The sequence below is a fragment of the Nelusetta ayraudi genome, unplaced genomic scaffold (genome assembly GCF_046127955.1).
Source record: "Nelusetta ayraudi isolate G7.1 ecotype Tasmania unplaced genomic scaffold, CSIRO-AGI_Nayr_v1 ptg000050l, whole genome shotgun sequence".
NCBI classification, from domain to species: Eukaryota; Metazoa; Chordata; class Actinopteri; order Tetraodontiformes; family Monacanthidae; genus Nelusetta; species Nelusetta ayraudi.
In genome coordinates this window covers 1,771,794-2,052,794 of record NW_027466100.1, presented here as the reverse complement: position 1 = coordinate 2,052,794, position 281,001 = coordinate 1,771,794, and the positions used below count along the sequence as shown (strand labels likewise).

General features: G+C 42.7%; 17 protein-coding genes and 1 long non-coding RNA gene across 35 annotated transcripts in view; 11 read left to right on the top strand and 7 right to left on the bottom strand.

The window, feature by feature from the left end:
• The window catches only part of LOC142895893 (inter-alpha-trypsin inhibitor heavy chain H3-like), a 6,970-nt gene extending 2,374 nt beyond the window's left edge, over positions 1-4,596 (top strand). The window contains exons 5-13 of one of the 2 annotated variants that reach the window (XM_076037235.1): positions 1-8; positions 83-211; positions 334-450; positions 632-800; positions 891-1,001; positions 1,123-1,304; positions 1,410-1,589; positions 2,097-2,215; positions 4,086-4,596. The exon at positions 1-8 is cut by the window's left edge and continues 103 nt beyond it. In XM_076037235.1, coding sequence (XP_075893350.1) covers positions 1-8; positions 83-211; positions 334-450; positions 632-800; positions 891-1,001; positions 1,123-1,304; positions 1,410-1,589; positions 2,097-2,215; positions 4,086-4,581 — 1,511 coding nt within the window. In that variant the 3' untranslated portion in view covers positions 4,582-4,596. Of the gene's footprint in view, positions 9-82; positions 212-333; positions 451-631; positions 801-890; positions 1,002-1,122; positions 1,305-1,409; positions 1,590-2,096; positions 2,220-4,085 lie in introns of those variants that run through there. The other variant, XM_076037236.1, reaches the window with a different exon arrangement.
• A 2,740-nt stretch (positions 4,597-7,336) lies between these two features.
• On the top strand, positions 7,337-9,003 carry LOC142895687 (uncharacterized). Its single transcript, XM_076036905.1, has 5 exons — positions 7,337-7,517; positions 7,722-7,890; positions 8,225-8,373; positions 8,481-8,565; positions 8,659-9,003. Exons 1-5 carry the CDS (start codon positions 7,337-7,339, stop codon positions 8,771-8,773), a joined length of 699 nt encoding a protein of 232 aa, XP_075893020.1. The 3' UTR covers positions 8,774-9,003.
• A 1,944-nt stretch (positions 9,004-10,947) lies between these two features.
• LOC142895847 (interleukin-17 receptor C-like) lies at positions 10,948-18,802 on the top strand. Its single transcript, XM_076037159.1, has 15 exons — positions 10,948-11,101; positions 11,671-11,926; positions 12,406-12,640; positions 13,415-13,521; positions 13,617-13,731; positions 13,828-13,869; positions 13,980-14,098; positions 14,788-14,844; positions 15,072-15,132; positions 15,209-15,408; positions 15,744-15,797; positions 15,883-15,934; positions 16,046-16,141; positions 16,368-16,406; positions 16,998-18,802. The coding sequence occupies exons 2-15, from the start codon at positions 11,822-11,824 to the stop codon at positions 17,615-17,617; spliced, it is 1,902 nt and encodes a 633-aa protein (XP_075893274.1). The 5' UTR covers positions 10,948-11,101; positions 11,671-11,821; the 3' UTR covers positions 17,618-18,802.
• Positions 18,803-18,915: 113 nt separating this feature from the next.
• Positions 18,916-23,423, top strand: LOC142895848 (protein disulfide isomerase CRELD1-like). Of its 2 annotated transcripts, none has more exons than XM_076037161.1 (6): positions 18,916-19,035; positions 19,544-19,700; positions 19,884-19,921; positions 20,729-20,824; positions 20,979-21,119; positions 23,005-23,423. In XM_076037161.1, exons 2-6 carry the CDS (start codon positions 19,693-19,695, stop codon positions 23,223-23,225), a joined length of 504 nt encoding a protein of 167 aa, XP_075893276.1. In that variant the 5' UTR covers positions 18,916-19,035; positions 19,544-19,692; the 3' UTR covers positions 23,226-23,423. The 2 variants fall into 2 exon arrangements, with proteins under 2 accessions (XP_075893276.1, XP_075893275.1); XM_076037160.1 differs by having other exon boundaries at positions 18,917-19,035; positions 19,838-19,921.
• Positions 23,424-26,791: 3,368 nt separating this feature from the next.
• erc2 (ELKS/RAB6-interacting/CAST family member 2) lies at positions 26,792-68,825 on the bottom strand. 3 transcript variants are annotated; one of them, XM_076037224.1, is made up of 20 exons: positions 68,708-68,825; positions 63,587-64,436; positions 53,084-53,518; positions 52,410-52,484; positions 47,500-47,655; positions 45,948-46,115; positions 44,863-45,030; positions 43,462-43,599; positions 42,508-42,648; positions 42,219-42,359; positions 41,158-41,193; positions 38,655-38,857; positions 34,393-34,516; positions 34,075-34,235; positions 32,818-32,965; positions 32,467-32,547; positions 30,835-31,527; positions 29,403-29,469; positions 29,109-29,276; positions 26,792-28,535 (listed from the first exon to the last, which is right to left on the bottom strand). In XM_076037224.1, exons 2-18 carry the CDS (start codon positions 64,262-64,264, stop codon positions 29,443-29,445), a joined length of 3,573 nt encoding a protein of 1,190 aa, XP_075893339.1. In that variant the 5' UTR covers positions 64,265-64,436; positions 68,708-68,825; the 3' UTR covers positions 26,792-28,535; positions 29,109-29,276; positions 29,403-29,442. The 3 variants fall into 3 exon arrangements, with proteins under 3 accessions (XP_075893339.1, XP_075893341.1, XP_075893340.1); XM_076037226.1 differs by lacking the exon at positions 32,467-32,547; XM_076037225.1 differs by lacking the exon at positions 41,158-41,193.
• A 7,868-nt stretch (positions 68,826-76,693) lies between these two features.
• bsnb (bassoon (presynaptic cytomatrix protein) b) lies at positions 76,694-142,893 on the bottom strand. Of its 2 annotated transcripts, none has more exons than XM_076037214.1 (13): positions 142,380-142,893; positions 135,213-135,597; positions 117,491-118,363; positions 95,805-96,593; positions 88,392-94,634; positions 84,167-86,234; positions 82,919-83,751; positions 82,694-82,805; positions 82,469-82,615; positions 82,243-82,297; positions 82,012-82,112; positions 81,468-81,681; positions 76,694-80,107 (listed from the first exon to the last, which is right to left on the bottom strand). In XM_076037214.1, exons 1-10 carry the CDS (start codon positions 142,550-142,552, stop codon positions 82,257-82,259), a joined length of 11,664 nt encoding a protein of 3,887 aa, XP_075893329.1. In that variant the 5' UTR covers positions 142,553-142,893; the 3' UTR covers positions 76,694-80,107; positions 81,468-81,681; positions 82,012-82,112; positions 82,243-82,256. The 2 variants fall into 2 exon arrangements, with proteins under 2 accessions (XP_075893329.1, XP_075893330.1); XM_076037215.1 differs by having other exon boundaries at positions 82,012-82,107.
• Positions 142,894-144,054: 1,161 nt separating this feature from the next.
• On the bottom strand, positions 144,055-152,616 carry bap1 (BRCA1 associated deubiquitinase 1). Its single transcript, XM_076037234.1, has 17 exons — positions 152,403-152,616; positions 152,092-152,121; positions 151,910-151,964; positions 151,595-151,727; positions 151,366-151,485; positions 151,172-151,233; positions 150,885-151,027; positions 150,431-150,509; positions 150,198-150,321; positions 149,793-149,934; positions 149,228-149,400; positions 148,397-148,533; positions 147,810-148,309; positions 145,778-146,013; positions 145,464-145,556; positions 145,303-145,375; positions 144,055-145,035 (listed from the first exon to the last, which is right to left on the bottom strand). Exons 1-17 carry the CDS (start codon positions 152,437-152,439, stop codon positions 144,902-144,904), a joined length of 2,271 nt encoding a protein of 756 aa, XP_075893349.1. The 5' UTR covers positions 152,440-152,616; the 3' UTR covers positions 144,055-144,901.
• A 71-nt stretch (positions 152,617-152,687) lies between these two features.
• Positions 152,688-165,441, top strand: rad54l2 (RAD54 like 2). The gene is made up of 22 exons (XM_076037219.1): positions 152,688-153,176; positions 154,116-154,320; positions 154,506-154,815; positions 154,900-155,036; positions 155,140-155,280; positions 155,371-155,597; positions 155,736-155,918; positions 156,014-156,147; positions 156,230-156,426; positions 157,045-157,387; positions 158,292-158,469; positions 158,588-158,815; positions 158,941-159,059; positions 159,465-159,583; positions 159,808-159,907; positions 159,992-160,197; positions 160,336-160,505; positions 161,107-161,303; positions 161,411-161,595; positions 161,724-161,813; positions 161,903-161,995; positions 162,840-165,441. Exons 2-22 carry the CDS (start codon positions 154,167-154,169, stop codon positions 163,874-163,876), a joined length of 4,548 nt encoding a protein of 1,515 aa, XP_075893334.1. The 5' UTR covers positions 152,688-153,176; positions 154,116-154,166; the 3' UTR covers positions 163,877-165,441.
• Positions 165,442-166,129: 688 nt separating this feature from the next.
• cyb561d2 (cytochrome b561 family, member D2) lies at positions 166,130-168,155 on the bottom strand. The gene is made up of 3 exons (XM_076037255.1): positions 167,894-168,155; positions 167,766-167,803; positions 166,130-167,368 (listed from the first exon to the last, which is right to left on the bottom strand). Exons 1-3 carry the CDS (start codon positions 168,045-168,047, stop codon positions 166,865-166,867), a joined length of 696 nt encoding a protein of 231 aa, XP_075893370.1. The 5' UTR covers positions 168,048-168,155; the 3' UTR covers positions 166,130-166,864.
• Positions 168,156-169,861: 1,706 nt separating this feature from the next.
• Positions 169,862-175,375, top strand: rassf1 (Ras association domain family member 1). Of its 4 annotated transcripts, none has more exons than XM_076037250.1 (8): positions 169,862-170,056; positions 171,468-171,554; positions 172,144-172,427; positions 173,416-173,540; positions 174,124-174,228; positions 174,328-174,616; positions 174,695-174,810; positions 174,899-175,374. In XM_076037250.1, exons 2-8 carry the CDS (start codon positions 171,502-171,504, stop codon positions 175,046-175,048), a joined length of 1,122 nt encoding a protein of 373 aa, XP_075893365.1. In that variant the 5' UTR covers positions 169,862-170,056; positions 171,468-171,501; the 3' UTR covers positions 175,049-175,374. The 4 variants fall into 4 exon arrangements, with proteins under 4 accessions (XP_075893365.1, XP_075893363.1, XP_075893364.1 ...); XM_076037248.1 differs by having other exon boundaries at positions 172,139-172,427; XM_076037249.1 differs by lacking the exon at positions 169,862-170,056 and having other exon boundaries at positions 172,126-172,427; positions 174,899-175,375.
• A 967-nt stretch (positions 175,376-176,342) lies between these two features.
• Positions 176,343-178,851, top strand: tusc2b (tumor suppressor 2, mitochondrial calcium regulator b). 2 transcript variants are annotated; one of them, XM_076037257.1, is made up of 4 exons: positions 176,343-176,500; positions 177,419-177,633; positions 177,867-177,987; positions 178,080-178,851. In XM_076037257.1, the coding sequence occupies exons 2-4, from the start codon at positions 177,485-177,487 to the stop codon at positions 178,143-178,145; spliced, it is 336 nt and encodes a 111-aa protein (XP_075893372.1). In that variant the 5' UTR covers positions 176,343-176,500; positions 177,419-177,484; the 3' UTR covers positions 178,146-178,851. The 2 variants fall into 2 exon arrangements, with proteins under 2 accessions (XP_075893372.1, XP_075893373.1); XM_076037258.1 differs by having other exon boundaries at positions 176,344-176,500; positions 177,404-177,633.
• Positions 178,852-180,112: 1,261 nt separating this feature from the next.
• On the top strand, positions 180,113-186,106 carry hyal2b (hyaluronidase 2b). 3 transcript variants are annotated; one of them, XM_076037241.1, is made up of 4 exons: positions 180,113-180,291; positions 182,806-183,785; positions 183,902-183,991; positions 184,105-186,106. In XM_076037241.1, exons 2-4 carry the CDS (start codon positions 182,835-182,837, stop codon positions 184,501-184,503), a joined length of 1,440 nt encoding a protein of 479 aa, XP_075893356.1. In that variant the 5' UTR covers positions 180,113-180,291; positions 182,806-182,834; the 3' UTR covers positions 184,504-186,106. The 3 variants fall into 3 exon arrangements, with proteins under 3 accessions (XP_075893356.1, XP_075893354.1, XP_075893355.1); XM_076037239.1 differs by lacking the exon at positions 180,113-180,291 and adding an exon at positions 182,174-182,389; XM_076037240.1 differs by lacking the exon at positions 180,113-180,291 and adding an exon at positions 182,405-182,568.
• A 1,733-nt stretch (positions 186,107-187,839) lies between these two features.
• On the top strand, positions 187,840-192,812 carry abhd14a (abhydrolase domain containing 14A). 2 transcript variants are annotated; one of them, XM_076037252.1, is made up of 5 exons: positions 187,840-188,257; positions 189,859-190,135; positions 190,341-190,456; positions 191,217-191,452; positions 191,953-192,812. In XM_076037252.1, exons 2-5 carry the CDS (start codon positions 189,873-189,875, stop codon positions 192,133-192,135), a joined length of 798 nt encoding a protein of 265 aa, XP_075893367.1. In that variant the 5' UTR covers positions 187,840-188,257; positions 189,859-189,872; the 3' UTR covers positions 192,136-192,812. The 2 variants fall into 2 exon arrangements, with proteins under 2 accessions (XP_075893367.1, XP_075893369.1); XM_076037254.1 differs by lacking the exon at positions 187,840-188,257 and adding an exon at positions 188,301-188,435.
• Positions 192,813-193,244: 432 nt separating this feature from the next.
• Positions 193,245-203,742, top strand: LOC142895899 (aminoacylase-1A-like). Of its 4 annotated transcripts, none has more exons than XM_076037245.1 (15): positions 193,245-193,411; positions 194,383-194,531; positions 196,856-196,920; positions 197,010-197,114; positions 197,207-197,301; positions 197,473-197,549; positions 198,750-198,839; positions 199,840-199,896; positions 199,976-200,049; positions 200,874-200,923; positions 201,855-201,999; positions 202,122-202,190; positions 202,266-202,345; positions 203,015-203,075; positions 203,192-203,742. In XM_076037245.1, exons 2-15 carry the CDS (start codon positions 194,408-194,410, stop codon positions 203,354-203,356), a joined length of 1,257 nt encoding a protein of 418 aa, XP_075893360.1. In that variant the 5' UTR covers positions 193,245-193,411; positions 194,383-194,407; the 3' UTR covers positions 203,357-203,742. The 4 variants fall into 4 exon arrangements, with proteins under 4 accessions (XP_075893360.1, XP_075893362.1, XP_075893361.1 ...); XM_076037247.1 differs by having other exon boundaries at positions 193,382-193,411; positions 194,386-194,531; XM_076037246.1 differs by lacking the exon at positions 193,245-193,411 and adding an exon at positions 193,998-194,159 and having other exon boundaries at positions 194,386-194,531.
• A 1,692-nt stretch (positions 203,743-205,434) lies between these two features.
• Positions 205,435-241,774, top strand: cacna2d2b (calcium channel, voltage-dependent, alpha 2/delta subunit 2b). Of its 3 annotated transcripts, XM_076037228.1 has the most exons (39): positions 208,382-208,815; positions 216,275-216,356; positions 221,611-221,727; positions 222,581-222,640; positions 226,092-226,136; positions 226,673-226,808; positions 226,893-227,024; positions 228,152-228,209; positions 228,286-228,336; positions 228,850-228,949; positions 229,047-229,208; positions 229,298-229,408; positions 229,497-229,575; positions 230,642-230,691; positions 230,897-230,986; positions 231,077-231,142; positions 231,272-231,346; positions 231,453-231,527; positions 232,156-232,227; positions 232,449-232,520; positions 233,339-233,400; positions 233,493-233,569; positions 233,690-233,750; positions 233,835-233,932; positions 234,008-234,098; positions 234,213-234,275; positions 234,361-234,464; positions 234,817-234,915; positions 235,035-235,126; positions 235,215-235,262; positions 235,505-235,576; positions 235,763-235,915; positions 236,754-236,806; positions 237,393-237,448; positions 237,677-237,800; positions 237,893-238,002; positions 238,115-238,197; positions 238,851-238,993; positions 240,228-241,774. In XM_076037228.1, the coding sequence occupies exons 1-38, from the start codon at positions 208,697-208,699 to the stop codon at positions 238,944-238,946; spliced, it is 3,294 nt and encodes a 1,097-aa protein (XP_075893343.1). In that variant the 5' UTR covers positions 208,382-208,696; the 3' UTR covers positions 238,947-238,993; positions 240,228-241,774. The 3 variants fall into 3 exon arrangements, with proteins under 3 accessions (XP_075893344.1, XP_075893343.1, XP_075893342.1); XM_076037229.1 differs by lacking the exons at positions 208,382-208,815; positions 240,228-241,774 and adding an exon at positions 205,435-205,736 and having other exon boundaries at positions 238,851-239,664; XM_076037227.1 differs by lacking the exon at positions 240,228-241,774 and having other exon boundaries at positions 238,851-239,664.
• A 15-nt stretch (positions 241,775-241,789) lies between these two features.
• LOC142895906 (uncharacterized) lies at positions 241,790-242,125 on the bottom strand. Its single transcript, XR_012928273.1, has 2 exons — positions 241,984-242,125; positions 241,790-241,913 (listed from the first exon to the last, which is right to left on the bottom strand). It is a non-coding gene; the product is annotated as an uncharacterized LOC142895906 (long non-coding RNA).
• Positions 242,126-246,158: 4,033 nt separating this feature from the next.
• Positions 246,159-257,577, bottom strand: LOC142895905 (myosin heavy chain, fast skeletal muscle-like). The gene is made up of 40 exons (XM_076037259.1): positions 257,197-257,577; positions 256,626-256,841; positions 256,195-256,338; positions 255,966-256,122; positions 255,818-255,845; positions 255,567-255,678; positions 255,395-255,487; positions 255,234-255,297; positions 255,036-255,134; positions 254,849-254,952; positions 254,609-254,747; positions 254,399-254,517; positions 254,149-254,298; positions 253,869-254,039; positions 253,482-253,788; positions 253,299-253,378; positions 253,131-253,218; positions 252,900-253,017; positions 252,694-252,817; positions 252,473-252,609; positions 252,095-252,350; positions 251,767-252,009; positions 251,505-251,681; positions 251,277-251,422; positions 251,088-251,178; positions 250,622-251,011; positions 250,419-250,545; positions 249,928-250,046; positions 249,637-249,833; positions 249,376-249,559; positions 249,124-249,289; positions 248,879-249,003; positions 248,429-248,737; positions 247,683-247,886; positions 247,459-247,584; positions 247,180-247,350; positions 246,978-247,082; positions 246,771-246,866; positions 246,409-246,540; positions 246,159-246,292 (listed from the first exon to the last, which is right to left on the bottom strand). The coding sequence occupies exons 2-40, from the start codon at positions 256,827-256,829 to the stop codon at positions 246,272-246,274; spliced, it is 5,823 nt and encodes a 1,940-aa protein (XP_075893374.1). The 5' UTR covers positions 256,830-256,841; positions 257,197-257,577; the 3' UTR covers positions 246,159-246,271.
• Positions 257,578-262,645: 5,068 nt separating this feature from the next.
• Positions 262,646-274,645, bottom strand: LOC142895883 (myosin heavy chain, fast skeletal muscle-like). Its single transcript, XM_076037216.1, has 40 exons — positions 274,613-274,645; positions 274,287-274,499; positions 274,025-274,168; positions 273,779-273,935; positions 273,638-273,665; positions 273,410-273,521; positions 273,238-273,330; positions 273,079-273,142; positions 272,900-272,998; positions 272,716-272,819; positions 272,326-272,464; positions 271,828-271,946; positions 271,582-271,731; positions 271,326-271,496; positions 270,921-271,227; positions 270,655-270,737; positions 270,198-270,285; positions 269,964-270,081; positions 269,763-269,886; positions 269,546-269,682; positions 269,165-269,420; positions 268,833-269,075; positions 268,513-268,689; positions 268,285-268,430; positions 268,102-268,192; positions 267,607-267,996; positions 267,375-267,501; positions 267,160-267,278; positions 266,877-267,073; positions 266,616-266,799; positions 266,370-266,535; positions 266,107-266,231; positions 265,694-266,002; positions 265,408-265,611; positions 265,193-265,318; positions 264,502-264,672; positions 263,964-264,068; positions 263,141-263,236; positions 262,873-263,004; positions 262,646-262,766 (listed from the first exon to the last, which is right to left on the bottom strand). The coding sequence occupies exons 2-40, from the start codon at positions 274,488-274,490 to the stop codon at positions 262,746-262,748; spliced, it is 5,826 nt and encodes a 1,941-aa protein (XP_075893331.1). The 5' UTR covers positions 274,491-274,499; positions 274,613-274,645; the 3' UTR covers positions 262,646-262,745.
• Between the last annotated feature and the right edge of the window lie 6,356 nt (positions 274,646-281,001).

The following is a 281,001-nucleotide window of genomic DNA, read 5'->3' as shown; positions in this document are numbered from 1 at the left end:
ACAAAGAGGTAGTGTTGGCGGTGCAGGTTTACAAAATCCTTAGCAGTACCATCTTCAAAGCTAAAGTGTTTCTGTTGTTCAGGCATGGGTGTACTTCTACCCAACCGAGGACCAACAGAAGATGTGTGACAGCTGCGGAGATGAGGGTCTGAACGGTGATCTGGTTATTTTGTACGATGTGAACAGAAACAATAGCCTGGGAGACATCAAGGTATGTTTAGACAAAATATGAAGCACAAATTAGGTTTTAGTGCTTTAAAAAAAAAACGTGTATTAGTATTCTCCCAGAATTATTTCTGTCCTGTATCACAAATGTTTTTGTATCTTCTGCAGATATCCAATGGATACTTTGTTCATCATTTTGCTCCATCTAATCTCGTCCGCTTATCAAAAAATGTTGTCTTTGTCATCGATCAAAGTGGCTCAATGCACGGCAGGAAAATAGAACAGGTGCACTCTTCATATGGCTTATGCATGATAGGTTATAAACTTTCAAATAAAGAATAAATCACTTTTCTGTCATGGGATTCAATATGATGATACATTACAAGTTCTGGAAGCTCACATCAACAAATAGTACAATGAAAGATCTTGGGATCGTTGAGAAAACAATGTCTTTGATTTCTTCTAGACCCGTATTGCTCTAATCCACATCTTGAACGACTTGGCGGAAGACGACTACTTTGGTGTGATCTCTTTCGATAGCAACCTGTTTCACTGGAAGCGAGAACTTGTTCAGGCCACCAGCGCAAATGTGGACAGCGCCAAAATATTTGCACAGAATATCAAGGACAGAGGAGGTGAGGTCTTTGCGGCACTTCTCCAGACTCTTTGCAGACAGGACAAAAAAAGCAGACTTGCCCCATTTACTGCCCTCTCATCCATTGCAGCCACCAACATCAACAGCGCGGTGCTGGAGGGAGCGCGAATGCTGAACGCAAATCCCAGAGAGGGTTCAGCGTCCATCCTGATCCTTCTGACTGATGGAGACCCAACCACCGGTTACTATCAAGCAGACAAGCTGGATGAACAACAATCCATATCCTCAACGCGCATCATTTATCGTGGTAGTGATGATATGTATCATACTAGCCCAGTTGTATGCCACTTGTCTCTTTTCAGGGGTGATAAACCTGGACAAAATACAATCAAATGTGAAAAGGGCCATAGCAGGGAAATTTCCACTCTATTGTCTCGGTTTTGGCTTTGACGTCAACTTTGAGTTCCTGGAAAGCATGGCACTTCAGAACGATGGCGCAGCGCGGCGGATTTATGAAGACGCAGATGCCAATTTACAGCTGCAGGTATTTCAAACCATTGTTGATCATTTCAAATCAATAATGAAACGATAAAACACTGATAGCAGCAGCAAACTTGAAGTTACATCCACTCCCATTGTATGCCTGCAGGGTTTCTATGAAGAGGTGGCCACCCCACTGCTGACAGACGTGATGATGGTTTATGTCGGTGGGACAAATCTAACCCAGACTAACTTCAGCCAATATTACAATGGGTCTGAGATTGTTGTGGCCGGAGAGATCACTAACAATGACATTGAAACCTTCACTCCCCAAGTTGTTGCCATTTCGGTGAGACCCGGTCAACACTGCACCCTTGGCTGTATCACTCAGATTTCATCCCCCATACCAAGCTTTAGCAGAGAGCATTTCCATCCCATTGTAGCATTTATTGTATTCCATTACCATGCAGTTTCCTTATTCTTAAAATGAAAGTAGGGAGACACTGCAGCAAGCCAACCACTAAAGGTAACAGATAAAGAAATGAAACGGAAGGACAGGAAGTGTTAAACTGTTTACATGATTGTATTGTTCACATTTAAAGCTCAGTGAAACCTGAATTGAAGACTTTCTCAGTGGGCAGCACAACCTTGCTTTCACCAAAGTTCAGTGATTTGCTCAGCACACTGCAGTTAAACATACTGGAATGTCTTACACTGATGCAAACGACGAGTAGTAAAAACTGCGATTAGTTCACCTGAATGTGACCTGCCATCCTCCTTCTTCTTCTTCTTTCTTCTTTTTTTTAACGCCTTATTGTGAATGTACTCACTTGACATTTTGTTTTGGCTGTCACAGAGTAATACAAGAATGGTGTTTAACAACCCAAATATATCCCTGGAGCCCCCTGAAACAAAGTTTGATCGCATCCAGAGAGTCTGGGCTTATCTCACGGTGAAACAGCTCATGGAGAAAGAGTGAGTAACATCTCAACTTCAGTGTCTCTTTCTTTTGGAATACTAAAACCAAACTTTTTGAGATGTGCAAAACTTGAAAAAGTTATAAGTTATAAAAGGTCATAGAACGATACGTCTTGAAAAGAACCTGTTGCCTGAGCAGTTCTATATCATCACCATCACTTCCTTCATCCAATGCTTCATCCATGTGATTTTTGTGCTGAGAAAGTTTGCTGAAAGAACCATCCAACAGCAACAGGATCTGTATCTTGTCTTTATTGACTACTAGAAAGAGTTTGATAAGGTCAGACATGCTGAGCTCTTTAAAATGCTTGAAAATATTAAGATTGATGACAAGGACTTGCGAGTCATCAGATCAGTTGACTGCGACCAACGTGCAGCAGTACGCCTATCAGAGGGAAAAACCAACTGGTTCCCGATCAAGAGAGGTGTGAGACAAGGGTGTGTCATGTCACCAGATCTCTTCAATCTGTACTCGGAGATAATCCTGCGACAATTAGAAGGTCGGCCGGAGGGAGTCTTAATCAATGGCAGTAAAATCAATAATCTTCGATATGCTGATGACACTGTGCTCCTCGCTTCTTCGACTGAGGACCTACAGTCACTCTTTGATGATGTCACTGTACAGCAAGCGTTTTGGTCTACAAATCAATAGTAAGAAGACAAAGGTCATGGTCATATCAAAGTCAGAGACCCCTCCAGTTTACCAGATGCAGCATAGGAACACACCAATAGAGCAAGACAACTCATATAACTACCTTGGAGCTCTGGTAACAACGGACGCACGCTGCAAAAATGAGATCAGACGCAGAATAGGCATCTCTAAAGATGCATTCTGGCGATTAGACCACTTCTCCTCGATCGGAAGCTGTCCATCAAGATAAAAGTCCGGTTGCTTAAAGCATATGTTTGGTCAACTCTTATATATGGCTGTGAGTCCTGGACACTAACAGCAGAGACGCAACGGAATCTAGAAGCTGTTGAGATGCTTTGGATCTCTTACATGGACCACGTCTCCAATGAAGAAGTTTTACAAAAGATCAGCAAGCAGAGAGCGCAACTGCAAACAATTGAGACACATCAGACAAAATTCCTGGGGAAGGAGGCATTGGAAGATTCTCAGTCTCAGCGGGAAAATTCCAGGCAAGCGTGCCAGAGGGGTGTCAGCGGAGGACTTTCCTTGATAGCTTTGGCATGAAGACAAGACACCTCTGGGATTTAGCTAGAAAAAAGGTAGAGTGATGGTTCGTCAAGCACCAAATGGGTGATGGCACTTATGACGACGACGACGATGACTTCATCCAAACCTTTTTCATCCATTTCTTTTCATGGACAGAGAGAAGAATATTTGGTGCATGTACACATTGGGATGGCCACACCTCCAATATAAAAACAGACCATAACATGTCTCGATACTTCTATTGTGATGTCATCCAAGTGTCCTAAAAAAGAATGAGTCCAATTTGACTCAAAATGTCCTTGTGAAAAAAACCCATACATACATACTTTCATTTGCCTGAGATGTAAATGTATGTTTATCAGAGATGATGTATATTTGCTTTTTCAAAACAAATTGGGTTCATGTGTCTTGGATTCCACCACACATGAACCACACCAATTGAAGAACTCTTATGGAAAAACATGACGTGAAAGAACTGTAGAACTGTTAGGATTTTTTTTTACAAACGTTGATTCATGAGCTTCCCAACCTTCAAACTGATCAGTGGAATTTCAAAATATGTTTTAGGTATTATGTTTTGGGTAATTGTGCGCAATTCATCAAGAGGCGTGCTGTGAATGTTTTAATTCTCATGCATGCATGCTTATGTTGTATTAAGTGTTGTTATAAGCAGGCTGTTTTGTCATACAGGCTTCAGTTATCCGGGCCTGAGAAAGACAATGTCAAGGAAGAGGCTTTGAGGCTGTCACTCAAGTACAGCTTTGTGACCCCACTCACATCCATGGTGGTCACCAAGCCAACGGGCGACATCACAGATGTTCACCACAAACCAAAAGAAGGACAAGCATCCCAGAGACAGGATAGTTCTTTGGGGTTTCATTATACTTCTCATCTAGCTGTTTCTGGTGGTGCGGGTGGTTCTGTATCTGCTCGAGTTCGCCCTACTATAACTAATCGTCATGGTACTGGCAATCATCATTTACCTGGTCTACCTGGTCTACCTGGTCTACCTGGTCATCGTGGTCCACCTGTTCCACCTAGTTTTGGTTTTGGCCATGCTCCACCCATGATGTTGCCTGGCTCTTCATTCCATAGGGTCTTCAGCTCTAATCCAGGTATGATAAGTAATTTATTTAATTGTGATTACATGTGTTTTATTTATTTTCATCAAACTCTAACTTTGTAAATCATGCAACCTTTCAAGGTATCAAATTATTTTATTTGTTGTGTGTCATTGAATGTGTTTTTGTGGTTTTAACAGTTCCCCTGATAAAGGAGAAATGTTGAATTCATCTAAATTAGTCACATTCAGAAAGTTTTACTGAATAGTTGCTAAAACACCAACAAAAAAAAAACATTGTTGTAAGCTAACGGATAGATTCAGAATTGGATCCATTGTGTGAGAACCCATCAGAATGGCTAATCTGAACTGTGAACACAAATGCATCTCTTGGAATGTAATGCTTAACAAACAGAATGATTTATTTTTAAATTCACAAACGCGAGACGTGGCCAAAAAATATCTGGACAGACAAACCCTCATTCCATTACTTATTGTCTCCATAAGAAAGTTTGTAAACAGCTTGAAATGTCATTTTGGTGCAAGGGGTGGCAGAAGTTGCCTTCAGTGCCATTCTTTGGTTCTTTGCTCATTCTTTGCTCTTCTTGTCTTGGTTGTCCCTGCTGAATGCATGCCACAGGAACTCACAGAAGGCTCCTGTTTTGTTACAACAAAGACCTGGCTGTAGCTATTGCATTTTCATAGTCTGACTGACTGAAAACAATTGAGAGTGGAGCTTTTCAAGATGGATTTGTAAGAAAACAAGCGATAATTCTCAGCAATCAGCTGCACTGAAGTCGAAAAGCTACCCAGTTGTGATGTGACTTCCATTCCAATCCGATGCCAACTCAAACCAAAGATATACACAGTTGTAGTGCACCGCCTTATAGCAAGAAGTACTGTAGATGTAACTTAGTCCACAACAAGTAGTGGATTTATCCTGCAAATAGCAAAGTAACTGTATATTATGTTGAAATACTTGTTAATACTTCATTATGAGAGCAGATCCTAAAACAGACATGACGATACAATATCAATCCACACAACACCAGTATTGAGTTCATAGTCAGCAAGAGTATGTTCACTAATGTTGGAGTGGTGACCATGTTCTATTGTTGTTGTTTTTTTGGTTTTGTTTTTTTCTTCTTTTTTTTTTACCATGCAGTAGCAGAATCAAGCTGGGATTTGCCTCGGCTCTGTTTACCAAATTTAGAGTAAAAAGAGTAAATTAAAAAAAAAAAAAAAAAAAACCTAGAGGATCGTAACTTAATAGCACCTTAAGTCAAAAAAAAGAATTGCATTCAAGTCAGACTAGTGCAAAACAAGGCATTATAGCTAGCACTGGCAATGGACAGCAGCACAAATATGTAGCCAAGGAAAAACAAGCCTAAACCTTTCAAGATCTGAGTGGGACATTGGGCTGTTTATCCTGCTTAATACAACTATAAGGTATTCAAATACTACATTTAGGCATATTATTTCCTTTTTTTTTCTTTGCATGAATAACATGTCAAGAGGTTTAGTTAAGTTTTTTTTTTTTTTTTTTTTTTTTTCAAAAAAGGAACATTTTTAAATGCTTTTTACATTTTTAGAAACATGTGATCATACAGATGTGAAGATGTAGAAGCAATTTTTAGCGTCATTTGGAACTCAAGCGGCGCAATGCATCACACATACTGTGCATCTGCAGACTTGTAAGGTTAAAAATATGAAGTGTGAAAATTATCCAACAGTAGTAACATAATTTGAATTCACAGGGTGATGGACCTCCTCTATTGGGTTTGCAACAATACAGAAATGGACTCAGATGTCAATCAATGTTGTGACATTGAAACTACATTTTCTAAAATCCTGCAAATTCCATTCTTGCTTTTATTATAAACATCCAGTCAATGTGGACCACACTCCACTTCACTTGATAAAGCTGCAATTTAAGCCACAACAGTGGGCTTTGGCTCGGGCGATAGAGGGAAAGACATTTTAATTTTTTAAAACACATTAACCGTTGTGTTATTTTCCTTTCTCTTCTTTGTAGTATTGGCTAACCCTTACCTTAGGCACTTTGGATGTAGCTGCTGCATTGGGTTTTCAACTCTTCTCTTAGTCATAACAAAGATAATGTCAAATTTAAAAACAAATTTATCATAACAAAACAAGATGCTGCTGTACTGGCCATTCACCTACAGGTTCCATGCAAACAGAACACTGATCAACCCCCCCCTTCCCCTTTTTTCTAGTTTTTCACATGGTGCCAGATGCAGGTAATATTCTTTCATGTGTTTCTTTTTCTTCATTCTTATCTTTATATCTAAGCTATATTCTTTATCTGACGAGTTAGTTAATGTATCATTACCTAATCTATCTATCTATCTATCTGTCTATCTATCTATCTATCTATCTATCTATCTATTATCAAGTTGCAGGTCAGATTCCATCTGTTACCGTCTTAGGTAAATTTTGTTTATTGATCATATCATTTTGAATTAGAAACTCTAAATTGACCGTAGGTGTATGTGTGTGAGTGCAAATGGTTGTCTGTCTCTATGTGGCCCTGCGATGAACTGGCGACTTGTCCATGGTGCCCTATGACAGCTGGGATAGGCTCCAGCAGACCCCTGTCACCCTGAGTGCAGGAAGAAGTGGGTATTGAAAACGGATGGATGGATGGATAGATTATAGTTTGTGTTATGATTTCAATAATTTGCTGTGTTGCGAAAGAAACTACAAAGACTCAGTTTGGCATGTTTAGTGTTTAAAACTGTTTGAATTGTCCTCCTGTCTAAAGGACTAAATAACTTAATGCATGTAAGCTTGCAGATCTAACTAAAAATTACTGTTTCATAAGTTTCACATCAAAGAAATAGAAATTACAGATCTTTGAATGATATTCAGGCATGCACCAACAAACAGTTCTAGATGCTTGGGTTTCTGTGTGATTCAGTTTCCCTTTGCAGATTCTGTCCGTTTCAGGATTCTTCTAAAAACAGACAGTCAGAATGATCCACTTTGCTTGGACGTGACTGGGGGTTTACGCCTTAAACTACTCCACCATCCCAGCAGAGGTCAGTACAGGTCTTCTTTGTGCACATACTTTTTTCTTTCAAATTCTTCAAACATTAGCCTAATAAAACCCTATTACTCTGCATATGCCACTGTGTTTTTTGACTTTGAGATATTTGTGTCTGTTACAAAGTCAGCGTAGACTGAATGAAATATTTTGTTTATTAAATCAAGTGTCCCACATTTGTCGGTTTATCTCTTTATAGGGCTGTCAGTGAATGGCGAACTCGATTCGGGAGCGGGTGAATACTTCTCAAGAATCAAAATTCACCTTGGGCCTGAGGATCATGTTGAGATTGACACCACAGGAGTCACTGTGAGACAGGACCAGGCTACAACACACCACAATGGACAGGACACCATCACAATTGGAAGGTGACTTGGCACAGACATAGTATTCAAGGTCCTTGCAGCCTAAAATACCCAAGTTGACGCAATTATCATATTTTATTTAATCTCAATATTTCAGTCTATTTGTGACACATAAATAAAGGGACTGAACACACACACATTTCATGTTGCATGTCTATGACATGTCTATGTCTTCTGCATTCTCTGCCTTTTTGGCACACATCACGTTACATAAGCTGGACTTTGATAAAACCTGGCTCGGATTTGCACCTGAGGCACCATGTCAGAGTAGTTATCTGTGTGAAAAATGTCCCTGCTTAACTGAAAGAAAGAACTTGAAATGTGATTTCTCTTCCAGTGTGACAGTGATTTTCCGAGACAAGGAAATAGATGTCGATGCTGGAGATACACGCCTGGTCATCTTAATTCATGAGAGAAATGGAAAGAAAATATTTTGGCCAGCTTTAAGACAGAGGTCACAGGACCCCAATATTGAAGGAATATTGGGTGAGTGAGAAAGGGGGGAAAAAAATCTGCATTTGTTTGTATTATTTATACTCAGATCAATACTAAGTCTGTTTTACTTTTGTTCTGCATTTCTGTCCTCATCCCAGTGTTCCAGCCAGTTTACAGGCTGGTGCAGATCATTCCCACCACAACCACACTGGAGATCGATGGCCAGTATGCTGATGTAACAAGGTTTGCTACCACAATGGCTCGAACAAAATAAGGGCACTGTAACAGTAATGAACATTAATCACATTTAAAATGTCTTTCTTACCTTCGTTGTAGAGCTGAAGCTGTTGACTACAGTATAGTCTCCACGCCGACTCTGAGCTGTTGGCTCGTGTCTTCCGGTTCTGGCCTGCATAGAAGACTGGAGAATTTTATTGTCACAGAGCTGTAATTTGAAAACATTGATCACTGCAAGACTTCAACTAACCTGTCATCCTTGATTTGAGAGTCTGCTTGAGGTTTCTGCTTTTTAAAAGGCTGAGCATGGTCATACTTTTAAACTGCACTTAGCAAACAGAGTTAACACAACAGAGTTGACTCTGTTATGATATGCCGCCTTACAAATAAAGCTGAATTGAAGTGAAATACTTTTCCCTCACAAAATAAACAAGTAGCCAATCTGAGAGTTTTGATTGCTGTGTTTCGACTATCAGAATCCGAGTCAGAATGTGTTGCCAGGTATGGGTAACGAAGTACCTAGTAATTTAACCCTGGTGTTTCTGTCCCGGACTGCAAAGGACAGGCAAGGAATTAGAATGCAATGGGAATTAAATTGTGGAAGTCATCCTTGGGAAAGAAACAGTTTTTAAATTGCAAACAATCGGCATTTGAGGGCAGTGAGAAGGGCACTGAAAACAAGCTAAAATATACTAGCTTAGATCTCTAATTAACAATAACCTAATACAGTGACTATCAGTGAAGGACAGGCAACTGACACATAACTCTGCAAGTGGCTTAGTGGTTAAATGTATTTTTTTTAAATTCTTTTTAAACTGACTTTGGAAAAGTAATACTAAACCTGTGTTGGAGGCAGGTCCATCACCATTATTGGTCCCCTGGAACAGGGGTTCCAAACTTTTCCACTCCATGGTCCTCTAAACAGCATTAGCATTTGGACCCCCTTTGCGAACCAAAAGACAATGTTATAAAATTTGCAAAAATAACTATCCATCCATCCATCTTCCATACCCGCTTATTCCCAAGCTCAGGGTCACGGGGGTCTGCTGGAGCCTATCCCAGCTGTCATAGGGCGAAGGCAGGGTGACACCCTGGACAAGTCGCCAGTTCATCGCAGGGCCACATAGAGACAAACAACCATTCACACTCACATGCACACCAAAGACAATTCATAATAATAATGATAATAATAATAATAATAATAATAATAACAATAATAATAATAATAATAATAATAAAAATAAAATTGAATGCTTTTTCTTATTTTTATTTTCTATCCAGAGATTGATTTATTTGTTTAGAATAAGAATATTATCAGCTAACATTTTTCTGTATGGCTGTAAAGCCATACTTAATAGGCTGCGTCTCATATTCCTACTTCAGTTTGCCAACAAAAGTTTTTTTTTGCAGCACATCGGTTTGGGTTGCGGTTGGGCTTGGGCTTAGAGTCGGGGTTAGGGTTAGCGTTTGCTTTGAAAATGACTGCTCTAGGAAACATGACATGGTAACACTTCTGGTAACAGGAGGTGGCTCTCCGGATTCAGGGTTGTTTCCAGTATATATTTAGGTAACACAAGCATGTCCAGCTTGTTGACGTTGACATTATACACATTGTATACTTCCGTTGTTACTCAGAATGGTCCTTGCTTGATCCAGTCTTATTTCTCCTCATGTAAGACTAGAGATCAGAGAGCGTCTTTGTTTTGTTTTCCATACTGTGCTCAGCTGTGCTCTCCATGGTGAACGATCCTGCTTTGCCGCTTGATTGAACAATCTAAAAACAAAAATATTCTAATTTAGGTTGTGTGTCGTAAAGCAAATAGTTTGTTTGAAAAGCAGTGACAAGCTGTCACGGTTTTGAATATAGTTTTGGTGTCAGACCAGTTCCTAAGTACCGTATTGTGTGGGACTGTCTTCTTAAGCACAGGTTGAAGGTATGTGTGGCAACAAGCTTAGAAAACTTTGGCCTTTGTTACAGCAGCACGACTGTAAAGCAGATTGTTGCTTCCCACTGTGACCAGACCAACCCTGTCAGCTATGTTTGAAATGCAGGTTAGGTTGTAGAACAGCTTTGCTCCTGTTTTCGGGGAAGAGTCATGTATTGATTTTTGTAAGTTTCATTGTCCTCAACCCAGTGACAGTGTGTGGAGTGAAGTGGGAATCGAATTGCAAACAGAAATACTGCAAGAGGGAAGAAAGAAAGGCTAAGAAAACCAATGACTATGAGGAGGTTGAGAGAGATAAGGAAGGGAATACATCTGGAAGTTACATTTCTGAAAACTAAAGAATAAAAGCACAAAAGTAAAGTCAGAAATAGACACAGAATTGGGTAAGAGACTGAGAGGCAAAGGAAAAAAAGAGAGGTTGGTAGGTAGAGGGTGGGAGGGTGGGCGGGTGGATGTATGTTACGACTCCAGACAGGACGGTTCAACCCACTTGCGTTCATTCCCGCATGACTCACACTCACTTCCTGGTAACTCGACAAGGTGTGAATCAGTGGCGAGGAGCAGCACAACTCGTCGCGAACTGTCGACTGAACGCTGTAAGTGTCCTTTGAGAGGATTTTACTTGAAGTTCTTTTTAAAAAGTTGTTACGCTAAACCACCAATGTTGGTTTAAAGTATATTTAGTTCACGTTTTTACACAACAGTAAGTTCATGTCGTTTGTGTAAAAAGGGGGGATTTGATCTCACTCAGAGGCTGCACGTTCGAAGACAGACTAAGGAATGTAGACAGACTTTTCTTTTACTGGCAAACAGATTGTAAGTGCTTTGTGACTTAAAGTGGAGATCAACTGAAAACGTTTTACCTGTTTTATTGAAGTATGCCTGCCTTCAGGACATACCTATGGTATAAACAGTCCTGGCTAAGTGTGCTCCTATTGGTGTTTCACCTTTGGAAAAACATCTTTACCTGTGTCAAACATAAAGAAAGTGATCACTTATTACGTATTTTTTTTTGTATTTATAGATCTTTAATTATTGAATAATGAGACATTTCTGTGCAGACTTGGGTGTGCAGACTTTCATATTGTTTTCTGTCTGTGTTGAGCACAAAAAGTAAAGAGCAACAATGAACTTTGGCTCACCATTGCTTGTGCATGTGTTTCAGTTCGATCCTGGACTGAGAAAAGAAAAAGTCAGAGCTCCCAGAGGTGAAAGACACTTTTTTTTTTTTTTTTTTCGTGCTGCTGTGGAAGAAAACTATTTGGAGAAAAATGTCACGAAGGTCACATATTTCTGTGCCAGCGTTGTAAAACAAGATGCTACTGTCCAGATGCTCCATTTGGTGCATTTTCTTCCTCTGCCTGGCTGCCTGCGACTTGGAGATATCTGATTTTGTCAGCGATAAACTCACTTGTTCGGAGGTAGGATTCACTGCTTGGTTAACCTGAAGCACTCATTTCCTGCTGTATAACACCGAATGCAGACGTTTGTTGACATGTTGGACATGTAATTTCCTTCTGCTGCTGCTTTGACGTTCCAATTTCACTTTTTACTAAATAGCCTTTCTTCCTCAGACATTTCATTTGAAGCAGTTGGCTGTGTGTTGAACACAGTGTCAAAATGCAAAAATTAAACATTCAGATAAATCTGTCTGTTTTTTTTTGTTTTTTTTACTAAGTCCACACTTTTAGCAGCTATACAGTTACTTGATTTCTATTACTTCAAAAATGATTAATCCATCAAGCATGAATCAATAATAGATGTGCTAAATCAAGTAACAAAACTGTAGCTGTGTTGCACAATTATTATTTACTGTACTAAAGATACTTTACTAAAACATTACACTAAATTCTGAAAGTGAGCGGCTATTATAAAACAGAACCCTTTTTTGTCGTTCAAGGGTCTTTCTGACTGCGGGATGACAGATGTCTCGTGTCTCTTGCAAGATGAAGACACGTTGCACGTCCAAAATCTAACCGCCTATTTTAAGCTGTGCTGTGAGAGCACAGCACCGTGTACATTGTGCATGGGGATAGACATAGAGGTCAACATTAATCTGGAGAAAGACATGCTGGACGAGGATCACTCTGGGCAACCGGGGGAGGATTATAATGAAGAGGCGAGGACTCCAAAAGGTATAACAGAGATTAATGAAGCCTAGGGGGAGTTTTCTTTAGTCATTGCTATTGAATGATGTCATTTATATTCTTGTTGCCTTTGTTTGTCTTTGTGGTGCTGGTTGACAGCCCTCAAAATAAGTAAGAATGAAGTATGCAAGAGATGGATGGTCCACTTCCTCTCACCAATGACATGTGACTGCAAAATGTTTTCTGTGAACTCCTGAAGTAGTTTGCTCTGCCCCTGGAAGATGACTTCACTTTTGAGGAGTTTAGTCCACTCCACCTGGTCCATTGTAGATAAAATAGGTGAACTCACATTAAACAATTTCTTTCTTTTCATACCCAAGGCCCTGCAAAGAGGCAAACTGAAAACAATTGGCATTCTTTATCAATAATAAACTAGTGCTGCTTTATCTTTTGATAAATGCCGATGGACTTTGATGACGCTCTCAAAACTGACAACATGCTATTAGATTTATCAGGATAATATAAAAACCCAGGCGTTTTGGAAGGCAGCAATTCAACATATAAAATTACCAAAGAAAATTGATGGTCAAGTACCATTTAGTGTGAGAAGCCTTTCCAGTACGACTCAACAGGTACCACTTAAAATAATGACGACAAAAAAGCTAAACAGGTCCATGAAATAAATTGGTAATATAACAGACAAACAGACTGACTTGGTGTGTTGTCATTGCTCTGACCACTTTTATGATTGAGTGTCACGTGCTGTTGAATTGCTGACATTACGCTGTCTTCGCCCAACCCTTGCTGTTCCTTCTGTTGCAGAGGAGTTTGTGACGACGTGCTACCATGCAGTAAATTCCATGCCTGTGTGTAAGAGGGTGGAGTTTGCAATAAATCCCATAACTGATCCCCAGCAACAACATGCAGAGGTACTGCTGACTCCAACGGCTGCTTTACATCAACATGCGGTGACAGTGTTAACCAGTCTGCTCACGTGTGCCTGTGTGTGCGTGTGTGTGTTTAGATTTCTCTGGTGATCACAAGGCCATCCGGGGTCTCTTTCGGCAGTCAACTGTTTGTTTACCCGAAGGAAGCATCACATTTGCGTCAAAAAATCACTGCTCCCTCTTTGGAAGAAGGTAATTCCCGATTTTCTGTGCAGCTGTTAAAATCGTTGCTGTTTGGCACGACTGCACTCCTGCCTGACACAGTTTGCTCTGCCTGTCTGTCTTCAGTGTGCTCCCAGACCCTGCAGGAACATGTGCAGGAGTGCCAGGGTAAGGAAATTCATGCATGGTGGTCTACTGCTGGGTTTTCTTGCATTGTTGAAGCATCTTTAAGGGGATAAAGCATGTTTTTTTTGTTTTTTTTTATTCCTACCTTTTAGTGCCGACGCTAAGCAGTATCATCAACCCAGAGATGAATAGGGTTGAGCTACGTCCCATTGAGCGCAACGACAATCACCTGTCCGTGTGTGTCCAGTATGAGCGCAACGGAAGGTGTCAGGTCAGTGTGCACGCTGGGCAAAACAACAACAACAACAACAACAACAACAACAACAACAACAACAACAACAACCATAAAAATACAAAAACAACAATAACAGGTGTCAGTTTACTTGGGTCATTCCCATTAAACAACAGTTTTAGGTACAGTGGCTAAAAAATACTCAATAAAAAAAGAAAAGAACAAAGAAGTAATTGAAGCTGTAATATCAGCTTCAATGCTAAGACTTCAGTTATGAACCCTTGCTCAACTATCCCGCTTTGCGCCAACAGGAGGCATCCTCTTGGATTTCAAGAAGTCTCCTTTTCAGATCCCTTTTAATTGCAATAAAAGCAGGAAATGGGTTAAGAAAATGAAAACACAGCTCTTTTGTTGGCGTCCAGACAACCGAATGGCATTTGCCAGAGTTTACCAATAGGAACCCACAGAACATTTGCTACCTTAAACCAGCTGTAAAAAATAAAAATAAAAATAGAACACTTAAAAAACTAGCTGGTTCACTTCATTGTGATTGAAAGTTTTTTTTGTTTTGTTTTTTTTACCAAGGTGCTTATGTTGTGGTTTTTAATAGAAAAAGTATTAGCAATGCAGTACTTTTTAAGCACTTTTTAAAACTGTGCTCTGTCGACTCTATTGTTCTTTAAAAAAAAAAAAAAAAGCCTTGACATTTCAATGTTTCTTTACAACAGAAATGGAACGAGATGAGCATCCCACTGTATTCTGTCACTCCCTGCATGTGTTTCCAGGTATTGGGTGGTTGTCTTTTTCATCCACAGTACGGGTGGGGCTCACAGGGTACCTTACGATAAAGTTAAAGTGCAAGACTTCATTGACCCTTTAATTGTCCTAATAATTGCTTTAAAGCCAAGTCTTCTCTGGGTAGTCAGTGTCCCTCATTTATGTGTCAAGTCTAAAATTCTGACATTGTGCAAAGTACGATGATAGTACATTGCCATATTGATATTTTTTCCAGGCTTGGAGAGAGAACGATCAGAGGTCAACGCGCTCCCAGAGTTGTCCCTTTGAGACCTCAGGTCAGAGGTCACCACTCACTCTTACTGGCGTACATCTGACCGACGATTTGCTGATTTTTGATCGTGTCCATTCCAGACTTCAAGAGCCAAAAGAACGTGTGGGACAACATCTCTGTGTCCTTAGCCAAGGGTCGAATCAACAACTATGGCACAATGCTCTGGTGGAACCTGTCTGCCCCCTGCAGGCTGTCAGGTGAAGTGTGGCTCTGTCACGGACAGGGTATCAGGCAGCAGCTGTCAATTGGGACATGGAGACAAAATAAAGAAGGGCTGTGGGTAAGAGCTTGTTTGTTTGTGCTTGTTTCTATAACTTGTTATTGTTAAAGAGGAAGACTAGGTAAACTGAACTGAAGCAGCTTATACAACAAAAACTGAGATTTACCATGTGAATGTATATAAAAGAATCAGCAACTTTTGATATCATATGAGATTCAGTTCACGCGACACTGAAATGAGGCTTAAACTTGGAAAGACTTTCAAAACACCATTCTTTCGGCCAATCCTACAAATATTAAATTGTAAATCATTTGTAAAGTCTGACATTTCTACATTTAAGATAGAGTAGGTGTCCCTGTTGTGACTGACTCCAAATGTGTTAATGTGTGAATTAGGAGAGACCCGGGGTGTTTGAAGACATCAACACTCAGCTCCCACCATGTGTGATGGTAAAGAAAAGGCCATTTTCCGTAACGTATGTGTACATGCAGAAGGACTTTGAATAAGTGCTAACACAATGATCCATCTGTCCAGGTTAAAGTGGAGGGGATGACAAGTGAGCTGGGCCCATACTATTTAAAGAACTGTGAGTGTGACGCCACAAATTCTGCCGGTGCTGAGGTACAGTGTGTGTTCTGCTAAATAAAGACAACTTTAGCCACATTCTAATGAGTCGTTTTGTTTTTGCAACCTGCAGCCAACAGACAGCGCTGGATCCTCCTGCTCGTTTGCTTGATGATGCTGGCCTGCCTGACAGTGCTCGTCTTCTATCTTCTACAAGGCTCCATCAAAAGTGAGTCATATGCATTTTATCATTCACCTTCATAAGACTCAGTGAGACAAGGAAAGTTTTTAGTGTAAAAAAAAAAAAAAAAAAAAAGTGTACGTTATCTGCCACCTCAGCCTCTATGGACCAAGCCTCGCTAATGCTAGGATGATGTGTGTGTGTGTGTGTGTGTAACTGTGTATCTGCCACCTGGATGTTTAATGACTATTCTTCATTTCTTTACTCTCCACAGAATGGGCATGGAGCTGCCGCCATGGTGGCGTTGTGAAGAGTATGTGTTTTCTGTTATTTCCTTTGCAAAAGATAAAACATGCAAAAAAAACAACAACAAACAAATGCTGATGTGTCAAGACAGCAGCTGTGTCTCCATTACCCCTAGAATTGCACTAAACGCACTCATGAGGTGGTTTTCCAGACGTATGGATATATAGCTATATCGCAAAAGCGTAATGGAAACATTTTTTTTGCGTTTACGCATCACCAGATGTGACGTACGCGGGTCACGTGACCAGTTCACTTCCAGTAAAAATGGCGCGTTCTGTTTGGACGGAGGAGGAGAGGAATCATTTTTTACAAGTAATCAGAGGGAAAAATATAACAACCATTCTTGTCGGCAAATAAACGTAAACAATCGATTGCAAACGCAACTGTCATACATCTCGCCGGACGAGATTTTACGAGAATTAAGGTTTATGCGCTTCACATCATTCAATGGAAACACCTGCAAATCGCAATTGCAATTTGTCGGAATTTTAGAAATATTGTTTTTATTTTGCTAAAAACTGTAATGGAAACGTAGCTAGTATTACATTTGTGATATAATAACAACTATATATCCGTCCTGTCGTTTGTCTCTCTGAAGTTGAAGGGAGGAGTCATGTGGTTTTGGTGAGCCCCCCAGATGTGGACGAGGGCGTTTCGGAGTCGGTGTCTCAGCTGGGCTCCCTGCTTGGCAGCCACGGCTTCAGCGTGTGCGTGGACCAGTGGAACAGGGAGAAGCAGTGCATCATGGGACCCGTGCCCTGGCTTCACTCGCAGCTGCTGGAAATGAAACAGCGGGGTGGCCGAGTCGTGCTGGTCTTGACCCGCAAAGCCTCGGAGACGGCGGCGGAGTGGACGCGCCAAGAGGCTGCGAGGACAAAAGCAGGCGACGGGAGCGTCCCCCAGACCGAGTCGCCTTACTCAGACGTGTTTGTGGCCTGCCTGCGCCTGATCCACGGTGTGAAGCAGGCGGGGGAAGCCAGGGAGCTCTTTGTCTTGGTGAGGTTTGACTCAAAAGAGCGCAAGGACAGGAGCCTGCCTGAGCTTTTCCAGGGGCTGCCCTTGTTCCACCTGCCCTCTCAGACTCAGGCCCTTTTGACTGGGCTGAGTGTAAGCGGGTCCAGGAGGAGGCTGTGGACAAAGCGGCGACGGGGCTCCTCGGACGAGTTCAGAGCAAAGAACGCAGAGGAAGAGAAGCTGCAGAGTGTCTTGCTCAGTTAACGCAAAAGCAACTGCGGACATTTTGACATTTTGACGGGGTCAGGAACAAGTGGAGCTTGTTCAAGTGAAGACAGGACGGCCAGGACAGCTCAGCGGTTCATCACAGGACTCGAGAAGAGAACCTGCAGACCTCTGTGTTGTCTCATTAGAACACATAGACTTCAGATCATAATATCCCAGCTGAGCGATGCAACTGCGAGTTGTTCCTCCAAACTGGACGGGATGAATGGAATATCAGTGAATGAATGTCAACCCTTATTATGTCCCGTGGACAAGACAACAAGAACCTGGTGATTTTAAATTCTTAAACAGCGAAATTTGCTTGAGATCATGGTAGCCAGTGAATAGTGATTTCCTCACCCAGTGATTGGTTGCTATTTGACTTGTTTCGACCAGAGTTATATGGTATTTTATGAGGTGGATGAAGGTTGGTAGGCACTAGATTTTGAAGCATGGTGACAATGTGCTGCAAAATTTAGATAAAGGTGCAAGTTAATGAACAGCCTGAACAACAAAACCTGTGTCATGTTGTTATGACATAAGCAGGAGTAAAAACTTAACTATGTAAAGGTTTGTCCAAATCAAACACACACCTTCTCACGTTTATTCTCTCCATAGTGAATTTTATGAAGTATATATTTATAAATGATTAAATTAATCCTAAATTGACAAAGAAAATTACATTTCTGCAAATAATGCATCCATCAATTTTCTATCACTGCTGGAGCTTACCACATGGTGCAAAGGCAGGGTGACAACACGGACAAGTCAGCAATTCATCGCAGTCTGCATACATTATTGTACATTAGTTGACAACAGGCATAATAATAATGATAACAATAATTATGATAATAATAATACATAAACAAGTTTGTTTTCCACTCATTTTATGCATTTTAGAACCTTGGATTTTTCCTCAGCAGCAAAACAAGCCAATTGTAAATGATACACAATATAATGTGAAATAACTGCAAAAAAATCAACAGTGTTATTGCCTTGTGATAGCCTGTATTTTTATTTTTATATGAAAATAAATGAATTGTTGATTGTTTCCCTCATTAAGTAAGAGAAACACATACTGTGCATCCTAACTGTCTGTAAAGTTCTTTTGTTTTTTCAACATGTGCTCAAAGTCCGTAAATATGTCTATAAATAAAATTGCTATTTTTGTATTTTCAGAATTCATGATGTGATTGGCCTGTTGTCTGTGTGCAGCCGTGAATCTGATTGGAGCAACCAAGTGCCACAGAGGTCACTGTTATATATAAGGTCCCTCTCTTGTTATAAATACTCAGACATTCCAGTGCAGTGGAGCTGTGAGGCTGTGGGTCCCTCACTGACAGTACTGTAATCAAGCCTTATCATGAAACAGAGAAGCAGCTGAAGACGTGACGGGCTCACACTGCTCGAGTTTGAAGGTATGGCAGAACTTTCAACAACTCTTTTTACGTCAATGGTAGAAGTACTGTTGGTTTTAACTCCTTGAATCATAATTCTAATATGTCACCTCAAAAAAAAACAAATTAAACTTGCAAGCAGCGTTGAAGCGCCCGAGACACTGTATGTATGGAAAAAACACTTTAATCAGCACTAAACTCACAGAAATGTCCGTCCTACCATAGTTTACAATGAGACTAAACAGATTTCAAAATAAAACAGGAAACACAGAACATGACCTCTTTAAACTCTATGTTAGAAAGAAAGCAGGAGATGCAACTTATTAGGGTTCAAGAATATATGGAATATTTGACTTAATATTTTTTTTAACATATATATAAAACGAGATGCGTGTATCAACGTGCAATTACTCAGCTAAAGTGTCACAATGATCCTATGTTGCATTATTTCACTGGCAAGCATCACTTAGCAAAATGGACTGTAAACATTGACACAATCCACAACTTTCTCTCCTTCCGGGCCTGACAGGGTCTGTGGAGGGAAAATATGAAGCTACTTGCCTGGTTCTGTGTGTTGTTGGCTTCTCTGGTGCACAGTTGCCCGGATGTATGCACTGTGTGTTCAGTCCAGCACTTGTGTACGGAGTGTAGGGCAGGATGGGCACTACATAACCACACATGCGTAGGTGAGTAGAGTGTTTTTTTTTTTTATTATTATTATGATTATTATTATTATTATTATTATTATTATTGTTATTATTATTATTATTATTATGTGTCACACTGGACAGGCGACAATGTAATGCAAATGTGTTTGTCTTAGATATTGATGAGTGTGGCACTGAGCGGGATATCTGTCCTCCCAACAGCTACTGCCTCAATACAGAGGGTTCCTTCAAGTGCAGAGGTAAGCAGCTGAGAACAGCCTGTGTACCACACAGTTCAGGGGGGAAAAGGCTTTGAACTCTCTTATATTTAATTTTTGTTTATTGTTGAGGGAAATAACATGAAAAAATTTGGAAGGTGGTTTCATGAGGCTTCCGCCAATCAGGCTCAAGCTTATAACAAACCATAAGCCACAATTGCTGAACTTCACTTTTGTTAGTGTGTTTTTAGATTAAAACAGAACAGTTTTGTCCTCCGATAAAGCGGTCTTGCGAGCTGTTATTTTGTCCTTCACGGATTGTGGAATTACCGTCCAGTCCTGATGAAACTGGTTCTACAGTATTATTCATGTAGTCGCTGGCCTGGAAGTCCCTCACTCTTTATATTTTCTTGTCTTCTGTAGTTTTAAGAATATCCACTGCAACAAACTAATTGTAACGCAACTGAAAAAGTAACAGAACTGAACTGCAACTCAACGACTGAACTGTAAACTGTAGCCACACCCACAACCTTGGCTTGAAATTGGAGATTAGTTTACTATTTGCAGTTTTTCTTGTAGTTTTTTTTATGATCAGCAATTTAGACCAGTCCAAAAAAAATTTAAGATTTGTCATTCTTTCCATATTGACAGGATGCCATTTTTAGTCTTTTTGCAAGCAACTATAGCTGTATATGGGGGGGTTTGTTTTGGGGTTTTGTTTTGTTTTTGTTTTTTTTGGGGGGGGGGGGTTCTTTCTTTTCTTACAGTGTGTTTAGGTAAGCAGCCCTGTTTAAAAATAAAAATGAAAATAAAAATGAAAATGAAAAAAAAAAGTCAATATTTCCCCAGACTGTGATCAAGCCTGTGTGGGATGTATGGGAAGTGGAGCAGCTCGTTGCAGGAAGTGTGCCCCAGGTTACACATTCATGGGATCCAAGTGTTTAGGTAATTGCAGAACTTTTATTGATTATATTTATATATATTTGTTATTATGCATGCAATTTGTGTTCCTGAGCAGCAGCAGCAGCAGCAGCAATCCCCATTTTTGGAAGGTGGTGCTGGGATTTAATCACGTCTCTCTTTCTCCCTCCTGGCTCAGACGTGGACGAATGTAGCGAGCGGGTGCTGGCCTGTCACGGTCCGAATGACATTTGCACCAACACAGAGGGTTCCTTCCGATGTGACTGTGCAGACGGATTCACCCGACGGGAGAGCGTTTGTGTGAGGAAGCAGAAACCTGGTGAGTCTCATCCCACCCACGCACAAGAACACACGCACTTTGGTCCCCTGTTGATGAATATGTAACGACATCAATGACCCCTGTTGGATAGGTAGGCAGGTACATGGACACACACACACACACGCACACACTCCGGTCGCCTTTTGGTGAATGAGTAACGACATCAATGTCCACTGCTGGATAGGTAGGCAAGTACATACACACACACATGCACATGTTACAGGTCTCACTGTTAGATCCCGTTGAGAGATTTTATGTCCACTGTTGGAAAAGGAACGGTTGAGACACTGGTGACCGTTTCTGTACTCCAAGCCTCCTCAGCGGAATCTTTCATTCCATTCCATGAATGTATACTTTTTAAACAATATCATTTTACTTTCTCATTTTTGACAATCAACTTTTCACACAGAAATAAACTTCTGGTCCCATCTTTTCTCGTCACAGTAAGACACTTTCATTATGTTTGTACAACTGTGCTTGAAACAAACAAATCAATTATGTACATTTGTGGCTGAATATGTGCACAAAGTACAAGGCTTAGAGAAAAAAAATATTTTCCCTCTTAAAGAACGTAGAAAGAACATGGACTCGGTAGAAAACGGAGCATTTTGTTAACACCATCTTATAATTAGCCTTTTTACACATATGGTGTAAATTATCTGGAACCTTAGAAGTAAGCATCTTATCTTTTTCAGTGAGCAACACGAACGGGACGAGCTCGCCATTTTACCAGGCACAGAGAAACCCGGAAATGTTGTACAGTTTTGAATATGACCACTTACTCGAAAAGTCTAGCTAGCATCTCAAAATTAAATCGTAGCCATACACAACAATATTAATCATCGATACATGTAATTTAGTAGACTTGAAATTGGCACCAACCTGTTGAAAGAGGAATTAACGGTTGAGATATTTTCTGTACTCCAACAAGGGCCAATCCTCAATCTCAACCCTCGCCCTTAACCCTCAATCTTGGCCCTCAAAAATAAGTGCAAGGGGTTAGAAATGGGACACCCCTTAAGTGCAGTTACGTCTTCAGACGGTGGGGGGCGGCCTTACGCCAAAGCTACGTCCAGTCTGTCAAGAAGACGACAACGACGAAGAAGAAGGAGGGAAAAAGAGAAAGACGGCGAAAAAGGAAGAAGTCCTCCTTCGCTACACAACGAGGTATACAAGTAACGTGAAGCCGGGACCGCCGGTCCGGTTGACAAACCTCGTAAAGTTAAAAAAAAAAAAAAAAAATGTTACGCAACAACGATGTCAATAATCCATAAAAAAAGTCTTAAACTAAGACAATAAAAGGGTTTCGTAATATTTATATCTTTATTAACTAAGAAAATACTTCCATTTGTAGCTCGCTTTTACAGCGCGATCTTTTTCGAAGATGTCTTGGCGAAAATACGCAATGCCTTCTGGGTAGCCCTTACTGCCAAGGGTGGCGCCGGAGAATCTCAATATTGAGGGCGATACAGCCCTTAAACTCCTCCCTCAACTTGACGTTCTTAGAATCGGGACAGCACTTGCACCTCGCGGGAGCGCGCATTTTTGAGATTGAGGGTTGAGATTGAGGGTTAAGGGAGGAATTGGAATTCACTGCAAGCCTCCTCAGCGCGGAATGAGGGACTAGTTTCACTCCGCTCTTTAGTGGCTCAGAGATGTCGCTACACTGCCGCCTAGTGACCAACCAAAGGAAGTGAACTAACTATAGTTGAGTTTACACATTAAAAGAATGCTTTATATATATATATATCAAACATTCAATGAAATAAAAAATAAAAATAAAAAACATAGCTATATCACACACACACACACATGCACACACACACACACACACACACACACGGCTACATCACCTCAGAGCAAACAGGTGAATCTCTCCGTGCAGGTGTTCAGGAGCGGGGTCTCTTTGAGGATATCCAAGACGACGAGGTTGAAGTGCTGCAGCAGATGTTCTTCGGCGTCGTGCTCTGCGCTCTGGCCACACTGGCTGCCAAGGGGGATATGGTTTACACATCAGTGTTCATAGGCGCGGCGGCAGCCATGACAGGGTACTGGCTCTCTGACCGGGGAGACCGACTATTGAACAACTTCTTCAAGGGTCGCTGAAATTTGAAAGTGCCGCACATGCATGTATATTTGAAAATGTTGGGATTTTACATCCATTGCCCATTTGTTCTTCTAAAAATGACCCATTAGTACTTGAAGCCCATTTAACATAACAAGTGCTTTCATGTTTTTGAGTTTCTTTTTTCCATGTTATCTTTAATGTTTCTTTCTTAATAATAAAATTTGGTTAGTTCTAAATTATGTTGGTTGTTTTCATTTTAGGCCTGCCTTTGGTGACCTAGTTTTTATACATCCGCACAATGGGTGATTCTCCTAAGCTTTACAGTCTGTAGTTCTACAAAGGAATCTTGATGGACCATTATTTACAGAAGGATTTGTCGCAGGCACCACTCCTAAATCTTCCTGGATTTACTGGGAACATTCCTCAAAGTATTTGAGTCTGTTTGGATGAACACAAATTTCAGCTTTTGTTGCCACTTTCTGAACTGAAAAAAAACAAAATACTTACAAATTAATCTTACAGGGACCACATTCTCACGTCTTCTATCTCCGTCTGCCTATGGAGTTTGGGATCAGAGGGACAGCATCCTGAATTGATTCACTGTTTTGTCATTTTATTTGAAACATTTCTCACTGAGCTTTTTCACCATTTCTCTGGGACTGTGGGTGGAGGGATGCTGAGGCTGAAACTGGCTGGCAGGAGTCCAAGAGGAGGAAGACCATAGAGGACGTAGCTAACAAGGACAGACAGAGCAGACAGAGGACGGTCAGATGGAGACAGATAACTGGCTGTGGCCACCTCTGGAGAAAATCACCCAAAGAGGAAGAGTCAGCTAATGATAATAATGTTTTAACTGTTTATCCTTCTCCGGTCAATTTTTTTTTTAATATACATGTCACAAAAAGTAAGGAAATTTGTGTTTGGTAGATCACTTCTTTGTTGTATTTACAACGCTTCTTGCAAATAAATCTTATATCGTTGGAAAGCCTGTTTGTTTCCCTTTTAAATGGTGCCACACTTGTAAGGAACATGTGTTTGTGGGGTGTGGGGTGAGTTGCGCCCATGAAAAATGTGACAAATCTTCTTTGCCCAGTCAAATAGCTTATTGTTTGGTCGATTGGATGATTGAAATTTGAAGAAACAACACATCTTGACAATTTAACAACATCGAGAGGTCATCCTATTGTGGCTTTGTATGGTTACAACAAAGAAATAATATACCAAACTCAAATTTCCTTACTTTTTGTGTGATGTTTATTTAAAAAAAAGGACTGGCTGCACGCTTCACTGCAAGCACTAAAGTGAAAGGAAACCACTCCGACAGAAAGAAAGTCACCTTTATTTGATGGATATAAACAAGCTGGCAAACACTCAATAGTAATATTCTGACACAGCACATACAATAGCAAACTGGGGCACTGAGGATGGTCTCCTATAAAACAGAAAACAGTACAGAGTATCCATGCTTCATCCAAAACTCTGACTCTCGCTCTCGCTTTTTTTCTCTTCTCCTGGGAATTTCCTCCGATAAAACTTTTTAATAAATAGATTTTTCTTTAATGCATTCATACAGACACGCGCGCACGCATATCCAGAAAATTAGCTACACACACATGCGCACGCACACATCCACCCACACACATACATACATACACACACACACACACACACACACACACACACACACACACACACACACACACACACACACACACACACACATCTCCCTCTTTTCTGAATACACAGGCAACCCCAGAAACATGCGTCACTCTCACAGAACTGCACAGGCTGTCTACTAATGGGACACAGTAAGTGAGACACACATCACTCTCAAACACAACATCACACCGTCACAATGCACGATGCAGATGCGATTAATGAGTGAGGGATGATGCATCGTGGGAGAGATAAGCTTACGTTCACACAAGTTATCATTCGGCATGCTGGACACTCACATTAAACTTGTTCCTTAGTTTTGTTTGTTTTAGTCGTGTTTTTTTTTTTTTCTCATTACTGTACAGCTCAAAACATTGACTTATACAAAGAGTTCAGTCTCAAACTGGAATCTTCAAGAAGCTGAAACAATAGAAAAAATAAAGCTAACTTAAAAAGTAAAAAGTAATAGAAAAGTAAACACGATTTGTTTGGTCAAACGGCAAAAAAACAAAACTGGCATTGGTCACAGTGATTTGTTACTTCAATGGTTTCAACAATGTACAAGAGCAGAAAATCAATCCGCATGTTAAAAAAATCAAGTTAAAATGAACGCTAGGCTTTTCATACTTTTCTTCAAAGGCCTTTTGGACGTCACTGGCAAAACCTGCAGGTCTCTCAACTCAAGTATTTCCACGTGGCTGCTTCCAGGCACAGACGCAGACTTGATTGGACATCTGGTGTGGTCCCACTTAAGACCAGGATTTAGTCTGAGCCCAGGAAACCAGCCCCAGCCTCTGTCTGTGTCTCCTAAACCTTGTTTTTTTTTGTTTTGTTTTGTTTGACACAACGGTTGAGAAATCACTCTGCATAGAGAACAGGAGATTATCCTTGCGTCATCATTTTCAGTTGGCACAATATAGATATACACACACACACACACACACACATATTTAAAAAAAATAAAATAATAAATGAATAAAAAGATCAGCATGCATGGGCACGATTGAGATGGTTCATGTTTTCCACCAACGTAAATCACACGCATGGTATCTCATGGTAGGACGACCCCCTACTTCAAGTATTCAGTGGATAAGGACCTGAAAATGGAGGCTTCACACTTCCACCATCCTGATGGTGAAGTGAGAGGATTTTTATTAATCCTCTGTCTGTTTGCATTGTCTTCCCTCTTAACAAAAAACAAAATAAAAACATAAAAAACTGGGTCTTTCTCGCGACATCTACAAACACCAACAGTTTCATAAGATTTGTTTCCTCTTTTTTTCTCTCTCTCAGTGAAAAGAGGATGAGTGCATGGAAACAGGGGGTGCAATGGGGCAATTATACATACACAATATTGGCCGGACATGGGTGACAAACAGGCACCATGGGGGAGATGGTGGTGATGAGAAGGGGGATGCTTTGTTTTAACAGTCTAGTTCTCCCACGATATTGGAACAACGTGTGTTGGTGTTTCTACTTCATCACCTGGTCAAACGGTATCACACACACACACACACACACACACACACACACACACACACACACACACATTCACACACACACACGCACACACACCCACATCACCACCACTTTTCGGTCACGAGACGACGACGACGACGACAAACGAGTGAAAGAAACACGTCCCGACAGAGTCCCTGAACCCTCCGCTGCCTGTGGCGCCAGCCAGCCACAACTCACCAGTGCAAGTTTGCACCTGCAGACCTGCAGTCGCGCCGTCGCTACTCGACCCACGAGTCGGTGGTGTCTTGTCTGAAAAGCCCAGTGCTCCTCAACGCAACCAAAGAAATGTGATAAAAGTCATCTTCTCCAGATTCTTTGTTGTTGTTTTTTTCTTCCATGAACTGCTCTAAAGCTTGAATTGTGTGTTGCTTTTTTTCAGACAGGAAAAGTCACTTGCTGCAGAGGGATCTTTTTTTCTTCTTCTTCGTTTTTTTTTTTTTTTTTTTTTTTAATACTCACAACGCACACACGGGAGGAAAAAGAAATCACACCACTCAACACTTTGAATAGGACATCTAGCCGACCTCCAACCAGTTAGAAAAATAACCATGAAGAAAAAAAAAACTATTAAATATTATTATCTCGTCGTTTGGAAAAACGATTTTCTGACCACGTATAGACACACTCAATAGATTTCTCTTTATATGTATAATATATGCATATCTATCATATATGTGTACAGATTTTTACGAGGCACAGGCCACCTTTTCGAGGAAACAGGTCACTATGTTTGGTCACACAAACTACTCGCTGGAGGAGGAGACTGGGGAGGGGTGGGGTGAGGGTGGGGGGTTGCTGGAGGATTAAAGGTACAAATTTACCTGCAGGGAAAAAAACATCTAGTGTGTGTATTGTCTCCGGTGGTATTTATAGTAGTAGGTGTTCACACAAGGAAATGACCTCAGTGTGGAATCTTAAAGCGGTCATCCTTCTGAAAGCCCCCATGGTCAGGCTCTGTGTAGAAAGTTGTGGGTTGTTGTTTTTGTTTTTGTTTTTATGCAGTCTGTTGTGGGTTCAAGCCGTTCCGCTGCAGAGGGACTTGGCTCTTGACCCGGACTTTTGACACCATTGATTTTTCAGCACCGGCAGAAGCACCATTAGTAAAAAAAAAAAAGAAGAAAAAAAATAAAGAAAGAAAAGAAAAGAAAAGAAAAGAAAAGAAAAGAATCCTGCAAAAGGAGGCGGTGCATAGGTGCAAAGTCCCAGAATCTTTGAATGAATCATGAGATGAATGAATGAATGGATGACGACTTCCTGACCACTCTGTCGGCTGTCCTAGCTGGATGGATCATGACTTCTCTGCTTTGATAAGAATAGGAAAATAAATAGTCAGTCACCCTACCCTGACACCTGCATAGATTCTTATAGATATATAGATATAGATTTTTTTTTTTGACTACTTAAAATGAGGTAACATGAAGAGAAATCAATGACGCTAGCCACAACTTTAAGGCCAAAACAGGCAGAAGAAACAGATGGTTCTGCTCATGTAGCCCGAGGCTCATTTGCAGCTCTGGTTCCTCTCTTTTGGAATCAAGAAGTGGCAACAACACCAAAAAAAAAAAAAAAAAAAAAAAAAAAGGCTTAAATCGCTCAGATCTGCTGCCCGAATTGTGTGAGTTTCAAAAATAAATAAATAAATAAAGTGTGGCACTAAAGTTATTAACGGGGAAAATGTGACGAACTGAGCAGAGGACACAGCACGGCAAAGAGCGTGAGAGCCGGGCAGAGGGGTCGGCTGTCACCAGGTGGGCCGGCAGGGCAGTGAGGATCAGGGGGGAAACCTTGACAGAGTCCATGGGGGTCGAGCCAACCAGAGCCAGAGGAGTCAGTCAGGCAGGTGAAACATACAGCAACCATGATCTTGAAGCAGCTGGAGGGTGGAGAGGGGGTGGAGAACGGAGGCAGTGAAGCAGGGAGAGGGGAGCTGTGCCGCCTGGACGGGGGAGGGCGCGGTTGGCCCGAGGAGGCACAGAGTCCGGGCAGGTGACCGACAGGTGAGAGGTGACCTCCGCAGTGATCCCAGGAGGAACCCGTACGCACAGAGAGTTCCTTCCGCCGTGAGCAGCAGTTGTCGGCATCCGGCTCGTTCCTTCCTGTGCAGGTTCTCGTGTCGGAGATTCTGTGCGAAGGAAATCAGACGGCTCCTGTCGGTACGCGGAGGAGGTCACCTGGAATGGAGAGCGAAGGGAGGTCAGCATTCAGAGAAGGAGCAGGTCTGGCTTTCTGCCACGTGAGCAAGTCCTGGGCAAAGTGTGTGGTTGTGTTAAGAGTGTTTCTCTATTAAAGGATTGGTGTGTATGATTTAGTGGCATCTAGTGGTAAGGAAGCACATTACAGAGAATGCTAGTGCAGGCCTTTGAGCTGTGATGTCATAGGGAAATCATGGAACCCTGAGTTGATCCATGGGCTGCGAATTCTTGGAGGTGCAAGATTGCCACTTCAAGACAAGTGGACCTGCTCTCTATGTTCATATAAATGTTGTTGTTTTTACTATGGAATAAAAAAATATGAATACTTGAAATGCAAAAGTTCTTAAAACATGCTACACCTTTCATGAGAATACATAAAGTGTTAAAGCGAACTAACCCAAATAGCACCAGCATCACTCTTTCTTGCTTGATTCATTTTCTCTCATTTCATCAGTATTGTAATATAATTTTTTTTTAATGTGTCCCTGGCTGAAGCAACAGTTTGGATACTTTGAAAAACAAAAAGGATCAGACCATTTACACACGAATCACCTGCTCAACTGTCAGTCCTGCAGCATGACCTGCACCCCCGAGTGCCCTCTCCTCTTCCCAGGAAAACTAACAGAGGTGCCATTGGTGAGGTTGACTGAGTGGAGGTAATAAATGTCTGGTCGCGTGGTGTTTCAACATCATGGCATGGCTGTGCTCCTCCAGTGGTGACTGAATGGTCAGGATGTGAGAACGGCAATATTAATGATAATGAAATTGATAAAAATGTCACTACAGCCGTCGAGTTTCTTAATAACAAAGTTACAGTGAAACTTAAAACGTTATTTCTGAACTCACCCCTCAAAACAACAGCGGAGCTTTGGTTGTCACGTTGAGATTACGCCCAAATGCCCTCGTCATCATCCTGACAGAAGAAAAAAAAAAGGTTGAGGCGAGCAGGAGTTACTGCTGCTCCAATAACAGCAGAAGCAGATGCAGTGTGATGAAGAAATGTTGCTTAACAAGTGAATTAGAAAGATATCAGAAGGAACATTTCCTACATCATTTTTTTTTAATGTTAGGTTTCCATCTGGTTCCAGAGCCCATCAAAAGTATGTGTCCATATGATTGGATAAAACTTTTCCCAATCTTATTCAAGTGGATGGACCAGTTTTGTTCCTCCTGGCCAAGGAGGTGAAGCTCGGTGTCCTACTGGTGTCAGAATTACAAATAAGACCTCAGAGAAAAGTTTCTAGAGCTGTTTGTTATACGCTTAATTTTTAAAATGTGACACAGTTATGATCAACTATATTACCTTGCTGCTTAGAACTTAAGCAGCACCCACGTTAATCCTTTTAGCAGTCCTTGTTTTCAACTGATAGTAGTTCTGCTCTTTTGCGCTTTTTTTCAAAGGAGCTTTGAGCCGCCAGTTCTTGCTCGCACAGCTTCAGCTTCTTTATCCGCAAAGCCGAGAGTGGAATCAGGTTATTTCTGGTTATGGAATCTCTGGAAAATTAGGTCACATTAAAAACACTCTCTTTCTCGGTTGGCGAGGCGGATGAGCAGGCTGCTGGATGTTGGATTTGAAATCCGCAGCTGCTGCGCAAAGTTGACTTTCAGTGAAAAAGCCAGCAGCATCTTTGGCTGTGTTCAGACTGCAGGCGAATCTGATTCGAATCAGATTCCTTCTCAAATCAGATTTTCAGGGCTGACTGTCCACACTGTTTTTAGCAAGTGTCCAAATGGGATCTGGTTCTGTACAGACTGGGCCACATTATTGACCCATCTGACAGGTTGCTGTAGCAACGACGTCGGAGCGGAGGCGTCGTCCAGCGTAGCGTGTAGTGTGTGACGTCATATAATAGCGAAAGCAGCACTTGTTGCTATACAAGCCCTGGAGTTCCGCTTGAATGGAGCTACCTCCCCACACACTGATGAGGCAATGAGTTTCCTCCTCTGTCCAGACTGACTGCTGGTTTCTAATTCTTCTGTCTGCTCTATTATGTTACAGCTCCGCACCTGGAATGGCGCTCTCTGCTGGCGCATCGGTGTGTTTGGAGCTGTTCAGACTGAGACGCATCTGTCCAAATGCGATTTGAAACGACCTCCCGAAGGTGGTTCCAATCCGTTTTACCAAAATCGGATTTCATGTGATTTTTTACCGTTCAGACTACAAAAGAGCCATCCGGTTTCAATGTGGATGGTCTGAAAATCTGATTTTGGCTGGCAGTCTGAACAAGGCTTTTATGTCTTAACATGATCGGGAGAAACAGGTATCAATGCGTCTAACCTGGTCTTGGGAGGGCCGGTGACCAGGGTGTGGCGGCCCCCGGGGTGGCCCGCCACGATGATGAGGCGATGGGTGACGTGGATGCTGGCCGTGGTGCGGGTGCTGAGGGTGCTGAGGGTGCTGGGGATGCTGAGGGTGCTGGGGATGCTGAGGGTGCTGGGAATGCTGAGGGTGCTGTGGGTGCTGTGGGTGCTGCGGGTGCTGATGCTGGGGATGCGATCCTTGTTGGAGGGGCCCATGAGGGTGCTGCGGGTGAGGGTGCTGCGGAGGGGGGTGTCCGTGTGGGTGCTGCGGGTGCTGTTGGTGAGGGTGCTGCGGCTGCGGGGGTCGTGGGTGCTGTTGGTGCTGGGGAGGCAGGTGCTGCTGCTGCGGGTGCTGCTGCTGCTGCGGGTGCTGCTGCTGAGGGTGCTGCTGCGGGTGGGCGTACTGGGGCTGCGGCTGCTGCTGCGGGTGAGCGTGCTGCTGGGGCACCTGCGGGTGCTGCGGGTGCTGCAGGTGCTGCGGGTGCTGCGGGTGCATGCCGTGCTGATAGGCAGTCTGCTGCTGGGGGTGGGGGGCGTGGGGGTCGTGGGGGTACTGGGGCTGGGCCTGAGGCTGGGCGTGCGACGCCTGACCCTGGGGGCGGTGGGGGCCGTGTGGGTGGTACTGCTCGTCGTCGTAGTTGTCGGCAATCAGTTTCATCCGGCTTTGCGTCTGTGGGAGGAAAGGTCAAAGGTCAGTGTTGCTGCTAAAACGGAGAGCAAACGGCCTGTGGGTGACCACTGCTAGATTTACAATACAAGTCTGATCTGTTTCCTTGACTTATTTTCTATTCCTATTTTTAATCAGTTCAGCCTGGATGAAGCCGTGACTGAATAAGCCTTTAAGAAGCAGCAGAATTTGAGCAGTTTTTTTTTTTTTTTTTTTAAGTCAAATGCCATCTGAACAGAATTAAAGAACATTTTGCATGAAGAATATTTTTAACAACATACAACATCTTAAACATCTTAAAAATGTTGAGCATTTGATAACCATTTTTAAAGGGATATTAGGCTGCGTTCAGACTGCAGGTGAATCTGATTCAAACCAGATTCCTTCTCAAATACGACTGTCCACACTGTTTTTAGAATGTGTCCAAATGGGATCCGGCTCTGTTCAGACTGGGCGATATTATTAACCCATCTGACAGGTTGCTGCAGCAACGACATCGGGGTGGAGGCGTTGTCCAGCGTAGCGTGTAGTGTGTGACGTCATATCATTGCAACAGCGACACTTGTACTTGTACTGATACAAGCCCTGGAGCTTGGCTTGAATGGAGCTAGTATCTCCCCACACACTGATGAACCAATGAATTTCCTCCTCTGTCCAGGGACGGCTGTTTTCTACTTCTACTGTCCGCTCCATTACGTTACAGCTCCACACCTGGAATGGCTTTCTGACGTCACGGACAGTCAAAACCGATCGGTGTGTTCTGTCCAAATGCGATTAGAAACTATTTGTGACCGTTCAGACTACAAAAGAGCGATCCGGTTTCAATCTGGATGGGCTAAAAATCTGATTTTGGCTGGCAGTCTGAACGCGGCTTCATTATCACTGCAAGGGAAGCCTTGCTAATGGCTGGACGTACAGAATGTATCACATGACGTGACTCACAATCAGGGGAACATCTGATCTATCAGCTTTGACTGCAGCCACACTGGCAGATATCTGATTCATTCCAAATGTGAAGGTGGGCTGCAAAAATAGATTGATTCACTTGAAATAAGCGTAAACCCAGACTTAATATCAATAAAAGGAACAACATATCAGAAACAGGAAAAACTACACCAATTCACCACAATGTCTGTGCATTGAAATAGAAGTGTGTATTGAGCACAAGACTGCGTTAGAGAGGTTCTTCATAAATGCATTTATTTCTAGTTACCGCTGCTTCGCTAATTCCTCCGTTTCATCATGAAGTCGCATTGTGTGTTTTGTGTTTTGTGCCCGTGTGTCTCTACTCACATGTTGTTTTAGCTGCAGCATCAGTTTGTCCCGATCCCTCTTGAGTCCCAGCACCTCATCCTGGGTCTTCTTTTTGTTGGAGGCAGACAGTTCCAGCAGTGCAATGTTTGCATCTTTCTCACTGATGGCTGCCAAAAGAGCTTGTTGCCTGGAGACAAAATAAGTATCATGCCAAAGAATTAACATTTCATAAAATGTTTCATTTATTGTTCTCCATTGTTATTATTCATGCTCATTTCACTTAGTATTTCAATTTTTATAGGCTCTTGTTCACTTATTTCTATTTTTATAGGCTCTTGTTTATTTACTTTTTTACTTTATACTGTTTTGCACTATTTTAGGTTATTTTTATATGCTCTGTTCACTTTATTCTTGTTTGCCCGATCTTCTTTGCTGTTGTAACACCTAAATTTCCCTGTCGTGGGACGAATAAAGGTTTATCTTATCTTATCTTATTCGAGTTTATTTGTGTCTGTTTTGGGTTATTTATTTTTAGGAGGGGGAGTTATATAGAGGGGTAATATTGACATATTAAATTGTGTTTCATGAGAAACAAAATCCTGATAATCAGTAAAAACAAATAAAGTCAATAAAAAATGTGAAATCTAATTTCTTTTACGTCCCGCAGAATATTTCTCAGTGAAGGTTTAAAAATCATGGCAAAGATCTTCTATTCTATTCTCTTCAAAACCTTCTAATTCTCCTATTTGTCAATTTTACTTGTTGCTGTTTAACTCACCGTAGGAGTAGCACTTTTTTATATTCTTTACAAATCAGGCACAGATATGGAAAACACATTTCCATCAGTCATAGGTCCGAACTATGTCCTTCCATGCAAAATAGAGAAAAAGCTGAAGCGCAACAGTACTTCCTGGTGTCCAACTTGGTTGCTTAGCAAATGGCAACATGACATTGTCAGTGATGCGCAAGTAAAACATGCGTCTTGACTGAAAAAGGCCTTAGGTAATAAACAAATTCAACATGACCATATGATTAAAATGTATGCCACACTTAATGGAATGCAGTGTAAAGCAGCACAAACTCTACCAAGAATCTAAAGATTAAATCAGGTGCAGAACTGACAGACTGAGGGAGAGCAAACGCGGATGAATATTGTGCCTTTGTGTTCTACCGCAACAAATTCAAAGCTTATTTTACTTGATTTTGTTTGTCTCTCCGTCAAACCAACGAACGCCCTGCAGCCGGAGGCAATGGCACATTAAGCTGGCAAATCCTGCGAGTCGCGGCTGCACTCACTTCATCTCCAGGATCTCCTCCAGCTGCTTCCTCCGCTCCTGCCTCATGTTGGTGAGGTGGGTGTCCCTCTCCGACAGCGACTGCTGGGTGGACGACAGGCGCTGCTTGGTGGAATCCAGCTCCTGCCTCGTCCTCTCCAGCGTGTTCATCAGCTCTTCCAGCTGACAGTGCGGAGGGGACGCACGTGGGAATATTTTAATGTATTCTGTGCCCCTCAGTTCAGTGCAGTATAGTTTCCTTTAGAGTTTTTTTTTTTTTTTTTTTTAATCCTATCACATTAACGTGTTAGACAAATGACGTCTGTCAGGATGAACTGACCTTCAGGTGGTGTCCACTGTCCATAGAGCCGTCCTTACGCATGTCCTGGCCTAAGCCTTTTTTATCCCCTTGTGGTCCCAGTTTCATGTTTGGACCCTTCTTCGTCTGGTCTTTGCCTCCTTGTCTGCAAAACCACGTCAACAAGTCAGTCTGAGACCTGCTTTGAATGGTGATGGCTTTTCTAAATCTGGGATCAGGGCATTGTTTATCTGTCGTATAGATAAAAAATGTGTAGCAAACGTATGTGTGTCCACATACAACAACAAGGAAAACTCAAACAAGAACATTATTATCAACCACTGGCCCAGCTGTATAATCAATGTATCTTGTGGTGCAAAATCACCAGAACAAAACACGGCGAGCGGACACGTGGTCGCGCACACATGACACTGCTCAGGTGACTCAGTGTAGGAGAGTAAAGGGGGCGGGGCAGGCCGTACCTACCTTGGAGCTAGACTGCAGATGAGAATGAAAAAGGAGGGGTGATACAACAAGTGGACGACACATTGGTAGCAGGAGACGGGAGCACGCGGAAGAAAAACAAAAAGAAAAGCAAAAAAAGAAAGAATTACATGAGGACAGTGACAGAGGAGTCAGAGGACATCACACTGTATCAAGCAAACATGTGAGTTTACAGTGTTGCCTTCTCACGGCTGCACTTGTGCAGCCTGACAGCTTATGCAGGATGCACCTTCTCTGAAAAAAACAAAAAACAAAAGACAAAGCATATAACCGTGTGCATCTGCTGCCAAGCCTGGGGGGTGGCAGTCATGCAGTCAGACAGGCAAAAAAAAATAAAATAAACATATAACATTAGCTGGGCAAAGGAAGAAGGGGAGGAGGAGAGGTCAGAGTGCAGAGCAGAAGTAGGGAAAAGCCAACAGGAGTGAGAAAATCCGTCACGGGTGTTGGGACAGAGGGGACTGGACGTCAGGACGGCTTGCTGGGGCCACACCCACCCACACTACCGAGGTGCCTCACTTACTGTGTAGACCTGGAGCACGGCAGCCTTACGCATGCACACCACCCTACAAGGCTGATCATTTGCCCTTAGGTGTTCTGGAAAAACTCAATGGCTAAGCGAGGATGGGGGGTAGGGAGGAGGGTGAGGGGTTGGTTAGTTGGTCAGTAGAGCAGGAACACAGGTAGGCAGATCAGTGGGGGGGGGGGGTTCAGGTGTTACTGGGCCTCTCTGAAGACCGTGGGTAGGAGGACTGGGGGCTAGCTGGGGGTTCGCAGGGTGAGGCGGGCAGGGTGGATGGAAGGAGCAGGGGAAGCGTGCTCATGGCAGGAGGAGGCCTCAGCTCCAAGAACAGAAGCTCCCTGTGTGAGCTAACACAAAACAGCCAACGGCACAAAGAGACACAAAATACGTCTAAGTGTGTGTGTGTGTGTGTGTGTGTGTGCGCGTGCAAGTGTGTTTTTTGTGCATGTATCTTTCAACAAAGGACCATTAAGGACAACAAAATAAAGCACATGTAAATAATATGAATACAGAATGACGCTGCAGGGCTGCAGGGGAAACTCACACCAAGCTGACAAACAAACCAGAATGAGCTTTTATGCACTGCTGCTGTTTAAAGGTCCCATTTTACACAGAATGAATGTTCAACAAATGTGTTCTATATGTCTCTAACCCCATTGACATCATCCATCCATCCCATTTTCCCTTAATCCATCTTTCAAATAGGGTTGTGATATGGGACCTTTAATGGCTGAACACGTGCACCTGCAGTTATGTCACAAAAAAAACTTTCACCTGAAAGTGTGTTAATTTCACACTATGCTTTTTAAAATGTGTAGGTTTTGTTTTTTTGCTGAGTATGCTGAATCTTCTTGTGACATGCACATGCACGTGCACTTTGACAAAGACTGGGAGCAACATGAGCAAAAGGAAAAAAACAGTGTATCAAACCCTCACTTGCCAGGGAATCAAAGCAAAGGCACCAGGTTATGTGTATAAACCTGAGTGGACGAGTACTTATTAGTTAAGATTAGTTGTTCATGACTGTCTACTTTCGCATTGACATTTAACTGGCCAACAGACACCAGCACGGAGGTACGTTTAACTCATTTCTTCTTCTCCTGTCACACATTTATGCAGCTCAGCTTCAGTGAGGCCACATTAGGCCATATAAACACTCAGCTTACTTGTGTATTTGAGTGCGTTAAATGAATTTTGAGTGGATTTGGATTTTAATCAAATTAGCGTATTAATTAGATTATCTTCAATTGTCAAACATACTGACTGTTGGAGGAAATATGGCACATACACAATTATTTGTTTGGCAAAAGATGTCAAAAACAATGAACCTTTGTTCTCTTGATTCCCGTTCTGTCAGTGCAGAAAAAGACAGATATTAGTGCTGCAACATGCAGAGTAACAAAAAAAGAACCTCTAAACACTAACTCGCTTAGATGCATGCTGTCATGACCAAATTGTGGTGGGGAAACACAGTCAAGCACAGCACATTTGCAAGCTGAAAAAGCAACAAAAAAAACATCAGAACAGCCAAAAAGCTAACAGTGATCCAGAGATCTTTGTATAATGCGTTCTGGCTCAGCCACCACACCGACCGCAGACCACTGTCATACAAAGATGTGTGACTCTTGGAGACAGCAGGCAGACCCAGGTGAACACGGAGGGTGGGGGGGGACCAGGTGCAGCAGTCGCAGTCGCAGGACTTAAACCACGCAGCCGAGCTGAAGTGCCAGGGCAGAGCACTCACTTTCCCAGGAAATCCCACACCATGCCCCCTATCTGCTGGGGAGCAGCGGACACAGAAGGGAGCGGGTCAGGGGGAGCTCTGCCACCGGGACGAGGGGCGGGGCGAGGAGCAGAGGAGGGGGGGCTGGTGTTGGGGGGGGGAGAGTGAGGAGGTGAGGCCACAGTGGAGAAAGAGTTTTGTGGGGGATTGGAGGGGGAGACGGAAAAGCGGAGTCAGATTTGAGGAAAAAAGGGCCAAAAGAAGGAAGTTGGAAGTGATGAGTGGCAGAAGAGGAGGAGAGGAGGGAGGTGAAGAGAGAAGAAAGGAAGAGGATGGGGACAGAAAAGAGTGGGTAAAAATGGCAAAAGAAAAAAGGACAAGAAGACTCAATTAATTGAACACGACACAGAGAGACACTGACAGTAATGACAGTGACACAAATGGCTCCTGCAACCATCTGGAAGGTAAAAGACCAGGTGACTTTAAGAATGACGACTGAAACCTCTGCTAGCATCACACACACTCAGACCAACGTCTGCTTTTTTCCTGCATACCCCCTGGATCAAGCCAGAGACCAGAGCTGTCCGTGTGTCCCAAAAACTAATGTCACTTTGACCTCTTTGACCCATGCAGCCACTGAGTCTAACTTGAGAATCTACCACCGTCAGTCACCCTTCAAGGGAAGGTGGCCCGGTGGGAAGAGAAAGGTGAGGTGAGGTTCCTCTGATGAGTTCAAGTGTTTGGAGTAATTACAATAAAGGCTCCCCCAGAAAAATAAATAAGGATTCATCTTTCAACAAAGCTGAAAAAACACCAAAACGAAGAACCAAACTGATAAAAGCAAAACATAACAGCAGTGAGTGGCAGAAAAAAAGGACAAAAGAGGAAAAAGCGCCGTACTGCATTTTTTCTGGACTGAGTTTCTAAAAAATATTTGGTTTGTTGTGACTGCTTTTTAATCAATGAAAAAAAACATTGAAACCGGGAAACCTGAAAGCAGAACAACAAACAGTCTAGAAAGTATTCAGTGTATATTCTGAATGCTTAGACAAACAAAAGCCAAATTAGCTTCAATGCCAATGAAGTAACTCGCAAGAACATTTCCACTATTGCACAGTGGCGGCTGTGCATTTCCCACCTAGGCCATCAGTGACGTCATATTTCGTCACACCTCATAATACCCTCAATATGATACCACCATTTAGTTTCCAGAGCATTTAAATCATTATTAAGAGGAAAGTAAGGCCACTGATACTGTCAAAACTTACAAATAAGCAATTTTAGGAGATTCCTCAACAAGGTTTTAATCAGTCCAACAGAAAACAGTGAGCTCAAACTCTTGTCCAAACTTGTCCATTAAAGTGCTCACAAACAAATTACTGAACTATTAAATGATTAAACAATCGAGCATGTTGGCGCAGCTGCTGCTTTACGGGAAATGAACTCAGTCTCAGTATGAGTAGGCCAGCAGAGAGAGGCCTTCCTGGCCCTGACGGCCCACCACTGCTATTGCATAGTGTGCATCGGTGTTGAGAGCGCGGGGGGGTGGATTACCTCTCCAACTCAGCAATCTTCTTGTCCTTGTCGTTCTTCTCGGTCTCCACCTCTCGCAGGATGTCCAGGAGCCTCTCCACCTCCGTCTGGGACTTGGCCGCCTCGTCCTTGTAGTAGCCCATCTCCTTCTCCAGCAGCTTCACTCGGTCCACGTACTCCGGGTTCCCCCTGGGGACCGACTGGTGCTCCACCTCGTGCACCTTCTGCGCTCGGGGGACAAAAAAAAAAGCAAACGGACACGCACAAGAGGCGGTCGGGCGCTCAGCTGACAGGCACACAAGAGCTGCGGACACAAGGTGTTTTTTTTTTGTTTTTGTTTTTGTTTTTACTGCCATTGGAGGAGACACACACACACACACACACTGTCGACCATGGGTCCACCAGCGTCTTCAAATTAACTCGTCCCTTTGCTCTCTAAGTTGTGAATGGCCGGAGCCCAGTAAATCGTTTGCGTGGACGAGGGCCGTCATTACTGGCGCCGCCTCGTTAGCTGAGCGGAGCTATTATTTTTGCTCCATTTAACGGCCCTCGGAGACTCGTGCACGCTCGGTGAGTGCGCGGATTGCTGTTGTGTGTGCGGTTGGGTGCGCTTGACGAGATTTAAAAAAAAAAAAAAAAAAAAATCAGCAAAAAGACAAAAAAAAAAAAAAAACAAAAACCCTGAGAAATCAATGGCAGTAAAAGGCTAAATCATGACTGTGTCCCGCTGGTCAAGTGACACAAAAATAATCAGGTCTCCGTGTGGATTCATCCGGTCATTACAGCAACACGTTGTTTCTCCCAAGTGCCACGTCGCAGCCGCACACGCGCGCACACCCACACCCACATCACCCTGCCGGCGACACGCAACACGCAGCCACACGAGTGCAACGAGTCACACAGCGGCGGAAGACTGCAGTGACCTCCCACCACGGCCCACACCTCAGCTACTGGCACCACACTGTGACGGAGCAGAAGCAGAAGGCGACAGCTACGGTGACGACAACGACATGCAACGACAAGGTGGACCGCGTCATGCAAAACCAAACCAAGCCACACACTTTAAGGCTGGAGGCGCGACTGGGACCCAGGGAGGCCGTCGCTTCACGCTTCATGTTTTTAGGACAGGGATGTCATGTCAGGTTCATTTTTTTTAAATTATTATTTAAACAGCTACATGTGTATAAAGACCATTCTTTTTAATTTTAATTAGTTTTCATTTGTTTTGTTTTTGTGAAGGAAAACCTCTAGAAAAGCAACTTCTTACCAACTTGACAAATGTGTTTTACAGATATGCAGGGAGGTAAATGTAATAAATACAAAGTGCTCTTATCAGCTTTTTAACATTTAAGAGTGATTTTCAATTGAATGATCTATATTAGGTGATAATTCATAGTTGAGTGCTAAAGTGAAAGAAATGGGGGAAAAAGAACAATGGGCCTGTTTTCAGAGCCAGTCTGCTTCAGCGATGGGAATTTTTTTACAACTTTACAGCTTCGTTAGTGTTTATTTACTGAGCACTTTTTATTTTTGCCTCCTTTTCTTACATTTTATCGCACGTATCTGTACTCAGTAGTCAAAACAGAAATGTTGCTTTCTTACTTGTTGAATGTGTTTGAGGAGAATTACTGAATTTCTCTCTTCAAGACTGAGCTCAATATTTGCTCGGCAAGAAAGACGGACAAGTTCTGATGTAATATAAATAGATTAATGTAAAGACATTCAAAAGAAATGGTTGACATTAATGGTTTGAAGAGAAATTATTGGAATTTTCTTTAATGTCGGCTCTCATTCATTTCATTATACTAATCTCAACAAATGTTCATCAGGTTTGTTTTGCACAGCTTAGTAAGAAACTTCTACTCACATCCTGCCATTAAGGAGTACTGATTATTTTTCTTACTAAAGAAAAACAATGGCTAATGGCTGTGAAAGTATGTACTTTTGCAATGACAGCTGAGTTGTTATGTCGATTGATTGATTGATATTATCTATATGTGCAATGTGTGTCTGCAAGAATATAAGAGGAAATCTTAAAAAGAATCGCTGAAACCAACTGTGGAGGCACAGTCTTGGCAACTTACAAAATACACACACTCACACACTCACACACTCACACACACACACACACACACACACACACACACACACACACACACACACACACACACACACACGCACACTCACACACACCCTACCATACACTTCATACTTGAAAATTCTACCCCGGCCAAATAAAGTGAACTTAAAAACACTGCAGCACCAGTTTCACCACAAGTGTCACAAACACAAACTGTCGAAAAGAATAATAATGGACACAAGAATCCATCTGGATCTCAAAGCTCATCATATCGACACAGTGCGATGACCAACATGCATCTGGGCGGGCCGGTGGGGTGAAAGCAGAACCTGTGCTTTGGGGGGAAGGGACTGGCATGACCACCATCTAGCAAGTCTGAAAAAAACGCCATCAGTGTCCTCATGCTTTGAGTTGTGCCTCAGAGAGCTGCAGAGGGGAACTTACAGGATTGTTCATGTGACTGAATAGCTGCTCAGCTTGCTACAGAGCAAGCGCAGGGTTGGTTGCGGAGGAGCGGGTCGGACGGGAGAGTAAGCGTTAGGATTTAGGTCATACAGCAAGATCAGACATGTATATGACAGTACAAGTGTGACACAACAGAAACATGTCGTTACAGGTCAGGTGCACTTGCAAGGGAACAGACACGAGGTAGACAGAGGACTCAGGGGGCGGGGTGGAGTCAGCCGGGTCACGCTGACTGACTTCTCTGAACTTACAGTGTCGCCTGAAAACATGGCCATCGTTCTTACTTGCTGTGGTAATTAGGAAGACCAACTGAACTGACTGAATTTTCATTTTCTTAATTCGTTAGCCTAATAACATAATGGCCTTAGTCATTTTTTTTTTGGCCAAATTGTGATATCTGCCTAACTTCACCAATGTGCTTGAAAAGTGTGTTTTTTTTCTTGTTTGTCCGAAAATGTTCAAATATAACTTAGGCAACTATGCTATTAGGCTAACAAATTATTCTTACATTTTTCTTAAATTCAATTATTTAGATTTGGTGGGGGGCAAATAACTATTCTGGGAAATGAGTGTTTAGCAGGATAGAACATTAATCATCTATCAATCATCAGCAAATTTTGTCAAAGTGACCAAATTATATAGCCATCACAAAGCCAAATACTGAACTAGACACATTCATTGGAAAATAAAAAAAATTGTAAAATATTTTGGAAAATCAAAATCATTACATTTAGATTGCCAATAACCATCTACAACTCCAGCACAGCTGCTACACCAGTGTGTATTTTATACACTGCTGTGATAATATGTTTCAGGAAGCATTCACAAAACTGAAGATCCTTCAATTTATCATTTTCCATTTACACATCAGCCCCTGCGCTCCGTCTTTAAGGCCCAACATGACAAACAAACAGCTCTGCAAATCTGCTCAATCTGTCATCAGCTGTTATCACTCATTCGTGTCAATAAAATAACAAATCCAAGCGCTTTGCAATGAACTGAACGGCAAACTTTGCGCGGTTGAGTTTGCACAAACCCACCTTCTGCAACTGCGTCTCCAACTTACTACACTCCTCTTTTTTCTGCTCGATGGCGATCTCCAGCGATTTGAGCTTGGAATCCCTCTTCAGGCCGGACGACGCCAGCGACGACGCGTGCTCCTTCAAGTCGATGAGGCTGGACTGCGGACGGACGCACAACACAGGTGATTAGCACAGTGGCTGTGTGGAGCACACACACAGCACAGCAGGCTAGAGGAACACACAGCACGTGTTCTAATGTAAAGTCACGTGCTGCACTCTGACACTGTCCACATGCATTCCCACTGACCTCCTTCTCCGTCAGTTCTATCTGCAGGCTGTTGACCTTCTCCTTCAGGTCCTTGTTTTCCTTCTTGTAGGAATCAACCTCTTCCAGACGTTCTCTGTCTTCCCGCTCCCTTTGGTCCTTCAAGCGCTCTATGATCCTCTCCTGCGTGCGCGCCCGCATACACACACACACAAACATACTGAGGTGTGAATTCACAAGCTTTAAAGGTGAGATTTGAAAGAATCGTACGGTTCTTGCGCTGCCGGCTACAATCGCGACATTTTTCTTGCAGGCACGTACAAGGTCAGCGTGATTATCCAAAGAATTTAATATCAAGAATTTCATTCAAGCAGAGCTCAACATTAAACTTTAACACATTAAATACCTAATTACCCACTAGCTTTATGAGGATTCCATGTCATGGACAAAGCCTAAAAATCTTCATTGAAATCTATGTCAGTGAATGCACCAGTGGCCTCAGAGAGCTCGTACGTCTCCTTTGAAATATCACAAACTAAAGTGAGATGGCTCTTAAACCAAGTACCCAAATTACACAGGCAACATGGTTCTTTCATCCCAAAGGTATTGAGCCTTATTTTTTTTCTGTATTTGTTAACGGCATAAACATTCTGAAAGGGTAAGTTCATCTAAAAATAGAACGCTCAGTTCTGTTTCACACTTCTTCAACTCTATTTAATCCTCTACTCGACTGAAATGGACTTCCTTTCTATCAATGAACTGAATTGAAATGTTATATTGATGTTGGAAAAAAGAGCCACTAAATCTAAAATGGCTAACAACAATAGTAATGCTAGTTGTTTTTCACATTGAGGAAAAAAGTAGGTGACAAAGGTTTTTTTATTTATTTATTTTTACAAATATCAAATTTACAAATATCGTCTTTCAGTGTTACAGAATCCGACTAAGATTGTGCTGGCAAAATGACCGTGCAAGCCATGAATATTTATTGCCCACCTTCTCTGACAGCGCCTCCTCCAGGGTGGCCAGGGCAGTGTCTGTGTTACTGGAGTCGGTCTGCAGAGACTTGACCCTGTCCTTGAGGTTTCCGAGCTGCTTGTCTTTGTCCCGCAGCTGCTCCTGCAGATTCTCAATCTGACACGCGGAGTAGGAGGAGGAGGAGGAGGAGGTGGTGGAGGGTGGAGGTGCGGAGAAGGTAGGAAGGAAGAGGAGAATGAGAACGAATGGCAGAGTCGATGAACTTAAGTGCTGTTTAAAGATGATGGCATAGCAGCCAGCCTAAGAAAAGTCTTTGAAGAGTCAGTCACATGCAAAACAAGGTCACTCTCATTTTCTTTTTTCAAAAAACAAAACACACATAAAAAAAAACCCTCAGACATTAGAACTAGCACAGGAGCTTATTGATTAACACATAAAGAAGAAAAAAAGAGTGAAATCAGGCAACAAATGAGGCAAAAAAGTTTAAACAGTTTAAACCAGGGTATCAAACTTAAATACACAGCGTCAAATTTGGACATTGTAGAGGGCCAACATTGATATTTACTGAAAAAAAAATATCCCTTAAGAAAAAACAGTGAACCATTTTATACGAACCCAAACAAGTTTTGCTTCAACTTGAACATGGAACAAGCAAAGCTTAATACTACACAATAAATAACTTAATATTGCGCGATGCCAAATTGAATTTCAGATTGAAAAAACTCATCAAAATAAATAAAATGTAAATAAAAATCCTATGCCTCTTTTTAATTTGCAGTCTTCTGATTGAAATTTCATAAGTAACCTTTCTCCAATAAATGAAAATGCCAAGTAACAACAATACACCAAATAAGTCATAATAATATCCTTCAATGAACGTCCTGACCTGATCGAGCAGAGCATTCTGAGATTTGTAGTATCTGCAGTACATAATAGCTGGAGTAGTGATTCTGTATTGCCTCGCGGTGGGTAGAGTATAATTGCACTGTGGACCAGGAGTTTGACACTTATGGTTTGTATATGTGAAGTAATCCAGGATTCTAAACAACTAATTAAATGACAGGTTCAGGAAGAGAATGCAGATTTTAAAAAATGAGTTGAGTTGAAACAGCTGCGATCCCCTCGCACCCCACCCCCACCCCTTTCCCTCAATTCTCTCTCTCTCACACACACACACACACACCTGCACACAGAGAGTGACTCGGTGAAGCAGAAACATCTTGCTCATCCTTGTATGGACACCTTCCTTCCCCTTGAGAGCGACAGAGACTGTGTGAAGCCTTCCACTTTACACTCTCACGTACTTACTGGTTTAGCTGAGGACACAAACGTAACTACCTTCATCTGGACTAATCGCACGCTGAACTAACTGACTGAACACCCCCCCCCCCCACTGTCCTGCAGGTGGTGCTTCCTCACCTTCTTCTGAAGGACGTTGATCTTCCTCTCTTTGACCTCCAGCATGTCTTTCATGTCCCTGATTTCTCCGGCTAGCGTGCCCTTCTCCTCGGTCAGGTCCTGCAGCTGCTTCGTCTTCTTGTTCAGGAAGGACTCCTTCTCTTCCAGCCGTAGACGCAGAGCGTCCACCTGAAGCGGGCAAACAGAATTAACGACGCACGGGGAAAAAAACTAAAGAGCAACAACAGCTGCGCGTACAGTTCAGTTAAAGGTCCGGTGTGTGAGATGCACACATTGCAGCGTCCGTGGAAATGTTGTCTCTTCAAAGCCAGGCAGACTGGGAGGCTAATTGACCCCACCCCTGCAGCTCACAGCGCTCTTTCAGAATCATTCTGCAAAAAAAAATTCTCTCTCATTTGCTAATTCCGCCTGGAGAGAGGACACCGTTGATGATAATCCCTGCGTTCCGTCGTCCTGTTTGATCTCACATTTTTCTTATAGCAACTGTGACATCCCAAAAATACCAAGCAGACGCTCAGACTCTCCTTTCAAGAGAGAGTCTGTAGATGTGCGGCAGATCAGCAGAGTTTACAGGTGGACCCTCTTCTTAACAAAGGAATCTACAAGCTGGGAATTTAAGAGTAGAATCAAGCCATGCATCTTTGTTGATTGTATGCCAATAGATGTGCGCATGCTGGTCTAAATCAGTCTAAAGACGTGTCAGTCCGCCTGGCAGGTATTTATTAGTGTCCTCTGTCACCACAGCAAGCTAAACAGTGTATTTATTTATTCATCAGTGACGCGTTCAGATGTTATTTTCTTTATCCAATGTGCTGCGACAGCGAATCACGCGTTACCGTTTTTCCATGTGGTGCCCTGGGTCACAGTGCAGTTGCTTTCAAACCCCGGAGTAAATAAAGTGCTGAAATTATTTTCTGTAATAGACCTCAAGCTCGGGGAGTGTGTGTGTGTGTGTGTGGGGGGGGTTATGATTTGTTCTGTGGTGCTCCGAGTCGGGGGGGATGCCAGGCTGACTGACTTGAGTGCGTGCTGACATTTATGTGCGGGAAGCAAAGGGAGGCTGGGGGGGGTTGTTTTGCCGTTACCTCTGTTTGCAGGATGGCAGCGCGTTGCTCTTTGGCAGTGAGCGACTCTTTGAGCACCTCAATATGCTGTTTGCAGTCCGAGTTCTGGTTGTTCAGAGTCTCCAGCTTCGTCTGCAGAGCCAAAAGCTCCGACTCCTTCTTGGACAGCTCCTGCTTCAGCTGGTCGATCTGCAGACGGAAGGAGCGAGAGCGGCAGATCACGTAAACAACGTCATGTTGTTGCTAGTGTGCCGTGTGTGTGTGTGTGTGTGTGTGTGTGTGTGTGTGTGTGTGTGTGTGTCTGTGTGTGACACAGACACACACAGAGAGAAAGCTTTTTTGTTTTGTTTTTTTTTCTTACAAAAGCAGCAGCTACTCGGTACGGCTTTTGCACTATTTTCATCAATGCGCTATTCTCTCATTAAAAATGCATTTGGGACTGACTCCCCTGCATTCATCATATATTATACATAATCTCTATTCATGATTGATGAAAGGAGAACTAAAAATAGGAGAACAAAACTGTGGCTGGCCTGTGCTTGGTCAAATAACATGTGGATGAGTCAAAATGATCCAAAGAGAGTAGGAGCCACACACCAACACACACACACACACACACAACACACAAACACACACAGAGAGCCGCTGCAACAAAAACAAGGCCAGCAGGGGCAGCGAAGCCACACTGGAAAACAATGAATGGATACAGACAGAAAGCATCTGTGCTGCAAGAAATACCATCAACTACCATCAACTACTATCATTTTTTCAAGTTTTTCTTTGTTTGTCAAACTTGGTGCAACTGTCACGGCGCAGACTAACACAGCACTGTGGGAGGAAGAAAGTTGTGTGATGTGTTCTATGAAAAGATGAATCACTTCATTCATCTTTTTTTTTTTTTTTTGCTCTCCGAGCAAAAATAGGCCGAGGCTGGACAACTGTCATGCAAACACGTGACGGTTTTGGTGAGAAGTTGTGAAAAAAAAAAAAAAACACAAAAAGACTAAGAAACACAGGTAGAGAAAAAAAACAAAACCTCAAACAACAACAGAAATGCATCCGCAGGTGCGAGCTGCACAGTGCGGCGCTCTCTTCTCATTAGCAAAAGATACAAAATCAATTCGAGCTGGACACAAACATTGTGGGAGGAGGTGGAACCACAAAACCACGAAACACCTCAAGTCAAGTCGCAGGAGCTTTTTATCAAAGCGATACGCAGTCAAATAACACGACAACGCCACTTACTTTCTGTCTGGTTGCGAAAAACAAGTTTTTAGGGTGAAAAACTAGACAGGAAATGAGGATAACTGATGGTTTCATGATAGCGAGCAATAAATAAAAAAAACCCTCCCTGCTTCACTGAGGATTTCATTGCAGAAAGTATTCTGCTGATTTTGCCTCTTTCGCTGCTCCTGACGCTGAGCCTTTTGCCAAGAGGATACTTTTACTAATGACGCGAGATGTTAAAGCCAGCAATTTAAATGAGACATCGGCTTGTGCGTCTGTCCACACTGTGGCAACAACACAGTCAGGTGTGTTTTTCCAGCCGCATCGCCGGCACACGCGGTCTTACCTTGGTCTTCATAAACTTGGAGTGGTTCTTGTAGACCTCCATCTGTTTGATCTCCTCTTCGCGGTCCTCTGTGTTCAACAAGCCGTTGGCTTTCAGCATCTGAATCTCATCCTCCAGGTCTCGAATGTTGCGCTCCAGAGAGGCGATTTTGGTGTCCTGCGCACAAAAACGCAGAGCAGACACACCTCAAAACCCGCACGGAGAGGTCCACAAGTTGCATGTTGTCAAATGACGCTCAACCGGGGAGACGGGGTGGGGGGGAAAAGAAGCAAAAAAAAAACAAGGCCGGGGACAGACAGAGAGAGAGACTGACAAACGGAAAAGGTAAAGAAGGAGCCTGAGAGACGTAGGTGCAGCCAGATAAAGCAGCAGCAGCAGCAGCTCGCGGCACGGCTGAGAGTTCTGCAGCATCTGCCGGCGCAAAACATAGCCTCTCGCAGCGGCACCGAGGTCTAATCACCATTGGGAAATGTTGAGAGCACATCCGGCGCCAGGCGATCAGCTGGGAGCCCGGAGAGAGAGAGAGAGAGGAACGCGCAGGGCTGCGAAGGCTCGGGGAGGGGGGCGGCGGCAGAATCACAAGCTTCGGCAGCTCGCCGACCACCGCGGGATCCAGACCTCGGCTTGCAGCGCCAACGCAGCTCTGGCTCTGGCGAGCTTTTTAAATAAATAATACAACGTCTTTAAGATTATCCATGGTCCATCTCCCTCTCCAGCAGAGCATGGAGCGAACCTGGTCCCTCCCCCTTTCCTCTCTCTCTCTCTCTCTCTCTCTCGCGCTGTCTTGGAGCTCCCGAGCGGATCTGGACTTGTGAACTTGTGGCCGCTGGCCGGGTCAGTCGCAGCTCGCCGCTAAACACGGGAACGCGGGTAAATGGAACGTAATGAGGAAGGAGAGACGAGGAAGGAAGGAAGGAAGGGAAGGGGGGTGGGGAGGGCGGGGGGGCATCGGTGTCCTCCTCACAATGCATGAGCGTCCGCACATGCACATGCACATGCACATGCACATGCACATGCACATGCACATGCACTTGGCCCCGCTGTTGCGTCTCACCTGAGCCTCCGCCTGGCGTCAACGAGCTAAAGTCGCCGTAGCGGACGCGCGGCGCCGTACCTTCAGGAGGAGGCGGATGATGTTTTTTTTTTCTTTTTTTTTTTAAATTCCGTCCAAATGCACAGCACTGCTGGTGCAGTTTGGGTGCCAGCTGATCCCCCCGGCCGGCCGGTCGGTCAATCTCCCTCTTTATCTCTCCCTCTCGCCTGCCTCGGCGCGTCTCCCTTTCCTATCTGTCTTCCTGCACACTGGCCTCTCGCTGTCATAAACAACCACACCTGTTTCCATGGTAGCGGCGGTGCAGGCTGGCAGGCAGGCAGGCAGGCAGGCTATATGCTGCGTGCACCGTCTCTGGTGAGGGAGGCGGCGGGAGCGGGGCGGGAGGGATGTAAGGGAGAAGGGAGGGATGGAGGGATGGAGGGAGGCAGAGCAGGGAGAGCAGGGAGAGCAGGGAGGATTATTTGTGCTTCCATCAGCATCAGCGCGAACGCGGCCCGGGGTGGTGGTGGTGGTGGTGGGGTGGGGAGATGTGGGGGGAGGGGGGGTGCGCGGGTCTGCCGGTAAACAGAGGGAGGGGAGAAAAAAACAGAAAGAAAAAAGAAGGAAGGAGAAGGAGGCGAGTCTTCCCTCGCCCTGTATGTAAATCGAGAGGATCTTAGAGCACCGATGTCACATGACTAGGACTGGGGGGGGGACTGCACTCCGTCGACACAGAGGGGCTGTGTCAGCTCAGCGATGATGTCATGATTTATTTTGAGGAAGTGATGTCAGGCTTCTGCAGTGAGGCAGCGGTGGGCGATGCTCGCACGCATCGGCCGTACGGACGTGTTGCACGTCTGAAATCAGACGAATCGGGTTTTGGTTTTGTTTTTTTGCAATGATGGAAGATGGGGGGCGGGAGAGAGACAACATGTGTGAATTGCTCAGCAGCATGTGAACGCAGTCAAACAGCCGGGTGGGGCGAGGAACAAGGTATTCCACTCCGGAGGACATCTAATAAAACAGTATCGCTGTTGGCATCAGCTGAGATCATTTGCTGCCACTGAGTCAATATTGCATTCGGAATCACTCTGTCGTCTCCAAGCACAAGTTCATCCGTCCACCTGTTTCAAAACTGTCCGTTTCAGGAACGATGATGCCCCCTGGCCACACATCCAGGGGTCTCTATGAAAACTTTAACCTACATACGTCATACATACGGAGGCTGTATGTAAGGATGTGCCTTACAAAGAGCAATGAACTCCTGTAAAAAAGTCTTATTCTAGAATCAAGCACGAAAACTGCAACTTTTAAAACGCAAGCCTCTCGCTCTCTTTGTCACTGTTACTTTGTATTCTCTTCAAAGTTGTTTTCTTATCAGTAGTTAAATAAAAGTAAACCATCACCAATGTATTTCAGCCTCTTAAGAAAAAAAAATACACTTCAATGCATACTGGCAACTCAGCACTTGGGAATGGAGTAACGTCTCTTTGTCATATAATTCCAATCTTACATTCTGGTTAGTCATCGTATATTTCAGTGGAAAGATCACACGAGGTTAACAATGGAAAGAACTTGTCAAGTTCTGTGTATTTCCTGTTTAGTCTGTCGTCAGCATCTTTAGTTTTACTTCCTGTGTTGATTTCTTGATGTCCGTCACCTGTGTCTCCTTGTCAGGCCTGCCCTTGATTGTTCTCACCTGTGTTCCTCTGGCCCAGTGTATAAATAGTCCTTGTCTCCCTTTGTGGGATCGTTGCTTTCTGTCCAGGTTCTTGTTATGTGGTTTTTGCCAAAGTGTTCAGTTGCGCTCAGGTCTGTTCTTGGGGGTTCTCAGTTACTGGTTATTTCCTTTTTTTGTATCCACTTTGTATTTTTGTTAAGTCTCCCAGTGTGTGGTTTTTTTAATAGTTTCCCTCACGGACACCATTAGTTTAGTTTTGTTTATGGTTTAAAATAAACCCTTTTGTCTGAAAAAACCTGAGTCAATCTGGGTCTTTACCCCTTTGCGCTCCCGTCCAGAACAGCATATTTATCCCGCTGTCATGCTTTGTTGCACCTTCTACATATTAAAAAAATGTTTGCTAAGTGAAGGTGCGACATGGTGGTGCAGTGGTTTGCACTGTCGTCTCACAGCAAGATGGTTGTGGGTTTGAATGCAGAGCCTTTCTTTGTGGGATCAAATAAGTTCCTCCTGTGTCTCTCCAGCCGGGTCTCTGTGGCTTCCTTCCACAGTCCAAAAACATCCATGTGAGAGACAAATTAGGAACTCTCAACTGGCCGTAGGAGCGAGTGTGAGTACAAATGGTTGTTGGTCTCTTTATGCGATCCTGCGATTAACAGGCAACAACTGAAAGACAGCTGAGACAGGGCCCAGCACCCACCATGACCCTGAGGGCAGCAGAATCAGTAACAGATACTGAATAGATGGGTAAGTGAATTTTGACAGGACTGCTACCATACTTCCAAAACAATTTTTCAATTACTAAGACTGGAATGAAAATGCCTAAGTAACTTGAAATTAACTTAATTCTGAGTAGCAACACAACATGTTGCAAATTTATCTTGCACTCTGAGAAAAGAGAAACAGACAGCAAAATCTGTCGGCCATATTTGGGTGTTCTTACAATAAAAAGAGAAAAAGAAATCCACCAGCTGATCTCCAAAGGAAAAAACATTCTGCAAATGGTTTATAATCTGTATTTTTCTAGTTTGACACTGTCACGTCTACATAAAAAGAGAAACTTAAAGCAGCTTGTGCACACCGTCCCAGGTTCGCCATGGTGGATGTTTTGAATAGTAATGCTGTTCTGTGTTGATGTTTACCCAACTGCTTTGCGAGCAGATGCACAGTGAGTCTGCAGGTCTGTGTGTGAGACAAGAGGGGGCGAGATGTGTTCACTGTTGACTCAGCTGCTGGTGATCACAGCGACAACAACCGCGGCGCGTGCAAATACACACACACACACACACACACACTCACAACTAGGGTCTCTATCAAAACAGAGCCGCCATTATAACACAGGTCTAATAAAAGTCCTTTCAAGTGACTAATAGAAAAGTAAATGAATTGCCTTTGAATATATTACTGGGCCTTGTTAGTTTTATGGTTGCGTGCGGGCTGAATTGCAGCATTCATAAGAACGTTACAAACAGAAAAACAAAACTCCAACTGGATATGAACCCTTGTCATTTATATTCAAGGGGTAAAGCAGCACTGTTGGCTGAGCCCACGGAGCTTTGGGAGTTGGAGGAAGCCCATGAAAGCAAAAGGGCAAAATATATGGACCTGGTAGAGGAAGTGGGTGGAGTTTAAGGCACTACCTGGTGAACGTGCAGGGCAGAAGCTTAGTCGAATACTCAATGACATGTCTGCTGAAAGACTTATAGGGCTAATAGGAGCCAAACTGCACAAAACAACTAGAGAGACATGGGAGGAGACGAGGAACACAAATTTAAGGAATTAACAGGACAACAGGTGAGGGGCAGAGAGAGCAAACAGCTCCTGAAGTCGGGGTCTGGATTAAGTGGTGAAACATGAGCGGTGGTCCCCAGCCGGTGCCCTGCAGCTTAGCAGCAGGCACCAGAGGAGGTGTGGGAGACTCTGAGTCTAACAGGAAGGACAGCAGCAAAATTGTTTTTCAGTTTGCAAAACTGAGCAAATGTAGATTATATGTAGATTAAAAAGGTAAGAAGGCATAATTTCATCAGGTCTAGTTACAAAATGCCTTTATACGTGAGATGTAGAGATGCATTCAGAAGAATGGGAAAGCTGAAGTAATATGTTCTGGATGAAGCTTTCCATGATCTTAACAAGAATTAAGAATAGATTTTAACTCCTTCCATGTTAGTGCAATGTGATTGTCTCACATGATCTTACCTTCATCTCTATGATGGTCTGCAGAGCCTTGGTTTTGCTTGGATCCTGGTGCAGCTGATTTCTTCTGTGCAGTTCCTTTGAGAAAACACATAATATCTTGTGTCACCAGAACAGCGCAAGCTGTGGATGGCTTGACGATACAGCACGCACACAAATACATTTTATGTCAATGATCTATGACAGCAACAACAACATTAATTATTTACTTTGACAAAAATGATATTTCTGATTTGGGATGCTCTTCATGAAGTTGCGACCTCTGGACTTGAAAATATGATTTAGGTCATTTTTTAAACATCCAGTGTGTCAGATTTGGCTTTATTCATGATTTTTATGTTGGTAAATGTTTAACATACTGCCCATAAACACATTAATAAAAGTGTTTACTCGCAGTACAATAATTAAAACTAAAGTAACTTGGTTTTTCTACCCTTAGAATAAGAATATCCACAGTTAGCTTCCGTCTTGCGTCACCATGTTTTAAGGAAGCCCGTGTGACAGTGGCCTAAATTTGAAACCCGCTTTCAGGCGGGCTTCCTTAAAAATCTTATATCCGGAAAATATTTGATACTCAGCTCTGCCCTCTACTGGCGTTAGGGTAAAACAGCAGTCAAACCAAAGCCTAGCACACAGGTGGACGTGACACAGTAGCATCAGCGTGGTCACACTGGTACCTCTCGCAGGTGAATGTTCTCCTTCTCCTTTTGGTCCAGAATGACTTCCAGGTGCCCCAGCTGGGCCTCTGCCTCGGCGATGCGCCTGGCCCTCTCCTGCTCCTCCTCCTCGGACGCCCTGCTCGGCCCCGACGGCAGCCCTTTGCTCTGCAGCATCTCCAGCAGCTTCTTGATGGACTCGTCCCTGGCGCCCAGCGTCTGCTTCTGGGTCTCGATCCTCAGCTCCATCTCCTCCAGAGTCTTTCTCAGCAGGAAGAGCTCCTTGGCCTGGCGGTCGTGCTCGGCCTGCAGCCGACGGAAGTTCTCCTCCGTCAGCTCGATGGTGGTGAAGTGGTCCGAGGCGGAGCGGTTGCCGCCCTCCTGCTGCAGCAGGTGGTTCAGGTCTCGCTGTGTTCGCAGCTCGTCCTGCAGAGCCTGGATGGTCATCTGGAGGTGCTGGTGGCCGTCACACACAAGTAACACACACTTACTGAAAGAGACTTGACACAGAACACTCTTATCAAGGATGCTCCAAGTGAAGAATTTTTAGTATTTATATCTAACAGAACTTGGAGAGCCAACTTAACGCAATCTTGCCACACAACTGCATGGCCTGTTGAAGGAAAACTTCAACTTCTTTTCTTTATTCTGGAACGTGGATTATCTTCCTTATTTGCAACAAGGCAGAGCTGCCGCAGCTGTCACACAGTGCTAGTTTTGCAGCATACCACAGCAGAGGCGTTTGGCCAAGGTCACGTTACATATACGTATTTCAACTGAGGGCAAATACTGTTACCAGTATAAAAAAAGAGTAGGAAAGTAATGGAGAATCTGTAAGAGGAAAAAAGAATTTGTTCTCACTTGTCCAACATGAGCTGCTGCCATCGTTGTAAATGGACGAGCGTGTTTACCTCGGCCTGTCTCAGTATCCAGAATATAATACTACAAAACACACATTATTAAGACTTTGATGAGCCAAATAATATCTTATTGTGTATTTGGTATTTGTGTTTCCGTCTCAAATTAAATACAGATTAAAATTTTCCCTGTCCAGAAAACGGGCCCAATCAGTGCTCAGAGCAAAGGAGACACGCGCTGCAATTAACCCAATGGCACAGGCAGGTGCACTGGTACAATAGAAACATCACAAATCACTCTTTATAGTTCAGGGGTGCCTTACAGGGAAAATACGAAAGTTGGCAGGAAAAGGAGAGTGGACTGGAAATAACTCTTAGGAGGATCAGAAGTTGCAAAGGTGCAAAGGGACAGCCAGGTGTCTGGAAAAACACAGCACACAGGTGACTCTATGTTGTGCACACGGCATGTGTTGCAAACATAGGGACAAACCTTGGTTCTCCTGGCGTCCAGCAGCTGCAGAGCATGGGCAGAATGAACAGAAAAACAAACGCATGGTAAAAACAGGGCGTCAGAGCATGAGCCAACAGAAAAGGATGGTCAACACAAACCAGCCACACAGTCAAAATGAGATCCGGCCTTCAGTTTGTCCAGCTGTCTGTTCATTAGCCTCCCGCCGGCCAGTGTATCAGATTTTATGGGCATGGGCAAAGTTTAGTGAGAGGGATTACAGCTGAAAATGGACATTATCGCTGGTGTGTGATCTTATCTTTGACATACGCAGGAAGATTAATAGATAATCAGGCTTCATTAGATGTACTTACATTACCCTTCGCTTGTTATTAGACTTCTACTTGTTGTGTAATGGAGTGTGCATGTACTTGCAAGTAATAGCGTTCAATCAGAAAATTATCTGATGAATTTCCCTTTTATTACGTTTATCTCTGAATCAATAAGATAAATGGGCCAACAAGCTATTTTTTTTAAATGGTTGACACACAAATAACAAAGCAAAGATACTAAAGAATAATAAATAAATTGCTAAATGATAAAGCGCACAGCAGTTGAGAGCTAGTTTCAAAATTTCTGAACAAAAAACACCATATTCCTAGAGGTTTCTCTCTCTGGCAGTTGCTTACGTTGAAGAACTGACAGGATTGTGCGAGCATGAGGCTTTCCGACCACTGGGTGGCACTGTTGGCGTGCTTTCTGACTTTTTTGCAGACTGCAGGACTGCTGCCACCTTCAGTTTGAGTCACGCTCCTCTGTGTGAGTCAGTGCTTTTGTGGCCAGAAAAAAATAAAAACCCAATACATTTCAAATTTGTAGTCCTACACTGGGTGTGGCCCAGTACTGCACACAATAAATATATTGATTGTCTGTGCAATCTAGCGGAGCGTTACTTTGTTCTTCTTTGATTTTTTTTTTTTTTTAATTAAGCAGGGACATTGAACGTGTTCTATTTGTTATTTGTTCCTTTATTTGGTTAACATATGGGAGACACATTAATGAACATGATACATAACCTAATACTGTTCAAGAGTTTGCTGCTTGGCAAGAAATTTGTATTGTTTTCACTTGTTGCCTGTCTTGAGTAGACAACTATAGTGAGAACATTAGTAAACTAAACATTATTATTATTATTATTATTATTATTATTATTATTATTATTATTATTATTATTATTATTATTATTATCAGTATTATTATTATTGTTGTTGTTATTATATAAGTTATTTAGCTGATGAATAAAAACACCCTCACCCTTCTTATTAAACCTCTTAAGTCTGCCTTCTTCCTGTTCTGCTCGACAATCTTCTGACTTGAAACCAAACTGCTGTCTGACGATTCCACCAGCATAATTTCTGCTTTAGCGTCAAAATCACGGTTGCCCTCGCCGTATCCCCGGGGCATAGGCAGCAGAGCTGTACCAGTGTCTTGTGAGTCAGTCATGACTCAGCGGTGTTTTGGCCGACCTGCCTCAAGACAAAGACCGTCTTCTTCTGCGTATCCTGAAAACGAGCTGCAGGTTCGACAAATGCAAAGTGATCATTTGAGCTAAAACAATCCGCACCTCCACCTCTCATCAACAGCCGGTTGCAGGTAGATAATAGGACAGCGGTCGCTGCTGCAGTGGACTACCAACCGTGGGAAGTTTAACTACGTTGCTCCTGAGACACAATTCCCTCAAAATGCAATGTGATGCAAGGTTAGTTTTGTTTGTCTAACATTATTCTATTAAGACAGACATTTACATAGATAGTCTAGAGTTATATATATATATATATTTTTTGCCTTGGCTGGACTGTGAAGTGGGTTTGATTGTTTTTATTGGCAGGCTAGCATAAACAGCTAACTTGCGCCAGCCTAGCACCAGCGACCTCTACTAAACTGTTAATAGTCTCCAACGAGGTCCTATGTTCAAAATTCTGAACCACACCTTTAAGACTCCTTTAAGAAAATCACAGGAGGAAAAAAAATCAAAGACACAACCACTACCACTAAACGAAAGAAATGAAAAATAATTACTCAAGTCAACAAAATCCAACTGGCAGCAAACGACACGTCTCACACAGGAAGCGTCTTCATCGTGGCAGCACTCGAGGGAAAGTCAAGAGCTGCATGAAGTCGGAGGGTTGCATCCTTTAGAGGCGAGAGATATTTACACATCTGTTGGTGTCATCTGTTGAAAAAACTCCACTTTCAACCAGCGCGGCGGAGAAACCGAGCCAACCTATGTTCTTTGACCTGAATTTCCATCCCTGCTGATAATAGTAAGTCGTGTTATCCGTGCAGACATTAGCCAGAGCCGGTGCCGTTCACAGGATGCCACCAACACCTCGTAAGAAAAAGAGTGCAAAAATCTGCGCGGCCGACTGCACGTGTGTATAAGTTAAGAGAGGCCGAGCGCGTGCACCTGACAGATGGACGACGGCTCCGAGCGCTGAGTCAGAGCAGCCTCCTCTCACTTCATCCTTAAGCTCTGCAGTGTGTGTGTGTGTCTGCCATGATGACTGACAATATACAATTACACCCACATCCTTTGCGGCATTCATGTGTTTAGCTCGGCTCAGCTGGGCTCAGCTGGGCTCAGCTCAGCTACACTCGGGGAAGGTCGCAGGCTGCACGGCCGCAGAAACGTCATGCAGTTGGACTGGAAACTGGACGGTTATCCGTTCACAGCATTTTTACGATCCTGCAGCAGCGTTTGCATTCCTCTTTTCCTTTGTTGGTTGTTAAAAATTCAAGATGCACAGACAGATCTGTGTAATGAAAAGCAGCTAGAAGTTAAATCACTCCTACCAGAGAATACTCAGTGACAGACAGCCTCTGTGCATTGTGCTAATTTAGCATAAAAAACAGTCCCTGCAAGAGAGGGGAGTCAATAAACTGCTCAAACAAATACAAAATCTAAACAATGCAATGTCATAAAAATCCTAAAAAATATATCTTGCTAAAGACATAAAGGTCCAGCGAGTAAAAAGGGAAAACATTAGGATGGTGTCCACAACATTTTGTTGCTAATGTCCGATTAGCTTCATGTCTTCTTGGTCTAAGCTATGATCATTCAGACCGAGAGTGTGAGTTGGTTTAGCTGCATACATATTATCTGCATGGAGGTTATATATTTCAGTCGGCACAGTGTTTGTGACGAATACGCAGAAAAGATAACATTGCTCAGTGGGAGCGATGTTGAATATAATTTGTTACAGCATTTGATTTATCTGATGCTTTATTAGAGCCTGAGCGGTTGCTCTCAGGCACGACTGTCCATTCCAGCTGCTCCCTTGTAGGGATGCACCGATCCGATACAGGGATCGGTATCGGATCCGATATTGAATAAAATTCTAGATCGGGTATCAGTGACAATGAGCCGATCCAATGGCCCGATCCATAGGAGCAGATCCGTTCTGTGTATTTCTATGCTGTGCGAAGCGAGTGACGTCGTTCTGAGGGACAATGCCGGCAACATGAGAAAGGCGATGGACAACATGGGAGCGCGTGGTGTGGGCTGCGTCGCACATATAATGCAGCCGGTAGTCAACGAGGGACTTCTCTCACAGCGCGCAGTGAGTGATGCCGTTTGCATGTGGGGAAAAAACACGCTACCGCTGACTTTATTTTTTATTTTATTTTTTACCAAGCTATTGAAGCTATTCTGTTATTCAGCTGGTTTTGTAATGGGTGTTAAAGTTCTCTTTGCACAATTGCACTACGCTATAGGTGATTGCTGTTTACTTGAATATCTGCCATTCAAGCTAGTGAAGCTATTTGTTTATTTTGAATTACTGTACTGGTACACAGTATTAAATACGTTTTTCAGTACATCTGGATCATTTTATTTGTTTTTAGAAAATGAGGGAGGTCTGACATTGCCTTGCACAAAAAGACAGGGTTTTTTTTCTAAACAACAAGACATAATTTGTTAGGTGATTCAATGCTGTTTTTCTGTATCGGTATCGGATCGGTATCGGCCGATACTAAACTTCAGACGTCGGTATCGGTATCGGAAGTGAAAAAAGTGTATCGGTGCATCTCTACTCCCTTGCAATAACTGCCTTTACAGCAAGTGAGCTATGCCCATAGCATGATTAAAGAATCGTTCCAATGATCGTAAAACTAAACTACTCTTATTTTACAAGAATTATGCACTCAGGCAAACATATTTATGGGTAGTAAATTAAACTTTTGCCAATAAATCTTTGAACATTTTACACATTGCACCTTTAAGTATCTTTATGAGTTAAAAAAAAAAAAAAGAAAGAAAGAAAGAAAAGAAAAAGATGGCATAAATCCCCTTTGATTTTATTATGAGTACTCCTGTGAGAGGATGTTTCAGTGGGAATCTGAAGTTGGAGCTCAAAACCACTCAGGCACGCTGATCATTAATGAGTTGCAGTGTACGTTTTTGTGGATTTTCATACCACCCAAATCACATTGACAGGGAGAAAATACACACAAGTGACGCCTTGGCCTGCTAACTGTACTTTCACTGATATACGTACGTCCTTTATGGCTTGCCGACATAAATACATGGTGTGTAAGAATTATCGCACAGGTAAAAAGGTGCAGGGAAACAGTTTGGAACCACCGGCGTTGAGCTGAAATTAGAGGCCAGGGCTGGACATTTTCGCCGGGAAAATACCAGGAAGTCATCGTTTGCCATTTCTTTAGCAGAACACATCTTCACTGACATCCCCTCCCTCCCTTTTCCGCCTCTACATGGACTCTCCAGGCCCTGCGGCTCTAATCTAATATGAAACACTGCCGTCCCGCAGAAATACGCCGGCAGACCGTTCCGCGTCTTATCCCCTTCTCTTTGTTCTTCCATCCTACACTCCCACCTTAATCTTCGCAGCCTCACACTGACACAACCGTCCGCTGTTTCTCTGCAATTCCTCCCGCCTTGTTAAGAGGATGAGGCAGCAGCCATCTTGCGCTCGCAAAAGGAGGAGGAGGAGAAAGTGGCGACGATTGCCAGCGGAAATGTCTGAGGGTCCCCGAGTCTGGAGACCCTCACCACCTTTCACTGCGGGGGTGTTCATTTGTCCAGTGGTGCAACACCTGCTGATCCATCCTGGCAAACAGTGAGTGTGACAAAAACCTCTCTCACAGGAACATAAAGACTGGAGCCGAGTGCGAAATACAGTGAAGTCGGCAGGTCCCCCTGGAGGCCTCACAGCAAAATTTTAAGATGGTCTCATAGTTTTTAAAAAAGCTAAAAAAAAAAAAAAAAAATTATATATTATTGTCACCAATGGTCCAGAAAATGTCTTTCAGATCTAATATTCAATTTTTAAAAATATTATTCACAAAAGGGAAAAGGGACCAGGTTTCCAACTGCAGAAGAAAGAATAAATGTGATGTTATACTAACCCTGATGCAAAGAAGCTATGAAGTTGCATCCATGGAATGTCAGGTTATTAAAGGAAATTTAGATTGGTACTGACTAGGGCCCCCCACATACACCCACACATACATACACCATGCCCCAATGACTTGTTAGCACAGAAAATGTGAAACATTCGCAATGTGAGACACTGCAGGTGGATTTAAGATCTTCTGTTCGCCTCTATTTAAGATTTAAGTTACTTAAATTATTTTACTCACTCAATTTTTATTCCGACAGTACGGGTAGTGGGGGACGTTTCTGCCATCCATGTTTTTGAGTAGCATAGATGTTTTATATTGAAATGCTCTGTGTAAGTGATTGAGAATGTTGTTGCCGTGCACCTAGCAGCTGCTGCCAGGTGCAGTTCTTTCAACAGAAACATCTTGTTGCAAAGGAAACATTGCATATTGGCTTTTTCAGCGTCTGCATTGGCTGCTCATTGTCTGCAGTCTATGTCACCAGCAAATCCAAAGCAGAAAGACATGAATGCTGCATACTAAAGTATTTGTTTATTTATTGCGGCATTATCGCATATCGCATGTTTTCCTAATATCGTGCAGTCCTGGTACTGAGTAACAATCAGGATGACGGGGACCCCTCCGAATATTGACGGGTATTTCCAACACTGCACTGGAGGGAACGCTAAGCTAAGCGTGTATCTAGCCCAGCACTTGAAATTCAAAACGCCCCGAGTCCACATACATACTCAATTTCTAGTTCACTCCCGATGTCCTAAATTTGCCTCGACACAACAGTCCTCTTCGCGCAGCTGAAGCCGGGCTGAGACAAATTCAACCCGCTTCCTCCGTGCACCCGCGGAGCAGCGCAGCACAAGAGGGCCTCCATTTTGGGGATTGATGAGGGCCAAGCTGGGTGGCTGAGCAGCAGCGGTCGTGACTCAGTCAGATATGGTACGCTCCAGCTCACACGCTTCCCTCCAGCTTCAGAACCGACGGAACAGTCGGCTGAATTTGAAGTCGTACGTACGTACATACGGTGCATTTCAAATGCGCCGCGTTAGCGCCCCTCCTCGGCCAATCGTTACCTCCGGTCATGGGCTGTCCAGATTAAAAATCTCAAGGCTGCGATTGGTATTTCAGTCACAGTCTGTGTTTTATAGAGCAAATTAAAGACTCATGCCTGAGCGGTTTCCCTCTTTCACTTCAATGAGGTGATAAAGGAGCGCTCACGCCCCCTCCACCCCACCCAAAGTAAATAATGCACGGTTTTTGCTAACGCTAATAGACGCCAGGCACCTGATGGAAGTGCGAAAGGTGCAACAAGACAGATGTAACGACTGGCCTGACATGACTCCATTATTAATGAGGCAATTTGCTTCTCGGCTAGCCTCTGGAAAGCGCCATGCCATGAGTACACACTTATGTAAGAATGCCTCGCATGCCTCCAAATCAGAATTAGAGATGACCAATTATAATGGCAGGGCACATCTGCCTTTTACAAGCTGACATAGTTCAATAATGAACCCCACCAGGAGGGCTAAAAATATAGCCCGCTTCTATGTCACAGCCAACATTGATGGCCAAAGCTGAGGGGGGGAAAAAGAAAAAGTCCTTTCTTTTCTTTGTATGTTGCACAAAGCCATGAAAGGCTGCACTGTCCTGCTCCTCTGCACACTCTACGGAGCCAAGCTAAAAATATTACAAGGATTCACACTTGGTATTTAATCGGCCGGAACACGAGGTGTACAGTTAACCGATGAATGGCTTATAGGCCCAGTGTGTAAAGAAGGTGCAGCATATAGCATTGAGGATGTAGATTGCAGCAATTTGAAGTCCGTGGGCCAACTTCAGTTTGCCTTGGGGTCTGGGTTTTTTTTTTCATTATTTGAATAATAGATCAGAATTATTTATTTAATAGCAGTGAGTGTAAGTAAGGCCATTTTATCTCAGCAAGGCCAGCCAGTGAGTGTGAACCTTGCATAAGCTAATGTTGGGTGGAAGAGGTAGCATCAGTCACCTGACCTGAGTCCATCCTGCTTCTAAAATAGGATCAACATGCTGTCGCTTCTCCTTGTCTTGAAGAACATGTCAGCGATATTATTTGAGATGGGTCAGATTTTGCACAAAAGATAATCACCAACAAACTTTTGCACCTTCCTCCTGCCCTCCTGCATGGCTGCTTTAGCACTTTGATGAGTCACACCAGTAGAGAGCAGAGGCCATGCCTGGTGCATGTAAATGGCTTATTTCAAGCCAACATTCACCATATAAAAGTGATTATACAGTCAACTACACATAAGAGAAATATACAGATTTATTGTACTTCATATATTATATTCCATCTCCTTGAAATGTTCGCAGCTGCCTTGCTTCCACTGTCCGTTCTAATTAAGAGTCGCCTGACACCCTGCATGGATTCTCCATCGGCTAAACCTCAGATTTTGATCCTGAATACGTGCCACTTCATGGGCAGGATGGCCTTTTGAATCCAGCTGTTCCAAAAAGGCAGACAGACACCAACAGACGCACACACATTCAAAGGTCAGGCTAATGCTATCGCGCCGTGACCTTGAAGGCTTGTTTGACAGTGTTTGCGCTTTGAGTAATGAGCAGTCTATTGGCTGCTCGCCGCGTGGCAGCCTCAGTCAGCCGGTCACACAAACGCAGACTGACACCGCCACAGAGGCCACGGCCAGCGGCGGAAATCCACCGGACGAGCTGCTAGGAGCGCCGCTAGAACGAGCGGCGTCAGTTTGAATTATCAGGTGAGGCAGCTGAGCAATGAAGGGACGTTTCTCACCAGCCACACTGAGGTGCTGTGATTTTCTTGTCCGAATCGGGCCGCTTGTGTGCATTAAAAAAATAATCTTTCCTCATAGCTAGCATCGTATTAGCCGTCGCTCGTTGTATTTATGCATTCCTGTAGCGACAGGCAATTGGATTTAGAAACTAATGAGATAAGATAAGAGATAAGAAATGAATGTTTATGCAAGATTTTGAAGAGATACGTGTTTTTTGTTACAGCGATTTAAATTCCTTGTTTTCAGCTTCAGATAAAAAAAAAAAAAAAATCATCCTGTAATTCTTGAAGAGAGTGACAGGCAGATGAACAGACAGGGAAATGTGTTAAAGTCAATGTCAGCGACAGAGAGACAGTGAGAGCGTGTGTGAGGCAGAGATTGTTTGAGCGTCTGTGACTCTCGTCTCGGTGTCTTGTGCCTCCTCTTGTCAGTTGGTGATATAACTGGGCCATGTCTACTGCCCAAGCGCAAAAAAAAAAATAAAAAAAATGACTGAAAAGTTTTGAAAACTGCTGTCTCACACTCCAGAGATCACACTTCACAAACCTCCGTCTCTTACAGTCAAGTGGCTGACGGCTAGCAGGGCACATCTCAGTGCGCCATCACGCTTCTTCGTAACTACCATCGATCTTTACATATATGATTATGAAAGTCATGGGTTGTTTCATGATATGATGCGATGCTCTAAGGTGAGTGAACATGGGCTCAGGTTTCAAAAAGGCGAATCACAGGCGGCTAAAAATTGAAGGGTTTCCTATTTCCTGCTCTCTCCCACATTGATTCCGTCCCAGAGTGCCACGCACGCAGATCGAGCGTTAAATATTTATGCGCACTCTTTCCTCTTGCCAGAGAGGTCGCCGTGACTATTGGAATCATGACTTGACTATTGCTGTTCTCCCAGTTCTTGGGCTGCGGGTGACAGTGGTGAAAGCGCGCAGACACACAAGAAGGACGGAAACCTGAATTGGTTGCAGCGGTGAGAGGGTGACGGCGAGCCGAGGGCTCTGCGCCCTACCTGGTTTTCCTCGTGAGTGACTCTCATCTGCTCTTTCAGGATGGACGTGCGGGCCGCCTCCTCCTTCCTCATGATCCGCTCCTTCTTCAGCTCGGGGCTCCAGAAGCTCTTGATGCTGTTGGTGGACGATCCCAGCTTGCTGTCCTTTAAGTCAAGCTCTCTGCGCAGCAGCTCATTCTCCCTCTGCATATCCCTGAGCTGGGCCTGCATCTCCAGCAGCTCACCCCCACTGCCCCGCACTGCCTGCCTCAGCAGGGCAGAGGGCACCCCCTGGTGGTGGTGGTGGTGGTGCAGCATGGAGAGGGAGCCCAGGTCACTGTAAGACAGAAGGTCAGCGTGATGAGGCAGCCCCACCGAAGCGATGTTGGGACTGCTGCCCATGGCTGTGACGCGGCCCCCGTACATGGCCCGGCTGGTGGCGCGACCCAGGGTCATAGTGCCCCGCGGGTAGGTCGCAGTGGAGCCCACGCCCTCGTGGTCACTCAGGTACATGGGCCCTGAAGTGGCATAGGCAGCATTGAGGGACTGGATGTTCTCCATGGAGAGCGTCTTGCCCCCTGCACCGCCCCCGCCCCCACTGTTGGCCCTCCGATGGCCCAATCTGGGGGACCTTGGCAGGCGTGGGGACCGTGCAGGGCTGCTCTCTATGTGGCCTACAGCTCTGGCACTGCCGTACATGTCCTGTGAGTGGGCGGGCGCGGCCACCAGAGGGTCCTTAACAGGAGAGCGCTAAAATGAGTCTGCTTTGACTGCGCATGGGAGGGTGGGGGGGGAGAGGGGGTGGGGGGGTGGGGGAGAGAGAGGGGATCTGATTTGGTTCCTTAACAAGCCGAGCACATCGCGGCGAGATCTGAGGAGACAAGAGGAGAGAGGACCCCCGTTAGACCAGCAGCAACTGCTTTTCAGGGCGGCGGATGAAAAGGCGCGGGGAGGAATGCATTCACAAACAGACTTCAGCAGCGCTTCACAGAAGGCAGACGGACTCGGTCTCCAGCCGAGTTTAGCTTTCGGAAAACAGATGATTGATGCAAAAGTGTACGCTTTGAAATTTCAAAATTCAATGACACATTCCTGGAGGAAACAAGGACAAAGATTTTGTGATTTCTCTTTTTTTACGCTATCAGTTCATTTTAAAAAGTCAAGTGAGGCACAAAATACCCTGCTGAAGGCTGACAGAGAGAAAAGGGGTCTGGAAACCTGAATTTTTAATGCTTTAATAATAGCCCCGCAATTTATCACATTCTTGTGCATATTTAAAACCTTGATGACAGCAGATGGGTCATTAATACATAATAGTAGGTATAAATATATTGAAAGATGAAAGCTGTTTAATGCAACAAACGCTAAAGATGGATGTTGTTCATGTTGCAAAATGTGTGGTGTCGAATAATGAAGAATCATCTGAGAGAGAGAGAGAGAGAGAGAGAGAGAGAGAGAGAGAGAGACAGAGACAGAGAGACAGCGAGAGAGAGACAGAGAGACAGAGAGAGAGAGACAGAGAGAGAGAGAGAGAGAGAGACACACACACACACACACAGAGACAGACAGAAAGAGAAAAAGACTTGACCGTCAAAATGAACTACGCTACTTTCCTTTCTTCGCTGGCACTCTGGCTGCTCAGACCCAGTTCCCATGGTGACCATGCCAGGCAGACGGTAGCGTACTTTTTTCCAAAGGTGAGAAAAACGATTTGCGACCAATCGAAGACGGGCGATTGTTGCAACAAATTGGGGACGACCCCAACTCCCGCCTGCTCTGTGGGGGCCACTGTCTGTTTTCAACAGCCCAAAGTTCTCGTTGTTGTTCGTCTCTCCCTCGCCTCCCCCCCGTCCTGCATGTTCATTTGAAGGACAGACGAAATGACAATTGGTGGCACAGGGAACTATCTGTCAACAGGTCTCGCCTGAGATTCCGGCTGACAGGAACCCTCAGCTGCGCTTGTTAACGCATCATCTGTGAGGAAACGCTGGGGCCAGAAAGCTACGGCAGCGTTCTGGCAGAGAGGATCAGACAGGGGCGCCTCTTCGAAACGTAGAGGGAGAAACTGACAGAGCAGATCAACTGCAATCTGCTCAGGCGCTTACAGGGCGCGTGTGCTTAAGAGTTTGCTTTTATAGTCAGCCAGCGCAGTAAAATAAGATCTCGTTTGTTTGTTTGCTCGCTTTTTCCTCTCTGGTCCCTCAGCGAGACATTGGCAAATTAAAGCTAAATCCTAAAGGCGCAGACATATGCAGCAACAAACAGTGCAGCTCTTATCTGCAGCGGTCAGCTTGCCACAGGAAGTCTGTGCAGTTTGGCGGGCGAACGCTCTCGGACCAAAGGCGGCCCTCGAGCGGTGGGCGGACAGAGCCGGCCGCACTGGCTCCTGCAGGCCCAAAGTCAATTAAATCCAAGTGAAGCGTAATTAAAGCAGCATTTATTAGGATGAGCTTGTTACAACTGCACGTGCTAATGTTTATCTCTATTTGTTGAGACAGGCAAACTGTACGAGCTCGTCTTTGTTTCTCCCTCTCACTCTCTCTCTCTCTCTCTCTGTTTGTTTTTTGGCATTTCCCACTTGACCAGTGATGTATCTATCTGTGAATCCGTGAGTCAGCCAGTGACTCTTTCAATACTTTGCCCAATTTGGGTTTGTCTCGTCGTCCTGCTTTCCAAACCCATGTGCCAAAATGAGTCAGCTTTTTTTCTCTCTCCCTCCCCAGACAGCCGGCTGAGGCAGCTTCAAGTCAATTAACCCGTTTGGTCAGAGTGGGGGGAAAAAATGAATTTGCTGCTCTCAATTTTTTTTGCTTAAATGCTACAATGCAGCACTTCTATTTGATTTAATTTGATCCAGCACTTGCAAAAACAATTCAATGAGGAGCAGAAAAGATGTCAATGACGTTGGCTACAGAACAGCGTCTGCTTTTCTGTCTGCCCAGAGGAATACGACTCTGTTGCAGCAGTTTTCACAGAGCAAAGGGAGGCTAGTAAGGAACAACCTAAATCAATTGTATTTTTTTTAAATTTATTTTTTTAAAGAGAACAGATTTGGACAGTTGTGCATCAAATTGAAATCTAAATACAACTGTATATAATATAGTGTCATCTTAATAATAACTAGTGATAAAATCTAAATTACAAAGATGGCACTATTACTTCCTAGCAATTACACACCTAACCGGACATATTGTAAAAGTAGAAAACTGGAGACTTGAGCAAATGTGTTCGTCCTCGAGGCAGAAATCAATGAGCATCATTGTATATTTACAGCGTCTGAATGTGTTGACAGTAGAGGCTCTGTGTTATTTAGCAAATTAGAGAAGAAGATTAAACACGGTGTCATATCAATATTCGCTTAGAGTCTATTTTGCATCCAAACACCACATTGATCATCAATTTCCAATTCCAACTCCAACTGCCAAATTTCCTTTTTCACTCTGATGGATTTTTATCCACGCAGAGTCACTGCGCTCATGCATTTCCCTGCGAAGAGAGGAGCCTTCCACGGCGCTACAGGACTGAACGCTATTGGCCAAACTGGGATAATATTAGAGCACTCAAGGGATGCCAGCAGAGAATGCCAATTGTAATCCACCAACCCACTCCCACTCTCGCGCTAACAGTACAGAGGGTGCTGCAAAGACTGGGTAAGGATGCATTAAAAAAACAAATAAATAAATAAAAAGCGATTAGCGATTCGTTTCAAAAGGAAGCCTGAACGAGTGCAGGACGCAGCTCAGCGGCCACAGCTTTTAACCTGGCTCCCTTATGGAGGCGGCGGGGGAGGCCCAAAGCCGTCACGGGCACAAGGACCCCAACACCTTCCAGCGAATGACGGCACTTCCCGACAGGCAGCTGGGCAGCAAAAAAAAAAAAAAAAAGAAAGATCGCTGGTGATTCAGGGAGCAGCGGTGCGTTAACAGCGTGGAGGATACAGATGTTGGAAAACAGACATTTCACCACAGGCGATGCTAAGTGTGGGCCTGTCAGTGGCTTTGGGTGGGGGAGTAGGAGAGGAGGAAATGATGAGGAAGAGGAGGAGAGAAGGAGGAGGAGAGGAGCAGAGGACTGCTTTCTATAAGGCCATGGTGACATTTTGAAAGCATGCAAGCATCATCGACCCCAACCACCCCCCCCCCCCAAACACACACACACACACACACACACACACACACACACACACACACACACACACACACACACACACACAACACACACACACCTCCACCACCACCAATAATAATATAATAGTGCCAGTTCAGATGTGTGCGTGTGTGTAAGGAGTGGCATTCTAAATGTAAAAGCACCCCTGCGTACAGCGGTCCGCACGGCTTCAACTTGAGCACCAGTGCAACGCACGCGGCCGCCCCGCACACGTCACGTCTCCTACTACGGCGCCCCCGTGGCTTCCCGCACGGCACGCACGACGACGCCTCCATTGGATCTGAGAGCGGTTGTAAAAAACGTGCTAATCCATACGGCCTGCGTGACCATCCGACGAGCGGCGATCAATGACGGACAGACGTGACACCCTCGAATGGCTGAAAGACCCAGCAAAGACTCACCCAACGGCCTGAGCCGCGGATGGAGTGCTGAAAATGTATTGGTCTATTTTTACTCAGAACCTCGTGCTGAAACGTTCGATTTTAGTTTTTTTTTTTTTTTCCTAAACTAACGTTGCGTTGAGGCTGGATTTTGAAGTGCGGTATGCATGAAGCCGGACCGGCCGGCGGACACTCGAATGCCTCACCGGGCCGGGCCTACGTGCTCGACGCCTTCCGCTTGCCGCGCGCGATGAGCACCTGACTATACGAGATATCAGTCCGTGCCGCCCCGGGAAGCCGCCGGTTCAAAACCTTTATTTTGAAATACACGCCATTGCACTGATACTATCGCGGGTCGCGAGCACCGGCAGTGTCCGTGCGAACAACGAGCACCGACAGCGAAGCTGCTTCGTTGGAAATATACAGTAGAGCTGCCTTTCCCCACGGCCGGCTCGCTCACGGAACGTGGTTTATTTTTGAAAGAAAAAAAAAAAATTCCACGAAACGAAGGGCACGTTCACGCGATTATCGCGCTACCATCATCTTTTGTCGAATTCTGCCCAAAGTCCGGTTGAATAAGGTGACGGATACGCACCTGAATCGACGTTAAAACCTCTCCTTGGCCGCTCGAGACGGCATCTTGTCGCCTTCATTCACCCCCAGCAGCCTCTCGCAGCATCCTGCGCTGTCATTGGGCAGCGGACACGCTCGCGCTCTCTCTCTCCTCCTCCTCCTATTCCTCCTCCTCCTCCACTCGCCAGAGAGCAGCATCACTGCTACCGCTAGTGGCAGCTGGCAGGAGGGGTTGGGCGGGATGACGGCGAGCTGCGCCTGCCCAGCGGCCTGCGCTCTATTTCACGTCGCCTGCATGGGCGCTTTAAGCGGCGGTGATTGGCAGCGACCACTTACCTTAGTTAGAAGAGGGAGATGGCTTTTATTTGTGCCGTGGCAATCCGTCATCTGGCAGCGAGGCTGTGCAGCAACGGGATAGAGGAGAGGAGTGGGCGTTTCTGATCTAAATCTGTGATTCCTGTTAATTAATATATAAATAGATTTTACATGTATATATACATATATATATATATATATATATATGTGTGTGTGTGTGTGTGTGTGTATATGTATATACATATATATATATATATATATATATATATATATATATATATATATATATATATATATATATATATATATATATATATATATATATATACATATATATATATATATATATATATATATATACATACATATATATATATATATATATATGTGTGTGTGTGTGTGTGTGTGTGTGTGTGTGTGTGTATGGATGAATGTGTATTTGTGTCTAATGTCCAATTTTTTAATGTCAAAATAACATTTGTTCTTAAATTATCTGGTACGTTGTCTTTTTAGAATTATGTTTCATGTTTCAAAAGTTATAATTGCAGGAGTGAGTATGAAGAGTCTGACAAACTGTTTCTTAACACAACAAGTAACTTAAAAGTCTTTTTTTTAAAATCTATATGTCCAAAAATTACAACTTACTTGTTTTATCGCAATTGTCTTTTTTTTTTTTATAAAGTGATGTAGTATGAAGTATGAACAAAAAGCAAAAGCCTCACATTTTGCCTGATCAGCCTTGTTGTTTTAGCGGCACAGTTAGCTTAAATTTAATGCAGCACGCTTTGAATAAGATGGGACTGGGGTCAATAAAACCCTGGAAATATGTAGTATATTCTAAAACTACCAGTCATACTACTACATTCCACAGGTATTCAGATTTGTAGGTGACAGTATAAACAAAGGAAATTAAAAGGGTCTTGACTGGCTTGATCATTAACAATCCACTGTGCAGCACTCACAGGGAAACAATTAGCTAAAGTCCTGCAGCTGAGCCATCTATCATGTCATCCTTCGGAGCTGACTCGACCACTCCTTTGACTTGGCTGCCTTCCCACCCATGTCAGCTTAAAGTCTTCCTTGGCGCAGGAAGAGGTTCAGGTTCAGAATATGTCAGCTAGGCAGATACCTTCCCAAAATCCAGGACATCATTTTAAGATAAAGACCAGCAGTATAGAGTTCAATACAGCCTCCAAAGAGCAATCCCAGCCAGTCGAAGGCAAGTGTCTGTGTCCTGCTTGGCCCACTACCTACACCACATGGGTCCTCTCATTGGTTGTCTGTCTGTCCATTTACATAGGACATACAAACAAACTAGGTAACATTAGTTAGTTAGCAGACTAACTGAAAATTTTTGATCAAGGATTTAATAAACTATATTTTTTTATTATTAATTCTACAGTCATTTAAGAACAGAAACATGAACATATGGGGAAAAGAAGCATGAAAAGTACACAGAAATAATGTTGTTTTTTCCAGACCCAATAGCAGAAGGATGTGTTCCTATTCAACTTTGATGGTTCAGCTATGCATGTGGTCTTCCACACTGTGTTGTCCATATTCAACATCTCTCTTCCTCGCTACTCAGGCTTTCAGAAAGAGCAAAAATTCAACATGACTCTCTTTACGTTCTTTATATTTGGGTATTATCTGCACACTGCTTTAGAATATTAGTATCGGCTGAAAGATTGGCAGGCCTGCAAGTGCAGTAGTTGAGTTTTTTAATATGGCTGTTCTCAGGAGGGCCATAGCAAGGAATCCATTATGAATTAGTCTGGCTGTGTCAGGTACAGGTAAGTAAAGACAATCAAAATGTCATCGCTGGGGCCAGGGGTGTTTTTTTTTTTTTTTGTAATGTTATTTACCATTTATTACAAAAATGTTGCTTTTCTGGTGTGTTTTCAAACAAAAAACATTTTCTATCATACAGGAGCATGAGAGGAGGGCAGACGTATCTCCTGTGCCAACAGCAGCAACAAGAGACAGCGAACAGCTTTGATGCCGGAACTCAGTGAGTCAGTCTAAATTTATGACATTACAAACGGTGACTTCACCATGAGGTGACTTTGCCCTCCACAACTGTTTGAATTTTAAAAGACGTCCCGAAAGGCTTTCCCAAATCCAACCAATATATAGGCCCTCAGCTCCTGCCATGCAGTGCAGTGCTTGCCTCTGGGCCTCCTGCAATTGTAGGGACTTTCCCCTTATTACAATGTAAACACTGATGCTAAGTTTGCTTGACAGGGCCCAAAGGAGAGGCATCAGCAATTCTGTGGCCTAAAAACAACGTCACACTCTATTTTTCTTTTATCCTTTCATCCACACATCCAAAGGTTCAGAAGCAGGATGAAGAGGAAACTGACACAGTAGGAAGCTCTCTGTGCTTTAATTCATAAAAATGTATTTAATTTGATTTCTGCAACATTTTCACAGATAGGATGAGATCCCAGAAACAGCTGAACTCTTGCACACATCAAAGGGCACACAGACTCTTGGTTCTGTTGTAAAATGTTTGACTTTTGATGTTTACCTATTTATTAGAGCTAACATATCATCAGCCAAATCTTTTTTTTTTCTTATAAAATAAAAATGTCAACAACCAAATAGAAATGACATAATAAGATATAATATTAATATAACAAAACAATAATGATATTCAGCCCTGCGATGAACTGGCGACTTGTCCAGGGTGTCCCCTGCCTTCGCCCTAAGACACCTGGGATAGGCTCCAGCAGACCCTTGTGACCCTGAATAGGAATAAGTGGGTATAGAAGATGAATGAATGAATAATGATATTCAAGTTTCTATAGATAATAGCTGAATTATTATGGTGGTAGTGAGCTGATACTATCCTTTTTTCCTTTTTTTTTTCTTTTCTTTACAAATGCTGAAAGTCACACTTCTATAAGAAATTATATTTCCATTAGGAGATTCACAAGCTTAAGCTACCAGTACATGCATCAGAAAAACAGTCTAATACTGTCAAAAACTTCCAAGTAGATTGGAGTATAGGAATCTTGACAATAATGTGTTTGTTTTTTTTTTTTCATTAGTAGTGGGTCTGTGCTATTTGCATCTTCAAACCAAAGGGACTTCATGCTCCTGTATAACTTGCAGGCAATTTGATGCTACAGATGTCTGCGTAATACAATAGATTCAAATTAATGTGCAATTAAAATGGCTTGACAATGAGCAACGACTGCGTAAGTATACAAGAAAGAAGCTTATGCATCATGTTGCCTGTAGCTGAGTCTTTGAAGCTCCTTTGTGTTTCATCGCATCCACTGCAGAAATCTGCATTCACTCTAGAAGCTCATTCACTCTGTACATGCAGAGAGACTTTTTCTACTCTATATACAGTCCATCGTCCTTGCATCGAGTGCACTGTATGTGGGTGTATGCCTATTGCTGCTGTTAAAAAAAAGTGTAAATGTTATTTTTGTATTTGACTTAGCATTCACTTCTGTTACTATGCAGTCACTAGAGTCTGTATGGCCATGTAATCACTTGTATAGCAGTTTGATTGCACCCTCCCCCTTTCTCCTGCCTGTTCTGGATTAGTCCCTAATCAGGGAAGTCACTTAAGAGTATGAAGTCTCTGAGATTCAAGTGGTGCTGAGGCTTTGTTGTTGTTGTTGTTGGATTCATTGTACTCAATTGTACTTTTGCATGTTTCTGAAGTTTGCTCCAAAAATAATCCTGATTCACATATCACAGATATGAATGATGATGCAACACTGCTTTTAATCCTTAGATTAGGTCTTAAATTGTATACATGAAACTATATAGTCAGCATTATCTAAAGTGAAAATGGATTAACCATAAATGAATTAACCCACAAACATAAATATGCTGCCAAATGATAAGTGACCTTGGAGCAATTAGTAAATGTACAATAACACACCTGACACTATTATATTCCATAAATGTTATTTACTTCTGCAATTTCCACATCGCCATAACTTAAATTTCCTTTTCAGTACAGAATAACCATTGTAACCCCTGAAGCAGCTGACAGATACTGACAAGCCAAGCATGTTGCTGCCCTGCCGGTAGTGGAGGCAAAAACTCGGGTTCTGGAGGAGTTTGGGGAGGCCATGAAGGAGGACTATTGGTCTGCCTTTGGTGCCCCCGCTACCTCACTCGGAATAAGTGACAGAAGATGGATGGATGGTTGGCTGGCTGGTTGGCTGACTGGCTGGCTGGATGGATGGATTTCCACAAAATAACTGGAGATAATCTTAAAAGTTATGATCAAGGGCGACGCTGACCCTACTTTGGGGCTGCTTCATCACTCCCAAAATTAAACTCAGCATCCCCGAAAGTTGAGTTGAAAAGCTTTTGTTTTACGCTTTTAATTCGTTTTTGACAAGGTCAAACAATTTTCAAGAAAGAGTGAACTTGTACTGTAGTTCAAACAAAATATATTCATATAATTAAAATGAAAAAGCCCATCCTCCTCCTTTCACCGGTTCTCCTGGCACCTGCACTGAAGCAGCTAGTCGGCGAGTGCAACCTGCGCAGTGCGCACAGGCAGGGAGGGTTGTCCAGCTGTCAACTGTCTGTGGATCCAGTGAGTAGCTCAACCAAAGTGTCTCACACGTTAACGTTATCTCTCAGTACCCACATATTATAATTATTTGCAGGCCCCATTTTGCCTCACAAAAAAAAACAAAAACATATATTACTTTTAATATTGTTAGAATAGACTCCTCTGCTAACTTGCTAACTAGCTAACAGGAGACAATTAGCAAGTTCGCGATTTATTTTTATATTGTGGGCTATTGTAAACCAAGTGTGCGCTGTTTAAAGTGGAGAGAAAAAGGCTGCTGTTGTTTTGGCCTATGCAAAATATGTAACCCCAAGTATCATTACATCCCAGTTGGCTAACTAGAAGCCAGGCATGTGATGTGACAATGATGATCTCTGAGTGTGAATGTATTGTAACTAATAACACATTGGCCTCAACTCTGCAGTCCTGATTTTTACTTATTTTATCCTCTTACTTGACAACAATATATTTGCGTATGATTGTCAGTGCCAAGTGAAAGGATGAAAGCTGGAGCGAGTGAGAGAGTGCTGGAAAAAACAGGTGAGGTATCAACATCATCATTAAGAAAAATAATATTAAGAATAAACATATAATAGAATATAGTGTAGTATTTAAGAAATGTGCATTCTTCTTTTTGGTACATGTATTTATGGTGAATCACATCGTTGCATATAGAGGAAGAAGTCAGTGAGACACTCCAGGCAATCCAGAAGCAGAGGCCATCAAGGCAAACCAGCAGGGGAGGATTTAGGGGGTAAAGTTACTGGTCCTAACAATTAAAGTTGGCTCAGTATACCTATTCACTTAGTTTGGCACACACAAAAAATATATATAATTTCACGAACACTGGTTCAAAAGTTTTGATAGCTGGAATACTCAACCAGAAAAATGCTACTTTCTGCTTTTGTCTGTTTAACTAACTTTAAATTAAAGAAAAGTTTAAAGAAAGTAATACAATATTTATTTTTCTCTTTTTTGTCAGCCCCCCCCCCTCTTTGTTTTTTATGTTGCTGTAAGAAAAGACGGGTGAGTGGACTGTTCTGTTGGTGGTGGTGGTAGGGCTCATTGGGTGCTCAGCACCCCTAAAGCGCTCATCCTACAATCGCCCGGTTACGATGATGAATTACAGTTGTTCAATGCTGCCCTCCTGTGGCTGGTACACCAACGTTGTCAAAATGTCTCAATAATACAACCTATAAACTGTTGTTGCCGGAATAAATGGCTTGGGGCGAAAGAAAGACACATTGCAGCTGCATCATTAAATAGCCCAAATAGCCCACAAATGATTCAGCTTCCCGGAAATAAGCTCAAATAGGGCGACGTGTGCAATTTACCAGCGACATTTAACTTGATTTAGTGAGCCATCACCGACATCTCTCACTTCCCGGCACTTGAGGATGAGTCACAAACCAGTTCTTCTGGGATCACCGTATAACTGCCAAATCCATAGGCACTGAGGTCACGTCAGAGCTTCAAATAAAACCAGTGTGATCATCTTAATGATTATTCAATAAATCATGTTAACGTGTATCGTACAATTTTATTAATACAATTAATACAATCTAGGATGGACAGTGCTATGAGTGAAATGTCTCAATACCATGGACTGACTCATTGTGAGAGTCTGTGACCCACACCCAGCTGTCTTCACAGTTTGATATATCTGAAAGTAACAACTAGTGCCCCAGTACCCCAGATATGTCTGATCATGATATGTCATCATGATATAAATTTCATAGGTACTTTCAAGGTCCAGTGTGTAAAATTTTTTAAGGAAGCCAAACTGACAGCGTGTTTTGGATTTAGGGCACTGTCAGGTGGGCTTCCATAAATACCAGGCTTCCTTCAGAAATGACGCAAGGCAGCAACTAATCACGAGCAAGACACTTGCTCTCCGTATATTCTTACATTTATGAGAACCGTTCTAAGAGTAGGAAAACCAAATTACTTTAATTGTACTGCAAGTATGCACATTTATTAATGTATTTATGGGCAGTATGATATGCTTTTACCAACATAAAAATCATAAATGAAGCCAAATTTTACACACTGAACCTTTAAACTCATTCAATATGCTTTGCCTTCGCTAGTCTTATCTTAACCACATGAGGGCAGCCAAGACTTAAACTGAAACAATCAACAATCAGAAGACAAGCAATTATATGCGGAATTCCTCAGGTGCTTTTGAGGAAAGGCTTTCATATGGCTAATCTGTCATAAGGCCCAGACTGGTAAAGGGCTAAGGTGATGATTGTCCTTGTGGAACTTTTTCCCATGCCAACACAAAGACTCTGGAGCACCATCAGAGTGAACACTGGGTTACAGCTCACCACTCTTGGCAAGGCCATTCTCTATTCAGTGGTCACTTTTGCTTTGTAACTGGATTTGGTAGGGTCCTGGTTGTGCCAAACCTATCTCTGTTTAATAATCACGAAGGAAACCGTTTTTTTTTGTTGTTGTTGTTTTTTTGTTATTGGGGAACTTATCTATCTTCCAATACCTGAAGCCAACTTGAAATGTAATTTTCTCAGTGTCTATGCTGGTCACCTTTTGGCAATTCAGGGGCAGACCTATTAGGGACGCATATAGTTGAAAACTGTTGAAATCAATGTTACATATGGCAAGCTACACGTAACTTACATGTAGTTAAAAGTAACTTACAATTTATGATATCGTGACTCGAACGCTAAACGTTACTTGCCGTAAATATCTGGTTCATTCACAATAAAAAATAAAAAAATAAAAAATAAAAAATAAGTAAGTACAAAAACCACAGAATCCCTGACTGATGTCAGTAAAATTAGAACGAGTGACAAGATGCTTTTTGATGCTTCAACACAAAACAAGTGCGTTAACATGGATTTTAAAATCTTGAATGTGGTTCTACCAACTAACTGTTATCACCAAAAACAGAAAATAAAAGTAAAAACAATCAGCTGCATATCTGGTCAGTCTAATCTCTACAGGTTCAGTGCACAAGGCTTCGAGCTGTCAATACTAGTCAATACTTCAGCACATAAATCCTGGTTTTAGACTGTTGTGCTTAATTCCCTTCCTTTCTGCAAACCATCACACAACTTCTTGAACAGTGCAGACACAATGGTGACTCATACAGACTGAGACCACAATAACCACAATGCGTTCCTTTACTTTTTTTTATTCTCTCTGTTTGGAAATCCCAGGATCAATATTTTCATTTATCACATTACTTGACATGATGCACCAAAATTTACTCTACCTGTATACAGGAATACACTGAATAGAACACAAGGTTTCACGATGGATACACGACTGACGTTTTGCCCATTGCACTTACAACAGTGAATGACGGGTTTCAGATTTTTTGTTTTGTTTTCTTTTTTTAATCAGCCCCTTTCCTTTTCCCCACATTACTCTGCAGATCACATCCACCGGCTTGGAAGCCTCCGCACAGTCTGACAATGTCACATTCTGTTTTGCAAACTACTGTGGAAGGTTGTTTTTTTTTTCCTCTTTGTAATTTGTTTTACAAGCACAATATGTATAGAAACTATACACAAACTAGATACGGTTCCGATTAGGACTTTTGTTCCACTGTTGTTAACAGCCAATACAGATCAGCCACGTACACTATGCTTATGCAATAACAATGCAAGATTAATCCTCATCATTAGATTCATAATGACCCTCATTACTGTGGTAATAAATTTTTACTTTGTATACACAAAAGTTGGCAACAGATACGGCATGGGGATGCACATGACAGCCGTACTCGAAACTCAAAAGCTGTACAGAAGCATGAGCTTGTATTTACATTAAGAATGAGTGTCTATCTGCATTTCTGTCCATTGAATGCCTGCATTGGGAGGCTTTTTTTTTGTCTCATGCACCTCATATCAACCATTTGTTGTTTTGATCCATGCTCTTAGACTTTTTAGTTGGAGGCGCTGCTACGCAACCCCCGCGTTTTGCGCTTGTTTGAGTCGCAGGTGCTCACGGTCGTTTGTGTGCTTTCAGACTGACATGCTCTGATTCGTCAATGACCGGCTGAACATTTACCGCTGGCCTGCTCAAGTCAAGATTTTTCAGGCAGACCTTGGCGGCGCTGTGCCCTTTACACCATCATCAATCCAGTTAGGCTGTTACATATATTCATGCACTTTTTGAGTGGCTTGGCTGTCAGGTGGTTTAATTAACAATGAAATATCCAATAGAAGCATTCCATTCGTCCCACGCGTTGTACGAACACCCAATATGTACACTGACAAGTATTAATGAGGAGTGCTGACCATGTACGTGTGTCACGGGTGTATAGCGCCATGGACAGTCACTGCAAGCCAAACACTGAGGAGCCCAGGTCAGCCAAAAACACACCGAAGTTGAATGAGGTTCTTACAACAGCCAGACAAAGCCGAGCAAACCCATGCTTCCAAGCAACATGATGGTGGACATTCAAAAGAAACGGACACTCTACAGTCTATCGACAGTTTACCCTTTGGCAACAAATCCCCCATGTGGGGAGTGAGGGGGTCAAAACATGCCACAAAGAATAAAAACAATTGTAGTTCAATATTCAAATTCATACACTTAAGTTGCTAAGTAAAAACATTTGCGCCAACTCTTTTTTTTTTTTTCTTCATTTTACGGTTTCAGTGAATCATTTTGTCGTTTTCTTGTGAATAAACACGATGATAATAAACTGCCACTTCCAGGTTTAAAATGAGTCATTGCATAGAACATTTGAATTGATAATTGCTTTTATCTTTTAACCTTCTCATATACTTTTATGTGTATGCATGTACATGTGTGTGCCTGTGTGTGTGTTTGTGTGTGTGTGTGTGTGTGTGTGGGCGTGTAGGCAGTGGGCCCAGCTTGTTATTGAGATTATCTTCTTGGTGTATCTGTAACCTCATTCATCAGCTGGAAGGTGACAGGTCATATTTGGTGGAGAAAGTAACAAGAACCTTGGCTCGGATGCGTCATCAGGATGCAAAGTGTTTCATGTAAAAAGTATATGAGTGCATCTGTGTGTGTGTGTGTGTGTGTGTGTGTTTGTGTGTTGCTTGCATGGATGAGTGTGAGAGTCTGTGTTGATACCGGTTTGCATGCTCTTATGCAAAAACATGCACGTCCGGACACTGTTACTGTGTTGTAAACCCTCCGACAAATTGTGTTAAACGGCTATTTATTGACAGATGTGTTGGTACGTTTCGTCACTGATTAAAACAATATCTATACGATTGTGCTATCATACCATTTCGCGCATGCTATTGCTTTTTTTTTTTTTTTTTTAAAAAAACAAACAAAAATCAACAAGCAAATCCGATGCAAGAAAACATATTTACACAAATAAAAAGTGAAAAAACACAATGTCTCCAAAAAGAAAAACACAGAAACAAAGAGTGAAAGTCACTGAGGAGTGGTACCATAAATACACAGTTATTCGATTTTTATATTTAGATCTCTGATTTGTATTATATACATACAATACTATACATTTGTGTAAAAAGAAACGCATGGTGACATAAACATTTGAAAACGTGTGAGGTATACAATAAAAAACATGTACCGAGTAAGGCTCTTCCATCCAGTAAATATCAGGCAAAAAATGAAAAGAAACTAAAAGATGAAACAAATTAAAAAAAAAAAAAGAAGACAAAGTCCTCGTGGACTTCATTTGATGACAGTTAGCTCTAGAGCAGTCTAGTCAGCTCTAGGGCTGACTGTACAGATGGCTTTGCAATGGCTAATAAAGAGCCGTGGCCACTCTCATTTGGTCCTCTCATTAATGTGATTTTCACACTCGTGGGCACACTGGTAGTAATTCCATTCCCTAAAAACGTACAACTAATGACTAGTGGCATCTCAGGTGGTGAAAAAGTATGAGCTTGTTTTTGTCTGTTTTTATTGTTTGTGTTTTTGTTTGTTTGTTTGTTTTTTTTTGTGGTTGTTGTATTTTTGTGAGTGCGTTCTCATGTCCACATCTACACAATGCATTATGTAGACAATATACCTGGAAGAGGGAAAAAAACAAAAATAAAAACACATTCAAAGAAGGGGTCAAATTCCCTAAATTGGAATGTACTGTAGAGATCAGAACTGAGCTTTTGGGGATTGTGTTGAAGCCGTCAGGTTGGTTGTCACTGCTGTGATATGCGTCTTTTCCAAGTGTGTGGTGTCGTTGATGGCTCATGCTGGTAACTTTGGTACGAGAAAAACCTGTGAAAATTCATCTCTTTTTTTTTTTTGTTTTGACTTTTCAAAAAACCTCTGAAGGCATCGATGCAGATTTGATCTTTGCCAGATGTGCAATTCCCCAGACACGAGTGGCATTTTATTAAAAAGCCCTCTAGAGGGCACTGTGAAGCTTCTTTTATTGATCTCTCTAAAAAGACGGGACATGCGCAGCTGAACACGATGAATTTCCGCCATGATATCCAGGTGCTTCAGTTAGGAGCCTTTTAGTGCCACACGGGTCCCCAGAGGGTTTCTGCAAGAGAGGATGGGGAGCTCCAGAGTCCCTTTACCTTTTCCTTCTGCTTCACTGCATCTGCATAATTGACCAGCGTTGGTCTCCTGAGACAGAGAGAGAGGGAGAGAGAGAGAGAGAGAGAGAGAGAGAGGGAGGGAGAGAGAGAGAGAGAGAGAGGGAGAGAGAGAGAGGGAGAGAGAGAGAGAGAGAGAGAGAGAGAGTGAGAGAGAGAGAGAGAGAGAGAGAGAGATTCAGATTCAGATTCAGGAAAATCGTATTTATCCCGGCGGGGCAATTAGGAAGATGTGAGGGAGGGAGATGCGAATGTTAGTCGGGATATTTCAGATTGCCAAATATCTCATAATACGCTGAAGATCACATGCAAACGCGCAGCAAATGCTCCAGTACTGCTGTATCAGTAAAAGAAGCCAGTGGGACACAAATGGCAAGCACAAAAAATATTTAATATTTAACCTCTTGTAATGTCTGTAGCAGAGTACGCTTATGTAAGAGAAAACCTGCTATGTTTATGTTACAGCTTTGCCAGCCCACACTCTCCTTACTCCAGATCACCCAGCCAATCACAGGCCTGCTCTCCCTGCCGGCAGTAATCCACTGGGCTGAGCAGGCAGCCCTGCCGCTCAAAGAAGATCTGAGTTGGGTTTATCTCCACACTCAACTTGTGACTCCCGAGGCTGCCCCCAAAAGTCACACAGAGATCAACCACTGATATTAATCCGGGTGTCAAATTCAATCAAACAGCAGCTCGTCACTCACACGCCACGACTGCATCCTGTGCAAGTCAAAGCATGTATTTTGACAGCTCCTAAACAAAGCGCAGCGGAATCTGGTTTATTCACGCTTCTGCAATTCTGCTTCATTGAGCAGAATTATTTTATTAGCCCATTCTACCGTCTAATGAGTGACGCTTAGCATGAGTCATGATTCGGTGTGGCTGCATGCTGCTCTCGTCTCTGTGTGCTTCTTGCATGTGTGACATTAAAGCAGCGCCATGGTTGGTCCTCTGCGTCTAAATATAGGCCAGTGTGCTAGGGCCAGATTATTGGATGTGAGGGAGGTTTGAAGATGTCACAAGACGAACTAGGCGGGTGCTAACCCCTGCTCTTGGCGTTGAGCGCTCGTCTCATCATCCCTCAGGTGAAGTGACTGCACGCAGAGCCGGACCGTAAGCGACCTCATCTGACACAGCACAGAACCAATGAAACGAAGAACCAGACAAACGCTAAACGCAAAACTGCATTCACACGTCCATCTGTTCATCTGCTATGGCCGCATTACTGGGGACTCAGGGATGCAGAGGTGCCAGAACCTCAAATCTCCGCCATTTAGATAAAATATAAAAATAAATTATCATAGGTGTCCAAAATACAGCAATACGTTGACGCATCACCACACACACTCAGACACACACAGGGTAACTATGTCATTTGCTTGAAAACTTACGGCCAGTGTCGGAAGGCTTTAGACATCTTCATAACCTTCTTTGTGAAAAAGCAGTTTCGTCTAGGTATCCTTTAAATTTTTAATTTCCAGGCCTCCTCAGTCTGCTGCACAGGAAACGCCATGTTGAAGAAGCGTTCTGCCAGGATGAATTCACATTAATGTGTGTCCATGTCTGGGGAATTCACAGCTGACAAGGTATCCTTTGGTTCCAGTTCTGTTGAGTAACATTAGAATATAGAAGTTAGCATAAATGCATTTAATTAGCAATCCATCAAGTCTCAGTATAGAGAAACACAGTACGCTGTTTTTCTTTAAGGCTCAGTGTTTTAATGTATATTATTATTTTTTAAAGTAACACAGTAAAACATGCAGTATTACCAGTAAAAGACCATTTAATACATTCTGATGTAGAACTTAGCAAAAATATTCATATTTATGAATTTCTGATGTTTTCACTAAGCTGATCAAGCAAGATGACACTGTGTTTCTCACAAGACAATGGTCCCCTACTATATTAAACAAATAGAGTTAAGGAAAAACTCACCGATGCGTTCAGGTTTTTACTCTTTTATGCCAAATGTTTCAGGTTTCAGAGGTTTTTCAAGTTCAAAGCTACCAATCCATCTTGTTTTACCACCAACTACCCTAAGAAAAGGCATATTTGAAGTATGAATTATTGAAATATAAGGGAGCCTTTACATTATCATTGTGTTCCTCCTCTTCATGAGGAAAAAATGCATCCATGTTCATACAGTGATCGCTATTTCTCTCTTACCTTTATTTTCTGTTTCACCAAAATGATGTAAACTTCTTTCCAAGGCCAGACAAAGCTGCGTAATTACAAGGACATTTTTGTCAGAAACGTCAACCATTTAAAAAAGTACATGCAAAACATTTCATAATTACATTTAAAATGTTCAAATTTCACCAATGCACTGAGAATATTGTGTATTTTCTATTTCTAAATCACTTCTTAATCTATCATCCATTCATAAATTTACCATCTCCCAGTTTTCCCGCCTGCTCTGCTGCCCCTCCTTGCAAGATCTTTGTGAGAACATTATCCCCTTCAGCCGGTGGCTGTTGTGCTGCAGCACTGCCGATGCCTCCCGCTTTGCTTCCAATTCCAACAGCGGGAGCCTTGGAACCTTTAGTGAAAACCACAAAAAACATCATCTATGCCGTCCTTTGCCACAGAGGGAATCATTTATATGACTCGGACTTACCAATGCCTGTTAGTGGCGGTGCAGTGATCTTAGTGGACTGAGGTGCTATAGGGACTCCTGCCATTGGCTTCATACCTGTGGCTGCTGCTGCGGGGGTAGAATCCACTTTAGCCTGATGGGAAATTAAGAGGACAAACATGGAATTAGTGGAGTGGGGGAAGCAGGACATTACTGGCCACAATAAATGAGGGATGTTTAGGTGAATCACAGTCAGGCCATACTTACAGCTGCTGTTGCTGGTTGACCTGCTGCAGATCCTATTCCTGACTGCCGCATCTGTGGCGGAGCTTGACTGGTTTTGGGCTGCTGCTGCTGCTGCACTGCTCCAGCTCCTACTGCAGCGGTCGAGGGCTGGCTGTGCGGAGGGGTCTGGCTACGTTGCTGTGACTGCTGCTGTTGTGCACTCTGGTGATGCTGCTGCTGAGCCTGCTTGTTGCCATCAGGTTGTTCGGAGCCTGGATGTCGCCCAGAATGGCTCTGACCTCCTGACCGCTGTTGCCCACTATGGCTCTGAGGTGTCGGCTGCTGCTGTTGCTGTGCTTTAGGCCCCGCTCCAGATGGGTCCTGTCTTCTGGAGGATGTGCGATCTCCTTGTGGTCTCTGGCCACGCCCCCCGGTGCCATGGTGACGAGCAGAGTCAGACTCTCGAGAGAAATCGCCTGAGTTCCTAGGACTTGCCTGAGCAGAACGCATGTCAGGTCCGCTTCTCCTCTGCGCAGACGAAGAATTTCTGCCATCAGAGCGAGCAGATGGATCTCTAGGGTGTGTCCTGGAGGTACGGGAGGATCTATGGTCCTCTGATGAGTGGCGTGAAGAGCTGTGTCTGCCAGAGCCGCTGCCATGGTGACGGTGGTCTCGCGATGAAGACGTGTGCCGCTGTTGGTTGTACTCATCCGCAGGATAATACTCCTCCGGAGGTTCATCGTAATCATGGTAGGTGTGCTTACCACGCCTACCTGTAGACGAATGACTTCCACTGCCATGATGCCTTGAGCGATCAGAACGGGCCTCCCGCGGCTTCTCAAACCAGTCAGTCTCCTCTTGGCTCAAATGATAGGCTTTTTAAAAAACCAAAACAAACATTGTCAGTCAGTGCAGGCTGTTTCTTTACAGGAAGATGAGAGAAGCATGCAGAATAAAGCCATGCAAAAAAAATATATATATAAATGGAAAAATGGAAAATCCCCAAAATATTCCACAGATCAAAAATCCAGGCAAAAAGTTGACAAAAACCAAAACTGAAAACAAAGACTGATGTAAAAAAAACAAAAACAAAAAGAAAAAAAGGTGCGTGCAAAACAGATGTAGAACAGGCATTTTTGGCTTGGTGTATCACACATAAAAATCTATTTAAAAAAGACAAGCAAAGCAAAGATGACTTCACAATTCCACACCACGCATGCAGTTCCCTCTCAGCACAGTATGACGGTGGAGACCAATGTCAGGCAGCACAAAATATTCAGCACCAGTTACCTTCACTGTCAGAAACAGCACAGTGCATGTCATCTACGAGGTAGGGGTCATCTGGTTTATAGACATGACTCCTGGGTATGTCCTTCTTGTGATGATCCTGTACATCTGGCAAGGAATGGCTGGAACCATACTGACCCCTCACATCATGCGGATCCGGGATTACAGTGCCTCTTCCCATGCCAACTGGCTTCCCAACAGGACTGAGTGGGCTCTCCTCCTCTGAATTCTGGTTGCGCATGGGTGGTCTTCCTGCACGACTGCTCCTCTGGGACCGCTCCACGTTATCTCTTTCGTAAGATTTACTTCTGTGGCCTGCAGCATCTCTGGAGGATATTTTGTCAATACCATAACCGGTCGACCTGGACCTACCAGAGTTGTACATGCGATCCTCCTCCTCAAGACCCTCATGACTGGTACTGTAGTATTTTTGGTCATAGGCATTTTTCTTTCCATAAGCAATATCTTCTTGGAGCTTCTTGGATCTTGACACAACAGTACAGCTTCCTCCAGTTGATGTAGTGATTGTGTAAGAGGCAAGGTCAGACTCCACGTCCCGTGCTTCCTCAATAGGGGAGAATTTTGATATCTTCTGCTCCATTCCCTGCTTCCGGTGCTTACTACGTTTTGAGGAGACTACAGCAGGAGCAAGATTCTTGGTTGTGAGCTTGTGGCCACTGGAACTGCTTCGTGATGTGTGTTTATAATCATCGTAGTAATATGAGGAGCCACCACCCCCTGTTGTACTAGTGCTCTGGTAACCAGCTGAGCCAATAGGTCTGCCATAAGCATCAACAGTCTCATCCTCAGGCCTGGTATAGGGATCTCCACGTGCCGGACCGTTCTCAGTGCGATATCGTCCTAAAGGATGGCCTAAGGCATCCGTCTGTTGGTTAGTGTTATCTTTTGTTAGCTCACTAATGTCGTCAATCATGACGTAGTTCCGCGGAATGTTTTGCTCCAGGTTAGAGGTGTAGTGTCCATCAGAAGCATAAGCTGAGGTGGGGCTCTCCCCTGTATGGGTCAAGCCAGGCTCAGGGGGACGATATTGTCCATATGCGTTGCTGTACATGGAACCATAATTGGCCTCTGGTGCAGATGTGGCCACTGACACTGCTGGGTTGTTAATTATCTCATAGTTGGTTGGGACTTTTTGCTCTAGGTCAGCTAAAGAAGTTTGTCGTGGTCTTTGGTGGACTGTAAGAATCTCGGCCTGGGGCGGGTAGGAGATGCCAGGCTGATAGGAACTGTGGGTAGGATAAGGAAGGCTCTGGCCTGGCATTGGCTGAGTGGGAGGATGGAAACCCTGGTGACCATGTTGCTGCATGCCAAGGTCAGTCTGGTAGGAGGATTGGGGATACATGCGAGAGGAATAGGCTCCCTGACTTTGGTAGCCAGGTCCTGGTGGAGGATGGGGCTGGAATGTACCCGGCTGCGGTGCAGGCGAAGAGTGGTACTGCGGAGGTTGGAATCCTATCTGCTGGTAGGTAGAGCTTGGTTGTTGTGTTGATGGTTGACTTTGGGAGTATGGATAAGACATGTAAGATGAGGTTTGGGGATACTGGGAGGCTGCACTGAGATCACTAAATTGACTCATAGGTGCAGTGCTGGGTCTTGTCAGTAAACCATTCGCATCAAAGGTTGCTGGTCCAGTGGCCATTCGGAGATTGTTGAGCTCACTATCTGACATGTAGTCACGGGCATCCCCCATACACCTCAGGTAAGCCAGATCTCTCCTCTCCTTCTCCTTCACCATAGTCTCTTTACGTTGAGTGATACCAAGTTCTAAGTAACGCAGCTTAGCATCAATCTCTTTTTCCTCCTCTTCCAGTTCAGCCTGTTGTTTACGGAGCTTTGATGATTCTTGTTCCACAGCTTTTAATTCACTAAGCAGGCCAGCCTTGGTGACTCCTTGGGCAGGTCTTGGTAAGACCCTCTGTGGCATGCCAGGAGAGCTGTGCATTTGAGCTGGAGTAACAATGGGGAGTGGAGTCTCCTCTGGAGGGGGGCTGGGGAGAGTCCTCTTTATTTTCCTCATCAGAGAGTTCTGCTGCTGCTGTAGGGAGGCCATCTGCCAAGAGAGGCAGAAAGTGAGCTGTAACACTGTGCTATAAACAGACTGTGTTTATGTAAATTAAGTCATTATTGCACTCTGGTTTTCTCAAAGGGAATCTACACATTTCTTTATCCTAAGACATCAGTGACGAGCCATGTCGTATTATTTGCTGTTCTGGATATTAAGCAATTTATTACATTCCATAACGTAAAATGTTTTAGACATTTGCCATTTAAATGCCAGCTCAAAGATAAATAAAATGTGTTGTGGTAGCCATTTGTGTTCGACTTTAGTGAAATGGCAATCCTGCAAACTGCATCAAATAGTAAAATCAAGGCAACACTTGTACAAATAAGGAAAAAAACGTTTGTTATCTAGCAAATTTGAATAATCTCAATCAGCAGGACTACCACAATGCTTTGTCAGTTGAATCAGATGTTGGACAATCTGTTTCTATTGATGTCTAAATATTTGTTTGAATAAATATAGAGCTAAAATGTTTTGGTGGGTTAGGTAAATTGAAACAAATTTTACAGTTTTACCCAAAATTATTCTAATGTTCTGATTCTATCTAAAAAAAAACAAACAAACATAAAACATGGTTTGCCCTTTCATATTTTACTCTCATGAACCAATTAGTCACTTAAGTTCACTCTCTCAAACTCATCACATTATCATATTCCTTAATTTGGTATTAAAAAAGCATCGTAAGAAAGAAGCACAATATAAGTAAGATAACTATTCTTATCCAATACTTACAAAATACTTGTGTTGTGTGGATAGATCCATGATAAAGTTTGATAAAATCCACAAGAAAAATACATGCAAACTTAGCATTAAAAAATCTTCAAAAATTGGACCATAAACATCTAAAACAGCTGGACACTGACTCCTATGGTTGCTTCTGTGACTGTTTTGGTCTAAACAAAGAACCGTGGTAATTTACTTTGACCAGCTGCTAACAATACGGAAGACAGCAATGCATCACGGCAATCTGTGTGTGCCCCTGGCAACTGTTCACTCCAACATCATGACAGAAAGTGAGAGAATGAAAGTGTGCGCGTGTGTGTGTGTGTGTGTGTGTGTATCATTGAAGCTACATAGCAGCTGCTCTCATGAGAACATTCTGTCACTTTTCTAATGACAAATTTAGTGACGTACTCTTTATATAAAACATTCTGCATAAAAATATATATTCAAACACACATTTCTTTACTTTTCCTTTCACTCAACAGAAATAAATGTCAGTCTTGTAACATTATGTGGCTGGTAATGAATTTAGCGCTTTTAAATGGCAAATGAGCTCCAAAGGTTTTTGTTGTTGGCAAATATTAAATAGTGTCAAGATCACAGAACAAGTCCAGTTGCCCTAACTCAACCCTTCTACCTCATTAAATAGTGTGAAAGAATGTGACTTATTTAATTAGTTATGTTTAAATAATGTAACATTTTAACAATGTATGAAACATTAAGAAATACACCAATATTATATACCATAATGTAATGTGCAACAATAAAGTTTCCATTTCCATTCCCATTTCAAATACAAATTCAATATTAGCAACAACAAATGTTGCAATACTCATGACTGACAACTTAATGCAGTATTTATGGTACCAGAACAAATGAGAGAATTTTGAATAGTCATATATTTATATTCTGCTCCTACACCTCAAAAGGAATTTAATAATACTAAGTCCTGGCATGCATTTTTCTATACCAGTGTTTGCAATATTGGTTGTAGAACCTATGCAACATCCCTTTTATTCTGCCCATTGGCCAGTGGTACAGGTTAATTCATACATAGGACTGAGTGGGTCATGTCACAATTTATTTCCATATTCATTGGATTTATGAACGTTGGACTCAATTATTCTAACGTCATTCTTCTTGTACTGCCTGAGAATAGCTACTTTTGCAATATTAATTTCAACTTTTTTTTTTCTTTTTAAATATTTAAAATTCTAAGGTCATGGTCATTGTATTTGTATTTGGCTTGGTTTGCATGGTGATCAATCCAAAACTGAATTGTTTATGTATTGGTGAGCATGTGGGTTACTTTGGCTTTGTTTTATTCATAATCTCAAATTCCAAACTAATAAGGTTTTGCTAAATTGAAGTGAATTAAATTAGTAATGTACAACGTGCAAAGACAAGTGAAAAGTACTGTACCTGACTGTTCGACAGAGCTTGCTGATGATATGGCGAGAACCTGTTCTTGGCAGGGTCCTCTGATGTGGGGCTGAGAGGCTTTGGATCCGACATGGAACGCTGCACACTTTTTATGGGTCTTGGTAAACTCTGGTGGCGTTGAGGTGATTCAGCAGTAAAAGCCTTCTGCTGAGGGGTCACATGAGCCTTGTTGAGTTTCTCTTGAGAGGCAAAAGTTGTCTCCAGCATGCGATGGGGAGACAGTGGCGACACAGGAGAGTAAAGCACCTGTGGAGATTTGGGGGCCTGGCGAGATGAGGACTCATTTTGTTGCTGTTGATAGCCAATTTCAAGAGGATCAGGTTTTCTTCTCTCAAATTTTGCAACTGCTTGAAGTCTAGATGAGGCTTGGTCAGATGTGTTCGCACCAACTATATGTAGACTTGTAGAGTATGGGCTTATAGTTGTTGGAACGCTTAGCTGAGGGGCCACAACACCTTGTGATTGAGACTCTGGTTCTGTTTGGCAGGCAAGACTTTCTCCTTTATGAGTCCTCTCAGGGGCTGCTATATAATGTAATAGGTCAACCTTCGTGGTTTCAGCCATGGTGATGTGAATGGCTGGGGAAACCCTCCCAAGTTGCTCTGACTCTGTTTGGCATGAAGAGTCATTGGTGGTCTGAATAGCTATACTTGCAGAAGCTACTTTAGATAACGCATCTGATTTAGCCTCACCACTGGATTCAGAGTGTTTGGAAACACGTGATTTTCTGCGCCTTGCTGGCTGTGGATCCCATTCTCCCTGGTCCTCCTCATCAGTCTGCACACTGCAGTCAGCAATACGCCTTGTTCTTCTGCGCCTGTTCATGAATCTCTCCTCTCCATCTTCATCATCTGTTTGCACACAGCTATCTGTAATCCTTCTCACAGAGTCCTCCTCTGATCCATCTCTCAGTCGAGGCATGGAATTCTGTTTTTTCATGATCTTGGAATCAGTCTGCTTCTCACTGCTTCTCAAAGACATTTCAGAGACAGAGCTATGAATAGGCCGAGCAACCACAGCTTGGACAACTTGCCCGTCCTGCCAAAATTGAACACTTTGTCCTTCTTGTTGAATGACTCGACCACTTTGATCACAAATAATGAACCCTTGAGGTGGTCCTCCTCCAACAACTACCCCTTGTAAATTACCTTGAGCAGATGTGGCTGCTGCTGCTGCCACTGCACTAGCAGCAGCTGCCTCAGCAGCAGCCACTGCTGCCGCTGCTTCCACTGCTGCTGTCTTCTGCCTTTTTTGTTCTTCTAGCTGCTGCTGGAGCTGCTGCTGCAAGGACTGGATTTGCTCAAGTTGCATTCTCTGTTGGGCAAGTTGTTCTCTTTGCATTATAAGCTGTGTTTCCCGCTCTGCCTGCTGCTGGTGTAAAACCTGCTGTTTGATTGTTTGTAGTTCCTGAATCTCACGTTGCACAAGCAATTGTTCTTTTTCTCTGTGTCTCTGAAGTTCCATGCGATCTCTCTCAAGTTCCTCATGTAGTCGCAATTGCCTCATTTTCTCCAGTTCAACACGCTCTCGCTCTAACTGCAGCACGTGTTCTTGTTGCTGACTCAGTCTCTCATCTTCTTTATCTTTCTGGGCATCTGATGGAGGTGAGGTTTTCGAACTCGGTGTTACAGCAGCCTGGCCTTGTGAAAGCACTAAAGGTTGAGGTTGACTGATAGATTGAACTTGAGACTGGGTTTGAGTCAAAGACAAAGGCTCGGTTTGAGCAGGTAATGGCTGCTGCATTTGGGCCTGCACTGGCTGCATGACTGCAGGTTGGGTATGGGCTTGAGACAAGGAAGTAACACTCTGTGAGGTAAATTGTGTTTGGTTTGAAGGTTGGCCAACTGTGGTTTGGATGGTAGTTGCTGGTGTGGACTGGGTTGGAGTGACAGTTGCAGCTGTTTGTGAAGAAACTGTTGTTACAGGTTTTCCTAGATACACAGGGGTTTCCTGGTGTAAGCTGGTTGGATCTGGCACCCCTCCTGAACAAGTATCTGAAGTAGGAAACTGATTTGGAGGAGGATAGTATGGTCCTTGTGTTGACAGAGGCATTCTGGGTGTAACTTGGGGCAACCTGGTAAGACTGGCCAATGGTACAGCAGTTACACCTGTGGGGTATGGTCTGTATATTCCTCGAGGCATAGGACGTATGACAGGAGCAGGTTGGGTTGTTATTGGCAAGGTTGAGGCTATGGGAGCATTAATAGTGGAATATATCATACCATCACCCCCTCTCATTGCAGATGGGTACAAGGCGCGTAAACTTGCTTGTCTAGCATTGATTAGGTTTGTTAAGGTTTGACCATTAGCTGTTGGTCTCCCATCTGGGCCATACAGTAGGTTTGCCCTTATTGATGCCAAGCTTTGATGAAGATTTAGCCTAGCTAAAGGTCCTCCTCTTCCTGCTCCATATGGTACTAGTTCAGGATTATTTACATACCTCCCATAGTGATCCACAGAGTTAAGAGCAGCACACATGCGACTGATCTCTCTGGCAGTGGTTGCACTATACTGAGCCAAATTGGAGTCTTGTGAACCAGTAAGGTCACGAGAACCATGGGCGTGTTCGGAATTAATATTTGACATGGATCCATAGCGACGGAGTGGTAATGAGGGGCTTGCAAAATCTCCTTGGTGGCGAAGGTCCGTGTAGGATCCATACTGTGCTCCCATACCAATATATCCACCATCATAAGCCTGATTCATGTTACTAAGATCTACAGCTAGGCCTCCCTGACCATTCATTTGATAGTGACTAGCATCAGTCATAGAAGGTAAATTTGTTTCAGACATTGAGGGTTGCATTCTTCCTGGGGGGATCATGTTTGGTTGATATGGTTTATGTTCTTCTGCCACTGTGGTGTGAGCCTGATGCTGTTGTTGTTGGCTGACACTATATTGTGGTGTGTGGAGTGGCTGGCCTACTGGAGGGGTTTCAGAGGTTGGGTTGTTTTCAGAGGTTGTAGGCTTTTGAACAAATGACCCTGAACAGGAGCTCGCAAAGGGTAATTTGTATACTACATCACAACAAGCAACTTGGTTTTCTGGTTTGATCTGCCCTGTGAGATCCAAGACCTGAGGAGAAGGAGGTTCCTCACGTTTCACCAGCTGAGTAACTGTACTACTCTGTGATGTATTACTCTCATCAAGTTGTACCATCATAGTGTGATGTTTACCTGTTGACAAGTTCATGACTATTGGCTTGTTTTTTAGTTCTAAGGCAACTCCTCCATAGATTTCATGAGCAACATTAGAGGCTGCACCCCCAGACACCGATGGAAGGGCCATGGGGGATACCCTTGAAATGGCACTAGCAGTCACTGCAGCCTGAACACTGGTTGTTTGAGTTACAACAAGGTCTTTTTTCACCAATAATGGCTGGACCTGATTGGCTAAATTGTAACGAGCAAAAGAAGACTGTTGTTGGTGCTGCTGGAGCTGCTGCTCAAGAAGCTGTTGCTGCTGTAGGAGTTTCTGCTGTTGTAATTGGAGTTGTTGTTGTTGAATACCCAGGTTCTCCAAACATGCATCAATTTTTGGAATTGATGGGTCATTAACTACTGGCTTAGTCTGAGTTAGACAAACGGCAGATCCAACACCCTGACCCAAATCCACACGGTTTTGTAAAGGGTCCCCATACACTATCGGTTGCTTGTGTTGGGACATAAACATAGAACCTGCAACTGTGATACTAACAGTTGTTGGTGTTGATAACGATACATGTGGTTGCTCTTGTGCATTCAGATTAATAATGAGAGGTTGCACTGCTGTGTGCCGACCTGATGGCTGTTCTGTTCCTACTGAGTACCTTCTTGTGTCAGACGCAAGTGATGTGAGGTCCATCCCTTGGTCTGTCATGATAATTGGAGCTGGTCTCATTGGGGCTCTTAGATCCACCACATTAGTGCTTGAATATACTTGGCCCTGATCCACTACCATTGAGGAACCCAATATATTTGAAATTTTACCAGGGGATACATTTTCCCTCAGTCCACAATTTTTTTCAATTGTGGTCATTGTGCTAATACCAACATTTACCTTTTCAATATTTTGGGACTTTTTAGGGGATGTTGGGGAGGTTGCTAAAGGGGGATGGGCGCTATACAAGGTTTTACCACTAACTTGTGTGGGTGACGATAAAGGGGAAGTGGAAGAATTTACAGTAATTGGTTTGGCAGGACTTGTCTTATCAGAGCTCAGTGTTATCACCATCACTGGTGATTCTTGAGAGGACTGTTGCCTTGCAAGACGTGGTGTTATTGTCCTTTGAGGTGCCTGGGATCCTTGTGAAGCTGCAGTCGATGAGGGAGTACCTGGCAAGGATGGTAACTGTCGGCCACTACTACTCGGTGGTCTCACAGATGGCACATGTGTTGGGCTCTGCGCTGGAGAAGTCGCTGGGGACACTGGGGGACTTGAACCTTTGAAAAGTGAGAAGACTTTGGAGGTTAGGGACGATGCACCAGGGTCATTTGATTGCTGTACTGGCCTTTGGGGGAGGGTTCTGTTATTGGCAGGCACAGTGCTGCCCGCCTGTCGGGTTGTAGCTGTTTGACTGACTTGGGCTTTGGTTGAAGTTCCAACAACACCTTCAATTTTGGCACTCTGTGTCATCATCCTGTTTTGTGTTTCTTTTGACAGATGTTGTGCAGCACGAATACTTGGAATTCTAGGGTCACTTCCTGTTGTTGAAAAAGACATAGGTGCAGTGATCTGGGTTGGGCTTGAGCCAGGAGTTAGCGCAGTTGCTGCTTCAAGGTTATGTTTACTGTCAGTTTGAGAATCCCTTTGAGGTTGACCCGCTGCTTGCACTTGCCTCTGCATGAGCTGGGCTTTCTTCATCATTTCTTCATAGACCTCCTCTGCACTTTTTAGTGTTTTATCAGTAAGTGGTATTTCTGAAGACTTTTCGGTGGGTGAATAAAGGGATGTGAATGTCGGTAAATTAAATTCATTTCCTGATTTATAAAGCTTTCCACCGATCATCTCAAAGCCCTCTGCCTCTGAATCCATAGATGGTGAATATTCTGAACATGATGATCTGTGAAGCTCCTCCATCTCTGCAGCCTGTCTTAGCTCTTCTGTTGGTGATGCATCCTCAATAGGGGAGAGGTTACTGGGTGGAGTTTTAGATCTTTCCCTGCGCCTTTGTGCCCGTAACTCTTCTTTGTCTCTCTTTGTTTTTCGAGCAGTACTTCTGATCCTCTGCTGTTCCAAATCTCTCATTTGTTCCTGTTCACGCAATAGTTCCTCCTCTTCTCTAAGCTCATCCTCTTCAGATGAGTCCTCAATGGTTGGCAACAATGGCCCATGAGACCTATGTCTGGCTTTTCTTTGCTGCTTTGCTTCTTCTAATCTTGCCCTCCGACTGGGACTGCTGTCACTGTCATCCTCCATGGATGACACAGATGTGGGAGAAGTTCCAGAGGTGTAGCTAGGAGTGGTAGCAGGTAGGGTGGAGGAATATTCTCCCTTGGACCGCTCCTCAGGTGAACCAGTCAAGCTCTCCATCTCTAGCTCAGGCTCTCGAAGATCATGGTCAGCACTGAGTTCCATGTCTCGGCTATAGCTGTTGGTGTTATTTAATTCAATGGTTTTAAAACGTCGTAGACCTCCAGCCATTCCAACATCTTCCTCTTCATTTGTTTTGTAAGCCCCCTCTGATGTTTTTGTGTCTTCCTCAAAACTACTGGAATGTTGAGAGAGTCTTCTTCTCTCTTTACTCAAATCCCCACTAGGTTTATGTACCCTTTTATTTTTCTGGTTTCCATGTTCTTCCATTTCTTCTTCATCAGCACTCATCTCCATAATTTGCCTCCTCATAAATTCTTCATCCGTTAACTCTTTATGTGACTTTTTCTGTCTCACTGGCAATGGCGAGAGGCCACTTTCACTGCTGTCTTCCACATAATCATGGCGAAGTTTACAACTGAGGTCATCCTCTGACTCATCCCTTGCTGCATCATCAGGAATGTAGTCTTGTTCATGTCGAACTGACAGCGAGTGCGGACGAGACTTTTGATCAGAGGCAGTCTTTAAGTCTAGTAGAGGTTTCATTGAGCTCTCAAGCATGGTGATATCTGATGGGATTGAAGCCCCTTGCTCATTGAGCTTGATACCCTCTTCATGAATCTGGCCTGTAATCTCTCCATGAGAGCTGGAGATCCCATCTGAGGAGTATCCTGTATCACTTAAACTTTGTGAGCTGGATTTGTTGGAATCCTGAAAAAGAGACAAAGACAAGGATAGAGGTCAGACAAATTATGGTGTGGAACTAAGTCATGTCAAGTTCTATTACAAGCCTCAATGAAAACATTTTAGCCAACTACTTCATCCAACATACCAGCATACTTTTATGACCATTATTTTTGATTTTTGATTTTTGATTTTTGATTTTTTTTTTTTTTTTTTGGGGGGGGGGGTAAACAATACAATGCTCAGGCATTATCAAGTAATTACAGCACAAATAACAAATTCTCAAACCATTAGATGTATGGGAAAATCAACTCAAAAGTTAAATTTTGGTTAAACAATTTAGTCATTATATTTTTTCCTAAGAACAACAAGACAAATGGCATTGAAACAATTTGAATGAATATTGCTGATGCATTAATGATGCATGTGCATTATTTGGAACGTAATTTTTTTGCATAAAATTGAGAAATCTGATCAACATTTTTAGGGGGTTGATTTTCCCTTTAAAATGTACATACAGATGGACAAATACACTGACGCACGGGATAAAAAAAGACAGTAACAGACAGTTGAACATACATATGTCACAAACAAACAGTATTTTGTCACATGCTTAACTGTCATCGTTAATGCATTCTCCAATGCATTCTTCGTACCGTTGAAGAATACCGTACATGCTTAGAATGCTTGTATCATCATGTGTTGGGTGAGAAAAAAAAATTAAACTTGATGTAAATAAGCCATTAAAAAACACATTTGACAAATTGAATGTTTCAAGATGAGAAATGGCCACAGAGACAATGGCAATAACAATGATTATGTGGACAAGTAGTGTTATAATTATGATAGTTTCTGTTAACTTTACTAGTGATATAAAAGTGAGTTAGACAAAAGCATAATGTTTTTATAACAGAAGATTTGACCAATAAAACAAATACTAACAAATACTAACAGTGTGAAAAAAAAATGAAACAATAAAAAATGATGATTCAATACAAATGTAACACAATAATATGGCTATGGTAAAACAAATAAATGAATAAATAATAAATGTAAGAGTAATGAAAAAAACGATGATCAAAAGGTGATTTCAGGTGACTTAAAAGTAATTACAATTGTAAAATGGGAAGAGAAAAACAACAAATTGAATGGTAAATCAGGAATAACGTGAAGGCGATGAAGTTGCAGGTGGCTCACTTCATGGTGTCTTGACTTCTGGGTTTCTTCTGATATCTTCATGTCTTTTGGTGAAGTGACAGTCTCTGACACTGCCTTCTTTGGTGAAGCCTTGACATCTTCTTTGAGAGACTTTGCTGTGACTTTAGTCTTCTCCTGGCTCTGTGTCTGTTTGCGTGCTTGGTTGTTACCTGTGGGTTTAGACTGAGTATTTGCTGCTTTTGATTGGCTGGGAGCAGGCTTTGCATTGTTAGGAGGTGCTTTACCAGTAGCAGTAGATGACTTGGCACCAGTAGGGTGAGAGGTGCCCTTAGTCTGAGCAGAGGGTTGGGCAAGTCCCTTTGTCTGCCCTTTGGCCTGACTTGGTCCCTTGGTTTGGTTAGCGGACACAACTGGCCCCTTACTTTGAGCATTTGACTGATTAGGACCTTTTATTTGTGGGGCCTTACTCTGAACGGAGGGCTGTGTTGAACCCTTTGTTTGTGTTTGAGGTTGAGCTGAACCTTTGGGTTGAGGAGAACCCTTGATATGAGGGGACGCTTGACTGAGGCCCTTGGTGTGAGCAGCAGGCCCAGCCTGTTTTACAGGAGAGACAGGGCCACTTACTTGAGGACCCGTTGTTTTCTGTTGCTGTTGAGCACCTGGAGGCCTAGGCCCTGAATGTTGATTTGGCCCTTTCAGCTGAGGGGATTGTTGACCGGCTGTAGCAGGTGGCTGGGGGGATCCCGTAGGCTGTGCAACAGGAATATCTCCCAAGCTTCCTGATAGAGCCCTCTGCGTCTGGCAGTTTAAGCACAGCCATTCTTTCTTCTGAAAAACAAGCAGAGATAAAGAATTAGAATGAGCGATGCTGCACAAGCTGTGTTTATTTTCAACATTCAGTGACACAAACAATAAACAGGAAAAAAAAAAAGCTGACAAAGGACAGCAATTAGAGTAAATTGGTGTAAATTAGGGCTAACAGAATGGATTTGGGCTTCTTGATTGACTCGTTAGCTAAAAGCTAAATAAGGAAAAGCAATGAATTGCTGTTTTATTGATGGTCAGAAATAGCCAAGGAGGGAATTTGACGCCTTCGAACAACTGAATATGTCAAAGTTTGTCCAAACTATATCTTTCATCTCTTGATGAAGACTTAATTATTTGACAACAGCACTCGAGCAAAGTAAACACGAGAAGCGGGCTATGTGAATACAAATTAGCACCTCTGTTATTAGACTGAAGAGGGGGAGGTATTATGAAGGGGTTGTATTTAGATATTCTATATATTGCATGCAGCCAAGCTTCTCTCAGCCAGAGGAGGATTCATCCATCCTCTTACCCTTAATTGAGCGCTATGTTTGGAGGTTGTTATAGATCAGACACTGCAAAGCACCTCGGACGGAGGAGATAACATTACAGATTCAATTTCAGGTCAATGCAGCAGATTGATGGAACAGCTCAATGCAAAGAAATTACTATCCTTTGGCCACAAATGCAGAAACGAGAGGTGACGCAAACGCCCCATCATACCCAGTGTATTATCTAGCCCTGCAGCCTGACGAGATTCATGTGACTCATTCAACAGAACAAATAACCTCATAAACACTTGTACTGCCAATTACCGTCTGACCAATAAATCTTTTTGCATTACAATTTTCTCTAACGAAAACAAATTATGTGATATTCAGTGTGATAGGCAGACACTTTCTTCCTATTTGCCAAAGATTCGTCCATTTGAAGATTATAGCAATTCATTTTACTGTGAGCCATGCATATTCAGTAAAATAAAGAGTGCCTCTCAAGTTTTCACATACTGAGATCTGCCATGAAGTTGCTTTCCAAACCAACCTAAAGGATAGATTAAAACGTGTAATACAGCAGAAAGAGAAAACCAGACAATGCGGATCTGAGAGCACAAAAGGGACGTCAATCTGGAGACCCACAAGCCGCATGGGTGTAGGACAAAGGCAGCTTCTTTGTTCAGATGTTTTTCAAAGTGGTGCGAACGTGTGGGGTTTTCATGATTGGAATTGATTACTTTTTCCTTCCTAGGTCCCTTGTGCATATGTTCAATTCCTGTTTAACTCACTGGCTAGAATGGGAAGACGCAACACAGGCCCAATTTGCCATTTCACCAGTCAAACTGATGTGTGAAGTCACAATTTTCTCCAGGCCAGTGGTTCAGTTGTTCACCGAGGGCCAAACAGCAGGAGGAGAAACAAGAATTCATTCGGAATGAGTTGAAAAATTCTGCAGGGAAAGGTTAAATTCACACTAATTCCCATATACCTAAAGGTGTGAAATTTGTTCTGCGCTTTCATCCCATCCCTTTTAGGGAGCAGTGAGCTGCGGTGCTACACTCGGGTTTCGTGTGGTCATCTTGTTTAAAAGGTTAACCCTTAATGCTGAGTTCCAAGCATGGAGACGATGGTTGCCGTCTTTTGTATATGACCCCTGAAATCCCACGACCCTCCTGTCCACAGTGTCTGAGCTGGTCGAAGACAGCCGTCAAACAGTGAGATGAAATAAGAACCAAAAACAACGCTTTTTCTATTTCTGTAATTCTAACATTGTGTAGGTAGAGCCACAGACAAAGCGGCACAAGATAGCATGCTCATCCATTGCGAAACAAAATTGGGAAACAACTATCTACCCCTAAAATGTTTTCAGAGCATTTTATTTTATCTGTGAAGATGAACAGGAAAAGAACAACAGTCATTTTTTACCTACAGCAATTTTCGCTGCACATGTTTCTATTTGGAACGCCTGTGCCTTTTGGCTCACTAAAAGGCCTCTGCCACCCTGAGGAAACACCTTAAAATTCTATTGAAGCATCTCTGTCCACTGGCATTTTTTCCCCCCAATATGGTCATAATGTAATCATGAAACATGACCATTTCCTTTTACCATTCTGTAATTAATTTGATTACAATGAAATGGATGAAAAGGATTAAAAGAGCAGGAAGTATGTATTCCATCAGCTGTTTACAACAGTGTCAAAAACCAAGTCAGCCAACGGTCGCTCTGTTCAGTTTTTATCACCTTCAACTGTGCCGATGTTCATGTTCAGTCAATTAGTCACCTTATGCCACATGGATTTGAAATGATGTAACTGTCTTGTTTTCAGAGCTGACACCATGTGGCTCATGGCCACTGTGAAAATGCGGAAAGGACAATGCTGCAATAGTGTGGGCAGCCACTAAGATCTTCAGCTTAAAAGAGACTGTCAGAAGAAGGAGGGTGTGGGTGAATATCACAGCAGTGATTAGTGCCTCAAAAAAAAAGAAGCAAGATTCCCAAACACATATAACACAATACACGCATACAACCCTGTATTAGATGTGACACAAATACCAATATTTTTGAATGCAGTTCAAATAAGACTGAGATGCTCTATTTTTTTTAATGATAATGTGCTTTGGCTAACAGAACTTTCCAAGCATGTCTGAATTCTGCAGGGATCTGCTGTGTGGACGGAAGCACAGGAATGCCAAGCAGACGGGCTTGCTTTGTTTTCATCTCTGTCAAGTGCTCTACTGAGAAGCTATATATAAACAGGTGCGGTACTCCAAGCTAGCCATCTGCGCGAGTTGTTCCACATTTAAAATTAATAAATAAATGGGCAGAAATGTGCTGGTGGACAACAGGGCAGACGAGGGGAGGGGATTGGGGGGGTGGGGTGGGGTAGCACTGCTGATGATATGTCGAAAATGTGCTGCTAAAAACACCTGCAACCCCAGAGGCTACGTGTAGAAGCCAACGTGCTAGAACCACCCTGTCAATATGTTTCAAAGAGTATCACTTGACAGGGCACTAATTCCCTTTTTTGTCTTCCATCAAAGCTTTCCCTGCCATTTTTGGCACCATCAAACTTCCCTGAATCAGCAGAACATTGCTGTGTGGGAGAGAGGAGCACAGCCAACCAGGAGCTGGGGGTAGCAAATTATTTATGTAGAGTGCTTTAGCTGGTACAGCAGTGAGCGCTGTGGGCTCCGCTTCCCACCTCTACCTACACGGCGAGGAGAAAATCAAGTCCATAAAGATTCAGGCTGTGCACTTGCGAAACGGGCTTTTAAAGTGCAAACTGAAAACAGAGCAGCCGTTTCACTGAGCCAATCCCCTCCGACCGCCCTCCGGAGAGCAGTGCTTCAACAGCGCAACACAAACACCTGAGACATTAAAGTTCTCCCTTTAATTGTTCACTCTGAGTATAAAAAAAGGGACATAAATGACAGCGGGTTTGTTTTGTTCAGTGGCACTGCCTCCCGATTTGTGCGCGCATGTGTGCACGCACTTGTGTGTGATTGTCAGGGAGATCATCTCGTTAACGAGCCGCTAACCTGATTAAATGGCAGCAGGTTAGCTCGTTTGCTCACTTGAAAGTGCACTTGGCTCTGAACTGTAACTCAGAAGTGAGACAAGACTAAACCCTGCCTGTAATCTATCAATTCAAGTCGAGGCGGTTGATTGCTGCTCTCGCCCAACATCCAGCTTTTTGATTTTGGTCTTGGACGTTGGATCAGTAAGACAACAAATGGACCCTTTTTGAACTTCCTGGAAAATATGTTACTGTTATCTGAACTTCAATATCTTACTGTGCATCTAAGAAATTTTAGAGAGCTTTTTTTTAAAACTTTTTTTTTTAAGAAATTAGAAATTACATTAAAAACCTAAATAATAAAAAATAAGATAATATAATAAAATAATTACTCTAAATGACAATTGTGATTTACATTGCCTCTGAGTGTGTTAAACGTGTGTACTGTCAACATGTTCATCATCATCTTCTGTCCCCTTGAAACAAGGTATCAACTTAGACAACTTGCAGACAACTGCCTGCAATTGTGAATAAATCAATTCAGTCAATTGGGTGGAATGACAGTTTTGGTGGGGTTCACCTCCATCACTGGCAAAACGAAGGCTTGTCACAACTGAAGGTCATCAATGCTGTGACATACAGCCACACAACCCCATGTGTCCCTGATTTGGGACCTAACTGCATCGTCTACAGTACCTAACGGACTGAGGCTTTTTTTTTTAATTATTATTGTGTTCAATAAATAAAACATCAAATTCCAAAATATGTCTTGTTTGTTCCTAAACAAACAAACATAAAATAATAAAACTAGAACCAACAGGAGCCTAAGCCATTCAATGGGAGCTCAACTACTTCTCAGACATCCTGGTCGACCCATTAAGGCATATTTTTCACTGACGCTGATGGAAAGCTAACAGCTTAATAAGTGTATAAATGATGAACTGAAATCAAGCACAGCATTTTATAGCTTTAACTTTTTTTTTTTTAATGCTGTTCTGTGGTGCTCCTACAGAACCTGTTTGTTTGGAGGTTTTTTTGCATCCCATCTTGTAAATATTAAGACGAGTTCAAAGAGAGCGTAATTGGGTGGGCTGCAACTCAGATGGAGCGCCGCCATCGACAGTCGGCTCAGAAGCGGAAATCTGCCCTTTCCCTGTCAAAAATAATGAGAGATTGAATACTGCCGGTTATTACAAGGTTAGTTATGAGGAAAAGGTCAGAGGGATTGATCCTCCTCTCAGATTGATTCTTCGCTCTGAGACGCCACCTGAGACATCGCAGCCACAGCCGGATCGCTTACACAAAGTGTTTGGGTACATGCATGTGAGCACGCGTGTAAATCCATTGCTGTGGGCATGTGCATCAGTCCATGTGCATTGAAATGTTGTCAGGGATGGGCTAAATGAGATGCAACAAGGAAAGCATTAATTATCCAGACGGCATGTCACTAATGACGGCTGAGACCAAATGCTACGTGGAGGAATCGTAAATGCTGGGGAGCTGCCGACTTTGATCGTGAAATGAGGCAACCTCCAATTATTCTATTGATATTTTTGACGTCTCATTGATTTAATAAAATAAAAAAATAAAAAAGACTTAATGAGAAAGGAGCGAAGTTCCCAGAAAACCTGAAGAATGAACGTTCAGCCGGTCCAGAGCTGCTCTGAACGGCATTTCAGACTGCAGTGATTTTTGTTTTCATTGTTAATGTTTAATCACTCGTGGCTCAGCCGGATCGCTCCAACCAGAGGAAAACAAAACTCAGCAGCTGCAACAACAGCGGCCGAGGATGAACACTGTCTAAATCTTTGAGTTGAGGGACCATCTCGCACACTGGCATTTCAATGACTTACAGACTTCTGAACTGAAATCAATACATGCTGATTTATGTTTCGTTGTCAATATGCTGTTTGGATGAATGTGTTCTTGAGTGCTCTTTTTTTTTTTTTTTTTTTTTTTTTTTAGTGACCCAGCTTTTATTCTAACACCAGGTAGATATTTTCTACTGTCCCACTTTATATAGAGTAGAGAGCACTATTTTCAGATTAAAAAGAAAACCTCCAGCGGATGTGATCCGCCTTAAAATACAATGCTTGCTTCTTTTTTTTTGTTTTTTCCCAGTGTAGGCCTTGACTAAAAGGTCACATTGCTCAGCTGCTCCACTGAGAGCTCTGGCCATAAATCACAGGCCTCCCTTTTTTTTTTGGTCCCCAACCCTGGAATAAAGGACAAAATGCACAAAAGTAAAGGCTGCGAGACTTGAAACGTGCACAGACAACACGACCACCAGGACTTTAACGCCTCCTTCCCATGGAGGGAGCCAGAGAGCGCACAATTTCACAGCGCGATATGGGGCCCCGTGGGAGCGCACACACCCACACGGCAACGTGAGCGCAGAGAGCCGAAAACAAACACTCTCTCCGAGTCGGATTCGAGCATCCTGCTAAATATTGCACTTGGAACGGGCCGCGTGTTCGACACCAACATCTGAGCCCTTGTTCCGCCGATGACAGCTGCACCCACCTGTCCCTTTTTCTTCTTTCTGCTGGCCCCCGAATGTCCTCCTCTTTATGCGCACGCACGGCAATGTTTTTTTTTGTTTTTGTTTTTTTTTTTTATATGCCGATCAGCAAAGCCCACGTACGCACGCGCTCGCGCGCACGCGGACGCACTGCCTACACAACAAGAGCATTCGGCGTCTCTCCCCTCTCGCGCTGTCAGTCAAGTCGCAGCGAGAGTCCCTCTCCGGAGGAAGCAGGAGGCTGCCGCTGCTGCTGCCGCTGCCGCTGCTGCTGCTGCAGGCTGCGACCGACAAATGTCAGCTGCCATTTAACGTCGTCACACGCACCTCACACTGCCGCGCTGCCGATGAGGAAACACGGAATTAGGAGCTAACTTCTCGTCTCTCGTCCTTTCTTCGTGCTCTGAAATCTATCTATCTATCTATCTATCTATCTATCTATCTATCTATCTATCAGCCTTTATTCATTTCAACAGCGCTAAATCACAACCAAAGGCGCCTCAAAGCGCTTTGTTTCAGTCAGAGAAAACCCAACTGGGCCCCCAGGGCGAGCTAGGAGCGACAGAGGCCAGGAAAAACTCCCCCGTGGAAAGAAACCCAGAGCAGATCCAGACTCCAGAGGGCGCTCATCTGCTCTGGCCAGTTGGGGTGAAAAGGAAATACGAAAAATGGAGAGAAAGAGAGAGAGAGAGGGAGAGAGAGAGAGAGAGAGAGAGAGAGAGAGAGAGAGAGAGAGGAGCCTGTGTGAGTTGCAGGGTGAACAACAAAGCTCTCACAATTTAGATGTAAATACAAATTCAAATATCGAGATACAGGACATGCATAAGTGTAAAACGTATATAAATGTGAACATGTAGATGTATATAAATAGTAATATTGTGTCGATATACATTTTGTTACACATTGAAACTGACCTAAATGTACAGCAGCAGGCTGCTTTAAATCGATTCTCAAATCAAAATATCGATACTTCAGTCATTTATGGTAATGTATAATATGAATAGGAAAAAAGTGGAAAGTAACTAAACAATTGAGATCTTGAAGTGATACATAGTTGATGGAAACTACTTTCTTACTTCCGCTTGCTTGCATAATGCAAAATAACTGAGGCAAGACAGACGTCTCCGGTGGACTCCTTCGGTACTGCAGGCAGGAAATACCCAGGTAGAACAGCTGTTGCTGTTGGGGTTGTTCAAATGAATGCATTAATATTAATTAAACTTCAATTTGAGTCACCTCATATTCTGAAGTAGCAAGTGTTTGTATCCCTATAGCGTTAACTATGTGGAGTGATTCATCATAGTTTAATCTAAATAAAATGAAGCATTTGGTGCAGTAGCCCCATCACTTGTCTCTGTGATTTTGCACACACACACACACACACACACACACACACACACACACACAAACAAACAAACACACAGGTATTTGCACAAAGCATCAGTACCAGACTGGTATTGCTGATACCAGCCTGAATTGTACCCAGTATCGGATCAGAAAGAAACTCGGCCCTAGTCGCAGGTGTGGAGGGAGACTGAGGCGGTACAACGACTGAGCCCTCCCTGCCAGGAAAGCAGCCACTGTCACGCACCAAGTGCTATCCACCCTCGGAGTGTTACATATATGAATGTCTGCAGAGGTTTCCAAAAAATAATTCAACAGCAGCTTTTAACTGGAAAGGGATATATTGGTTATTCTCCGGATGTAGGCTAACCGCTGCAGCGAAAGCAAAAACTGTTGAAAAAAAGACAAGGCTGGAGGAAAGCAGAACAATAGAGAGGTTTTTTTTTCAACCCCAGTAATCAAGAATTACTAAATGCAATCTTAAAAGAGAATAGTAGAAATAAAGAAATATTACATGTGGGATCTTTTCAATTTTGGTTTCTCTATGATATCTCACTGCTGCAGGGTGGTAGGCTCTCTACTGGGTGGTGCCCTGGTCAACAAGACGTGTGGACGTCAGACCTGCTTGAAACCTTATGTACTTTTGGCATTCAGCGGTGCTGCCAGAGACTTCTATTTCCAAGAAGAAAATAATGTGAAATGTGAAATCATCTGACACAAATGCCATGAAACATCTCTATTTCTCTCTATTTAAGATGAGCTCAGATTGCTCAGATTTGACGCCTTTCACAAAACATTTCATGACCTTCTGAGCTTCAGAGAGTAAAAGCCTCCACTGTTAAATGTATTTGCAAGCTAAGTAAAGGTTCTTTTCACAGCTGCCAGAACCTCATACCACAAGCCTATTGTGAGAGAATGCAGCTGTCAAACCCATTCAGGATATTATATCCTGGCAAAGTTAAGGCATAGCTAATATATTTTTCCACAAGTACAGATTGGTGTTTATATTCACACATTTTTAACTGTGTCACAGTATAGCAGAGTTATTAGAGTGTAATAACAAAAGGATTTTTTTTTTATAATTTTTTTTTTACTGTAGTTGCCTGATTAAATCATGAAATAGGGCATTTTAATTATCGACTCTGGACTGTTTTTCACCTTCTGCCGTGGTCTTTTCTAACAGTTTTCATGTCATAACAATAGAAGTCCAGGGGAGCGGAGGGGTCAGCGTGAATTATTAAACAACATACATGAGGAGCACTCTGCCAAGCAGGTGTTAATGAGGTGAGTTTAAGGTGAGTAGAGAAATATGTTGCGCACAGTTTGGTGCCTGGAAACATGAAAACTCACACACACACTCATGCACGTACAGACAGTCAAATACTCAAGCAACCACAGAGCACAGAATGGAAAATGAACAAAGGTGGAACAAAATACAGAAGAAGCGAATGTGTTTTACTTTGAGACTTGGAGCCCTGCTGACTGTTTTAATCTGGTTAAGAGATAAATCCACATGCAGGCTGATTGTTTCCTTTTTGTGGCACTGATCTGAATGAATGGGCGCTTTGCGGACTATGCCGAGTGAGCAGTGCCAAGCGTGAGCGAGCCCATGCGGGCGAGCCGTGCCAGGTTGTGCCACGCTGTGCCGCAGCTGTGACAGGTCAGTAAGAGTCAGCAGGTATGTGGGTCAATCCCCTGGGACTCCTTCAATGGGGACACGTGGTGGGGCCTTTGGATTAGAGAGGAAATGAAGGATCATCCACTGAGCAAGCGACACTTCCACTGAAGTCACACTCGCTAATGTGCAGCGACCGCCTCCGCCCAGCACGTTCAGAGCGAATCTATCAAACATCAGGTCGTAATGAGCGTGGCTCATGCAGGGCCAAATATAGAATATGTGCATTGCTTGTAGAGTCCCCTCTGCCTCATGGTCACATGGTGAGTGTCACATTTATTGTGCCTAGAGGCCAAGTGTAATCTGTTTTTAGCCAACAAAAAACAGCTAATAATAAAAATAACAATTACAGAATGTATTCTTACCAAAAAATCCCTTTGAATTTAGCACTGTAGGCCTTTAATGATTAGTCCTCACAATAAAACAATATCATCCTTAATAATGTCACATTTAAAGCACAGAAAGCTAAAATAAAAAGCTAAAATTCCAAATCAGAACTGAGGTAATGAAGAAAAAAAATTCCCAGAATCTTAAACAAATATACTGTGCATGTGAAATTTTAGCAAATTTGAAACATCTGAATATGAAGTGTTTTTTTTCTCAGAAATGAACAAAATATAACTATTGTGAGAAAATATCTCTCGACTGAAGAAATAACAATAGAGGGTTGAAGGGTTTTCAAGGATATAGAAAAAAATTTGGACCAAAATCTTTTTGAAAATGTGTAATTTAAATCCAGTTATGCTCATGAAAAACTAGATAATTGTTGAGCTTTTTCAGGACGGTGGAGAGCAGCACAATAATGGAATCCAGAAATGTGTTCATTGATTGATTGATTGATTGATTGAATCAATTGTTTGATTCATTCACTTAGATTCTCTCTCCCTCTCTCTCTCTCTCTCTCTCTCTCTCTCTCCCTCTCTCCCTCTCTCTCTCCCTCTTGCGCACACACACACACACACACTTGCTGCCAGCAGCTCAGGCGGTGCTGGATTTGAATGCAGCTAATTAGCACAAATAAGATCAACACTTGTGTGTTTACAGAAGATAAATGTTCTTTTATACTGGTTGATGTTTACACGTCAAATTCCTTGTTTCCTCATCCTTTTCTGTCAGGGTGTCTTACTGCAGGACAAGCATCATCTTCCATTACTGTGTGTTTCTCCTCTGTCCCTCTGGGCTCTGGCTAGAACAGGGCAGCTCACGTTGTCTCCACTTTATTTACTCCGTGTGTCATTTTCTGTTTGTTTCAACCGGGGCAACAGGTGCCCCCTTTTAGCCCGGGCGCAACGGCAGGACCGCCAGGCCCGGCTCAGCAGGAGAGCCGGATGGTTAAACACACAATGAGAACCGGGGGATCCCGAAAGATCATTTTGCCTTAACGCAAGTGGTTAACCTCTGACCTTTTAAGCCTCTTTTGCTGTGACAAACACTGCAGGAAAATGCTGCAGTCTCACTTTGTCACAAATTCTGTAGCCTTTTTTTTCTCTCCCACCCCACCCCCCACATGTTTCTCCAACTGTTTGTGCATCTCCAAAAATGTTTTTTACCCTGACTTTGGGAAAAGACAAACTCATCTCTGCGCATGTTTAGGACTGCTTCAAAGAAATTTAATTTATCCCCAAAAATGATTCTCCTCTCTAAATCTGACTGTTGAGTTGTCACTATCCAGAATCATCTGCATTACATTTCCTAATCCACAAACAGGTTTCATCTGTAGAAAACCAAAAAGTTTTATTGGTAAATTAAAGGCCCAATGGTTAAAATATAATAATCTACCATATAATGCTATATAATTACCATTCCTCAGACAGTCTGATTGCAGTTTTTTGTTTGATAACAACACTGTTAGCCAAAGTTGAAAATATACGTGTTTCCAGAGAGATAGATAGAAATATGGAAATATAGATAGATAGATAGATCGATAGATAGATAGATAGATTCCTTTTCATATGAAAACAAATGTTCATATTGAAGAACAATTATGATGAATAATATGTTAAAATGTTAAGATATCTACATGTTATCTGAATCTACACCAGATACCATATATGTAACACCATATAAGGTATCTGCAATACCATATAGCAAATCTGCACCATACATGATGTGACTAAACTTCTACACTTCTGAAGAAGGAACATGTTCATCCTAAAGCATCGCCTGCACTTTGCTTAATTGTGAGAGAATCTTTAGGGGAGCTTCTGCGGATCACCTCCTCCATTCATCAGAGTGAAATCTCACCTTGGGGATGGCAACCATCCCATACTGCACTCTGAATGTTAAACACCATACATTGTGGAAACTGAGGCTGTTCTCAAGTGAGAGGAAAGGAAGAGAGTTTTTATCTAGGTCTGTTCTTGCCACTTTCAGAATGTATGTACTAGATTATTACCACTGCAACCTCACTTCAGAAACACCCAGACAGGCAGCACATGACCTGTTCATTACATTGATTGTCATAACTTCTTTTCAAGAGTCCGCAACAACCACACAGCCTTCCAAGATGTGTCAAGGTCGGCTTTACCAAAGTGCTCAACTGTGGCTTTAATTCACGGTGGAAGGCATTTTCTTTTACAAATAGCTACTCACGTTTTTAATGCACTTTGGCTTAATGTCGGTATAATGACGGAGCTGCAGTGTGGCTGAATGAAATGAGGTGAAACACAAGCGCTCCTCCAAAAACGTGACTCCTGATTTGTCTTCGGCAGCATCATGCGATGCCACGGGTGATAACAGAGAAACACTCTTTGCTTTGTGAAGCTCCTCCGAGGCAAAACTTTGATGAAAAGCAGAAAAAACAAAACAAAGCCACAGCATACAACATACATCTATTATCCATGGCAGTAATAAAGCTGCAGCAAAAGTGCCAAAACAAGTGATGTGTAGTCGCACAGGTTTGTCCTCAGGACGAATGAATAAGTCTGTGTCCAAATCTACAATTAGCATCCAAACAAATGCAATTGGTATATCATATTTATCTTTCAGACATATTACTACAGCAGCAGTAGCACGCCCAGTGAAAAGTGTCACACTAGAAGCCGGCTCTGTTGTTGCCCTTGAACGCACACAGCATTACACTGTGAACATTTCTACAGTTTACTTACAGAACTGCACAGGCCAATTTATCACTTGGACTTTTACGCTTGCCAGCGCAGTGATTTTGTTGACTGTCAGAGAGTTTCTGCCTCCTAAATAGGTGACGTAATCAGGTGCTACATGGCAATTATTATTGAGCTGAATTTGAGACGTCAACAACTCGCTGATTACAGTTGATTCTCCTGACATTTTCCCAGAGCAAGAGGCAGTTTCACAGTGTAGGTTGTGTCCATACACCGATGAATTGATGAGATGTTTACATGCTTCAGCCTTTGGCTTGCCTCTGGGGTGCAATTTCAACCATTTTGAAGGTGTCACGTTCAAAATGTGTCCTCTCAAACGTCAGGAAGAAGAAGGCGCGCGGGCGTTTGGGCTGAAACATGATGTCACTGACTCTGTTTGTGTTGCCGTTGTTTTTTTCCTCGCTGCTCTGGCCGCACCATCATTACAGTGCATCCGAGTCTCCTCCTACTCCCTGGATGCGGAAGGGTTGGCCCACTTTCACTCCCCTCCCTGTGTCGATAAACGACGGCAAACGGACGAAAAAAAACGAAACGGACGCCGCTCGACGCTGACCTCAACCTCGCCACCGTGGGACGTCCTCTCACTTGAAAAAAAAAAAATGATCTGCTTGTTTCTGCTCTTGACATTGTCCACAGGACAGAGATGATCCTGTTACATCCTCATTTACTCAGTGGAAATTCAGTGCTCACTCCACCGGAGGCTGGAGTGAATGTGCTGGTAACTGTTTGTTTTTTTTCTTTGGGTGTGTGTGTGTGTGTGTGTGTGTGTGTGTGTGTGAGTGTGTGTTGCGGGGGGTGTTATCCAATACAAAACCCACACAACTAGCGATGAAATCATTTTCAATTTCTCTTTTTAAATGAGACGTACAGGGGAGGTTAGTGGAGGTGACATCATCGCAGTCACAGGAAATGATTCGGATGATTCGCCTCATTGGCACTGGGCTGGTGCGGTTTAGCTCGGCGATGTGCAGTTGCTTACAAGGCAACAAGGAAATCAAATGAGGACGTGTGCGGGGGTAAATCTTTACGCTGACCTATCGGGAACTGCTTGTAATCTTCATCTGTTGTGTCGTGGCCGTGCAGACCGCACCGCCACAGGCGAACCGTCGTTCCTCGCCGAGGAGAAACTCAACTTCAACCGAGTGCGGCGACGACCCTGTGTGTCTGTTGCTTTTGTCTATTGCTGAAAATAAATGTGCCCAGTGGCGATCGAGGCCGGGACCCCCTCCTCACTGATCTGGTCATCACAACTGCCGCCTGACAGCTGCGGCACTGAGAAGATTAGCAAGGAGTTAAATGTAATATCTGTGCGATCAGTGAGCTTTATCTCTTTCATTTTGTGTCTGAATCTCCTGCCCCCCTTTCAGTACAGCTCACCCACTGTCTTCCTGTCTGTGTGTGTGTGTGTTTTTGTTGTTTTTTTTTTTCACGGAAGGGGTGGGGGTGGGGGGGGGGTCCTGTTTGCTGTTGTTTTCTTTCCCCTTTTTCGCCCTGACATACAAGTGCACGTCTGTGCTCCGTAATCTCACATTCTGGCCTTTTGAGTACTTGCAGCCTCAGAGCGTATAGCACTCAGCCAACCCCGTCCCTGCTCTTCTAATGCCGACATTAGGCAGCACCGGCGTGCCCGAGGTAGTGCCGGGAAGGGAAGGGAGAGCAGGAGCATCGATGGAGGCGGGTGAAGTGATGTGTTGAGACAGGAGCGGCCAGTGGCAGCGGTGGGAGGACTGATCGGCCCCACCTCTGTGACTCTGGATGGGGGGGTACATCGCTGACAGGGGGCCCCTGCAGCATCGCTATAAGCTCGCCAGCATAGCCACCAGGTCTTGAAGATGATGAGTTCTGAAGAGGTGATTAAGCCGATGCCGCCGCCCCTTACAGGCTTCAAAGCACATCGGCTCATGAGGCGGGAGAGGACGGGGCCGTTCGGAGACGCAGCCAGAGGGAAAAGGGGGAGACCGGACGGAGGAGCCGTTCAGGTTCAGTATGGTAACGGCGCGCTGCTAAATAGCTGGGCTGATCGGTGCAGGTGGAGGTTGACCCCAGAGCCGCCTTGTGAGAAATGAGCACAGGGAGCTCGGCGGAATAAAACGCTTGCGGTGCAGATCCCGGCCTCGGACGTGACGGCCATGAAGATTCCACTTTGACTTTTCTTCCTAAAAGTCAAGTTTTGAGTCAGGGGACAAAAACATAGTGGAGAGAAACTAAGAGGAAAAATGCACTCCTTAGCAATGCACTCCTCATCGGGATCCCTGGCCAGAGCCTAAAAAGGCTTCCATGCATTCAGAACAGCGTGGCCAGGATCCTGATGAGGGTGCGAAAGTTCGACCACATCACCCCCATCCTCAATCACTGGCTCCCGATCCCACTCAGGATTGAGTACGAGGTCTCCCTCCTCACTCACCACTGCATTCATGGAAATGCCCCAACCGACCTCAAAAAACTCCCCACAGACCTCCTCACGGACCCTGCGCTTTGCCAGGCACCTACCTCCTAGAAGCCCACAGGACCAAGCTCTGCACCATGAGGGCTTTCTGCTCTGCTGCTCCCAGTGTGTGGAACGTCTTCCCAGACTACTTGAGGGCGACTACTTTTTTTTTTTACCCTTGTGGTTGTTTTTATGTAGCACTTTGAGATTTCTTTCAATGTAAAGTGCATTACAAATAAAACATATTATTATTATTATTATTATTCATTCATTCATCTTCCATACCCGCTTATTCCTATTCAGGGTCACGGGGGTCTGCTGGAGCCTCTCCCAGCTGTCATAGGGCGAAGGCAGGGTGACACCCTGGACAAGTCGCCAGTTCATCGCATTATCATCATTATTATTATTATTATTATTATTATGGGAAGAAACAAATGATGGGAATCTGAGGCGGAGCAGAGCTCATCAACTAATTAGTGACGTCATCTTCCAGGACATGTTTGGCTCGTCACCAGTTTTTGAGTCTATTTGGGTTTATTTTTGCGCCTGGTATCCTTCCATCCCACAACTCCCTCCTGTCACCTTCTGGGGCTGGTTAAGTGAGCCGTGCACTGAATGATGGTCCCATCAGTCAAAGTGACGTGACAGTGCTGTTCGCTGTCACCTTGCAGGCATCCTTGTTTAAATACCACCACCAACAGCGGCGGGACTTCACGGAGAGACTCCTCCTGACGTCTCTTTGTCACAAAATAAGCCAAAGGGAGATGGTGGAACTTCCTCCGGGGCGCTTGATCATCAGCGGGCTAAAAACAAACCGCATCGAATTCATTCGTTCTCACCTTCCCAGTGTATGTGCACGCGCAAAGTTTAAAGTGAACAGGACTCCACCCCAGCGTTGAGCCCGCAGCACTCTGTCAGACGCAAAGAGCGGCAGAGAGATGAAAGCGAGTGGCGCTAAAGCCTCCGAACCGGGGGGGAGCCATCTGTGCCGGGTGCCACCACGTAATCTCAACAGGAAGGAGTCGCTGCTTCGCATCGCACATCATCCTCCTGTCTAACACGCCGCTGAATCTAATCAGCGGGCGCGCGGCAGTCCCACCTCGTCGAAAAACGGGATTTGGCGGCAAAAAAAAGAGGAAAAAAAAGCAACTCTTGTTGGGCCATTAAACGCCTATTGAGTGTTTGTGAATGCGAGTTGTTGTTTATCGGGCGAAGTCGAGGGGGGCATTGTCTCCGTTTAATTATCGCAACGTCGCTCACTATTCTCGAACGGCATTTATTTGTGTGGGTGGATCGTAACGACGGTGTGTCGGAGTTAAGCACTATACTCGGGGGGGATCGCTACACTCCCCCAGCACGGCTTAGAAACACTCGGCTATTAGCTGCGGCACGCACACGCACACATCCACACACACACTTTGCCTGTCTGTCGCTTTCGCCTTTGTCTCACGTTCACCTTCTCCAAATGCTCAGTCTTATTACAAGGGGGCGGGGGGCGCGGCTAAATCAACAGGCAGAAACAAGAGGGGCCGAGCGCCCGCGTTGTAATGTCAACCATAAACGTTTGAACCGGGAGTAATTGCCAATTCAATCAATGTGTCAGCGGCAGGCGGCCTCCGACTGAGTCCTCTCAGGCGAGGGAGGCGAGGGAGGCGCGGGAAGCGTGCGCCAGAGGATGAGGGCTCACGTAGAAAAAACGTCCAGGGTGGAAGTTGAAGCGCAGATAAGATTGGAGTCGAGATTTATCTTCTCAATATGCTTGTGAGATCTTGCAAAAGAGTGGCAATGGGCTGAGACAGGACAAGAAGATAGTGGTGTGCCGGGTCGGGTTTTTATTTTTTTTTTTATAGCTTAAATAGTTTTTCAGCAAATCCGAAAGCCGTGCTGATGTGCAACAGAGACATCACATAAAACCCGTCACGACTTGTCAAACACCCACATCATACAAAGCGATAAACTGTTTCATAGCTCATAAAATCAGTATGACTGATTTAGGCCTCCCCACAGTTTCAGCACAAAGTGAAAACATCCAATTAATGTGTTTGAACGCAAAAAGGTTGAGTCCACGGACTTGTGGGTGTGTGTCTGATCTGCATGAATGTGCTTCAAAGAGTTTGGGAAACTTCTCAACTTTAAAAAAAAAAAAAAAAAAAAAAGTACCAATGTGATTACACTAATAAGTCCGAAGGCAAAACTTTCTCTCAAATCCAAAACGTCAATGAATAAATGTGAATAAAACCCCAATTAATCAAGTTCCAATTCTACAAAACAGTGGATTGCGGATTCTATGTATTGATTGATTTAACCAGATGAAACATCTCGCTGGGAATGAAAAATATCTTTGGCAAGGGAGACCCTGGCCAACACAGGCAGCGAATTATTACTGTTACTTATAATGACTCAACATAGCATCGTGTACATTCTTACAGCAGTATTGTAGTACAGAATATTCAGTTTAGTCACCATTAGGTACAAACGGAACGGATATTTATTATCATAGTCATTCAGGTGCGTCGATTGCCCACCTCCTTCACAGTCACGTAAGGGGAGAAATTAGTGAGTAATGCAGGTCTGTTCATTTTAGCCTTCAAAAACAGCTCATACGTGTTCACTCGCCACTCTGACACACATCCTGAAAACATAAGTGTGCACCGTCTCTCAGCAGACGCACATTGATCCGTGCAGATTTCCACGAGGCACGGCAGCCTTGCTGCCGGTGGCCTCCGCACCCACAAAGGCTTCTTTTTGCGGGCACATGAAGGTATTGAAAAAGGGAGGCGAGCAGCTGATTAGGGCCTAGTGGGTGTTTGAATCTGCGACGGCGGAGCGGCCGTCGCTCTGGGAGCAGCCAGGCTGAGCGCGCGGCGGGATTGTGGACGCGTGACGCCTGCAGCCATCTGGCTTTGGACGGGGCTCCTGTGGGAGACGCGGGGCCGGTGCCAACCTCCACGAAAACACTTCCAGCGTGTCTGAGAGTGAGAGTGACATGTTCATCTATACTGTTTCTCCGAGCGGGAGAGCGGCAGAGGTCCTGCGGCGCTTGGATCACTTTGGCCGCTGCGCTCGTTTTGGACGCATATGTTTGCAGTGTGAAAAGGGGGAGGGGGGGGGGGGGGGCTGCTGAGGGCCGGTGAAGCCGTAAAAGCAACTCACAGACCTGAGTGTAATTTTTTTCTATTGCAAGAAGTCAGTCAGCGCAGTCGCCGCTCGTCCAGGCTGAATGTGGCACGTATTAATCTGCACTAGGGATGCAAACCCTGCTGCAGCTACTACATCCCCATCAGTGACACATACCATACAGCAAGCACTTCAAAGACAGGCTGCTTATGCACCTACACCCAAATATATTAAAGACCTCAGTGCAGCCCTCTTATATTTTATTGCAAAGGACAAGATGCAATTTTAAATCTAACCTGCACAGTCACAGACTTGTCAATTCAGGTTTGTTGCAGAGCATGCAGAAAAATGACACGAAGAATGCAGCTCATGGCGTGCGTGCATGCGTGCGCACGTGCACGTGTGAGTGTTCAGTTTCACGTCCCATTATATAGAGTGCAATGGATTTGCAGGTAAATGTGTTTACTGTACAGTTGCCCTCTGAAACGTGATCGTCGAGCGTTCATTAGGTTGCCTGAAGACTTCGTTGCTGTGGAGCCATTATTGACTTGTGCGTTAGCCGTAATTGCTGATATTACAGTTGCTTTTGCCTGTTTTGCGTTGCGATTCAGAGGACAGTGGAGCCTCCACGTGCCTCATTGGCCGTGTATAATAGCAAAGTAAGCTAACAACATGGCCGGCAGTAGGGTGACAAAGTGAGACAGATTGTGCATCGGACAAAACACACCTGCGTACGGTATGCGCCTTATTTACCTCGACACACACAACACGCCGGGCCATTAAAACACAGTGACCTGATGCCACATGGAGAATCAAACACAGCCCCCTCAACGCGCCGCACTGCATGAACTATTTATAATGTTCTCTCATTCTGAATAATGAATGAGCTATGTTTTCTGTCATCTCTTTCTCTCTACAGCGTCATGAGGAATTCAGCCCCTTCCTGAAAACGAATCGCATCGCATTATAATAACCGCCAAGCAGAGGCGCATCAGGAACCCTGTAAAAAAAAACAACAAAGGGACACGGGGGAAAAAAATCTATTCCCCGTCATGAGTGAATGACGATACTTACCGCGGCTAATTGACGAGAAGACATAAAACATGAGATTCAGAAATCGGGCTGGTGATTCAGATAACCAATCAGAATGAGTAGCATTCACTCCAACGAAAACACGTTCTATTTAAATCCAAACTCTGGGGAGGCGACATTGACACATGGCTGCTTCTAATCTTCTCAAGAAGCCCAATGGGGGGAGAGAACAAGTCCCAGAGCAAGGACGTCTTATTTACTCGCAGCCGCGTACGACTCTTCCGCACTAATTGATGTGAAATATTGTGCAATTTAAACAGTTGGCGTCCCTTCACTCATTATCCCTCGTTCTCGCTCTCTCCCCCTCAATCCATCACCTCTTGTCTTCCTCTCATCCTCCGCTCCGCCACTCGCTCTCGCGCAAATGGCGACACTCGTCATCTCGACGTAGATTACAAAGGGGGTGAAGATTTTTCCGTCCGTGACGCAGCTCCGCCTAATTTGTTTCCAATTAATTATTGTTATTTGCTACTTTGTCGCCGGGGCGGCGGAAAATGCCCATTTTCTGAGGATATTTTCCCCAAAATTTCTGACTCAAACAACTCTGAGGTGGTTTTATCACAATCCCCCACAATGCACAGGGATTTAAGAAGTTCTTATTTGCCTCAATTATTTCAGTACATGAAGATGTAGTTAATGTCATAATCTAAATAAATGTGCCTTAGCATTTTCCTCTGTGTTCTGCTGAGACGTAAACTATTGAGAACTAGTTAAGTGTTAACTTGTCATGTCTAATCTAGAAACGAGCTGAACCAGAAGGAGAAATGCGGTGCATCTTGGACGAAGGCCTCCAACCTGGCACCAGCGAGCAGAGTTTTAGCATAAACCATTTGCCTTCATTGATTATTTACACGTTTCTCACCCCCTGATCTGCTTGAGCTGTGACGGAAATATAACAGAAGCAAAAGTGAATCTGAAGAATCCGGAAAAAGATATTTTTAGAAACGACAAGGACGAGAAACATGCCATGAAGTTTTCTGATGCCATGCTGAGCAGCCTAGACCCTAAATACAAAGACTTCCCACCATGTCCAAATAGTTCTTCTCACCCACTTTGGAGCTTAAAAAAAAAAAAAAAAAAACTGTCAGCTTGCATGGAAGGACAACAGAAAAGTCCTTTCCTGGTTTGGATTGCGTGGACCTCAGCCAGCGGAGCAGGAACACACCGCACCTAATGGCGGCACTCACTCACAAAAATCCCTGTAACAACAATCTGGAAGTTTTCGCAGGCTCCCTTTGTCTTCGCAGCCAGCTTGGAAGGGAAGCCTGGCTGGCAAACCAAAGATCTCTGTTTCCATAGTGATCAGTGAGCGGCCCGCTCTCGTGCCAATGGCCTCCAGATGCTTGTTAGAAATCCGTATTTGCTATCAGTCACTTGACTGGAATATTTAAAGAGTGTTGATGGGCTCGCTTAAAGCTACTACTCAAGCGTTGGAGTACGGCGGCAGTGCGAACACGCCCTCCGCTGACCCACAGATGTGACTAATCAATAGATTATGCACTACATTGAACTTGATGGAGCTCAGTTTTCCCGTAGATTGGTCATATATATTTCCTTGCAGCTTCAGGGCAGAGTGACCCCTCGATGAGTCACACATCAGACTTCACTCTGAGAACTACGTGAAAGGCACCGACGGAGCGGAATAAAGACGGATCACAAAATGGGCGAGAGAGGGACCTCGCAGGCTCACGAGGCGTTTTGCATAAAAGCAATAAGATGAATCAAAAGAAACGCCGGCCGTTCTTCGCCGGGAATTCTGTTCCGTCTCATTAGCATGAAACCTCCGGTACTTCTCGGCCCTTTGTTTTCAAAGAATGGCAGAAGTACCGCGCAAAAAGTAGGAGCGGCACAAATTAATAGAAAAGGAGCCGTGAAGTTACCTAAGAGAAGGAACAAACGGCACCTGAAGCCAAACATCGTGATTCATGCGCACTCTGAGACGCCAGATGGTCGCAAAACGGATGAAAACAACCCATTAGAGTGAACCATGACACAGCATTTTTCCGCAGACGGGCGGCTCGATAAATCGTTCAGTCGCTGGAAAAATCAACAAGTGGAGGAGGCGAAGAAGAGGAAGAAAAGGGCCGGAAATCTGGTCAGAGTCTTACCTCGACAAGGTGCGGGGTGGGGTTGAAGCCACACATGTTGCACACTTGTTGGTGACACTGTGTGCACTTGTTGTAGTTGGGCGGCTCCGCGGTGCTGCCCACGTTGAGGCCCGTCTTGCAGAGGGGACAACAAGGTTTGGGTTTAGAGTCTGGGGGAGGCTGTTTCTGCTGCTGCTGCTGCTGCTGCTGCTGCTGCTGCTGCTGCTGCTGCTGCGGCTGCTGCGGCTGCGGCTGCTGCGGCTGCTGCTGCTGCTGCTGCGGACCAGGGGCTCGGGGTCCCTGCTGGCCAGGCTGGGGACCGAAGGATTTACCTGCCCCGGGCCCCGGGCCCGGCTGCCCACCTGGTCTGGGTGTCTGTTTTGCAGGCTGTTGCTGAGGTTGGGTGGTCTCAGAGATAAGAGTACTGGCTTGGTTGAGAAGGGAGGCGCCGAAACCAAACAGCTTCCCGAACGTCTGCTCCGGAGGCGGCGGCTGCCGCGAGGGCGAGCTCCCGGCGCTGCGGGTCTGGTCCTGGCGAGGGTGAGGCGGCTGGTGGGCTGGAGAGCCGCGGGACAGGTCGGGCTGCGACGGAGCCTTGGCCATGCCTGGCAGGGCCACCGCCCCCGGGGGGATCTTGGCCTGCTGCTGACCTGGGCCAGCCGGTCCAGTCTGTCTGGGGGCGCCTGGCGCCGGGTGGGCCTGTGCCGGGGGCTGCAGCTGAGGAGGGGTCTGCATCTGGGGCACGGGCTGAGGCGAGGGTGGGTGAGACTGGAGCTCTGGTTTGGCCGGTTGAGAAGGAGAGTGGATCTGCTGTTGACTCTTTGAGCGCGGCGTGGTCATGTCCATCCCCAGCGCCCTCTGCATCTGGCAGTTCAGACACAGCCACTCTTGAACCTGTGAAGACAGGGAAAAGACAAAGCAGAGTGACAACAAGATCAATAATCATTGTTATTCATTATCGAATCAATTATTATTATTATTATTAGTAGTAGTAGTAGTAGTAGTAGTAGTAGTAGTAGTAGTAGCAGCAGCAGTAGTAATAATAATAGTATTATTATTAATATCATTGTGATTATCAATAATAAGAATAATCATCATCATCATCATCATCAACATCATCATCATCATCATCATCATCATCATCATCATCATCTTCATACTCAACATACCAAAAATACATACATAAAAATAGAAATAATAAAACAATACATTAAATTTAAAAAAAATTATAAAATAATACTAATAGTGCAAAAATCTCACACATTACAACACATTTTTCCCTCCGGATTTGTGGATAGGAGACGAAAAACAAGGTGGCTGAGGTTGTTGTTGCTAACTCGGAGGGAGGTATCAATGCCTTTTATGACATCATGAAAAGCATATTTGTGTTTCAGCGCACACAGTTTCACATGTGGAGGGAGAAAAAAAATGAACTGCTCCCATGCATGACTTTCCAGCAAACCAACTGACAGGCTTGAGATGCAAGACTCTGGAACAGTGAGTTTGCTACAATATGAGGCCTTTCATTTCAATTCAATTCATTTTCATTTTCATTTGGAACTTCATGTTGAATGTGAAGATACCAATATAAATGTGTCTCTGCGTCAAAGCAGTCTGGGATCTAAATTTGAAATTCATGGATTCATTTTTCCAAAGAAATAAAATAAAGTTATATCAGTCCAGCTTGAAACCTTTAAATCAGAGTTGATGTATTCTGCATGACTTTCCTCTTTTGCTGAGCTAAGCTAACCAGCTCGAGGCAGCTTTAGATTTAATGTGCCTCGTCTCAACGTGGCAGAGAGGCATTGTTGTCAAAATGCCAAACTGCGACTTTGAACACGGGAAAAATATTTTGCAAAGAAAATGTCTGAACGATTGAAGTAGGCCTCCGTATGTCTCGGAAAGCCACAGTAACTCGACTGTGGCGGTTGCATCATCTCACTGCGCTTCCTCTGACATGCAGGGAGGCAACGTGTGGACTTTTTATGCTCCACATATCTGGAACAAACTGCCAGAAAGCTGTGACTCTCCGTGCTTATAAATTCAGCCTGAAGACTTCTCCATTTTGCCTCTGCCTTTTCTTCTTCCCTTCTTTGTCATAGTCACTGTTATTCTCTACTCGCTCTCGCACATTTCCTTTGTCAAACAAATGAACATTTTGCGTCCGATATTGTACCCTAAATGCCTTCCTTTGCCCTTTGAATTTTTATGTTTCGGGAGGTGGGGGGGTCGTTGACATGTGCGAGAGTCCTGCATTGTCCTGAGTTGCCTAATGCCAGATTCTCCACATTTGACAGCTGATGGTCAAGCGGCAGCAATATTAACCAAAATACCGAGATTAGCATTATGATTGTGTTGGCGTGTGCATGAAATGGACTGGTGGCATTTTAGACGGCCTAATCCAATGCATGCTGGAATAGCCTCCAGCCCTCTTGGAGAATGAGATACACGGCAAAGAAAATGAGTGAATGGAGGAATAAATGTGAATTATGTAAATGGTCTTATTGAGAAAGGATTAACGCCCGCTTGTGCCTCCGCACGGGAAGAGACTGCAAGCATAAATACACGCGTTGGTAACAAATGATGGCAGATGGAGTGACCTCTGGACATCATTAATAAACCATAACTGACCCTGATCTTGTTTCTCATGCTGCGCCTTCTTTTTTTTTTTTTGCGCCTCCCTACTTTTTGCTTTCGATCTCAGCACTCGTTACACAACGTGCTCCCGTCCTCTATGAGTCCCCCCTCCTGCCGCCGCTCTTCTCATGTTTCAGCCCGCCGGAGTCATTTCCTTTCTGTGTTTGCTTCACCTCTTTTCCTTCCCGTCAGCTCTCAAGCGCCATATAAGCACATTAGATGGAGAAAGTCGTGATGGCGTAGGGCCAGAAGCGTTAATTGGCATCCTGGTGCTTTGACAGCTGCCACACTATTGTGGCTGTCATGGCTTTGTGGTCATTACATAATAGCTTAATGCATTATAGATGCATTCAGAAGAAGAAAAAACAAGGTGATGTGGGTTGGGTCTCGTTTTGAAGTCCAGTGTGCGAAGAGTAAGTCGGGAGTGCAGGTCATCGGCTTCTCTCTTGGCACGGCTCTGGCTGAAAATTCCCTCCTGGCCTATGACGGAAGGTCCATTAAGATTGTGGTCTGTTTTTTTTCAGGACTCCACCAAGGTCTGGACTGGACTGAGAATGAAGAAAGCATCTTTTCACTTGTGCTGCAGAATCAAATGTCTCGACAAGCCCATGGCCATGGGAGATTGATTTTTCAGAAAAGCTCGCGCACAAACAAGAAATGCATGCACTTCCACGCGGATTGCTTCAGCATGACATGCATAATATAATTCCAGCAACGCTATTGATTATTCCTGCAACACATTGTTTTTTTGGTTGTTCACTTGAAAGGCTGAAAACATCACCAGCAGCATCAAAAATAGTGCATATTGATGTCATGATAGCTATAATGCAGCTATGTCTATGTAGTATATAACTGAAGATTTAAAGAGTTCATTAATGAATCCAGCATCATTTAGACAAATCACTATTTTATCACTAATAACTGTGATTATTTGGGGAAAGTGCTACAAGTTATTTAAAAATCCTTGCAAATTTTCACTCCTGGTCCACAAAACTGAAGGCGCTTGACTGCACTTCAGTTTAGCTGCAGCACTGGGAGTCACTGATCGTACAGAGTAGTATTGCTGGGCGTGTTCCAAAGCGCTGACTCATGGTTGTGCTTTGACAAGACGACAGTTGCTAAAAGAGTGACCTAGTTCCAGCCGATGGCATTGGCGCTTCACTGTAATCTGATAAACAGATTAAAATACTACTAGTTTTCGACGTTATACTCATTGTTTATTTTTTCATGAGCGCAGCAAAGCGTTGTTTCAGAGCACATCATGATTCCTACTGCAACTTGACGTCGCATTTTTGGCAACTCAGCGCGTCACAGTGCACGCGGTGCGATTTTAACAATCTGCTTGGGGAGCTACACTGCGCAACACTTATCGTGGGTACTTCCTGTATGCAGGCTGCACGACGGCATGAAGGTGAAAACTCAGAGCAGGAGCTGCGCCGCCGGAATGAAAAAAATCACTTTAAGCATCGCTGCTATTGGCTGGACGACACGGTGAGGACTGTCGTCCAAAAATTTCTGACGGCGTCATAATTTCTTTGACCATGACATTGGCCATCCTTAAAAACCTGTCCAGGAGTGTGACGTCGGACCACCGTTTTAGTGCCGGGACCAAAAATATCATCTGCTTTGGGACTGTGCCAAGCACTGTTAACAGCTTGTACGTATCGACAGAACACCACGCGGGGAGGAAAGGAACAGAGCGCCGCACACCGTCACGCTGAAGGACAGCCGGTTGCACGGTGGCTTCAGTCGCCGGCAAAGACGTCTCTTGCTCCTCATTGCCGCTGCATCCACTGATTCCGGCGACAAAGACTAATTATTTTGAATGTGAATGCAGCAAATGGGCTGAAGCAGAGGGAAACTTAGTCCATCCGTCCATCCATTCATCCATTCTCAATACCCGCTTCTTCCTAAGCTCAGGGTCACGGGGGTCTGCTGGAATCTATCCCAGCTGTCATAGGGCGAAGGCAGGGTGACAGCCTGGATAAGTCGCCAGTTCATTGCAGGGCCACATAGCAACAAAAAACCATTTGGAGTTTCCAATTCATCTCACATGGATGTTTTTGGACTGTGGGTGGAAGCCGGAGAACCAGGAGAGAACCCACACAGACACAGGGAGAAGAGGCTGACCAAGGTGAGCAAATGGGATACTTGGACTTGTTCCTGAAGGAAGCGGCAGTCATTCGCTTGTGGAAGTGGCATACCCGCGGTATGTGGGTGGGCGTGGTCATGTACGTCCTCAAACAGACGTGTTTGTCAGTAAAACTGAATCTGGGATCGTTTCCTTCACTCTCGCTTCCGACTGAAAATGTTCCACGGCAGCCGTTTACGGCTCCACCCTACCTTCTTCCACCGTCTAAATCTTGAAGTCAGCGGGTGGAAACGTGATGACACCGAGGTTTTCTCCCAGCCGAGGCCAAACCCCGGGGACACTCCGAGTAACGCCGACGCTCAAACAACCACATCCAGCGCGGGACCCTCAACCAATCGCAGAGCCACACGCAGGAACTCCTCTTTCCATGATTATCACTCACCTCTTTTTTCATCTACTTTGCAAATTACAGTGAGGCTAATTCTATTAAACCCATTGAGGAAAGAAGAAAAGAAGAAGACAAAACAAAAGAAAGAAAGCAGCCGGCGGGCGCCCGAGCGGCTATTTATCAGTTTTACCGTGTCTCCCTCTGCCTCCGTCTCATCCCTCGCTCTCATCCCTCCCTGCGTTCCCCTTGTTATGAGGCAATCATGTGGATCTTTATGAAATCTGATCTGTATCAGCGAAAAACAAGGGCAGTGCAAAATCCGTCTCCTGTCCTCCCTCTCTATCAGCTCCCTGCTGCAACACTCCATCTTGTTTTACTTCACCCATCTTTATTTCTCCTCCTTATCTGCATTTCACACATCACATCACTCCCTCCAACCCTCCTCCTCCATCTTCATCTACAGCACTTTTTTTTTCCCTGCACACAGGGATCAAATTTCAGCCTCGGCTTCCTTAGATGGAGGGGCATGCGTTTGTGTGTGTGTGTCTTACACGCGTGTGTGCACGTTTGTGTGTGTGTGTCTTACACACGTGTGTGCACGTTTGTGTGTGTGTGTGTGTGTGTGTGTGTGTCCAAAGGTAAGTTGCACATCAAAGGTCATAAACTGGGACTAAGCCTGCAGGTCTGTGAGAATGAAGCATGTGCCAACAGGATGCTCCTGGTGGTTTCATCAGGGAGCTACAACTTGCAGCCAGAAATAGAATTTTTAGCAGCAAGGGGCCCACACAGAGTTGGATATAGATCAAATAATGAGAGGAAAGCTTGGCAACACAAACACACACTCGCATACAGTCACAGCTGCACACGTGTCTCCATTTTCAAGGGAAGGATTTGATGTAAGAACTCAACTATCAGCATAACAACTGCCGGTAGTCGGCGGCTGAGGCTGCGATTGGCAGACAGGTGGAGATTTATGGATGGAGCGAAAGAGGGCGTGAAGTTAGCTGGTGTGAGAGAAGAGGATGCAAAGAAGACGGTGAGGTGGAGGCAGATGTTTGGCTGTGGCCAATAATGACGATGATGATGATGACAACTAGGGCTACAACTGAAACTTGGTTCAAATAGCATGGAAGGAATGGGATTGAGATCTTCGTAGTCTGAAAATCAGAGCGTCAACAAAAACCCAACGTGACTTTTCCAAGTGTAAAAGGGACACAACAACATTGAATATTCATCCAATATATAAAATGAATACCCACTGACAGCCAATAATGTTCTTATGTGTAAAAAAAAAAAATTAAATAAATGGTTGGTTGTTGGTTTCACCCAAAATCAAGAAAGTCACTAAAATACATTTTTCAGAAATAATATCTGAATTGGCACTTGTTTGATGCAACTGCAAAAAGTTAAACAAAAAAACCTATTAATTAAATATTTGTTTACGTTAATTAAAAAAAAAAAAAAAAAGATTCCAGTAGTACTTAAGGTCAGCAAAGATGGCATTCTAGTTTTCTAATATTGATTTGACATTATTGGTCACTCTGGAGATCTTTGTTCTTTGTCTCTGTATCCAGTTGAACAATATCGCAAGCTGAATTCAATGATCCGAAATACAAGATAAAAAACATGATATGCACCAATTACCATACTAGTAGAGCAAACAAAGGAAATCAAGTAGTAGGGAATATTTTCTTTGCAGTTAATTGATCAGCCGTGAAGTGAAAGACCTGCTCCCTATTTTCGTGTCAGTTTCTGAATTGACAAGTATCAGACATGGGCTCCGTCACTCCCAGGGAAGCTGTGCAAGAACCGCACACAGACACAAAATCAAACTTGAGCGGAATCAGGATCTGACAGGAAGGAGCTCCATCTCCTCAGACATCACAGCACAGTGTCACTGCACAGCCCATACAGCGGCTGAGCTCTGCAGTTTGGGGATCAGGGTGCTCAGAATGCAGCGGTTCATCAATTCTCCTCAAATTGGGCCAAAGGTATTTGAAATTCCTTCCGATGCTTCTCACTTTCTTCCTTCCTCTAACTCTCTCCGTGTTCCTCCCTCGGTTTATTCCCTCCTCTGCTTAACTTACACCCAGAGTCTGTCCTACAAGCAAGTGCAGTCTCTGCAAAACAGCTCGGCTCCTGCTGAAAACTGAAGATGACCATTATTGCTTTCACTAAAACAGACATGACTGTGTCGATAATCTCTGCCAGCCAGGTGTGTCTCATCGAGTGAACATCATGGTGCTTCTTATAGTGTTGCGCCATGGCGCCGTATTCTGTCTGTATCTCATTGGCAGCATATAGAGACTGGCATCGTGAAATGAGCAGACAGTGGATTGTGTCGCGACAGAAGCTATGCTGATACCTTAATGCAGGTGTGTCAAACGTACGGCCCGCAGGCCAGATCAGGCCCGTTTTTTCTGGCCCATGAGATGATTTTGCAGACGATAAAAACAAGTTGCAATTTTTCAATTGACGAAACTGCTGTTTTAAATGTGTCCACTGGATGTTGCAAAAGCATTTCTGCTTCGCAAACCAACTGAGCAAGAAGGCCAGGGGTGGGCAAACTTTTGGATGGATGGAGTGTTTTGGTGATCTACCTCATTAGAGAAAAAAATATATAATGGGATATGCAGAAAACATGCACTTTAATGTTAATATTGAAAATGAAGAAAAGCAACGTTACAACAAAATGTGTCTTTAAAGCCCCTCGGCCTGAAGTAGGCTGAAATACAGCCACACCAAAGCTACATTGTCTTTCTACCTGCCCGTCTACGTCTCCTATTGGCCGCCCTCATTGCCCCAAAATGTCTCTGTCGATAAAAAGAGAAAAGTGGATGCAGAGCGCAGAGTGCTCCAAGAACACAACCAATGAAAAACAAAGAAAACAACCTAAAGTTGTTGTTATTTTTAAGTTATTATTACCATACAATGATTTTACCGGTTCGGCCCGATTGGGATTAGATTTTCCTCTATGTGGCCCGTCACCTGGTTAAATATTGTGAAATTGTGTCCTAGATCTTTAAAGGATAATTTATTTACCAGTGGTTATACGTTTTTTGTTGTAGAGTGAGGCTATGATTGTAATAAATAACCACCTAATACCATAATCATGCCTGTCGGAAAAAGTTCCGATAACAAAGACTCAAAAAGCAGTTAACAGCCAGCAGTATTTTTTTTCCTTATTCTTTTGCATGGTGTTGGACATTTTACATGATAGAATTATCTTTTTATGTTCATAGAAAATACGCAATTAATTGACAAAAAAAAAACGTTAAAAGAAAGAAAGTGTGGCACAATTTCTGTCTTGAAAATAATAATAATACACATGGCAAATTAAATAAGAACACTTTGACCAATGTTGCACAGAGAAGAAAATAAGGAATATATTGACTAATATACATTTATTATGACTGATATGAGCAATAACTGGAATGTCAACACTTTTGACACTGTTTGAACCTGTTGTGTCCCTACAAAAATAGTTAAAAGGTTGAAAAAAGTAACTATAACTATTCAGTTGAATCTAAAAATAGAAAAACAGTACCTACAGATCTCTTCAACGATTTTAGCTGAGAAAGAAAGCGGCATTTATCATTAGTGAGTTAGGGCATTAGGTGCAGTGAGTTACACTGTAATAATTAAGCCGTCGTCCCAGATTTAGTCTCCAGCAGCTCTCGTTGAATAATATTTTGGTATATGCAAAATTCAGCATGTAATGTCTCAGCAGGATTCCTGACCCACTTCGCACTATTTGTCCAGTCAGAGCCCGAAGCCTTGGTGCAGTCTGACTGGAGCTTCGAGCTACACAGAAACACTCAACAAAATGGCGTTGTTTTCCATGTGAGGATTAGTGACATGTTCCTCATGTTGGCTGTCTCTGGACAATAACTACGAACCTCGAAGTCAACAAGATTTCGAGACACTTCCCGGAGCAAATATGTCTTAAAAGACACAATATGGGGGATTTTTGCTAAAGAATATATGCTGATCAATATCAGTAATTATGTACAATCTAGGATTTAGCAATACATGAACTAAATCTGAGAAACAGTTTCACATCAAACATAAAAACAACACTGCATCCATCACCACCTGCAGGAAGACAGAGATACTAACTGACTCATTTCATTACAGACAAATACCTTATTGGAAGGGAGTAGGAAGGAAATGATGCATTTCCTGGAAAACATTTTTTTTTTTAAATCTGTTTATACTAACATTTTTCCTCTGATCTCTGTTAAAAATCACTTTCACATCACCCTACTGTTTATCTCACGTGAGAATCGGGGCACATGCGCAGCAGCCTCCTCGCGGCTCGGGCAGAATCTGTTGTGCCACACAATGCAAAGTTAGAGGGGGATTAGAGATGTCTGATGTTGAATATTTGAATTAATTTGGGGGGGGATTAGGCAGCCAGCTCCGGCTCCCTCGAGGTATAATGGACTTATCCCTCAATGATATGACCGCATCATCTTGTTTCGCTATTTATTTTTCACTTGGCCATTATTTGTAGAAGCTTTCAGAGATCCAAATTATATTTGAGGTTCACAGTTGAGCCCGAAATACAAGATCTGGGAAGTGATGGGGTGAATTAAGAAGATACAAATAGCAACCCGCAAATTAATTCACAAATAAACAATTACAATGTGGCAATAACAGCTGCGAAAGTCAACTCCCAGCAAATTACAAACACATCAGATGGGATCAGAGATCAAATGCTGGGCTACCTCAGAGTTGAGGTTCACCCAAATATCCCCATGTCTACCTAACATCTTCCTGCGTTGGTGGGCAGGAGAGAGGCGGGGGGAAGGGGGGGGGGGGTTAAAAACTAGAAGTGAAGAAACAAAAGAGTGACTCATACTACCCAAGTAGGGAAAGCTCTTGGAAATAAAGTGCTGGTCGAAAGCTTTTCATGGGCTACGCTGAAAGTTCTATATTTACTTCTTAAGGAGAGCAGTGTTGACTGAATCAGCAGGCGTTTGTTGACTGATGCGATAAGTGGGCGGTGGGGGAGGATGTGACAGTTTGTGTTTTACTTCCAATATCATACAGAGACATGTTTTGATGCTAAATGCAGCTGTGCAGAGCTTAACAGTAAAATATTTTTTCCTCAGTGTAAAACGGCAAGTATACACATACAGTATGTTAGAGTATGCATATGCAGTCTACAGTATGTTGGAGGAAAAAAAAAACATTGATCTGCTTTATCTCATCGTTATTGAAAAAGGAAATGAATGAAGTCCATAATTAAACACAGTGGGCCGGATTCACAAAGCCGCTGCCCGGCTTCAGCGGCAGAAAACCAAAATACAGTAGTCGTAGTAGTAGTAGTAACTGATGCATTTATCATGACTGACACGACTGACTAAGACCAATTGCGCCTCGCGTGTTTCCACGGAAAGGGTATTTCGGGCGCGAGCTGGGCAGTTTTCGTGAAATCTCATCTCACGAGACTCCACTGCAAGAAAGATGGACCCTCGAAATCTGCTGCGTGTTGTTTACATCAACAGCGGCTGCCTCCACAATGTAGAATAAAAGACAAAGGCAGCGGCTGAGAGTTCATTGGCAAAGTCCATGTGAGGCACAAGGAATTTCTGTTGTCGTGGAACCCTCCACGGCCCTGGCAACTGAAATGCAATTTATGTAGATATCGAAACATTTGAGTCGAAGAGATATTTGAAAGGTTTTTTCAGAATTCAGGAGTTTCCATTACTAGTTTGCACTACTTAGGTTTTGCTGCAGTTTAGTCTATTATAGTACTGTATGCTTCCTTAGTTGTATTTGATTTTAATATTTCTTCTTTTGCTTAAAAATTACGGTAAGAGCTCAAATGAGATTTGCATGTGTCCCCGGTGTCGTGAAGGTTCTTTGCAACACCTGGAACCTGCAACGTGTGCGTTCCAGCCGCAAGGCCGTGAAAAAGCCGCTCACGCCCTCCGAACACCGGCAGCAACACCGCATTTATTACTATTCACTGCTCGACTGACTAGAAAACTGTTCAAAGCGATCGTCTTCATCCATCACCAGCCCGTGCCGCTCAGTCTCCTCGAGCGCTTGCGAGGAGGCAGCATGCAGGTCTGCTGCTTCTTCCCCCGCCCAGCCTCTTCCCGACAATCCAAAATGCCGGCGTTTGTGAACCAAAAAGCAAAAAATGACTTATCGCGGCTGTGCCGCGAGGGGGTAAATATGGAGAGAATTAATTATGATTGAAAATTTCCATGAGGGGCGAAGCAGAGAAATCTTCACCTCGTCAAGGTCAAAAATAGAGGAGGCGTCTCTCAGTGAATGAGCCATTTGTTGTTGTAGCGCTGGAGCCGCAATAGGCCACAGTACTCTCCTTTTCCTCTAAGCTGCCTCGGCGGCACGCTAAACATCACAGGCGTAATAATAACACGCATAAATCAGAATGCGGCGCTGTAATATTGTTATGTATACGGAGGTGAGGCATCTCTGCGTGCATGCGAACCCTGTAGCGCAAAGGTGATCCAGAGCCAGGGCTCCTCACCGAGACACGCGAGTCCATGTCAACACAGGTGTCAGCTGTTGTTTTGCGGGGGGGTTTTTCTAACTTTTTGAGGATTTTTATGTGTCTCTGTATTGGCTTAAATGCTCCAAACAAGTCACCAACAGTCACTCTCTCTGTCTCTCTCTGTCGCTCTCTCTCCCTCTCCCTTGTGTGTTTGTCTGCAGGCAAAAGCTCATCAGGTTCATCTGAGGTTCCTCCACTCCGCGCTGCAACTGGATATAAAACGGTTGTAGAGGGCCGTTAAAGATGTGAGCCAATAAAACCAGCACAATCGGCTGCAGGGAGCTAAAATGGCAGAGCTGAGAGGAGCGGGCGTTGAGCTCAAGAAAACTCAAAAACAAGTGCAGGGTTCAGTTGTTGGTGTTGTGACCATAAAAAACATCATTATTCAAATTCCTGAATTAATTCATTGGTTATTTTAAGAAGTAAATCATGGTGTGAAAAAAACATATAAGGGGTCAATAGGCGGATGCTACACGTTCTGGATTCATTTGTTTGCAAATCACACTTTTAGTCCCTTAGGGTCAGTTTCACAAAGAATGGAACGCGGCCACACCGACCTGCATTTCTTGCTGCGACATTCCGCTCGTAATGTTTCGCCATTGCAGTGGTGTATCCACAAAGGGTTTTTATACACTAAAGAAGTTCAGGTGCAAAAGCAGGTGTTAGCAGTGCGCCAAGAGCAGTCTCACAGAAAAGAGAAAAAGAAAACATGAAAAGAGCTGGTTATTCTCACTACTAAAGTTCAGAGACAAAACTTTTGTCAATAATGGGGCGTTGTATCTGAAACTGCAAGTGCCAGCACTGCCACAAAGTCCAGGCGTGTCAGTGCATTTTACATTTACAATACGCCCAGATTTTAGGTCGATGTGGATATGGTATATACATATATGTATATACATATATACATACACACACACACACATATGTATGTATATATATATATATATATATATATATATACATATATACATACACACACACACACACATATATATATATATATATATATATATATATATATATATATATATATATATATATATATATATATATATATATATATATATTTGTCAGCACTCTTATTTATTAAACCTAAAAAACTATGATGATGTAGCTTGGCCCTTCACATTATATAATTCAATATCATTCACACCTTATAAGCTCTGCGGTGAGATAGAGTCAGCAGCTGGTTTTTGCAGGCAGTGTTAATGTCTGTCAAAGTGTCTGTGCAAAGTCTTTGTGGATAAGGCACCACAGTATTTCTAATATATTTGCATAGAAGAGGGTATGATTTTGCACAAAATGTATGCAAAAGATCAATGAAAACATATTTAAATGAGTCCGGCGCAGCCCAGCCACTACCTGCGCTTCGCTGCACATTTCATTGCATCCATTTGTTGTTTTTTTTTTTTTGTCCTATTTGCACTGGTTTTCTGCTGGTGAAGCCAGGGAATCACTTTGAGGATCTGGCCCACAGTGTTCCTCTGCGAAGCCCTTTGAATGGAAGCGTTTGTTAAAACCCTCCATCGGCTCAGGAACGACTGGTGTTTAAAAAGGGAAAACGAGGTTTCAAGTGGCGCCTTTCGCAAAAGACACTTCCACGGCGTGTTGAGAGAACATCTCACAGTGAGCAGTGTGGGAATGCTGAGGCCTCCCTCTGGAGCGGCACGCCGCCGCGCCTCCTGGGGAGCTCGTCTTCGCTGCGAGGCTGACCGAGAATGACTTTTTCTTCATGCGATTCTCCTTTTGTGTGTTTTTTTTTTTTCTTTTTGCGCTGCAGCGCTCGGAGCTGTGGCGTCGCAGAGACAGAACACTCTGACTATTATGGTTAATTTATGATGATGCTTTCCTCCCCTGTTCCCCTTTTTTCTTCTCTCTCGCCCTGTGCTACAACCTCACTCTCTCTCTCAGCTCACTCCCCCCCCCCTCCACCGTGGCTCCTCAGGACCGGACCGTCGTTCCAGACAGAAGGAGGGTACAATCTATAAATAGAAATTAGACCAATTATAAAGCAGATGTTCCCCAGAATCATATTGGGAGAACACGGTCCTGGGGTTTTGTCGCTCCCCGGGTCGGTCTCGTTCTCGTTTCTCCGACTCCATCTGGCTTTTTCACTTCTCCTCCGACATCTCCCTTTCTCATCAAACGTGTTTTCCATTACTCCCTTTAAATGCAATGCGGCGTTATCTCATCGTCGTCGGTCACAGTCCAGGAAAGAAAAAAAAAAAAAAAAAACTGGCATCCTCAGCCGAGCTGACAGCCTTACAACAGATGGTGGCCGACAACACCCCGTTTATATCTCTGCATCAGCCCGTCAGCAGGTTGTTCAGCACAGCTCCAGTTTGCTTTCCAAACACTGATTGTCCCTCTGAGAAAACAGCCTTACAAGATGGCTCCTCGCTCACATTTAAACAAAAAAAAGTTCAAATTCACACTTTTGATTCAGGGCTTTTTCTGCGGCAGAAGCGTGAATGGAAATTTCCCAGTGTGAAATTGCCTCCAGCTATTAGGCCTTTAATCAGTGTCATCTTCTCTTTCTGTGTTTTTTCCTTATGTGAAGGAAAATCCTTTTCAATAACAGATTTCGCTCATTTTATCCCACAATCTCGGACCGTTTAGTCAGTGTCGGGGTGCGGGGGGGATTTAAAGAGAAAGAGGTAAAATAGCCTAGTGTGAAAAAAGAAGAAGTACTCCAAGAGGGACAATCACAGTCATTTCACAGGGGGAAAAACTCCCGGCGACGTTTTGATTGAAAGAATATACGATGCCCCATCGAAAAAAATGTCCTCGTGATGCAAATTACAGTTGCTCCACGGGAGTTTGCCTCGTGGGCAAGTAGTTTGAGGAGAAAGGAAGGAAGGAGATTAAGGGAAGGTGATAAAAAAATAAAAATAAAAAAAACAAGTGAGGGATTCGTGTGTTGAGCCGTCAACACAACGCCTAATTTCAGCGTTCGGGCATTTTAATCTGACTCAGCCACTCCTAAAATCCACAACCTTTGCTTTCTCGTTGAGCTACAACATGGTGCTGCGAGTTGTCGGGAATAATGAGGTGGCCTCACACTTAGTAATGACTAATGCAGAAAGTCTCTGTCAGCAGAACGACCCAGACCATAATGATTTCTACAATGTTTTTTGAGGTTTATTTATTTATTTATTTTTTGCAAATGATATCTTTGCTCCAGACTAATTCCTGATCCAATTAGCAAACCGCCCTGCGTGTTTCACACAGTCCTGTGTTGTATTTCCAGGGCGTATTATGTAACCTCTGATACTGAGGTGTGATGGGGGCTACAGGTGTTACATCTTCTCACTGCTTTATTTTGTGGCGACAGAGGCATAATGACTTTGACCCCTCCTCCCCCTTGATTGTTGGCTGTTGGCGGTATTGATGGGCCGTCACGGACCACGCAACCATCATTTACACAGTGCCTTGTGCAACTGAGCGCAGAAATATAATGGCAAAAATAACTGGGCGATGCAAACTCTGTGCTTCGTCTCACAACGGTTCCGCTTCAGTTTTTGGAATTTGAACGGAGGGAGACACGCGGCCCGAGCTGCACTTGAAATGGCAGCGGGAGGTCAGGCTATTATGACGCGGGGAGGGGGGGGGCAATTAATAGAAAGAAAAATTGAAAAAATTTCACCAGCTGATTGAGGAAACAGATCCGGGAGCAGACGATGAAAATTCAATTAATCCGAGATCTAAAAATAGGGACGGCAACAAGGACCTGCGCGTACAGTATGAAGCAGCTCCGGAAGCAAAGACGAGCGCAAGTACTGTCGTGCCTGATGCGCATGGGGGTACATCACACGAGGCGCCCGTCACCATCTGGCTCCGGCAGAGAGGAGTTATCCCACCTGTGGTCTCGTGGAGGCGCCACACAACACAACAACAAACAAAATGCCTCGTTTTTGTTTCTGCGCACCTGATCTGACACAAGAAGCTTCAGCCGGCTGCACCGCGTGCAACAAGAAGACACCTGCGCCTCTGTCAGCGATCTCTCGCTCCGTCGCCGCGGCCGTTATCGTCGCTCCGAACTGCACCATCGCGCCCGTCATCAATTTCCACTCAGGTGCGATAAGGCAAACGCTAGATGGGCTGCAGCGAGGCTCCGGCCCGATCCATGCTAAGTGGGTTAGGGGGGTAAATCTCCGGTGTCTCCAGAGGCTGAGACCCTTTCCCTCTGTGTCTCTTTCCCTGTCAGCGTCTGACAGGCTCGCCGAGGCCCAGCTGAGAAAAGCCAATAACATCCAGCGCTGCTGCTCTCTTTACTGCCGTCGCCCCCCCCCCCCCCCCCCCCCCCAACCCGTCTTTGCGTTACACGTTTCTTTCTTGTTCCTGCGTCTCCCGCGAGCTCCTTCTTCTTCTTCTTTTTCTGTTTCCAGGAACGTCCATCTCGCAGGTGCGCGGAAGAAATCGAGCACCCGACGTACTTCGCCATACGTGTTCGAAATTTTTTTTTGGGGGGGGGGGGGGGGGGACATGTGTTGGTTCAGACTCCAGTCGATCGCTGACAGTCTGCGGGGCCAGCTTGACTGACATTGCATCTTGGCTGCGGTTCGCAACGTGACTCACTAGATGTGATTTGAAAGTTTGTGACAGATGACGCAGCCACACTTGACTCACAGTCACAATCAAGCGTAGCCTAATTCAAATTAAGCATGTTATTTATTTTGGGAGGAAGGCAATTGGCTTCTTTGGCTACCTGTTCACACTAATAACTGTTTGAGCGCATGCTAAGGATTGTGGGCGATGGGGAAATGTGTTGCGGTACATGCAGTGGTGTTATTCAAAGGAAAGAAATACACACACAGTTTCGGAGAGGCTTGAGGACATGGACTGTCAAAAACTGTAAATGTAGGTTTCCTTCCAGTTCATTTACTTTGTAACAGTGAACTGAATATACAGTTCAAAAAATGCTTGTCTTGCTGTGGCAGCCAGAATCATATGAAAGCAGCATGACAGGCAACTTACTTTGTCAGTCATTTGGCTCGAAAGCAACTGGATAAAACTGCCGAAATGAATCGCAAATATCAACCAGGACCAATAACCAAAGAAACAATTAAGGCTAAATGTTACTACCAAATTATCAAAGACCACACATGGGATCTCCAACTAAACAACTTCAAGGCGCCACATATTTAAGATATGCACTGATTTTTCTCCAGATACCACCTCTCACCATAACCTGCTTTGAATAAATAAAGGTCACAGTTGGGTAAAATTAAAATCTAAAAAAAATTAAACATCACACATCCTTGAAATTGCCTGTTTTTTGTGCTTTCCTTCTGGCTGTTATCAGATTTGTTTGTTGCTTCCTTTAAAATCATTGAAGTTTTGTTGTACTGCTGCCAGTAGTATGACACTAACGTTTACCAGTGTAACTGTTCCTTCTCTTTTCGTTGTTGTGTCAGTTACGTTTCTCAATAACCAAAAGGCAAACAGACACTGTTCTTCTCTCAAAGCAGTAATTCAGTATTTGTCGGCCTCATCGTGAATATACTGGTGGGCAAGAACCCAGCAGATTTCATTCCATTCAACAAAAAAAAAACCCTGTGCTGAATAAGTCAGTGTGACACGGTCACGACATCCCAGCTCTCTTCCTCAAGCCCCAAGCGGTCAATAATAATGTCTGCCTGAACGCATTGCGAGTCTGTTCATTCAGTTGATTACGCTTTCTTTCTTTTTTTTCATTTGCCATTTTTGAACTTGGCCAACATTTAGGTTTTTTTCATTCTGTACCTAAGCAAAACTACATATATTAAAGTACAGAGATATAACATTTTTCTCTGTACATACTGAACAGTGACCCCAAAGCCAAGGGACTCTAAAATAATCTCCCTCTAAAATATGATTCACTTTTATATTTAACTACACAACAGCATAGTTGAAATATCTCCACTTCAAGCAACAAAAACTACAAAATAATAGTTGAATTACCTTTAACAGAATTTGTATCTCGTAAATACTTTTAAACACAAAAGTAACAAGCTTGGTCCCCCTAATCCAGCAGCTGTACACGCACACAGTCTTTTTACATATTTGGTCAGTTGTCACAAAAAAAAAACGCGAGCGGAGTGGTGTCACCTACCTCCGTCAAGTGGGGGTTGGGGTTGAATCCGCACTGGTTGCAAGCCTTGCAGCGGCACTGCGTGCAGGTGTTGAAGTTGGGCTTGCCGTCGCCCATCAGGTCGGTGGTTTTGCAGACGGCGCACAGTTGGCTGCTGGGCATGGGCGCGATCTGTGGCACAGAGTAGGGGGACGTGGGGACACTGCGGTCCGGGGAGGCGGCGGGGGACCTCCCCGTCCGGCCGCCTCCTACGTCCACCTGCAGATTCTTCCGGGCCGCGTGGCCGCCGGGGCCCTGCTCTGCTTGGGGCGCAGCGTGCTGGTGAGCGTCGTGGGAGGCTAGTCTGTCTCCGGTCCCGTGTCCGCTCTGGACGCCGGGCTTAGGACCCGCCTCTGACACGGGCGGTCTGGTGGAGACAGAAAAGAGGCGGGGGAGTTGGTGGCTATTATTATCATTATTTTACTGACTCATCACAGAGATTTCATTCTTTACATGCTGAACAACACTGAACTTTCATCAAAACATCCTTGAGCGAGGAAAGAATATGTTGCATTTGTTAGTGTGACAGGAAAATGTCCTTCATTTGAGAGGTTTTCCCAGCCTCGTTTTTCTTTTGTCCCTGCCTATAACCACAGCAACTTTTTGCAGAGGCTGAGGGAAAGACTGAAGGCCGTGGGCGCGCAAGAAAATCACAGAACAGTGACAGAAAACGATGTCATTAGCACATTATCATCAGAATGTTTAAAAGAGTCCCTTCATGCTGTTATTAGAGACGCATCGCTTTCGAGCCTCATAAAGTTTTAGTGCTAAAACCCTGATAAATGTAGCCCGTACAGTTTATTCTTTTGATTTCATTCAGATTTAAATGTTGAGCATTTAGGCTGCATTGTTTGTACAGTGACTGAGTTCTCCACTTAATTTTAAAATGGGGGTATTTTGCTGTTGGGTAGAAAAAAAATTGTATCTCTTCAGGCCTTGAGACACAGCAAGCAAATGGTTTTATTGCTGATCGTTCACATCAAGGTCCTCAAAGCTTTGGGCAACAGAGAAGCATATGTTAAATGTTTCATTTCATTTCGTTTCATACGTCTTTCATTTCAGCAATGGGCTGCTTTTGGCTTTTTCTTTTACTTTTTGAGGAAGCAATTTTCTGGCCTCTGTGATGTGTTCGGGGGGAGTCAAGGTGGAGAAAGCACTAATGTAAACCTTTGTTTTTCGTGCATTTTGGCCCTGGGGCGTCCATGCCAACGGCTAAATGGGAGCCGTGGTTCTTCACTGTCACAACAACTTAGTTATAATTCTGCTGCACATCACGCCCTCAAACACAAATACAGCCTCAGCAGCAGCTCCGCACCCACAGTGAGAGAATAGTGGGACTCGAAGGGGGAAAAAACTGAATTAAAATCGAGCATGTGAGCAATTATGAGTCACAGCCAGCTGTACAGCTCTTATCCCACCATTCTCCCCAGGACCTGAGTGTTGTGTTCTTTCAACAAATGGTCACTTGTGGCACTGAACAGAATTTTAAAATTCATACGTTAAAGAATATTTCAAATATTTCACTGCTTAACAAACATTGATCAGGCTCAATTTAATTGATGGTTTGCATAATGCACGAAAGAGCCTGGATAGGGCTGTTCATAGTTCATACCTTTTGAACATACTTTTTTTCAAAAAAAAAAAAAGTTTATGGTTCCAAAAATGAGGAAATTCATTCATAGTTATTTTCTTTCTTTCTTTTTAATATGTTTTTGTTAATTGTTGTTGTTAAATTTTGTGAATTAATTTCAATAAATGCTGTTAATAAAAAAAAAATGCCATGGCCTATTTTTATCAGTTTGAACATAAACACTATGCGTCAGATTTCATCTTTGTATCCAATTTCGAAGCACATTTATTATCATTATCAGGGTTTATTTTAGCTTTGAGGGGCCTTCATTTGTTCTTGCCTCCACGTTCTCAGTTTGATGGCGCAGCGGCGGTGCGACTGTGGTGGCAGGTGTCGCCAAATTGAGTGTTGTTTCCGCTACATACGAACGCCTGTTTGCAGTGTGATTTAGCGGGGTTTTCTACCGAAGTCTGGCACTCTCTTGACCGAAGTTAAGCTGTGAGAGAGCGGCATTTACAAACACCCGAATGAACGCGTTCACTACAGCGTTCACCAAACTAAAATACAGTGAGTTCAGTTCACGTTCACCCAAAGTATGAACGCGTTCATGAACAATCGTTAATTGCATTGACGCACAACACTGCCGATTGGCCAGTTGGTGGTCAACCTTTTCAGAGGGTGCTTGAGTACCGGGGCATCCTTGGGATCAGAGATATGCTGTCCAGGGTGGGGTCTGTCCTTTTAAGATTAGGGACTTCCAATTCAGTATGTTGGCTGTTCTGTTTAGAGGGAGCAGGACCTGTCCCCGGCAGTGTTTCGAGAGTTACAGCTCGGAAATAAAAGAGTAGATTAAACACCACAGGTCGCTGTCCTGTCTACAAACTCCCCAGAAGTGCCAAAAATCTATCCTTTACTTCGTTTACTTGCCCACCTTTTCAGAGATTGATAAAAAACACACAAAGTTGAGTGAATTAGCCCTTTATGATGTCCCAAAAGGACACTGTAACCTCAGTTACATTTATTTGTCAGGTTAGTGACAATACGCCCACCCGACTTGGGGGTTGACTCCTCGCTCAGGGACGCTCTCACTGTCACTTTGATTTTAGTCCGTTTTAATGTGAAAGGTAAAACAAACCTTGTTTTTGCAGGAAGCTAAAATCAAGGTTTTTGCTCCTCCAAGTCAAAGATGAAAGATGATGAACATTTTTAAACAACTAATTTTGGAACAGTTTTGTTGTGGACTGTAGTGCAACTATATATGCAGGATTAGCAACAGACCAGGTGCTAATTCGCCCGTAAACATTCTAGAGGAATCCCAGTGCATTATTTTAAAGGGCCCTCTATGTACAAATTTTCATGGAGATGGGTACTTCAGAGTACGGATTACTGTATGCATACAACTCGTACAAAATAGTTTTTTTATTGCCTTATAATGCCAGCTGACATCTTAACGGTGGTAAATGATCTGATGCGCTAATAATTCGATTTAGCCTGACACAGCATATTTGCGTCCGTATCCTACTAATTGAGTTTAATGTTGCATATGAAATGTTGTGGCAGGCTTAGGAGTAAACACCGGGTATGCTGAGAATCAGACCAAAACCTGCGCTGTGCCATGTCATTATTGGAAACAGTTGAAGGTAAAACTGGGAGGACAAGTGAAACTATCCACACTGAGCACCTGCTTGAAAGTTATGTCTGTTTGCAGCGGCTAAAATTAAATTACAGGCATCAGGTGAGGGAGTAATCCACCATGAAGAGTCTGCACCCCAACATTGGGCTTCAAAGTTTCAGGAGCTGGAGTCACCACTCAGTGTTGGAACGTATCGAGCAGAGTGGATTTAATTTTTTTTTCCTTTTGTGGCTGCTGCGCACATTGGATTTTAAAATAAGAAATTTGAACATCTGGCTGATTGATTAGTCAAATAAATTTGCCTGCAAAGATTACACAGAATGCAATATTTGAAAAATTGGTCGAAGCATCATTTGATACATAGTACCGACCATCACAGTGAAGCTACTTTCAGCCATTTTCACATGAAATTCTAAGGAAGAGCGCAAAACGTTGCTTAGGCCCAAACTATAACAAGAACTGCAACAGATTTGAAGATGGGATGACAGAATGACAGGTTGGTGCGCTAACGACAACCACATAGCTTGACGCAAAGATTTGATATTTTATTTAAAAGAGAAAACACGAAAGATAATGACTGAAACGTAGACAAAAAGCAGTGCTACTCTCACTGTGTTGTGTTAAATTTGACTTTGACTTTGTGTGACTCAAATGTTTCCACCTGCAGTGCACAAAAAAAAAAACATCTTGACAGATAAGGTATTAAAATTACAGCTGGACCTGAAGCAATGAACCCACAACAGGAACACATTTGGTTCTCGCAGGTACGTGACGTGGTCATTCTGATTGAGCAGCAAGGTGCAAAAAGGCTTTAGTCTGCGCCTCCCATTGCCTGATCAACAAACTTTTGCAATGTGGAGACCTCTATTGTGATTGTTGTTCAACGCTTGCCACTGTATTGTTAGATTTACCTAGATATAAAGTTTTATACACAGAAAATTCAAGATCAAACGTGTTTTTTATCTTATTCATCTTTCTTGAGTTTTACAAAAAAAAATTGGACAAAAGTGATTTCTGCAGATGACACAACATAAATGTATTGTTTATTCCTGATGGTTAAAGGTTTCCTCAAGGGTTGCATAAAACATGACGCTATAAATGTGTGTTGTCTGACATTCAGAGAGACTTTTACATAAACCCACCACTCTGTCCATCCTGACTAAAGACACATAAATGGCTGAGTGCTGAGCAGAGCATCAGCTTCAGAAATGCTTCAGACTCTGTGCTGTTCAGATGGACTGGTCTCCTTTGCAAATGCACCGGGGATGATGAGAATGCGCTGATCCCACCTACGTAGGAAAAATGTACAAACATTCCAACTTTTTTCTCCCTGGGCTCTGACTAAACATTTAAAAGGTCAAGCAACCTGATATTTATATCCGTTGGACGACTGTACAAAGTTACACGGACAATGTCAGCCTTTCTGTATCCTCCGCTATTCACGGCGTCATTAATAATGCCTGCTTTTGCATCATTTCTTTGACTTGTCAAAGCTGTTTGTTACGCTCTCAATGCTGTGAACCACACTTTGCGTTACCTAAATTCCTTATGAGGGGAAACTGTTTGCAAACGGTGGGTTGGAATATTATTGAACAGATTACTTTCAAGGACTGCAGCTTTGTAGTAGTATTGATATTTAAAGATGACGATATTCATAATATTGAAAGAAAAATGGCATTTAAGACCAAATCACTATTTTGTGTGGTGTTAAATGTGTTATTACTGAAAAAGCCATCACAGTATAACACATATTTTGTTGTAATGGCAAAGAGAAATGGTCAAAACGTACTAAACACATTGCAGTAAATATCTGGCCCTTACATTTAGCATTTTGTATTTTTTTGTAATCTAAGTGCTAGTGTGATTTGGTCCTCAACTGAAGTTGAAGTCCCACTGATTTGACCTCTGCATTTGACCCTGAAGGAGCAGTGAGCAGCAGCAGCCCCACGCTTGGGAATCAGTGGATGATCTAACCCGCCGAGTCCGACGCTAAACACTGAGTGCAAGTGGGAAGGAAATGGGTCTGAGTATCGAACCTACGAGGCTGTTATGATTTAGATTTTAGACCGATAAAAGAACAACCGCTGGAGTGCTGTGTAAAGCAGATTCTTCACAGATACGTATAGAGTCGCTCAGGCTTTTCTCCTTTTCTCTCTTTACAGTGGATAAAACCTAATATTATCTCAGCATATAGGCCTGTATGCAAATCACTGACATGAAGCACATTAGGTTCTTGTTCACGTTACACAACAAACCCGGCCACGGCAGTCTCATGTGCAGACTCAACATGGTGAACGTGCCATCGCTTCGATGACTTCACGAGTCATTTGTAAAACAGCGTTCTAAGGCAACGGCTCCATATGAATGTAGTGGCATAATCTGGGGCAGAGCTGTTCTACCAAGACCATGACAGACCCTGTACACCCACACACAAAAGTCCCTTCTTCTTCTATTCCCTAACAATAATAGCATGACATGGCCACTATGAGTATTTCTTTTTATCTTTTGTTTAAAATCTGCCCTGCACTTACATGAAGTTGTCGCTGTTTTGGGTTTTTTTTGTGAATGTAAGATTATAGTCATTTCACTGTAATCACATATAAGCACATGCAACAAGCACAACAAGCTGAGCTGAAATAACAGTCATTTCATGCATGTACATACATGCGCTATTTATTCATCATTATTTTTTGCTTTGTTTGGCTGCCTGATTTTCAGGAAGCTGCGCGGCCTCCGACATCGCAGGGTCCAGAGACTTGAGCCCTTTAAGCCAGTGCATTACTGTGGCGATCGTCATCATCATATGCGGGTCTGCTTGCACATATTCTGGCCAATAACTGTTGCGCTGTGTAATGAAGACAATACGAGACACTGTCGGAAGTGTAATCCCACCCAGCTACCCACACAGCAGACACGCGGGCTACTACAGATGACTAAATGCTGATGCTGTCGTGAAAATTGGATATTTTACTGATGTGTCCTGCTTTGTTGTGGTGCAACACTGTTGCCATTGCATATTAAAGCCCAGAAATATTATCATGAGAGCTTTTTTATGTGTCTAGCTTAGTGTCTGGGCGCACTGTTCCAGGGGAAATGGCTTGTTTATGTGTATTTTAGACGTGTGTGGGGACAATTTCCATTTGGGTGTGTATTGATTCCGCTGTTGATGAGTGTAGTACGGCTGTGGCATTATGGTCCTGCGCTGCCAGTGGCTCTGGTGCTAACTGTGGACTCCATACATGCGGGTACTGCGTGTTCCTCCTATATACAGACCGTCTCCTTCTCAAGCAGAGGGTGATTTCTCGGCTCACTCGCTGTTCACTGACGCGCACGTCGAGAGGCATGTTCGGGAAATCAGCCCCGTAATGGAGCCCCTTCAACGTGAGATCCCGAACACTTTGCATCATTTAGCTACATCACTAATTTATTCATCACCCGACCGCCACGTATGTATGTTTGTACGTGGACATGTCATATTTGCGCAACCGACTATTTCTGATTCTTTGACACAGCCTCGCCGTGACAGGAGGAGGAAAAAAAATGTCGCTCTTTCATTCATGATACTTAGCTCCTGGTGCCCGAGGACAGGCATCGACAAAACGGCCGTACGAATGCTCGCTGAAGCGTGGGAAAGCCACATTTTACGTGTTATCGAATCAACGCCAAAAAAAAATCGATCCACGGTTCAAAACTGGACTTCGAGCCATCGCCAGCGCCGTTTGATAGGGAGCAGGGTGTTGCTGGCAAGCGTCTCGGAGGAGGGCGGTGAATTGTGTTGACAATGCTATGAAATAAATAATTAAGCACCCATTCAAGTCTATCTGCGCGCAGTCAGTTGATCCTGTACCTCCACGCATCGACGGGACGTACGCGATCTACACAGCGAGTAGCCGTTGCCATTTCCACCCACTATTCGCCGGAGAGGCGTCCTAGCTACCGCGGCTACCTGTTAATCCCCGGCCCGGGACCAGCCCCACTTCCTCCGGCAGGCGCTCCATTGCTGGGCTTGATGAGCTGTCCAGTGTCCGGTGGTGCTGAAACGGAACCCGGAGCCCCTGCGGCCGGGACGGCGCCGCCGCCGGGCTGCCCCTCGCCCTCCATGCTGGCCTCGTTGCCCATCGCCGCGGGATGAGGTCTCGACGGAGAGGGGACGGTGTTGTAGATGGTTCCACAGCTGTGCTAGAAACTCGGGATGTAACTCAGCGCTGCTCCCCTTCCGCCATCATCGCCTACAATTCAGCATCCCGCACGGAGCACGCGCACTGGCGGCCAGGGTGGAATGAGGGAGCGCGCTGACGCAATGGGTGGGAACGCGAGTGGCTCGTACGTGCGCGTTCGCGGCGCACGGATGCCACCGGGATTTACTTGGTTCATTACATTTGTTCTCCTTTTGGACATTTTTTAAGGCTACAATCCTCTTTGATTAATGTACTTGTGGTCCAGGGGGGCAACAACAGTTTTTTTTTATCCCCAATGTGACAAACGACACATACAACTCTCTGCAGGGATAAATTAATGCACTAATCGAACCAAAACTCTAATTATAAAGGAATCAATCAGTCTTTTTTATTATTATTTTATTTATTTATTTATTTATTTATTTATTTATTTATTTTTATTTTTTTAAATTTGACTAACAAAAGCCTGTATGCTCCTAAATTCGGTCAGGAAGAGTATTTGTTTTATTTTACCAATGCCTACTACTTATTGGACAAATTAACCACTTGTAAATACGGACAGGTTTAAAACTTTTCCTGACGCAAAGCTAAGTGGATAACCAGAATCAAATGATGAGTAATCAAATGTCGCATCCATGGCCAGTTCTCCTAATTCACTTTGGACAGCATATACACCTATCATCATATCTTGCATAGGCCAGCTGTAGATATAGGTCGGCTTGAGCTAAACCAAAATAGAAAAGCCGTGATAAAAAAAAAAAAGAAAGAAAAAAAGAAAAAAGAGTGGTTATACTCTAACACCTGCTCCACTGAAGTAGAACAGCGGGGGAGTTGTTTCTTCTTTACTTTTCATTCCCACGCAGGCTATCTGCCAGAAGAGCTCCAACATGCACTGACGTCAGTAAAACAGTATGATATATATTGTTTATAAAATCCATTTAGTTGTTGTTTTTTTTGTTTGTTTTTACCAATTTCACGCTCAGCATTTGTTTAAAATTCAAAAATATTATTTATGAAAATTTCTTGCTAAAAGGAACACCCTTTTGGAAAATGCACACATACATACAAACGTGAATCACAGGCCATCTGCAATCACAGCGCACTCCTGCAGAGGTGCATATTATTGTGAATGGCTCTCCTAATGGCTTGTTAAAGGAGTTCGTGAGATGGTCCTTAGTGAGTGACTGCACACCCTAGTGTACAGCAACTTGCACTACACTTGATGCGTCAGTAGCAAAACAAATGATGTGCTTCCATTGATAAACATTCGTGAACACGAATTTTATCATAACAATGAAAAATCTTACTCCCTTATTTTAAGCATTCACGTTAATGCATGTGAATCTCTGCAATCAGAACAGTGATCTTACAGAAGAAGAAGAAGAAGAAGAAGAAGAAGAAGAAGAAGAAGAAGAAGAAGGCTACTTTAACACAAGGCCCACGTAATCTTGAGAAATTATTTCAACAAACTTTATTGTGGTATGAGTCAGCAAGCACAAAAGAACAACTGAGCTCAGAGTTCATGCGAGCAAATTAACAGATAAATATGTACAAAAGATACAAGTCCACACTTTGACGTAACAATGACTCACTTCAAAATTAGTTTCAGTTGCAAAAGAAATATAACATTAGCGCTTGTTTTTCATTTCATCGGAGACATATGGTACATATGCCGCAACAGTTTTGGTTGAAATAACATTTTAAAGAACGGGGGGGAAAAACATGGCAAGGAGTTAAAAATTGTTTTCTTATAGAATGATTTTTTTTTTTTTCAAACTGAAGAAAAGTTCGAAATTACAAAATTACAACTGAAGAATAAAATACATGACCTTATAATGTGAACATTAAATACTTCATTGGCACAGTAAAAATGTAAGAAATGAGCACAGTAGAGGAAATATTCACTTGGTTCTAAATTGTGTATTACATTTTGCATCATAGTAAACTGCACGGACCACACGACTTTTGAGCTCATTCAAGATTAATTCATATGATGAAAAAGCACCACAGCCATGCCAGTAGTATATATTTACAGTCTAATTCTATAGCAGTGGCACAAGAAAGAAGCAAATATACATGGAGGCTAAAATGGCAATACATACAGTATCTACATGTGGTTAAAAAATGAACTAGACGCATGGTTGATATCGTGAAGATGAGGAGGCTCTGACTAAAACACTTTGCTTAACGGACTACGGGAGACAGTTTCAGGAGTGCATTCATCGATTACTTTTTCTCTATGGTGTCTGGAGCAAACAGGAAGTTACAAAACGTTTCCCATGGTAGGAAATCACTGGCGCTTGGCCTTGTAAGGTCTGGAGCGTTTCCGGCGGTCAGGCTTCCTCTGTTTATGCAGGCGGCCAATGCTGACCCCCTGGCGACGGCGCACAGAAATGTTTTGCTCCACCAGGCTGGCTAACATTCCTGCAAAAAAGACAAGTAACGTTATACATCCATGCATGGGCCAATGACAATAGCATTTTTCAAGCGCTTGTTAAAATATATAATTTTAAAATTTCTGTTTCTCATTATTTTTAAATTACAATTATTTGGATCTAGTCCAATTGTATTAACCAAGGCAATATGACGTGATCGGAGTTGTTAGTGGCGATTTCCTAGAGCACATTAAGAGGCAATTAAGCAGAAGGCTCCAGTGGAAGGGTAAGGGAAAGAAAAAGGACAAACATTTACCTTCTTGGGCCAACATTGATATAAAAGTGCAGATGAACTCATCGTAATTATGGGTCCTCCTCTGATCATCAATCTGGAGAAGTGAAAACAAAAAAGACAGCGGTTAAAAGCAAAAAACGTCGCCAGCAGACGCGTCACGAGTTCACGCCGAGTTCTCATACTTTGTATTTCTTTCTCTTCTCCACTTCCTCCTTCAGGTACACCTCATAATTGGCTATGTCGGCCTCGACACACTTGAGCAGTGCCAGCAGCTCCTGCAAGGAGCGGAATATGATTAACGGTTGTCTGCGTATTATACATTTGTATTACCATGCGGCTTGAAAAAAGAAAAAAAAAGGGGGGGGGAAACAGCCTCCTAATTGACAGCTCGAGCCGAACAACACAAGAGGGCTGCAAGTAGGGGTAAAATGGAGAGTGATTTGCATAGCAAGGAAAGTACAATAGAACATTTCACCAGCCATTTCCTCACACTTACTTTGGGAGAGTACTTGTCCCCTGGGGGCTTGTTGTCTGCAGTCGTTTCCATATCAGCAGCCGCTTCCTTGCTAGCACTCTCTGCTCCGTCTTTGCTCTCCTCTTCCTTCACCACTGCAGAAGGCCCCTCGTCGCCATCGTTCCCCGCTTCTTTGTCCCTCGCTTGGCTTGCTTTCTCACCGTCTTTGGCCTTTTCGGGGTTACAAGGCAACTTTGTGCCGTCGGCAGCCGAATCGACTGCAGAAAGAGGGGCGCGATTAAATAAGACTGTCTGGACGGCGCATTGTTTGGATATGACAGCACGGCTCTCTTGAATAGTCACTCAGCAATAAGTGAATCCACACATTGCCATCTCATACACAATGGCAAAAATGTAAAAAAAAAATTCTAATTAGACATATTTGGAGAAGATAAACCACTGAATTCATTGCTTAAGAATGAATCGACCCTTACAAAGAAGAAGAATATGACTGCACTGGATACAGACATGAACAAACATTGAGCACTGAGAGGAAGACAGCATGGGTCATGAACATGTTGACAGAAAATGGTAAATTTTGTCAGCTATGCCGAGAGCCTAAATCAGGTGCTGCGTTTTATGTAGTCGGCAGCTACATTCAAATCTCGGGTCTTGAATGTCCCGTCACTTTCCCACTTTTGTCATCATGATGGTTCCTCCATCTCATTTCGGAACAGGGAGTCTGTCGGTTTTATAATAAGCAAGTATTTAAGTGAGGTATAATTATACAATAACATTTATTCATATACATTTTTATATTTATATATGTACACTAGCGTGCAAAAGGTTGGGCTCACTGACTCATTTCTGCATTGAGCTCATCACCGGTTTTATGAAAGAATGATCTCGAATGCGCTGCAATCATTATGAGTGCATAAAAACCAGCCAAGATGTGCTTAACAAGTGTGGGAACATTTTACGGTTACATGAAAACCATTTCCAATGTTGTGTTAAAAGTGACTAAGCAAATTCAGGGTGTGCAAACACACTAAAAGTGGGCTGTTCTAGAGGCTGCGTTCAGACTGCAGGCGAATCTGATTCAAATCAGATTCCTTCTCAAATCTGATTTTCAGGGCTGACTGTCCACACTGCTTTTAGCAAGTGTCCAAATGGGATCTGGTTCTGTTCAGACTGGGCCACATTATTGACCCATCTGACAGGTTGCTGTAGCAACGACGTCAGAGCGGAGGCGTCGTCCAGCGTAGCGTGTAGTGTGTGACGTCATATAATAGTGAAAGCGGCACTTGTTGCGATACAAGCCCTGGAGCTTGGCTTGAATGGAGCTACCTACCCACACATTGATGAGCCAATTGCTGTGTCTCAATTCAGGGTCTGCACCCTTGAGACCGAGTGTCCTCCGTCTGAAAGGAAGCGTTCTGAGAGTTCCCAGCCTAGAAGGACGGACCAAACCCCGCCTCCCCGGTCACCACTCGGGACGGTCTAGCCTTCGGCGTATTTCCTGGTTGCATCACCGCCGTTCCCTCCGGCTGGCCAACCCCGGAAGTGACGTTTTTATAGTATCAAGCTAACCATTGGTTCGCCATCTAACAATGCCGTTGGATGATCAAATAAGTAAAATCCTACAAGTCTATGAGTTTCCTCCTCTGTCCAGGCACTGCTGTTTTCAACTTCTTCTGTCTGCTCCATTACGTTACAGCTCCGCACATGGAATGGCGCTCTCTGGTGGCGCATTGGATCTTAGCGTTGCGTAGAGCGACGGCACGGACAGTCAGAACCCATCGGTGTGTTTGGAGCTGTTCAGACTGAGACGCATCCGTCCAAATGCCATTTGAAACGACCTCCCGAAGGTGGTTTCAATCCATTTTGCAAAAATTGGATTTCATGTGATTTTTTTTTTACTGTTCAGACTACATAAGAGCCATCCGGTTTCAATCTGGATGGGCTAAAAATCGGATTTTGGCTGGCAGTCTGAACGCAGCTAAAGAGCCCAAAATATAAAGCAAGATGCTTTGCTGACGGATTGGCCCCCGGGTGAACAGTGTCTGGCACTCACCGGGCGGAGGCAGGGCGAGCATGACTCCGTCCTCCTGCAGGTGCAGCAGGGACACGGTGACGGAGGGGCCCAGCTCCCTCACGGCCCTGTTGTGCCTCGAGTCGAGCCGCAGCATCTCGTCCTCGCCAAACAGCACGCGGGACAGATGGGACGCCACCGGGCTGGAGGGCCGCGTGGCGGCCTGGGAGCGTGCGGGCGAGCGCAGCGGAGAGTTGAAGGCACTGCCGATCTCCGAGGCGGTGTCGGTGCTCTCGTTGCTGGGCGTCGGGGAGGGCTGCGACGCCGACGTGATGCAGATGCCCCCCGTGCGGCCCTCCGTGCGCACCGACAGAGGGGTGTTCAGGGCGTCCTTCCTCTGCGCCTCCTTCTTCAGCTTCTCCGCCAGCACGTTGAGGGCGATCTGGCTCTCCGACCCGGCCGTCACCGCTGCCGCAGCAGCAGCAGCCGCCGCCGCCGCCGCCCGGCCCGACCTCGTCCGCAGGCTTGCCTTCCGAGGAAATCTGAGAGACAGAGACTCTGAGCTCAGAGACCCTTCGAGTATGTTTGAAGGAGGGAAAAAAACAAACAAACAGCGATTCGATGTGAACCTGCTAGTCGTGGCCGTGGGAGCAGTTACGACCTCCTCCTCCTCGTCTTCATAGTCATCTTCATCGTCAGAGTACGGAGGTTGCAGTTGCCCTGGCCTTCGCGTGCGACCAACTCCGGCAGCCAGATCTTCTTCTTCCTGGAAGCACAAAGAACCTTTAACATCATCTCATAGATTTCAAATGAATAAAGTTTGAGTTGAAGGCGAGAAACAGGGTTCACCCCCTCCCCCTGAATCATGGCACTGATCAATTTACATTTACAGACGGCAATTTTGAAGCTGAGAGATTTTGGTTTCCTTGGGTGAAAACAATCAGCACGATTGCTCATGATGATGACACACAGGCAGGGTTTCCATCTCAGGGATTTACTGCCTAATAAAAGGGTGATAACATTTCATTTCAAAAGAACACCCAATATGGAAAAGGTTTAAATAGCAGTGAGATTAAGCCTTATTTCTGTTTTCCCCATAAAGCTTGTCAGAATGGGAGGAGAAATGACAGCAATAGACACGTGGGTGGATCCATGAGAAGACAAAACTATCCTCCAGTCTCAGCCATGGGGGGGGGGGGTAGAGAAAAACATACATAATCATAGCCCTTACATGCCAGGTACTATGTACGTTTGTAACATGTACTTCTTCGACTGTTGATTACAGGCAGATTATACCTGTTATTCCTTATGCTGCCATTAATCCACCAAACCAGGCTTGTCTACAACTAGTTTATGTACTCCAACCACTCACTCAGCTCACTAGGCTTCCTAAATCAGCCCACGTACAAACAGAAATCCCTTTTTGTCCAATCCAGAGCCCAGCAACCCTCCCGTCTGACCTGCATTGGAGATTTGGCGTAGTTGTGATTGTCCAGGAAGGCGGGCAGACGCTGAACGATGGGGCTGGGACTGGTGACCTGCTGGCCAGCTGAGGGGACGACAGGCTTGCCCATGACTTTAGTGTTTCCTGACGGGCTGGAGGCATCCTTGGACTGAACGCCTGACTCGTCCACTGGATTGGAAAATCAGAGTTGGTGTTTTTCTAGAACAGCATTTGTTTCGTTTTTTATTCTGTTTTATTTTATTTCTCCCACTCTACCAAATGACTTCTCAAAATGATTGTCCTCTACTCAGAGGTTATTTCTTTTCTTTACAACATACATATTAAAGTCCCCCAGATCTGAGCTACAGTCACACTGGTCCCTGTGCAAGACATCATTTACACGTCCATGCAATAGACAAAATAGCAGTTCTCTTAAAATACATGGACATTTGAAATCACTTCTTATTATAGTATTAACAAGATGAATTTAAGAAGTATTTAATTGAGTATTTAAGTATTCATTTTCATCGAAGGACAAGGAAGACCATCTGTTACAGTATTTCTATTTGATTTTTTTTTACCTGAAGTAGCCTGGTCAGTTCCTTGAGGTGTAACTAGCTCTGTGTCTGCCTCTTTCTTAATTGTAGTAGTACTGTCATCTTGTGAGGAGGAGTCCTTCTCCTTCTTGTCATGAGCTGACTCAGACTGGGTAAGTCGGATCATCTGAAGAAAAATCCACTCATATTTAGCAAATCATAAAACAAACTAAATGTCTTTGATTATTAATTCAGTTAACTATTTCTAAATCTTTTTAAAAAAAAACTATTTGGTCACCGACCACCACACATTTGTATGCATTTTATGACAACAGCACTATTTGAAGTTTTACTCCGCAGGTCATGAAAAACCTCAACACACGACTGTCACAAAGAGAGCTGAGGGATTGGAAACCAGCTTTGATGACAAACTCGTGAGCAATTCCTAACCTTCTGCAGGCCCTCTAGAACGGTCTGTCGATTCCTCTTCAGAATTTCCAGCTTGGACTCGTATTTTATTCTGCGGTCGGGCACCACTGCCATCAGGTTGAAGCGAATGTCATGGTATGGCTCACTGAAAAATAAAGTACAGGAGCAGGCTGAAAAGGGAGCCCTGAGAATTTGATTGTGTGCGTGGAGAAAGTGAACAATCCCTTTTCCGGCAGGGCTGGACCTGCACTCACCCAGCAGTGGCCAGACCAATCCTCTCCATGATTACCCGCCGAGCTTTATCTGTCCATTCCTCCTCCTCCCCCCAAGGCCCTAAAACATACATAACAACTTTAAACATGCATTTTATTTTTTAATTTAAGCAGCATTGATCTGTGTTCAAATTTTCATCGACAGATTTAGTAAACAAAACATCAAAGCATTGTTAAACCTCACAGCAAATGTGCAACAACATTGTGGCTCAATGAGTATGTTTATTTTAAGAGGAATTCATTGACAATGTTAAGGACAGTTTGTCTACTTTTTATCCACACCAGTGGCAACAATCGTGTTAACTTTTAGGCTACGCTTCTGGCTTCAAATATCAAAGATACAAACAAAAACCTTTCACTGATTCTTGTTTATTTAGTTAGTTGCCAACCAAAACTGTCATTATTGCGCGGGGCCTATTTTGTGAAAGTGTCATACCATGATCAATGGGGTAAGCCTTAAGTCCGTCAAGCTCGAAGAGACGGTCTTTGATGGGCACATAGCTGACAAAATGGAATGCTTCCATGGTCCGCACTGCACTAATCCCATTGAGTTTCTCTGGCAGGTGCCGTGGCTCCGGTCTGTGGCGAATTGCAGAAGAAAAGCTTGAGAAGGGGACATGTGCACGGGGCATATATCTGCCACAGTACCGTGGACAAATCATACGGGGACACAGAGACAGGGGATGGTGAAAATTGAAATAGAAAACATGCACTGGAAACTACCTGGCATGGCTGTTATGTGCTCTGGCAAGTTCCGGGGCATTTCCAATAGCATAACCCTTACTCTGAAAAAACAAATACAACAAAACACTATAGTAAAAAATGACTGTGAAAATTAGCTAATGCCGAGGATCCACTTATACAGACTTAGAATGTGACTGAACACTGACTGACATGAGTAAATATGATAGACATACCTCTGGACTAAAGCCTTTAGTAAAAGCCTTCATGCGACTCAGGGTAGTGCCGAGCTCCACACCGCTGCAGTTTAGCAGCACACTCAACAAGGCATGGGTGGCACATGAATTTGGTATGAGCTAGATTAAGATAGACAAAGGGCATTAAAATAAATAATTTTCTGAATAAAACACACATGCTTGTACGTGTCACATTACAAACGGAGAAACTGGTCACAGGAACGCTCACCTGATGGGCAAAAAACATATCATTTACAATTTCCTCATCAATGACAGAGGTCTCATCCACCAGAGTGTTAACTTTCCGCCTGGATCGACGCTCCTCAATCCATTTGAATAGAAAGATGAAGCCATAGACAGGGCTACAAAATAAACATAATCACTTTCAACACTTTTTTAATATGAAACAAAGAAAAAATAAATCAAGGCTGTGGTAACATGAGTTTACATGTCATCACTACCTTGTTTCATGCGTTAAAAATTTGACACAGTAACAATTATTGTTACAATTCAGTGGACATGATTAATCCTTTGAGTCACATACCTCTGAACCTTGCTTTGAAGATCATATATTTCCTCGACTTGTACGCCTTTAACGCCTAAAGAATAACCAGACACAAAGATATAACGTGTCCATAAAAACGGACACCAGAACACCATCTCCAGCCTTTATGGGTTGGCACTTCACATTTCTACACCTTGACCGACAAGGTTCAAACGACTCACCGAAATCTTCAACCAGCAACGTGAACAGTCCTGGAACACATGGGTAAATAATACGTTTACATATAATATACGTTTTTGTTGCTGTTGTTTTTAAATCACAACTCTTTTTGTGCTACAAGTAAACATTAATTAATGGTATCTAAATTATTCAATTTTACTTCACAGTATGCGTTGGTTCGTTGACGTTTAATTCTTATGATGCATAAAGGTTGCTTTCCTAGTATCTTTATCAAAGCTATACAAAAGCTAGACTGGTTGGTTGATGCATACGCTAACGTAAGTTAGCTCTGTTGTCTATCGACATTTCTCACCTGGATCGCTCTCAAGTTCCAGCCACCCTTTGTTCATTTTTGCATTTGTGCAGCTATTACTTGTATTCAAGATGTTTTCCAATCCATGACATAAACGGCAACAAGGGATTTTAATGGTAATCCTCTATCCATTCACAAAAAGCTTGGAGGGAGCTTCAAATAAACACAATAGACAAAGTTAGCCGCCTACAGATTGCGTCATCAACAGTCGACGGTGGGTCGGGAAAAGAAGAGTCCCCCCCCTTCAACTTATGTTCCTGCTGCGCTGCAGAAGGCAAAACAAGAACACAGTTGAGTCTACATCAATACTTTGATAAACTTTTTTTTTCCCCCCAGTGACTGCACGTATGAAATGTGCAATCCATAAAAGTTTGTTGTTAAATCACATTACACAGAGACAATTTCAATATAAAACCACAGATTGTCTAAAACATTCTCATAGTGCACGTTTAATGTGTTATGAAAACCTTCAAAACAAAAGAAATGTATCGTTACTAAATATAAGGCAAATTAGCCGTTATTTTTCTGTTGAGGAATTATCGAGGATGAGCGTTACAATACCGCAGGACATTTGTCTTACATTTGCTAATTACGCTGTGGTGTTTTCTGAGCGGAACCTTTGCCAGGTAGCTTTCCTGGGGACTATATTAGTGTTCACACTGGGAAAAATTGGAATTATCAACGCTCATTTATACACGTACTGTACTTTTTAATTAATTGCTGGTCGTTTGTATATTGAGGATTCTTGAAGAGTGCAGCATAACCGTTTACAAGGTAGGCGTAAATGTATGCCAAATATTTGATCCAAATGCGCTTTACCCAGCCGAGTGTTAGCCTTGTTCTAATTCAGGTTAGCATTAGCTAGGTAAACGTAACGCCAACTATATCAGATATTTTTTCTCGCGCGAAAGCCAACTAAATTTTGAGCTCAGCAAGATAAGTTGCCTTCCCTCTTACGAAAGTCAAAACCATTCGACCCGTTTTGCTGCCACTTGTGCATGAGAATAAGTTGACTATCGCGTTGTTGTTTAGCATTTGAGTTGCTTGTATTGTTGTGTAATTAGCATCAATTTGGTTTGCAGACTCAAATAATGAAAATATTATATTCGTACGCCTTTAAATATATATACACTTAAGACAACTATTATCGAAATATTTATGTTTTCGCAAAGGTCCATTATTAACTAATAAGGTTCACAAGTTGATTCAGGCTTTTCATCTGGCATCCTTCAGCGTTGGCTTCGAAAACCATTTCTAAAACAGAACACATTCACACTGAAATGAAAATAAGTGTTTCAGAGTTATATTTACGATATCATTTTGAGTAGTTTTCGGTATTTAACATCTTTATTACTTAGCATTTCTGCTTGTATGTCAACAGCTTCTTCTTTCTTTGTTTATGTTTTCGAACTGGCTATTGTGACCTGTAGTTTCTGCCGATCTCGTGAATATTTTTAAAAGATCAGTCCAATGGTTTTGCATGTTTTATGCATCAAAATTCCAACCCCCAAGAATTATTATTATTATTATTATTATTACTATTTTTTTTTTTCAGTATATACTCTCTACCTGTCCTGTTGTTGTTTTTCTCTTTTTCTTCTGTAGAATTGAAAATACCAGCGTCATATTATTATCATATTAGCATTATAGCGTAAATGGTATTATCAGATTAAAAGTTGCCCTGATTTAAAATGTATTGTTTTGTGATTACAGAGCTCCTGATGAAGGTGTGTAGGTAATACTTTGAGAGCCTTGAAAGACGCCATGTCTGAAGAGGCCATTTCAGAAAGTGAACTGGATCCTAGCCTTAACAGTGAGGAGGAGTATTTGGAAAATGAGGAGGAAGAGGAGGAGGAGGAGGTGGACACAGAGGACGACGAAGATGAAAATGATGGCGATGATGAAGACGACAGTGTGGGTGAGGGACATCTGTGATCATTTGCCTTTCATTGCCTAAATATTTCAGCTAAAAATAGTATCTATTTACTTCATGTTGGTTTCCATCATAGTCTTCTTCCTGGTGTGAAAATTAGACTAATAAAAACAAATAAGTAAAACTCAAATGTAAATGATTGCTTTGTTTTCCTCATGTCTACTTTCAAGAACGGCCTGCCAGCGCCCAGAGTGGGACAGAAAATGCCCGGGACGGCAGGGACTCTACCTCAGCTACCTCCAGAGAGCCTTCATCAGAGCCTCCATCTCGCCCTGCCTCTCGCCCGTCATCCAGGTCTCCCTCCAGACCTGACTCTCGTTCCCAACTTCCAGCCAGTCCGGAGAACACAAACCAGCGAAAACCGCCATCGAGTAAAACGAAGAAACAAAAAGCCTCCAAATCAAACAAATCATCAAAGTCTTCGAAAGGATCCAAAACGTCGAAGCTATCGAAGCCCACACACATGAGAAAGAACATCAGGTACAATAACTTGTTAAAAAATGTCCGTCATATCATACAAGCCGTTTCTTGGCTAAAACTTTTTTTAATACACTTTTCTCACAGAAAACTCTTGAAAGATGATCAGCTGGAGGCTGGCACTAAGGCTGCGCAACAGGAGGAGATGGAGAGGCGGAAACGTCTGGAGCAGCAGAGAAAGGACTTCCCCGCTCCCGCCCCAGCTGTACCAGACCCTCACTTAGGTGACTGTCCTTCAAAGTACAAGCCCTCCAACATTGTGTGACTTCCTTTTCATACCAATTTCTCTGTTTTTGTCTCAAATCTCTTATCCGATCTCTCCTACAGTGGATGCTGCTTCACTTTTAGGAGAAGTTTCTCACTTGGTTCCAGGTCTCTTGGGCAAACAAGATGTGATCTGCTTAGACAGCAGCGGGGACGAAGATGAAAAAGCAGACTTCAACCGGCCTGCCCTTGCTATTAGAGATGGTGAGATATTTACCACTGTTGCTGTAAATTCCAGTTTACATGTATATTTGATAAGTCCTCACTCAGCATTTGTTCTTAATGACGCTGCAGATGTGATAGAGCTCAGTTCTGGGGACGAGGACGCTCTCCAGATTAGCAGCGAGTCTGCCGACGAGGATTCTGTTGGTGGTTCAGAGGAGAGCAGTGGGGCACACATCAATGACGCCCTGAATCTACCTGATGCCCAGGGGCGAGTTCTCATTAATATCAATCACCCTGCAGAGGAAAATGACATTTACCTCGCTCCGCAGCTAGCAAGAGCGGTCAAACCTCACCAGGTGTGCCCCTGAACTCCTTGATTCTTTCTTTCTTTCTTTCTTTCTTTCTTTCTTTCTTTCTTTCTTTCTTTGCCTCTGAAATCACTGAAACACAGCCCCGTTTGAGTTCTCTCAAACATTTGTCTTCTCTTTTCTAAGATCGGGGGAATCCGGTTCCTTTACGACAACCTCATCGAATCCCTGGAACGATACAAGACCAGCGGAGGCTTCGGCTGCATCCTGGCACACAGCATGGGACTTGGCAAGACACTACAAGTCATTTCCTTCATCGACATCCTGCTGAAAAACACAGAGGCTCACACCGTGCTGGCTATTGTTCCCGTGAGCGATTTACGCTAAAGTCAATACCGTAGTCATTAATTGTCCAAGCATATTTAGTTTGATGCGCTGACATGGTTGCGTTTCCCTCATTGAAGGTGAACACACTTCAGAATTGGCTGACAGAGTTTAACCTCTGGCTCCCACCTCAGGAAGCTCTATCCCCAGACACCGACCCTTCGCTCGTGATGGGCCGTTCTTTCAAAGTCCATATCCTCAACGACGAGCACAAGTGCGTTGCCCACCCTGTTCTGCCAGAGTTTGTTTTTTGCTCGCGTTTGAGCTGCTAAGTGCATTTCTGTGTGATTGTGCAGAACAACAGTGGCCAGGGCCAAGGTCGTGGAGGAGTGGTCCAAAGATGGGGGAGTTCTGCTGATGGGCTACGAGATGTACCGCCTCCTGTCCATGAAGAAGAGCTTTGTCATGGGCAAGAAGAGAAAATCCAAGAAGCCAATGGGGCCTGTCATCATTGACCTGGATGAGGAGGACCGACAGCAGGAGCTCATGAAAGGTCAGCATTGGGGAACGTAAATTATCCATTCATTCATTGTGAGATGATTGACCTCATCGATCGATTAACAATTAATTGATAGGCTGCAATTTTTCTTGAGGACCTAAATTTCACAATGAAGAATGTGTAAGGAAGATATTAATTAATCCTTAGATAATGTTGTGACGCATTTTTACATTGGAGAACAGTAAAAGCACACTTTACATTTATCCTCTGACTTCAAGTTGACTTCTAATGGCTCACATTTCAACTTAAAAAAAAAAAAAAAAGTTGTTTAAAAGTAACTTGTTCTAGATATATTGGGACCATCACAGTATCTACAGGTGAATTGCTCTTTGCTGCCACTACACTGTTATAATGCTATTAACTGCCCATGTAAAAAATATTCAACTCATTGCGACAAATTTAATTTCATTGATTAAATTTTTAATCGACAATTAATCGATAATCAATGAATTGTTAACCTCCTTTGTCAGCATAATTTTACCCCAATTAATGGCAGAATAAAGTCATTTATGGGAAATTGTTCCACCACCACCACCACCAGGGATAAGAAAAGCATGAAAGTCCTTAAGTGTCATTTTATTTTTTTCTGCCCTGGTTACTTTGTGTCCCAAGGTATTGAGCGGGCCATAGCCCGACCTGGCCCAGACGTGGTGATCTGTGACGAGGGCCATCGCATTAAGAACTACCACGCCAGCACGTCGCAGGCCCTGAAGAACATCCGCTCGCGCCGCCGGGTCGTCCTCACCGGCTACCCTCTGCAGAACAACCTCATCGAGTACTGGTGCATGGTGGACTTTGTCAGGCCCGACTTCCTCGGCACGCGTCAGGAGTTCAGCAATATGTTCGAGCGGCCCATTCTGAACGGGCAGTGCATGGACAGCACGCCTCAAGACGTCCGCCTGATGCGCTACCGCAGCCACGTGCTGCACAGCCTGCTGGAGGGCTTCGTCCAAAGGTACATTTTTGCCCCTGCTTTATTCTTCAGAAGTAGAGACACACTTTGTCGCCTTTTACTGTTAAATTCTGTTGAAGCATGAGTAAATATTTAATACAAAGTATTTACTCAAAACAATGTCAGTGGTTTTCGGTGGTCACATGTAAGTCAATGAATTCTGTTTTTATATTTACTTTTTAAGCAAAAGTTAAATGGACTGTCAATTTTGCACCCACTGATCATGATTGACTGTGTTAACTGATGTTAGGGCTGTGAGATTAATCAATTTTAAATCAAAATCAGATTTTTTTTTAGTCAAGACGATGTTGTAAATAAAGTAAAATCTTAAAATAGATTTTCCTCCCCCATGCTTCCGGTCTGTGCACCTCTTTTTACAAAATGTGAAAGATTTGCACTTTATTCATTGTTGTTCAAGTTGATAGAAAAACCTTTTATTTTTAAAGTGATGTTTGGTGAAAGACAGTTACAGTTGTCACTTTATCCACAGGGGGGTTCATTTGTGTAGTTTTGCCAAAAAATCAAATTCAAAATCGAGTTTTCAGAGAAAGAAATCAGGATTTTATTTTTTCCCGAAATCGCCGAGCCCGAACTGATGTTTTAGCTGGTAATACTACAATTCATTATTTGTTTAAATAATGAATGGTTTTAAAAATATACAACTGTGATGAGCCTACATAACTGACATTTAACCAACTTCCCCCTGTTACAATCCATAACTTATAAGTGCTGTTCATTAGTTAATGCAGCTCTTTGACTGTGATGTGCTAAATTTGGAAAAAATAAACATTATACTGTTAACAGTGAGGTCACAAACATTTGCAGACTTGCTTCCAGAGTCTAATCTGTTGTTGTTGTTGTTGTTGTTGCTGCTGCTGTTATGGCTGATGCCTCTTGTGGCGTCCAGACGGGGCCACGATGTCCTGAGAGACCAGCTTCCTGCCAAGGAGGAGCACGTCATCTTGGTGCGACTCTCTCCCGTTCAGCGAGCGCTGTACACCGAGTTCATGAAACGCTTTCGGGAAGCGGGGAACAACGGCTGGCTGGGTCTAAATCCACTCAAAGCCTTTTGCGTTTGCTGCAAGGTACAGCTGTTTTCCTGTCTGTTCAGCCCACCCGCGTTGTATCGGACTTTAATTCCTATCAGTTGGCAAAATGTCGTTTCTATTCACCAACAACCCTCTTTTGTGCTGACCCTTCCAGATCTGGAATCACCCAGACGTGCTGTACGAAGCTCTACAGAAGGAGAATCAGGCAAACGAGCAGGACCTGGACCTCGATGACATCACCTCAGCCGGTAACCCCCGGTGTCCTGCGCCAGGTGCAGGCCTCAAAACCAAAGTGGCCGATGCAAGCAACAGCAAAAACAACATCGTGCCAGCAATCAACCCCTCCCAGGAAAGAGCCAATCAAGTCATCACATACGAATGGGTAACGTTGTGAAAGCAATTCTTGCAATTCTGTAGTTTTCTCTGCAGAATTTCATTTAATTTTTTTCAATTTCAAATTTTATTAACGTCACATTCTGTTCTAACATAACTGTTATTATGTCTCAGGCAAAGGACATAATGTCGGACTACCAGACAGGAGTTCTGGAGAACTCGGCAAAGATGGTCCTGCTCTTCCATATGATTGATGAAAGTGTTAAAAGACGAGACAAGATCTTGATATTTAGGTACAAACCGTTCCCAGTTTCCACCACTGTGAATCCAGATCCACTGCTAATCAGCTGAGGTTGACTGAATTTGAATTTCAACCACTTTGTTGAATGTTACTGTTAATTGAGCACAAGGGGCTTCAGCGAATGGGTGCATTTAAATCCTTAGACATGTCACTAGGTTGTGATCTGAATCGTGCATTTGAACAAATATATGGTCATCAGTTGATATATTGTGGCTTTTTTTATGAACATACTGTGATTACTGTATCTTTACTGTATAAGTAATTGTCACTATTACTTAGTATATTATAGATCTGTCAAAAAATAAATAAACAGTGAACTAAATATTTTCTTACATAAACGGACCTGCCGCTAACTTTATCTCCCCTGTTCATGTGTTTTTGTGTTTTAATCCACCAGTCAAAGTCTGTCCACCTTGAGTGTAATTGAGGACTTCCTATCCAAACGGCCCATGCCAACTGGAATCGCCTCCCCTGAATCCAAGAGTCCAAACTGGATTCGCAACCTCAATTACTACAGTGAGTCATGATTCAGTCTGTGCTTTGGTTTGCTGGAAAATTAAATCACGGCCACAGCGTTTTTCCTGTGTGAACATCAGGCCATGTATATATTCGTCCAAGAATTTTGAAATGATTATTTTCCTGTGCACATGCTCCGAGGGCTATTGTGCTAATAATAGCACAGCGATTCCTGTAATAATCTTGCAGTTGACCGGTATGAAATGATTCATCTGTGTCTTCAGGACTGGACGGGAGCACTTCTGCCTCAGAGAGGGAGCGACTCATTAATCAGTTTAACGACCCGCAGAATAACGCAACTTGGGTCTTCCTGCTCTCTACAAGGTGCACATCTCTGCTCTCTCCTCTCCATTTTCCCCTCCACCGGCCATCGCGTCACGTCTTGACCTCGCTGTGCGTCTCCTTCAGGGCGGGCTGCCTGGGGGTGAACCTCATCGGTGCTAACCGCGTGGTCGTGTTCGACGCCTCCTGGAACCCCTGCCACGACGCCCAGGCGGTGTGCAGGGTCTACCGCTACGGCCAGAGGAAACTCTGCCACATCTACCGCTTCGTCTGCGATTACACCTTGGAGAAGAAGATCTACGACAGACAAGTGTCAAAGCAGGGCATGTCGGGTGAGACGTCTGATGCTCACACGGAAATCCCGTTTTCCGTTTTGCGGACACGTCAAGTCGTGTTGCTTTCGAACAAAACAAGTTGATGGTGTAAAGCATTCAGGGGTGTAATGGTACTTTCTGACCCTCTGTTCAAAGACCGTGTGGTGGATGACCTAAATCCAGTGCTCAACTTCACCCGCAAGGAAGTGGAGTCACTGCTGCACTTTGTGGAAGAGGAGCCGGGACAAATCTCTGCGACACCCCCAGAGGGCGCAGAGGAAGTGATATACAACGCCTGTCAGCTGCACCCGCACCTCATCACCAAGGTACAGCTGCTGCAGGCTTCAGCCTTCGCCTTCACTTCAGACCAGGCAGCAATTGTTTGAGACTTACTGCAAGAGTTTGTTCACTTAGTCTAAGAGGATTGAGGTGTTTGCATTCTGCTTAGTGCTGATCTGACGGCAGTGCGATGATGGTGTGTACCGTGTGTGTGTGTGTGTGTGTGTGTGTGTGTGTGTGTGTGTGTGTGTGTGTGTGTGTGTGTGTGTGTGTGTGTGTGTGTGTGTGTGTGTGTGTGTGTGTGTGTGTATGTAAACAGTCAGTTAATGCCCAGATAAGCCAGCGACATTCAAGCTTAAAACTCCTGCAAATTCAGCTCTTGCTGTAAAAAAAGAACAGTCAAGAGATGCTTATCATCAAATTATTAATTGTTAAATTTTGTTGCACAGTTTTGTTTTATGTTTGTTTTTGATTTCACATTTGGTGAATTTTGTATCATTAGTGTGAAAAAATCTGTTCATAAATGAATATAAGTAACAGTCAACGTTCTGCTTGAAAAAAAATACAAGAATACATTTCGGAAAATACAAGGCCAGTGCTCTGTAACACGATATTCCTTCTGCTTCTTCTCTTTTTTCTCTTTTTTAGCATCCGTTTCACCATGAGTCTCTGCTGGTGGACCGCAAGGAGTCCAAACTGACCAAAGCTGAGAAGAGAGCAGCCAAAAAGAGCTACGAGGACGAGAAGCGAGCCTCGGTGCCCTACTCTCGGCCGTCGTACGCCCCGTACTACCCCACCAGCGGCCAGGCGCTCGCCAACATCCCCGCGTTCAACCAACGAGGCTGGTGGGTCTCCGTCTTTTCCCAGCAGAGCAAAAAGTCTTTCTGAAAAGTGTGCCTGCGGAGTGAAGACGACTCTTCACGAGCTCTGGGTGGGTTTGTGTTTGTTCCAGGCGTCCCATGGTCCGGGCAGATGACAAGCCAGTGGCCAGTGTCCGGCCCATCCAGTCGACCCCCATCCCTATGATGCCCCGCCAGGTGGCGATGGGTATGGCGGGCTCCAGCGCTTCTGGCGGCCTGCCCGTCAACTCTCTGCAGAAAGCCGGAGTCCAAGTGCAACGAATCGTCACGACGACAGGTAATGAGAACCCGCAGCGTCGGAAAGCCGCCGCCTCCGCCTGCGTCATGTTCAATGATTGGAGACTTTTGATCTGATTTGATTTGATTTAATAGATTTTTTTTCTTATTTTCTCCTGAAAACTGCAGATATTGTGATCCCCGGAGCCAACAGTAGTGGAGATGTTCAAGCTCGAATAAGCGCTGGAGAAAGCATCCATATTATCAGAGGATCTAAAGGTACTACAGAGTGGCAACAAGTTTCTTTTTAATTTTATGATGCTTTACATCACTGCTTTCATCATCATGCGACCGTTTCTCCATCTCAGGCACCTACATCAGGACGAATGATGGAAGAATCTTTGCTATACGATCTGGGAAAATCAGCAGGCAGGCGGTTGAAGATCCCACTGCTTCCAGAGGTGAACATCTCCATTTCTTTTGGTTGTTAGATTCTGTTGCAGTCGTTACTTTCTGGAAGTGGCGCCATAGCCCTCATGAAATCCATCTAATGCTCCACGTCCGCACTAAGATCAATCATCAAAGTGGCTGAAACAGAAGCACTATTTTTCTGCCTTTACTTTCTATGCTGTTCTCTATATGGGTACCTGAAGCAACTCCGGCGACGCCGTGGTTTGTAAAAAATCACTACTTTTTATTCACAACCTCAAAATCCTAACAAAGGTGGTAATACACAAATAATTAATGGATAAATAAATAAATGAACACATTTATATGTATTTCTGTTCCAAGTGCTTTTATACTAAAGTGCCTTCCCACATTAAGCTCTTCTCACCTTCTTTACGTTTGGCAGTGCAATGCATGATGGGATATATTGCCTGGTTGGCGACCATCATTTGGACACCGCTTTCAGCGATGCATTGTGGGATACAGTGTGGACTATCTAGTGAATACTGATGTTCACTCGCCCCCAATTTGCACCAGAAGCTTTTGCGGCGCAGTTGCGGCTCCACTGCAGACCGCAGCCATTAAAGTCAGCGTGCAGGTTCACACCAGCGGCGTAGCTCGAGTGAAAAAAAAACCTGGCTGTTTAATTTTTCCACGCTTCATTCGTCGTCACCATGTCACGCGCAGCGGGCAGAATGGATCGACACTGGTTCAGTTCGGCTGTCAAATAATGAATCACATTTTCTTCAAATCGAAAAGTATAATGAACAAAATGCAGGTATACTTTAAATACCTGCAGTTCGTATAGTGAGTAGGAGGCGAGATCTGCGTCCCCTGACCTCTCCTGCTCGTCCACAGACACCCAGGCATCCCTCGTTCACCCGCTCAGCAACGGGTGCTCGTCTCCAGTGAGTCAGCAGCAGCATCATCAGCAGCAGCAGCAACTGCTGCCCGCCAACGGGGAGCAGCGGCCGCCCTCCCCGCTGGGCTCCGAGATCCTCCGCGAGATCAGCCGCTACACCTCAGGCGACGCCGCCTCCAACGACCCAGAGTCGCCGCCGGACCCGATGGCCGCGCCGGCGAGGGACGAGGCCGCTTCGCGGAACGACGTGGCCGACGTCCTGAGCTCCGCCTTGGAGATGCGCGGCAGCAAGCGGCGGAACAGCGAAGGCCTGGGCAACGCGCAGATGGGGGCCAAGCGCACTTCCTCCGCCAAGGCCTTCCCGGGACTGGCGGTGGGCGGCGGGGGCGGGCTTGGCTTCCCACCCGCGGGCCTGAACTCCTCCTCCATGCTCGGCGCCCTGGGTCACATGGGTCACTCGCTGCTGATGGGCCACGGTGGCGGCGGAGGCGGAGGAGGAGGCGGCCCGTCGTTCCTTCAGACGCCGCCGGGTCAAGGTCTCGCCGACCTGCAGAGCATTTTCTCCTCTGCCGGTTCGGACATGCTGAGACAGTCGGCCACCAGGAACGGAGCCCTGAACACGCCGTCCTCGTCCTCGCTGCCCGCCGTTTTCTCCCCCGCCCCCCCCACCACCTTCTCCATGTCGCCCTCCCTGTCGGCAGCGCCCTGCTCCTCCTCCTCCTCCTCGGCTTCCTCCTCCCTGCCGCCGTACCTGCTCAACACTAACATGGCCAACCTGCTCACGCCAGGCTTCCCCCTCGGCTACGGCCAGTCGGTGCTCTCGGAACCCAGGATGTTTCACAACCCCCTGCTCCCAGGCTCGGGGGGATTCCCCCTGTCCAACTCGGGCGGTGCGTCCAGTTTCCTCTCCCATTTCAACAACCCCACTTCCAGCCTGTTGGGGGCAGCGCTCACTCAGCCGGACCAACTTCACGGAGCGGAGAACGGCGACAGTAGCTCCGACGACGACGTCATCGAGGTGATCGGACAGTAGGCGGGCAACACGCACTTATGTTCCTAAGTTGACATGAAGTACAGGAGGGACTGGAATCTGAAGTTAACTGACAACATGAACCACTCGAGTCACAGAATCTTCCCCAGTAGTAGTTTTGACATGTTATAAAACCAGAATAAAAAGCAAATGAAGCTCATTGGAATTCGGCAATTAAAAACTAAACTCCTCAAACCACAGTGTCATGGAGGCCATTTTCAATCAAAGCGTTTTCCCGCTACACTTTCAGACAAGGCCTTGAAGTCTGTGTCATTTCCGCGGTATTTGGATGGAATCATGCTAAAGGGTCGTTGATAAAGTTGTGAAAAACGTAGAGTGCAAACTTTTCCTCAGCACATATCCAAACAAAACTGGAAAGCAGTGCACCACAAGAAACTTCCTGAATTCGTCATGGTATTTAGAGAAAATCCTTCGAGGCTTATGAGCCTTAAAGAAGAGAAATGTTAGACTTTCAGTTGATATTTTAGTCCTTAGAAATTTGTTAGATATCGTAGCATCCCCCTGTTGGAAAGATATACCGCGTGATACTATAGCTAAAATTGTTGATACTCTGTAAATAGTCATTATCAATGTTTATATTGCAAGTTAATACTGTGCAGTGTGTAGATTTTGTTGTAGCGAAATGGTTCATTATGACAGCGACTATCATGATGAGAATTACGCCCCCTTGCTTTGGTGCCGGGGACACAAACCTAGATTTAACTTTTCTAATTTAGCCTTTTTTTCTCCCCTCAAAATGAAATGAATGTACTTTCATGATAGCCTTTCATAACAACAGGGCTGGGACAAGGATTTGGACTGTGCATTTTCCTGTTTTTGTATTATTATTGTTTTTTTAGCCTTAATAATAATACCAAGGGTTCTGAGTCAAAGATCACCAAACTTTTTTTTATTTTCAACTGGTGAGTGAGACCATTCCGAGTCAAAACATGAGTGTCGAGCAGATCCAGCGTAGTGGACGAGAGGCACCTGTTGTAACAGCTGGACAAGCACAAAGCGATTCATGTTGCTAGCTTATCTGTGAAAACCCGTCTTTTGTATCTGTTTTTACTTTTACCCCCTTCCACAACCCAAACAAAGTCTATATATTATCATTCCCACATTTTCTCACTTTCACTTTCGGAACAACCCCAAATTGTGTAAAAAAAAAACAAACAAACAAACAAAAAAACGACACTGCGTTCATGTAGCCGGAGTGTACGAAAACCTTCACATCAACGTAGCCGCCAACCATCCGACCAGATCACGACAACGTTGCATCCGCCTGTCCGGGGGGGGGGGGGCAGGTCGTGTGACGTGGTGGCCTTACCGAGCTGACGGTGCCATTGTGTGGTAGCTGTTTGCAGAGGTGCGTCTTAATGGGCAGTGCAGTGTCAGTAGTCTCTGTCAGTCAGTCAGTCTCTGCGGTGCTTTAGGGAGTTTTAGTCTCTGCTGTGCTCTTGTAGCCTTGTGTTTCCATGTTGTGATGACACCTCAAGGTATGTACTATAGATGTAGATGGAGAGTCCCTTTAGTCTGTTGGTTTGATGGGCTGGTCAGGCCGACAGCCTCCAGAAAACACTGGATAATGTGAGACAACAGCTCATCCTCTATGAAGAATTTTTTTTCTTTCTTTTTTGCTTCTCTCTCGTGGGAACTTTTTGCTTCTGCAGTCCTTCGTACTGCACACTCTGATTTGCACCTGCCGACTTCACAATTGTTTTGTTGCTACTGGATGCTTTGTTTATACCCAAGAGCGTCGCCCGTTTCCTTCAGCGTGTTTTTTTTTTTTTTTGGCAACTCATGAATACTTCAGAGAGCTGAAAGTGAGCTGAGCACATTGAAAAGGACCATATCTGCTTGTGAATTGTACACCGTACTGACGCCGTGTCTTTACTCTTTAGACCTCTTTGTCCGTGGTAAACGCCGTCATTTCAGAAAGCGAGACATCTGCCACATCCAACCATGTGTATGTATTTTTATGTTTTATGGGATTTTTTAATTTTTAAAACTATTTTTATAACTTCTTTTTAGTGTTTACTCTCTTGTCTGATGTTCCCCTCATTTCTGTGTGTCTGAACCTTATTTATTTATGATGGAATATATATGTTTCTTGGTATTTTTTTTTTTAACCTTCTGTTCACTTTGACCCATTGACGGCTGACCGGGGTAAGAATTTCGTACATGCAGCCTAGATCAAAGCAAAATATGACTGTGTTATCAATGTTATTTTAACAATAAAACACTGCTGCAGTGTCAGTTTTGTACATATTCCTTTTATTTACAATGTATCTCCAAGGTGATTATCTTTTGTGGCTGAAATGGTCAACATGGAAGAATAAATAAAGAGTCAAAGGACAAGACAGTGGAGAACCTGAGATTAAAAAAGAGACATCTTTCTTCATTTCAGAAATATTTAGGTCACAAATCCTCTTTCCTATGCAGGGAATGTTTATCTCTCTTCTCTATAGCTGGTGAAGAAAACAAAGGTGGAATCCAGTTTAATCAACGTTAATCCTGCATGCTCGCACCGTAGGGATGCTGGAATCTGGATCTCTGGAAATCTGGAATGTTTTTTTGGTTGATAAGTTCAGTAAAAAATATTCATCATGAGCCAGAGTTAACATGGCAAAACCATTTACAAAGAAGAATTCTATGGTCGTAAATCCCCATTCGCAAGACACAAATTGATGGGACTGTCCCCAGTCGTTACATATTCACTGCTTGGATGGCGCAAATGTGATCAACCCCAAACGACGGCTGGTAAGCTGCAAAAAACAGCAAATGGGTTCTGGCTGAACCCTGAAGACTTGGAAATGTCAGTAGAAAAGTGTTTTGCAAACCCCTGTGTTCTCATTTTGCTCATTTACAATACATAAATATTCTCTCATTTTCAATTTCACAAGAAATTATTGCATTTGAGCAACTCAAGCTTTTGCGTTCAGTCAGTGTAGCAGCGTCATTGACGTCAAGTCTCTCTCTTTAGCATAATCAAGATCGCAATCTCTTTTTAGCCATGTAGGCGTTCGTGACTTGGTTCATCAGAACCAGGGCAGCGACCGTGGGGCAGAGCGCCGCCAGGTACCAGGCGTACTTCCCCACCGATGCGGTGAACCAGCCCGTGCAGAGGCCGAGCAGCAGGCTGACGCTGCCCAGCAGGTGCGTGACCAGTCCGGTAGCTGCATGGTAGCGCTTGAGCTTCGCCAGGGACCAGCCTTTGGCCAGAGAGTGGTAGATGAGAGGCACCGCAGCCAAAGACTGCAAACAGGCCACGCACACGGTGAGCACGCCCAACAGGCCGTGCCAGGAGGTGAAGTGGGCTTTGCCGCTCAGGTGCTTGTTGTAAGTGATGGCTGCCAAACCCAGGGCTGCACAGCACACGCAGAGGCACTGGAGAGTCAAGTGAATTCGAACTTTGGACTTGTGCGACAACGTCTTGATAGGGGAGCCGTGCGGAGAGAAGAGCAGGATGGCTTCCGTCATGAAGAAGGCAAACTGGTGGGAAGGTTTAAAAAAAAAAAAAAATGATGTAAATATACATGCCCAGGTGTTTTCTATCCAATGTGATTAATAACAATTTAAAAGTCACACATTGGTCAAAAACAACTTCTTCCCATCTAGTCTGTGTCTTCTCCGTCAGTGAATAATCCCATCAATAAGAAAAGATAATCCTGAACTCAAATTACAAACAAGCTGTACTGAAAATCAGCCCTTTGTGACCTCACTTGGTACCAGTCCAGGGTGACACACACGAGTAGAGGTAGCTTAGCATCAGTCTTAGAGGGAAGAAGTTATTTATTTATTTTAAGTACTATTTTTCTGTAAAATCATCTACCATCTCAGGTGAGCCAAACAATTCGACTTGCAAAACACTTTCAAAGCTTCGACCTACCGACAGTGTCATAAAGAAGGGGTGCCAGGAGAAGAAACCTAAAATGGAGAAGAAGAAAAAAAAAACGTTAACAGCTTTATGACAACTGTGTCACGGAAACTCAACAGTACAACAATAGTTGCACTCACTGGTGCCGGGTCGAGAGAGGACCGCTATGAACAAAGTGAAGACGACACAGGCGACGTGTGCCAGCACTGCGGAAGCTGTTTTGGCGTAGCCGTAGATCCGAGACTCGGATTCGGACTCCTTGATGTGAACCATGGCTGAGCCGACAACGGTCATACGCAGCTAGCGCTCATGCCAGGTTGTCACCCGAACCGGCGGTGTCCAACAAACCGGAAGTGATGCGGTGTTGTTTCAGGAAGACAACTGTCAGTGCAGACCAGACTGTCATATGATTTCAAAGGTTTTGAGGCTAACTCCGCCTACTTTCGGACAACGTCATTTCCCCTTGACGACGGACGCCGATGTGGAGAGAGATGTGGATGATAAATGTAATATACGGTTAAAATTTTCCATACGAGGGAATATGTATGTAGGAAAGGATTACTCTTGAAATATTATGAACATTGAGATTGAGATTTATATATGTTATAAATTAATAAAATTACAACAATTGACTTATTGACTTATTGACTTGAATTATCACATTTAACTGTGAATTGAAAATCCTAAAAATGTACTTGTATTTTTAAAATTAACTAACCTCTCACAATACATCCATGGTCTGTACTACAACAACAACGACAACAGAACATCAAATTTGCAGATATGTTACGTAACAGTTTGTTTTTTGTTTTTGTTTTTACAAAAACAGAAGTCAGACTATGCATGAAAAAAGTCAGACTGTCTATGAGTTGAAAGTCAAGAGTGCCACCCATTGTTTCATACAGCAAACTCGCATTATTATGTCTATAGGCATAGATTCGGCGAAACATGCGTCTTTTTGCCATGAAATAAAATGTTTCATAGATATACATAGGTATTACTTTTTATTTCAGTTCAGATTTATAAACATGTTTAACCTCCTCATGCTTTCAGCCACTTGGTCATCTCACAAAATGCGGACTGCAATAAAAACTAATCTGATGTCAAATCCAAATAGATTTAATAAAAACACATATTCACGATTAATACATGACCAAAGAAACATATGTTTGATGTGTTTCAAACATCTGTATATGTGAATACGATACTCAGTCAGGTGTTGTAAAGATTAGTTGACCTGCATGTTGTTCAGGTTGAGCAAGGTGGTTGAGGATGTGATGTCATAGTCTAACTACTCCACATTCGACTGTGGACTGTTCGCAGATAATTGTGCTCTAATGACGTTGTATTAAACTTGTGACTGTGCAAGGCCTCTGTGCATAGGGCCTCGGCAAGCAAGGGAAAACAACAAGACAGTCATTCAGGACATTCCTCCTTCTCTGGCTACCACTGTGAATGCCAGGCGACATTCACAACTACTGTACATTGACACTCTTTGTTTTCGTTTCCTCACAGGGAAGCAGACAAAATCAATAGCACTGTCTCTGCAGGGTTATCTTCTGAATTTAATTGGAAATGTCTTTCTCTTTTCTGCTATACTTTTTAAAATATCGTTGAGATGACTCGACATTAAAAATTCAACTGGTGTGAATGCAAAAATTACATGATCTGTATTTTACTTTCAGTGTAAAAAAAAAAAAAGAAGAAGAAGAAAGAAAGCAAACAACATTGTCAGGAAGTGTCAATCATGATTAAAATATCTCCACGAAACAACATTATGAAGTTGAGTTTGAAATAAACATAAAATCAAAGAACACCAATACCAGTCCAAGAATGTAATGTTGCGTTTCAACTAAATCGTTACCTCACAACAACTCCTGCCGTTATAGTTTAAATTTGAAAACAATTTCATAACGCATGGTTGAAACATGCTGGCTGTCAATCAAAATAACGTTCACTTTAATTGATTAGAGCATGGGTTCGTGGAAAGAAAGGCGCTGTTAAATTGTAAAATGAAGCGGACCATAAATCAATAGAGCTCGGCCATCGTGTCTCCATCACATCCTGTGTCAGTGCTGCCTGAGTGATCGTGAGAGCGCAGGAGATCCCTCCTGCGGTGCCCCACTCAGGATAGTTCAGCGCACTCGGGATTACACAATAATCCCGCGCGGACATTGTGCATGCGCAAATTGACGTGCGTGTTGTTCGAGCGAGCGAGGAACGCTTCGGTGTTTGCTATGAACAAAAAACTGCGTTGACTCCAAATCTCTCCCGGGACAAGTGGAAAGGATGAAGTGAACGAGGTAAAAAATCCGTTTTCATACTTTTCTGTCACAGCCAGAGACACAACCACACGCGCTCCGGGTGTCGCCGAGTTTCCGGCAGGATTACAGCGATTCTTCGCTCCGATCGCCGGTGTTTGTGACAAAATCAATCAAGAGTCGTTAAAAAAAAAAAAAAAAACCCAAATGTTGTTCTTAAAGGCAAAGACGATTTTTCGAAACTTCCTCTTGCGGATAACTGCTGGCATGGCCATTGTATGCATGGATGCTCCTGGTTACAATGTGTTCTTGTTGCCCAACGCGGATAATTGCACCGTGTGGTGACCCACTTGGCAGATAGATAGAGCCCCGGGTTGTTCATATTCTGGTCACTGTGTGCACTCTGTGCCTCAGGGCAACTCATGAAACTCGTTTCCTTATTGTGCATAAGAGAAAAGATTTCTTCTGGGCAATGTGTAAACTGACTTGCTCACACTTTACCAAGTGTCCTGTAATCTGGAATCCGTCCAGTTCGCTGCTTAACCTTCCGGTTTACCTGCCAGCCTGGGTGTTTTATAGACACGCCCCTCATACTTTTGCATCAGGGCTCTTTCACCTGTCATCAGCAAACCAGTTTCCCCAGAGAAGAAACCAAGCGTGTTTTTTTTCTCCATCAGAGATGGTTTAGAGATTATCGCCAGATGTTGGAAGTAACAAAGTACAAATTCTTTCTTACTGCACTGAGCTTAATTGTACTTTAGTTGAGTTGTTGTTGTTTTTTTGACGACTTTTTACTTTTACTCCCTACATTTGTGTACTTTATACTCTTTGGAAAACCACACAAACGCTTTTGTGTTCAAAAGCTACAGATTCCGTTCAAAGTAATTCACTTATGATTTATTATTGTTGTTATTGCTGGAAGTGGAGCTATTTTAAGTCAGATGTGTAGTTCAGTATAGAAGTAGATATTTTAGAGGGAGATCATTTCAGAGTACCTCGACATGGGGTCACTGTTCAGAGTATAGAGAAAAACAAACATGGAGAAAATAACATTGGTTATTGCTATTGAACGTATAATGTAACAACAATGGTGTTGTTACATTAATTGTATTTTCTTTTAACGTTTTACATCAGTACATTTCAGAACCTGTACTTTCTTAGTTTTAATTGAGTAAAGGAATTGAATAATACTTTTACTTTAACAAAGTATTTCCTTTATACAATTATACCTACTTTTACTTAAGTACATAATGTGAATACTTTTGCCACCGCTGCTTATCTCTTATTATCTTCACCATGCTTGGTTTACATTGCCAGCCAGTCTGTTAATCAAGGTGTATTGTGGACGATGCATTATCATGTTGAAACTGCAGAACTCAATTACTGCTAACTGTTTTTTCTTCTTCTTCTATGAGCCCCTAAACAAATTGTGTTTGTTTTTTTTAAATTGCAGTGTAGTTTGATGATGAACTGGCGACTTATCCAGGATGTACCATACCTCTCGACCAATGGCGGCTGGCTCCAGCCTGGACATATTCAAGTAATTTACAAATACCGTCATGCTTTGCCATTCATTTTATCTATATTTAAAGATTCATTATATTTTTTATTAAAATGGGGAAGAGGGTCATACTGCAGTCCTTTCTATTTTGGTGACATTGAGTCTACTGTTACTCCAAATATATTCTTTGTCTTTGTTTTTATTACTGTTTATTTTTGTTATAACTTAAATCTGTTTTTTGGTGTCACACACACATGCAAAACAGCGTGAGTTAGTTCACCGATTGCACAGGATTATGTTGCCATTTTGACCCACATTTCCTTATAATCACGTGAATCCTAGCATCAGATTACAAATGTTAATCGTTTTTCCCCCATTTGCTCCCGACAAATAGAACATTGGACATCATTTTTTGGAATAGATGTAAACATTGTTCACTGTGTCGGATTCTTTCCTTCCTTTCTGATTTGGCTTAATGAAAGGACCTGATGTACCAAACAATAGTTTTCATCAGAACCTGGGTGTATCCTTTTTCCTCCCACTCAAGACTGTATAAATGTATTCCACACCATCGAGCTGATGGACTGGAAGCTCTCACCTGACATTTCAGTGTGTCTACAAAGAACAGGATGTCCAAGTGTGAGCTGATTGAGCTGAAGGACCTCAGCGTGAATGATCCAATTGAGCTGGCTGCACCTGCGTCCCGAGCAGCACCGCCCGTCGGTCAGCCTGGCCACTTCCATGTCGTCCGTTTGGTCGGCGACAACGTCAGCATTGACTCGCCGCAGCCCCACACTCAAGACGTGGTGACAGGCCATGACTTTCAGCCCTCCAGTAACACCCAGCTGACATGGTGTGACCTGTGCGGAGAATTCATCTGGGGTCTCTATAAGCAAAGTCTGCGCTGTCAAAGTAGGTACCTTCTGAACAAAATCGTTTTTCAAATTGTGCTATAGTCCACATCAAAAGGGAAGACCAAAACCATAATTGAGTGAAAAACAATGCTGAAAAAATTAGACCTGTTAACAACAACAAAATATTTAAAGCATGTTGGCTAATGCTGTTTGTGTTACTTTGATAACACATTTGTTTAATTGTGTGATTTATAAACCTGTAATCAAAGGTACTAACTAGTGGGAGCTGATCTTATCAATATGATGTTTCTTAAACACTTTGGTGCACTGTTATGACTTTAAAACAGATTTGGTTTGATCTCTTTTACTCACGCCTTTGTGGGGGAAAAAAAAAAGCTAGCGCCAAGAGTCCCAGACAGGCTCAGAGAAGGAGACTACATTGTTGATTTTAACTAAGAGGAAATTATATAATACAGCCCGTCTTGTTTGTTGAATCACCACATGTGTAGTCAGATGGCTCCCCTTTTTAATATGAGACTCTCCCAGCCACCTTACGTAAGACACGATAGAGATCTGTATAAAAGACTGCTTTGAATTTTCATTCATGTTTGAGTTTTGTTGTATGTAAAAGAGTTCATTAGAAATTGTCTAATCTCAATCAGAAACAGGAAAAAATGTGAAGCCAATGAATGTTAATCCAATACCTGCTAGCACAGTGGTGACACATCGTAGTCTCTAAATTTTCATCATTGCTGACTTGCTGGGGTCTTGAGTCATTTTTCACTTTTTGAGAAAACTTGTTTTCTTCATCATATTGTACTTATCAACAGGAAGTTCTTGAAAACCTTACATTTGTAAATAGCACCAACTTTTTGTCTTTAAATGATTTTGCTTTTGCATCTGAGCTCTGGCTTTATCTCTATTATCTATATATCTGAAACTTAAACGGTTTTATACATACATTTTTCAGCGCAGAATGCAAAAACAGAATTGACTCTAATTTTCTGACTCTGAATTCTTCCTTGCACATTGTTTGTCTTCCTCAGACTGCAACTATACCTGCCACTATCGCTGCCAGTCCCTCATCCAGCTGGACTGCAGCACAGATGGAAAGTTATCAACAGAACAGGGGGATTTGTTGGATGACTCCATTGAGACGGACACAAATGTGGTGAGAAGCAATTCATTGTTTACACAAAGTGTACGTGACCATATTTTTGTTTTGTTAGTTTGAAGACCCATTAAGAAAGGTGATTTTGCTGCAGTTTGTGGTAGCATAACATAAAGCTAACTTTATGTTAAGGATTTTCCAACACTAAGTAATAAACCACTCAGTAATCAAACACTTCAGTTGTCTGTTATTGTCACAATTTACAGCTTTTTGTTTATGCCAGAATAGAAAGTTCCTTTACAAAAGTTTTGTTGAGAGGGCAACCACTAATGTTGATGTCTGATGGTTTTTGTCATCCCTTATGTTTTTGCCTCAACAAACAAATGGTGATACAACTTGCAATTTCATTCTGCTACCTGCTTCACCCTGAAGTTCTGAGTAACCTTTCAATTCAAATGCCACCCTTAAAACCAACACTATAGTTTATTAACATTCTGACAGATTTATGTTTTACGACTCCACGTTATCAAGGATGAAGACAAAAATTCTGCTGTTTTTGTTTTTTAAAGAAGCCATTGTTGACGCGCATGTTGACTGTTTACTGTCTGCTTAACTGCTCTATTTTATTTTTTTCTGTTTGCAGGATGAACCTATACATTCCAATAAAAGCGTGCTAACTCATAGTGAGATTCAACACAAAGTCAAGGAGTACAATGCACTGACTAACAGCAATCTATACATGGTGGTTGTAAGTTTGATCAATTTAATCCCTTTCATAAAATGATTTTAAAAACTAAAGCAATTAGACATTTAATTCATTTCCATGTACACATTTCTTCTTTCGTAGAATAAAGATGGGATCTACACGGGTTTCATCAAAGTTCACTTTCAGTTAGTTCGTCCTATATCGCTCCCTCCTAGTGAGAGCCTGAGCTCTGCACAGGAGGAGGATCATCCCGGCAGGCGGTTGAGACGGCGGACATCATTCTACCTCCCCAAAGACACTGCCAAGCACCTGCACATAAGCTCCCAAACACAAGCACGAGAAGTAATCGAGGCGCTGCTCAACAAGTTCACTGTAGTGGACAACCCCGCCAAGTTTGCCCTGTTTGAGCGTACGGAGAGGCAAAGCCAAGGTAGAATGATGAAGAAATATGATGAAGGAAATGGAGGCCAGTAACTGATGTATAAGTTTATGGTCTGATTTCTTTTAGTGTGCATGCGTAAACTGTCTGACGATGAGCGCCCCCTCCTCCTGCGCTTGTGTGCTGGCCCGAGTGAAAAAGTCTTGAGTCTTGTGCTTAAAGAAAATGAAACGGGCGATGTCAATGTAGGTTTTCCTTTGATACTGGTTTTCCTTTTAGTAATGAATTGCACACGCGACCAAGTACCTAAATGTAAAATGTCTCTATTTACAGTGGGATGCTTTTAGTTTTCCTGAGTTGTGCAACTTCCTGCGAATCCTGAAGCGTGAGGAGGAAGCGCACGTACTGCAAATTGTGAAGCGTTACGCTCTTGCAAGAGACATGATGAAGAAGGCCATGGCGAGGATCTCAACTCCCGGATGACTTGGATCAATGTAACTAATGGCCATTTTAAAATGTGACCTTTAACTCTCTCCCATTCTGAATTCAGCAACAGAAAAAAGGTGAAAAGAAGTTGCGGAAATCCATTGCTGGGACTGAAAAAATGTTTTGCTTTTTTCTCTGAAAACCCATGCTGCTATACTGGACAACTCAGAATAATATTAAAAACCTAGTCTTTTACTGTATGTATTGTGCAATGTTTAGTTTGTTTATATTATATAAATTATGACACTCAAGGTAAACCTATTAAATGTATTGGACAAATCTGAATATTGAACAAGTTTACACTCAAGTATCATAGCACCTAATAAATTGATTAAAATAAAAACAGGAATGATTCCGTGCAATTATTCTATATTTTAAATTAAGTCATAATTACAAAACATTTGACTTAAACCTGGACGTTGATTTTTCTGCTCAAGCTATACGGTACCTGGTTGTCCTCTGTGCACTAGGTGGCGCATGTATAGGCCAATTCGGGCCGCAGATCTCCTAATTGTGAGTCGGGAGAAGCCTGTTCTTGGTCGTGTTTGTGGTAAATATATGGGAGTAATTGATAAATGGGCAAATAAAACACACACACACGCACGAATTAGCTATTGGTTGATAATGAATATTTTTATATTCAGTACAGGACTTTGCCACTACAACACCCTGGGCCTAAACAACGACTGCGGTCACGCCAGCTGCGCTTTGGAAAAGCTCAGTCGCGCTATCTACGCTTCACAATCGTGTGTGCGTTTCATATCGGCTTGGTGGTGCATTCAGGCACACCTCGTAAACTCTTTAATCAAAAGGGTTAAATTCTTTCACTGTACCATTTTGGGATAATCTGATGCTAAAGTTATACACAGCATACAGTACGAAACTTTCTTTCATGAGCAAATTCAAATATTTCTTAAAAAAATAAAATCAAATTGTTTTCTACAAATTCCACCAGATTCTTGTTCTACATGTCCCCAACTACCTCTGTGGTGGTTTTCAACTTGTTTCACTGTAGTATGTTTTGATAATCTGGTGCTGAAGTTAAACACTGCACACAGTACAAAACCTGCTTTCATAGGCAAGTTCAAATGTTTATTTGAAAAAAAAAAAAAAAAAAACTCAACTCACTGCAAACTCGTGTGGAAATACGTGGTTACTTGTGTGTCTAGTCAACCTGGGAAGGTTTTTTTCGAAGGAAGAGGCTCTGAGTTTCCTCAGCTGCAAAGTAAATTACGTTTGTTACGTTTCAGTAACACTTCCAGCCATGCGGTGGCAGTAGCTTGCAGTCGACTCGGAATCTGCTGCCCGAGAAGAAGACGGATAAGAGGAAAACGTTAGCATGACAAAGAGCGTATCTGTGTTTCGTAAGGTTTTTCTTTTAGATATTTTGAAACACACAGCAAAAAATATAACCAAGCGATTTCTGTGAGGCTACAACGTCAAAAGCAGGTATGTCGTCAACTAATTCAGTGAAATCGGCAGACTTAGGGAATCAAACCAGCTAAGGAGAGTCGATGGTAGTGTTTGCTAAAAAAAGGAATTTTATGAACCAGGCTGAAACATGTTGACATGATCAACAGCACATCCACGGCGTTAGTTTTATGTATGTACCTGTAGTGTTAGCAGCCAGGTGTCAAAGTGACACCCACTGACACTGCTACTATCACGAGCATGTCCCGTGTGCGTGTCTGTGTGAGAGAGAGTGTGGCTCGCCTTGTCGGGCACAGCTAGCATGGCTAGCTTCACTGGCCCTCGCAGATGACCTAGCGGACGTTACTGAGCCATTTAGTGCAACTGTCTACCGTTATTCAGCATTTTAGAATTCTGCCCATGAATTTGTCGGAAAGCAGCACGGACGGTTACTTATTATTAAGTCAGTTTGACATTTTCAGGCCTTGCATTCGACGTGATCATAGGTCACAGGACGTCACAGAAATAATAATCTAAACTCGTCTAGATTTTTCTGGAGTGGTCCACACGATCATAGTCAGAAGTTATCAACAATATCTTAACCCACATGACGAATTAACTTACTGGTATGTTGTACATTAGCGGTTTGTGTTCTTTTATTTTCTAGATATCCATGATGTTTATTTCCAGAAACTTCAGCTTAACACCAATGTCATGTGATAAGCTATTTTCAGCATTGCAAATATTGTACAAAAGGTTAAAAATTCACATTCTTCTTTTTTCTCCTCGCCCTTTTTTAAAAAAAATATTTGGACTTGTTTTTTTGTTTTTGTTTGTTTCTACTTTCTTTTCTATTTTTAACTTAACAATAGAACAATATATAATTTTTTTCCCCTTTTTTTTTAATCTTTTGCTACTTTTGATGCCTTTCTCATTCTGAAGGTCATTTCTCTCCAGGTACAGTTCCACTGTAGCATCGCTGGCTGTCCTGTGACCTAAGGAAATAATGTGCTGTAGCTGAAGATGGGTGGTAGCGGCTCCAAATCCAAAGGATTTTGGCCTTTTTCTGGCTCAGGAAGTACTGATGATGCAACCAAAGATGGAAATGAGCAGTCACTTGCGAGAGCCCGAAGTTTCCCGGGAGCAACACCCTTTGTGTTTACCAGGCGAGGGTAAATATTACCTTTTTTTTATTGTTTCATGCATTGTTGTTGCACTTTCTTTTTTACTGGTTTGACTGTGGCACTCAGTTGAAGGTAACCAAAATGTATTTAAATATTTTACCAATATGACATCAATGTAAAATCATTAATCTTCTTTTTAAAATCATGTTGCGACACAGCTTTTTAAAAAACAAAAAACCTTCATATGTTTTGATACTTGACGCTATGTCTACATTCTGCAGCTCGATGTTCTTTGATGAGGACGGTGACTTGGCCCACGAGTTTTATGAAGAGACAATTGTGACAAAAAATGGAAAGAAAAAAGCCAAGCTGAGAAGGATTCAGAAAAACTTATCACCTCAGGTGAGGTCATTTTACTACCTGCAATTTGATACTCGACACTGTCGGCAAGGAGTCTGAATGACAGTATGTGTGTTTTCTTTCTGTCCATGCAGGGAATTATAAAGCTGGATCACCCTTGCATCCATGTAGATTTCCCAGTTGTGCTCTGTGAAGTCTGATGTCTGACTGGGACTGTCCACTATGTCGACTCCGTCCAGTAATATCATACACAGCTGGAACCCTGAACCACATTTTAAAATAAAGTGATCTATTGCTATATTGATAATACCCTTATGTGGACAGGCCAGCGTTCAATGTGCGCTGAGCCTCTGCATGTAATCCGTTCTTGGCTTGTGTGCAGTTAGACACAGATTAGGTCACCAGAAGAGACCTAGAAGGATCCAAGTTAGCGAAAACTGACTCAGTTTTACAGATTGTGGTTTTTGTATGCATGTCAGTGTGAATGGTTTGTATGCATGCACGTGTGAATGTGTTGGCAGACACACTATGAAATAACTTGAGTCCTGAATTTATTGCTGCAGGTTGTTTCCTGGGAGGAGAACGTGAGCAGTTCTGTCACACCATGTCTTGTCTAGAGCAGGAAGTTTGCAGCGCACATTTTAGTTCTTTTGACACCATCTCGTCTAGCTTCGTTATGCATGGAACCGGATCAGCTCACAAGTAACAGTCTAGAGTTGACAATCAGTGGCCCACAAATTCTATAGTGGATGAAAGTTGTTTTGTTGGATGGACTGGCTTCAATGAGCCACACATGTAAACAGCAGCCGCAAACATACGGGAGAGACAATGTTTCCTTTGCTGCTTTGCATACCATTTCACTTTTAATTTATTATGTTTTATAAATTACAACTTCAAATGTTAAAACTGTGTCATGGCTTTTTTTCATGTTGGTGCGCAACAACATCCATTATTCTCATTAGTCGTGTTTAGTTTTGTAAGTGATTTGTAGTTGAATTAGACTGAAATATCATCTGGACTGTTTTATCAAAGGGTTATGTTTTCCGTGCACGCTGATATTAAAATATAGATGCCCAATTATAAGTACAAACTGTGCATCACAGCATCTAAATTGGGCTGGAAAAAGAAAGACTGTTTTGGTAAATTTGTTAGTGTATCCAGTGAAGAATTCAGCAGCGGCCTTGAACAACAAAATGAGCTGACAGTCAATCTTAATATGTGTCATGGAAGTATTGATGTTCGGTATTAGTGCATGATTAAACTGGCCAACCAAAAAGGAAATTGCCAGTGTGCCTGCTATTAGGAGATGGATGAAGTTAAGACGAAAGCTAAAGCCACAAATGTTTTCCATGGGAAAGGGTTTAAAATCAAACTGGCTCTGATATTGCTCTGCTTAGAGGATAAAGCCCGCTGTGGCAAAAATCCACTCTACTTTATTGCTTCTATAAAATGGCTTTATTGAGCAAAAGATTTTTTTATTTTTTTTACTTCTTGGTAAATATCTTTATCTTTCTTGCGGGGGTGGCAATAACATTTTGTTTACCTATACAAAGCCATGATTACAATTCCAGGCTCGAGGTGAATTGGAGCTTGTATGGATTACAGGAAAGATGGAGTCAAGAAAAAAACATTTATCTGCTGAATATTGAAGCCATCCTTAAGAGATGAGAACGAAAGGGTTTTATTTACGGCTACTGTCACTGCACAAAATATTTACGATATTAGAAAATAAGGGTGGAAGAAAATGCAATACAATTTCTGAAAGGGGGAATTCAGACGCTTGATTGTAAATACTCTCATTGCGTAGGGAGGTAAGAGTGGCATCTCTTTACAGCAGTTACCAGATATATTGTTACCCAATCTGGCTATGTTGGCCTGTGTTGACCTTTGAATGAAGCTCAGCCTAATGAAAGGTTCATGCAGTGATTATTTAATGCAGTGCTAAAGAACTATGGTCTTTAGATCCTCAAAAAAAAAACTTTTCTATGCCTTTTCCTCTTTCCTGGTTGTCCCTCGGGAATAAATAAACGTTTTCTAAATCTAATTGACGTAAACAAGGGACTTTTGCTAATATTTTTCAAAAGCAAAAGACTGGCTGAGGTATGATTTGAGGCTTGGTTGTGCAACTATAAAGCTGCGGTCGCTCAACTAAAAAGACGAGGCGTGGTGTTGTAACTCTGTGTGGATAGGCATGGAGGTGGAGTCTGATGAATATTTGAACAGTACAGCCACAAGATTGAGCAAATTTATCATCTGCCTTTTCCGAACAAGATAATGGGCCTGTTTCTCTCCTCAAGCGGCATTGCTGAACTACTTTAACCTGGAGATTAAAGAAGATAAACTCTGGTAAGAAACACAACCCTTTTTTTGGGCAATAGATGGTCAGTTTTGATGACGACTATGAAAATATGAATGTATTTTTAGTAGAAACATTGTGACTTTATTTGCTATAGGAAAGGACGACATAGCATTTAAATAGGTTGAAATTCTACTTTAGATACATGTAATCTCGTAGACAATGTGTTGGTAAAACTGCAGTTTGGATTTATATTTATAACAGTTACACACTTACATTTAGTAACTTTTTTTTGACCACCCTTACTATCTACGGTAAAAGCAATAATACGAATATGAATATGAACCCTATCAGCCCTATATATGCATTTGTGCTGGACATTGAAAGGGAGAAAGCACATGCCTTCTTCAAACTGTTATGTAATAGCAAATCAATTACCATATCAAAGGTACCTGAAAGGAATTTAATTTTAGTTGAATATTTCTATCAGTGCTACTGCTTTTTTCAAGCAGAAAAATCTATCAGTGTATTAAGCAAGCTGATGAGGGAAAAATGAACATCCAGATTTATGTAGAACACATCTTTTCCATACAGATCAGAAAATGTAGTTTTATTTTCCACCGAGTGTCTGATTTGCAAACAAAAACTGAAAAGCGGGGGGGGGGATACTGCAGCTCGTGTCGTTAAAAAGAACAACACTAACCAACGTGACGGTTGCAAGCCAAAACATGCCCGCCAATGAAGTTGTCCTGCTAAATACTAGTGTTACTGGAGCTTTATTACCTTGGAAGCTGGTTAAGTTATGGCAGAAATTCCACTTGACTTGACACATAGAACAGGAGGACATTGAAGTAAAACAGGTCTGACTAACGAGGCATCAGAGATACTGCAGTGACTGCAGATTCAATTATTGGAGAAATTACATAATAAATGTGCACCAACGACCCGTGACTAAAAGAAGCACACTTAAAGATGTCCAACACCTGTTTAAAGATGTCCAACACCTGTTTTTTCATTTAAAAAGTATATACAGAGCAAAAAGAGAAGGCACACATTGATCAAATCGGCAACGTCTTTTTTCCTCAGGTTGGACATGACAACAGATGCATTTGTACCATCAAATAATGTACAATTAATTAAATAATGGGCTATTTTCAGTTTAAACAAAAAATAATAATAATAGTAATAATAATAATAATGAAAAAAACTATTCATCCCTGCGATAATGGCTATAAACATGGGTGTACCCTGCCTTTGCCTGAAGACAAGAGACTCCCGCATCCCTGTGTGCAGGAGGAGCAAGTAGGGAACATGAATAAATGAGTGAATGAAAAAAAAAAGTCTCAAATTAGTTTTAGTGATTTAATTCTTCCTGAGAATATGAAATTATTAAGAACAAAATCCATGTGTTTAATATGCAACAAAAACACCAAACTTAATTGTCTCCCATTGGTTCTATCAGTTTCAGTAGTTTCCACCCAAGGTAATGTCATATTTTTAAGAAGGACACAAGGAAGAAAACAAACAAACAACCAAACAACAAACAAAAAGGCAAAAACAAATCAATTTAGAGACTTTGTCCCGATTCTGCTGGCTGTAGTAGTTGTCACTCCAATCTCCCCACTATATTTTGCCCCTAGGTCACATTAATGGAAAGTCATTTCTGTCAAATCTCCCGAAACACCGCCAGGCTGCGAAGCCGCATCCTCCTTGTGGCCACACCAAGGAACTGCAGCATCACGGAAGTCAGACACGGTTGCTTTTCATCGTGTGTCATATAATACATCCATGTCTTTAACTGTTGTTTCGCCATAGGTTTACAGCGTGAAGAAGGGTTCTTAAAACAAAGTAAAAACCACAGTAATACATCTTGAGGCGTCGCATTCCGGGAAAACCCGTTTAAATATCTGGCTTTTATTCTTTCATGGCCCCGCCTCCCATCGCCCCCCATCAATATTCCTTTGGTCAGCACCTTTCCTGCCATAGTGCCTGGTCCCCTTCCTCAGCCGATGGAGTTTTTCATCTTCAACATGGATTGAGTGTGGGGAAAAAAACTTTTACCATTCACATGGCAGGGCAGTGGAAAAGCAGACTTTCCGACTGTTGCATAAGTGGAGCAAGCCGCCGTCCCCGGCCTCATCGGAACAGGTCAGGCTGGGTAGGGAGGATAGTCATGCAATGCTAGCGTAGCTTAGCACGCCGCTCCGTTTCAATGAAACTTTGGGACAGCGCGCATTCGGCGAAAGTAGCGTTGCCTGGTGTAGTTCGGGGAAACGGGTGAGGTAACCTGTTGGAGAAAGTTTCTACCAAGGCTACAGGTTCTTGATGTAAGATAAAAACGTGCTGGTTTATTGAGCACAAAGAAAAGAAAAGTTTAGGGCAACGCCAAAGAGGAAATTGGCTGTGAATCCGCGAGCTAGCATAAAATACTGGCTCTGAACTTTTACATTTTCCCCCATAGTGTTGAAACCCCCTGCATTTTTGTTTGATTACCTCTGCTCATTATGTCTGTTTTATGAAAAGCTCTCTCTCACCCCCCCCCCCCCCCCCCCCCTCTGTTGCAGTGTGAGAGGAGAGAAGGAGAGCAGTGACCATGGAGGCTGGTATCCACTCTCGTTGCTCCACAGCTGGCCGCCTGCCCTGGTTCCTCCTCACTCTGTTAATATCGTGGACTCTTCTGTGCTCAGCAGATCTAAAGCAGGCAATGGGGCCACTTTATTCCCAGAAGCCACTTCTTCTTGCATGGAATGCCCCAACTGAAGACTGCACCCCACGACATGGCGTGACCTTATATTTAGACCACTTTGACATCATTGCGACCCCGAATGAGGGCTTTGTCCGCCAGAACCTGACCATTTTCTACAAGGAGCGCCTCGGCTTGTATCCTTACTATGAGCGTGACGGCACCGCGGTCAACGGAGGCCTTCCGCAACTCGCCAGCCTCACTGAGCACTTTGAAAAGATGCCGGAAGGTGTGCAAAAATACATCCGCGAGCCGGAGGCCAAAGGGCTTGCAGTTATAGATTGGGAGGAGTGGCGCCCACTGTGGATCCGCAACTGGGATGTGAAGGACGTCTACCGGAGTAAATCCCGTGAAATCTTGGCCGACAAGAACCTCAACTGGACCCCAGAGCAAGTAGGGAAGGTTGCCCAGCAGGAATTTGAGCTCTCGGCACAGAAATTCATGCTGGAGACGTTGAAACTCGCCAAGAATTTGAGGCCCAACCAGCTGTGGGGCTTCTACCTGTTCCCAGATTGCTACAACCACGACTACAAGAGTGACCTGAAGAACTACACGGGCCGCTGTCCTGCCCTGGAGCTGATCCGCAACAACCAGCTGAACTGGTTGTGGATGGAGTGTACGGCCTTCTTCCCCTCCATATACATGGATATTGTGCTGCGCTCGACAAATTATGGGCGCCTCTTTGTGCGGAACCGGGTTCAGGAGGCGATGCGGCTGGCGTCTGTCGGCGACGGATTAGCTCGCCCTGTGTTCGTTTACACCCGGCCAACCTACATCAATCAGAATACCTTCCTAACTGAGGTTAGTTGACAAGTATACCTGTGTATTAAATCACTGAAAAAATGTCATTTGTAATTGTTTATTTTACCCCAACCAGGGCAAATATTTCACTTGTTGTTTGAACTGATGTTTCGCAGACTGATCTTGTCTCCACCATTGGGGAGAGCGTTGCACTGGGAGCCGCAGGTGTTATCTTCTGGGGGGACACGTCCTATGCAAACAGCCGTGTAAGTATCATGCGTCTGTGCCTGCTAACGGTCAAGTCTCAGTGTTTGTGGGCTAACAGCCCTGTTGTTTTTTTGCCCCCCTTCCCTCCCCTCCCTTCCCCTCCCCTCCGCAGCTCAGGTGCTCTGCCCTAAACGATTACCTTCAAGGAGCGCTGGGCCGATATCTCCTCAACGTGTCTACAGCTGCCCAACAGTGCAGTCAGGTCATGTGTAAGAATCACGGCCGCTGTCTGCGCAAAATCGCAGACAAAGATGTGTACCTACACCTCAGCCCCCAAACACACAGCATCACCAGTCACGGTGGCCAGCTGAGGGTTACAGGCGTACCTGGCAAAGCCGAGCTGGCTCTTTTCCGCGCACACTTCCACTGCCAGTGCTACAGTGGATACAGGGGCGAGGCCTGTGCTCAAAAAGAAAGAGGACAGAATAGAGCCCCCTCTGTCTTTGGGACTTGGACGCTTTGCTTATTACTTCCATTCGGGCTCCTCTTTCTGCTGCACGGAGGAACCTAAGAAGTTCAAAAATAATTCACTCCTGCTGTCAACCTTCAAGAAGGAAATTGTCGAGTGTTTAATAGTGCGCCTCATTCTCATAATTCTGATTCACTGCCAGCAGAAATCAGCGTTTTCAGCAGAGATCTTGGTTTTGACTGTGAGACTTCCATTGCAGAATATTCAGTGGTTTTTAAACTGATGCACGGAACTTGAACTGGTTTACACTTGTGTATCTGCTCCATGCGGAACCTTTCACGTATAACCTGTTTCTGTGATCATTTAGACTTCTGCAAATGGGTGTGTGTATGGCAGGAGGTGGTCCTATGATTAATTATCCTCAAAGCTACAAAGGTCTCTTGAAAAATACGCATTTAACCCTCTGTTTGCATCCCTCTATGAAAAAAAATGGGTTTTAGCTCTATGCCAAGGCTGATGCTTTGTTGTGCCTTCCTCATGAAAGAGATGAAGAATGTGGCACCAGAGGGTTAAAGGATGGCGGAGTTTTGCGCAGGAGTCACACGGATTAAAATCTTTTCGAACTTGCTTGGTCAGATTCTCCTGCTCTGTTTTATTTGCTGGTACTTGGCACAGAAATGTTTGCCAAACAAGCCAAGCGATCTCCGTTGTTTCTGCCTGCTCTTCCATTTCTGTGGAGTTGTGAGAGGGACTGCGGTGTCGGGAAGTTTTTGGTGTCAGTGGTCTGCTCATCCTGTAGTGTAACACAAAGATACAAGTCAGGCCAAAAGTCCTCCATTATTATCCTAAATTCTCATTGTCTTTAATTCACAAGTTGATTTCTTTTACGCTTGCTTTATATATCCATCTTCCATTGTACTATTGTACAATGAGATCCAGATAAGAGACGTTGCCTTTATTTAAAGGCGTTTGATCTCAGTTTTTATTATTTTTCTCTGCAGCAGTAATGGCACGAAGCAAGGTCTGAGGACGCAGAGCATAAGAGGTACATGTGAGATGCCCAGCAGCTTGACAAAACCAGTTGTTGTCATATGACTGCCTTGGTAGTCCGGAGTTCTGTTCTCGAGTTCTGAGTTCACCTAATTTTTATCACAAAACGCAACATAAAAAAGTTTTTATTACCAGAAGGATTGTAAAATGCCTCGTGAACAGAATAAGTGGCTTTAATCACATCAGAAGATGATTGAGTTTCTTGGCTGGACCTGCCTCTGCAGTTGAAAAAAATGTGCCTTAACTTGGCCACAAAGTTTCTTTGTATGGTTCGCTTGACTTTGTTTACAAGTTGTAATTATTGTGAATTTCATCTCAATCTTCTGCTGGACGGTGCTTAATATTAAATCCCTATGCCAACTTTTATTTTTTTTTATTTTATTTTTTTTTAAAGAAGCCAAATATATGTATAAGGTACAAGAGGATGGGTTAAGTGTCATGTAATTCACATGAGTATCACTGTGAAAACAAACAAACAATAAGAAAGGCAGGTTTTAAGAAGGGAATGCTGCAACTTTTAACTGAATTTACCGTCCAAATTTACCAACCAAATCTTTACTCCTCATGAACTGATAAGAGGTTTATCATATTCTGTCAGTGTAAATGTCAAACCTAACTAAGAATAACAAGGAACTGTAAGCTGAAAAAAAAACAACATGTAAATTTCACGATTATTCTCCATCAGATATTTTAATTTTATGAGGAAAAAAAAAATCTTGTTTGGAGCTTGCTGACAGGCAAGAAGTTGCTGTTTTCATTACAAAGGTACTTCTTAGCTTTTGTACTTATATCATCCAGCCTTTGAAATACTGTTTGTTTTAGTTTCAGGTTTGACTTGCGAACAGCACTTTGTGGCAGGGTTCCTGTCAGAGATGCTGTGTTAATAGGAACTACTGTAGCTTTATCTCTTGTCTTATTTCACTGAGTCTTTCCTCGGTCCATGCGAGTTGATTACCATAAGTAGTTTCACAATTTGCATAGTAGATTTTGAATTGATTCTCTACTATTGCTCCGCAAAGTATTCAGCTACCTGGAATAAGTTTTGTCAGGGGAAGCTTTGCTGTTTATGATGAAACGTCTCACTAACAGATGTATTGCAACAGACCATTTTATACGTGCTGCAAAGATGGTTTTAAATATTGCACTTTAACATTTTTTTTGTATTTTCCTTTATGACACACCCTGATCAAAGTTGAAATAATGTTCTATTGTTGCAGACTGAAGCCTTGAGTCATACCTTTAGTACATTTCAGTACGATATGTTGTTAACCCTCTTTCCTCTGTCACGTTAGAAATGTTCCACTGTGAATTTTGTCTAAATGTGCTCAGTACATGTGTCTGTGGTTTTAAGTCAGTTACAGTGAAAAAATATGACAGATTGCCATTTTGTCTATTCGGTCAATTGTCGTATTAAAGAAAAACAGATCAGAGCCAATAAAACCATGGCGGGTTTGGTTCAAAGGATCACTGCATTCTATTGTAGGGCAAAACTGCTTTTAGATTTTCTGCATTCGATGCCATAATTTAATACTATTGTTTTTAGAACATGCAGTTATGTTTCAGACATGCTTTTTCTGAACTGAGTTATAACATATTGATGGTTTTACTGTTGAAGTTTTCTTATTCAAGCATTGGTCCAGTTGCATAGAAATATAGAGGTTTTTAAGGAAAGAAGGAAAAACTAACTGCTATTTTCTGTAACATGGAGTAAAATTAGCAATTCTTTAACGACTAAAATTTTTGGTAGCTAGAATATTGCCATAAATAACCATAAATTAAGTGTTTTCTTTGAGAATGTATTGCAACAATTTTAAATATGGAAACAAGCCAAGTGTTTTGTACATGATGAGCTGTCGTATGAAGTCTTTTTTCTTGATAAATCTGAGAATTTATTATTTAATTAGAAATTTGAATGTGTTTTCCCTGGGTGCCGTTTTTTTTTTTTTTTAAATAATGTATTTTCATTTCAGGATACCATTCATATAAAAACTATGGTTTACTTGTGCAAAAAAAAAAAAAAAAGTATATAAAAACATTTGAACTTTTTTGTGTTGTACTTTTGGAATGCATGGGTTACTTTCCCACAAGATACAACAAATACAACAGAAGGGAAATCAAGTCTGAGGTATTACTCTTATCATCATCATTATTATTATTAGTTGTCGTTGTAGTAGTAGTCGTAGTAATTTTGAGCTATTAAATATTGCATATTTTAGTTCATGTGTTCGCTTTAATATCTTTCCTGATTTTACAGGCCATCTTAATATTGTGAGTTAATTGCCTGGGGGGCAGAATCGTGAGAGTTGATGTAGCTTATTTATAAACAGTGTGACAAGCATGCAAGCAGATACTTGCTACTTAATTTGCAATACTGAGCGTCAGTTGTTGACGGCTGTATCCACAGGAAATGACGCATTGGCGCTATGACCGCTTAATATTGTTGTGTGCAGCTTCGAATATGTTCCGATCAGAAACAGGCACTGATGACCGCGGCAGACTTGACTCACAACCATTCATTAGAAAAATCGTCAAATTTCTGGTCTTGCGGGAAATTATTTTTTATACTTCACCGAACTGTAGTTTTTAAGGGAATAGCCGTAAATATTGGTTGTTTTTGCCCCTCAGTTTGGGAAAAACAAGCTAACACCAGTAGCAGTATTTTTCTTTTTCTTTTATCATCTCTGGCAGCTTTCCAGTAACAAAAACCTGTTTCTCTTAACAAGCACTCAGAGGACATGGCGGTGAAGCAGGCAAGAGCCTCGTCTCTCTGTCAGTGAGCGTCAAAGCACCTGTCTCTTCTGTAACGGTATGTTCGTCGGTGGTTCTGTAAGCTAATACTCCTAGCCCTCTTTTATGCGGGGGGGATGTCCTGCTGGCTAGCTGTAGGAAATGTGAATGGCTGCATGTTCTGTATATTAATGCCGATGCACGATTGACTGTCGTTACACTGCAGCAGGCTAGTATTGCCTTTTAACTTTCGTCTGGTAAGTTCGATGTCATGTCCTTATACTGACTCATTATGTTTTCCCGGAGGGACAAATTTCATTCACTTTGATTATAAACTTGTGTATATTACAAATTGAACCAACAATAAACGTGCATTGTGTCAGAGTCAATGTCATGAGTAGTTCGACTTAAACAATGTTTTACTTTATGTGACAGTACATTTCTGTTCTTGCTGAAGAAAATACTGTACGATATGGTGATGATCCTACCAGTTGGAGTAATTATTGAATCAGGGCTCTCAAGTTTTGAATGCAGACCAGAGTGACACCCAACTGCTCAAGGCTTACAGAAGTATGACACTAGGCACCGACAATCAAACCAAGTAGAACATCTTTATTGAATGTCTGTGTATTGAATATGAGTGAGTGACTGAGTGACTATGACTTGTGTTGTTTGGTGTAAGTGTTTGTGGCCTTTTTGGACTCAGTAATAATCTGTGTTGTTGGCTCCCACTTAAAACAGTTCGGCTCATGTCCTGCCATTTTCAAGGTCATATGCAACGATTAATGCATCCATGGCAAGGATTATAATCATAAAATATGACATGATTTTAAAAGTGACCTATGAAAACAGCAGTGTTCATTTTGTAAACGACGTTTACTAAACGTGAACACTATTTCAGCAGCAGGTATATGATCTCAGCACAAAGCAGCAGAACGTAGTTTCTATTGAACTAGCAGCTAGTTACCGTTGGTCAGCCGTTAAATTAACAAACCCGCTGTCTGTCACAATGAAACCTAAGATGGTTCACTGATGTGTGTGAGTATTTATGACTTGCTCTGTTTGCATACTCTGGTGGTCTCTGTATGTATATGTGTGTATATATATATATATGTGTGTATATATATATATATGTGTATATATATATATATATATGTATGTATATATGTATGTATATATATATATATATATGTATATATATATATATATATGTGTGTATATATATATATATATATATATATATATATATACATATATGTGTGTATATATATGTGTGTATATATATATGTATATATATGTGTATATATATGTATATATGTGTATATATGTATATATATATATGTATGTGTATATATATGTGTGTATATATATATATGTGTGTATGTGTATATATATATATGTATATATATGTGTGTATATATATATATGTATATATATGTGTGTGTATATATATATATATATATATATATATATATATATATATATATATGTATATATGTATATATATATATATATGTATATGTATATATATATATATGTATTTTTTTCTCAGCGTGAGAAATACAATGTGTGGCGGGAGTGCGTGACAAAAGACCCAAAAGACTGACACTTGAGAGCCCTGGTTGAACTATAATAATAAATGTTGAAGTCGAGAGATGCTCTGCCATTTTTTTTTACTAGATCATCTTGATGAGATGAATTTCTTCCGTAATCGCCTTGTTGTCCTGGGCCTGGTGTTTGTGGCCACGGTACTGCTCTACCTGCTGCTGCCATCCATTCGCCAGGGGAGCATGGAACCTTCTCTGGAGGCTCAAAAAATGTCACTGACCGCCACTTCACCCCCTCTACTTTCAACCACCAATGTGTCCATTCGCACTGGACAGCTACCTGGGGACCCTCCACTATTCTTCAGGGAGGCCCTACCGGTAGATGCAACAGGACGACAGATACTTCCAAGGTAACGATAGATAGAATGAACATTTGTCCGATTAGGAGGTTTTCTTTGAAATAACGGAGTTAAACTTTTTAGACAAGAGAGTACAATTCCTCCCAAGAGAAAGGGCACTCTCCTGCAGTAGCTGAGTGCTGTTTATCTTTAGGCAATTTAGGATATTTTGAGTTAATTTCAAGTAAATGAAAAAATAAATTGTTTCATTCTGCAGGCTACAAGTGGTCCTTCTGCATGGACAGGCCTTCACATCCAAAACCTGGGAAGAGCTTGGTACAATGGCTATACTGGCAGTCAATGGATATCAAGCCTTGGCAATGGACCTGCCTGGTAGGGGAACACTGATTATTCCAGATAACATTGTTATTTGCTACCACTGTAATCTTTACAGTTTTTTTTTTATCCTGGTAATTAAGTCATGGTAATTAAAATGCTGTGATATACACACTGCAAATGTTAACCTCTAAGACAAAACACCCATATGCTTCAATATTGTACATTGTCATCTGTGGCGGCTCCACGAATGAATCAAACGTCTGTCCGGTTAAACTTATTTATTTACACCCAATGGCCTGTTGCACAATGCTGTCCTTCCACATGTCTACACACACCTATATGATAATAACTTACATGAAAACAAAACAAAAAAGGGCTCAAAGTTGGCCACTAAATGGCGGTCAAAAACCCGTGTGCTTCTCCCGGTAATCAGCACACCTGTCCCTTTGATTACCGCTTCCTCTTGCCTTAAATAAATTCCCACAGCACTTGACCCAAGCGCCACCTACTGGATCAGGAAATTACATGGTAACGCACACATACATCAGATATGGCTCTAAATGTAAAAGTTATCAGTAGTAGGGACTCCTATACTCCTATACTCAGATCTCTTGGTTGGATTTTTAACTCCCATATAAATCATGAAAAAAAAAGTTTTTGAAATGCTAGTCAGCATTTTTTAACCAGCACAAAGCTTTGATTTGGATAAACATTAACAGTCTCCAGTAGCAAATTGAGCTTTCTTTCCGATTTCTGCAATATTAAGTTTAAAAGGGGACATATTATTAAACCAAAATTATTCTTTTCCTTGAAGGTTATGGGAAATCACCAGACTCTGAGGCGTTGAAGTCCGACCAGAATCGCGTGGACCTCCTCTCAAGGTTCATGGAGTCTTTGGGAGTTAGGGGAGCAGTGCTCTTGAGCCCCTCCATGAGTGGCCATTACTCAATCCCCTTCCTTGTGAAGAATCACGCTCAGTTACATGGCTTCATACCCATAGCACCAGTCGGTACCCGAAGTTACACTGCTCAGCAGTACCAAGGCATCCCGGTGAGTAGAGTCAGGAGAGCGGATGAATGACATATTTTACGCCACACCTCCATGATCACTTTTTCATTTAAAAAAAAAAAAGAAGAAAGAAATTACTTATCTGTTGGAGTTGTGTGTAAATAATATTTGCTTAAAAATCGAGTTAAAACATTTTTGTACATACTAAATTACCTGGTAAAGGCACTTGGGGGCGCTCTGACATCGATGAACTAAACCTCAGTTTTGGATCTGTCTGTATTACTGGTTCGATAACTTTTTTCCCCCGACAATGTGTCTAGATTTACAACAGCGTTATGTTTTATTGTGATGGTTTACTGCACAGCTGCTTCAAACAAGCTTAAACAGCGATTGTTAAGATAAAATCAAGTGATTAACAGCAGCTGTCATTGCTGTCAGATTTTTAACTTTCAGCTTTCAACTTTTTTTTAGCTGTTGCATTTTGATTTCTGTGTATTGCAGTGTGAAATAATCATCAATTTGTTTGTTTGTGCTCTTTCTAGACTCCCACTCTAATTGTGTTTGGAGCCTTGGACACAAATCTGGGAGCCCAGTCCCACAAGAACCTGATACAACTTCCACATCACTTTGTGCTAAAGTTGGATGGAGCTCGTCATGCTTGCTACATGGATAAACCAAAAGAGTTTCACCAGGGATTGCTTGACTTCCTCAGCAAACTAAAGTGAGATGTGTACAGCAGAAATGAAGAGGATCTTTAATTTGTTGTGTCACAAGTAAATAAAATGGGCAAATAAATGGTTAAGTATTTGTGTTGCTAAAACATAGACATGTTACAATTAATTTCATATCTGCATCCCCAAATAAAGAAAAGCAAGAGAGTAGACTTTAATATATGAAAAAAATGGCATGTAAAATAATGAGGTGATGTTCTACAATGCTGACAAGTTCACGTTATTTTATTTTAAGTTGCTAATGACTTGTATAGTTGTGTGATTTGCTCTGTAGTTATGTCTGCCTTTGCATGTTAAACGTTGGATGCGTTTATTTCACCAGTACCATTTTTTGTGGGTGATATTTGATCACTGTAAATATGTACAAGTAGATGCAAACTATGTGATCCCATCAAACTTTAACAGTACCTTGGTTTATAAAGTTTTACCATTGCAGCTTTCCACAAAAAATAACCAGCCAATTACAAATAATACTAAAAATGTGAAAAAAAATAATAAAATAAAGTCCATAAAAATTTGAAAAAAATTATCAACAACAGCAACGACAATGTTTATTTGTATAGTGATGACGAGGTTGTATGTAATATATTTGCCATAAGTTTGGACAATCATGCAAAAACATTTTCAAGAATATGTACATGCTGAATTAAAAAAAAAAGAGACCCATGATGGAGTACCTTGTTTTTATTTTTGTATATTATGACTGGTGCCCTGTGATGAACTGACTTCTAGCCCATGGGTCGCACTTTTGGCGTCTGTCTTGTTGGCCTCAATGATTTGTTGTTGAGAGACTGAAGAACAAGTAGGATTGGTTGTGCTTTAACTTTTCTGCATCAAGTTTGCAAATTAAACGTTGATTGATAGCCATATGCTGATGGGCCATGGAGATAGAAGATGGGTGAATTAAAAAATAAATGTGTTTTTATAAATAAATAAGACAAAAAATATAATATTTAAAAAAATGAGCCAGCCTGCTTAAGCCAAAAAACAAAACAAAACCAAAACAGTTTGCCAACGGCCTGTTCCAGCACTTTTATTTTGAAGGGCTGGACGTGGCAGTGCCGACGTCACAATCTTGCCGCCGACACCAAATTGGTTGCGTGCAACCGGCAAAAACGACGCTTGAGCGTACGTGCGCTGCAAAACAAGTTCAAAGTTCGGTTATCAAACAGTAATATGATAAATAAAGGGGAAATACTCGATTTTTTTTTAAAAAACACGGTCCAGCTGGAGATAAAAAAAAAAAAAAAATAGAAGATTCCTGTCATTGGTATGTTATATCATCCCTTCCTTCCTTAAAGCTGCAGTTTGATGTCAGCAGCTGAGAGTAACGTTGCTACTTATACTTAACATATAATTTATAAATGTAACATTCCTTTGTTTTGTGTTTATTTATATTGGCTAAGCTATTCTGATGTTGGTGTAACATACCTGTATTGTATTGAATTTTTCAGTTTTGTGTTACATCGTCTTTGGTTCAAGTCCAGCGAAATTTTATCTGCAAATCCCTGTTTTACTCCAACTGCACTGCAGTAGGTTTGTTGTTAGTTTGCATTGTCTGGCCATTTGCAGCGAGTGTGCACTTGTCGGCCACCGTATACCAATACACTTATAACAATGCAATAAAGGATTCAGACAATTACACTTACAATTACCAACTATGACTACCACCTATTATATATTAGTTTAATTCTTTAGTTTTGTTTAGAAACATTAGATATCTTTTTTTTTTTTTTTTTTTTTTAATCTCGCGGAGACGTAAAACAAGCCAGAATTGCGGCTGGTGACCTGTCGTAAAACGAATCGCGGAGCTCCGCCTCGTCCTATAGGCAGCGAGTCTATGAGCAGCTGACTGGGTCAGTTTGCCACAGACTAGTCGGTGCCCGTCACTGAGTGGTATCTGACTGAACACTTACCTGTTAGCAAAGGCAGGAGTTTGGCTAGCCGGCTAAAATCACATTAGAGCTCCAGCCGAGGTGGTGCAAACAGGTGGCGACACAGCAGCCCAAGGGTTGCAGGTCAGTCCCAAGCGATCCGATCCACGGTTTAATTTCGCGGTGTGTTGCCTGACTTCAATTAGGTTTGTTTTGTTTTTTTATTTATTTTTTTATCTGCCAGATAAAACGATGATTAAATATGTATTATCTCTTGGTTCCACACTATCCACATACGTGTGATTCTACGGGCGTGCAAACATTGTCATCTAATATCTAGCGTTATGGTGTTTTCGTGTCTTCTCAGAAGAATAGATCCCCAAACGAAGACCATGCTTCCTGACAAAGACGGTCCAGCTGTTGGAGGTGGTCAGACGTCGGATAAGGAGGATCCATCAGTGAGTCTGTTCAGAGAGTATCTCCGCCTCAGAACTGTGCACCCAGAGCCTGACTATGGTGAGACACCTTCTTTCCCTTACACTGAGCTCCAAACAAGGCCTTTTTTTTTGGGAAATGTCTCTCTTGTCACGTTAGCATACCTTATATATACATCTTATATTGTTGTTTACACACAGTGATGCCCTTCTCTTATGTCATAGTCACATATTTTAATAGCATTGTGATGCAAGTATGTACCCAGTTAAAGCAGTGAGATAAAACAACAAGTAAAGCGGTACTTCAATGGATGGTTATCATGACATTGGCATAAATAAATACTGAACGCTTGGCCCAGGGCTGCAGGCAATGTTACTAATCCAGTTTGACAACTAGATAGTTCAAATTAACTGAATAATCATTTGGTTCATAACAGCCAAGAACCAAATGATGTGGCGCCCTAGGCAAGATTTTAGGTGGTGCCCCCCTTGCATTGCAGTAAATTACACTGCTGGTGTACATACTCAAAAGAAACTTAATAACTTTATCTTGAAAATTGTTTCATTAACAGAAAGCAATAGTCCAATCAACATGTTTTGAATGAATTAGAAAGAAATACACAAAAAATATAAAATGAACATGAAATGAACATGAACATGTTGAGCTGTTGAGGTGGAGGCACTTGATGCAGTAAATTGGCCAAGATTTGCGGGGCTGGGACTGAGAAACCTCAAGAACGCATTTGAAGAGAGAAGAATAGTATGAAACGTTAGTCTACAAATACATATGATGAGATGCATAATGCGATTTCAAGAATAAAATAAAATTAAATAATATATACAAAAAGTCTTATGGGTTTTTGCATGATGTTCACTATACTGTAAATGTGTACTTTGTATACTTGTATACTTTTTCTGATACGCAAATTATATAAGTAAAGCAAAGTATATAAGTTATATAAGTATGTAAAGTTTAACACTATAAACACATCGTAGACAATATGAACTGTAACACGTCATACAGCTAGGCTTACAACTATAATATAATGGTAGAATAGGAGGAGCATTTTGATCGACTCTTATAAGCTAAGAAAACATGTGCTAAACAGATATCAAAAAAAATGTCAACATATTTTAGTTTATAACACCTGCTGAAGGGATAAAATATTTAGACATTTCCTTATGGAAAGTAAGGTGGGAGTAGCTACCTTAGTTTTTCCCATAACAGCTTCATTCGTTCGACATTAAAACTGTTAACGGTAGATATTTATTGATTACTAGCAAAGCATTTTATGCTAAAGGTTAACGACGATACGTCGTTGTGCAACGGACTGTGAAATAATGTTATGTCATTATCTTAATGGCTCTGTCTTTGTCCCGTTTTTCTTCCTCTTCTTTTTTTTCCTCCCCTGGGCAGCAGAGGATGATTATCATTATCATTATCATTATCATTATTATTATTATTATTATTATTATTATTATTATTATTATTATTGGGCTTTTCTATGCCGTCGAATTATTGTGGGCATAATTTGTTCATCTTAAGAGAACATAACAACTCATTTTAAGAATAGTGTGAGTTACTTCTTCTTTTTTTTCTTCCCCCATTAGTGGCGCCCCCTGGATGGACGGCGCCCTTAGCATTTGCCTATACTGCCTATGCCACGGGCCCGGCTCAACAGTTTGTGGTTGCTGTTAGTAACAGCAAAACAAAGACAAACTGTGTATTAAAAAAAAAAACATTAATAAGACAATGAGACAGATTTTTTTTCTTCTTCTTCTTCTTCTAATTTAAAAAAAAAACAACCTATATATATATATATATATATATATATATATATATATATATATATATATTGTAGTTCATTGGATGTAATGGCATGGTATTGGTCATGACAGGTCTAGATGCCCTTTATACATAAAGTGCCTCCAGCTGGAAGAAGGCTGTGCATCACCTCCCCCAACCTATGCACATAAAAACAAAAACCTATTGGGCAAACAGAATAGGATTGCATGTGGTGGCAGTCCAGACTGTTTAGTCAGTAGAGAGGCTGGCCCCACTCACTCAAACTACTGTACCTGAGAGGGTTCCGGTTCCTTTTTTTTTTTTTTTTTTTTTTGTTGTTGTTTGTTTGTTTTTTAAATCAGGTTGGTTTTGGACTGTTGCATGCTGCCGGGCCTGTGTATGTATACGGCTTTGGTGCATTTACATTTCTACCAGTAGAAGACTGTGTTAGCTTCATTTCTCACATTGACTTATGATAGATGGAAAACAAATAGGTGATGAAGATTAACTTGCTGGCGTGCAAATTAAATTTGTTTGGTAATCCTGCTGTAACTTTCTATTGTTCTGAATAAATCTGCGCAACACACACACCAAATCTTCTCCAATCTGCTCATTTACAGACGCTGCTCTTAAGTTCCTGGACAGAATGGCGCAGGAGCTCGGCCTTCCCATCAAAAAGATTGAGGTGCGTGCAGAGATGAATACAGCTAAACTTCACATTGTGATTTTTAAATTGGCAGTCTACAGTGCCGCCTTGCTGTTCTCTCTGTTTAGGTTTGCCCTGGCAGAGTTGTGTCCATCATGACGTGGGAAGGCTCAAACCCGACCTTGAAGTCCATATTGTTGAACTCCCACACGGATGTTGTGCCTGTTTTCCAGGTAAACAACCTTGTCCGTTAACAGCGCAATGCTGTTTTCACTTGTAACGGACGAGACAGAAAAAACAGATTTGATATCAATCTCTCCTCCAGGAACATTGGAAATACGATGCTTTCAGTGCTTTCAAAGATGCAGAGGGCAACATTTATGCCCGGGGATCACAGGACATGAAATGTGTTACCATACAGTGGGTATTAAACTGCCTTGGAAACTTGTTTTTAGTAACCAGGTCTTTCTCTACTTGTTGTGATCGTCACTTTTAGTCAGGCTCTGCCAACGCTCTCACCCTGCTAACTGTCAGTCCAGATTCCACTTTTTACAATGGTCATAAACGCCTTGTCTTCTTTTGTTTTGGTAGGTACATCCAGGCAGTCAGAAGACTGAGAGCAGAGGGACGCAAGCTGTTGCGCACCGTTCACCTCATGTTTGTGCCTGGTAGGAAGTTTGTCCGCTTCCTTTTCTCTTTTTCGTGACGTGTGTTCAAGTCATCAGAGAGCTGTGCAGCATCCACACCACTGTCGTGTCCGCACAAATGTTTTATATATATGTATGTATGTATGTATGTATGTATGTATGTATGTATGTATGTATAAAGACATTTGTGCGGGCACGACAGTGGTGTGGATGCTGCACAGCTGCACAGCCCTCTGATGATGAATATATATATGTGTGTGTGTGTGTGTGTGTGTGTGTGTGTGTGTGTGTGTGTATATATGTATATATATATATATACCAACGCAGAATGAGCAGGATCTGTTCTTTACCATGTTTGCTTGCAGCTCTGTTTAAAAGTCTGCGGAACACACAGATCTGAGCAGTGACACTGCTCCTAGGTTGACAACACTCCGAGCCAAGTGTTTGTTCCCCTCTCTGAGACCAACTCATGGCCACTTTGTATTTGTCCTCTTCTAAATATTTGCAAGAGTTAACAATGCATCAGTTTTAACTGGAGAAGGAGGCAGTTTATTTAGTCTGTCTATGATGAATCATCAGTTTAGTGATAATTAATCACACAAGGCTGCTCCGCTGAAGTCAGGAATTAAAAATTTAAACCTGAAAAAAGGTTTAACCTTAACCTTATGTGATATTTGGATGTAAATGAAGGAGTAAAACTGCATAGTAAAATAAATGTTTTGAGGATCTGCATACATGTGGACATGCAGTGAAGTTGGATATTTCATCTTTGGAAAACTTACTTGTATCGTAATGTGTATGGTGTCTGCAAGACTCTGCAGTCTAATGATGGTTAAACAGCAATGATGACACAGTGTTTTGTAGCCCAAATGTCCACACAGTGGCCTACCAGACATGAGCAGGGTCATGTAAGTGTTGCACAAGATCAGCGAGAACACAGAAAAGCTACTTCAGTTCAGATGCTTCCCAGACTTGACGTCAGGGCTTCAGGCATAGAGCTGCTTCTGTCAAGTTACTCTGCTAGCAGACAACAGATTTGAGCAGTGAGGACGGGTGTTGCTATGTCATCTTATGTCTCATTTGTCGCGTGAACACACTTCACACGCTCCGAGAAATTGTGATTTCTTTTTGCTGAAGGGTATCACACACATACTTACTGCTGATAAATGTGATATGAATAACTTAGAAAAATATTTTTCCCTTTTCTTTTTTTTTGTTAAGATGAAGAAGTTGGCGGTCACAAGGGAATGGAAACTTTTGTGACGCACCCAGAGTTCCAGAAATTGAACATTGGCTTCGCACTGGACGAAGGTGAATAACTAACCATAAGTTGACAAATAAATAAACCCTGAAGGTTAATGAATGAGAGCATGACCTTAAAAGGGCACAAAGGGACAGATTAACTTAAACTTTCGTATTTAAACTTCATATCAGAGGAAAAACAAATGTGCATTTTAATCTACTGAGGTGAACGCTGAGGATTCCATTTGACAGATGTGCAGATTGTTCCTTTAGGACATTTGTCTTAATATAATATATTAATATTAATATTCAAAAACATACATTTCTACCTGAGAGTGCAATATCAGGCAGCGGTATGTGATGGTAGCAGATCAGGGGCCAGTTTCAGAAAGGAAGTTCAATAAACTCCTTGACTTTGACCGAGATAGAAAATGCTGAGTGTCTGATTTCAGAGCAGTGGATCTGAGGGAGGCCTGTGTGCAACTCAGGCCGCCTGAGTTCCACACAGTGCACCTCGACTATAAAAGGAACATTTTGACTTAAAGTGATATTACAATATGAGAAAGGGAGGTCCTCCAACTTTCCCTCTTTGATATTAAAAGTACCCCTGCATCCATGGTGAGTGTGAAAGTATTTTTTGGAAGAAAGTAACGCTGCTGCAGCAGAAAAATACAAAAAGTTAAGTTTAATTGAGATCTGATCATTTTCAATTTAGTTTAGATTTGGGGAGAAATGAAGAAGAGAAATAAAAACAAATCAAACTGTGAAGTACTAACACAGGGAAAACAACTATTTAACTATACAAATATTTAATTGTCATTTTTATCATATGTGTCCACACAAATGTAATGACAGGATGGCTAAGTCTATGCAGGGCATACAGCTCAGAAGGGAGAGCGGGGGGGGGCGTCAAAGGTCAAAGGATCTTTATCGTCACAGTATTCCACATTTGCACCTGTGGCTGCACGCGAAATCAGACACTGGTCCCAGTTTCACCCTTCCATCCTGAGATCGTATTATGCTCCCTTTCTGTGGCTCAATTATGTAATCATTGACATGTCACACGCAGGTCTTGCCAACCCTGGCGAGGCCTTCACTGTTTTCTACGGCGAGAGGAATCCTTGGTGTGAGTAGCAAACGCTTGTCCAGAAAGATTTTTCACATTAAATTTTCAAATGTCTGAAAGATGTTGTCCTCTTCCACAGGGATTACCATTCACTGTCCAGGCAGCCCTGGTCATGGCTCTCGTTTCGTGGAGAACACTGCCGCTGAGAAGCTGGTAAGTTTCCAAGTGAAGACTCAAAGAGGCGGTGACGCCCTGGTGGAGACAGCCGTCCCAACATTGGCATCACAGTCGGGACAGATCCTGCATCAAGTGTGCGGCGCTTCTTTTTCCTCTCGTTTGCAGCCGCCTCCAATGCCACTTCAACATCACTGCTCTGCTGCTTCCCATGAATATCCATGTTAAGACTGTAGAGTCATAAAAAAAAATAAACATTTTTCAAAGATAACTGCAGTGTTGCGACATAAAACAAAATGACGGCAGCCCAGGAGGGAGAAACTGTATCTTATGAAACTGTGGGCTCGTTTCGGTCTTGAAGTTTTAACAGTAGCACATTCTGCAAAGGAGAGTCGGCCAAAATGTATTCATAGCAATGTGAAGAGTCATTACTTTTTATTGCTTGATTACATTTGTGGCCTCCAGGAATAGGACAACCACTTGTTGAGTTCAGCACGCAATTAATTTTCCACAGAGGGCCAGATAGTTCTTGATATATTTTCTTTCCTTAATAAATGAAACCATAATTAAAAAATGCATGTTTTACTTTACTTAGGTTACCTTTGTGTAATATCGGCATTTGTTTAATAATCTAAAACTATTAAGTCCATCAAATATGCAATGACAAAAGTAATCAGAATTGCAGCGTTGCAGCCTGGAATGACGTCATTCTTCTGTATAGCATCCACGCTTGCTGGATGGTTCCAAAAAGTTTTGTGGCCAAGTCCAACTCTCACGGCTTTATGAAGTTTCCCTGCAGAATAATCTTTTTTTTCTTTTATTCTTTCTTTGAATGAATAATAGTTTTGTCTTTTCCCCTTCAGCGTCAAATTATCAACTCCTTCCTGGACTTCAGAGAGAAGGAGAAACAAAGGTGAGAGTGAACAACTTTTAAATTTAGAGCTTTAAATTTGCAGCCGAGCACAGGTGTTTCTGCATACATATGAATACGCTATGTAAAAGATAAACTTCATAACCCGAGGATAGACTTAATAACCTGAGCCTCTGCACTGCTTTTTATTGAATAGACAAACTACAATTGTCTAATGCATCCCATAAAAATTAAATAGCATCTCTGCAGCAGAATTTCTCAGTGTCTTTTGTCGTTCTTCCAGGTCCTTAGACTCTGAAGAGGCCCTTTGGGCGCAACAAGTCATGATATTGTGATATGGGCCTTATTAAAGAATAAAAGCTGGAAGACTCGACTCAACTTAGTGCCTATTCAAAAAGTATTTGAGAAAATACCAGTCATGAGTTTCAGGTTTCGAGCTGAAGTTTATACTGCATCATCAGCTGTCAGCTGTCACCTGTTTATTTTCCCACTAGAACTGTCTAAATGTTCCTTTTGGGAAGCCCAACATTTCCTGGCTTATTGACTGTTGCATACCAAAGTATTATATTGCTTCTTCATGCTTTATTGTGCTTTCATTCTGTATACTTTAAAATTGGCACAGTTTCTACAGTGCCTCCTCAGATGTATTTATTTACTCATACTGCTCACAGAAAACGTCAGCATTTAGATGAAACACACACACTGTAATCTCTGTGGGTGAACTTAATTTGACTGACTTTGAGTCAAAAGACTGTGGAGCTGGAAAATATGTTAAGTTGTGATGAAAGAGAGAAACAACAACAACAGCAGCAGAGAGGACGGCGAGCTTTAAATGAGTGCAGTTTGATGTGGACGCTGCAGCAGCGGCTAGTTTCATCCAAGCAGTGGCAGTTTTCACTGTTGAAAAGAGTCATAAATGAATCTTTTTGCTAACACAGCCACAGTTGTAAATCCCCCTGCGTGTATATTTCAGACTGAATACCAGCGAGTGTTTCACACTTGGCGACGTCACCACCGTCAACATGACCATGGTCAAAGGAGGCGTGGCCTACAACGTCATTCCGGCGGAGATGGACGTCAGCTTTGACCTGAGGATACCTCCCACAGTCAACCTACAGGTGTGTCGCCCGGCTGATTCCAGCTGCTCAGCTGACTTGCTTGCCAGCAGGCCGCCGGCGTCCAAGGTCACCTTGGCCGTCGAACTCACGTTCACTCCTTTGTCGTTTCTAACCTTCGCCAGGAGTTTGAACGGCAGATCAAAGAGTGGTGCAAAGAAGCAGGGGAGGACATCACTTACGAATTTGCTCAGGTGTGCGAACGTGGCGCCGCTCGAAACGTTATTCCTCCTTTGGCTTGAGGCTAAACGAGCTGCCGTCCATTGCAGAAACATATGAACCAGAATATCACGTCGACGGAGCAGAGCGATCCTTGGTGGGGGGCCTTCAGCCAAGCCTGCAGAGAGATGTGAGTGCGCTGCACGCGCTGTGTCACACCGTCAATCATAATAATATTAATATTGTGATTTATTTTTCTATTTGCTGATTTTGCCAACACAATGTCTTTTAAAGTTGGCATTAAAACTTTTTATTCAAAAAGCCTTTGACTGTTGATGTGCAGTGCATATATTTGTATCTGTATACCATACTTTTAACTTGGTTTTATTCATCTGTTGCACTTTGAGGTCCTGTGATGGAAAGTGCATTACAAATTAGATGTAATTCAAGTACGATGATGATGATGATGATTATTATTGTTATTGTTTTTGATGATGATGATGATGATGATGATGATTATTATTATTATTATTATTATTATTGATGATGAATAATAATAATACGACTACTACTGCTAATAATAATAATAATGATAATAATATCATCAATGTAGATTTTACACCTAAGTTGTAAATGTTCACACAGCACTTCCTGTCCTTTTGATTTTGAAACTTCTTTTGATTTTGTGATTTATTGTGCAAAGCAGGTTTTACCCATATTATTGTATGAATCGGGGTTTTAGTATGACGATAAGGGCATTATCATCAATCCAAGGGTAGAGAAATCTTCAGAGACAGCAGCATAAAGCCGCTGTGTGACTGCACACAGCTTAAGATTCATCTGAATATCTTCCCTGCAGGAACGTGATTCTGGAAAAGGAAATCTTTCCGGCTGCCACAGATAGCCGTTTCATCCGAGCCGTGAGTATTTGCACAGATATGAATATGCAATGTCTCCGTGAAGCGGCGTCACAAGCTTTTGCATTGCTTCCAGCACTGCAGAAGGTCAAAAGGTTGTTTCACTGGTTGTCCTCTAGGTGGGCATCCCTGCCATTGGCTTTTCCCCGATGAACCAGACGCCCATCCTGCTGCACGACCACAACGAGTTCCTGAACGAGCAAGTCTTCCTGAAAGGCATCCGCGTGTTTGAGCGGCTCATCCCGGCTCTCGCCAGCGTTCCTGCGCGTCCTGACGAGGCTTAGACAAGTCTTTCATTTTTAATCCTCTCAGAAACACATTACGCGGATGATCGGAGTATTGAACTTGAATAATTTGCAGAGATTACCAAAGAAAAAAAAAATACTACATTTACCACAAGCCAAAGTGAGCATGTAGCCTTTGGTACGAGTGATTCTCCATGATTCTCAGGATATAGACACAGTAAGCAGGCATTACTTAGCATTTCAACAGCACAGTCAGCATAGATCGCCACTGGCGAGTGCTGAGTGTTTTACATCAGAAAGGAAAACTGTAATTACTATCATTACTAAGCACATGATGAAGATTCTTGTAAATGGCACTTTTTAGATTTAGCTTGATTTTAGAATCAAAAGATTTACTTTATTTAATAAACTAAAATGGGAATCTATATGTCTGTGTCAGTATATTTTCTGTCCACAATAGAAATGAGTGCTTGATGACGTATGAAGAATATGTGCACATCACTGACTCCGTAGCAGAACTCCTCTACCGCCTGGAGCCCAGAGCATATGACATCTGAACATCCCATCTGTTTGATTCCAGCAGACATGAATGAGTGAGATGTACAAATGCTACATTAATGACCAAATATAGATGAATTATTTCTTTTTTCAGCAGTTATAAATAGTGACAAAGTACACAAAATCATTCCTGGCACTGACAACATTTAAGTTTATGTGGTGAATGACTGAGACTGACTTGCATCGTACCCCAAAGTAAACCAGGTGTATATATTTCATTTTGGCCATAGATGATGGTGTTGCAGTGCCTTCTCTGGCAGTCAGTGAAATAGAAACAGTGTGATCGTGTTGCTGATGGTCCCCTGATTGCTAGAATGTTGACAGCTTCAGTTTTTTCTGAATCTGGGGCAACATTTTCTGACAGGATACTTATAAAAGTGTTCCTACGACACACTTTTTTTTTTTTTTTTTTATCGAAACGCAACATAAATATAAAAATAATACCACAGCTAAGGTTGCCTTTCGCAATGACTGGATCACAGCACAGTTGTCCACTTGCTTGTCACTTTGTTTGTTGAATAGAATGCTTTGAGGACTTCCGGATGGACTGAGGGCTTTTATGCTGCAAGACAAAGTCAAAACTTTTCCTAAAATTAGTCCTTTTTTCTCATGTGACCAAGACAAAGAGAAAATACTTCTGACAGTAAAGACTCAAATAACTCAAGTCACTTTTGATTAATATAGCACATTTAAAACAATGTTTGTCGACCACAGTAATTCAAAGGCTTGCAATATAAAATAACATTTTAGAAAACAGAGTACAACCAATCCAAAAATGTTAGTTTTAAGGGAGGATGTAGCATTTTCAGTGCACTGAGCTGTTCTAGACTGAAAGGAATTTTCATCTGCCTCTGTAATCAGGCAGGTGTGCAGGTCATGTGTACAGTGACCAAAAGAAATGGGGGGGGGAAATAAATATATTTTTAAGTTGTATTGCCAGACACAGTGAAACTGACTGTTGTGAACAACAGTTTGGTTGGGATTGCTCCATAAAAGTAGTCCAACTGCTGATTACTCCTTTAAAAAGTAATCCAATTACTTTTTAACTACTTTATTTCATAAGTAATCAATTACTAATTACTAATTACTTGGTTGAAAAAAAAAGATAGAGTAACAGTTGAGAACATCTTGTTTCCTGCACATAACGGACAACGAACCACAATATTCTTTGATTTAGACGAGATGAACTCAACATAATGTTTGTATTTCCAGCTGCAAACACAATCGCTGTTTTTTCCTTTTGCCGCCGCCATGCTTGTTTTGGTGCATCGTCGCATATCAATGACATGATCAATCTGCGACATCATTGTTTTCAGTTGCTTTTTCTGAATTTCAGACATTTTGTGGATAACAAAATATTTTTAGCCCGCAAAACATTTCAGAAAAGTAATGGAATCATTACTTGATAAAGTAATTGTGATATAATGACCAGTTTTGCCACATGTAATCCCGTTACATTACTCAGTCACTAAAAAAGTAGTTTGAGTGGATTACTTAATAATAGATTACACGGCAACACTGGTGAACAACGGCCCTGTGAAAGAGTGCCGCATGGAAAGGAGCGCCGCATGGAGAGGAGCGCCGTTGGAAATATCTTTTGACATATAATGCAGTTTTCATGAGGTAAAGGTCAGTCTCATCAACAGCTCACCCTCCCCCATGGAGTTGCCGTCCAATTAACAGCGTCAGGCTCTCTGAGGGATGCTGGCAGGAAGAGTGAGCAGTCAGTAATTAGTCTTCTCTCTCCTCAGGACACGACAGCTGTATTAGCACATGGGCAGTCTGGGAGACAAATAGGAGCTGCTGAACCCACATCCTTCCTCCCACAGGGGCCGAGAGGAGGTGAAGTCATCCTGTTGGGGTGAGTGGAGTGAAAGCTGCAAGGGAGAGATGGTACGGTGGTAGCAATAAGTTTCCCCCTAGTTTCTCCAGTCAATGTTTTTCAAAAGCTCAGCATTTCTTTTGTAGCAGAAGCATTTCTGCAGTTCAGCGAGACTCCCGTCCTTGCATTGGTTAGGTTAAGATTTGCATGCACATGCACCACTTTAAAAAAAATCCTTCACTTTTTTAGTCCGGATGGAAACAGCACAACAGTGCTGTATTCAGGTTACCTTGGTGACCAAATCTAAGGAGTCTGCAGGTCTGTTAGAGATATGAAGGAAAGAGGACTGAAGACAGAGAGCCCCTACCAAGCCAGATAGGGGGGTTTGTTTATCCACAGTCTCCTCTGTCCTCTCCCATAATGCAGTGCTGCCGACTCTGTGCATTGATTGAATGAAGCAACTCTGTCTCCAAGAACCTCTTTCTTAGTGTAGTAATTATTTTTTTTTAGACACTGCAGGTCCCTTGAGACTCCCTTTCCCTCAATTGGAGGTCAGTATCAAAGTAGGTGACTGCAAATTATAGCCCAAGGTCAGAATAAGGTCACAGTCAAGAACACTTGAGTAGGGGGGCTGGAAATTAATTTTTGCACTCTCTCACTACATGCACTCTCTTTGTCAGCCTGTCTTCAGCACTACCAGAGCGATGCAGCATAGCAAATCAAATCACCTTTCGTACATAAAATGCAACACAAAGTGCTTGACAAAAAGCTTCAGATAATATATATGTATAAATGTGTATATATATTTACTGTAAAATAAATAAATAAATAAATAAGGAGCTTAACTTTAGATCTTTTGCATCGTGATTGCACTGAGACCCTTCAATATTTGCTGCTGTAAACTCTTCCTGCTGTAATGGTAGACGCACTCTATAGGTGGAATCACAACCCCCCCCCCCAAGTTGTTGTTTGTTAAACATTCTTATATTCACATGTGCAAAGGTACGGACTGGCACTAACAAGCAGAGCTCTGCAGGCATCCTATTCTGGGCCAAACACAGGGTAGGTAGCTGACAGCATATCAAAGAGGAAGGTATCTCTGTTTTTGTGTCCAATGGCAACCTAGTTTTTCACCTAAAATAGCTTCATTTATCACATTTGGAATGATTTCCTCTCGGCGTTCAGGGCCTCGGACGCAACGGGTGAATTTCTAGTTGCCCTCTCGCCTCCGTTTCAATGATTGTTCCTGTGATGAAAATCTAATCTGTAACCAAAAGCCGACACCATGCATGGAACCCTATTAGTCATCCATTTATTGTTGTTGAAAAGAAAGGCAAAAAAAAACAACAACCCATCAACCCTAAATCCTTCAGTCATGAGTCCCACTAAGTCCCTGCACACATTTTCGAAAGAAGGAAAAGCTAAAGACGGTCGAGGACGGACTTTTTTCATACCAGGTGGGATTGTAGACGGGCCGGGGATGCATATTATTGATAGAAAACCGCCCTAAAGTGCATTTTGCATAATATGGGACTTTAAGAAACTAAAATTGCTGTATTTTGATCTTGGGTGTGAACGCTGGCATTACCCAGGGACTTGTTGTACCTCCAGGGAGGTTGCCTGCCTTGACCGGTTTTGCAAACAAATGGTGGGGTTTTTCTCATTTTCTTGCAATCAGGGACACGCTCTCGCTCACTTCCGTGCGACTGACGCTACATTTGCAGTCACGCTGCCTCGCTGACAAATTCAGCAGGGGTCTAATGTTGTTCTGTTCTGTTAAATTGAACCTGGAAGTATTTTGCACAGAAGGAGATGCAAAAGGGCTCTTGGCTGCCGCCCAAGTGCTGCTGCACCAGCAGCTCCACACTGAAGCTCCTCCGCAGAGGCGCACAGCAGCGCAAGAGATCGTCAGAAAATTAATGTTGTAATGTGTGTGCGGTTTCTTTTAAAAGCAGAGCCCTTGTCCTGCCAAGCGTGCTTAAATGTGGCAAATGAACATGTTTTCTAGTGGCGTTGGGGGCTCAGGTGTGAATGGAAACATAAGTCATCATGCCATATTAGAATTTAAAAACAGCAGGATGGGCTGATCTCAGATTTCCCTCCTTGCTCCTATTCAGTCTGAGCAGTGTGTTTTAATGTATCACTGGAAATTCCAGCTCCAATGAAACCTGAGCGATGTCGATGAACCTCAGAATCCAGTGCAAGAGGTGCGTGTTTGATGGGTAAAGCGGTGCGTCACTTAACACCATTAGCCTACGTGATGCAGAAGCCCCTCCACTGCATTCTCCTGCTGGGTCCCCCCCCCCCCACCCCTACCCCTGCATCCTGGGAGCCTCTCGCGGCTTCGTGCAGCTGCTGCCGCGCCTCCTCGCTTCTTGCCCTGCAAGAGAGGCAGCGGCTTGAGAAGCTTGCGTGAAAAAGAAAAGGAAGAAGAAGAAGAAGAAGAAGAAAAAAAATCTATGTCGATGACAAATCCCACGTGGCCCCGCGGAGATAAATAAAAACCCAAACCAGATTCCTCTCCGGCTCTCGCTGTTGCCTGGTGAGCGTGAACGCGCCTCTCTGCCTGCACGCACGCACGCACGCACGGCGGGAGAGAGAGAGGGAGAGAGGGAGAGAGAGAGAGAGAGAGAGAGAGAGAGAGACGTCGTGCACGCGCCGGCTCTGTGGTGTTGGTGCGGTCGTCACTAGTGTATGTGGGAGCAGCAGCAGCAGCAGCAGAAGGAGGAGAGACTCTGCGGTGTCTCGGCAGCTGCATCAGAGCATCTCCCACCGTCCCACCGTCCCACCGCGATGCCTCCACGGCGGCCGGCTCCACTTGACGGCAGACGGGCGAGCATGAAGCCGTAACCGGGTGCTGGTGAAGGGAAGGAAGGGGAGGGGGGGCGCGACTTGAGAGCCACACGGACCGTCCACACGTTCGCCGCGCCGGAGGCGTCCGGAAACGCTCCGATTCACGCGCCCGAGAGCCCGCGAGGCGAGGAGCCGTTTGATGGAAAATGGCGATAGGCGGAAGATCTCGCAGCGCCGTCTGCTTGGTGTCCATCCAGATCATCTTGATTCTCGGCGGCGCATCGTGGCCCGGAGCCGCGGGTCTGACGTTCCCGCAGCAGTACACGTAAGTGGCAGCGGGGGGTCGGTGGGGGTGGGGGTGGGGGGGCCTTGTGCGGGAGACAACTTTGAGGTTTTTGGCCCCCTTTGGCTCTTATGGACTTCGGGTATCCTGCTCCAGTTTCACAGTATATTTCTGCCGTTATATAATTTAGTGGCGGTGTTGGCGATTACATCAATGTAAAAAAATAAAAAATATTGCTGGGTATTTAAAGCTCACTAGTCTCCAAGGAGCCAGTCCACTCAATGACTGGGAATAACACTGCAAGCCGTCATGATGATCATGTTTTTGTGTTTCTTTCCAGCTTTGGCATTCGATAGAACTTGAAGATGGAAAAACAAACAAAAAAAAACACACACATAAAGATAATTGTTTGATTTCATGAAGGTTGAAATGTGTTTAGCATCACGCGTTGGTTGGCGCAGACCACTTGCTTGTTGTGCTACGTCTGGATGGAATGCAGCGATTGCAATCGCCAAACGAGGCCGTGGACGCGGCGGCAAGTTCAGCCCAGCCTTGTTCCACGTCTTGCTCCTGGTGTTTCCCCCCCCCGCCTTTCTGTGCTTTCAGCGCACGTCGGGTTGAATGACGCGTCCAACTTTGACTTGTCAATCAACTGGTTGTGAAGAATAAAACCGAGATTGGTTGAGAAAATGGTTGGAAAAGGCGAGCAAAAACTTAGCCCTGCTCTTCCAGTGTTCCACCACTGCCACTTGTGCAGCTGCTGTTGAAAGGGGAAAAAAAAAACTCAGCGACACTGGGACCGCACGCATTGTTGTGCTGCCGCTCAAGTTGTTGCATTGTTGAATCGGAGATGACACGAGAGCCGTCTCAGTTCAAATCAATCCCGTGCTTAGTTCTTAATTCCTAACCTCTAACCTGCTCCTGCACAGTACAGCTGGGACTTAACTGGAGACTCCAGTTATCTGGGCCCACCTCCAGGGCTCAGCAATCAGGCCGCTCTAGAGGGAGGGATGGGCCAGATGGTCCTCTCATCTTCAGGGCACAGAGTGCGGTCCGCCCGGCCGCTCACAACTGCAGAGCCCAGCCAGCCTCTATTTACATGCAGAAGCCGAATCCATAAATCGGGGCGGCGCACGCCTGTGTGCCTGTGTGTGTGTTTTTATGACGAATTGAATTATTTCTGCAACGGGTATTGCCTCGATAGTCTCCTCCTCCTTGTCCTCCTCCCCCTTGTGTCTTTATTTTTGTGCTGAGTGTTCTGAAGCAGCTACATGGCCCTCTGCCCCAGGTCTCCTCATGTAAGTGAAATGAAACAGAATTACTGTGCTGAAGAAAGCCCTCTCATTCCAACTGAGAATTAATACTGCCGCCGTGAACATTCATCCTGCTAAGCTCTTTTCACCTCAGTCTCTCCTGACCGAGTCTCGCTTGTTGTCGACTTCTATTTATCTATATATCTAAATAGACAGACAGACAGACAGACAGACAGACAGACAGACAGACAGACACCAGACTTTGTTTGCTGTCTGCTGTCGCCAAACAAGGATTACTAAAATCAGTTTATCTTGGCGCTCGCGGCTCCAATGTTTGCGAGCCTCTGTGTGCTCGATGGTGGTACGGAGCCAAGAATAAGCGAAAGCCCACTAGTTCTCAAAGCCCAGTGGACACGTTTTGTTTGACCAACAGACCAAAATCCAAACGATAATCTACCAACACCAAACACAAATACAGAGCAGCGAGTGAAATTTGGGCCCAAATGCAGCTCCTGCTGTATTATTTGTATATGAGAGTGACCGCGATGTTTGAGGGGAGTGATTTCATTAATGATATAAATAAAATTGATCCGTAATCAGCAGTGAGAGATAACTGAGCGCTTCAGATTAACCAGAACATCGTTGCTGCATCTTAACGGCACATGGGAAGCACGGAGATGGTGTTGTTTTTTTTGTTTTTTTGTCTGATGTATTTTTCCATTGGAGTCCTTGGCAACAATCGGCATCTCTTGGCTGGAATTCTTTTCCTGTGTGGAACATAACAGTTGCATGGATAGTTAAATGTCTCCATTGATTCTCCAGTAATTTAACATGAAAAAGAAAGGCAATAGAAAAGATGTAAGAGAAAATGATAGACACGTGGTAAATGAAGGCAGATCAAAAAAAAAAACCCTAACATCATCATGTTGACATATGTTGGTCGTGATAAGACGAGAGCACTTTTCTTTCCTGACATGCTACACAGACGCCGGCATTTTACGAGACGCAAAAACAAAACTATTTGAGAGAAGCCGGTGGGAATGTGATGATGCTTGCAGGTTATTAAGTTGTAAGCGTGTGCTGGATAGATGCCGTGATAAAAAATGTATCCCAGCAGATGTGCAATTTCCAACACTTCATCTTGCAGTATTCAACAGACTGGATTCACGTCTCCAGGCTGCACGGAGGGAAAATCTGGGCCGCTGAAGCGAAACAAAAATATCGGCGCCCAGTCTTTGCTGATGGAGCCATCTGCGGGAGCCCGCTGCCAGGAGACCCACTGGATCAGACGAGATGCCGTCACGTTTCCCCACAAACCGCACGCGTGGCTTCCCCATTTTGGATGTAATCTTTATGAAACTGCGGGCGCTGGATGAATGGTATGGTGACGGATGAATGGATGCTGCAGTGCAGACAGTGATGTATCACCAGCCAGAGCTTGGAGCTGCAGATGCCTCCTCTATCCCCTGCTGGTGCTCCACCCATCACTCTGCTGCTCCACCCGCTCAACCTCTGGCGCTCGTTGCCGTGAGTGAATGTGGGTCACATCATGAACTGCCTCCGTCTCTCTCTCTTCTTGTCGGGTCGTCCCCAGGGGTGTTTGAGTTTAGCAGGTAACGGAGAAGAGGCACGAGCGCTCCCCGCTGTTCGGCTGTTCTGTTGCCAGAGAGTTGTCAGAGCGATAAGGGTTTTTTTTTTCTTCTGCTGTCCCGTATTCCTGGTCATAATGGAGCACAGAGACGTGAAAGTTTTCTTTCAGCCGCACTGACTCATTCTCTTCAAGCTGCCCTGCAGTTCTGTGTGCAACAGTCACACAGCGAGCGTCAGTTATTCACACGATACAATCAGCGACAAGAAGATTGTTGAATAGCACAACATACATGCTGCCGTATAGGCAAAGCAGTTATTGATTGCATTGATTTTGGAAAAAAAGGAAAGGTTTGCTAGTTGACCGCAGCAGGGAGGAAGGAGAGACATGATTTCCCACAGTGAGTTGAGGGTTTTCCTCTACATAGTCTTGTAGGATTTGCATTTAAGACCTCTGTCATATGGAATTCCACTTCAGTTCTTGGACCGCCCATGCAACCTTCAAAGCAGAGAATCTGGAGCTTGATTTGGAAGTGTGTCTGTGACTGAGGCGAGCCACCAAGCCAAGTGCCACTATCTGGAATACTCCTCTTTCAGTGTCAGCCCAAAGTTCCACAAATAAATGTAGAATTCTACAGTGATTTTAAGAGTGCAGCTCTTCTCATCACACGCCCCAGTGCAATTCCTGCACTATACTCTACCACTATTTTCTTGACTTCCCTGGGCATTGTCCAACCAAATTATCCACAGAGTGTTTTTTGAATTGCGTGTCCTCTTATAGTTTTTTGACATTCGCAAGTTTGCAGACTTCCTTTTCATGTAGTCTTTTTTAAACGTTCAAATGCGACCACTTCTGCAATCATATTTTGTTTTGAATTCTCAAAGTCCTTTCCATTCTTTGTCCTATGGCTGAAAAAACAGATGCTCAAGTTAAAATCCAACTAATTGTCACATCCCAAAGGATGACAAATTCTATCTAACACATTTAAACATCCCCCAAGGAAGCGGTGAGCTGCAGCAGAGCTGTGCTCAGGATCATTGAGGGAATCTTACCCGCCCCAATTCCAAACACAAAAACTGAGTGGCCAATAGGGAGACAGTGGTACCATTTTAATAGTCTTCACTATGACCCGGCCAAGGATCGAACCCACAACTGTCCAGTCTCTGGGTGGACACTCTACCACCCCCTGCTGAGCTGATTGATGTTTTACTGACAAAAGTTGACTATAAAGATGGTGAATTCTCTGGTATTTTATAAAAATGGCATTAGCGTAATCTATGTTGTGTCTCAAAACATTACAAGCACACAGCATCTCTAACATGGATCCCTTGCTGCGCTGTCTGTGCTAGTGTAAACTTATTGTACTTCTACGCATTAAGAATTTTTATAGTAAAGGCAAAACTGCCTTGTAACCAAAATGACTCTTTAGTCTTCCTTTGGACAGTTTCCATTTGAACCTTTATAGGTCACTTAAGTTTAAAAACAAATATTTTTAGCCCATCCAGATTGAAACCGGATGGCTCTTATGTAGTCTGAACAGTCACAAATCACATGAAATCCGATTTTTGCAAAAAATTGAAACCACCCTCGGGAGGTCGTTTCAAATGGCATTTGGACACATGCGTCTCAGTCTGAACTAATTTAAACACACCGATGGCTTTTGACTGTGACTCCATTCAAGCCAAGCTCCAGGGCATGTATCGCAACAAGTGCCTCTGTTGCAATTATATGACGTCACACACTACACACACTGGGCGACGCCTCCACCCCGACGTCGTTGCTACAGCAACCTGTCAGATGGGTCAATAATGTGGCCCAGTCTGAACAGAGCCAGATCCCATTTGGCTAAAAACAGTTTCGGATTTGAGAAGGATTCTGATTTGAATCACATTCGCCTGCAGTCTGAACACAGCCTAAGTGGTTTATCTCTCATTAAAGGGTTCTGTGTTGTTGCAGAAATGTTTCTGTATGGTTAAGTCGACTTTGCTCCCTGTGACATGACCTCATGGCACTGATTCCTTCAAGATAAAATGCTGGAGCTGTTGTGCTGCAGGATGCAGCTTTGAGATTACAGTCTGTGATGGGATTATGCAGCTGTTTACGATGAGAGCACATTGTGCGAGAAGACGCACTGATCTGATACTCAGTGCTGTGCCACATATTGTATTATGCTTTACCAAAAGACGGCTCTGATGACTAGACGTGCAGCCAGTGACGCCAATTCATGTTTCGCTTCCTTTTGTGCTTGTTTTTGATTTTCATGTATACATTTGTCTAAAGAGCCCATTCATCCCGCCAGTTAATCTATTTTGGTCAACAAGCAAAGTCCTATATTAATATTAGATGATTTCTTGCCATGCTTAAGGGCTTGCTTCTGGCCAGTGGATCCTTTAATGGCTAATTGTTCAGCGTCAGCATTAGCAACCTGCAATGTTTTTGTTTTTTTTCTTGCAAGTGGAGGAAGCGCATCCACACTTTCTTGTTAAATCTGTATGAGCACTCGCGCTGTGTGCGTGGGCTGCAGAGCAATAAAATGTTGGAAACACACGTGCTGGTGTGCCTGTGCAGCATTGGCTGACGATGGTTTCGCAATCCGTGGGTGTAATTTCCATGTTGATGTCGACATACATGGTGTTTGGAGCCATCCTTTGCTAAAAAATGTTTGATATGGCCTTTTTAACTCGTCAGACAACTTCAAATGTGTATGCGGTTTTTTGGGGGGCTATTTTTTGTTTCTGGAGAGGACCATTGACACTCTCTGGTAACAGCAACTGGAACTGCTTTCAGCCAGGAAAGAGGTCTGTAATTTGCAGCTTTAGACACAAATACAAGTGGAGGATGTCTATGTTGAAGTTCAACTGCCTAAGATCAGTCTAGCAGACCATCCTCCTGTAAGGGAACTACAACTATTAACTATTAATAAGATTGATAGATTTTTAATGTGAATTTCTCTTGGAGATTATTAGAATATCTATCTATCTATCTATCTATCTATCTATCTATCTATCTATCTATCTGGTATCTACCATACAGAACCAGTTTAATCAGAAAATGCAACACTGTGCCATTCAGCTTATTTATTTATTTTTTTAACTAATGCTGTATAAACGGACTCAAATAATAAAGGTTCACTGAATGAACGATCAGCCGAGTCCAGCAGCTTCTCTCGGCTTCAGTGGCATTCATATTGAGTTAGTTTCGTCTGACTGTTCAGCTGCCTGACCTGCATCTTAACAGTTTTACTTCTCTGTCTCACCGCAGTGTGAATACTTTATTTCACTTTTCTCTTATGCAAGCTGTGATCTCAGGGTCAAATGACTAAACTCAAGGCACAGTCATGTTCAGGGCCACTGTAAATTTAATTTTGCAAGATATTATGTTTGCTTGCTTGCCGATTACAACAGAATTTTCAGTGACTTAATGTAAATAAAAGCATCCACATGTATTTTATATTCTATTTAGTGGCAATGAATTCCTCTAAATATTCCACCTTGGAGCATTAAACAAATGTTTATGTGGCTTCCTCTGTTTGTGAATACATTAATAACCATCATCAGTCTAGGTGTGAATCCCACTGAGTCCATAATGAAGCACACTCTGCTTGTTCTCTTATAAATAATTCTCCAACATCTAAAAGCTGGATTTATTTTAGGAGTAAACAAAATTTCCTTTATACTTGCAGGCTTTTTCAAGTGGTGTCAGTGAGGCTGTCATACCTGCCACATCAGATAATGTGGTTTTACTTTCAGCGATGGTGTTTTAATGTTATTGCAAGGCACATTTGGATTAAAAAATAGCCGCGTTTTGTTGCTGATTTAATGGAAGTATGTCTGGCAATACATTTTAAAAAGTGATGTCAGTAGAGGAAATGACCTATTTGTGATTGTTAACGTGATGCCAATAATATACATATGAAGTTAATTGATTTTGAAGTAATTTTTTATTTGAAGAAAAGGGGTCTATCAATTGAACAACCCAAAGTCTTTAGAGAATCTGACAAAAAATGAAGAAAAGTAGCAAATATAAAACCTAAAAATATTCCATGTTTTCTTTTCATGCATCACATAGTGTATAGTGAAAGCCATAGTCCAAGCCAGTACACTGCAAATGAACAAAACAAACAAGCAAACCCATGATAGTATGATTGTAATGCGTCATTATAATGCAATGTAACATACATTTTATTTTCTCAAACTGTCACTGTTTGTGTACACCACATTTTACGGTCATACAAAAAACAAAACATTCAAATGAAACCCAGTCATCACAGTATATTTTATTTATAAAAAACAAGCTAAGATATGTTTATTGCCCCTGTTTTCAGTGGAGCATATATATGAGCACCGCTGATATGGTTACAGCATAGCGGGACACTTATCTTTCAATAATTCATGCGTCTCTGCCTGACTTATGGCAGCTCTTCCTCCCCTTCATCATCCAAAAAAAAAAAAAAGTCTGTTTTTCAGTGAAAAGTGTAATCAGTGGCAGCAAGATAAAATTTTATTGATTTCGCCAAGACGTTTATGAAAACGGTGCCGAAACGAGGTGTTCCCTCCAGCGACACCAGAGACTTGTGGACTGAGGTTAGCCGCAGTGCCCAAAGTGCTGCTCTGTGTGCCGTCTGTCTGTGTTGTGACAGCGTTGTGATGTCTATCCGCAGGATAATGCACTGGGCCCGGCGCATCGAGCAGGAGATTGACAGAGTCTTTCAGCACATCACCGGAGCTCAGCAGTTGAAAGGGGTAAGTGTGCGTCTGTCTTTTTATAGTACGCGGGTCTTACTCACCACCGTGTGCTGTGTGAACTCAATGAGCAGTGCATCAGTGGCGGTGTGCACCATGCAAAACAAGTCATCCGCTCCGTCTGAGTGTTCGCACGTAGCGGCAAACAATTACAGCCATTTTTACTTTTCTCACACCGGAGTCGAGCCAAGAACAAGGAACACAATGTCTCTCTTGTCTCCTCCTCAGACCGACATAAAACTCCAACAGCTTTTCTGCGTTTATCACCCTCCAGATTTTGTCCCCCCCCCCCCCCCCCCCGCCCCCTCCCTTTTATTTGTGGCACCTTTTGTTTTGTTTGCCATGATTATTACTAACACACACTGTTAAATTGCAAATGAAATAGCATTTGTATGAAACGTTGATAATAATATAATTATAATATAATATTTATCTGATCACAAACTAGCGTTAACTTTATCGTGCAGCAGAGTCGAAGATACAAAGCTGTGTTTGTCAGCCTTTGAAATATCAGATCACTGGCTCTCAAGGGAGAGGGACTTTTTTTTATTTTATTTTTTTTGCTGCTTGAAACTGCAGAGAATCATTTGCTGACTCCAGCAGCTTCCCACCAGAAGGAATGTGACGGTGACTTGCATCTTAACAGTTTTACTTGCCTGGTTCCGGGCTCCGGCGGACAGCTGTTGTCAGTGCAGAGAAATACAGAAACACCTTTTATGTCACGCTCAGCGGCAGACACAGTGAGTGGAGCACTGCAGAGCCAAAGCGCCAGATGTGTCTCTCGGGAGTGGGACGTAACCAACAACAGAGTGAAAACACAGGGTGGTCTGCTTAACGTCCTTCGCTTTGTGCAAAATATAACTGCAAGTAACCAAATCATAGTGTACAGCAGAGGTGGCAAAAGTATTCACATTCTGTACTGAAGTAAAAGTATGGATACTTGTGTAAAAAAACAAAACAAAACAAAACAAAAAACTCTGGTAGTAGTAAAGGTACTGAGTCAACCCCTTGACTCAAGTAAAAGTACATTAAGTACATTCAGAATTATTGAAATAAAAAAATGATTCCATTCATTAATCATTTAGCAAAAATGTAAAAGGTTTGGTTTCCTAAATACAATAATAGCTTTATTTCTTTTTTCAACTGCAGCACAACCAAACTGTAATCACTAATAGTTCTGATCAGTGAGTCATTATTTGATGTTGACACTTTTAATAACCAGAACCACAGTTATTTTCTATATATTTTTTTCTCTGTACTGAAAACTTAAATAATCTGCCTCTAAAATATATATATATCAAAATATATAGAACATAGTTCAAACAGCTCCACTTCAAGCAACAACAACTAGAACTGGAATAATAAGTTAATTACTCTGAACAGAATCTTTCCTCTTTTAAACGCTTTTAAACACAAATGTAATGAGCATGTTTTCCCAACTGCAAGAAGTAGAAAGTGCAGATATTTGTATACAAATGTAGGAAGTAAAAGTAAAAAGTCATCAGACAAATAACTAGTCAACTGAAGTCCAATACCTGAAAAACCTACAGTACAGTAACAAAGTGTTTGTGCTCCATTACTTCCCATGACTGGTGCAGACTTAATAGATAAATTGACATATTGAGAATAACCAATAATAACAATAGTAATCAAACTAGTACAATCATTGCCCTAGAAATGTGTTTCTCTGAATGTATCTGAAACTGATCTGGGGTTTTTGCACATGTCAGACGCCCGAGTTCCCCCATTTAGCGCCTCGCTATCCAATAAGTTGTCAACACTGTGTCACGTCGTCGCTGTAACAGGTGGCTGCCAATATCAAGTTGTCCCCAAGAGCGCGCACGCCTGGAAAGCAAAGAGCAAAGATCAGCTGTAGGGGGCAAGAGAGGTCTGCTCAGTGAAGATGTTAGTGTGTGTGTGTGTGTGTGTGTGTGTGTGTGTGTGTGTGTGTGTGTGTGTGTGTGTCCCTAAGGCAGAGAGCACGGCCACGTGCCCTTTTTGTTTGTGTCACGGCAGAGCAGATGGTCAGCCTGCAGTAATGCCTTGACGTGAGACTCACTCATTCATTCAATCAAGCCCTAATCTCCCCACGCATGCACGCACATGCACACACACACGCACACACACGCACACACACACACACACACACACACACACACACACACACACACACACACACAGTCAAACTCTAGAAACACTCTGGATTTGTCAAAGGAAGTGTTTTCTCCGCCTGGAAAGCTCAGCAGAAGCTTCTCTCTCGGAGGGAAGCAGCAGTGGAAGTTTTCTCATCCGAGAGGTTGCTGCGCCGCTGACACTTTCTGATGATGCTGTATTTCCTTTTGAATCCTTAAAAAAAAAAAAATTGTCTTTACTCGTCTTGGCAGCTGCGATCATTTGAGTGACGCGCTGATGATGATGATGAAAATCTGGCCACTGACGAGGACGGGAAGTGAAGATGTCACTCCGATGCGCGGCGCGGGTGCGGGTCCCCGACAGCTGTGCGTATGCTTTCAACGTTCACGCTGCCACTGCACAAGTGCGAGTCACTGACGCCGCGGGCGCACACAGACGTACCGTCGAAGACGTCGGCGTTTTGAACTCGTGCCTTTTTGTAACCTGAAGGAAGCCGACATCTGCTCTGCGACACTCTTCTCTCGGAAGGAAGTCGGAGGGTGGCTTCAAACATCGGCGAGGTTTTCCTTTTTAGACGGATAGGGGTAGATGGATAGGTTGCCGCACAGCACGTATTAAGGTTTGCCAAATGTGTTCACGCAGGTCACTGGCTGTCTCGTTTCCGCCGTCTCTCTCTGACATCCCCCCCCCCCCCCGGAGGTCGAGTGTCTGATGGCTAAAAAAGCCCAGCAAACTGAAAAAGGCTGCGGCAGACATCCTGTCCCTTGTACGTCTGATGCAGCAGTGCAGCTTCACCGCAAACTAAAAAAACAAAACAAGGATTAACGGTGGAAAAGTAATCACTGAAAGTTTCCTGCTTAAAATGCAGCAATATAATGAAATGTCATGATGATTAACGGGGAAAAATGAAATGGAAACCAGTGGCCGTGTTATTGGGCGAGCCTTCCCACAGATTTAATGATAGCTGCAGAAATGGAAGCCTTGTATATTTATTCATACAGCTCAGTGGTGTCTTTCCTCAAGTGTTGTCTCTAGACCTTTCCAACAAACAAATCCTGTGTGTGTGTGTGTGTGTGTTTGAGGTGTTTCTTTGTGATACAATAGCAAGTGTGTGTGTGTGTGCGTGTGTGTTTTTGTCGCAGTCTGGGATTTTATTTTCCATCCCGTCCCATAGACTGCAACACTTTCGTGGTGAGGCAGTACAGACCTTCTCCGCTACAACTTGAATGTATAACATGCAAGTGGCGCAGTAATTAGTCGCACTGCTGCAGTGGTGGCGAGTAATCTATTACTAAGTAATCCACTACTGTAATACTTTTTTAGCAACAGAGTAATGCAATGGGATTAATCTGGCAAAACTGGTAATAATGTCATAATTACTTTACCAAGTAACGATTCCATTACTTTTCTGAAATATTTTGCAAGCTAAAAATGTCTTAATATGCACAAAATGTCTGAAATTTAGAAAAACAACAGAAAACAATGATGCCGCAGATTGATGGTGCAGTCGTGCATGCAATGTTCATTGATATGCGACGATGCACCAAAACAAGCATGGCGGTGGCAAAAGGAAAAACAGCGATTACGTTTGATAGCTGGAAATGCAAACATCATTTTGAGTTCATCTCGTCTAAATAAAAGAATATTGTGGTTTGTTGTACGTTATGTACAGGAAACAAGACGTTCTCAACTGTTACTTTATCTTTTTTTAACTAAAGTAATTTGTAATTGATTACTTATGAAACAAAGTAGTTAAAAAGTAATTGGATTACTTTTTAAAGGAGTAATCAGAAATCAGTAGTTGGATTACTTTTACGGAGTCATTTTTTAGCTCGAGCATGTGTGAATCTGACTTGTGTGAGATTCATCCTTGCGGTTGTGTCTCATCTCTCTGAATTGATATTTCGCATCTTTAGTGGGCCAAAAAAATGCGTTTTAGCCACAGATGCCCGAAGTGGGCCTGAGTGAGGCATGAGGTGTGACCACGAGAGAAAAACACCAGCAGAAGTCAGTGACCCCGCAGGCTGGTGTGGTCAGCCGCCGCTGCCTCCGGGAACAAATCAGCATGTGAACTCCGTGAATGTTTAGACAAGATGTGCAGTAATTTAGTTGAATATTTTAGAGCCTCAAGCGAAAGAGAGAACAAACACACACACTGCTTACTACTACTTCATTTAAAGTCCCTATGTGTAACAGGATTAACCCACATAAAACTGAAGAAGTATATCTTCAGTTACATAATGTGACTAAAAATAGTCTGTGTTTTCTAAAAAAAAAGTGCTGTGTTTTCATTTGCAAATATGTTCATATTTGCATAGAGTGGGGCAGCTATGTTGAGCTCTATCTATCTATCTATCTATCTATCTATCTATCTATCTATCTATCTATCTATCTATCGATCTATCTATCGATCTATCTATCTACCTTTAGCAATATCACTGCAGCAGGGAATATACTTTTTATTGACAGGTAACTTGCACAGCCACATCCCAAAAAAACCCCAAACAAAAACCAAACAACAACCCAGACTGTCCCTTTAATGTGCAGCTCCACTGGAGGACAAAGAACCAGAGGAGGGGGGAGTGGTGTGTCGAGCAGAGTGTCTCATCAGCAGCAGCCAGCAGTATTTTTAGACGGGATAAAACCTCCTAATTATCTTGTAAACGTCAATCGGCGTCTTTGTGCTGTTGTTCTGTTGCCACTGATTACTCGTTAATTGTAAGTGAAAAAAAAGTGCTGCTTTGTTTCTGGCCTTTAATATTACAGTCATGCCATTCTTCTTAAAAGCCCCTTTAAACCCTTTTAAACTTGGAGACAGACGGCCAAAATAAATCTTCAGGGTATAGTGTTTTTAATTGATTTTTTTTTTGTTTTGTCAAACCTTAACTCAAAACCAAAGTGTAAAGGTTGCTGCACTCACCTGCAGGCTGAACCAATCGGCTGCACTAATGGCTGCTCAGATTTACATTTGGTCAGCAAAGATGATATGTTGCAGGTTGCAAAATGTCAATAGCCAAGCCATCAGGTCAGCAAAAAAAATAACTTAATAGAATGTCTCTGCAGCTGTTGTTGCTCCTGAGTGCCTCTGATGACTCTATATCCATTACACGTTACATTACAGATTTACAATGAAGAGGGGCGCCGGTTTAGTGTGGTGCGGAATCAGCCCCGAAAGATTGTGGAGAAGGTGGCCTCCGACATCGAGAAACTGCTGGCGAAGAAACGGAAAGCACTTGATGTGAGTATTGTCATTATTGTGTTGTGACTGCTTGAGCTGTTGTTGATTTACACACGTTGTGTATGTACATATACTGTATGTATGTGTGCGTGGACAAAGAGGAAGGCTAAACAGCTAACGAGATGCTGCTCTATATCTGCTATCGTTAGTAGCTGCTCAGTATGGAGTAGGCGCTGCTTTTTGTACCCGTAGAGTGGATGTGGTATCACAGTGTTGCTGTCTGTTAGCCTCCTGATTATATACATGAACTCTTTTACAAGCACAAATGTATCTGATTGACTCCCAATGATTTATTTGTACTGATAGTATTTGTGTCCTTATTGCACTTTGTATGTATGTGGACATAAATATGTATGTATACATAATATTATACTATTATTATAGAATATATTATATATAATTATATGTAAATTTCATCGTCATATGTACATGCTCAGAGCCCCATGTTGCAATTATAGTTAATAAACAAATGAGATTGCTGCTTACTTTGATGGTTAACGGTATATAGGTGACCCCAATTTGGCAATTCTCATCCTTGCAGGCAGCACTTCACATACTATACATTAAACAGAAACTTTCAAAACTCTATTAAAAATGGAGTACATATAAGGAAATACAAAAGAAAATGTAAAACTTCAATATGCCAAGTAGCCTAACAACAAAATGCAATTGAAGAAGTGCATTAGTGGTTCGTAGCGCAGTAATGGAACATTAGGCAAGTCTTTATTCCTTTCTTTTTTTTTTTTTACATCCATCAACTGTCACTCAGAAGCAAAAAAAATCCACACTGAGTGGAGTGAACGTGCAGTTTTCGGAGTTTTCACTGCTGCTGTGTGCCTGTCTGTGTCTCCAGAGGTTGGCCAGCGAGGCTGAGCGGCTCCAGCGAGAGCACCTTTGGCAGGATGGAATCAAGGTAATGTTTAAATATGGAGACATATTTTCCAGTTTCAATCAATGACTGACACATTTGCTGATATATTTCCCACGTCCATTATTGATGCAGGCTACAGTAAAAATATTTGTTTATTGCCGACGCATTCCCCTGTAACCCCCAACACATCATGTTTATGTTTACTAAACATTGTGTTGTTGCTTTGACACGTTGCTTTGTCTTCACATCTTCACAAACTTTGACAAAAATGTAGTGATGTGTCTGCTTAGTTTCCACGAGAGCTTGTTGAAAATGGTCTAAAAAGTTGGAAAGTTTTTTTGAACAAGTTTTGACAGTCGGGTCACGTGACCACCTTTTCCCCTCCTGGGCAAAGCCCGTGAACTGTTCCGCTACCTGCGATGATCTCTGAATTACTCTTTGACCTGTGAATATAAGACCTGACCTGACTCATAATGAAAAACAGAAGGTTCTGCTGGGCAGCATAGACAGTCACAGCAAGAGGTTATACAGTATATGATGGAAATAGTAAGATCACCCTTAAGCTCTTGGTACATTCTGCTGACTTGTTTAGTTTGCAGTTATGCTTGAACCTCTCCAGACTTTGGTTCCAGACAGCTGGCACACTGTGGGAAGCCTTATAAATAATTTAATTTGAAAAATAATTGAAAACGTAAAACAAGATAACAACTTATCTTTCTTTGTAGAACACAAAGATTTATTTGCAGGGTGCAAAAAAGACAATAATGTGCATGTAGATTTTTTGCTGGATGTAGACATTATTAACCCACTAATGTGCATAAAGTAAAGTAACTTCTGTATTCTGTATTTATCCCAAAAATGAGGATTCACTCCTGCTCGCACATGGCTATGCTGAAGCACCAAAACAAAAGTACTTGTCGAGCGGACTTGTGTCCTGTTCATGTAACAAAAATATTAAACACCTCAGGTGGAAAAACTGATTCTTGTCAGTAACAACGTATAGGTATAAAAAGTAAAGTAATGTAAAAGTACATTGTTTTTTTTGTTTTTTTTTTATCCATAATGCTGAAGACACAGTGGTTGACAGTGGCTGATAGTCTATCATCAGGCTGGGGGCCCTGGATACCATCCCCTGCCAGCTGAAACTAAAAGTGCAGCCTCTAGGGGGCGCTCCTTGTGTGTCCTCCATTAACCGGTCCCCGGGCCCAGATAAGTGCATCGAATGTGTCAGGAAAGGCCTGTTCGAAACTAAAGTGCAAGTCACTTTGTGAAAGGGGAACAGCGGAGAGGATTTGCTTGCTAAAGACACAAAGCTCGGACTGATTCTCTCAAGTCTTCTCATCTTTTCACCTCTTCATGCGCATCATTTTCATCTGTCTTCATCTAACCCTCCCAGCCTCTGCATCCTCTTCTCACACGCCAAACAACTCCATGTCTCTAGGCCTTCCTGTGTGACACCAACCTCATCATCCTTCCACCACTATATTATTATCTCTCCTCTATACTTGTCCAGGCATTCTTTATTTTATTGTTGTAATTCCTAAACACCATGTGCTGGGCACTTTACTTTTAATTTGCATCAAATGATTCTCAGTGGTCACAAACGAGAATTTTTCTTTAAATAGCTCAAGTATCGTGGACTCAAATCTAACCACTGTTATGACTTGAGAGCAGATGGCCATGTCTGCGGGCGCTGTGACTCTAAATGGGCTGACAGAAGAGCGAAAAGGAAAAAAAAAAAAGAACGACCCAAAATCCAAAAACATCGCACTCGTCAGCTGTGCAGCTCCCTCAGCGCTCAGCTGTGTGAAACAGACGTGCGAGTGCACTCAGCTGTGCGGTTGGCTGGAGTCTGACACACAATGGCATTCCACGTTTCCACTTGGGCTGATTCATGTTGAGATTGGTCGACCCCATCTTCTCTCGTGACCCTCTGTGAAGGTGTGCGCTCCTCATCCTCAGACACAGGAAGTTGTGCATGACGCGATCCCATTTACTTAGAAAGGGGTGTCAGGAGGTTGCATTAAGAAAGTTTCACTTGGAACCAACTCGACATCGTCAACGTAGAGTATCTGATTGTCAGTGATGTTGGTTGCAGTGATTCTCAAATTCATATTCATAATTTTCACTCTCCTCAGGTCATACATGTATATTGTATATTGTTTATTGTACATAGGTTCTTTGTATATCCCTTCCTACTATAACTATTCCAACATTGTTAAATGACAACATTGATTCAATTTGTGTTTTATTGAGATACCTGATGCATAATTCCATATTGCCCAAATATATTCATAAGATGTAAATGCGTCTTATCATTTAAATATTAAGCTATTGGAATAGGAAAATAAGTGCAAACTCTGTTACTCTCAAGATATAACATACAGAACCACACAACATAGCCACCTGCAAACTCTTGTACTTTGTCTGTCCATTTTGATTTTTCAGTCTTTTCAAATATTCACTGTCTAAATATAATTTTGTATGTCAAAGGGGAAAATTTAAATTGGTAGCTAATTACTTTGCAGCACCCAAGGCCTGCTGTCATGCCACCCACTTTGAGAACATCTGGCTTGATGAAGGATTGTCTGATTTTCTTGTATATGTTTTCAGTGCAAATGTTGTCATTTTTAAACCTTAAATGGTTCTGTTTTATGCAAAAATATTATGTAATTATATATAGATGTAACATAGCCGCTGTTTTAATTGAAGAAGACATTGACATTTCTCTCTTAGACGTTTTTTAGAGACAACTTCATTTAAACAGCATCCGTGAATGATATTCATTGTGTGCACAGGCCGAGAACATATATGGGCTACAGCCCTGTTTCCTGAAAACATTTAGCAAGCAGAACAGGCCGAAAATAGAAAGACAGCAGTCCCTAAGTAGATGCCATCTCTGTTCTGATGTAGGTCTCTTCAAAAACACACACAAGCAGATGGTGATGCTCTAACCGAAGCCTCACAGCCTGTCTACCAACTCACAATGTGACAATAGCAAATGCTCCACAAATGCAGGGATTTGTTGCTACGGCCAACTGCTCTCTGTTGGTCGTTTTTTTTTTTTTTATGGTGTGCGGCATGAATAAAGGATCCGCTTCAGGCCCACTGTTCACTCGGTGGTCTGTGTCGCTGTCGGTTTCACTTTCTGCGAGAGCATGGGCTTGAGATAAAAGCCTTTCCTCTCTCTTCTGTTCACTGCGTAACTTATTCCTGATGGTGGCAAGTGAAAAATCTGCACGCTAATTGAATGCACTTCACGACACTGTTCATATTTGCATAGAGTGGGGCAGCTATGTTGAGCTCTATCTATCTATCTATCTATCTATCTATCTATCTATCTATCTTTTTACAAAATAGATAACTACATATAAAAATATCAAACTGCAGGAATCTGGAATGAAAAAAATGAATGTCTGAAAAGTGTTCTTCTTATACATACGAAGGCTGATGGATTTGCTAACCTGTGGCCTTATTTGTGTCTCCCTGAAAGGAGCTGGACATGGCTTATTATGACTCAAAGGCAGAACTGGACTATGTGAGTAAGAGCTACTGACCCAATTGACAAAAATCTGTTCTACTTTTTGTGGCAATTTGAATTTGAGGGTGAAGTACAGAAAAAAACAACACAAAATAGAAAGAAATCACAATTTGCTCCTGCACTCATGTTGAAGTTCTGCTGTATATTGGGTCAACCTTTCGGTCTGTTGACCTTCATCTGGACCAATTATTTACAACTGTTGTGTGGCCTTTTGAAATATCAGTACACCTATGGAATTAGCTGAGGTGTTTACAATTTTCAGAGGCGAACTCACCACAACACGGTAAAAAAAAAAAAAGAGAGAGGAACTACATACCAAACTTAGAGAGCAGTGAAGAATGACAGTACACTTAAAAGCCACAATAAAAATCTGGGAAATAAATAAATAAACATTATCTCCACCAGCAACCCATCATCTCTTAAAAATAGGACAAAAGAGTGGAGGAAAAGAGGAGGGGGGTTTAGAGAATACACCCACTCAAGGACCAGTTGTGTCACTGTGCAGTGCTGATGACTTGTGTTTGCAACTCCAGTATTCCATGGATGGAGAAGGAGAGGTGGAAAACCCCTCTCACATCAAGCTGGAGTTTGTCTATGATCCAAACTTCAAAAACAACGTCAACTACTCCCACACAGCTGTCCAGATACCCACGGACATTTACAAGGGAGGCAAGTGAAAATTCTCCCTACGCAAAGCGAGCGACTGACTGCGATTTACTGGTTTAACTGATGATTTGCGCTGCGGCCCCACAGCACCGGTCATTCTGAATGAACTGAACTGGACGCAAGCGCTGGAGAAAGTCTTCATGGAGAACAGCCAGGAGGACCCGTCGCTGCTGTGGCAGGCCTTTGGGAGTGCCACGGGTGTCACGCGGTACTACCCAGGTGGGTCACCTTTGCTGTTTGCACCATGAATGTATTTCAAGCCAGCTGAGTGTCGGCAATGCGTAATCTGTCCAAATCACACAGCAATTCTCTGCAGCATCTTTGTTTGAGCTTTATAATTTATTTCATCCTTGTGTTATAATGTCATCTCTAAGGAAGAGGATTAGGGCCACAAGAAAAAAAAATCAAGATATAATTTTTTTTCCAAGTTTCCAATTTGAGAATGAAGTCGAAATTTCAAGATTAAAGTCAAAATTTCGAGAATAAAGTTGATGTACGTAAAAAAAAGACATAGACATAGACCTAGTGGGACACACCTGTTTTTGGCAGTTTACTTTTAACTGTGGGTAACTGAGTTAATCCGCCATCCATATCATTAATCTCAAAATGTCCATTTAATTCACAAAATTTCCACTTTATTTGCATCAACTTTATTCACGAAATTTCGTCTTTTTTTATGTTGACTTTATTCACAAAATTTTTACTTTATACACAAAATTTTTACTTTATTCACTAAATGTTGACTTAAAACTCGAAATGAAAACCTCAATAAAAATCCCCTACCTGTAATATTTTTTTCTCTTCTTGTGGCCCTAATCCACTTGCGTAAATCAGTGATAGTAAAGATCTTCTTACCTAGGGTGTGGTTAAAGGGAGGGGCCGGGTTGTGTCTATTGGTTCACCAGTCATGAGGAATCCCAGAAGATATTGTTGTTCTTCATATGCTGTGTCTGGGAGGGGAGCCCCACCAGAACTCACAGGGCCCAAAATTGTTAGTTGCTCCCTTGCTTGCTCTGCTAAATTACCCTATCAATTTCATTTTTAAGATCTGTGCTGGTGCAGTAGAGCATAAAAGAGACCATGTGAAAGTTCATTCACACTTGCTTTAGTTTTTGAAGGCACCATGCTTCACTGGTGCAAGACTGATTTCCTTTTCGTGTAATGTGTTTCTTTTATTTTTGGTTATGCTTCCATGATTGGCGCTGTAGGTTGTATTGCTGCCTGATACAAATTCTTCTTCTGAAAAATTAAGTTCATTTGATTGGTTGATTGAAATCTGAGGCGCATTCACGGTGCCTGGCAGCCATCCTGCTCGTTACTAACTATTGACGAACTTCATCTTTCAGCAACACCCTGGAAAGCGCCTGATAAAATCGACCTGTACGATGTCAGGCGGAGGCCCTGGTACAGTGCGCTTCTATACTTGACATTTATCAAACTTGCAGATTCAGAAGGTTGACTAGTGAATCCTGTCTTTCAGGTACATCCAGGGAGCCTCGTCTCCAAAAGACATGGTCATTCTTGTGGATGTGTAAGTAACAGACCTTTAGCAAATATGACTTTAATTTATTTTTGATCTGATTTTCATTTTACTGTGACCATGGAAAACGGAAGCATGGCTTAAATGATTTCCACTCCTCTTTTCTTTAGTTCTACCTGCAAGAAAAAGAGGCATTATGTCCTTTTGCATCAGCTTTTCTTTTTGAGGCTGAATTCAAAACTGTATCATACTGTTGCTGCCACAACAGGAAAAAAAAAAACTAAACTCACTATCATGTTATAACGCAAAAGTTTCATGTTTTTACATGATAATTTTCATGTTCATCATGTTATTTCGTGAAATTATCGCGTTATTTTGTGAAACTATTGCATTATTTCATGAAACTATCATGTTATTCCGTAAAACTATCGCATTTACGTGAAACTATTGCGTTATTCCGTGAAACTATCGCGTGTTATTTCGTGAAACTATAGCATTATTTTGAAAGTCTTGTGATACTTTCATGTTATAACACCATACTGAGCCTGTTGTGTGTTTCCACAGGAGCGGCAGTGTCAGCGGACTCACCCTCAAACTGATCAAAGCGTCGGTGATGGAGATGCTGGACACCTTGTCCGATGATGATTACGTCAACGTGGCCAGGGTAAAGACATTCTCATGTACCGCCCCCACTACTCGCACACATTCTAGTGGCTCTGCTTATGTCTAAGTTCATGCTTGCATCCTTGGCCGCGTTGCAGTTTAACGAGAAGGCCGAGGCGGTGGTCCCCTGCTTCCAGCATCTCGTTCAGGCAAACGTGCGCAACAAGAAGATCTTCAAGGACGCTGTGCAGCAGATGCAAGCTAAAGGCACCACCGACTACAAGTCGGGCTTTCACTTTGCCTTCAACCAGCTGTTGAATGTAAGTGCTCGTTTCGTTCGCTTTTGAATGGGGGCGTTTAATTTGCTTTGGCTGAAAACAGCTGCTTTTCCTCCTTTGTCTCCCGCCAGAAGACGAATGTCCCTCGAGCACACTGCAATAAAATAATCATGCTGTTCACGGATGGAGGAGAGGACAGAGCACAGGATGTCTTCATGCAATACAACTGGCCCAACAAAACGGTGGCTTTCCCCGCGTCGCCTCCTCAACCCATTCCGCTCGGCTGCGCCCAGAATGTGGGTTTGTTCATGTTTTTCTTTTTCTTCCCAGGTTCGAGTTTTCACCTTTTCAGTGGGTCAACACAACTACGATGTCACACCACTGCAGTGGATTGCATGCACCAATAAAGGTGAGTGTCCAGTCTGATTCATTCACTCCGTTATTACTACTGTACATGCATGGAATACAGGAAGTTGACATTCATTTCCTTCTGTTTGCTTTGTGCCCATTCCAGCACAGGATTTGTTTTAAATGATGACTCATCATAGTGTAAAATTCAATAATTCCACATTGTGTCGATCAAATCATTCTTTTTACTGAAAATACCTCCAAATGTGTATCGTCATCTTGGCAGCCCTCTATGGGGAGTTTTAAATAGGCAAAAAGTTGCTGCAAAACAATCCAAGAGAGTCAGAGTAACTGCATACGTGATCATCCCACATCCAGACGTCAGAGTACTCATGCATGCAATTTTTTTCTCGTATTGCAAAAAAAAAATTAGATATATATATATTTTTTGCATTGTCTGTTTATCAACATTTGTTGTTTACTGACACGGTGCCAGGAGGGGGCGCATGGCCATGGTGAAGCAGGCAGGAAGTGGAGACTCACACATGCCAACATGAGTGTCCTGCTGGCCAACAGGCACGCACACACATGCGCACACACAGACCCAGAGGCCACACGTGCAATGTCACTTTCCACTCGAGATGTAATTACTCGCCTAATTCTGGACCAAGAAATATATATTTTTTCTCAGAGAAGTGTTAGTCTCCTATTTCTTTTTAATTTTTAATTATTTTTTTTTAAATCAAAATCTTGGTGCTTCGTCCACGAGTTCTTGTCATGGGGAGACTGAGTCACTCACCTACTGAAATCCCTTAAAGCATTTAATATACTTAAGGGAGCATGCTGAATTTTTTCCCCTTAGATTCTATCACTAACAGATGCCCCTCCTCTCTTTTCTGTTTTTCTGTTTTCTTTTTTTCATAATCTCCTCTCTCTCTCTCTCTCTCTCTCTCCCTCTCTCCCTCTCTCCCTATTACTTTTCTCTCTCCCTATTCCACCCATGTTTTCCTCCCTCCTCTCATCCCACCTCTCTCTCTCTCTCTCTCTCTCTCTCTCTCTCTCTCTCTCTCTCTCTCTCTCTCTCTCTCGCTGTCTCTCTTTGTCTCCTCTCCCCCATTGCCTGCCAGGTTACTATTTTGAGATCCGTTCCATCTGCGCTATAAGGATTAACACCCAGGTGGGTTTGTCTTCTGCCTCCGACACAGCTGATCCCTCTGTGTTGTATCACCCCCCCCTGCACCCCTCACCACTCTTGCTTTTCGTTCTGCAGAAACATTAACCTCTGTGTATTTGCGCCGCCGCTCTGGCCACAGCCGGGCTTGCTGTCACGCTGTTTTTTTTTTCTTTGTGGCTCACATGCTGCTTGTCCTTCATGTCGTCAGGAATACCTCGATGTGCTGGGACGCCCGATGGTCCTGGCAGGAAGTGATGCCAAGCAGGTTCAGTGGACCAACGTGTATCAGGATGCGCTGGTGAGACCCTGTTGGCGTTGTGCCATGAGTGTAGTAATAAGCGAATGCCTTTTATGACTTGTGATGTCTTTTTCTTTTAATACTCTGCAGGGTCTTGGCATGGTGGTGACTGGGACTATGCCTGTATTCAATCTGACCATGAAGGGAAACTCACAGGTGATAAAAGGGCCTGATGGGGAAGCCTTGGTTGTGCCTGTAAAATATTGAATTATCACACATACTTTTAACTTTGTAAAAGTATTTTTTAACCTTTTGTAACCTCATTGCTCCTTTTCCTGTGGACAGAATCAGCTTATTCTGGGTGTGATGGGAGTTGATGTGCATCTGGATGAGATCAAACGACTCACACCTCGGTACAATGTATGTAAATTGTGTTATTTCCTGCATTTTTCTAAAAATATGTTGGCCACATGTCTATGTATGTGAACAGCGCAGAATGACACCCAACTGACCTGTCTTCTTACAGCTTGGAGCCAATGGTTACATATTTGCAATTGACCAGAACGGCTATCTACTGCTCCATCCTAATCTCCAGCCAAAGGTGATGAATATTGAAGCCACAAAAAATGTACTCCTGCTTTTTGTATTTAAAATCTATCTATGTATCTATCTATCTATCTATCTATCTATCTATCTATCTATCTATCTATCTGTACACGACCAGTCAAAAGTCTGAACACACCCTATGAATTTAATGTCTTTTCTTTCATTCTCATGACTATTGACATTGCAGTTTCTCGCTGAAGGCATCAAAACTACATATGAACACACATGGAATTATGTCGGAAACAATAAAAGTGTAAAAGAACTAAAAACTCACATTTCATATTTAAATTCTTCAAAATAGTCACCTTTCATAAAAAGCATATTTAGAGTTATTTAATGTGTTTTTCTTTGCTGCATAATTACATATATCTTGCTCATATGTTTGATGTCTTCAGTGTCTATCTGCAGTGTAGAAAGTTGTAAAGATAAAAATATATATATGTTTGTATATGTATATATGAAAATAGATAGATAGATAGATAGATAGATAGATAGATATGGATATATATGTATATACAGTATGTATACAATCACACACACAGACACACATTTAGCTACATTACTATTATTCTCTCTTCTGCCAAGACCATGTGTATCAATGTAAATGCTACCCTGTTTTTCAGCTTGTGAACCTACCTGAGCCAGTCACGCTGGACTTTCTGGATGCAGAGGTGGAGGACAGCAATAAAGAGGAGGTGAGCAGCATACTGTAGGAGGCAGCAGAGCACAGAGTCTTTTATCGTTTTCAGGCTTTATCCTCTTCTCTCTTTTCTTGAAACTCTTATGAAAGTGGCAACAGCCAGTAGTTGAGCAGCAGTGTCTGTTTGAGGACCACCTGCCACTCTATGGAGTTCCATGTAGCAAAGTTCCCATCAACACACTTTGGTTAATGTGCTTGCAATGTGACTATTTTTAGATTCGGCGACAAATGATTGATGGGCGCCCCGGCGAAATGCAGATCAGAACCCTTCTGAAGTCCATTGATGAGGTGAGTGTTTTTCTTCAGGCACGGTGTGACAGACACGCTCTGTATTGACTGCATTTACACTTGCAGACATGCAATTGTGGCTCTGTTGCTCAGCCTGCTGTTCACATACTAATTGAACTTTATTGATTTGATTCAAAATGGAGTTTGCCTTTTTATTGATAGTCATGCAGTAGCATTTTCCAGGGAGATTGATCGCATGCATCCATATAAGGAACAGTAATATCTATGCACTTAGTGTAGATCTGGTATTTTATCATGTATCGTCATGTGTTTGGATCAGTAATGACTAATTGTCATATGTTTGGCTAATTTTTTTAAATATGTGTTTAAGTTTTTTCTCCAAATTTGTATGTAGAACTATATAAGAACAAGGCTCTTTACGGAGATGCAACTGTAATTTCACTTTATTTTCACGGTGCAAGTCTTAATTCAGAATTTCCTTTTTTTTTTTATTATTATTTGAGAATACTTTTTTCTTTAGTTTATGTATCAACTTCGGCAGGAATTTGTTTGTCCTTTAGAGGAGATTATGTTGTTCGTAGTGTCTTGTATGTGGGAGGGCCCAGACTGGCATACCATCACTTGGAGAAAAGGAACATTAGTGTATGATAGACGGATTGATTTCATTAACAAACTCAAGGTCCACTTCACAAGATAAAAACCCCCATTTAAAAGGCACTTAGACCAGTGCTTCCACAACTGTGACGTGCAGCGTGTATGCACTGTACCCACTGTTAGTCAGGCCCCAGACAGTCTGATTTTCAGAAACATTCAGATGACTGATGAACTTAAACATCATAATCCTTCCGCTGCTGCAGCAATACATGGATGAGGTGCAGCGGGGCTACACCTGGACTCCTGTCAACGGCACGGACTACAGGTGAGACAAATCAGCAGGACAGTTTACGTATGATCTCTCCTGGAAGGTGCTGATGCTCCCATGTTCACTCTGTGTTTGTCCTTCACATTCAGCCTCGGCTTGGTGCTGCCTCCTTACAACGAGTTCTTCATCCAGGCCGACCTGAGCGACGTGATGCTGCAGCTGCAGTGTGAGTAACAGAGAGGCGCCGCTTCTCATGATTCTCTTTCATGTGAGTGCAACTCAAAGACGAGAGATGAAAAGACAGCCAGCTTGCCCCCTTGCCCCTCTCTCTCTCTGTGCGTTGCAGATATGCAGTCGCTGCTGCCCAGCTCCTTTGAATCTTCCGGTCACGTGTTCGTGGCTCCGAGGTGACCGCCGCCGTCTCCGCGTTCCACTCCCCCATCCGTCTCCCTTTGTTTTGCCTCTTTTAACTTTGCCCTCCGCCTCCCCAGAGAGTACTGCAAGCGTCTGCATCTCTCCGACAACAACACGCAGTTCTTGCAGAGCTTCCTCTCGCTCATGCTGGACATTTCCCCGGAATCCGATGAATGTGAGTGCGCGGGAAGCGACAGCTTCGCAATATGTGTTTGGATCAGAATGTGAACGCGATTGCTTTGTGCCGCAGGTGACCAAAGCCTCATCCACAATCTGATTTTGGATTCGCGCATCATTGGGCAGCTTGCTTCCCGCGTTTGGAAGAGCAAGGACTTGAATTCGTAAGTTGAGGCGATGTGTTGATTTGCAAAAGATTTGAACACAATATCCTCATAAATAAAAACACAGCCTGATTTTTGTGAACACAGTGAGTAGGTGAGAATGAACTCTTGCAGGTATGGCTTCCTGTCCGTGTTTGCATCTACCGACGGAGGAATCACCAGAGTATTTCCCAACGTGTGAGTAGGAACACACCGAGAAAAGGCTTTTCTTCAGGAGTTTTTTTCAGAAATTCTGCGCAATCACACGTCTGTCGTGTCTCAGAGCTGCTGAATTGTGGGAGGAGGATCCGGAGCCGTTCAATTCAAACTTCTACAGGCGGAGCCTGGATAACAAAGGCTACATGTTCAGGCCTCCGTCCAGAACCTGTGAGTGAAGAATACACGTCAAGGCACACAGAAACAAAATAATGTAGCGTTGCTAAAGCTTCATATTTGACCTATTTTCAGAACTTTGTTTTGTATTCAGGATTTTAGTTGGGCAGCGTCATTCAATGGATCTCTAGAAAACGCATATTTCATATTTTAACACTGGCTATTCTTCAATGGAAATAAGTTAAGAATGGCCTTCCCCGGAGTTCATTGACTGGCTGGAGACATAACATTGTTAAAAATCATTGAAAATGCACACATTTGTCTTTCAGCCCTTTAAATGTGTTTTTCTTGTCAAATATCTATTGTAATGTTTTTAAGAAATGATACAATGATGTATATATTGCAGCTGTTGAAGACCCTTATGGCACCGACAACGGCACAGTCGGAATTCTGGTCAGTTCGGCTGTTGAGGTGAATCTAAGAGGCAAACTGCTAAAACCAGCAGGTATGGACGATATTTGCTGTCCATCATCCCTCATGTCGACCCGCTTTTTGTGATACGTCAGCTGTCTCTCTTTTATACCTTTGACCCCCCCCCCCCTCTCTCTCTCTGGGATGCCTCAGTGGTCGGGGTGAAGCTGGACTTGGAGGCGTGGGTGGACAAGTTTAAGATTCTGGCCAGCAACGTGTCAGACAGCCGACATGGTTCCCAGAAGGTGCGACGCTGAGACACTTGTAACTGACTGGGCTGTATTTACAGCTGACAGAGTGACACGTTGACTCACCCCGCGTTCTCTTCCACAGTGTGGACCCTCCAGAAGTTGCGAGATGGACTGTGAAGTGAACACCGACGTAAGAATGATTTCACACCCTCAGACTGGACCATCTCCAGTAGTTCAATGGATTAAAGCACAAGACGTCCTGCATCCGCAACTGTTTCTCTTTCATTCAGTCATTTTCCCCATAAGAAAATCACATCACTCAATCTTGTCCCACTGTTATGAACCCACTCTGTCACAGTTTGATGTTTGATGTTGATCTGTTGTCGCGGGTGTGGTTCGCCCACTTTAAACTGCACTACGTTGTGCCTCCAGGACCTCCTCTGCTACCTCATCGACGATGGCGGCTTCCTGGTTTTGTCCAATCAGAGAGATCATTGGAAAAAGGTATTTCTTCTGCGCCTGATGACTGATTTGAAATTCAAAAAAAGGAAATTATTATTTATTATTATTCTTTAGAATGTCTTTCATCAACCTTTATTTTATATGTGATGATTTTATAAGGTCCCCCCACGTTTGTTGTGTCACATTTTTAACCCAGAACTTCTTTTTTTCTTCCCTCACCCACCACAGATCGGTAATTTCTTCGGTGACGTGGAGCCCTACCTGATGTACGCGCTCTACAACAATTCCATCTTCTCCCGGCGCCAGACTTTCCACTACCAGTCCGCTTGTGAGCCGGTCAGCAGCAGCCACACCGGAGCAGCACCCAGAGGCTTCTTTGTGGTGAGAGAGCCGCTTACGCACTTCAGAGATATGTCGGTGGACCAGTCGCCCCTGTTTAACTCGCGACTAGAAAGATTTTTTTCTACTTGACAACAGATTGTGTTCCCACGAGTTTGATGAAAACGATAGGGAAAAGCACAGCCCAAAGCCATTAACAGCATTAAAAGTTTGACGTAATGTTCAAAATACACCCTAAATGAATCTAATTAGATGGCTTGTATTTGATGATAAGACCATTGACAATTTGGAAATATTTGAGAGTGCCTGCCCTCTTGTGGTGTTCTTTTATACATAGATATGTGTTAGCTGAAATGTTCAAGATGCATATAAAATATTTGTCAATAAAAATGTTTAATAAAAAAAATAATTATAAAGCCAAATTTGTTGAGATGTCTAGTTTACAGTTGTGCCCCTCCAGACGCACCTGAGAATTCCCTGTTGTTAGCTGCATGTGTGAATGAGTTCATTCGAGACATTAGATTTTCCTGATACAGTCAAGGGTTCATGTGTGAGACACCTTTATTTCCACGACCTTTTCTCTTTTTATTATTTTCATTTTGCGACTAGTGGAGGCAAAAGGTGACACCGCCCTCTGCTGGTAGCCTTCTTGCCTGAACCCTACGTTCCCTGAGATCTCAACAGTTCCACCTGCCTGACAGGGATAATATAGTACTGTTCAATATGTTATTTGATTACAATCAGTGACATTGGCAGCCAAAGTAGGGGTTTGTAAATTTCATTTTAAGACCTCTCTCAAACAATTCTGTGTTCGGTGTTCTGCCCAGTGAGGCAGCGGTGTGATGAAATCCTCTGGTGGTCTTGTTTATGTTCTCTGCAGCCTTCCATCGCTGACCTTCTCAGCCTGGCGTGGTGGACGTCCACGGTGGCATGGTGAGACTGTGGTGGCTGCAGGTTCAGTGACAATGACTGCCACTTATTTCTTTTTAGCTTAATGTTTGTGCTTGTGTTTATTTTTTTTAATTTATTTTAATGTTTATTTAACAGGGACGATACATCCAACATTGCCAAAAAAAAGGGGAAAATGTGATGTATATAAGACATCTAGCTTTAGCTAATTTGCCGGTGGTCAGGCTTTTGAAATAGATGTACTGAAAAACCAGTTAAAAATTAAACGATTCAAATGCAGTGAATAATACAAACAAACAAACAAACAAACCCCACATAATTGCAGTTGTCAATTACAAAAATAAAAGCACGATTTACATTCAGATGCTGTTATGTTGACAATGACTTAGGAAATGAATGTTCACATTTCTGCCGCTGCTTGAGCCAATGTTTGACTTTTACAGTAAAACTCTTTAGTTCAGTTTGGGATTTTTTTGTTTTATGAGAGACAACTGCCACTTATTTTTCTGTTTAGCCTAATGTTTGTGCTTGTGTTTCCTCTTTTAAACTGATTCCCCAATGTTTGGGATTTTTTTTTTGTTGACAAAGTGCTATGTGAACACTCCCTCAGGTCTGTGACCCAGCAGCTGGTGTACGGACTGGTCTACAGCAGCTGGCTCTACCGAGGTTGGATTTTCACACCTCAACACAATGTTTTTATTATGACTGTATTTCTGCAGTGATGCTAATGCGGAACACAGCATGTTCCAACAAACACACAATCTATCAGCCAGCACGTCGGCCTCCGCCACCCTCTATTTTTGTGGAATCCCTGTTGTCGTTCAAGTGTTCTGACTCCCAAGTGAAGATGTCTGTGGGTTTGTTGACTGAGCGATTATTGTCGTTGTGCTCCAGATGACGTGCTGGTGGAGGGGTTCGAGGCCAAGGAGAGCAGCTGCGTGACCATTCAGAGCCAGTTCTTCTTCACCAACACCACCAACTCGTACAACGTCCTGCAGGACTGTGGAAACTGCTCGCGGTGGGGTTTCCTGCCACGTCAGCGTGTTGCAAAGTGGGGGGCGCTCGCACCTGCTGAAGTCGGCTAAACGTCCGTCACTGTCTCCCCTGCAGGCTGTTCCACGCCAAGCGGATAGAAAACACCAACCTGCTGTTTGTGGTGGCCGAGACGCTGCCCTGCAGCTCGTGTGAGATCGAGAGACTCACGCAGGTCAAGACGGAGTGTATCCCTTTGGATTTTGTTTTTTTTTTGCGTGTGTGTGTGTCTGCTGAAGTCAACATGTTGTTGCCTGCGCTGTTTCCCTCCCGTCACTTCTCTTAACTGAACACAAACAGTCGAGGAGGAGAATCCGTGCGAAGTGCTGAGCAACGCGAGGTATCGGAAGGGCCCGACTTCATGCTTTGACTACAGTGCCTTAGTGAGTAAACATCTCCAGCACAGAGATGTGTCTTTTGTAAGAACATAAAAATGCATTTTAAAAGAATGTTATTATCACAGGTGGAGAACAATGAAACTAAATTTTCCCTTGCCTATTTGCAAACCTTTCATACTCATAATTTTTGAGTGTCCTTCTACAACACATTTGTACACTCTTGTTTCAATGTGCACATGTGTAGAAGCCAATAATGTAATAACTTATGACGTTATGGCTGGTTATTATGTTGTTGGCCTGCTTTGCAAATGTAGAACTGAGCCAATAACGTTAACTTAAGTTTTATTTATTGCATATAACTGTAATAAAATGCTCTCTCTCTCTCTGTCTTTATGACGTAACTTGCGCTTGAATACATTTTTTTTCCGCCGTTAAGGATTTTTTGATTAGATTTTTTTTGATTGCCAAAGGTTATTACATTATTGGCTTCAACACACATGCTATAAAAAAAGTTATATAAAAAAGATACCTCTTTGTGTAAACATCACACTTTAAGCATTAAGTCTTGAACTCAAAGGTATTTGGCATCTATGAACAGTCTGTTCCAAACAACATCATTAAGTTAGTTTGTAATTACACTGCGGTTTTGCCCTTTAAAAACACGCTATTGGGTTTCTTCTTTGTCAATGTCACTGCAGGAAAACACGTCAGAGTGTGGACGGGGTCACATTCTGCAGTCCTCCATCGGAGTCGTCCTCTTCTTTCAGCTCATCCTGCCTCTGTTGCGTCTCTGACACACGAAGCAGCGCACAATGTCCCTCACATCTTCCATCACTTCGGGGTAGGCTCAGATCTACTGAAGGTCCCTCCAAACAACAGCTGCAAAATTCTTCTGTTTTGATCTGCAAAAAAGAAAACAAACAAACAAACCCACTGTGCTTTTGTGTCTGTGGGAAAAGAGTGTATCAGGGCTCTGTGTTGTTGTTTTTGTTTTGTGTTGCCTTATCGCTTGCATTTGATGTGGCTCCAGTGCCAGATACAGAAAGAGAATGTGTTCAGTCTGCATGCTCCTGCAACCAGGGCGACTGGAAAATCCATGTAATTCAGGTAGGATGGACAAATAAGCCTGGAAATAATAATAATAATAATAATAATAATAATAATAATAATAATAATAATAATAATAATAATAATAATAATAATAATAATGATCAGCTGGCAAGAGTAGGAGGGATGTGTGTCAGAGTTTCAGGTTGAATTGAAGAAATCTGAGAAGTCAAGCTTGTTTGCTTTGTAGAATCATTGACTTCTCTGGCAATGTTTAAGTGAGGAAGTTAAAGGAGTTTTCCTTGCCAACAAACTTCATGCAAATCATTGAAAACAGTCATTTTACCCCAAAAGAGACCAAATAATGCATTTTATGACCAGATTTCTTTTCTCCACTAATTTATGTCGCATTGTCTCCTGCGTACTCTGCTTGAATCGTTTTTTTTTTTTTTTTTAAATAATCCTTTTTCTGGGGATTAAGTATCAGGTGCTTTTTTTTTTTTTGCCAGTGTTTCTTTTTACATTTGCTTCCTTAAACATAGCAGAATGAAAACACCGACATGATTCACTTTGGGTTTGATTGACTTGCCTCCAGCAGTGATATCAGCACACAATTGTGCATTCCAGCACCCTCGGTGCTTTACTGCCATCTGTGGATCACAAGTTTGATTTCAGCCATCAGCCTGTGAGTAGAAAACAACCCAGATCGAGGGGAAGAAGAGTTGTATGTAGGGGGACGTCATTACGCAGGGACAGTGTTTTCGATTTGTTTGGTTTTGCTTTAATTGTTACTGCTGGTGACGACTTGAGTGACACCAGAAAATGTGAAAGACACCGCTGCTGTGTTGTTCGTGTTCTACTGCTTTTACCGACTTCTCTGTGCCAGTTTTTTTTTTTTTCTTAGCATGTCTTTCCCCTGTCAATGTCACATTGCACATAAGGGAGCAGATTTATTTATTTTTTTTTTTAATGTTTTTTTTGTTTTTCTTTGTAAGGTAGATCTGGGCCTTAACCTCACATTCATTTAGTGTCTTTCAGTCGACCTCTGACCTTTTGCCAGGACTGTCTGTGGACTCCAACCTGATGGCCCGGAATGACTCCTCTGATAACGTGTATTTTCTCCCTTAAAGGTACATTCTTAGAGCACTTGGGCTTTATTGGTTCGATGAGAAGGAAACCCAAACGATTAGAGACGCATGCCGTGATGCCGTGGCACGACTCTCGTAGAACGTATCACTAGTTAAACGTGAAGATTGGTGAAGTTAAGCGGTCTCAAACTGAGTGTGATCTTAAAGTGCTTCCAGCTGATTGCAGTTGTCAACGGCTCAGAAGTCGGACAAATGTATAACAAAGGGATCAGGACCAGTCATTTTTTCATCGCAAATCAATTCAATTCCTGTAACCATCATGTTGCACAATGGAAATCTAATTATCACAAACATCAGTTTATCATTATGTGTATTTATTTGCACACAGGGTTGCGTAGGTTTTCCTCTGCCACAAATCATAGTTGGTAGCACTTTTTTTAAACATCATTTGATGACATCACCTGTTTGATTGACGGGGAGCTTTTTTCCTTTATTTTGTATTTTGTACAGCAACTGTTTGATAAACTTAAATTTATGCACTAAATGTATGCTTCTGTCTGGGGAATGTAGCTTCAAACAGCTTTCAGTGTTATTGCTATTAGTATGTGAAGTTTTTTGAACCTCTGTTGATATTTTCCTGCTGTCCCAAAAAAGAGGGAGGGCCATCTGTGACTGAGTACTTTCATTTTATCATGCACAGCTCTGTGGGATGGCAAAGTCTGTTTACGGCTCTGTAAAATGTTTTAATGTAGCAGCAAGACTGCAAGGCACAATGGTAGGATAACGCAGTATAATATGTTTAGTTATATACATACTATGTTATACTATGTTATGTACATACTATGTTCAAGTTGGACTTTTAATGTGACTCTCCAAACATGAAAGGTGGTATAATTTGCAGCGCAGGTTAAATCCAAGCTTTTAACCTAAAAAAAAAAGAAAAGTCAATACATATTTACTTCTGTGGTTTCAGTTAATTTAATTCTATAGTGATTAGGCCTTGATAATTACCCCTCACTGGTTTCTATGAATCTTAAATGAATGAATACATTTTCTGTAGTCCACATTAAAATACCTTAATTAAATGTGATGGAAAAGCACAAGGTCTTACAAACTAGGAGATTTTGCATAATGTTGCCAACAATTAATTGTATAATAATAATAATAATAATAATAATAATAATGATAATAATAATAATTGGTTTACTTTGGGGGAAATTTGCTGTTTTCCGCAGAGCAGAGGCAAAATGCACAATGCAATACTGAGATCATGAATAAGTGACTTCGCTTTAGAAGTAGCACCTTTTTTAAGGATTAAAATCAGCTCATGCATAGAGAAAAAATATAATGCACGGGGAGTTTAAATTACGTTATAGGTGCAGAGACGTGCATGATAAAATCCCAGCTGTGTTTACCAGCTCCCGTCTTTTTTTGTCCTCGTTTGATCGGCTCGGACCACAGAGGTAAACGTTTTGTTTGCTTTTTGTTTTAAAAAAAATATATATTATTCTCAATGTATTCCTTTTTGAATCCGTGTGAATCGCCATTCCACCTTCGCAGTGTCTTGTTGCATCCGCTTTGGATGGAAGAGGGACATTTGTATCCAAGACATGTGGACTTCTCATCCTGTAGCCCTGCTGAGAGTCACTTTTCAGGGGCTGCCGTGGAGGAGGTGTGAAGAACGCAGCAGGCGCACTCCTTCAACAGTGCGCTCATAAAAACAAAAATACAAAAAAAAAAAAGCAAAAGAGCACGAGGAGCGAGCGGAGCTGCTGGCCTCTCCTCCTGCCTTCTCGTGGACTGATCACGAGACGCTCGCGCCCTGCTGCCCTTCTGTCCCGCGTCTGTCTACGGCCTTGAATCAAAGCACAGACACTGTCCACGACCTTACATTCACTCTGGCCATCTTTTGCTGTATATTCTTCTATATTTGAAGCCTGTCTTAAACATGTACTTTTCCTTTGGTACTGACCGTATGGAGCGAATGTTTATGTACAGTATTTAGCTACTGTTGTGCATCCGTGTGGTGGCCCCCGAGCATGGTGGGGGTCGCCGAGGTGCAGATTTTAGCTCAACATGGTTTTTGACGACCTCAACGGAACGCCGCTCGACAACAAAAGCAAACAACAAAAAAACAAAAACAAAATAGAAGCTTCTACTCTTAGACCTGCAGTATCAACTCCGAGTTATATTGCGTCTGTCAACCAGCTCTGTCGTACATGGAAGCGAAGATGTTTCGTGGCAACTCCTGATACTCTGTGTTACTGCCGTTGAGGTTGTTGTTGTACTTCTGTTTTAAAATTTACCAGTATTTATTTGCATGATACTTTGAACAGATCTGTGTACATATGGATGTCTTACATTCCACACTCAGTTCCTCAAATGTCGCGAAGGAGGCGGGGAAAGGGGGTGCAGAGCCAAGAGCGCCCCCTGTGGTTGTTTGAGCAAATTGCAGCGACCTTTCAGCTCTTCTCCAGTGTGTGAACTCAACGTAGCTGGAAGTTTGACTTCAGTGAAGCCTACGACAACTGTCAGTGTTTGCAGTTTAGGTCTTCTGCAATGACAAGCACAGATCCGTTCCATAGCTAGGAGCATCTTACTGCCTGATTTCAACTTTGCTTGTGACAAAAAAAAAGTGACATCAAAAGATTAATCATAAATCACCGAGATGATTTATGTATTTCAATACTGGATGGGAAACAAGCAAAGGAGTGGCACGTGGGGACAGCCCTTTATCACTTTACTTTGTTTACCAAGTAGATTCAAGTGTTGCTTATTTCTTTAACTAGATATTGTTTGATTTATTTGATTATTTATTTGGGTAACGTGAGTGATTCTTGACCAGAAAGAGATGAAATCTCGAAGCTTGTGCGAGTGTTTATAAGAAGAAAAAAAAGTGTAACATGCAACGAAATGAGATCTTTATTGTACGTCTTTGTCTACTTTCATTTACCGGTCATCAAAAGATGAGAATGTTGAACTTTTCTGCTGTAACTTTTGCTTTTCATTTTGCTGACCTCATCATTGTTTACTTGGGACAGTTTCCTCTCTTTGTGCCAGTCCCCAATGCCGTCTCATTTTTGTACGGACGACGTGACACAGTCAGCAGAAGATGAAGGCCAACTTTGTAAAGATTTTGTCAGCCACATTACAAAATGGATATTTAAATGTTTATATCTTTGTCGATTAAATGCTATTGATATTTTTCACTTCAGCTGTGAATTGTTATTGATGATGAGATTTCATTATGAATATATATATGTGTGTGTATATATACATATATATGTATACACATATATACACACATGTTAAAGGTGTAATTAGCAAAAATCTAGCACTAATCATCTAAAAAAAAACATACCTTTCAAGTTCTATATTTATATTCTTCCGCAGTTTATTAGCCCTAAGCCGAGGACAATTTTTGTTATGAACTATGGTTATGGTTATACATCATATCCATCTTTAAATCTGTATTTTTCATTCAACTGTAGTTGAGAGTCTCCATATTGTATCTTTATCTATAAACTTTATACATATTCAAGAAACAGCATATTCATTAAAAAAAAAAAATGACGACAGCGTTTATTGTTTCATGCAAATATTGTCTTTTAGAAACAACCAATTAACATGATGATAATAAATCAGTTTGGTAACCTCACCAGTTGTGTGTTTCAGGACACGTAAGCTTCCCTTTTGTCTCAGGTTTGTGTAAACGGCTAAAAATACAATGACACAGTGAGGAGGTCATCATGCTGCCATCATCTGATGCAGGGAGGCTCTGTCAGCTGTCAGGGATTACAATATGAATTTAGAGTGGCTCAGTTGGGACCCGCCGAGGGATCCAGGAGGCGTGCAGCTCGCATGATTCATTGCACCCATTTGCTCATAATATCTGTCAGTAAATGCTTCATGCAGTGACTTGAGGCCTTCAGGGGAAAGGCGATATTTTTTTGGCCACATCCGTGGACGCCTAAAGCTCCTGGTGGCAGCATGGGATGTTTTGGCTCCATTGATTCACCACCATCCCTGCAGGTCAGCTGCTCCCCATAGTCCTGTTTGGATTATGGGATGTTTATGGGATGCCTTCAACGCAGCAGGCACCGTGCCTTGGTACACGGCTTATGGAGGCATACAGGTTCCGATTTAGCAGTGAAATCATATCATGAGTGTTTGGCAAAGCTTATTGTGTTTTTATTCCATCAAGTGAGGTATAAGCAGCAGAACACCAAGGCTCGTCTCACTGAGTGCACAACACAGAGGCTGCACAGACGAAACGTTTTGAGGAGATGATGGGGAGTGACGATGGTCCACTTTGGAGCATTCGCTTTGGGTAAAGAAAATTACTTTTTTATTAAGTCAAATTTTAGAAAGAGAGAGTTCATTCAAATAACATCAGATGTGTCCAGAATGTAGTATAATTTTTGGTTAATCAAGGACCTGCGATAACTGCTTTTGACTGAGGTGTGAGATACTATATTTCTTTTTGGGGTTGTAAAGCAATATTGATGAGTTTTGTTCTGAAAAGTGTCAGATACTGGTGCTGATTAAGAGTCCTCTTTGGGATTTAGGTATGAAAAAGCAGGTATAAAATTCTATATTTCTTATCACTTGAGATTTTGTTGACGTGTGACATATAAAGCTGAGGCTGTCAAATTTATCCCGTCAACAGGTTTTATGTCATTATTATTGAGTTGTTCTTTTGAATACAATTTGAATGGTTGGTGTTATTACCAGTTATTGCCACCCACAGAACCTTGACAGGGAAAAACTTCAATGTGAAAGTGAAAATATTACACTTTATTTGAGTAACTTTAAAATATATTTACCCAAAATTGTGTTCAAAGTAAAGAAAGACTGCATGGCAGCAGAAAGCCACTGTCATTTGATGCAATCATTAACTTGCGAGGACAGCAGATGGCTGATCCACCCTATAAGGACCAGTGCAACTTTAGAGACAGTGGAGCAACAAAATTGTTTTCGTCTTTATTGCAACTTTTCCAACAATTTGGAAGCACACTGAATATACAGATTAACACTGTGTATTAACAGTGTTGTTGAGTCTCAAAATTGTGGTTGAAGTGTGAATTCTATCTATCTATCTATCGATCTATCTATCGACAGTATATAAACATATATGTGTGTGTGTGTGTGTGTGTGTATATATATATATATATATATGTATATTCATATCATATAAATCATATCATCATGTCATGCTACAACAGCAGCTACAATTGTATATATATATATATATATATATATATATATATATATATATACATATATGTATATATATATATATATATATATATATATATATATATATATAGTTGCACACACACACACACACACACACACATATTTATTGTATATATGTGTGTGACTGTGGCGCGCACGTGTGTGTGTGTAAAGGATTCTGAAATAGCTCAGAGGAATAACTTATTGAAAAGTGTTGCTCTTCAGAATTTGCCACATGATGAGTAATGTGAACAAAAGTTAAATAGACCATTATTTTTTATCATTCAGTCATTTTTATAATGACTATACATTGAAATAGAATAAAAATAATTTCAGATGCATGTATATATATGTATATATATCTATATATATATACACATACATATATATACATATATATATATATTTATATATATATCAAGAAAAAAGTTTCCTCTTTAATTTTGAGAGTCAATCAAATTATGACTGAAAAAAACGTTTTGCAGAATTTAAGTTCCAACAAACAAATGGTCCTGTACTGCTTTTGCTTCACAGTCTCAAACTCACATCAGAGATGTAACACACCAAAATGGTTTTCAAGGCAGTGCCAAGAAATCTGTCATGGAAAAAGAGAAAAGAGGAAAAGAGGCAGCAAACTGGTGATTGATTTCTTTATTATACTACAATCTATCTACAATGTTTAACAGTGACAGTTTGATGAAAATCATATTTTATGATTCTCTTACGACCTGTCAGCAACTTGTGGTTTACTCCTCAGAGTCTTTGGACTGAAACAGAGAGAAAACAGAGTGAAGGGCATCATCAACAACAAGAGCTTTTATGATCGACAGATACAAATTGATTATTGCCATCCACAAAGCGTTCCTGTTATTGTCTCACTTACTTTTCCTACTTCACGACTCTTGGCTCTCAGCTTGTTGACCTGCGACTCGGCGATGTCAGCTCTCTCCTGAGCCTCCTCCAGCTCGTGCTGAACCTTCCTGAACCTGGACAGGTGAGTGTTGGCCTGCTCCTCCTGTGAACACATTCCCAGATCCATACTTCCATCAATACTGAGGCACAGAGGTTGACTGTTTCTGCTCATGTGAATGTTCCACATTGTACCGATATTTAAGGCCTAGTGTTTAGGGCTGAATAGCATTTAGTGGCACTGCATACAATGTAATATGTAACTAGTAAACTCTTTAACTAATGCCAAACACGCATGCCTCTTTTCACTTTTGATTTTCCTGTGTTGCAACTTACAGCCTCCTCGGCCTGCCTCTTGTAGGCCTTGACTTTCAGCTGCAGCTTGTCCACCAGATCCTGCAGCCTGGAGACATTCTTCTTGTCCTCCTCAGTCTGGAGAGTGCAGACATGTACCCTTTAGTTGGAGCTTCTTCATTCACCATAGAGAAGTGGCAATATAAACTCAAAAATGGAGCTAAAAAGAAGAGAAGAATCCATGCAGACCTGGTAGGTGAGCTCCTTCACTCTTCTCTCATATTTACGAACACCTTTGATGGCGTCCGCTCCGCGTCTCTGCTCAGATTCGAACTCTCCCTCGAGCTCACGCACCTTAAAGATACCATGAAAAGCGTTCGATGTGAGCGAATTTGAGGAGGGCATTACATTTCCAAAACTTGTGAGAATCTATTTTCAAATCCATCTGTACCCTGGACTCCAGCTTCTGCAGCTGCTTCTTGCCCCCCTTCATGGCCAGATTCTCAGCCTCGTCCAGGCGGTGCTGCAGGTCCTTCACTGTCACCTCCAGGTTCTTCTTCATCCTCTCCAGGTGAGCGCTGGTGTCCTGCTCCTTCTTCAGCTCCTCAGCCATCATAGCCGCCTAGACGTTCAAAAACAAATGTTTGCGTTTACTCCTACATTGACAGCACTTGATAAGGTGGATAGAAAACTGGCAGTGATACTATGCAGATGGTACTGGCTTGCTTACATCAGTGATGGCCTTCTTGGCCTTTTCCTCTGCGTTTCTTGCTTCCTGGACACAATCCTCCACTTCACCCTGGACCTGGACAAAATCGGATTCCAGCTTCTTCTTGGTGTTGATGAGGCTGGTATTCTATCGTAGAGGAAACAAAAGAAATCCCAAAATTTTAATTCAGAATTCAAAGATAATTTTCAGATGTTGACAAGCTTTATCTGCATTTGGAAGACTACCTGGGAGTGCAGCAGGCCCACGCGCTCGCTGGCATCCACCAGCTCCTGCTCGGCCACTTTGCGGCTCCTCTCCGTCTGCTCCAGGGCGGCTCTCAGCTCCTCAATCTCGGCCAGCATCAGGTTGTTTCTGCGCTCCACCATGGCCGCCTGCTCTCTCATGTCCTCCTGGCCTCGAACAGCTTCATCCAGGTGCAGCTGGGCATCCTGAATTGGTTGATAGCAGAAGAAACATGTTGAGCTACTTTTTATTAACCTTATACACCATTAGGAATGTTTCTAAATCTGCCTTGTCTATCTAAGTAACAAAGAGCCCTTAGAAAATGTTTGGAGACCCACAAGATGTTGGACAAATCATGTCTTTTACACTCTATCACTATTATCCACTGATTAGGACTAATCAGACTGTCAATTCAACCAGGTGGAAACAGCTCAAGGAATTTTGAGGGTGACACGTATGAATCATAAACCCTATAGTGAGTTACTATGCACTACAGCGTTTCACTAAACTCAGAGTCAGTCGGTAGTCAGGTTTGTATACTGGGAAAAAAAAAACTTAAATGTTGCTTTGCTTTTCTTGAAATGAGGACATTGAAGCTCTTTTAAATTACAGCAGCTACTACATCTGGGTTGCTGTTTTTGACATATGCATTGCAATCCTGAGATCAGTTATAAATGTTTTCTATTCATGAATACGTATAAATGAATACGAAGAATCTGAATTTCATTCAGTCATTCAGTAGACAAACCTTAAGCTGTCCCTGGACGTTCCTCAGCTGCTTCTGGGTCTCTGCTGCCTGCCGGTTGGCGTGGCTCAGCTGAATCTCCATCTCGTTCAGGTCTCCCTCCATCTTCTTCTTGATTCTCAGGGCATCGTTCCTGCTCCTGACCTCAGAGTCCAAGTTGCTCTGCATGGACTCAATCACTCTCTGGCTGTTCCTCTTGATCTGCTCAATCTCCTCGTCCTTCTCCGCCAGCTTTCGGTCAATTTCACCCTTGACCTGAGTGAGCTCAAGCTGGACTCTGAGAATCTTTGATTCCTCATGTTCCAGGGTGGCCTGAAAAAAGCAGGATCCTCTTTGTTTAAATGGTTTGTTATAAAAACTGACCTGACTTAAAAACAAAACAAAACTGAAGTGTTATGAACAACATCTTGACATCATATGTGTTAGGTGTGTAAGTATCGCCAATGTTTTCACCTCAGCCTCCTCCAGAGCGGTCTGGATCTCTGACTTCTCACTCTCCACTGTCTTCTTTCCTTTCTCAAGCTCATGAATACTTTTTCCAGTCTCACCAATTTGTTCAGTCAGGTCAGAAATTTCCTCTGTCAAAGCAAAAAAATGTAATGTTATAATATTCTAGAGCCTTATATCAAAACATCAAGTGACTATCGGTGACACTTGACTTTTTTACTGCGTCACTGATTGAAATTGAATGGCCTTACGTTGCAGGTTCTTGTTTTCTCTCTTTAATGTCTCGAGCTGATCCAAAGACTCTTCATAGGAATTCTTCAACTTGAACATCTCAGTGCTGAGAGAGCGGGCTTCCTTCTGAGATCCCTCCAGCTCTGCCTGGCTCTCTTCGTACTTCTGCTTCCACTCAGCAAGAACCTGAATATAAAATCCCCAAAGTCTCTTAGTTGTTCGAAATGATTTTTTCTTGATTTCAGCAGAAAAGCCACGTGGAAGAATCTCACCTTGTCAAAGTTCCTTTGCTTCTTATCGAGGTTAGCGGCCAGAGCGTTAGCTCTCTCCACATCGATCATCAGGTCCTCCACTTCACCATGCAGCCTCTGTTTGGTCTTTTCCAGAGAGGCACACTTTGCATTCACAGCCTCGATGGACTCCTCCGCGTCCTGAAGACGCTGAGCCAGCTTCTTCCTGTAACGGACACGTTGAGGTTCAAGATCAGAACTGCTACACGAGGAACTGACCTGGTGTCCAGACGCTTTCATTACTTGGCCTCTTCCAGCTCCTCAGTGCGCTGAATGGCATCAGTCTCGTATTTGGTTCTCCACTGAGCCACTTCGCTGTTGGCTTTGGACATTGAACGCTGCAGCTCAGCCTTGGCTTCCTGCTCCTCCTCATACTGCTCTCTGAGCAGTTCACAGTCATGACGAGAGGACTGGACGGCATGAGCCAGGGCGTTCTTGGCCTGGTAAATTAAAAGAAGCGAACCATCACTATTTAATGACACCTCTAGTGGGCTTTGACTCCGAGGTTATTATAGTGTTTTTTCATTGACTTACCTTAACCTCCTCCTCAATGTGCCTCTTTAGCTCCTCGATCTGCTGAGTGTAGGCCTGTTTTCCCCTCGTCAGCTGAGAGATCAGGGCTTCTTTCTCCTCCAGCTGCCGTACAGATTCCCCTAATTACATAGAGTGAATAACAATAATATATCTGGTCAGAATGGAGAACAAAGTAGATCACGTGTGAGTACAGATTTTTTTCGCCATATTTGTGCAATTTCGTTGGTACATTTGCAAGCACGATGAATTTGCACGACACCGGAGGGAGAAATGTGTTCATCTGAGCATGTTTGTCCTCCGTGACAATAGGTGGCGACGGCTTGCTTGTGGCACAGGTCAGGGAACGCATCCTTCAGTTCTGAGTCAGTGTAGCAGCAGCCATGTGGTTTTTTTTTTGTGTAGGTTCTTCACTTTTTTTTTTTTTTAGAGCTAATTCTAAGAAGTACAATTCGCAACCCTAAGGTTACCCAAGTTGAGGACATAGTTCTTACCATTTTCAGTCTGAAGTCTTGCTCTCTGTGCACTCAGATCGTTTAGCTGACGCACATTTTCATCATTCTTGGATTTGAGCTCACTCAGCTGATCTTCTAAGGTCCGACACATCTTCTCCAGGTTTGACTGTAAAAGGAATACCTTTTATCAGCCTTGAAAACATCATTAAATACTGTGCCTGTCTCCCTCGAGCAGTTCCCACCTTTGATTTGGCAATAGCCTCCATGTTGCTTGAAAGGTCATCGATCTCCATCTTGTACTCGCTCTTCTCTTTCTCCAGCTTCTGTTTGACTCTCTGGAGGTTGTCGATCTGCTCTCCCAGCTCGGCTACGCTGTCGGCCTGCTTCTTGCGCAGAGCTGCAGCGGTAGCCTCGTGCTGCAGGGTGGACTCCTCGAGGTCACGACGCAGCTTCTGGAACTCGGCCTCACGCTTCTTGTTCATCTCAATCTGTGCAGCTGTTGCCCCACCGGCTTCTTCGAGTCTCTCGCTGATCTCCTCCAGTTCCCTGGAGAGATCAGACCTCTGCTTCTCCACCTTGGCCCGAGCAGCCCGCTCGGCTTCGATCTCTTCTTCCAGCTCCTCAATACGAGCCTAAAACGACAAAATCATATATTACTCTGGATATTTGAAACAAGTACTTATTTATTGAGACAGATTTTATTCGTACCTGGAGCTCTTTTATCTTTTTCTGCAGCTGAATCCCAAGAGACTGCTCGTCCTCAATCTTACTGAGAAGTTGGCTAATCTCAAAGTCCTTTCTAGAAGGGGCGGAAGCCAAATAGTAACGCAAGAATTTTAAATTCTGTATATATTATCATATAAGTGATGTATGAAAACACTGGCTGCTTCTTCTTACTTCTTTATTTTCTCCTCAGACTGCTGCTTGTCATTCTCCAGATCCATTACTGATTCTTGAGCCAGTTTCAGATCTCCTTCCAGCTTTCTTTTAGCTCGCTCAAGATCCATACGGAGCTTCTTCTCTTGCTCCAGGGATCCTTCAAGCTGCATTGAAAGAGACAATACATTTTTATTATGTTTCAAACTTTAAATGTGACTGAACTGACTGTGTGTTATTGTTCCTTACATCGTCCACTTGCTGCTCCAGCTTGGTCTTGGCCTTGGTCAGAGTGTTGACTTTGTCTTCCTCTGCCTGCAGGTCATCAAGGGTCTGCTGGTGGGCCTCTTGGAGGGCTTTCTTCTCTTTGGTCAACTTGGCAATGGCCTCATCTTGAGATGCCATCTCCTCTGTAAGATTTTTGACCTGTGCAGTTTTTAGAAATTTTAATCAATAAGACTTTGCGTAACACTGGGGGGAAAAAAATGAAACATTTAAAATGTCTTGTTACCTTGTTCTCAGTGGCATGCTTCTCTTTTTCCACTTTGGCCAGGGTGAGCTCCAAGTCATCAATGTCTTTCTTCAGCTCAGAGCACTCATCCTCCAGCTTCCTCTTCTTAGCTGTCAGCTCAGCATTGATTTCCTCCTCATCCTCCAGCCTCTCAGTTGTCTCTTTGAGTTTGGCCTCAAGCTGGATTTTTGCTTTGATCAGCCCCTCACACCTTTCTTCAGCATCACTGAGGTTTTCACTTTCCTTGAAGCAAATGCAAACAGATTAACGTCATTGCCGGAGCACATACTGAGGCAGAATCTTTTTTTTTTCAAAGATGATAACTTACAGTCTGAACTTGCAGCGTCAGGTCATTTTTCTCCTGCAGCAGTGAAACCATCTTCTCCTCAAGCTCCTTCTTCTTAGCTAAGGCCTTTGCAAGATCCTCCTTGGTTTTTTCAAAGTCCACCTTCATGACTGCCATCTCCTTTTCAGTTTCAGCGCTCTTCAGGAGAGGCTTGATCTTGAAGTACACCTTCATCCATGGCCAAGTTTTGACATTCATGAATGAGCGGATGTTGTACTGGATGGTGAAAACTGCTTCTCTGTTGAAAAAAGTTTTTAAGAACCCATTATCGAATGGTATGGCCCTTAATTGACAACACAGGTCAAACTAACAACACTCACAAATTGTCTCCAAACGCCTCCTTTGAAAAAAAGTACAAACCTCCTTTCCATCATCTTGACAAACTCTCTCCTCATCAGGTGACCTCTGCAGAGAGCCTGAGTCATTGTGACAAGCTCGGCTAGCTTCTCATCTCTCATCTCCTCTAGAACACCCAGAAGACCGGCTTTGAAGAACACCTGAGAGACAAGAGGTAGAAATATGGATCCTCATTACGGCCTCTTTTACAATACCATCATTCAATGACGTGTTTCTCATTGTACCTTGGTGTGGCCAAACTTGTACTGAGTGTGGTCCACATCGATAGATCCCAGAAGCTTCTCAGAGGCCTTCTTGTTATCGATGAACTGTCCCTCGGGGATGACACTAGCATTCAATACTTTGTATCTGAAAGTAAATATTTATTTAAAGTAATCAATTTAAAGTGATACTCCAATGATGACAACAATTATGATGAATGCTCTTCTACCTTTGCTTGAAGTCACCATACAGGATTCTGCTGGGGAAACCTTTCCTGCAGATCCTGATGCCTTCCAGCACACCGTTACACCTGAGCTGATGGATGACCAGGAAGTTCTCCATGAGACCTAGAACGTAAATTGCATTGTTACTGTCTTGATTTTTACTGTAAAAATGTATGATTTGAAATATTTTTATAACTTCATCAACCACAGTCCACAGTCAGAACATGACTTCATACCTGGAGTCTTTGTTTCATTGGGAATCAGGCAGCGCACAAAATGAGGATGTGTGCTTCTTAAATTTGTCATCAGCTTGCCCAAATTTTCCTAGGGGTGGGGTGGGGGGTATGTAATTAGCCAATCTGAAATAGACAACCTAAACATCAAATCACACTTCCATATTTTACCCTGAACAGAGCAGACACAGTTTGGAAGGAACCGCCCTTCTTTTTTGCTCCCTTCTTGCCACCGCCACCACCAGATTCACCTGTTGACAGTAGAAAACATTCCATCCAATTAAAAACATCCATACAATTAACTCAACCCGTTATTTAGCAGATTGGTGAAAAGGAACATCAGGGGGCTCCTACCATCTGCTGAGGCATGGGTGGCATACAAAAATGCCAGCAATTTAACTGAAGACTTCTGGTAGAGCTGAACCACTGTGTCATTCAGAGGGTCCTTGTTTTTGTCAAGCCACCCTGTGATGTTGTAGTCAACAGTGCCAGCATAGTGCACCAGAGAGAAGTGGGCCTCAGCTTTGCCTTTGGCCGGCTTTGGCTTCTCAAAGGACTTGGTTTTACCCAGATGCTGGTCATACAGTTTGTTCTTGAAGGTCGTGTCCGATGCCTTGGGGAACATGCACTCCTCTTCAAGGATAGAGAAGATGCCCATTGGCTGTGGTGATGAAACGACGATGTTAACACTTCCTAGGCATTTGAAGTTATTCACGTTTTTCCAAAGTGGATGTGTTGTACCTTCTCAATCAGCTCAATGCAGGCAGCCAAGTCCATACCGAAGTCAATAAACTCCCAATCGATTCCCTCCTTCTTGTACTCCTCTTGCTCCAGCACAAACATGTGGTGGTTGAAAAACTGTTGCAGCTTTTCATTGGTGAAGTTGATGCACAGCTGCTCCAAGCTGTTGTACTAAAAACATACCAAAGGTCAGCATAGGCCTTTAAGAGGCAGTTAAAAAACAATACTGTTTGAGTGATGTATATGATGGTGGCTTGGACTGTCAGGTAAACAAACTTACATCAAAGATTTCAAACCCAGCAATGTCCAGGACACCGATGAAATAGCTTCTGGGCTGTTTGGTGTCCAGCATTTCATTGATTCTGACGACCATCCACAAGAACATCTTCTCATAGACTGACTTGCAGAGGGCACTGACGGCATTGTTCACCTGGTTTTAGAAATATGAATAGTTAAGTGAAGGTCACCTGATTTATAAACAACTGACTGATGGTTTGTTGTATTGACTGAAAATGATGTTAGAGGACTACCTGAGGGACAGTCTGACCCTTGGTCACATACTCATTACCGACTTTGACTCTGGGGTAGCACAAAGCTTTCAGCAGATCAGCTGAGTTCAGACCCATGAGGTATGAGATTTTATCAGCCACTAAAAAACAGAGGTTAGTTGAGATTTGAAGTCAGAACACCGGTTTTAATGAATGTGCTGTCAAAAAAAATTAACAAAAACAGTTACAGACCCTCGGTGCCATCAGGCTCAGCCTGCTCCTCACGCTGCTTCTGCTTGAACTTCATGTTGCCATGATGCATGACAGCTCCAGTCAGCTTGAAAATGCCTGCCTTCTCATCTGCAGTGAATCCCAGGATGTCGATGGCAGTCTGCGAGTTTACAAGAAAAGTTAAACGTTCACATTAAACATGTTTAAAGTTTGTTCGTTTTTTTTTAAATTTCAGGTCACATATTTGTTTGAGTTTCTCACATCAGTGGCGATAAACTCCTCAATGTCATCGATGCTCTTCACAGTGATCTCACCCTGACTGATCATGTGGTAGTCATATGGGTTGGTGGTGATGAGGAGGGCCTCTGACATAAGGTAAATATTGAGGTAAGGAAATCTATATATTCCACCAGGAAATAGATCAATTGTAAGCTCGACAAAGTCTCACCAATCAGCTCAGGTTTGTGGCCCGTTGTGAGCTGGTAGAAGATGTGGTAGCTCCTCTCAGCAGACAGCTGGAATGTCACCCGAGACTTCTCCAGCAGATCTGTTGATAACAGTTACCAATCAGTTTCAACACATGGAAATGCAATAAAAAAAAAAATAAAAAATTGTCTTTGAAAATCTTCATGTTTTCCGGCCTTACACGTTTCAATGTCAGCTGAAGCCAGCTTCCCAGATGTTGCAAAATGGATTCTAATGAATTTACCCTGTGTAAATTATTCAGAGAAGTATGATTAAGTATTGCAACCCTCCACATATTGACATAGTTTGTAAGACTTTTCATGGAAGCAAAAAAACACTCACAAAGCGGGATGAGTTGTCATTCCTCACAGTTTTGGCATTACCATAAGCCTCCAGCAGGGGGTTGGCTGCGATGATTTGATCTTCCAGCGACCCCTTCAGAGAGTAAAACGCCAATCCAACTGAGTTCCATGTTTCTTAATGCACAGAGCTCTGGTCACATGACATTATTCACCTGCATCTTGCTAGAAACTGCTTCCTGTTTCTTTCCTCCAGCCACTGCGATTGTCGCAAAGTACTGGATGACACGTTTGGTGTTGACAGTCTTTCCTGCGCCAGATTCTCCACTTTGGGCAAAAAAAGGTACATCAATGTTGTTGTACATGCCAGGCAATATACCAGAGAAATCAACATTATGAATGATGGCCTTCATTTTTTAAACACACACACACACACACACACACACACAAACAAAAACAAGCTTACGTGATCAGGATTGACTGGTTATCACGATCTGTTGAGAAAATTGAAGTTTAAAGATGTTTTCCTGCCTACTTCATTTACATTCAGTCTGTAGCCATAACTAGGCTCAATCACAACAGTTTAGATAAAAAAAAAAAAAAGACTCTGATACCTTGGAGCATGAACTGATAGGCGTTATCAGAGATGGAGAAGATGTGAGGCGGGGCTTCAATCCTCTTCTTGCCTCTGTATCCTTGCACAACCCCTGTGTCGTACACTGGGAGCCACTTGTAGGGGTTCACAGTGACGCAGAACAGCCCAGAGTAGGTCTGTGGGGACAGCAACAGGTTCTCAACATTCTCATCCCACAGTAACAACTAATGACTTCTGATGTGACCCACGTAGATCATCCACGCTGCGTAACGCTCTTTGAGGTTGTACAGCACAGAGGGTTCACTGAGGTGGGTCATCATGGCCATGTCCTCAATCTTGTTGTACTTCGGAGGGTTCATGGGGAAGATCTCGGTGTCTTTGACAGTGATGGTCTATTGCAGGGGCAGAACATCACAGGAGATTTTGCTATGAAAATGTATGAATATTTTTGTTTAATTGTCTCTTTAAACTTTATTATTACAGAGAAATATTACAGGTATTACAGAGAAAATTATATTCTTTAGCTCATTTTGTTTTAGCTCATATGTCATATGCTTTTAGGCCATCAGTTTGTCATGAAGAAACACACACACAAATACCATAACAAGAGCATCTTTTTTTGTAAAGGAAATGTGATTTTTTTTATTTATTGTTTAAACGTCTTTGCCATCTCACTTACCTTCCCACATAAGGTGTCCACGGTGGCTTTGCCCCCCTCCCTCTTGGTCAGTTTCCCCTTAAGGTACATCTCAGTGGGCTCAGTCACAAAGTATGCTGATTTAGCATCAAAGGGAGTGTTCTGAGCTTCAAGCCTCTCTCTTTCTGGCTTCCGGAGGTAAATGGCCGCCGCGCCAAAACACTCCATTTCTGCGTCTCCACTCATGATGACGTTTTACTGTAAGTTGGTGAGAACAGAGCAGTTATTTCATTTTCCTTATTATTTATTTATTTTTTTTTCTAAAAATAAAGTATATATATATATATATATATATATATATATATATATATATACATATATATAGTCTTTTTTATTTTTTTTTTACATATTAAAAGAGAAGGACACAGTCATTCCAACTAAGTAATGAACCACTGACTAAAGTGACAAATATTTGCCATTAAACATTTTTTGGGTAAGCACTTTTTTGTCATTTAAATTTTTCTTCTTTTTTTTGTAGTGCTTGCATATATTAATGGAATGAGAAACAGGTGATATTTGTTTAGATTGTGAAGAAGAAACAGTGAAGAATTACCTTGTCCCCTTCCCTCAGAAGAACAGATGTTGATGGCACAATGAGGATACTGCAAAAAGAAGCAAATAGTTTTAGGCAATATCTATGTTTAAAGTATTCCAAGCCACGTAAGAAAATTAATCCCAACACACGCACGCACTCTACACTTGAGTCTTCACTCTGTGCTCTTGGCAATAAGTGCCCTGCATTGTTCATTAAGCTGCTGCCTTCCCTTCTGCTAATAAAAGACTTAAACTGGCTCACCTTGAGTGGTGCTCTATCAGTCCTTGTGGAAGTACAGCCTGCCTTCTTATATAGGGATGAGTGCTTACTCACAAGACGTGACATCCTTTATTTGGGCATGCACTGTTAATCTCCTGGCTTGGAGATTTTTTTTTGCTTCTGTTGTGATAAAAGCCATACTTTACTGCAGCGCATCACCTTAATCACCTTCACCTAAAGCTCAAGTTATGACTCAAAGAATTCAGACGTTGTTGAAGAGTTTCAGTGGGACATAACTACAAACATATCAAAGTTCTTGAACTGACAGAAATAACTGGTCGACTGGTAAGATCAAATTGCTCCTCATTAGTGCAATTACCAGCGTAGGTCAGCATCACAAACCAAAATTTAAAAACAGAGTTTTCACAAGCCATTGATGAGATGTTAATTTGTATTTTATGTCTTAGAGGTTTGCATCAAACAGGTGTCAACACCAGTGTGAAGGGAGGCAGTTCTACACAAAAAAACTAGGTTTAACTATTGTTATAAAATGTAAAAATAGATCAAGACACATTCAATGCCGCATTTTTAACCTTGTGAAAACATTGTCCTGGCAGCCGTATTAGCCTCTGAGGTTCAGACATTGTTTTGGACTATACAATAATCTCTTAAATGCGCCTTGGCACTGCAGAGGATCTGACTTTAGCCGCGGAGAAGCTCATGTGTCACTGGCATTCGGCTGCAGAAGCCTTGCAAGTCTTTCCTGTGACAAAGGAGCAGGATTGGGCCCAACAGTTGCTCATCGAAGAGCCCATGGAAATAAAGATACCCGCCTGATCACAGATACACTCACTGAGGTCTGCGTTTTGCCAAATCCCAGACTTAATTAGATTTGTTCAGTCGGGAGGAAGGACAATAGAAGGAAAAACAACACTTTTATTTATAGTGCTTTAATTTCCTCCGTTGTCTCCTTTGTTGAGATATTTATGTGGTAGGTATGTCCTGACATATGTGTCCTTGGAGAAGTTCCCATCAACGGTTTAATGTAAATTTTTTGTAGCCCATACAACATTTGAGAAATCTGTTTGCTTGTTTTTTCGTTTACATTTTAGTATCCTGTCATCTTGCCCACATCGTGCCGCAATCAAAATTATGTATTATTATAGGGGCAATTCTGGAGCAAAGCCTGAGTTTAAAGTACTATAAGAAGAACAGGAACAGCTCAACCTCATTCACACTCGCCGACAGAGAGGAAAGCTGGCTGGTAGGTATGAAATCTCTCTGATACTGTTCATATTCAACACATGTAGAAAACAGGTATTTAGTTATTGTTGTCAATGTCTCATTTATATATCAAAATGTTCAATGTATTGAAAAAAAATTACCTAAAATATCCAATATATATAATATATAATATATAGATTTACATATTTTATGTTGAATAACATTAAATACATAATCAATTCTATAGAAGCCTTCTTCATCAAAGAGGGCACTAAGAGCAGATGGATGCTGAACCTTCTTCATACTAGACATAACTCCAAATATCTTCCATTGAATGCAGCACTTGGTGGGGACAATATTTTGTCCCTATTGGTACGCAACTCAAGTTTAATATGGAGCGTTATTGGCACGCAGTGCAAGACACTTGTTCTCAGTAAGGAGGCCAGTGTCTACCTGGTGTTATTTATACTTTCTGAGTAAAGGAGTCCTTTATTTAGCCCCACAGCTGTATCAGCCTGATCGCAGAGTCAGGTGATGAATGTACGGCTCCTCTGTTATTGTTCATATACACCTCCAGCTATATATCAGGGTCACATCTTTGTGTATTAATCAGTGTATTTATAGTGGACCTACAGTTTGACCCTCTGTTGTCTGTATCCCCTTTCCTTTTGATACTGCAAGTTTCAATGTGATGACTGACAGTGTGTCGAACAAATAAAGAAATAACCTGCAGTATATTGTGCATACTTCTTCCAGTTGGAGATAGTGGCTGTTGTAACACTTGACAGTATATATTATGGTTTTATTTTAAAGAGAAAATAATGAGGCAGTGTAAACACTCATTAGGCACCATGATTATCAAATTACTTGTAGATGCGGGACTGTCAAAACCTTTGACCTGCAACTTTCTCTTAACGTCTCACAGCTCCTCTGAGGAACGACAAGTATTTAGTGCTTAACGGGGTCATACAGCAGTTTTTCCTTTCACTTTATGAGTTTGTGATAATCCTGTAGCTTAAACTGATGACAGACCTGCCCGTCGGGGAGTGACAGGCTGCTGAGGATGGTCGTAAACATCATGGCTGTCACAACACAGAAACAGCTGGTTTTTAAAATAAATAACAATGCGTTTAAACAATAAAACTTACAAATGGAATTATATTTAGTTTATACACGATGGACTTTGATCAATGGTGATCATAAAGAGCTAGTTCAAGTTCAGCGGGCAGCCATGTCGCAACACCTCATTTCTACAGCAAGCCAGAACATTGCCACACAAAACGTCTGTTCATGATCATGCAATTACACATTGACATCACAGGAGGTATAAAATTAGGTGAAAACAAACAGGAATTCAGAAAACAGAGGTTATCATTGGAATTGTCTATAAAAAGAAATTACAGCAGCTGTCAAGATGACTATGGACATAAGTTAATTCATGAAATTCAAAAAGAATTGCCATATGCTTTCTTACCACTAGATGCAACTAAATCTTGAACCCTGGCCCTTTAATGTCATCCAATACTTGACAGGTGACAAGATTCTCACCTGTGCAACTGAAAATGTATGTTCCAATCAGACGAATGACTTCAGGGACAAAGTCTCATGCTTTTGACTTGACAGTTTGACAGTGATTATAAGTTGCTTTGTTGGTTGTTGATATTTTTCTTTTTCAGTTACAATTCTTATTGTTTCAGTCTTTGGAGCAATGAAATGTTGGCAGCTATACATAATCTAGTAAGATTCAACTTTGCTCTGAAACTTTCTTATGTCATATTTTGATGTATCTGCATCTCCAAGCAGAAACAACAATCACTCAACCCTGAGATGTCAGGACACCAGATTCTGAATTTTCTAGTCAGACTTAACACTTTCACTCATGGCACTTTTCAGCAGACCTGATTACTGCTCTGCATACTTAACATTGCCAAGGGTCACCCAGTGTGTCTCGTTGACCCTCCTGGGTTAAAACACATCACATAACTTTATTTCTGAGGTCAAGTCACAACTGTTTTTTGTGAGCGACCCTCACATACCCCACTTGCTGATCACGTCCCACATATTTCGTCTCCCAAAAATGCTGCTGCTTGTTAGACAGGAGACAGAAACTTCGGTGGTGGTTCCATTGTCTAAAACTGGAATGTGCGACAAACAGGTGACTAGATCAGTGTGAGCCCTCTTGTTGTCTCAAGGGTGCAGATGTATTTTTAAACCCTTTCTTTAAATGGGCTTCTGGCACTGGGGGCCGTGACAAATGTACTGAAGACAAGGCTGGGTTTGCAGCTTGACCTTCCCCTAAGTCAAGTGTTTGTTCCCCATCTGTGGCAAGAAGGGGATCATGTTATATGATGTGCAGTAGTTGGCATTCTTTCCTTGTTGAAAGGAGACACGGCTGCAGCAGCGGAATTAGAAGATAAATACTGAGGACTTCACACCCAGCAAAACAGGACTATATATTCAATAAAAATGTGATACTTGATCTGTGATGCTGCTGGAAGGGCTTATTTGGAAGAAATACAAATATAGCTGTCTCCTCAGCAATGCTCGCAGAGCTCAAACATTTGTCACCGCCTCAAGTCATATTGTGGGACTGCCTTTGATATGAAAGGCGTTCTTCTCTATTAAGTGTCCTGCTGGACAAGAGGGCGCTGCTGTTTGCAACTCTCATTGGAGACTGTAGCTTGATTTCAAATATAACAAACACAATAAATCCGGTCTGTGACTTGTAATTGCGATGTCTGAGTAAGAAAATCTATTAATCCTCGAAATATCTTAAGAGTCTGGCTATGAAATGCATTTGAAGAATTAAAAAGCAAAATGAATACTCTGATGTTCACCAGAGTTTGGGTGCTGAGTTCAAGGCGACTGGATTGATTGTCTACAGCTCAGCTCTTAGAAGACTGTGTTGACCTGGACAAGTGAGGTCTTGCAATGACCTGATGTTCAATACAAACTAGACTTTCATAAAAGTGACTTGACCAGAATGGTTATTGTGTGTGTGATGATACAGATGACGTGTTCTGGATGCCTGACAAATGCAAATATTGGATTAAGTAAATACCAACACAGAGACATTAATGGAGTAGCTGCTACTACATGACATTTCTTTACATTTATGTCTTCTGGCTGTGTATCTGTTGGTTAATATGGCCATGGTGTCTAAACCAACCATGTACTCCTGTTGAAACATCTAACTTGTCACTTTGCTTCCAACAATGAAATAAACTCAAACCAAAGAATTTACATTTTCAGCAACCCTGTTACAGTCCATTCCAATAAAGATACTACCTTTCAAGTTAAGAAAAATCTGTAAAATTCGTTGTTTATATTTAATGGTGTGTGTGTGTGTGTCTGTGTCTGTGTGTGAGAGAGGGAGAGTGAGAGAGAGAGAGAGAGAGAGAGAGAGTGAGTGAGTGAGTGTGTGTGTGTGTGTGTGTGTGTGTGTGTGTGTGTGTGTGTGAGGGCCGGCACAATGTCATTTGCGCGCATGACATGGTCTTCTAATAGGTCTATTTTTATCCCGGACCACCAACTTCACAGGGTGGGGCAAGTGACAAGTGTTTTGAGGAACACAAGCGAGGGCACCAGACGGTTAGAAACATTATCACCACAAGGCAAAGATTTGCAGTTAGTGTAACCTGAAGGACTCCTAATGTGCTGAGAGGCTTCGGTTGACAAATGTTACTCTGAATGATGCCGCCTCCTCTAAAATGCATCTCCAAGTTTGTTTGATGCAATACAAGGAGAATGTTAAAGTAGTACAAAAATCTGATTTTGATTTTTGGCAGTTTGGAGAAAATATAAGAAAAATGTAAAATTGAACATAAAATATGCTTCCATATCATAGGTTCTACATTGTACATGCTCTTGTAGGGCTTTCTGAAAAATACTCTTTAGCTCATGCCGTTCCTGAAATTGTGTGTTTATACCTCAGTTAACTTTGACTTTGTTGTAAAATGTACATTCACACTTTGCTACTGGTAATACAATGTGAGTTTGGAAATTATGACGAGAAGCAGCTTGATATGAGTTACTTGGCCATTCATTTATTAAAACCTTTGGACCGTCAGACAAAAACACCATATTGTATGATTTCTTGCACTGTGTCTCATCAAGGCTGGAGTTTACTCTTCTGCATCCTTTCCCTTTAAAGCAAACACAAAGAAGCAAAGTTGGGGAGGTAAAAATGAAAACAACTGTCAAGATGTGCCAACTGAAAACGACTGTGAATCTTGTCAGAGGTCAACATACCCTCCCAAGATCGCGGCTTTTGGCCCTCAGCTTGTTGACCTGCGACTCGGCGATGTCCGCTCTCTCCTGAGCCTCCTCCAGCTCGTGCTGAACCTTCCTGAACCTGGACAGGTGAGTGTTGGCCTGCTCCTCCTGTGAACGCATTCCATCACATGGAGGAGATGAAACCTGGTACATCACTAAAGCTGCAAGCACCCTGCTGTCAAAGCAGGGGCCAAATACATGTGCTGCATATCTGCATGCCATGTGTTGAATGTTGGACACTCACAGCTTCCTCAGCCTGTCGCTTGTAGGCCTTCACTTTCAGCTGAAGCTTGTCCACCAGGTCCTGGAGTCGGGTGACGTTCTTCTTGTCCTCCTCAGTCTACAGGCGACACATAGTAAGTATGCTGTCTTACAATCCAGCGCCACTCAGGCAAGTTATGGTGATTCATGCCCTCTAGGGGTCTGGAGCTCATTTTACATGCAGTGTGTCTCCAGTAGCGCAATTTACAAGTTGCCACAAATAACCGTGACGTGACAATGTGATGGGGCAGCACAGTGGCGCAGTGGTTTCCCGCTGCCGCCTGGCTTTCATTCCCGGCATGGGGCCTTTCTGTGTGGAGTTTGCATGTTCTTCCTGTGTCTGCATGGGTTCCCTCTGGGTTCTCCAGCTTCCTCCCACAGTCCAAACCATGCATGTGAGGTGAATTGGGAACTTTAAATTGACCATAGGTGAATGTGTGAGAGCGAATGGTTGTTCGTCCTTCTTTACCTTCTGCACCTTATTTTTATGATAATAACAATGCACATTAATTTACATTCCTGTCAATGTGCCGGTTTTAGCCAGAGGCTAATTTTCAAATGCAGTCTCTGGGCTGATGTTAAAAAACATTAAAAACACACAAAAAGGACACAAGGGTGATAGTATTTAAAAACAAAGACACAGGAGACATACAATTAGAGTAAAAATACAACAAATATATGTGGGTAACAGAAAGCGGGTTGGGATAGGCCCCAACAGAGCCCAGCAACCCTGAGTGCAGGAGTAAGCAGGTATTGAAAATGAATTGATGGATGCATTGCAATGCGATGGGTTCAGTTCTCTGTACCTGATAGGTCAGTTCCTTCACTCTGCGCTCATATTTGCGGACGCCCTTCACAGCTTCAGCGCCACGTTTCTGCTCAGCTTCCACCTCAGACTCCAGATCTCTAACCTTGAACCCCAGAAGAATGTTGGAACATGTTGGCATGATAGCGTCACAGACACAACAGGCGTCAAGGCATTATAAACAAAGTATGCAAAGTAAGAAGAAAAAAAAACTTAGAGTGAAGGGCTTTTTTGTGTGCAATCTTTTCTACCAATAGTACCAATAATAACTCGCTAGAGATGAGACAAGTGCAGCTTGCATCATTTGCATCACACAGCCCTGAAATCTTCATTTTCTGATGTCACTGCGTCAGTGTTAATTACAAGAAATAGGCGACTTAAACTAGATGGCTCTTGAGCTATTGCATAACATATTCAAAGGCACCATATGGTTTGACAGGACACATAAACCAACACATATTTTAGACCACAAAGCACATATGACAATATTTGTATAAACTGAGTATAAGTCGTGAGAACATGAATCCAGATGTTCTCACCCTGGCCTCCAGCTTCTGCAGCTGCTTCTTGCCTCCCTTCAAGGCCAGATTCTCAGCCTCGTCCAGGCGGTGCTGCAGGTCCTTCACTGTCACCTCCAGGTTCTTCTTCATCCTCTCCAGGTGAGCGCTGGTGTCCTGCTCCTTCTTCAGCTCCTCAGCCATCATAGCAGCCTACACATGAGAGAAAGATAGAGATCATTTACTGTCGACTGAATTGAAGGAAATAAGTCCAATGCTGCAAGTCCAGTGGTCTGACAACAGGTGAACAGGTTGCTTTTGCTCTGTTGCAGAATGATGTTATGGCAGTGGTTTTATGTTTCAATGGTTTTATGTGTATGTTTCATTGGTTAATGTCATTGATCTCTCAAGCACTCCTGTTACTTTCGCCTGAAGCGTTCAGTCTAGTTTTCTTCCGGTAGTCTTTGTCACCACTGTTTTTCTATGCTTCTCACTTAAACAGAGTGCAGTGACAAGCAATTTATCCTGGGGATGAATAAAGTAATCTGATTTTGATTGTGATTTTTCACTGTGTATTGTGATTAATAAAGTTAGGGACCTACAAAGCAAGATTAGAAAGATTAAACAGAAAACTATGATTTCAAACAACGGCGTTTATTTGATGGAAATTGCGAGCTGACTGATCCAGCAAACCTCAAACAAGTGGCAGTGTGATGAGACGGTGATGTCTTACATCAGTGATGGCCTTCTTGGCTTTTTCCTCGGCATTCCTGGCTTCCTGGATCGAGTCTTCCACTTCACCTTGGACCTGGGTCAGATCGGCTTCCAGCTTCCTCTTGGTGTTGATGAGGTTAGTGTTCTGCGAGAGAGAACAGACATGGTCAGGTTACCACAGTTCCTTGCATTTTCACAACTTTTCCCTGTTTTTCGGCTCTTCTCATCAAATACCTGCGAGTTCAGAAGCCCCACGCGCTCGCTGGCATCCACCAGCTCCTGCTCGGCCACTTTGCGGCTCCTCTCCGTCTGCTCCAGGGCGGCTCTCAGCTCCTCGATCTCGGCCAGCATCAGGTTGTTTCTGCGCTCCACCATGGCCACCTGCTCTCTCATTTCTTCCTGACCTCTCACTGCTTCGTCCAGGTGCAGCTGGGCATCCTGAAAACACACAAAGGTGTATCTAACAATACAGATTTTTTTTTCTTATAGATACCAATCAGGACCAGTTGAGTAGACGAACCTTAAACTGTCCCTGGATGTTCCTCAGCTGCTTCTGGGCTTCAGCTGCCTGCCGGTTGGCGTGGCCCAGCTGAATCTCCATCTCGTTCAGGTCTCCCTCCATCTTCTTCTTGACTCTCAGGGCATCGTTCCTGCTCCTGATCTCGGCATCCAAGGTGCTCTGCATGGTTTCAATCGTCCTTTGGCTGTTCCTCTTGATCTGCTCAATCTCCTCGTCCTTCTCAGCGACTTTACGGTCCACCTCATTCTTCACCTGGGTGAGCTCCAGCTGGACACGGATGATCTTTGACTCCTCATGCTCCAGCGTGGCCTAAGAAATAATGTTCAAAGTAGTAGAACGCTTAAGACGTGATTACGAATCTTGCCACAATGTTCATTGCAATTCATTTTTCCGATCCAGTGAGGAACAAATACCTCGGCCTCCTCAAGGGCGGTCTGGATCTCTGCTTTCTCAGACTCTGCAGTCTTCTTTCCCTTTTCCAGCTCATGAATTGTCTTCCCAGATTCACCGATATGTTCTGTCAAATCTGTAATTTCCTCTGTTGGGAGATCAAAACGATGTTGGGACTGCAGAGCACTAGCAGGGCTTTCCTTTCGATATATTACAGAACTAGTTACGGATTAACTACATGTTCAAGTCAGCTAGCAATAATCAAACTCAAGCTTGGTTGTCTTACGTTGCAGGTTCTTATTCTCCCTCTTCAGGGTCTCCAGGTGGTCCAGAGCTTCTTCATAACAGTTTTTCATCTTAAACATCTCTGTGCTCAAAGCACGGGCCTCTTTCTGAGCTCCCTCCAGCTCTGCTTGGCTCTCCTCGAACTTCTGCTTCCACTCAGCAAGAACCTTCAATCATGAAAGTCATGCATCAGTTGTTTTTCCGCCATCACCTGTCAGATACACCTCACATAGTGACTGTACCTCACCTTGTCAAAGTTCCTTTGCTTCTTGTCCAGGATCGCAGCCAGAGCGTTAGCTCTCTCCACATCGATCATCAGGTCCTCCACTTCACCCTGCAGCCTCTGTTTGGTCTTTTCCAGAGAGGCACACTTTGCATTCACAGCCTCGATGGACTCCTCCGCGTCCTGAAGGCGCTGAGCCAGCTTCTTCCTGTAACGGACACGTTGAGGTTCAAGATCAGAACTGCTACACGAGGAACTGACCTGGTGTCCAGACGCTTTCATTACTTGGCCTCTTCCAGCTCCTCAGTGCGCTGAATGGCATCAGTCTCGTATTTGGTTCTCCACTGAGCCACTTCGCTGTTGGCTTTGGACATTGAACGCTGCAGCTCAGCCTTGGCTTCCTGCTCCTCCTCATACTGCTCTCTGAGCAGGTCGCAGTCATGACGAGAGGACTGGACGGCGTGAGCCAGGGCGTTCTTGGCCTGGTAATCATGCAAAAAAAAAAATAATGTTGTCGACTCTAAATGTTTGAATTTCTGCATTGTTGAACCAAAGAGCTCTGCACCACCTTGACTTCCTCCTCCAGGTGCCTTTTGAGTTCCTCTATTTGGTGGATAAAAGCCTGTTTTCCTCTCGTAAGCTGTGAAACAAGAGACTCCCTTTCCTCCAATTGATGACCGATTTCCCCTGAGAAAGGAATAGAGAAAACATTTTTTTGTGATTTATGGTTTGCACAAACATGTCTTGTGTCTGCTTCTCTAATTTCCAATTCATAAGCCCCACCGTTTTCAGTCATCAGCCTTGATCTTTGGACATTTACATCATTCAACTGACGCATCTGTTCATCATTTCTGGCTTTCAGTTCGCTCACTTGATCCTCCAGAGAACGACACATCTTGTCCAGGTTTCCCTTGAGAACAACATTGGGGCAACATTTAATTTAATCAATATCATGCTTCTTTGGATGATGCCATTTATTATTACTTTGAATCGAATATCTGTTTTTGAACTTTACCTTTGATTTGGCAATAGACTCCATGTTGCTCACAAGGTCATCGATCTCCATCTTGTACTCGCTCTTCTCTTTCTCCAGCCTCTGTTTGACCCTCTGGAGGTTGTCGATCTGTTCTCCCAGCTCAGCCACGCTGTCGGCCTGCTTCTTGCGCAGAGCTGCAACAGTGGACTCGTGGTGCAAGGTGGACTCCTCGAGGTCACGACGCAGCTTCTGGAACTCGGCATCGCGCTTCTTGTTCATCTCGAGTTGTGCAGTTGTTGCCCCACCGGCTTCTTCGAGTCTCTCGCTGATCTCCTCCAGTTCCCTGGAGAGATCAGACCTCTGCTTCTCCACCTTGGCCCGAGCAGCCCGCTCGGCTTCGATCTCTTCCTCCAGCTCCTCAATACGAGCCTGAGTTGTAAAAGCAGGCATGGTCATGGCAAATGTTTGTACTTGAAGAGGACAAAGGTTTATGGAGGAGTTTATTTTTTAGTCCATTGTTTGGGGACAGGTTACCTGCAGTTCCTTGATTTTCTTCTGAAGCTGAATACCAAGAGCCTGTTCGTCCTCAACTCTGCTAAGAAGCTGGCTAATCTCAAAGTCCCTCCTTTATAAAAAATAAAGAGATATCAGTGTTTCAAATGCTTGAAAAATATAGTCTGCATTTCCAATAATTTCAAAATTGGTCAGGATATGTACTTCTTTATTTTCTCCTCAGACTGCTGCTTGTCATTCTCCAGATCCATTATGGTCTCGTGGGCCAGTTTCAGATCTCCTTCCAGCTTTCTTTTAGCTCGCTCAAGATCCATACGGAGCTTCTTCTCTTGCTCCAGGGATCCTTCAAGCTGCGTTGACAGAGACAATACATTGTTATTATGTTTCAAACTTTACATGTGACTGAAATGACTGTGTGTTATTGTTCCTCACATCGTCCACTTGCTGCTCCAGCTTGGTCTTGGCCTTGGTCAGAGTGTTGACTTTGTCTTCCTCTGCCTGCAGGTCATCAAGGGTCTGCTGGTGGGCCTCTTGGAGGGCTTTCTTCTCTTTGGTCAGCTTGGCAATGGCCTCATCTTGAGAGGACATCTCCTCCGTAAGGTTTTTGACCTATATTCAACATATTTTCATGATAAATTCCAATGATACCAGCATTTCTTAATTTTATTTTTATTTTATTCTTATTAGTGTCATTTTTTTTGTCTTTTTTGGACAAACTTTGAAGCAATTTAGAGAAGAATTGATAAATGCACCTTGTTCTCAGTGGCATGCTTCTCTTTTTCCACTTTGGCCAGGGTGAGCTCCAAGTCATCAATGTCTTTCTTCAGCTCAGAGCACTCATCCTCCAGCTTCCTCTTCTTTGCTGTCAGCTCAGCATTGATTTCCTCCTCATCCTCCAGCCTCTCTGCCGTCTCTTTGACTTTGGCCTCGAGTTGGATTTTTGCTTTGATGAGCCCCTCACACCTTTCCTCAGCATCACTGAGAGTTTCAGACTCCTAGACAGAATATGATAGTTGGAATAGCATTTAACTTCTGAACAAAAAAAAATCAAGAAAAAAAATACAATTCTGCTTTTGGTACACACAGACTGAATCTGGAGCTGCAGGTCATTCTTCTCCTGCACCAGTGAAACCATCTTCTCCTCGAGCTCCTTCTTCTTCGCCAGCGCCTTTGCCAATTCCTCCTTGGTCTTTTCAAAGTCCTCCTTCATTTGTGCCATCTCCTTTTCAGCCTCTGCACTCTTTAGCAGAGGTTTTATTCTGAAGTACAGCTTCATCCATGGCCAGGTTTTGACATTCATGAATGCACGGATGTTGTATTGGATGGAGTAAATGGCCTCCCTGACAAGAAAGAAAATGTTTTTGTCATCTTGTGATTTCATGACACTTAATGTGTGCCCGATTCTTGTAATTATGAAATTTGGCGAGATTTGTATAGTATTTCTTCGACATTGTGTTGAATTCACCTCCTCTGCATCATTTTTGCAAACTCTCGTCTCATCAGGTAGCCTCTGCAGACAGCCTGAGTCATTGTGACCAGTTCCACCAGCTTCTCATCTCTCATCTCCTCCAGCGTACCCAGCAAGCCAGCCTTAAAGAACACCTAACCAGAGAGGAAACAGCTTTAGGCGAACGCGGCTTTGAGTTCATATTGTCATATTTTAATTGGGTTGGTCAAATTACCTTTGTGTGACCAAATCTGTACTGGGATTTGTCCACATCTATGGACTCCAGCAGTTTTTCTGAGGCCTTCTTGTTGTCGATGAACTGTCCATCAGGAATGACACTGGCATTCAATACTTTGTATCTGGAAGTATTTATTGATCGGGAGTCATTAAAAGGAGCAAAAAAGACTTAGGTGCTCTAAGTTAAGATCCACAGTACCTCTGCTTGAAGTCACCATAGAGGATTCTGCTGGGGAAACCTTTCCTGCAGATCCTGATACCTTCCAGCACACCGTTACACCTCAGCTGATGGATGACCAGGAAGTTCTCCATGAGACCTGAAACCATCACAGGGATATAATACAAGATGCAACGTCACAGGTACAGAGGGTATGACGATTAAGATTTCATGAAATAATTCTGACAAGAGTTGAGTCCAGTTTTGGAAACCTACCAGGTGTTTTTGACTCATTGGGAATGAGACAGCGCACAAAGTGTGGGTGAGTGCTCCTTAAGTTGGTCATCAGCTTCCCCAAGTTCTCCTGTTAATGGACAATGTGTTCAGAATTTTTGGTATTGATTTTATTATGATAATATTGAGATATTGAAAATTCTCAAAATCATGAACACTCTCACTTCCCATGATAGTTGATTGCACAAGGTTGGTATTAAGCAACATGCAGAGATGATTCATGTGTAAGGATTTTTTTTTTTTTTAAATGGGTTATTAACATATTTTATGTTCAAGACATCAAGAAACCAAGAGACAAAACATTAAAAATAAGTAAGTAAAGAAACCAGTTACTAACAAACCACACAAAAGCCTCTTTAGTTTCAGACCTCTTGATAACATTAGTGGAAAAAGTTATCATATTTCTTGATTGTAAAAAATATATGTTTTTAAAGATTACCCTGAAAAGAGCAGACACTGTCTGGAAGGAGCCGCCCTTCTTCTTTCCACCTGCCTTTCCACCTGCCTTTCCACCTTTCCCATCTGTATAAAGCAGTTGACAAATTACATTCCCTACCATGATTTTTGTGATGGCATGGCATGACAGTTGATACCTCCAATCAACCCCCCTTTATCATTTCATGTTAATAAGGTCTATATTCCAAAACTGATCTGTGTGGATCAAAAGTATATGATAGGTGTCATAGGTTGAACGCAATATTTTACCGTCTGATCCGGCATGAGATGCGTAGAGAAAAGCCAACAGCTTCACTGATGACTTCTGATACAGCTGAACCACTGAGTCATTCAGGGGGTCTTTGTTCTTATCCAGCCAGCCAAGAACATTATAATCCACAGTGCCAGCGTAGTGCACCAGAGAGAAGTGGGCCTCAGCTTTGCCTTTGGCCGGTTTGGGTTTCTGGAAGGGGGCGCTTTTACCCAGATGCTGGTCATACAGTTTGTTCTTGAAGGTGATATCTGTTGCCTTGGGGAACATGCACTCCTCTTCAAGGATGGAGAAGATGCCCATTGGCTGTGACGATGACATGGTGGTTGTAGATCCAACAAATCAATTGCTTGTTTTTTTTGTTTTTTTATCTGTCATTGAATATAAAATAAAATATCAACTACCTTTTCAATCAGCTCAATGCAGGCAGCCAAATCCATCCCGAAGTCAATGAAATCCCACTGAATGCCCTCTTTCTTGTACTCCTCTTGCTCCAGGACAAACATGTGGTGGTTGAAAAACTGTTGCAGTTTTTCATTGGTGAAGTTGATGCACATCTGCTCCAAACTATTGAACTGTTGAAAGGGTAGAAAGTAACTGTAATAAAAATAATAATAATTTTGGAGACAATATTTAGCAATGACACTCATGTCCACTTACATCAAAGATTTCAAACCCTGCAATGTCTAAGACGCCAATGAAAAAGTTCCTTGGCTGTTTGGTGTCCAGCATCTCGTTGATTCTGACCACCATCCACAAAAACATCTTCTCATACACAGACTTGGACAGAGCCATCACTGAATTATTCACCTAAAGGAGAAACACATATGGTTACATAGAGCAAGTTGGAATATTTGTGCACTCCATTTCATGACTATATATATTTAGACACATTTTAAACATTACCTGTGGCACAGTTTGGCCTTTAACAACCATTTCATTGCCAACTTTGACTCTTGGATAGCACAAAGCTTTAAGCATATCGGCAGAGTTCAGGCCCATGAGGTAAGCGATTTTATCAGCCTCTAAAAATAAAAATGACAAGACAAGATCATTTTGAAAGCCAGACATGTCCTGGCCATGACTCCAGCTTCTTCCTTTACAAATGATGTTGATTAGTCCATGAATACACACACGGCATAGAACAGTTTGGATGGGATCTTTTCAGGATAGATTTAGGTCTACCCCAGTGACATATACTGGTTCTTCTCAGTGCAAAGACACTTCCTCCTTGGTATCCATGCAACAGCCAAAATAGCTCATAATGCTAATAGTTATTTGGCACAAAAAGCAGTATATTACTCTGTATTATTGATAAAGGACACACCTTAAGATGGATCTCTGAATAATTGCATCATCCAAATAATTGAGTAAGTTACTAAGTTGAATGTTTGCAGCATTTACCCTCTGTGCCATCAGGCTCAGCCTGCTCCTCACGCTGCTTCTGCTTGAACTTCATGTTGCCATGATGCATCACTGCCCCGGTCAGTTTGTACATGCTCATCTTTTCTTCTGCGCTGAAGCCCAAGATGTCGATGGCAGTCTACAAAAAGATTCACACGGGTCTATTTTAAGATCCATTGTCAATCACCACTTCTCCTGCACTCAGGGTCGTGGGGCTTGCAGGGGCCTGACCCAGCTGTCTTGGGGCGAAGACAGGTTACTATTTTAACTGTTATGTTAAAAAAAAAAGTGAAAAACAATATTTATCTAAAAGACTTTCACAACGAGTGCAGTCTTCAATAGTTATCAGTCGTAAGCAATACCATAAGTGGCAAGGAATTCTGTACTCACATCAGTGGCGATGAATTCTTCAACGTCATTGATACTCTTGACAGTGATTTCACCATGACTGATCATGGGGAAGTCGTAGGGATTGGTGGTAATAAGGAGACCCTCTGAAATACATGAATTGCATTTATCAGTTGGAGTGTGGAATCACAATATTTTGTTGCGACAATAGGACAACTTAGCTCACCAATCAGCTCAGGTTTGTGGCCCGTTGTGAGCTGGTAGAAGATGTGGTAGCTCCTCTCAGCAGACAGCTGGAATGTCACCCGAGACTTCTCCAGCAGATCTGGCAAAAAGGACAATCACACTTTCACAAGTTGATCTTTCATCTCATCTTCTGGCCAGGGAAAAATTGGGTAATCTTACATGTCTCGATATCAGCTGAAGCCAGCTTTCCAGTTGAGCCAAAATGGATTCTGATAAATTTACCCTGCGAGAAAATGCATTTGTTTTCAATGTAAACATCAGTGTGAGTAAGCACGCAAACAAGAGCTACAAGAAAATTAGAGAAGAGCAAAAACTCACAAAGCGGGATGAGTTGTCATTCCTCACAGTTTTGGCATTACCATAAGCCTCCAGCAGGGGGTTGGCTGCGATGATTTGATCTTCCAGCGACCCCTTTAGAGAGTAAAACGCCAATACAACTCAGTTCCATGTTTCTTAATGCACAGAGCTCTTGTCACATGACATTATTCACCTGCATCTTGCCAGAAACTGCTTCCTGTTTCTTTCCTCCAGCCACTGCGATTGTCGCAAAGTACTGGATGACACGTTTGGTGTTGACAGTCTTTCCTGCACCGGATTCTCCACTTTGGGGGAAAAAGTAGTAAGGTAATGTTGGCTATATGGCAGAGAAATCAACACTATGAATGATGGTTTTCAGTTTTCTTTAAAACACACAACACACAAACAAAAACAAGCTTACGTGATCAGGATTGACTGGTTCTCACGATCTGTTGAGAAAATTGAAGTTAGAAGATATTTTCCTGCCTGCTTCATTTACTTCAGTCTGTAGCCATAAATAGGCTCAATCACAACAGTTCAGATAAAAAAAAGAGCCTGATACCTTGGAGCAGGAACTGATAGGCGTTATCAGAGATGGAGAAGATGTGAGGCGGAGCTTCAATCCTCTTCTTGCCTCTGTATCCTTGCACAACCTTTGAGTCGTACACTGGGAGCCACTTGTAGGGGTTCACAGTGACGCAGAACAGCCCAGAGTAGGTCTGTGGAGACACAGAGGAGAATCTTTCCAACATGTTCTACCTCCAGCCATTATTTTCCCCTTTGAAGGTAAGGATCTTCTCATACTCACATAGATCATCCACGCTGCGTAACGCTCTTTGAGGTTGAACAGCACAGAGGGTTCACTGAGGTGGGTCATCATGGCCATGTCCTCAATCTTGTCGAACTTCGGGGGGTTCATGGGGAAGATGTCATCCTCCTTCACCGTGAGGGTCTACAGCAAAACAGTCAAGAACCACTTGAAGAACTTGTGAAGAACTATTTGAACAAAGTATGAAAACAACACTTTTTAATCTTCTTCCTGTTATTTTATGTGGCTGATCGTTACCTACCTTGCCACCAACAATTTCTACGGTGGCTTTGCCCCCCTCCTTTTTCAACAGCTTTCCCTTCACATACATCTGGGCGGGCTCCGCCACGTAAAAAGCCGTTTTGGCATCAAACGGAGTGTTCTGTGCCTCTATTCGTTCCCGCTCAGATTTCCGAAGGTATATGGCCGCGGGGCCAAAGCACTCCATTTCAGCATCACTACTCATGGCTGCTCTCTGGAAAGAGATGTATACAAAGTGAAATCATAATCGGGGCTGACAATGAAAGGGGAAGATTTTCAGGCAAGATACATTAAATTCTGTTGCACGTCGATGTCATTCTTGTTTACCTTTGTGTCCCTACGTGATGCAGATGATTTGAGGTTACTGAAAACAGGAGCGAAAACCAACCAGTCTTATCAAAGATGAAGTCATAAACCCTTTAACCCTTTAACCATACAGTAGATGTGATATGGGAGAATTAAACACACAGACCGTTGAATAAAAGTGTAGCCAGACTCACCTCAGTTGGCCGCCCACCAGCTCACAACTTCTGATGAGCCTGGCGCTGACCCTTTTATAAAGGATTCCCCAGACCCCCTACAGGGGCAGCCCTCCTCTTTAGGTCAGAACATATCAGATTGCCTCATCTTCACAACTGGCCATACCATATCCTATGCAACACAAAATATAGATTTCAGTTAAACCCCAGATTAAAATTGCCACCGCCACGACTGAATCCTGACTCCAAGTATAACTTCAAAGTTCTTTCAGGATTACCCACTGGTGAATAACTGAACAGGAGTTATGTTTGTGAGCTTATTGACAAAAAATCTTTTTAAATGTGAATCTAAATATTTCTCTTCACTTCAAGCCTTGTGGTTAGATTGAACTTTAACTTGATTTACATTTAGGCGAAGCTTTTCTCATCGCTGTTGTTTCAGACATCTATCAATGACGCGAGGAAAAGGACTTAGCCGCAGCTAATTTAAGGCCCATTATGGTCCATTATACTGTTGTGGGGAGCCTGCAAAGAAAGTTGAAACCTAGGATGCCGTCAAACAATCCTCTTGTGGTGTGATTAGATTGCAATAAATGATATTCAATACGTCTGGCCTTTCTTATTAGGGCCTGGTACAAAAATAGCCTCCCATTCAGGGATACCCACATTCTTATTTTTAAAAATGTTGACAAATTCATTGAATGCTTGAGTTAATTATGTGTTAAATGAAAAGTGGATTCCTATTACGGAACGCCTCAGACAAAAACAGAAAAGATCACCCATCATTCTGGGTCTAGACAGCAGCTTGAAAAAAAAAGCCATTAACTTGAAAAGTTCACTAGAGTCTAATGTGAGTTTCTTTCTGCTCTCTGTGACTTTATTGCTGCACAGTGCTGTGCTAATGTTTTGTTCCAGTGGGAGCGCCTCTTGCATTACAAATGCATGACTTATCCAAATAAGGTAAGTGGAAATGTTTGTCTCATGTTACTCAATGTAGTTCAGGGGAAATAAAAAAAATATTTATCACCAGAGCAATACTCTGGCTAATTTCTTTTGCCCACCAGCCATTTTAAAAAACAGTATTATTAAAAAGTATGAACGTATTGTGTGTGTGTGTGTGTGTGTGTGTGTGTGTGTGTGTGTGTGTGTGTGTGTGTGTGCATATGTGCTGTGTGTGTATATAGTGACTATGTCATTAGTATACTCTTTTCAAACTGCTAAGTTAAAACACTAATGTGTTCACATGAAATCACACATGCACAAATGTTTGGAGATGAACTCCAGTAAATTATTATGATCCATCCACTAAAACATTTGGAATTGACCTTTATCATTCTCGCGTCTTAGCAGCAAATGAGGTGAATACTCTAGGGACAGGATCAATTACAAGAAATTAGCAGGTTGTCCACTAAGTTGAGCACCGGCTGTGTTTTGAGTAAACACTGTCTCGTTTTCCGGGTGGCCAAGAAAAGTTTAAATTCCAAAACAGCTAATTGTCCCTTGTGTGCCACAAATAAGACATCACTGTGCAGGTGTGTGGGGTGCCCACTGCAGAATTTGTGGGTGTGCGCGTTGGAAAGAAAATTAGGAGGAAACAGCGTGTTGCTTCGTTCAGTCCAAAACTGCCAACTATTTGGAGAAGCAGAGGAAGGTAAGTACAAGTGGATTTCTTTTTACATTCAATTAAATATTATTAACAACTGAAACTATATTGTATTAATCATGGTATTGATTTTATAAAGTTATTAAAAGCTGACCTCACTTTCAATGTCTTTCATAATCAGAGAAGACATGTCTGCATCACAGTGGCACTGGTAGGTTTTATTATGTCTTTCCTGGAAATGTGTGAAACTATGATGGTAAAATGGAACTTTGTTTTATTTGAAAAAAAAAGAAAAAAGATTGACACTTGAGCCAGTCTTAAACTGAGTGTGTTTTTACATGCACTGGGTTCAAACAACAAAACAATCCATAGACATTAGTTATGTATTGTTGTGTAGTGTGTACATTTTTCACACTCACGTGTGAGCTGTTTAACATTTAATGAATGTGATTTAGTGGGGACGAGAACACTTAAGTGCTTCTTCAGGCGGTGCATTGGTTTGTAAAGATTGTGTGTATATTTACAATAAAAAGCATGAGAGCATTTAATTAATTAGTCTGTTGTGGACTAGAAGGTTCACCCCTCAGGGAGTAGGATAGAGTCTACTGGGTTCAGTTATTTGAGCCACTGAGGGAATATGTACTAAGAATATATACTACTACTACACTTCTCATATGTTACAAAACAAACATAATTTTTTTTCCATTTCTAAAGTAAAATCAAACAATTTTGATTGTGATGCAGTTAAGATATTTACATTTAAAAAAATCAGCATCAAGTCTATATTTGCATTGAAGACAGTGAAAGAGCTAAGCATTTAGAAATGTAGGTCAGGTGCTCAAAATGTCCTTTAAAGCTCTGATGTCAGTTTTATTTATTTATTTTACCCTGTGGTATGTTGTGTTGTATATTTTTGTTTAGCAGTACACCTGCCTCGTTGGTCTAATGCTGTGGTGCTGTTTGAATTCACTTTAGGTCATGTTTATGTTATTTTTCTAAAATAATGACACACTTTTTCATGTAATGTTGAACTTAGTAAAAACATTATAATTAATTAAGTGCATATGTATATATATGTGTGTGTGTGTGTGTGTGTGTGTGTGAGTGTGTGTGTGCGTGTATATATACAATTAACAATAACTGTATTGGTTTCCATCCCTTTAAAAATTTGCAACTTTTAGAAATATTGTAGATACAGTTTAGGATCTGTCCAAGACTCTTATAAATTAAATAATGTTTGTGTTGATATTGGACTTTAAACAGCTATTCTAATCTCATTACTTTAGTTTTTTTTCTTTTTCAACTGCAGCACATCCAAACTGTAATCAGTAAGTTATGACCAGTAATTTGATTCTTACACTTTTGATAACAACAACTAATGTTTTCTACATTTTTATTTTCCTCTGTACTGGAAACGTACTGAACAGTGACCTCAAAGCCGAAGTAGTAATAATAATATAATAATGTCCCTTTAAAATTTGTGCTTATGCAACAACATCTATAAGTGAAATACTTTTAAACAGAAAGGTAACAAGCATGTTTACATTTCCAATGTAAGGAGTAGAAAGTCAGATATTTGTGTACAAATGTAAAGAGTAAAAGTAAAAACTGTCAGAAAAAGAAGTACTCAAGTAAAGTACAGATACGTAAAAACAAAAAAATCTAATTAGCAACAGTAACAAAGTATTTTCACTTTGTGACTTCCCACCTGTGCCTAAATGTTAGAGAAGACATTTGATTCTCCTGTTTTGAATGTGACTCTTATTACTCTTTTTTTCAGCATTAGTTTCTTCTCCATTTCGTAGATTATCACCTTTACTGATGTGTCTGTGAAATAAATTTTGTGGATTTTGGAAGCTCTCCTTTTGTTGTTTCATGTTGTGATTGTCTATGCTGTATAAATGTTGTCTTTGTAAAGCAAAACTTTCTAACAAGAATTTTACCTGAAGTTTATTTTTCCACATTTTGAGAAAAGGTTATCTCAGGTAAAGTCCTTCTTCGTCCACATCTGTTCTGTAAACAAAAGATTTAGTTGTGGTTGTGTCTATAATGTTCATCTGGATTTAGAATACTGAAAATTAACACAAACATTTGATTTGTTAGCTTGATTAGGAATCATGTTGTGATCAATGTTGTCTTTACATTTTGTCTATTTTGTCCCCCAAAAAATGAAGAATAAACACTGAACTTGTATATTTTTTTTAATAACCCATTAAAAATGGGTAATACATTAAGGATAATAACACCATCCATCCAATTTCATACCATATATTTTGCAGTTTTAGATGAGCTGCCCAGGTCCACCGCCTTTCTGTGTACATTCACACATGCTCTGGAAACACATTAGAAAAAAACAACTTTTTTATTTTTATTCATTTTTTATTTATTTGTTAGTAAAGAATAAATCTTGCCATCGTAATTTGCTCATTTAGTAAGGTTGATGACATGGTGAAGTGTTAAGGGAGCTCACATGGTGATATATGAGGTGGTAACAGAAGGGGCATATTTGCACCTTTGCAACTTGAGGCGCTCTCTGGTGTTTATAAGAAGCCTCTGACCTCCAGCAGCAGCATTAGTGTGCACCTTCAGGGACATGTGGCCATAAGCAGTTTGGTCTAAGTAACAGCACAGACAAATATCTATTTTTTCACCTCATATCAAAAAGAAACAGGCATAATTTGAAATCAGCGCATGATTTGAACCGGTGAGGCTGTGGAAATTTTGTTGACAGCCTCTGTCCCAGACTTTTTCTCCAGTTTCATAACCTAATCCCTGGGGCTTGGCCACAAGATCGACAAGTAGCCAGGGTCAACAGTGAGACCTAATTTTAACCAACACCCCCCAACCTTGTCAAGTGAGTTTTGACATCAATTAAAATGACAGCAATTCCTTTCCTCAGTCCTCGAAGCAGTGCAGAATACAGCCCCACTGAGCATGTTATAAAATATATTAAATTTGTCTTATGCATTTCTTAATACAGAAGTATATAGTCACTGTTGATGGAGGTTTGATCCCAGCACTGGCAACACACTGAGCCTAACGTCTCCTATATCGTTTAACAAATCAGAGGTGCTAGATTAAAGAAAGAAAAAAAAAATGTTTCATAAATATTCAAGTACCAACTGCAGTGATTTCAATTAGTCTAAATGGTGACCCTCTGTTTCAAACTGCTAGTCTCACAAACGTGGCTGTAAAAACCTCATGGCAAAATTGACGTTGCTTACATGTGAATATCAACGTTCTGTACATCAAGAGCTTTTCAATGAAATTATAATAATCATCAATTCTGAGGTACTTTCTGAAAGAAGATTAAAAAAAAAAAAAAAAAGAATTATAAATTGTATGTACTCACATGTCCAGACGCCTTTTAGCCATCTTGCCATCTGGAATGTGAGCCAGCGCCATTTGTTTGGTTAGCTAGCCCGTGTCTAGTTGCGTCTTCTTGACAAATGATGAAAACCGATAGGCAGCGACAGACTGACAGATCAAAGACCAAAAAGGTACAATAAGCCTCTTGAGTATTTGGTTGGAGCATCAACACACGCCTGTTGCTATATTTGAGTTTTGCCCTAATAAGACAGAAGATTTGAGAGCAGGTATCGTGTAACATTGAAGACAGAGGCTCACTATATCTTGTGGGTAAGCACATTAGAATTTCTTCATCTCTCTCTCTCTCTCTCTCTGTCTCTCTCTGTCTCTCTCTCTCTCTCTCTCTCTCTCCCTCTCTCTGTCTCTGTCTCGTGGCTGTCTCCCGGCACCTTATCATTGTGCCAACCTTGTGTGCTGGATTGTGTTGCCTCGAGGCCCGACGCTCCAAAACATATGCCGGACAGAAACAGCCAGGCAATAAATACAACACTCAAGGAACACAAGGAACTTTGTCTCTATTCCTGAAAAACCTTGAGATGAAATGGAAACATGAAGGAGGCAGGAGAGATGTAATCCGTCACTCAGCTGCTCCACATTTAGGATACTGTCTGAGTCGCCCTGGTGGATCCCATGACAACAAGAAAATGACAGCTGTTGGCACTGTGGAGGGGAATAATCCCTTGGCAATCCATCCTTTTCTTTTAGGCCCCCTGGCACTTGTTTCATTTTTTAAAACAATTTCTGACTTGCAAGGATCCTGTAACAGTACACCACACCGGTTGTCAAACGCATTGTAAGCTTCCTCTTCCCATCTTTGGATCGGTTGTTAGTGCTGATTTCACAACAAGAAGGATCCAGAAGCTTGCATCAGAGGTTTAAACAATACAGTCAACTTAACCCACATAAGACCACCACATTAATGTCAAGTTCTAGATGAACATACATTTGTCAAAAATGTATATCAAATCAAATTAAAAAAAATATACAATCATTTTGTCATTTAATTAACAGATAACAGAGCAGCATACTTTTTTATATTAAACACAGGAATAGTTTGTTTATCTTCTATAAATTCTATTCCCTGAAGGCCTGTCAGGCATCTGGCACAGAGGATGCCCCATAAACTGTGTGTAACATGACAACAAGGCTTTAGCCACAACTGCACAAGCATCATGACAGGCGACATGACCAAATACAGAAACACAAACCTTGTGATCGGCTCCCATCACTCTATATAAAAGGCACAGTCATCGTCCACAGTGGAC

What these genes read in the sequence shown, in the direction of transcription:
- LOC142895687 (XM_076036905.1), top strand. Translation starts at nt 7,337, where the DNA reads ATGATATTCAGGCATGCACCAACAAACAGTTCTAGATGCTTGGGTTTC. An exon ending in ACTCCACCATCCCAGCAGAG is followed by an intron (nt 7,518 to 7,721) that starts GTCAGTACAGGT and finishes ATCTCTTTATAG; the next exon opens with GGCTGTCAGTGAATGGCGAA. An exon ending in CAGTATGCTGATGTAACAAG is followed by an intron (nt 8,566 to 8,658) that starts GTTTGCTACCAC and finishes CCTTCGTTGTAG; the next exon opens with AGCTGAAGCTGTTGACTACA.
- LOC142895847 (XM_076037159.1), top strand. Translation starts at nt 11,822, where the DNA reads ATGCTACTGTCCAGATGCTCCATTTGGTGCATTTTCTTCCTCTGCCTG. An exon ending in AGCTCCCACCATGTGTGATG is followed by an intron (nt 15,798 to 15,882) that starts GTAAAGAAAAGG and finishes CCATCTGTCCAG; the next exon opens with GTTAAAGTGGAGGGGATGAC. An exon ending in CCCATACTATTTAAAGAACT is followed by an intron (nt 15,935 to 16,045) that starts GTGAGTGTGACG and finishes TGCAACCTGCAG; the next exon opens with CCAACAGACAGCGCTGGATC.
- LOC142895848 (XM_076037160.1), top strand. Translation starts at nt 19,562, where the DNA reads ATGAAGCTACTTGCCTGGTTCTGTGTGTTGTTGGCTTCTCTGGTGCAC. An exon ending in GGGTTCCTTCAAGTGCAGAG is followed by an intron (nt 19,922 to 20,728) that starts GTAAGCAGCTGA and finishes ATATTTCCCCAG; the next exon opens with ACTGTGATCAAGCCTGTGTG. An exon ending in TGTGAGGAAGCAGAAACCTG is followed by an intron (nt 21,120 to 23,004) that starts GTGAGTCTCATC and finishes CTCTCCGTGCAG; the next exon opens with GTGTTCAGGAGCGGGGTCTC.
- erc2 (XM_076037224.1), bottom strand. Translation starts at nt 64,264, where the DNA reads ATGTACGGCAGTGCCAGAGCTGTAGGCCACATAGAGAGCAGCCCTGCA. An exon ending in AGACCATCATAGAGATGAAG is followed by an intron (nt 47,656 to 52,409) that starts GTAAGATCATGT and finishes TTTTGTGCGCAG; the next exon opens with GACACCAAAATCGCCTCTCT. An exon ending in GATCAGATGTTCCCCTGATT is followed by an intron (nt 31,528 to 32,466) that starts GTGAGTCACGTC and finishes TTCCTCCCACAG; the next exon opens with ACGCAAAGCCGGATGAAACT.
- bsnb (XM_076037214.1), bottom strand. Translation starts at nt 142,552, where the DNA reads ATGGGCAACGAGGCCAGCATGGAGGGCGAGGGGCAGCCCGGCGGCGGC. An exon ending in CCCGGGCCGGGGATTAACAG is followed by an intron (nt 135,598 to 142,379) that starts GTAGCCGCGGTA and finishes TGTCTCCACCAG; the next exon opens with ACCGCCCGTGTCAGAGGCGG. An exon ending in GGCGGGAAAACTGGGAGATG is followed by an intron (nt 82,298 to 82,468) that starts GTAAATTTATGA and finishes GTAATTACGCAG; the next exon opens with CTTTGTCTGGCCTTGGAAAG.
- bap1 (XM_076037234.1), bottom strand. Translation starts at nt 152,439, where the DNA reads ATGAACAAAGGGTGGCTGGAACTTGAGAGCGATCCAG. An exon ending in GCACATAACAGCCATGCCAG is followed by an intron (nt 151,028 to 151,171) that starts GTAGTTTCCAGT and finishes AATTCGCCACAG; the next exon opens with ACCGGAGCCACGGCACCTGC. An exon ending in AACTGACCAGGCTACTTCAG is followed by an intron (nt 149,401 to 149,792) that starts GTAAAAAAAAAT and finishes TTTCCAATCCAG; the next exon opens with TGGACGAGTCAGGCGTTCAG.
- rad54l2 (XM_076037219.1), top strand. Translation starts at nt 154,167, where the DNA reads ATGTCTGAAGAGGCCATTTCAGAAAGTGAACTGGATCCTAGCCTTAAC. An exon ending in CTGGAGGGCTTCGTCCAAAG is followed by an intron (nt 157,388 to 158,291) that starts GTACATTTTTGC and finishes TGTGGCGTCCAG; the next exon opens with ACGGGGCCACGATGTCCTGA. An exon ending in GCGTTCAACCAACGAGGCTG is followed by an intron (nt 161,304 to 161,410) that starts GTGGGTCTCCGT and finishes TGTTTGTTCCAG; the next exon opens with GCGTCCCATGGTCCGGGCAG.
- cyb561d2 (XM_076037255.1), bottom strand. Translation starts at nt 168,047, where the DNA reads ATGACCGTTGTCGGCTCAGCCATGGTTCACATCAAGGAGTCCGAATCC. An exon ending in CCTCTCTCGACCCGGCACCA is followed by an intron (nt 167,804 to 167,893) that starts GTGAGTGCAACT and finishes TCTCCATTTTAG; the next exon opens with GTTTCTTCTCCTGGCACCCC. An exon ending in CCTTCTTTATGACACTGTCG is followed by an intron (nt 167,369 to 167,765) that starts GTAGGTCGAAGC and finishes CCTTCCCACCAG; the next exon opens with TTTGCCTTCTTCATGACGGA.
- rassf1 (XM_076037248.1), top strand. Translation starts at nt 171,477, where the DNA reads ATGATGAACTGGCGACTTATCCAGGATGTACCATACCTCTCGACCAAT. An exon ending in TCCAGCCTGGACATATTCAA is followed by an intron (nt 171,555 to 172,138) that starts GTAATTTACAAA and finishes GTGTCTACAAAG; the next exon opens with AACAGGATGTCCAAGTGTGA. An exon ending in ATGAAACGGGCGATGTCAAT is followed by an intron (nt 174,811 to 174,898) that starts GTAGGTTTTCCT and finishes CTCTATTTACAG; the next exon opens with TGGGATGCTTTTAGTTTTCC.
- tusc2b (XM_076037257.1), top strand. Translation starts at nt 177,485, where the DNA reads ATGGGTGGTAGCGGCTCCAAATCCAAAGGATTTTGGCCTTTTTCTGGC. An exon ending in TTTGTGTTTACCAGGCGAGG is followed by an intron (nt 177,634 to 177,866) that starts GTAAATATTACC and finishes TACATTCTGCAG; the next exon opens with CTCGATGTTCTTTGATGAGG. An exon ending in AGAAAAACTTATCACCTCAG is followed by an intron (nt 177,988 to 178,079) that starts GTGAGGTCATTT and finishes CTGTCCATGCAG; the next exon opens with GGAATTATAAAGCTGGATCA.
- hyal2b (XM_076037241.1), top strand. Translation starts at nt 182,835, where the DNA reads ATGGAGGCTGGTATCCACTCTCGTTGCTCCACAGCTGGCCGCCTGCCC. An exon ending in AGAATACCTTCCTAACTGAG is followed by an intron (nt 183,786 to 183,901) that starts GTTAGTTGACAA and finishes GATGTTTCGCAG; the next exon opens with ACTGATCTTGTCTCCACCAT. An exon ending in CGTCCTATGCAAACAGCCGT is followed by an intron (nt 183,992 to 184,104) that starts GTAAGTATCATG and finishes TCCCCTCCGCAG; the next exon opens with CTCAGGTGCTCTGCCCTAAA.
- abhd14a (XM_076037252.1), top strand. Translation starts at nt 189,873, where the DNA reads ATGAATTTCTTCCGTAATCGCCTTGTTGTCCTGGGCCTGGTGTTTGTG. An exon ending in GGACGACAGATACTTCCAAG is followed by an intron (nt 190,136 to 190,340) that starts GTAACGATAGAT and finishes TTCATTCTGCAG; the next exon opens with GCTACAAGTGGTCCTTCTGC. An exon ending in AGCAGTACCAAGGCATCCCG is followed by an intron (nt 191,453 to 191,952) that starts GTGAGTAGAGTC and finishes TGCTCTTTCTAG; the next exon opens with ACTCCCACTCTAATTGTGTT.
- LOC142895899 (XM_076037245.1), top strand. Translation starts at nt 194,408, where the DNA reads ATGCTTCCTGACAAAGACGGTCCAGCTGTTGGAGGTGGTCAGACGTCG. An exon ending in ATGTTGTGCCTGTTTTCCAG is followed by an intron (nt 197,115 to 197,206) that starts GTAAACAACCTT and finishes TCTCTCCTCCAG; the next exon opens with GAACATTGGAAATACGATGC. An exon ending in TCACTTACGAATTTGCTCAG is followed by an intron (nt 202,191 to 202,265) that starts GTGTGCGAACGT and finishes CGTCCATTGCAG; the next exon opens with AAACATATGAACCAGAATAT.
- cacna2d2b (XM_076037228.1), top strand. Translation starts at nt 208,697, where the DNA reads ATGGCGATAGGCGGAAGATCTCGCAGCGCCGTCTGCTTGGTGTCCATC. An exon ending in TGTCACGCGGTACTACCCAG is followed by an intron (nt 227,025 to 228,151) that starts GTGGGTCACCTT and finishes TTCATCTTTCAG; the next exon opens with CAACACCCTGGAAAGCGCCT. An exon ending in CAGCAGCTGGCTCTACCGAG is followed by an intron (nt 237,449 to 237,676) that starts GTTGGATTTTCA and finishes GTTGTGCTCCAG; the next exon opens with ATGACGTGCTGGTGGAGGGG.
- LOC142895905 (XM_076037259.1), bottom strand. Translation starts at nt 256,829, where the DNA reads ATGAGTGGAGACGCAGAAATGGAGTGTTTTGGCGCGGCGGCCATTTAC. An exon ending in ATGACAACTCATCCCGCTTT is followed by an intron (nt 255,298 to 255,394) that starts GTGAGTGTTTTT and finishes TAATTTACACAG; the next exon opens with GGTAAATTCATTAGAATCCA. An exon ending in TGGGCCTGCTGCACTCCCAG is followed by an intron (nt 247,585 to 247,682) that starts GTAGTCTTCCAA and finishes CCTCTACGATAG; the next exon opens with AATACCAGCCTCATCAACAC.
- LOC142895883 (XM_076037216.1), bottom strand. Translation starts at nt 274,490, where the DNA reads ATGAGTAGTGATGCTGAAATGGAGTGCTTTGGCCCCGCGGCCATATAC. An exon ending in ATGACAACTCATCCCGCTTT is followed by an intron (nt 273,143 to 273,237) that starts GTGAGTTTTTGC and finishes ATTTTCTCGCAG; the next exon opens with GGTAAATTTATCAGAATCCA. An exon ending in TGGGGCTTCTGAACTCGCAG is followed by an intron (nt 265,319 to 265,407) that starts GTATTTGATGAG and finishes TCTCTCTCGCAG; the next exon opens with AACACTAACCTCATCAACAC.